This window comes from Epinephelus lanceolatus, chromosome 10 (genome assembly GCF_041903045.1).
Source record: "Epinephelus lanceolatus isolate andai-2023 chromosome 10, ASM4190304v1, whole genome shotgun sequence".
Lineage (NCBI taxonomy): Eukaryota > Metazoa > Chordata > Actinopteri > Perciformes > Serranidae > Epinephelus > Epinephelus lanceolatus.
Window position 1 is genome coordinate 3,558,885 of NC_135743.1, and position 284,222 is coordinate 3,843,106.

At 42.1% G+C, this 284,222-nt stretch overlaps 5 protein-coding genes across 15 annotated transcripts; all 5 read right to left on the reverse strand.

The window, feature by feature from the left end:
• Nucleotides 1–7,627: 7,627 nt before the first annotated feature.
• On the reverse strand, nt 7,628–71,894 carry LOC117265889 (CREB-regulated transcription coactivator 2). 5 transcript variants are annotated; one of them, XM_033640693.2, is made up of 16 exons: nt 71,684–71,894; nt 55,527–55,628; nt 53,196–53,312; nt 48,146–48,207; nt 37,542–37,610; nt 36,579–36,685; nt 34,114–34,140; nt 30,580–30,659; nt 29,267–29,316; nt 28,476–28,744; nt 22,881–23,350; nt 20,475–20,768; nt 20,159–20,359; nt 15,447–15,518; nt 9,666–9,870; nt 7,628–8,112 (listed from the first exon to the last, which is right to left on the reverse strand). In XM_033640693.2, the coding sequence occupies exons 1-16, from the start codon at nt 71,855–71,857 to the stop codon at nt 7,922–7,924; spliced, it is 2,490 nt and encodes an 829-aa protein (XP_033496584.1). In that variant the 5' UTR covers nt 71,858–71,894; the 3' UTR covers nt 7,628–7,921. The 5 variants fall into 5 exon arrangements, with proteins under 5 accessions (XP_033496584.1, XP_078027430.1, XP_033496586.1 ...); XM_078171304.1 differs by having other exon boundaries at nt 48,146–48,213; XM_078171305.1 differs by having other exon boundaries at nt 7,631–8,112; nt 20,159–20,353; nt 48,146–48,213.
• Nucleotides 71,895–78,198: 6,304 nt separating this feature from the next.
• On the reverse strand, nt 78,199–90,455 carry slc39a3 (solute carrier family 39 member 3). Its single transcript, XM_033640008.2, has 4 exons — nt 90,301–90,455; nt 87,326–87,626; nt 85,623–85,753; nt 78,199–81,881 (listed from the first exon to the last, which is right to left on the reverse strand). The coding sequence occupies exons 2-4, from the start codon at nt 87,528–87,530 to the stop codon at nt 81,192–81,194; spliced, it is 1,026 nt and encodes a 341-aa protein (XP_033495899.1). The 5' UTR covers nt 87,531–87,626; nt 90,301–90,455; the 3' UTR covers nt 78,199–81,191.
• A 6,707-nt stretch (nt 90,456–97,162) lies between these two features.
• LOC117265782 (atrial natriuretic peptide receptor 1-like) lies at nt 97,163–237,394 on the reverse strand. 5 transcript variants are annotated; one of them, XM_033640479.2, is made up of 22 exons: nt 237,336–237,394; nt 228,912–229,722; nt 167,864–168,051; nt 160,789–160,902; nt 149,735–149,870; nt 120,097–120,191; nt 119,341–119,476; nt 116,936–117,020; nt 115,068–115,185; nt 114,799–114,873; nt 113,188–113,265; nt 112,912–113,016; nt 112,758–112,829; nt 112,501–112,663; nt 111,089–111,244; nt 104,703–104,871; nt 104,342–104,488; nt 104,122–104,245; nt 103,757–103,825; nt 102,295–102,469; nt 102,051–102,149; nt 97,163–100,275 (listed from the first exon to the last, which is right to left on the reverse strand). In XM_033640479.2, the coding sequence occupies exons 2-22, from the start codon at nt 229,663–229,665 to the stop codon at nt 100,130–100,132; spliced, it is 3,204 nt and encodes a 1,067-aa protein (XP_033496370.1). In that variant the 5' UTR covers nt 229,666–229,722; nt 237,336–237,394; the 3' UTR covers nt 97,163–100,129. The 5 variants fall into 5 exon arrangements, with proteins under 5 accessions (XP_033496370.1, XP_078027435.1, XP_078027434.1 ...); XM_078171309.1 differs by having other exon boundaries at nt 237,323–237,385; XM_078171308.1 differs by lacking the exon at nt 237,336–237,394 and adding an exon at nt 234,606–234,878.
• A 10,455-nt stretch (nt 237,395–247,849) lies between these two features.
• On the reverse strand, nt 247,850–260,810 carry creb3l4 (cAMP responsive element binding protein 3-like 4). 2 transcript variants are annotated; one of them, XM_078171317.1, is made up of 10 exons: nt 260,602–260,810; nt 256,691–256,834; nt 256,350–256,602; nt 255,285–255,409; nt 255,101–255,190; nt 253,647–253,753; nt 253,359–253,427; nt 252,486–252,570; nt 252,044–252,137; nt 247,850–251,818 (listed from the first exon to the last, which is right to left on the reverse strand). In XM_078171317.1, exons 2-10 carry the CDS (start codon nt 256,829–256,831, stop codon nt 251,493–251,495), a joined length of 1,290 nt encoding a protein of 429 aa, XP_078027443.1. In that variant the 5' UTR covers nt 256,832–256,834; nt 260,602–260,810; the 3' UTR covers nt 247,850–251,492. The 2 variants fall into 2 exon arrangements, with proteins under 2 accessions (XP_078027443.1, XP_078027442.1); XM_078171316.1 differs by having other exon boundaries at nt 256,350–256,605; nt 260,602–260,807.
• A 383-nt stretch (nt 260,811–261,193) lies between these two features.
• Nucleotides 261,194–282,336, reverse strand: dek (DEK proto-oncogene). Of its 2 annotated transcripts, none has more exons than XM_033639713.2 (12): nt 282,208–282,336; nt 273,409–273,563; nt 271,905–272,003; nt 271,682–271,791; nt 271,280–271,374; nt 270,047–270,176; nt 267,549–267,896; nt 266,290–266,448; nt 265,552–265,642; nt 264,415–264,554; nt 264,190–264,258; nt 261,194–261,831 (listed from the first exon to the last, which is right to left on the reverse strand). In XM_033639713.2, exons 2-12 carry the CDS (start codon nt 273,530–273,532, stop codon nt 261,820–261,822), a joined length of 1,377 nt encoding a protein of 458 aa, XP_033495604.1. In that variant the 5' UTR covers nt 273,533–273,563; nt 282,208–282,336; the 3' UTR covers nt 261,194–261,819. The 2 variants fall into 2 exon arrangements, with proteins under 2 accessions (XP_033495604.1, XP_033495603.1); XM_033639712.2 differs by having other exon boundaries at nt 264,415–264,557; nt 282,208–282,335.
• Between the last annotated feature and the right edge of the window lie 1,886 nt (nt 282,337–284,222).

Genomic DNA, 284,222 nt, shown 5'->3' on the forward strand with positions numbered 1-284,222 from the left:
GATCGAGGCAGCAGCTCCTGTGTTCAGCAATGTTAAATCGCTGTTTTTCTCAATGGAGTCTGGCTTTGACCAGAGCAATGTAACGGCTTAATTTTCCCATTGGAAATCACTGTGTGACATTAAGATAAAGCAGTGAAAATATTCTAAATATAGCATAAACTTAAACTGACATTGATTTTATTAGGCAGGACTTTTTTAGGTGGCTAAAAAAGTTTTGTGGCTGACCCCTCCACAGCAGTACATCACTTAGCTTCCACGTCAGACTCTGTCTGCTTCTCCAAACTTGGGGCGTGCTGACTGACATCTACTGCATGTATAAACTATCTGTGCATAAGTAAACCACAAAACCCCACTTCAAAAAATGTGAAGCATCCCTTTAAGGGTTTTCTACTTACATTAAATACAAATACACATAATTAATTTCTAAAAAAGGGGGTAAAGTGAAGAAATGAAAAGAAGGAAAGAGAAAAGAAAGGACTGAATCCGTCTCTGTTGGTCTTAAAAATATCTTGATTACAGAAAGCTGACTTGTTGTGGAAGCTGCAAAACGTATTTCAGATCAATGAGATTTTACGGCTCATAAAGACGTAACGACCTGTTAAAAGGTTAAATATCTGCAGTACTTAATAAAGCTGGAACTTGTGACCGAATCAAACTTTCTGCTCACAACATGAACATAAGATCTGCTCACACACACATCAACACTCAGTGCTTCACTGTCAGACTGCATTTCAACAACAGGACAAAAAACAAACCGATCAAATCTATTTTCCATCCTGACTTTAACTTCAGTAACATTTTCATCCAACATGGCTGCACCCTCGTCTTTAATCACCTCACCACACAGACACACATTTATCTGCTCGCTCCCAAAGTTTGAATCTCTGACTGAAATCTCATCGGCTGCCGGCGCCGACAGGAACCATCTCAGACATCTCAGAATTAAGGTTTGAACTTTCTCCTCGACATGATGAATCCAACAGTGCAGCACAGAGACAAGAAACCACAGACACTGAAGCACCGACACGTCACTGACCTGCAGGGGGCAGCAGTGACACTTAACACCACTTTCTGTTGTGACTGTCGTTCCTACGTCGCCGTCACCACCAACACCATCAGCTGTGCTCCCACTCTGACCCTCAACAGTCCCAAGTTTCAGTCCAACTTCAGGCACATTATTAATTTCATTATCAATCACAATCTTTTTTACTGTCTCGTATCTGCAGAGGCGTTAAAGCTAAAATCCATCCCATAATCTCCTCCTGGGTTTCCTCCACAGACCTCAGTGTCTCTCTGAATTCACTTGGATGTTGCAGACTTTTTATTAACTGGTAACTCAAACTGATTTCCAAAACTCTCCAGACCTGCAATATGACCCCTAATAAGACAGGAAGTGCATTTTCAAAATAATGGCACCGCCGGCAGTCAGTGTAACATTTACTTTCCTGTTTACAAACAATAATTTTTCTTAATCAATAAAAATAGAAAACAGGACGACTGAATTCAGCTTCTATTTTTTTTTGTAGTTTTTTTGTTTGTCAGATTGATGAAAAATTAAAATAAATAACTTTTTTTTTTTGCTTTTTTCCTTCTCAATTTGCCTCAATTTCATCTCAAAAACAAAGACAGCTGTTTAACCCTGACCGCAAACTGGCTTGATTTCTTTCAAAAACATGGGAAGAAAGAAGTGAGCAACGAAAGAAGAAATGACCCAAAAAAATCTGCAAGAAATTAATAAAAAGAGAAAATTAAAAACAAGAAAATTAGTTTACAAAAAATGAAACAAACAAATAAATGACCTGGAAAAACTGCTTAAAAATTATAGTAATTCTGTAACATAATTTTAAACATGAAGAAGTAATAATTATAATTTTTCCTTTGCTTTTTTCTTTTTTCCCTATTTTTAAAAAATATTTTTCTTTATCTATTAATTTCTTTCCATGTTGCTCGTTGACTTTCTCCCCATGTTTCTGAAAGAAATTGCATCAGTTTGCTCGAAGGGTTAAATGGCTTAAATAAATATAATAGGAAATTTATTTTAACTGGTAGATATACCTCTGACTTTTGCTGTTGTTAACAAATCTATTTAATAAATTAATTTGTTAAGCATGTTACAAGACATCATGGGAGGTTTGACAGTAATTTACTTCCTCACTTCTGAAAGAGGCGTTTAGATGATCAAAAACCATCCTGCTGACATCCCTCATTAATTCTGTTGTTTATAATCTGACATAAAATTTTATTAAATCTTTGGTTAATTTTTCAGTTGATCTTTTGTTTGTCGAGGACGTGTCATTTGAAAGGACACTGTGTGTTATCAGGGATGTGCATTTTATGACATTCGATACTAGGACAGAGTGTTTGCCGTCAGGGCCCCGAGGCTCTGAGACGACCCGCCCAAAGGGAAATATAAAAGACGGAAAGGTCATGACGTCAGTGACGGCGCTCGAGGAGCCAGAGTTTGGTGTCAGCTCTCCATATCTTTGTTGTTTTAACTTTGACTGATCCAACAGATTTAAAAACACACATCACATGATGTCGACTGACGTTTATATCTAAATGTACCCATTTATTTTCCTTGCTTTTGATCTCCAAACAGATGTTTCTGTCCGTCAGCTGCGTATAACTCAACTCAAGCTTCTCGTTGGTCCAAGGTAGCTAAATGCTAGCTGCTGTTAGCAGGTACGTGTATTTGTTATCAATAACTAACTAAACATTAAACTGTTAATGATATTAAACAACATTCAGGAGGGCTGACATTAGATAATGTTTCCTATTGTTGTCAGGAGCTGGTGCTAATCATCAAATTCTCATAACACCGGTGCGTGTTACTTTGTTCATCAATGATCTGAGTTAGCATTTGCACTTTGTTTAGCTAACGTTAGCGAGCTACATCTCTGTGGAGTCGCCCTACGTTAATCTGAACTGTAAATGAAGGTGTAAGAGAAACGGACAGAGAGCTGCGGTGATGTTTCAGCCTCACAAGCTTCATCGCTGTCGTGACTCTTGCGTGTGCAACTAATTAATGTTTGATGACTAACGTTAGCAGGAATGTAAATCACTGAGGCAAACTGCGAGGCGTTACAGCCTCCGGTCAAGTCCTGGTTTAGCAGATATTTACCAAACTGACAGGTGACATCATGAAGTCCAGTTAGAATAATAATCACAGCCATTAAGAACTGATGTGGTTCTAACTGCAGTCTGGTCCTGGTAACAGGTCGGACCTGCTCTGTTTGTTCATGTATCACGATGTAATGTTATGATGTAATGTTCGCTACCCTGAACCAAACATGGACTGAGGACAGAGCGGTGATCTGTTTGGAGATCAATAACACGGGAGACAAACGCATATTTAAATAAAAAACATCAGCTGATGACATCACGTGGAAGGAGTTTTCAGTCAGGGTTGAAACAACAAAGACGTGACGGTTCACAGTGATTTGACGTGCTCGCCCCTGTGATCCCGAAAGAGCTGACACCAAACACTGTCATGACCTTTGCTTTTATAGTTTGCCCGAGGGAATAAGGTTCGGATGAGTCAGCGATCACTTTCAAATCCTTTCTTGTCTTCTTTATCAGAGAACTTTGTATTAAAGATCTACTTTCCTTTGAACTGACATTTATCACTGCGGTTTGAGGGTTTTCTTTTAAAAACTGTTTTTATGACTTGTTTTTTTTTTGTTGTTGTTGTTGCCTTGTAAAAACACTTCATAACTCTGCTTTAAACAGTGCTTTATAAAAACAGATTATCATTATTACTGGTTCACTTTAAAATAAGTGTCTTTCTCCTCTTTGTTTTATCCGAATAATATTATGATTTATGATCATGTTTACTGAAGAATAAACATCATGTTCTGATTTAATCTTTATAAAAATCCTGTTAATGATCTTGCGACCCTGACTGGGGGTCCCGCCACCAGGTTGGGATATTTGTCAGTAACCTCTCAGTCGACAGACGAAACAAAAACTACTCTGATTTTCTATTTGTCAATTTTGAATTTTAAATCAAACGGTCCAAAATGTAGAATTTGTTTTACAGATATTATTGTATATAAAAAATATAATTTTAGAAACTTGACTTCAGTTTTCCAGAATTCTATAATCAATGATTCAAATATAAAATTAAAGGGACATTTCAACAAAAGCCTCTCGTTGCACAGACACCAGGAAATTCTGAACTCTTCCACAACGTTACAGAAACAAACTAAAGACGGAGCTGCGGCTGACGACCGTATTTCCAACCGGTGGGTTTGGGGATGGGGGAAGGGGGGATGGGAGTGGGGGGAGGGGCACCAGACAACATTTCATAACGACATGTTTTTACTATAAATGCTCACACAAACACATGCAGCTAATTTTACAAGCTGTTGTTCAAAAACTCATTTCAGGCGTCAAACTTCTACAAGCTGATTTTTTTTTTCTTTCTCGTCTTAAATATACTGTGTTTATTTATTTAAAGATATTATCTGAGAAATTATGTACATACAGATTTAGACCACTTTGGATTAAAAAATAAAACTTCTTTATAGTCAGAATAATATTAATAATAATCATTTTTTACCTTTTGTTACATAAAAATATGTTGCTATGCTCCGGCCCTGGGCGGGGCTGAAAGCACAGGTGCAGCAAGTGCAGGTAGAGAGGGGGGCGGGGCTAAAGGCTGTCAATCACAGTGACTGGGGTTAAAGGGCAATCCCGCCAAAAAATTGCATTGGGGTCGCAGTTGGTATAAAGTTCACATCACATCATCGGAGGAAGATTTTAAATTAAAGTTCAACATCTTGTTTTCTGTTTTATACTTTCAAATGTCTGAGCAAGGCACAGGAAGTGACACCCCTTCAAAATATAACTGCTCACCTGGCTGCAGTGATGAACAGGTGTGCTCCAGGACACAGTGACATCACTGCTGGGTTTGATTACAGGTGCAATAAAAACTGCAGCTAGGGGTTGTTTTTATTATCAACCAATCTCCCGTCTAATTGATTAAACGTTTGGTTTATAAATTGTGAAGAATTTTCTACGACGTTTGGTCATCTCCGACAGTCCGAACCCAAAATCGTTACGTTACAATGATCAGAAAATTCTCATGATTAAGAAGCTCAAATAGAAAAACTCTAGCAAATATTTCTGCAAGAAAAAAATATGATAATCGACTAATTTCAGCCCTTTAAACAAAAACAAACAAAAAAAAAGCTTAATATTCTTCTATGTGAGCTTCTCAAATGTGAACTTTTTCTGTTTTTCTTTGTTTAATGATGCTATGAACTGGTTGTTTTTCTTTTTACTCATTTAAACTTTATTTGGACTTTTGGTCGGACAAAAAAACAAAACTACTACTATTTTTCTCCATCATCTGACAAGTTTTAGACTAAATTATTAATCAGTTAATTTGGAAAATAATTGGCAGATTGATTGATAATAGAAATAGTTACAGCCCTTGAGTAACGACCTTTTGGCACTTTGGGGTACTTTGTGGGAAAATGCCTGTTAACATATATAAAATATCAACATAAACATTGGTGGAATTGCCCTTTAAGAAGTTGACCTGAAAGGGCGATAAAGCTGAAGCCTGAGGGGCGACTGTAGCTGTCATACGAACATTTCAGCGGGAAGAAGATGCAGATTTGTGAGCTCAGGGTTCCTGCACATCAACACTAATCTGTGTATTAATATTTTGTCGTGTTCGTAAATTTGTCACTGAAAGAAATCTCTGTGTGATTTCGGTTTCTTTGCCTGAGGTGTACAGAATCCCTGCTTCCCATCTGCTATTCTTTCATTCACCCTCACATTCAGTTTCATCATTTAAATGCATAATCTTCTATTAAAAAAGCAGCCAAGTTTCACACACGACTACAGGCAAGTGCATCTGATGCATTGTCAGCGCGTTCTTCTTTAGCAAGACACTAATGTTTTCTCTGTTAGAGGGAATGTGGACGAGAGTGAAGTCTGAAACGTGATGCTGCCAAAGGTGTTTGTCTCTGAATCTTTGAGACATCTGTGAAGATTTAACTGGAATCCATCCAAACATGTGACTCCGAGAACAACAGGATGTACTCCCTCTTATTGCACACGCTGTGATGTGGTGTGTTCATACAGTGTGTCGCATTCTGTCAGACGCAGCAGCGTGTTTCAGACTTCAGACTGCGGCTCAGTAAAATAAAGTCTTAACAGTGACACTCGTGTAGCTGGCAGTGATGTAGCAACTAAAAGACAAACTGATTATCTGTGATCAGACAGGACGCTTTTGTTTCTCATTTCTCGTGTGCTGAAGGCTTCAAGTGTGAGTCGCTCTGAATTAAAGTGTCGGACACAAATGTAACGCAGTGAGTTTTGGTGGTTCCTGGTGGGAAATGATGATGATTCCCAACCTTTTTGTCTTGAGAAATGTCTCCCTGTGACAAAAATATGAAGAGAGATCTACAATTTAACAATAATAAATTGGTCAGAAAAATAAACGTGTAACAAAGATATATATTTTTTCTCCATCTTGTGACACTTCAGATTCTTTTTGAGACTCTGCTCAAAGTTATTAACAATTATTGATGCAGACACATTCTGATAAATAGATTTCAACTTGTAGCAGAAAGAAGACAAACTCTTCAACCAAATTGAGTTTGGTTTTATCTGTGTCTTCTCACACTAAAACTGATGTTAATGTCAAAAACAAAAACAAACAAGACATTCATGGACGTCTCTTCTTGCTGAAGAACAGAAGGGGAGTCACCAGATTTCTGTGACTTGCTGATAAAGCCGATAAGCTGATTATTTTACCATCTCTCTGTAGATGAACGGTCGTAAAGAAGAAAGTATACAAAAGTATAATTGTGAATATTAATGTGATTCCACATGTGACGAAAAGTTTTTTTTTGATTTACGTCCTGAACAGCAGATTAGTCAATTTCACAACTCACAAAGAAAAATTTCAGCGTTTTGAGGACAGCGTCCTGTGTGATCACGGGATAATTTCATGGGTATAAAGCTGCTCTAATTGGACACAAATCAGGGGCATCACGATGATTATATGACTTGAAAAGAAGCAGCATATCAGGGGCTTTAAGCACTGAACGCACTCCTGAGAGGGCTTCATCCAAAACCTTTAACCTGCTTTTAATTAACTGAATATAAATTCTTTTGACCAGTTTGGTTTAAGTAGAATCTCACAACCTCTTTCAGGCTGTTAAACTGACATCTGTGACTGTCGGAGCAAGAAACATATTATTTCAAAAATATATAGAGCTCTAGGTCATGGCTGAGTTCCTGTCAAAGTGGCTGATAAAGCAGAGAAAGCCAAACATCAACTGTATTGGCCTCTGGCTGGTTCCTAACCTAAAGAGTTCTGGGGTAAAATCATCCGAACCAATCACACATCTTGTTTCCTGTCGAGAACATGGCTGCCGGGTGGAGCAGAGACCAGTCAGAGAGCTCTGCCGTGGGGAAGATCCACGCGTATCTGGATGCAAAATTCTTTTCAAGATCTTCCAAGCGTTGCTGGTTTTTACAGACGGTTTCTTTACATAAAGCCGACGTCACGTGAGCGGTTTATTCCTGCGTGTTTGCATTTACGCGAGTGCATTTTTCATTAACATGCAGATAAGACTCGTACAAGCTAATGCCTAAAAAGAGAAGCATCTGTTTTTTTTTTTCTTGACTTCAAGCATTGCAAGAGCGTTTTCAGTTAAGTGCCTTCGACGGAAAACTCCCCCCTCCTTCAGTTCATCACGACCCGGACAGAAATCTCTTCTCACCGAGACTCCCGCAGGTTCCCGAGTTACTTCCACGCCTCGCTCTGCAGACTGTCTTGTGGGGGGAGCGGTGAGTGGGCGGCGGAGCGGCGCAGATCCCAGTCTCTCCACCTCCATCAGGGTGGCCCTCTCCTTCACCGACTCCCTCCGAGCTCCTGGAGCGCGGGGGGGTTGCGGGGTCACTTCAGCCGGTCAGATCGGAAGGAGTCCTCCACAGCCGGGTCGGCGAGCATCAAGTCGCCGTCCAACATGTCCAGAGCCAGGGGGTCCATCCTGAGGGGGTCGTCCAGGGAGAAGGGATCCATCTCAAAGCCAGGGACGTGGGACAGAGCGCTGGCAATCTCTTTAGACAAACCCGGCGGGGAGTCGCCTGCAGGGAGGGAGGGACAGCGGACATGTTAGACTTTCAGGAAATAAAACCTGAAAGAAAACTACAGAACACCTGACTTGTTAATCATCTTCTTCTCAACTCTTAACAACAACTCAACTTCCCCAAACATCAGTGTTCAGAAATATTTAAATGGACCCAATAATCAAATAAATTCTTTAAGATATACTCTGCGGGATTTTCCTAAAATACAATGTACAGACTCAGAATCAGAAGTGTGCTGTGGTGTATTTTTCTGCAGAAACTCCACCCTCTGACTTCTTACTTTCTGTGCTCGGGATGTTTATGGGCGTGTACCCCTGCAGCGCTCGGGTGAGGTCAGCCGTTTATAAAAAGGTAGTGACCAGAGAGCAGCAGCGAAGAGGACACAGCACTGAAAAATCACAGATAGAGAGCGACAAAAAGCTTCATCTGAAACAAGGGTGGATCTGGGGCTGGCTTTCGCTTTCACTGGTCAGCACAAAAGGAGAGGAAGAAGAGCCAAGTGGAGTTGGCCTGTTTCCTGTTGGACAGGTAGATGTCGGCACTTAGCCGCTAAAAACCTCCTGAACAATGAACACTGAAGGAATTCTAACCAGAAGAAGTTTCAACTGACTGCAATCTGCAATCCTCACCGCTAGATAACATTAAATCCCCCCCAAATCTTACACACTGAACCTTTAAACTTAAGCAAAAATAAATTGTGAGTATTGTAACAACCAAAATGTGAGGTCACATTCATAATTTTCTTATTCTCTGATCAGTTAATTCCTGGTTTAAATCAAGATTTTACACTGAACTTGATGATAAACTATAGTCATTTTTACTCAACATGGACAGAGTGTCATGCTGCAGAAGTGATCAGACAGCTGTCAGCCAATCTGCAGTGTTAGAGATGCGCATCATTATACGCGCCCATTTTTCACTACGAAGTTTGTGCTGAGGTGAGTGAAAGTGAGGAGCAAAGTGGGGGTGACAAACATCCTCACAAACAGACAGAATTGTGGATAAAAAAAGGTTACACAGCGTCAATAATTTGGAAGTGGTTTGGCCACTCGAAAGGTGACGACAGACGGACAAAGATGGTCTGCGAGATATGTCATCTGTTGGTGCCAACCAGGACGGGAAACACAACAAACATTTTCCATCACCTGAAAAGGTGGCGTCCCAGCGACTACACTGAGAGCATGAAAATCTGCCCAAAGCTGCAGTAAGTCCACCAACAAGTGTTGCTTAAAGGCCGAGCACTTCTGCTGCTGTGGGCAGCGCTAACGGGGCCGCACCAAAACAGCAATCAATAGTGTCCTCTTTTGCAGAAAAGGAAAAAGGAGCAGACACAGCCGAAGACATGATGCCCATGAGCACCGTGGAGAAAGACAGGTTCAGGAAATTAATTAAAGACTCAGAATCAGGATACTTCTCAGACTCACAGCATTATCAAATTATATATCGTGATAAATATCTTTATCGATCAATACAGGGAAATTTATCGTGATGGTATGTTTTGCCATATCGCCCATCCCATTCTGGTCTCATAAACACCAGTCGACACCCACCAGTGAGGATGATGTTGGGCACGTTGTGTCGTCCGTCCCCACTGCCGTAGTTCTGGTTCTGGTTGTTGAGGAGCTGCTGGTCTCCGGGATCCTGCAGGTCCAGGTGCCCCTGCATGTTGGAGGGGTACTGGTTCTTGTCGGTGCTGCTGCAGCTCAGACCGCTGTGGTTCAGAGACAGACCGTCACCCTGGTTCTCTGCTGTGAACTGAAGCAGAAGAAAAAAGTTTTAATGCCGAAAACACATGATGTGGGTTTTACTGAATATTTTATATCCAAATGTCATGTTTTGTCTGTATTTATGTTTTACTTGATGACCAACAAGATAGTAACAAAGTGATACAAGTGACTGAGAGGGAGCAGAAATCTTAGTCAGTATTGTCAGTAAATCTGCGGCAGCACTACCTACCTACCTACCTACCTACCTATCCATCATCTATCCATCTATCCACCTACCTGGCTACCTACCTACATATCTATCATCTATCCAACTACCTAGCTACCCAGTGGCAGTGGTACCTACCTACCTACCTACCCACCCATCTATCTATCCATCCACCTACGTATCTATCTATCTATCTATCTATGTACCCATCTATCTATCTATCTATCTATCTACCCATCTACCCATCTATTCACCTACCTACCTACCCCTTTGTCTATCTACCTTTCTATCTATTCACCTACCTACTTTCCTACCTATCTACCTACCCATCCATCCATCTATCTACCTATCTACCCATCTATCCATCCACCTACGTACCTACCTATCTACCATTCTATCTCTTCACCTACCTACCTACCTACCTACCTACCCATTCATCTACCTATCTACCCATCTATCTACCTTTCTATCTACTCACCTACCAGCTACCCATCCATCCATCTACCTATCTGCCTATGTATCTACCTACTTATCCATCCATCAATCCACCCATCCATCCATCTTTCTACCTATCCATCTACCTACCTGTCTGCCTGCCTACCTATCCACCCACCCATCTACCCACCCACCCATCCATCCATCCATCCATCCATCCATCCATCCATCACAGGACAGCCACGCTACAAACATATGATGATCTTATATGAATATGATCATGATTAACTGCTGTAGAATAAACTACCCAACAGTTTATAAAGAAGGGTTCTAACGGTATGAGATTCTCACAGTATGATAACTGTCTCAGAAAATATTGCGGTACCACAACATTATTATCATCATCAGTCAGAAAGACCCTTAAAAGAATGAAATCTGAAGGGTTATGTTTGGCTGCAGGGATGATTTATTACTTTAATTGTATCTTGAAACTATTTTTTTTTTTGAAGGTTTGTGTAAAAAGTCTTCCATTTGAAAATGACTAAAATATAGTTGAGAATTTCCTTCAAGTGGCATTTTTCCAATATTGTAGATAAAGAAATGAACATGGTATATTAATCGTCAATTTTCATGTCACTTTATACCTTAAAACTGGTATATTGCTGCAACCCTGATATAAAAGCAGGGAACACTTTACTGCAACACACATACTTTAACTACTTTAAGTACATGTTGCTGATAACATACTTTCACTTGCATAAAGTCTGAATGCAGGACTTTAACTTGAAGTGGAGTTTATTCACAGTGTGGTGTTAGTACTTTAACTGCAGAAGAGGATCCACTGGTCTGTGGAGTTAGATTTATATCATCATCAGTGACACACACTGTTCGGCGCATGGTAACAAAAATATTCCAGATACAAACCCACAAATGGTCTGGACTTGATTAGATGAACAAATTCACAAGACAGATCAAGGAAGTGAGACAAAGGCTCCAGTATAAAGCTTGGTAATTATCTTGTGTGGGACTATCCAAATAACTTGGGGCAGACTAAAGCCACGTAAAGTCTGAGAGTAAACCCTGACTGAGCCACTCTAAACTCTACAGGAAGCCAGCAGAGCTCCGGATAAGCCAAGCCTCGCTGATGCCAGAACATCTGTGAGACAAACTCAAACGTCTCTCCTTCTGCAGCTTTAAGGGCCCTCATGTCTGCACGTCAAATAGTCAAGAGGGTGCATCTCCTGTTGTTTTGGTGCATGAACACAGACAAAAGTGAGAGAAGGAAAAACTCCGCTCTCATCCAGGTGTTTCATTCCAGAGTTGGCATTCTGTGTGAAGGTGAGACCAGTTGTATCTAGTTAGTAACACTCTCCTCACACATTACAACACACATAACGGCAGCGTTTCCCCTACATCAGCTCTCCTGGCAGTGCGGCGCGTGGATGGATGTGTACACATTTCAAATTAAATAACAGCTAATTCGTCAAGAAGCTGCGGCACATCCTGTGCTTCTCTGGTGGTCCATGGGCAGTGGATGATGTTCCTGGGGGCTGTACACATGCTTTGTTTTTGTGCCCTTAAATGCAATGTTCTCAGCAGTAACGCTCAAACCCCAGAGTGATGCCATCGCAGCGTTCACATGTTCCTGAGCGCATCTTTTTATTCTTTTTTAAAGTGCTTCTTAAAACTTATCTGTTCAAAAAAGCCTTTTATTAATTTCAGCACACTGCCATTTTATATATGTCTCCTTTGATTATTTTTTATTGTTTTCATCTAGTGTTGTCGGCGGTTTTGTATTCCTTTATTTTGTATTACTCCCATTGTTTGACATTGCTGTACCTCAGTGCAACCTACAGGGCAATTAGTCACCGACTTCACTTATCTGCTCAGTGATGGTATTTTACCTTTATCTTATTTTTTGTTCTTTGTATTTTCTTAAAATTGTCTCATTTTATTTGCTTGAATTCTGCATTATTTTAAATCTGGGATCAACCATATAAAGAACTTTTCAGGGTGCAACGGCTGCGCCCACAGATAAACAGAGTTCAACTTTTTAGAATGCAGCAGTGCGCACCGCATGCCATGTGATGAGGAACAACCAATCATAGCTGACATATCTTTCGCTTTATCGATAAATATCAGTCCACGAAAAATATGTAGGGATGCACCGAATATTCGGCCACCGAATATATTCGGCCAAATATTGCAAAAAAACACACATTCGGTATTCGGTGGATTAAGTTAAAAGCAAGGCCGAATAATAGCGGCGTGTTTTGATAATGCAATCAAACGGCGTGCCGTGACGGGTGGAATAAAATGTCGGCAGTGTGGCGATCCGTCCGTCACCGCACTCGCATTTGCGACTAAAAATAGTTTTGAGCGAGCAAAATAGGCTTAAATCATTCAGCACGCTGTGCGAGCAGCCTACAGATTTCAACCAGGAGCAGAAACGAAAGGCGAATCCCACCGATTGTGGGTAGAACGGGGGTCACAGACAGTAATGTATTCCTGTCAAATACGGCGGCCATTGGCTTACCGGCGACGGAGAAGTCGGCTCCAATAGCCTAATATCCTCTTCTTGGTGTCATGACTGCCCAGTAGTACCTGAACAGCCGAGCCTGGCTGGTTGATTTTTATTTCATTTATTTATTTTATTTTGATCCCCCCTATGTTAATCACTTATTGATGCTGTTTCTGAAGTATGAATAAGTCAATAAGTAATTTATTACATTGAAATATCATTGATGTATTATAGAAAAGTGATTTATCTTTTCATAAATGACAAAAGGCACATCTGCCTAATTTTTGCTGTGGTATCGTGATACTACTCAGAACCATGGTATTTTCATTGGTATTGCACAGTGGGTCCCAATTTTGGTACCGTGACAACACTAATCTGGAGGGTTCATCTGCAAAAACTAATGAAAAACTAAACAACAATATTCGGTATTCGGTACTCGGTATTCGGCCAAGCGTTTAATATTATTTGGCTTCGGCCACAAATTTTCATTTCGGTGCATCCCTAAAAATATAGAGGAGAAAATTGATCATTTTAGTGCAGAGCTGCCAGAGCTTTACATCTAAGTCTCCACAGAAAACAGCGAACATATTGATTTACCGGAGACCATGTTTAACAACAGCAAAACTACACTGAACAAAAATATAAACGCAACACTTTTGTTTTTGCTCCCATTTTTCATGAGCTGAACTCAAAGATCTAAAACATTTTCTATACACACAAAAGACCATTTCCTCACAAATATTGTTCACAAATCTGTCTGTCTATCTGTGTTAGTGAGCACTTCTCCTTTGCCGAGATAATCCATCCCACCTCACAGGTGTGGCATATCAAGATGCTGATTAGACAGCATGAATATTGCACAGGTGTGCCTTAGGCTGGCCACAATAAAAAGGCCACTCTGAAATGTGCAGTTTTGCTTTATTGGGGGGGTCTGGGTCCACTCCTCTTCAATGGCTGTGCAAAGTTGCTGGATATTGGCAAGAACTGGAACACGCTGTCGTATACGCCGATCCAGAGCATCCAAAACATGCTCAATGGATGACATGTCCGGTGAGTATGCTGGCCATGCAAGAACTGGGATGTTCTCAGCTTCCAGGAATTGTGTACAGATCCTTGCAACATGGGGCCGTGCATTATCATGCTGCAACATGAGGTGATGGTCGTGGACGAATGGCACAGCAATGGGCCTCAGGATCTCGTCACGATATCTCTGTGCATTCAAAATGCCATCAATAAAATGCACCTGTGTTCGTTGTCCATAATATTCGCCTGCCCATACCATAACCCCACCACCACCATGGGCCACTCGATCCACAGCGTTGACATCAGCAAACCACTCACCCACACGACGCCACACATGCTGTCTGCCATCTGCCCTGAACAGTGAAAACCGGGATTCATCCGTGAAGAGAACACCTCTCCAACGTGCCAGACGCCATCGAATGTGAGCATTTGCCCACTCAAGTCGGTTAGGACGACGAACTGCAGTCAGGTCGAGACCCTGATGAGGACAACGAGCATGCAGATGAGCTTCCCTGAGACGGTTTCTGACAGTTCGTGCAGAAATTCTTTGGTTATGCAAACCAATTGTTGCAGCAGCTGTCCGGGTGGCTGGTCTCAGACGATCTTGGAGGTGAACATACTGGATGTGGAGGTCCTGGGCTGGTGTGGTTACACGTGGTCTGCGGTTGTGAGGCCAGTTGGATGTACTGCCAAATTGTCTGAAACGCCTTTGGAGACGGCTTGTGGTAGAGAAATGAACATTCAATTCACGGGCAACAGCTCTGGTGGACATTCCTGCAGTCAGCATGCCAATTGCACGCTCCCTCAAAACTTGCGACATCTGTGGCATTGTGCTGTGTGATAAAACTGAACATTTTAGAGTGGCCTTTTATTGTGGCCAGCCTAAGGCACACCTGTGCAATATTCACGCTGTCTAATCAGCATCTTGATATGCCACACCTGTGAGGTGGGATGGATTATCTCGGCAAAGGAGAAGTGCTCACTAACACAGATTTAGACAGATTTGTGAACAATATTTGTGAGAAATGGTCTTTTGTGTGTATAGAAAATGTTTTAGATCTTTGAGTTCAGCTCATGAAAAATGAGAGCAAAAACAAAAGTGTTGCGTTATATTTTTGTTCAGTGTATATCAAACATGAGGGAGCACATGAGGAGAAACATGCAGCTAATGAGTCAGACCGGTGACGTTGTGATTCATGGTCAGTGCCTCGACCCCAAAGCCACCAGACTTTTAAAACCAAGAAAAACCACCAATGAAGAGAAAATGACAAATTTTCAGACTGGCTCTGCCCTCAACTGTAAACACAACCAGCTGGGTTTACAATGATCAGCTCAGACACCAGCGAGTGACATCATGCTCCCCTCAGGCACTGTTATTCACAGTTTATAATGACATCATGAGAATGTGCACCTCAGTTACCTGCTGGTTGGATTTGCCCGAAAGCTGCAGACTCAGATATGGGTCGTCCAGAAGAGAGTTGAACAAGGCATCCTGGAAAACATTGAAATAAGATCTTGGTTACACTGAGGGATGGATCTAACTGTAGACAGTCACTCAACTGGCCCCATCCTTAAATATGCGGAACTTTAGGCCTTCATAAAATGTAAACGGGTGATATGTATATAAAAATGTACCCTGTACAGTTGTCATGAATGTTGAGACCAAAACCATTTTTGAATCAGGAAATAAACATGTTTATTTTTGCTGTTAAGTTGGGCATTTAAACATGGAGGTCTATGGGGATTGACTCTGTTTTGGAGCCAGCCTCAAGTAGCAACAAGAGGAACTGCAGTTTTTTGGCACTTCCACATTGGCTTCGTTTCACAGCCTCAGAGGCTGCCACTGAAAAATGGCAACTAAATTTCAAGAACAGAGTTAAAGGCTTGATATTTTCACTGTGGTTGATGGCAGTACATGAAATCTGCTGTGTGACCACGACTTGATTATTAGTTTAAGTTTTATCAGAATATTCCTTTATTTAGAGAGTAAACACAGCAAAAAAATGGACAAACTAAAGTCGTTGCAGTTTCTGTTCAGTTTCCTTCCTCTCTCTTTTGTGCCCCTACCTCTGGCTCATTTTCTCAGGATTAATGGACGGAGTTAGATTGCACCTGAAACAAAACATGCATCATGTAACAACCCACAAACAGACTGAGTCCTGTAATAGGAGATCTTGTTTGAACTGCATGAAGAGTGAGTGTGAAGAGAGGGGTTTAGTTTGCCAGTTGGGAAATAGATTCCCTCTGATGTAATAAACATGTTAACTCTTTTTAGATTAAAAAATGACAAAAGATTAAATCACAATATTGTATAAGGAAACTCTTCAACAGTCTCTAATCTGTGTGTTTAAATGGCTCGTGCAGCAACTTGCAGGTAAATCTCTGAGGCTGCAGCGTTAGAAGCCAGAATGCCTCCTGGTGTCTGTTTGCTGAATGGGTGATCAGATATCTCAGTACACAATGACTTCCACTCAGCGGACCTCTAAAAATAGCATCAGGTGCTTTTTCTCAGCATTACATCACACACAGTGAACACGACACCTCTGATCCTGACAGATGAGGTCATGCATCCTTCATATCTGCGCCTGTTAATTAATGTCTGTTTAAAATGGGATGAAAACACTTTATTTGTTTCTATTTTTGCAGCAGTTGTGAAATTCAGACTCTAGCACATGTGCTCATGTAACTAAGTGGCGCCCACAAACACAGAGTAGTGTGAATAATTTGTATGACATCTATGACGTCAGTACTTTCGGAGAAAAACTAGAATTACTGCCTCGCGGTTGTATGCCTCTGTGGACCAGTCAAGTTGCAGTTAAAATCCATGTTGCTGCTGCAAAGAAGCTATAAATTCTAAAACATGGACGCTTTGCACACAGAAGATCTATACAATCAGCACAGTTTCAAGATTAGAGTCACCAATTCACAATCTGACCAAATGTCTCCCCTTCTGTTCCTGAGATATGACACGGAATAATGGCCAGAAAAGGGTTTTTGAAGAACATTAAGATGTCACAGTGAAGTTGACCTTTGACCTTTTAATATAAAATATCATCACTTCATTATTTTATCTTGTTAGACATTTGTTTGAAATTTTGTCATGAAATTTTGTCACAAACCAGGTCACAGTGACTTTAACCTTTGACCAACAAAATCTAATCGTTTAACTTTGAGTCCAAGAGGCTGTTTGTGCCAAATTTGAGGAAATTCCCTCAAAGCCTTCTTGAGATATAGTGTTCACAAGAATGGGACAGAGGCAAGGTCACAGTGACACTGACCTTTGGCCATTTACCACAAAATTCTGATCCGTTCATTGTTAAATCCAAGTGGACGTTTGTGCCAAATTTTAAGATATTCCCTCAAGGTGTTCTTGAGATATCAAGTTTATGAAAATGGGGCAAACCAGGTCACAGTGACTTTAACCTTTGACCAACAAAATCTAATTGTTTATCTTTGAGTCCAAGAGGCTGTTTGTGCCAAATTTGAGGAACTTGAGATATCATGCTCACAAGAATGGGATGGACACAAGGTCCGATTGACCTCGACCTGTGACTCCCAAAACCTAATGAGTTCATCGTTAAGTCCAAGTGGATGTTTGTGCCAAGTTTGAAGAAATTCTTTCAAGGTGTTCTTGAGACGTCACATTCAGGAGAATGGGACAAACCAAGTCACAGGGACTTTAACCTTTGCACATCAAAATCTAATTGTTTATGTTTGAGTCCAAGAGGCCGTTTGTGCCAAATTATGAAAAATTCCCTCAAAGCCTTCTTGAGATATCATGTTCACAAGAATCAGACAAACCATGTCACAGTAACTTTAACCTTTGACCCCCAAAATCTATCAGTTCAGCCTTGAGTTCAAGTTGACGTGTCAAATTTGAGGAAATTCCCTTAAAGCCCTCCTGAGGGACAGTGTTCACAAGAATGGGACAGAGGCAAGTTCACCATGACACTGACCTTCGACCACAGAAAATGAAATCAGTTCCTTGTTAAGTCCAAGTGGACGTTAGTGCCAAGTTTGAAGAAGTTCCTTCAAGGTGTTCTTGAGATATCACGTGAGATATCACAGTGACTTTAACCTTTGACCAACAAATCCTATTGTTTATCTTTGAGTCCAAGAGGCCGTTTGTGCCAAATTTGAGGAAATTGGTGAGGTATTCTTGAGCCATCATGTTCACTTGATTGGGACATACAAACAAATGGATCGATGGAGAGCCTGGAAACAAAAGGCCCCCGTCATGACTAACGTAAAAGGTTAAAAATGATTCAATCAGCTACATGATTTCACACTTACTCAAAATAGTGTCAAGGCAGCTGCAAAAGACACCGTATCATTCTAAGAGACAAAACAGATGAAGCTGCTGATTAAACAAACTCCATGAGCAGTCACTGGTGCTTCTGAAGGTTTGCTCCATAATGTCCCCCTTTATTTTATTTCCTTTGATGAGGGGTTATTCTAGGAAACTCAGATTAGATTGGTTTGCAATTATCAGCGAGTGTTTTCTGAGCTCTCAGTGTTCCCCACCAGTCGTCCAAACACAGAATGCATGCTTGATGCTAATTGGTTCAAAGGGTGATATGGGGTCATGGAGCTGGATGTGCCATGTCCAAACAACAGAGACCTCTCATTGAACAACAGACTGAGGATGATATTCATGGCGACACCAAACTGGACTGAAGCTTCCTTATCTGAGATGTGAACAGAAACAGTGCTGACGACAAACAAACTGTGGCTTAAATCAGGACGACGCACGACTGAATGAAACATGCAACATTATCAGGTTGATCCTGACCATTCTTCGCCGCAGAGTTGCTGGATTGTAAAAGCTGCAGGCCAGGCTAACCTTGCGTTTCTGCGCCCTAGGTGCATGCGTTTTTGCCCGAGGACTCTGGACTCCTTGAGTTGAAAAAACCTCAACTCAGAGCAGAAAAGCGCCCCACTTCATCTCTTTTTTGTCATCTTTTTCCCCATTGTCCAGTCAGATGATTTGAGAGGCAGGCCTTCTGTGGTGGTCACGACAACACAGTTGGTAAACAATGGAGGAGAAACTGGTGGTAGTGGTTGCTGGATACCCAGAGCTATACGGCCTGATGATAGACAGCAGGTTGTCAAACTGCCCCTGAGTCATCCTAAAATATGCCTGTAAACGTCAATGATGGAGGAGAAGCTCCTGGACCAACTGGTGGTACTCCCCATGATCCAGCCTCTTTTTTAGGGTCTCATGTACCCACACAGATCTCTGTTTATCTGCTGACAGCCTCTCACCCTCAACCAGAGCTACATCAACATTTTAGGAACTAGATACCGATTACTGTGAAATAAATAAAATAAACAGTAGATTGATTATAAGGTTAGGAGGTGAGTCTGTGGTTGCCTGGCAACAATAAAAAGGTGCACAAAATTTTTTTCACTACTGGAAAGGCAGTGCGGTGTGCCTCATATTTTACAACCTGCAAAATACTTTCTGTGTGATCGGGGCCTAAAGCTTACTGACGTAGCCGAAAGAAACCAGGTCTGGGTAAAGCAAATAAATATGTGCTATGAGTTTGTCATGCTACAGAAAAATATGTCAATAACTACGCAGCCAAATTTAAATGATTAAAATAATTGCGAAATATATAAATTGAGGTTTCAGGCAGCTGTTAGTGGCCTCAGGTGGGCCTCCAGTTGGTGATCTGTCCGTTGGTTCCATCACGTATTCTACTGTGGACTTTCCTCCTTCCCAGGAGATGAATCCTAATGATTCTGGTGACCTCCTGACCAAAATTTCCCCATGACTTGGTTCATGACAAGGTATCTCAAGTTATAACTACCAGATGGTGCTGGAATTTGCTGTGGATATTTAGAATGAATCTTGATTTGTTTAAGTACATTCCTGCTTCTGAGAGGATAAACCTTTCAGACTTTAATAACCACCTTAATGAACTTTCCTCAAGTGTCAAATCTGAGAGGTGATAAACCAAAAGTGTGTTGTTTGTTTGTATGTTTGTCTGTCTTTCATATATCATGGCTGTAACAAACACTGCAGCCTGCAGGAGGCACTAGCAAGACTTGTGATTTTAGTTTAAGTTTCAGTGGAGCTGAGATGGTGAAACAGTTGTGAGTGTTTCTGACGGTGTTGCAGTCACTTACGTTGTAAAGGTCTGTAGCCAGGTTGTGGCTGATCTGTTGGAGCTGAGGGAGACCGCCGGCTCTCTGCTGCTCTGCCTGCTGCTCTGCTTCCTGTTTAACGTGACACTGAGAGGAGCTCTGGACACAGTGATCCATCGGCCTTTCATTCTTTATCAGCTGCGAGTTCGCTGTGTTCATCTGCTGCCCCATCGACCTCTGTTGCTGCAGAGAGACACACCGTAACCACCGTTTAAACCTCAGAAATCAATTAATCTCACCAAATGTATTATCTTTATCTAATTTATAAATCAATCTTATCTGCCTTCCAGTGACCCACCGATCCAAATTGCTGCTGCATGTGCTGGTTATGTGAGTTACGCAGGTTCTGCAGGTGGAGCTGCTGCATGGACTGCGACTGTTGCTGCTGCTGAGCATTGGGCCGCGGCTGCTGGAGGCGGTGCAGCTGTTGGTGGTGGTGCTGGCTCATCTGAGAGGGCTGCTGGCCAGGCTGGGAGCCCTGCAGACCGGGGAGAGGCTGGTGGGAGCCTGGCTGGTGCTGGTGGGACTGGCTGAGTGGGTACGGAGGGAGCCTCTGGTCCAGAGGCAGTTTGCTGGTGTCCAGAGGGACGCCCTGTGAGGGGGTAGGGTCAGACGTCAACAGCATTCTTTGATTCTACAATTGTTTTTCTGTGTTAGTTTGGAAGGCTTCACAAATTTAGGGAAATTAATTTTTAACTCTGGAGCTTTTATATCTAAATACCTGACAAATCAGGGTACACAAATACACAGACAGTTTATAATAAAAGTTAGAGCAACATTTTTATCAGGACACAATTCAACACAGCATATTTATCACTATAATCCTCTGATGTGATCAAACTTTCACCACACTTAAAAACAACAATTACAAGTTGTGTTAGCTGCAGTTATGAAATTAGTTCTGTGGAAGGAGTCCCAGAATACCAGATGGTGAAAATTAGCGTTCTTAGTTTGCTTGTCACGTGAAGTCAATCTGATTTATCCACATTGACAAGTTTGCCTCAAAGGACATTACACCCTCGCTCCTCAGACCAGTTCTGAGAAGCAACAACTCTTTAAAAAAGGAGAAAAAGTAGGGTTCCCTCTTTCAGGACAGAAACAGAAAATACAAAATCAAATTTACGATATTGAGAAACAAAATGACAATATCAAGTAGGCAGATTGCAAGCGTGTATGATGCATCCAGGAAGACATTGAGCAACTTCCAGATGTGACCACAAGAACTTGTTTGTTTTTTACTACTCAGAATCAGAGCAGGATCCACATGTCCTTTAAGATTTCAACTTCTGGGACTAATGAAAGAAATCCTGGTCCAATATTTTCTGTGTTTACTGATCTTAAAAACAACAGATAGTATTGTTATATAATCAAAACATGTACCTATCAGCTGTGCACTTGAGATCAGACTGGAGACATAGCCACTTAAAAGATGGATGAGTGCTTGCTATGTTCAAAAGTTTGTATTTTCTAAACAGAAAATACACATTTTATATTGTGTTTTTAGGTTTTTGTTTTAGTTAAATAAGAGGCTATTGCATCTGGCAGGACCTTGTCTCCAGCCTCAAAAGCCTTGTTTCCACCAAACACTTTCAGTCCAGTCCCTTTGGAACCAGCAGTAACCCTTCAGACATGGTACCTAGACCCTCGGTCTGTTCAGACAGTCCTCTTAAATGTGGGCGGGGTTGTTGTCACTCACTGCTCCGTCCAGCACTCGCTGCATTTCCTCATCAGCGGTGACACAGATGGAAGTCTGCACCTGGTTTATCGTCCACAGAACGAGGCTGCACGCCCACATTTTCACAACAAAATAGAAGAGGCTGCAGTGAGAGTCTCTCTCCATGGGATATTTAAAAATAGCAGCTTTGTGCATTTAGTCCTTCTCAGGCAAGCTCAGGGGTTTAGTGTTGCTGTAGCCCACAGGAACGACGCTCCATCATGCTTTTTTTTTCTCCAAGTGAGGATTAGAATATATGCAGGTCACATAATCTGGTCCAAATTAATATATATAAACTCTTGAAGATCCACTCATTACGAGAAGTGTCTCTTTAAGGTGTGCTGATGGATTCACGTCATCAACTCATGCATTGAGTAACATTTCAAGTTAACGTTCCACCTTAAAAGTTGCCGGCAGTCGGCCCAGTGAATGAAGTTATTTTTTCTCAGACTCCAGCTGCTGTGAGAGGCAGCAAAACATCCTTTCATTTTATAGTTACAGTTTACTAATAAAACTCTCCACAGTATGAACAGTGGTTACATGAGCCTCAAAACCAGACACAACTCAGCCCTGAGCAGAGTGACCGTCCTCTACTGACCAATCAGACTGCAGTGTTCACGGCTCCACCTTTTAATACCAGATCTGTGTGCTAGGTACCCCAACAGAGGGGGGACCAAACATGGGGACGCTAAGGAACGCTTCTGTTGGTACCATCCACAACTTTCACTGTGGAAATGGAAAAAAAGCGTACAGAACTGAACTGAACTGAATCGAACTGAACCGAACTTGACTGCTTGGTGGAAACGGGGCTGAACATATCTCTGGCATTTCTGTGCTTAAATTTTGTCTTGGCTGAAAAGTGGGTTCTCTCTTTCTGTCACTCATTGCTAACTCGGTAATGTGGCTTATTTGTGTGTTGCAAGGGTTAATACAGAGAGAAAAGAAGGTAGAAGAAGGTAACAGACCCTCTAACTGATGTGTAATCGTTACCTGTGTGATAGAGGACAGGGTGGGGGAGATGGTGGGGGAGAACTGTTTTGAGTGATGCCTCCGCGACTCCCCTCCCATGGGCAGGATGAGTGGGGAGAGCTGTGCCCGTCTCCGTGGCGACGTGCTGAGCGACGGTTGGCCTTGTCCACTGAGCAGTGGCGAGTAGGAGGAAGAGCAGGAGCTGGAGCCGCCCACGCCACTGTTGTAGCCGGGGTTACCGCTGGACGCTGACTGGAGGGAGGAGTTACTGAGGGAGGAGTGCAGCGACTGGCTGCTGAGGGAGGAGGGAAGAGACGGCGAGGAGCTGAGGGACGACTGCAGCGAGGGGTTGCTGAGCGACGAGTGCAGGGAGGCGGAGCTCAAAGAGTTGGAGAAGGAGTGGCTGCTGAGTGATGACTGGATGTTGGGGTTGCTTAGTGATGACTGCAGGGAGGGGTTACTGAGCGTGCTCTGTAGAGACGCCAGGAGACCTGAGGAGGCAAAACAAAAAACTATTAAACCAACTGTACTCTCAGTGTCCACTGAGACAAGGACGGTAATAGAAAAATGTCATAAAAACTAAAGACTAAATAGTCGGGAGATCCAGAACACAGGAAACAGTCACAGAGTGGAACCCAAAACCATTCTCTGATTTAGTTTTTAGTTCCTAAAACTAAAATGTAATGTAAAGCTGCAACTAATAAGGATTTTTATTTCAAGTTTAGTGTCTGAAAATAATGAAAAATGCTCATCATGAATCTTGTTTCGTCTAAAACCCAAAACACATTCAGCTTACACAAAAGCAGCAAAACTGTGATTAAAATCTGTTGTGGGGCTTTTTTAAAGTGGCTCTATGTTGTATTCAGAGCTTATGAGTTGTCTGCAGATGGTTCTCAACATGGAGGTGGCTGAGCTAGCGGCTAGCAGCTAATGGGGCTAACTCCATAGACAGCACTCAACAGTGGCAACAGTGCTGACAGAGCTAACAATGTTAACCAAGGGGAACCAGAAGGTGGGCACCACACTTACACGACAACGCCGTCTTGGTGTCAGTGGTAACCTGTTTCATAATGTAGAGTGAGGACAGCTACTTGACAGAGACAACAAACTAGCTCAACAACATGGCCAAATGCAAGTATGATGCTGAATGTATTAAACTGTTTGGGCATCGAACTAATGACTTGGAAGAAATCGTGCCTGGACCAGTTGGGAACTGCTGGTCAGTGTGTTTAAGGCCCTGTTTAGACGACAACAGTTTCTCTAAAAACAGAAAAGTCTGTCCTTTGCGTTTTAAAAAACTTCTGCGTTTATATGACTACGTTATTGAAACGATCTCTGTTCACATGGAGCCGCAAAATCTACTGGAAACGCTGTAGTATGTACGCCAGGGCAATGGGTGGCAGTGTAAATTTGCAAAGCAACACCACGGCATGACGCCATGCGCCTGCACCGAAGTGCCTTCCTCTACAACACGGTGATTACAAACCAAAACAAAAACGCTGCCGTTTACAAAAAGTTGCACTCTGGAACCCGTTTTCGAATCGTTGCGTTTTCAGGCACCCAAAACGCTGCTGTTGTGTAAACAATCGGCCAAAACGCAACTAAAGTTTACTGTTTTCAGTTGAAATTGTCGTATAAACGGGGCCTAAGTGCAACTTTTTGGCCGAGACACAGGCAACGTGAGCTGACCCAACAGTCGGCCTTATTCACCGCCACTTCTTTGATGCTGGTTTGGTGTGTCTGAGCATTTAGAGTTGCTTGTTTTGTCAGACAGACATCCCACGACACAAATATATTCCATTTAAAATTATATTAAACCGCGAAAAACAGCAAAAAAAGAGAGACTGAGATCAAAGAATATTTAGCATTTTTTCATGATAAAACTCCAAAAACACTGGATTATTTACTTCCCACAACACAACAGCAAATTTTTGTTAGACCCTCACACTGACTGATCAACAGCCAAGTCTCTTAAAAAAACTCTTTCAGTTTGTACGGCGGGCTGAGATAACCCGACTGCATCTTACACCTTTCGAAGAAAACATGATGAAGAGTCACACCATGAAATATGAAACTGTACATCACAACCAAAATCAGCAGGTAAAAGTCAATTCTCTGAAAAACACATTTAAACAATCAGGCGAACGACCCGATGAAGCTCTCCAACAACATGAATAATGAAATACGCCAACAGAAAGCAGCTGAGTCACGAAATAAATCCATGATTCATTCTAATGAATCATGGATCAGTTAGTCACCTTTAATTACTGCTACACTTCAATTAACAGTACAAACCTCAACTGTGACTATACTGACACAATTCCTCTGGAAAATGAGTCATAATTTATTGTTAAATAAAAAAACATATTCTTGTTATGGAACAAAACTCTTCACATGAATCTTCACTGACTGATGAGCTGCACAGGAGTACAGGCTTTTCTCTTTGTCTCTGTGGCTTCAGTTTAAAATAGACTGTTTGGGGATTCAGCTCGTCCCAAGGTGATCTCAGCAGGTGAAAACATCAGCTCTGTCCCCAAATACACCCTCCTGCCATCACTCACTGCACCTCCTCAAGCTGCCTTACCTTGCACTACCTCCCTGCTCTGCCTCTTTTTATACACCCTCAGTAGGTCAGGTTCATCCACAATCTGCGTCTCACGTCTTCTTTCTGACCTGGTTCAGACTGAAACCAGGAACAAGACACAGAGCCCAAATATAGCTGAAAGTATGCGCCAAAGTGGAATATCACTAAAACGATATTACTTCTAATAAACAAACAGATAATAAAGTGAAGTTACTGACTTATCATATGATATATGAACATGACCTCCATCATTTTGCTGACCTCGATATAGCCCGTCATGTTTACATGCGCATTTATAAACAAAGCAAGTCACACACGTGTTAGTCAACATAATGCCGGAATAAACAGCAGGGTTTTCTCAACCACTACAAGATTTGGGTGCAGGTACTCTCCCTTTTTTCTCTCCAACCCCCGCCTACTTTCACGAGACACCTTTAAGATGACATAGCATAACTTACTGTTGGCCTGCAGCTGCACTTTAGGAGTGGAGGACGCACAGTCCTGAGTCTGACAGTCGTTAACTTGCCAACCCCACGAGTCAAAGAAAGTCTGTCGTTTTTACTTTTATCCTCCAACAACTTCATCGTCCACTCTGTAAATCCACCAGCAAACCGACTGACTCCCAGGCTGTCCATCCCCAGGAGGCGACTAGTTCAATTTAACAAGAGTTTATTTAACATTAATAAGAAAAGTAGGGAAATCCTCTGGGGATTGTTAATATCTACAGCCAATACGAGGTCAAGCTGGCCATTAACTAAGTAAATCTGGAACAAGGTGTTGGACTGTTGGACGAACCTGGTCATGAGAGCTGTGTATTTATTATTTTGGAGAGGAAAAATGACTCTAAGCAGGTGTTTTTTTCTTTTTTACCACCAGTTAAATGTGGAAACTGTGACATGACCTTAGTGTTTTCATTGGGGAACTGAAAACTAAATAGTAAATTCTCACACTCTTTCATAGTGAAAAAAAAAAAAGTTCGACATCTGTCTTTCAAATCCAAACTTAAAGTTGACAACGTGAGGTTTGCAGCTTCCCCCTGGGGCTGCAGCTGACACTTTGCCCATCTGGTTTACAGTCTTATACAGACACCATGTTGATCCACACTCAGGTTTGGAGAGTCAGGCTGCAGCCTGAGGTTGAGATGACTGCAGCTTCCTGCCTGCGGTTTGTTCAGTCACCTCACAAACGATAAAACACGGCTACATTTTCCGACTCCACTTCCGCCCACGAAAAAAAAATCCCTCCCTCATTCTCTCTCTAAAGGCTAAATTTAGAACATCGTCCTGCCGTACATCCCCCTTCGTTTCATCTCATCCACTCTCACCCACATACTTCCTCTGCTAACCTTCACATTAGCTACTTAGCTGAGACTTTGGTCAGACAGATTTACGACAACTGAGCAGCCAGGCAGCTCGGTGTCTTGCCTGAGGACACACAGAATCTACAAACTGTTGCTGGAGGAACTGAAAAGTGACTCTTTAGTTACAGGACGGTTTTTCCATGTAAGTCTCTTTATCAAGTCCACGTGCATATCTGACCTGCCCTTAATATATGAGTGAAGACAAACAGAAAGCTAAATTTAACAAGGTCAGTCCAGTAAGAAAAAAAAATCTAATCTACTAATTCCACGAATTAGGCATGGTTATTAAAGTGCAACAATATACATGTTAGATTAGACGTAATTATCATCCAGGAGGAAATTAAATTTTTTCACTCTGTTGTTAAACACACACGGGCCTGAAATACACACACATATACAAACAGGACCTACACAGGCATTACATGGAGAGATATCAGAGCGAGGGGGCTGCCCATGGATGGGCACTCGAAGCGGGGGGTTTGGAGCTTTGCTCAAGGGCGCCTCAGTGGTGACCAAGAGGTGAACTGGCACCTGTCCAGCTACCAGTCCATACTATATTTGGTCCGGACGGGGACTTTAACTAGCGACCCTAAGTCTGAACTGAACTACTGCCGCCCAGTCACCTGCTGCTTCCTTTTAATCCACATCTGGTTTCTTTAACACACAGAGCTCGTTATGTTAAAGTGCTGAAAGTGAACTTGTGATATCCTTCAAAGCTGAGGAAACTGTAGACAAAAAAGCTACATCACACCTGTCATATGGAAGTCAAAAGCGACAAAGCGCAGATTAAAACAATCTGCAAAATATGCCGTCAATCGAAGCCAACCAAGACAGGAAACACAACAAACTGAGATTTACCGATGTAACTACGATTCTACAAATTCTGGATGTCGGCCAGTTTAATCACCTGAAAAGGTGCTGCTTTGTTACATCAGATAAAGCATGTTTGCAAAGTTAAATGTTCGCATTATTTATTATATAATTTTATCTCAAAATATATTCTAAACCAAGCCATGTTTGCACAGTGAATGTTTAAGATATTTATTTTAATACAAAATAAACTATTTTCTAAAGTTTACTTAATGAAACTTGTGGTTCCCTCAGGCTTTGGTTATTATCATGATATTTTTCAAACTGGCAACATTATCAAATTATACATCAGGAGAAATATAAATACTGATTAACATGGAAAAGACCTTTGTGATAATATTTTTTGCCATATTGTCCAGCACTGAATGAAAGTGTTTGAAGAAGAGTGTTACTTCCTATACGCTGGGTCAATGTGAGACAGCGGCTCGCTGCCTGACCTGTTCGAAGAGCAACAGGTTTGCGAGCGTGATATACAATGTAATTTCATCACGCCCATGCCCATTTTGTGACGAGCAAACTTTTATGTTGCATAAAACTGTAATGTTGAACTTGTCAGTAATTTAATACATTTGATATGATTTAAATATTGATTGTAGCTGCTTTAAACACCAGACATTGTATGAATTTATCTCCAGACCGTAAAACTAAACCAGACTGCAACGGACTCAGCAGCACCTTACTCTGATCAGTCGAGCCACACAACTCATAATAATCAGCTCAACAATCTTAACGTGTGCCTGGATCTTAGGGAATCAATAAGCCAACACATACACACACACACACTGCTGCAGCCTGCACGTACCTGGTGCGTGGTGGTGGAAGTTGCCGTTGCCTCCCTGTGCGTTGGCGGCGTTGATGCCCAGCTGAGTGAGGGTGGAGGCCAGGTTCCCTGTGCTGCTCCCCCCGCTCAGAGACGAGGATCCTGGGTAGCCCGGCTCGTCCTGGTCAAGTGGTGTTGGCAGCGGGGAGGGGAAGTGGAGGCTGGACAGGTCGGGCAGGGAGCCGCCGGTGTTGAGGGCCGATGGGACGCCGTGAGCCGGCGTGGACGGCTGCTCCGGGGACGTAAAGATGCTGAGAGCAAACAGAGGACGTTAAGATCTACCCAGGAATTAAAACAAGCTGGGAGGGGATCGTTTGAAAATTTAATCTGGTAGTTTCAGCATTAATATCACAGGAAGCAGTCTGATATAATTCATTGCTCCATAAATACTTAACTGCAGTTTGAATCTTAAATAAACCCTCCTCCCATTTTGTTATCTTCATAATTAAACGTCTTTCTTCCTAATTTTTAAGGCATGAGTGCCCCAAAGTTTTCACAGTACTCTGATGATCTTTGTTACAGGCTGAGGAGAACAGTGAATAAATGATGCTGTCTGGTTTTCTTAAGAGTTCAAGGTGAGGAAAACAGAAGCAGCAGAGGAACTAATTACTACCTGCAGGGGTTCAAAAGTAAAAGAACCCCGACACAATCTTTGTGTTGGCACAAAAGGATGAATCGAATTTCAGGCCACTACAAAGAAATGTGACATCATGCGGTGTGCGATGTGGTATGAATAAAGCATGCATGTGTGTGTTTAGTGGTGTTAGACTTACTTGATACCAGGAACTTCACAGGATTTGGGTCGGGACGTCAGAAGAGGCAACTGGAGAGAGAAAAATAAAAAAATCAGTTCTCTTTCTGTTTCTTTAAATACATAATCAGTGTGAAGAGTGTCAAGTGCTTTTATATTTCATCCAGTCTCCAGAAGGCAATTAGTGCAACTAATCCATTTTATTGGCTGCACCACACCGCTTGCTTTGATGCTGGTAATGTGCAAACAAAGTTAATCAGCACAAAGTATGGAACGCTGTGGAAACATATGCTGAAATGAGCACAACATGTGAAAAAGCACATGTAGTCACCACCAATGGAGCGGGTGGATCAGGAAGACCTGCTTAAGGTTTCCAAGTTAGCTAACATAAAGAGAGCTGTGTATACGTTGTAGAGGATGTGAATGGAAACGCATCCATCATGTTAATGCACATTCAGTGGCATCACCCAGGTGTGCCAATCATCTGGATACGTAAAAAAACAATAACAAAAAAAATATCCCTGCTGCTTTCAAGCAGCCTTTGGACACCAAGCATTGGCATTTACACCAGAACTAATCGAAACTCTCCTCCTAATGAGCAAGTTTGATTTTGCAGTATCACATGATAAGAGATGCTCTTCAGTTTTATGACCCGTTGCCTTTCGGGAAAGTGTTTCTTCAATGTTTGTTCAGTGCAATGAACACGATGATTTTGGTTTTATGACCCAAACAGTTTACCAAAGTCGCCAGTGGACAAAATGTTACGTCAGTCTCCAGCAGGAGGATCGTGTCTGTCTTTGGCAATTAAACTTCTGTTTGTAAGAAACGGATTTTTAGGCATTTCTTTTTCTCTCCGCTGTAACAAATTTGCACTGATCCGTGACTTGTGTGTCCCCTTATACCCCAGTATGTATGAGAACTGACAAAAAAAAAGAAGCTTAAAATGTATTACTGCTGCTCCATATTTGCGGTGAAAACTCATAGGTGCACCTAAATGAAAAAGTTAGGCGAACCAGTGCAACCAGTATAAAAAGTAATTATGGACCCCTGATTTAATAACAAAAAAAAATTTTTACACACTTGATTCTCACACACTGAATGATAGAATTAAGGTTAAACATTGCATTTTTTGGACAAAGACATTTTTTTGTGAAGAAAAAAAAAAGAGTATAAAAACTATAACTTTTAACACACCTGCCAAGAATCTAAATGTTTAACAGCTGCTGACTAAAGAACTGATGTGAAAAATAATCTGCAAAGACTGTATATTATGTATTAAAAACATTCCTAAGAGATAATAAAACAGAAAAATATTATATTTTTTAATGGTTTTACCTTCTTCGTGTCCCAGGGTTTGAGCAGTTTCCCCTCATCCAACATATTCTCCTCAATGGGGGGCACAGGGTACGGAAACACTGAGGGACAAAACAATGAAGTCTGTAAATATACAAACGTGCTGAACTTTCTCTGGATGTTGTCGAGTGATGAAGTGAACTGTCAGTTCAGTCAATATCATATGGGTCAAGAGGATTAAAGCTTGTGATATATTATATTCAGAAGTAATTACAAACCCTGAAGTTGTACATCACCATTTCTGAACGTGTTTAAAACACTTCGGTTAAATATCTCGGGGTTAGTCGGGGTGTAAAACACATTGATACAAGTCATTATCTTAAAGATACGCCTTTATTTTGAAACTCCCATGGCACGTCTGCGTCACCATCTGTCCAAGCACGCTTTCATCCTAAACATTCAGACAGTACTAGGGGGGCCTAGCGTCAGGCAGACAATGGCAAGCACCCCAAACAAAAACAAACAAAAAAAAAAACAAAGACAATGAGGATATTTACTGATATCGTCGCATATCGAACGCAGGCTGCTGAACTGAATCGAGCAAAAATCTAATTGTAGCAGACTTTGTGATTGAAGATCGTATTGCCATCCAAACAATCAACTAGAAAAGCACTCGGAGAGTGCAGACCTCCGCCAAGCAGCTCGGATTTCCCGCCATTTTATTATTTTATTCACTTCGCTTCAACCGATCACCACCAAACTTTTATCATCTGTTCCTTGTCCCATTATCGACCTTTCATCAAAATCCGATCAGAACTTTTTGAGTTATTTTGCAGACAAACCGACAAACAAAGAGGCCGGCGAAAACTTAACCTCCTTGGCAGAGGTAATAACATATCGTGATGAATCTGATGTTAAGATGTATACTGTGATATGATTCCAGGGAGGAGCCTGTTGGTGCATAGTGTCATGTTTTGTAAATGATAGCTGCACAAAACTTCTATTTTATTAATTTTTATTTAACCTTTATTTAATCAGAAAGTCCCTTGAGATGGAAATCTCTTTTCCGAGGGAGACCTGGCCAAGACAACACCAGTTACAGTTAAAATAGAAACAAAACAAAACAGACAGATAAAATCATCAAACACACCAAGAGGAGACTAAAACCAGCTCCAATAAAGCATGTGCACTGCTCAGTTATATGGACTTTTAACACAGCTTTAAAGTTTTCAAGGGGGACTAGATTATTAAAATGTATTATGCTCTGCAGATTTTTCCAACTCCAGGGAGCACACTAAGTAGGAGAAGGACGTTTTTGCACAGCTCAGTGCAAAACCCTTGAAACGTAGAAAAACTGACGAGTCCTGCAGTGCTCTCACAGGCTCACGCACGGGTTGCAAGTACGGTTTCTGTTTTGATCTGCACAACGTTTCAAAATGAATAAAAGGGGAAATGATCTCACAGTGCAAATCAAAAGGTTAACACATTGTTCATTTCGTGGAATGAGCCCCCGGGACCTTTGTTGCGTGCCAAATTAAATTTGTGCACAAACGTGTGAGAAAGTTGCAAGTATGACCTGCTTTCACAGCCAAGAGCACGACTGATATTCATTCAGTGTGTGTGCATGTATAACTTTTGTTTCACACACAATGTAGGCCTCTGAAGTTACAGTGTGGAGTTTTATAAACACTTTCCTGCTTTGAATCTCAATGAGATGTACTTATTTAATAGTTGATTATTTGTAAAAGTAATTGTTAAGAGTAAAGATGCTTTTCATGGTATGAGCTTCTCAAATGTGAGCTTTCCACTTCTTAAGGTACAGTGAACTTATGGAAAGCAAATTTACAGTAAATTCAATGAGAAAACGTCAGCAAATGTAACAATGAGAATAATAATTGGTTGTTGCCAAACAACAACATCCAGGGCTGAAAAATGAAGCCAACACCGAAGTGCCAAAAACTGCAGTTCTTTGAACGGCCACTTGAGGCTGTCTCCAGCAGCGAGTCAATCCTCATAGACCCCTTATGTTAAAATATCCAATTTCACAACAGAAATAAACATGTTTACAGCCTGGTACAAAAACAGTTTGGGTCTCTATAGCTAGTTTCATCATTCATGACGACTGTGCGGGGGGTTAATATTTATATAACTCACCTGTCTACATTTTATCAAGGCCCAAAGTTACGTATATTTCAGGGCGGGGCTGCTTTGACTGTGTGAAGCGTCGCTACAGTCTATGAGTCAGATCCATCCCTCTCTCCTCCTCCAAACTCAAGGCGTAAAACTAGAGTCCACAATCCAATGAGTGATGTTACTAGGAATAGGTATCGTTAAGATTTTAATGATACTACTACACTTACCGATACTGCTTATCGATCCAGTACTTATCGGTTTGGGAGGGGGTTCAAGAGAATTAATATTGCTTTACTTTCTCTGTATGTAAGTACAGTATATAAATTGACGTTCTGCTACAGCATTGTTTTGAATTCAGTTTCAATTTTCAATTTTATTTAAAAAGCCCAAAATCACAAATTCAAATGGCTTTACAGCAGACGACATCCCTCTGTCCTTGGACCCTCACAGCTGATCAGGAAAAACTCCCCAAAAACCCCTTTAACAAGGAGAAAAAGGAAGAAACCTCAGAAACCTGAACAATTAACTATTATGGTGTGTAACATATCTGAGGTGGACAGGATAATGGGAGACAAACTACGAGCTAGGCGGTTGAACACGGTGTATTTCCCCGTCTGTATGTCATGTACTCTTGCTAGATGTTTTTCGAAAGATTGCTCATGTTTCTGCCCTCACATGCACAGGAGTTGTCAAGTGTGTGACACAGTGGCAGCACTGGCCCCGCCCCTCGCACATGCAGCAGGCAGAGCAAAAATGCATCAGTGACGAATGTCTTCATCTTATTGCAAATTACAAATGGAGTTGTGGAGATAAAAACTGTACAAGATAATGTTTATGTAACCTAAATAAACAAGAAATATATCTTCTGAGCTTCTCTAATACTGATAGCAGAACCAATAACGTCAGAGCTTATCAATACTACGTCTTTAATAATTCGGTCCCAGGGCCTGTTTAATACCAGGTTTCTGTACCCATCCCTAGTTATGTTTGCTACGTCCATTAATTTTATAGTCTACAGTTGGAGCCTTATTCAGGCAATCATAAAAGCAGATGGTCTTTCTTTTTATACTTTGTGCACATATTTTATTTATTTATTTCTATACTGTCTCAATTTCTTCCAACGACTTTAAATTTGAATTTCTCAGACAGAGGTTGTTTTACAAATGTAAATGAGGGTGATGTACAACCACAGGCTTTAAATTTCTTTCTGACCTTAATTTAAGAAGTTCAACACATAAAATTTGAGCCTATACATGTTCCATCAAAACTCGGGAAAGTTTAAGATAATCAGCACAATGGCCGTCTATATAGATCTGCTGTGAATAAAATATTTAGGTGATTCTGCTCATGTCTCAGAAACTTGAGCTTTGGTTTACATCTCTGAAAGGGAAACAACCTGAAACCTGACAGCAGTGTGCGTGTGTGTGTGTCTATATAACTCACTTCTTCTGCCCTCTCCATCACTCTGACCTGCAGACAGACAGACAGACAGACAGACAGACAACAGGTTTTTTTTGAGTTGGAAATACTGGCTCCAGTTTATATTTGGAACATCCTGATTCTACTGGCAGCCCGAGGGAAACCTGTTTACACTGAGATCTTTATCCTGTGGGCCGTTCAGTCAGTCAGGCCTGAAAAGTCAGTTTAACAAAGAGCAGGTCACCACATCACTTCCAAAATAAAGACGGGGGGGGGGACCCTGAGATCACAGAGTTCCCTCGTCTGACAGACATCGAACCATTTCCACTTCTGTCATTGTGGTTTCAAGAGGCCACATATGAATCAGCTCAAGGCAGACGATAGTAGATGATTGACTTTCCTTTAGTCAAACTTCAACACAAACCCTTCCTACACAGGGCTAGATGAACGAAGCACCTGCAGGGTTGTTTTCAAGCTAGACATATGTAGCGGCTGTTGAGGTAATGTAAAATTTCCAAAAAACTGTGCAATGAAATGCGTCTTCCCCCCAAGCAGAAGAAGATCTATGCGATCAGTACAGTTTTAAGGTGGACATCCAAAATTAGTGTCACCAGTTGAGTATGACCAAATGTTTCTGTTGTGCCACATCAATTTGGCACAGTCTAAAAAGCAGCGCTCCAAACTAATGCCACACTGCAAAAACGGTTTAGAAATGTCCTGTGGAGCATGACAAAAAGCTCAAGGTGTCGACCTGGCTTCTGAATTTCCCAGGTCCCAATCTGCTCAAGGATTCTTGTGATGTGCCGGTACCCCAGATGTCCCCCTAATCCAAGGTGGGGCCTCCTTGGATCGGTCTTGAACCCTTGACACAGGATCTCTGGGAGTGTCCTGCGGTGTCTGGCACCAGTGCATTGGCGGCACATCCATTGAGTCCAGTGGGCTGTGAGGTGGGTTAATGGCACGTGCCACAGATGCTCACTCAGATTGGGATCTGGGGAATTTGGAGGCCAGGTTGACACTTTGAGGTCTTTGTCACATTCCTTGGGCCATTCCTGAGCCATGTTTGCAGTGTGGCATGGTGCATTGTCCTGCTGGGGGGGGGGGGCACTGTCACTGGGGAGTACTGTTGCCATGAGGGGGGGTACTTGGTCTGCAACTGTGTTTGAGTGGGTGGAACATGTCAGATGGTATCCACATGAGTGCCAGAACTAAAGGTTTCCCAGCAGAACATTACACTGGGACAAAATAATCAAGGTTATTCACTTCACCTGTCAGTGGTTTGAATGTTTTGGCTGATCAGTGTATTTATGTACTGGAGAAACAGTTTTTAATTTGAAAACCTAGGAGGATAATTTCATTGAGAACTGGACAAATAGATGGTGTTTGTCTCACATGTTAGACCTGAGTTTTTGATGGCCGATTCCGATTTCATTTTTTTCAAACCACTTTACAGCACACAAGATATTGCAACCAAGGTACAACCAGCTCTTCAATAATCATCTCAAACAAACAAACAAACAAAAACAGTGACACAGGTGAAAAAACATTTTCCTTTTTGCTCAAATATTACTAAATAAGTAAAAAAACATGCATAAACAAAAACATAGATAAATAAAATAATAATTCTTGGTGTAGACCATTTGTGGGTAATTTTTTGAATAGACAAAAAAGTAAAACTATCTCCTGTGGAAAATTCACACAGGTCTTCGGGATGTGCCCGCCAGTAAGCAGTGGACACACACATCTTCGGCACATGGACACACGCCTCATCAGTTTCAAGCGGCACCGTGCAGCGGTGAGAGCTCCGCAGTTAAGTTTAACACGGACAATTAACAACTTTCTCCTTCCCTCTTCTGATGTACGTGCATGAATGATTAAGGTGAGAAGCCGTCCATGTTTCACTTTCTCACATCACCCAAGCTGTGAGTTGCACATGTGCGTGTGTGTGCGCTGCTGATGTTACACCATGTCAATCATTTGACCGGCATTTTAAATCAGCATATTTTAGACTGACCAGCCGGTCACAGGTCATGGCCAATCACGTGAAAACCGGCCCGATTCCGAGCACTGCCGATTAATCGGTGCAAGTCTAGTATGTTTTGATCCAATATCCTAGTTTACAGAATGTCATGTCTTTACTTATCTTCTTATTTATATCCTTATTGTGTCTTATTATTTTCATGTGTTTAATTCTTTCAATTTTTATTCAACTAATTAATTATTTTTTTCTTTTCATGCTTGAGCGCTCTTAATGTTCATCTGATTGTGGATTTTGTTAATGTATGTTCATTTTGTCTTTATAAACCAATAATGAGAATTTAAAAAAACAAAACAAAAACCACAGCAGCAGTTAAATTCCCCGTCATGTTTCTCCTCACACGTCAGTCCAACCGTTGTGTTTCTGAGCAACATGTCGAAGCAGCTCGTGTGTTTCATTCTGACTCTTTGCAGTCACTTGTGAGTGTTTTTGTGTCGGCGTGCTGCCTCACCTGTGCGTCTGTTGCCCTGGGGGGTGAGGGTAGGTCCTCCTGTGGTGAAGGGGTCTCCTGTGGGAGGGTTCATCACACTGGTGTGGAGGGCTGAGTCAGAGTTTGTCCTGAGGGGGCAGAGAACACTCAGTGTTAAGGGATGTAAGGAAAGAGAGAACGGATCAGAGAAGGAAAAAAAAAAGCATCTGAAGAAGTTAAAGGTCAGACGATTCTCCAACACAAGAGTGTGAAACAAACCATCACAACTGGAAATACCAACTGGAGCTGCAGCTAGAAATAAAAGCCAACTGACATGTTTCGCTCCTTCTCACACGAGACCAGGACATTTAATCTCCCAAAATGTTCTCAGACAGTCGTAAGAGACTGAATATATCTGACCTCTTAGATTAGGCTGACGGAAAGCAACTTGTGTGCGCGTTTTGAAATACAACAATTACCTTAAGTGTTTCCGACATCTACCCTGACCCTGAAATAATATGAGAAGATCCAGAACCTACAAATGAGGCTGTTTCTGGTTGGATTCTGCTGCAGAAAATTAACTCTTTGGTCTCCTGAAGTGAGACGATTACTGACATTTCTAAGTTTACATTCAGTGTGTCCTGGTCTTCACATATGTATTAACCTAACAGGAGCTCAGGTAGAGCAGATAAAAGTGAGAGCTTGAGAATGATGAAAGTAATAGGGAGAGACATGGCAGGATAAAACAGACGGGGAAAGACTAATTTAGATTTCAGGAAAGGAATGTGGATTTGTGATGGTTTAAAAAGGCAGAAAAGCTTCAATCTCTAAATCCAGTCAGCCAAACGAAAGGAGAAATAAAACGTTCCCATTTCCCATTTTCACCCACATATTTCTAGTCTGGACAAGACTTCCAATCTCAAGGTGGGAGCCGGAGGACGTCCAGCAGAAGGAAGGAAATAAAGGAAGTAAAGGTAGAGGAAGAGGAGGATGAGGAGGATTCACCTGTTGAGTGCAGTGGTGGGGAGACGAAACAACTGGCTTTTATCCCCGGGGAAGTTTCCGGACCAATTCCTTTTCATGATCGACAAGAACAAAAAGTTATTTTCCTCCACCGAGCAAGAACATCGAAAAAGAGGAGAAAAAATAAACGGGGAAAAAGAAAAAGACGAATGTGGGCTCAGAAAGCAAGCGAAGGAGAAAGACGGAGGCAGTGAGCGAAGAAGAGAGGGAGGCTGGCATGTCACCTGACACCACAGACGTAGCTACTGCAGAGTTTGTGTGTGTGACTGTGTACCAGCATGTAATCAAACAGATAAAACCCCTAATTATCTGCTTATTCACTTAACTGTGGTCTTAATTTAATATCACACGGCATCATGTTACATCATCACAAGCGGTCCTGATGTCCAAAGACAAAAAAGACCTTTATCAAGGGTTGCAAATTAGCAATTTAACCGTCAATAAATTTTGTGTAGTTCATAAAAATCTTAAATTGTGATACAATGTCTTCTTTTGTTTGGAGCAGCAATCCAAACCCCGCAGATATTTATTTTACTGTGATATAAAACGCAGCAAATATCTTTGTATAACTCACAACTCAGAACGTAGTGAACTTAAAAGGATAGTGCACCCAAAAATGAAAATTCAGCCATTATCTACTCACCCATATGCCAAGGGAGGCTCAGGTGAAGTTTTAGAGGCCTCACATATGGGGCCATTATGGTAGCTAAATAGCTGCAAATGAGTATCTCAATCTGTGTGTGCGTAATCAGATTTGTACATGTGTAAAATAATTTGTAAAAGCGTAATAAAGTTTGTGAATGAGTACAAAAATCTGCAAATATGTATTTAGAATCTGTGTATGCGTAATCAGATATGTAAATGTGTAAAAAAATCTACAAATCTGTAATCAGATTTGCAAGTGTATTAAGATCTGTAAATGTGTACAACGATCTGTAAATGTGTACAACAATCTGTAAATGTGTACAACGATCTGTAAATCTGTACACAGATCTGCAAATGTGTACAGAGATCTGTAAATCTGTACAACGATCTGTAAATCTGTACACAGATCTGCAAATGCGTACAGAGATCTGTAAATATGTAGACAGATTTGTAAATACCTATGTCTTCAGCTTTGACTCAGTTGGGCCTCTCAATTGGCTCTCTTTGTACACGTGATTTTTGCTACTCTTCTGCCGTGTGAGATCCGCAAATGCGTGAGAAGATTTGTGTCTGTAACTGGAAGTGTGCCTCACCCTGAGCACAGGCTGACAGGCTCAAGCTGCAGCGACCTTCAGATTGTTTTGCCCTGAGCACAGGCTCACGGGCGCTACTTTGCTGCGCTGTTTTGTTGCTTTATGGACAGAAAGTGACTGGAATAATGCTATCACTGGAAGGAAGTACTATAGTGTTCAAAGGTATGTTGGTGATGCAAGACCAACAACTAGATCAACTCAAGAGGAAGACATTATCTCTAGGATGAGATTTGGGCATACTGGTTTAGGCAGTACTTTACTTATTTTAAAGAAACATGCTGATGGTAAATGTAGTGTATGTAATACTGCTGAGACTGTAGAGCATGTTATTGAGTACTGCTCCAAATTTGACCAGAAGAGACAGCAACTCATTCAGGAGCTGGAGTCAGAAAGTGTGACTTTAAACATAAAGACTATCCTCCAGAAAAATTCAGGCGAGGTTTGCTTCAAGTTTTTGTTTTATTTCTTGAGTAGAACTGGTCTGATCAGAAGATTTTTTTTGTTGTTGTTTTTTTTTTTTGTGAATATTAATTTATCCAGACCCACACTCCATTTTGGTAGGTGGCGGTAATGCTTCCATGCGTTGTTTGCCAACCGCCATAAAACTAGAAGAAGAAGAAGAAGAAGCAGCTGTACGGACAGGCTGCATCCTTGGAGGCCCCATAAATGTCTTCCTCTTGAGTTGATCTAGTTGTTGGTCTTGCATCACCAACATACTTTTGAACACTATAGTACTTCCTTCTAGTGATAGCATTATTCCAGTCACTTTCTGTCCATAAAGCAACAAAACAGCGCAGCAAAGTAGCGCCTGTCAGCCTGTGCTCAGGGTGAGGCACACTTCCAGTTACAGACACAAATCTTCTCACGCATTTGCGGATCTCACACGGCAGAAGAGTAGCAAAAATCACGTGTACAAAGAGAGCCAATTGAGAGGCCCGACTGAGTCAAAGCTACATAGTTACAGATCTCTGTATGCATTTACAGATCGTTGTACAGATTTACAGATCGTTGTACACATTTACAGATCGTTGTACACATTTACAGATTGCAATACACTTGCAAATCTGAATACAGATTTGTAGATTTTTTTTACATTTACATATCTGATTACGCACACACAGATTCTAAATACACATTTGCAGATTTTTGTACGCATTCACAAACTTTATCACGCTTTTACAAATTATTTTACACATGTACAAATCTGATTACGCACACAGATTGAGATACGCATTTTCAGCTACACTGCCTGGCCAAAAAAAAAAGTCACCACCAAAAAAAAGGTCATACACTCTAATATTTCGTTGGACCGCCGTCTTTAGCTTTGATTACGGCACACATTCGCTGTGGCATTGTTTCGATAAGCTTCTGCAATGTCACAAGATTTATTTCCATCCAGTGTTGCATTAATTTTTCACCAAGATCTTGCATTGATGATGGTAGAGTCTGACCGCTGCGCAAAGCCTTCTCCAGCACATCCCAAAGATTCTCAATGGGGTTAAGGTCTGGACTCTGTGGTGGCCAATCCATGTGTGAAAATGATGTCTCATTCTCCCTGAACCAGTCTTTCACAATTTGAGCCCGATGAATCCTGGCATTGTCATCTTGGAATATGCCCGTGCCATCAGGGAAGAAAAAATCCATTGATGGAATAACCTGGTCATTCAGTATATTCAGGTAGTCAGCTGACCTCATTCTTTGAGCACATACTGTTGCTGAACCTGGACCTGACCAACTGCAGCAACCCCAGATCATAACACTGCCCCCACAGGCTTGTACAATAGGCACTAAGCATGATGGGTGCATCACTTCATCTGCCTCTCTTCTTACCCTGATGCGCCCATCACTCTGGAACAGGGTAAATCTGGACTCATCAGACCACATGACCTTCTTCCATTGCTCCAGAGTCCAATCTTTATGCTCCCTAGCAAACTGAAGCCTTTTTTTCCGGTTAGCCTCACTGATTAGTGGTTTTCTTAAGGCTACACAGCTGTTCAGTCCCAATCCCTTGAGTTCCCTTCGCATTGTGCGTGTGGAAATGCTCTTACTTTCACTATTAAACATAGCCCTGAGTTCTACTGTTGTTTTTCTTCAATTTGATCTCACCAAACGTTTAAGTGATCGCCGATCACGATCATTGAGGATTTTTTTCCGGCCACATTTCTTCCTCGAAGACGATGGGTCCCCACTATCCTTCCAGTTTTTAACAAAGCGTTGGACAGTTCTTAACCCAATTTTAGTAGTTTCTGCAATCTCCTTGGATGTTTTCTCTGCTTGATGCATGCCAATGATTTGACCCTTCTCAAACAGACTAACATCTTTTCCACGACCACGGGATGTGTCTTTCGACATGGTTGTTTAGGAAATGAGAAGCAACTCATTGCACCAGTTGGGGTTAAATAACTTGTTACCAGCTGAAAGATAATCGCCCATGCAGTAATTATCCAATAGGAGGCTCGTACCTATTTGCTTAGTTAAATCCAGGTGGCGACTTTTTTTTTGGCCAGGCAGTGTATTTAAGCTACCATAATGGCCCCATACTCACATCACTTGCGGAGATCCAAGGGGAGAGGAGGTAGCAACACAACTCCACCTAATGGAAGCTGACGGCGCCCCAGATTCAAACGCCCAAAAACAAAGGTGGAGTTGTGTTGCTACCTCCTCTCCCCTTGGATCTCCGCAAGTGATGTGAGGACTCTAAAACTTCACCTGAGCCTCCCTCGGCATATGGGTGAGTAGATAATGGCTGAATTTTCATTTTTGGGTGCACTATCCCTTTAATTCAGTTAAAGGACAAAACCCTTACTGTGTTGTATGCAGTGAGCGTGCAGCTGAAATCTATTTTTTTCTCGGTTTATTTTACACCTTTAAGCAAAGCAGAGGATTTATTGCCCTGCTGTTTATATTCACCATTTATATGTCTCTTATCCAGGGCCTGGTTGCAGTTTGCTAGTTCACACATAATGTTGTAAAAAGTGCCTGAAAGGCCTTGAAAATTCTCAATTAATTCTACTATAAATTCTTATAAAGTGGGACTTCAGTTTACAGTGCAAAGAGTGACAGACCTTTTTATATCATTTTATAACTGTATCTTATTTTATTAAATTTTAGTAAGAAGCAACCCTGTTTTCTTATCTGCTCCTGTTTTAATTTGGGGTTAAAGGTGGGCCCATTATTATAAATCATGTATTTTGATGTCATTCTATAGCTTCTCAGTAGTGCTCCTTCTGTATTCAAATCCAAACATTTTTGTTAAAGTTTTTTAGCATCAAAATTATATTATCCCAAGCCCTTCCAAAAACGTTCATCTACTTGACCTGATGTAGGTTTCTGCATGATGACATCACTACATATACACCCCCTGGCACACCTATAGCCTTCTATGTGACTGAACCGTCCCTTCTTTCAGCCTCCCTAAAGCTGAAAACACATCAGTGCTGCCGCAGCGTGTTGCATCATGTGATGCGTGCGCCGCCCCCTAGCACACACTGGACGCATCGTGCTGCAGCTCGTCAACAGACAACCACGCAAAGTTATTACTACTTTTGCTGAAAAATTTGAACTTCCTCCACCTCTGTGTTAGCTTAAAATCACATGTGGCCAGCCCCTAATAAAAGTTGAAGAGCCGACCCTCAGAGCTGTGACTCACCAGGCAACATCTTATTGGCCATTGTCTTTATAACGACGGGACTGTGGGTCGTTTAGCTCAGGATATTTCTCAACCTCAACCACAAGTCTCTCCTCATCCATTCTTCGTCACACACGAGACACAGCAACAGCTACAGAGTTCTCTTTACACATCCATGGTGAGGAGAGGAGTCGAGCTGCTACAGGAGCTGGTCTGTACAAGCAGAGAGTGAGTGGGGGGGGAAATGCATTTAATTCCAGGGGCGGCGAGGCTGGAAATAGAACAGTGGAGTAACTTGGCGCCAGGCGGCGTGCCCAGGAGCGCTGACACACATCTAGCCACTGCTGGTGTGGAGTTGTACATTGAAAATAATAAGGGGCGTAATTTTTGATCTGCAGCATTCGCCACCGGTGCGTTTTGGCCTGAAGTCCTGCCCCTTTTCACTCTGTGCTCCAATTACAGTTGAACAAGTCTGGAACCCAGCAGAACCTCAGTAACTTTTCCTTTTCCTGTTAGATTATTATCTTATGCAAATATAGAATGTAGAAATATATCTCCTAAGATGTATTATGTGCTATTCAAAAATGCTGAAAGGGCGACAAAATTTTGAAGATGGCTAAAGGATGTGGCAGGGGCACTGTCACAATCTTTACAGACACATTATATTGGACAATCCTGATTCCAAAAAAGTTCCAAATCCCGCCCTTAAATCAACACCTCCTCTCCTTATTTACCGCTAGCCTCAGGCAATGGAATAACACATGGTTGAGTTTGTTTTTTCAATTACAAAAAATATGAATTATCTCTGGACTTTTATCCTTCAGCTGGTGAGATCACCATAGAAGAAGAGCGCAGTGAAACTCCATCCAACCACTGAGCCGTGGTTACAAGAACTGGACTCACATTTGTTTTGACCAAAACCTCCAACCTGGCAGGATGAGCTGTTACCATATCTCTGTTGAATAAACATAAGTTCTTCTTCTCTTGAAATTAGTCAGTTTGAGCCTCAACAATCCAGAAGCAAACATGACAAATAACTGCAGACAGAGTGCAGGTGGGATGAGTCTGCCAACAACTATGACTGTTTAACCAAAAAAGCCTGATGTTTAGAAAGTCTCCAACTGGTGGTTGGCGACTGGACAAAGTGACAGCTGGAGGAGCTGAACTTAAACAGTCTTCACTTGTCAGACTTTAGGAAATGGCTGGAGGACATTTGCCAGTCTAGTGTGTGTGTTATGATGTGCAGTGGACTCTCTGTGACTGTGGACCGAGGCCAGTCTCTCTCTGAAGGGTAATTGTTGTCTTGTTAGAAGAAAAACCAGAAAGAACACAGGCAGGCAGGCAAAAATTAAACGACTGCGAAAAAAACAGAAGAAAAAGCCAAAAAGAAAAAAGAGACAGATTCCCAGAAGAAGGAAGGGCAAAAAGAAGGACTAAGAGCTCTTCAAAACCAACTCAGGTTTGGAGAGATGCCGGCTAAAATCAACTTCCTGTTAGTTGTTAGAGGTTAGTGCTGCTGCTGCTGCAGAGACAAATGAACCGAAGCAGCAGCCTCAGTAGGATCCATGAAAACCTTTGTGAAGCCTCAGTGTTACCGCATGTGATTCTGTGAGGGGATTTTCTTTGTGCAAATCCAGTCAGACGTCAGAGGGAGAAAGCAACCCTTAGGTGGAGGTCCAATGGCATGGCTCAAGGACCCTTCAGCAGGAGGAGGAGGAGGGGTGGAGGGGTTTCATCTGAAGGACAGTCTTCAAGGTAACTGCACCTCACTAACAAATATCTTTTCTTTCTGCAGTCTCTATATTTTGATGCTGCTTTCAAACACAAGTTAGATATTTAAATAGTGCATGGTTGATGGGATGGTTTAGTTTTTTTGAAGTGGGGTTGTATGTGCTACTTATCCATAGACAGCACATTACATACAATAGATGTCAGTCTAAGCAATGTACTGCTGTGAAAAGGTTAGCAACAAATTGAATTTTAGCCACCTAAAAAAACAAATATCAGTTTGAATCTATTCTATATTGAGAATATTTTCACTGCTTTACCTTAATGTCATGACAGTGATTTCTGACAGAAAAGCCGTTACATCGCTCTCTTCAAAGCCAGACTCCATTGAGATAAACAGTAATTTAACGTTGCTGAATACAGGAGCTGATCTACCACTGCCTCGTTCAGTTAGTGAGTTTGTCTTATGAGACTTTGGTGTTTAAAAGGGTTAGTCCTGATTCACCAAAGTCTCACATTAACACCAACAACCTAAGTGATCGAAGCAGCAGAAGACCAGCAACTCTCGTGTTCAATGAGGTGAAATTACTGTTTTTTAGTCTGGTGGCTCTGGTGTAAGCAGAGATGGGGAACTGAAATCGTCAATGACTTTCCCATTTGAATGGGCTGTCTGACAGAAAGCTAAAGTGGTGAAAATACTCCCAATATAGCGTACACTTAAACTGATATTGATTTCTTTAGGTGGGACTTTTAGAAGGTGGTTAAAATATGTTTTGTTGCTGACCTCCATCCACATTACTTAGCTTCCATGTGGGCCTGCTTCTCCAAACTGGGGGCGTGCCAGCTAAAATCTACTGTTTGTAATACACTGTCCATGGAAAAGTAACTCCACTTAAAAAACGTAACTATCCTTTTAGATACGGAAGACATTATACAAAACACAGGGTTCCTACAAGTTCCATGAAGCCCAACTTTAAAGGCAATTTAAGACCTGAAACTATCGAAATTAATTTTCTCTTTGCATGGTTACCCCTAAATGAGTTTAAATCCTTTTTTTTTTTTTTTTTTAACAATTTGTCATTCATCTTCCAGAACAGATTACTTTGGGATATTCAGCATGTCAGGAGCATGATGTTTCTCATGTATAGAGAAAAATGGTTGGTTGATGCATGGTACCAAAATTACAAACTTACTGTCTCCTAAAAACTAGTTATAGAAAGAATTGTACGTAGGGTAGTTCAAACAAAAGACAAAGATCCTTGTGTACAGTTACACTCAGGAACATTACCATCAGCGGTATACCATACAAAATTAACACGCGTACACAGTCTATTTAAACATGGGAAAATGAGCTAAACTTAGGCTATGGACTCCTTTTCTATTGCCAATAGATAGAGCCATGTACACAGCTCTGCAGCAGATGAGTACCTCTTTCTGTATTTTGTTTCTTTACTTGTGTGTCACGTTCAACGTCACAGATAGGCCAGAAAACAGGTTACTAAACAGTATAAAGCAGCCTGGAGGTCTGTGAAAATGTTGTGGTCACTTCTTTTTTATATCTCTTACTTATTCAGCCTCTCTTTCAAACTTGTTGACAACTAATTAAGAATGATGCTTGAGCACTGCTTGGGCAGAGACGGGCTGTATTCTGTGGTGGTGCGTTACTGAATTTGCTTGTTCACACAGGTGTTGTATTTTGATCACTACAGTTGGGAGCCAATCTGAGCCAATATATATACCCGCGACTACTGCAGAGTCATTTGACCCAGGTGTTACTGCCGATTGTAACCTTTCCCATTACATATAAAACACGGATGTTAGTGGGTTTTAGTGGGTTTTTTGTGCACTGAGAAAGGGGCATTTGAGACCAGTAGGTTTAATGCCATTCCAGAGGAAGACAGACTTTGTTGTGTGAGAAAGGTAAACTTGAAAATAAGGTTCATTTTTTTATTTTACAGTCTTACCTATGAAGACATACTGAACGTATTTTTTAGTAAAATGGCTTCCATGAATTTTGATTTATTTTCCTTGGATGACCACGAAAAACTTGAGTTATGTTTTTTAGAAAAGGAACCTTTTTTGTGTCAGACCTTGTTTGCCGGGTCTGGGATAGAAGGCAAAGTATTTTGTTTGTGGACTGAGCATTAAGATAACATATATTTAGGACTGATCACTACAACACTGATGTAATGGTGTCTTTAAAACCCACGAGGGTTGGGCACACGTTTGTGTGCATGATCTAGGTCCACTTAGAAGCTTTTTTTCTGAGTTTTCAATCATATCTCACAATCCTTTATCAGCAAATGGAAGTAGCTCTGATGTCAACAAGTGATACAAATATGTGGGTGGGAGACTGTCACCCTGTTTCTGATCTGAAGACAATTTGGGGACTAAAAATAAAATAAAAATATATAAATACTAGAGATGGGCATGAGTACTCTATTGCTCATTTGAAGGTCAGTATTCGTTAAACGTGATTACTTGCCACCATCTCTTCCACATCGTAACACAACTTACATATTTCTTTTACTATTTAAAATGGGTAAAATCTTATGTGATTGTAGAAGTGCGTGCAGCTTCGCTCAGCGCCTCCTCGCCCTGCTGTCTCTCTCTCTATCTGTTTATCCTCAGATTCAGCTGCAGGCATGTGAGGTCCACACCAGGGAACAGTCGGTGAGAGTCCGCACGCCCACCCGCCCGCCCACACACATGCACACAGTGACGGTTTTAACAACAGAGTCGAGCTGTTCCAGTGTTGGTGTGACTTCTCTGGGATTGTTACATATCTCAGGGTTTGACATTAGCCAGTGCTGCTGTGCTCACTCGTGCTAACCAGGCATATGTTGAACTAACCTGGAGGAGAGCGGCTCCAGACTCCAGAGACAGTCTTTCAGTGCTGTGTCTAACCAATGTAACAGCAGCAACTGAAAGTTTGCTGATTTTTCTCATAAAACCTTTATGGTTGTTATAAACCCTGGTTGTTCAATTAATGACTGTCAAATTGCACTTCTTTCCGCTGGCCAATTTACATTCCTATTTGTACATCTGACTTTTTTTGCGAGTACTCGAGTACTCTTTAATAATTTAATGCAAGTGCTTGAATATGGAAGTTACTTAAAATGCCCATCCCTAATAAAGATAGTGAGGAAAATGAGCTAAAAATGTAACTTAGAAGGAAACTTTTCTGATTCTTAACCCTCGCTGTTTCGCAGGGTGGGCGGAATGTGCATCAATGACGCGTGTTACGTCACCTGGCAGACCATAGCCGGCAAATGAGCAGGGAACTCCAGGCAATGGTGGTATGGGGGGGAGCGCCAGGCACCGCTTGTCTGCACGCACTAGCCACACTGAGATGTCACAGAGCTGGTGAATATCAGCATATTTCCCTTTTAGGTGCCAATTTACTATTTAAGAGTCAAACAGCCTCTGGGAATCATTTGAAGCATTCAGATTTACAATTGGGTTCAGTAATTTGTTCAGGCAATGTTCTTGTGTGTGTGTGTGTGTGTGTGTGTGTGTGTGTGTGTGTGTGTGTGTGTGTGTGTGAGTGTGTGTGCTTGCTTAGACAAATCAAACTGTGTTTATGAAAGCAGAGAGAATGCAGACTGTACTGCTGATCTGTTCTAGATTCACAGAAGAAATAGTATATGGAGGGTAAAAAAGTTAAGCTATTTTAAGATGTATTTTTAAGCTTTGATTGAGTTTTGGAGGACCTGCAGATACCATTTAAATGTCTTTTTTCACACTCCTGTCTTTGTCTGATCAAATTGTGATGTTTTCATTAACCCCTGATGTTTTGTTTTTTGTCGCTTTCAATATGTAAACCATCCGGGGCTTCACAAAGGCTTTAGAAAGGTTTTTGGAGCAGTGGGAGCAGAGGAGACTCAAACAAGATGCTTTGGAAATAACAAACAGGCATCCCCGCAGACAGCCATGTCTCCATGGAGACAGACAGGAAGGGGGGTGGGAGGGGGGAGGAAATCAGACAGTACCTTCTCCAGCTGGGGTCAGGTGGTGGGGACAAGTAGGCGGAGTTATACGGCGAGCTGTCCACCTGAGGAGACAACTGGTTAAGGAAACGACAACAGATATGGTCCAGTTCATAAAGTTTCACTTTCAGTTTCTACTGAACATGAAGGACTGCGGCTGCTAGTTTCACTATGACTAAACTTCTCACTTTTTTAAATATTTTACATGTTTCCTCTTCCTTTAATGAGTTCTAGTGAAAAATAAGGGGCAGTTAAACAAAGCTCACTTTCATAACAAAAAAAAAAAAAACTGACAAAATACAAATGAACTCTCTTTCTCTGCTTGGAAAGATATAAACACCCTGGTCAACAGTTTTTTTGTGTGTGTCTGTCTTCATAAAAAAACAGTTTTCAGCACTGACTGCACAACTTCACACTTCAAACTGCCTCCAGATCCACTCTTTCACACTTTCTACTGAACAGACCGGGTGTTCAATGCACATGTCCGGTGCGATTTCAGCTCCTTAACTTCTATATTTCCCTTCCTTTACATAAGAATAAAGATAAACCTTATTTATATGGTGCCTTTAATACAAGACATGCAGCACAAAGTGCTTTAAAATAAGGGCATTATGAGCACTGAATGCTTCACATGAAAATAGACACAATGGACTTAAAACAGAAAAGGCAATTCAGTATAAAAGGACATTAAAAAACAGTTTAAACAAGGATTAAGTGATTCAATAACTTTCACTTAAAAGTGGTTGTGATTTTAGCGCCTATTAATTGAAATCTCATACAGTATTTCTTGCTGTGTCAACTTTTAACCCTTCCAACATCATTAACAATCAGAGCCTATAATTCCCAACAGGCATAGACTCACTAAGAGACACTGAGTACCGAAATAAGCATCTTTTAGATCAGCCCAGAACGTCTTCTCAAGAGTTAACCTTGGGTATTGTCTATGGGAGTACAGCCCACAGCTGCCCCAGAATCGACCACCCAGTTGTGGCACTGTGGATGAAACAGAACTCACCACAGTCTTTCTCCGTCAAGTCCACCAGACACAACTCACAGCAAAACCAGAAATCTTAAAAACACTGATTCATCATGAGAGGAAATAAATCATGACATGATGTAAAACCATAAATCATAAAAACTATAACATTTTAAAAGAGTTGCAGCAGCGTCAAGTGTTTTAGGAGCCAGTTAAACACTAAAATGAATAGACACATTTTTAGCTTTCTTTTAAAAATATTTAGAGCGCTGGCTTCACTGATATCTATAGATGTGTTCCACAGCTTCTATGTTGTCACTGTTTTTACATGCATGCATTGAGACTACTGATTAAAATCAGACTCACACAGACTCTTGCACATATTTTCCACTTGTGACGTTCCCCCTTGTCTTTCCACCGTACTTTAATAAGTTCAGATATCTGTCAGTAAATCCAAAAACACAACTTTTCTGCCACACTGATCTTGATTGGGTTTTCACATGTAGGCTGAAATCAGGTATGGACAGATTAACATGCTTAAAAACCCCGGGGCAAAACTGAGCTGCTGGGTCCCCAGTTATGTCATACAGTTTTTGTATACAAGAATACTACCTATCAATTATGAATGGCCATAAAACTAAAGATCTAACTCATAACAGGACCTCAAGCTCAGATAACTGAGCAGGTTCCATCTTACAAAGTCAGCTAACATGCTTTGGTTGTGTTCATCTGGGCATTTTAACATTGAGGTCAATGGGGATTCGCTCTGTTTTGGAGCCAGCCTCGAGTGGCCTTTAGAGGAACTGCAAGGAGGAAGTTTTTGGCACTTCCTTGTTGAAAGTTACTGCTTTCAGGTGACTGAGTGCATCAGTTTTTCTGTGCAACTTGCATCTTAAACTCTGCAGTTGCGTCGCTTGTCAATCATAGTATAGTACAGTAGAGTCAAGCCTACATGACGGCCACAAGGACAAAGTTTTTAAAGTTATGTTTACACTGTTAAAATTTGATAGTCACAGAAAAATGATTTTTAAAATAACAACTGACAAGGAAATCCCATTAACAGTAACTTTACATTGCAGTTACACGCACAGTACCCAATATGTGTCTTGCTTAAGGGCATAAACCCTTTCCGTCAGAGTGATAAACATCCTAGGCTGCTGCCTCCTCACATTCTTTTTGATACAGTAAAGTTGAGTCCTGATTTATTTTCAGAGGTTCTTTGGAACAAAAGCATATTGTGTTGTTGCTGCTGTGACCTAAAAACAGACAGGCACTGACGTAAAGCAAATTTCACACGAAATTAAAAAAAACTATCTGTGCATAAAGCGCCACAACAGTGCAATGTTTGGCGATTGAGACGGACCTGATGGGGGAATTCAGACTGTGGAAAAAGATATACAGAGGCTGTTTCACTGTTAAAACCCCAGCTGTTTGTGAATTCACTAAGTTATCTACTTCCTATTAAGTCTTCTTAAATGTTAAATAAAGAAACTTTTGTTGATTATTATTTTTCTTCTTCTCTACAAACTCCACGTGCATTTATCTACGAACAAATACTAACTAGACCATTAAATTCGGATCATTCCACCACTGAAAACAGTCCCCAACAAATGCTCTGTTTCCTCCAGTTTGTTTGATAAAAACTACAGTGAGCAGATGTTTTAGGAAATTACTGATGATGCCATATATTTGTGTTTTTAAAGATTTACGGTACGAACCAATGAGCTTTGACCCGAGAGCCACAGACAGGAAGTGAGACAGTACAGAGAGACGAACTAACACGTTGTTGGTTTGAGTCTCTTCTTGACTATAAGAAAAAACATACAATAACTTCAGCCTTATACTTTCACAGCCTGTAGGTTTAGACTCAACAGAAAAGGCAATTCAGTATAAAAGGACATTAAAAAACAGTTTAAACAAGGATTAAGTGATTCAATAACTTTCACTTAAAAGTGGTTGTGATTTTAGCGCCTATTAATTGAAATCTCATACAGTATTTCTTGCTGTGTCAACTTTTAACCCTTCCAACATCATTAACAATCAGAGCCTATAATTCCCAACAGGCATAGACTCACTAAGAGACACTGAGTACCGAAATAAGCATCTTTTAGATCAGCCCAGAACGTCTTCTCAAGAGTTAACCTTGGGTATTGTCTATGGGAGTACAGCCCACAGCTGCCCCAGAATCGACCACCCAGTTGTGGCACTGTGGATGAAACAGAACTCACCACAGTCTTTCTCCGTCAAGTCCACCAGACACAACTCACAGCAAAACCAGAAATCTTAAAATCACTGATTCATCATGAGAGGAAATAAATCATGACATGATGTAAAACCATAAATCATAAAAACTATAACATTTTAAAAGAGTTGCAGCAGCGTCAAGTGTTTTAGGAGCCAGTTAAACACTAAAATGAATAGACACATTTTTAGCTTTCTTTTAAAAATATTTAGAGCGCTGGCTTCACTGATATCTATAGATGTGTTCCACAGCTTCTATGTTGTCACTGTTTTTACATGCATGCATTGAGACTACTGATTAAAATCAGACTCACACAGACTCTTGCACATATTTTCCACTTGTGACGTTCCCCCTTGTCTTTCCACCGTACTTTAATAAGTTCAGATATCGGTCAGTAAATCCAAAAACACAACTTTTCTGCCACACTGATCTTGATTGGGTTTTCACATGTAGGCTGAAATCAGGTATGGACAAATTAACATGCTAAAAACCCCGGGGCAAAACTGAGCTGCTGGGTCCCCAGTTATGTCATACAGTTTTTGTATACAAGAATACTACCTATCAATTATGAATGGCCATAAAACTAAAGATCTAACTCATAACAGGACCTCAAGCTCAGATAACTGAGCAGGTTCCATCTTACAAAGTCAGCTAACATGCTTTGGTTGTGTTCCTCTGGGCATTTTAACATTGAGGTCAATGGGGATTCGCTCTGTTTTGGAGCCAGCCTCGAGTGGCCTTTAGAGGAACTGCAAGGAGGAAGTTTTTGGCACTTCCTTGTTGAAAGTTACTGCTTTCAGGTGACTGAGTGCATCAGTTTTTCTGTGCAACTTGCATCTTAAACTCTGCAGTTGCGTCGCTTGTCAATCATAGTATAGTACAGTAGAGTCAAGCCTACATGACGGCCACAAGGACAAAGTTTTTAAAGTTATGTTTACACTGTTAAAATTTGATAGTCACAGAAAAATGATTTTTAAAATAACAACTGACAAGGAAACCCCATTAACAGTAACTTTACATTGCAGTTACACGCACAGTACCCAATATGTGTCTTGCTTAAGGGCATAAACCCTTTCCGTCAGAGTGATAAACATCCTAGGCTGCTGCCTCCTCACATTCTTTTTGATACAGTAAAGTTGAGTCCTGATTTATTTTCAGAGGTTCTTTGGAACAAAAGCATATTGTGTTGTTGCTGCTGTGACCTAAAAACAGACAGGCACTGACGTAAAGCAAATTTCACACGAAATTAAAAAAAACTATCTGTGCATAAAGCGTCACAACAGTGCAATGTTTGGCGATTGAGATGGACCTGATGGGGGAATTCAGACTGTGGAAAAAGTTATACAGAGGCTGTTTCACTGTTAAAACCCCAGCTGTTTGTGAATTCACTAAGTTATCTACTTCCTATTAAGTCTTCTTAAATGTTAAATAAAGAAACTTTTGTTGATTATTATTTTTCTTCTCCTCTACAAACTCCACGTGCATTTATCTACGAACAAATACTAACTAGACCATTAAATTCGGATCATTCCACCACTGAAAACAGTCCCCAACAAATGCTCTGTTTCCTCCAGTTTGTTTGATAAAAACTACAGTGAGCAGATGTTTTAGGAAATTACTGATGATGCCATATATTTGTGTTTTTAAAGATTTACGGTACGAACCAATGAGCTTTGACCCGAGAGCCACAGACAGGAAGTGAGACAGTACAGAGAGACGAACTAACACGTTGTTGGTTTGAGTCTCTTCTTGACTATAAGAAAAAACATACAATAACTTCAGCCTTATACTTTCACAGCCTGTAGGTTTAGACTCAACAGTAAAGTGAAGGATACTTGTCGGTTGCGGTATGGTCGAACTGGTGAGATGAAACGGCGGTCTCTCTGAACGCGCTCCACCAGACCGTGATGCCGGGTGGACCGGTTGGACTCCAGAGTGGAGGGGAAGGAGCCCTGAGAGAGACAGAAAGAGAAACAGAGGTCAAATAAGGTTTTTTGTATATCATGTGCATTTATTTAACATTTCTAAAGTCAAGGAATGCAAAACAGGAAACGACAACACACAGAGAGATAAATATAACTAACAACTCTTATATCAGAGCTCCCACTCTTTTTAAAGACTCCATTTCCAGGTCATTTTCATAAACCTCCTGTTGTCTTCATTGCAAGTCCGTTATAAAACCATTCACTGTGGTTGAATTTGATTTATATTTTTAAAATAAAAAGCTAGTTTGTTTCAGATGTTTTTTTATTCTAGGGTGTTCAGAGGTTGTAAAACAACTGAACGCAGCTCTTATTCAGCTACCAGCTGCTGCAGGGACGGTGGACAAAGAATCTAGAGGACTTAAAACAGTTCATTCAGCAAACTGGAGCAGGTTACAGCCTAAATATTCTTCCAGAACAAATCACAGTTTTACAGGACATTTAGAGCAATTTTATCATCTTTCAGGACTTTTCATTGACTGGTGTCTGAGGAAAATATCTGAAAACATGACACATTTGGCTTAAATTTGGGGAAGAGACATTTCATTTTGCCCAAAACGTGGCAGAAACACGATATGAATTCCTCAAACTCCCAGTGGAGGTGAGAAGCCAAATCGTACCGCTACCTGCTGCCAAATAAATTTTATCTAGGTCTGACCTTGGACACGGAGGAGGAAGAGGAGGAGAGCCGACAAATGGAGATGGTGATACTGATGAAAAAGCTTCCATTACAGAATGAGTTTGGCTCCGCAGAGCTGATGGGAAACAATGATGACTCAGAAGTGAAGAGCTGAAGGCTGCAGATCGTGATGACACAGCAGTCTGTGTCCTCAGAACACCAAAGGTTCACCGCAGGTTAAAATCCAACTCACGAAAAAAATGCTTCTGTCCTCTGTCAGTTTTTATGTTTCTCTTTATTAGCATAGTTCCACTTCTAGTAATGGAGGTAGAATTTGTAGTAGTAGCTGTAGTAAATAGGGTTCGTTTTTGTACACATAGTCGTCGTGGGTAAAGCCAGACAACTTAGTAGCAGTACTAACAGACCAGTTAAAGTACACTGTTCCAAAAAATGAAAGGAACACTTCAATCACACATCAGATGTTGGTGAACGAATTATTCAAGTTGAAAATCTTTACTGATGGGGAATGAAAGGGGCAAGTCAATGGCATCAATGCCTTCGTCATCCAGGAACTAGCTACACACTCTGGACACATGACGCCAGGCAGGACAAACGCTCTGAGGATTTAACCCCAACCCTAACAGCAGTCAGGGTACTGTTGGCTATGACATGGAGGTCTGTGTGACCCTCCAAGGATCTGCCTCCCCAGACCATCACTGACCCACAACCAAACCGGTCATGCTGGATGATGTCACAGGCAGCATAACGTTCACCACAGTGTCTCCAGACTCTTTCACGCCTGTCACATGTGCTCAGTGTGAACCTGCTCTCATCTGTGAAGAGAACAGAGCACCAATGGTGGACCTGCCAGTCCTGGTGTTCTCTGGTGAATGATGGAGCTGCACGGTGCTGGGCTGTGAGCACAGGTCCCACTAGAGGACGTGGGGCCCTCATGCCACCCTCATGGAGTCTGTTTCTGACAGTGTGGTCAGAAACATGCACACCAGTAGCCTGCTGGAGGTCATGTTGTAGGGCTCTGGTAGTGCTCCTCCTGTTCCTCCTCACACAAAGGAGCAGATACCGGTCCTGTTGCTGGCTTGATGCCCTTCTACGGCCCTGTCCAGCTCTATGGGGGTTGTCTTGCTTTTGCCTCTCCATTGCACCTGTTGTCACTTTGATTTGCACCAAAGTAGCTGAAACTGATTCACAATCACTTGTGCTTCCTGAATGGACACATTGATATCCCTGAAGTTTAACTGACTTGGTCTTACACTGAGACCATTAAATGTTCCCTTCATTTTTTTGAGCAGTGTTGTAGCAGCAGAAATAATACAACACCACAGCAGTAGAAACAGTATTAGTATTAGTAGTATGCCCAACTGTCCCGGTGGTAGACATAGCAGCCGTAGTAACAGTAGTAGCATCAACACTGCAATAGTAGTTACAGAAACAGAAGGAGTCGTACCAAAAATAGTACGATCCGTAGTTGTAGCAGTATACCAATAACAGAAGAGTTGAAAACAAACAAAACAGGTCAGAAGTGAGAGGATGTGGCAGTCAGTTACCTGGAAGTCCTGAGGGTTCCTGCCGATCTGGTTGACGTTGGGTAGCGAGCCACCATAGTACGGACCCTGACTCCTGGCGAGACGGAGCTTCTGTGCCTGAAGCTGATGGGACAAAGACAACAAGAAGAAGAAGAAAAAAGACATTAACAGATAGAAGATCAAGAACAAAATAAATCAGTTCTGTACCGAGATAAAAAACAAAAAAATATCTTTTTTACTTTATGAAGCGTTGAGCAAATCATGAGCAGTGACTGGTCATCAGTGGCAGACAGCATTACATGTAAACGATTCTACAGCAGTCGTTTACTTCTTAGACCTTTAATGGCGTCTCTTTCATCAGCGTGACTGACAGTTTGGTCAGATGTGGCGTTGTCACAATGTTGAAGTGATGCGGCTGTCACTATGATGTTAGGCTGACGATTCGTCATGAGTCACAGGACACTGCATCCCACACTGGACACATTATAAACAATAGCTTATAAAATAAGATTACATAATAGAGGATATGCCTTTAGTGATCCCCAGTAAGGAGAGTAAGGAGAAACATAAATCAAACCTACATAGGAAGAGACGTTATAATACAAGCTATACAAGAGCACTTAAAGAAAAGGTTACAAGGTAATGCCGCAGTGGTGTGATTAATAAATAAAAAAATACTAAGGGTCAGAGGTCACAAGTCATGTATAGAAAGAAATGGTTCAGTAGGCTGGAAAAAAAACACAACATGATGTTTAAAGGAGGTTTATTTGTTACGCAGAGATCGCACTAAAGGGCCACTATAAAGTCCCTTCTTCTTTCCGCCTTTGCATTTTTACACAGAACCAACAAACGGCAGCATCATGCTGCTCAAATACATCAGCAGGACTTTATTTACAATAACAATGTCAAAACATGGCATCAACAATCATTTACTGTCTGTTATATGGCGGCTGATCTTGTCTTCCGCTCGAAGGGTAAAGAGCTCCTGGACCCCATTGTTTTCCCAAATTGTGGTCATTTTTGGCTGCTGTTCTTCTACTTTGAGTTAGCGGCTAACTGCTATCAGCTACTTTTTAAATCTCCTGCCATAGGTCCCATGCATAACAGCTCATCAAAACGTCACACCCGTCCTACTGGCTGTCTCGTTCATACAGACATCATTTCGGCACTTTTACTACCTCCGATGTCAGCTTAAAGGTGAGGCAACACTGCCCCCCCATCCAGCGACTGTTCCTTTTATACAGAATAGCGAGGCGGCATAACCGCCTAAAATTCCTGCTTTGAAGAGGCAGTGTAAAAGTGGCCATAGTAAACAATGTCTGGGGGCGACCTGAGCTTGGACACCATGTTTCTGCAACAATGCTGTCAAATGAGCTGCACCAATACTGCAGTGCAATAGTTGCCTCTAACCCAACCCAGGAGGTGCACAGTGCAGAGCAGCCAAGATGAACGTTGGCTGACCAGTGGAGAGTGCGCAGTGGGCACTATGTTTCAGCATGCTAACGCAGCTAGCTGCCTGTCTGTCAGCAAAAACAACAGAAAATAAAATAAAAGGCGAGACAGTCACAACACAATACATTAAAATGTCACCACCTCTAACTGCATAGCGCTTTGAAATGTGATGCTTAAGCTCACTGAGTCAATAGAGCGTCTGACTAAATATGAAGGCCTCTTGTATTTCACGTCATATTGTGCTTTTTTAATCTTGAAAATAAATCAGTCAGTCACCAGGTAAAGGGTGTTGGGCTACTGAAAGCAAAATGAACCACATCTGAAAGCCCTGGTTGTATACTTGTGTTTCTTTGCAGTACTGTTCTGGACAGCAGAACATTACAAAGCAAATTTAATTTAATTTAAGTTTGAACTGTCAGCTTCATATTGTGGCTGAGGAGTATTGGTGCATCCACTTCCATCTCTTCTCACCTTACTTCAATTCTAGTTCAATTTTGCTGGATTTGTTTAACCTGGCAAGCAACAGTTCAAACGCAGGAATGCAACCTATGCTAATGTTTTTTCCAATTGGACTACAGGTGGAAAAAGCCCTCAGCCACCAAAGAAGTTTAGAAACTAACCAAACAAGCATCACTGCTGACCTCTGACCTTTGACCTCCTTTCACAGAATATGGAGCAACTCTTTCTCTGTCTGGACTAATGAACCCAAACTGTCCGTGATGGCCATTTATTTTACACCTTCTGCGACCCAAATTCCCTTCAACAGCACAATAAATGGACTGTAGAAATAAAATGAGAGAGAAAATGTTGAGGTCTGCAACATTATAAATATAAAGTTTATATTTACAGGACGTGGACAAAGTGCGGAACACACACAAACAAATACACACACAGGCCTTGGCCCAGTTTTTAGACAGAGGGATGAACTCATTCAATCTGCAGTCTCTCCTGCCCTTGTTCTCTATCTGTTCACGTCCTTGGATCTCTGCAAAAACACTTTCGCTCAAAGTCTCTGTGTGAGAAGCGTTGGCAAGCATTACCGAATCTTTATAAACTTAATAAACTCAAATTAACAGCTTAGTTTTAAGGCTCTTTCACTGCCAGTGTTAATATAACAGCCTCAGGGTTTCTGAGTCCTGCTGTTGAAATGCTAGCGAATTAATTATTGTCCAGAGATGGGAATCATTTCCAAAGTAAACTGGTGGATGAGTGATGAGGGTCAGATGGACAGGTTTAGGTTTTAATCATTCTTCTCAAGGAAATACAAAAAGAGTTTTGGCAGTAGAGTATATAGGACTCAGAAAGTGCTGACTCAAACCATTAATGTGACAGCGGAGACAAATCACAGGAGCTGAGTCATTAATTGAAGAGCTCCATCATCGTCACTAAGGGCTGGTCGTTCCCAAATTGTAATGAACCCACACAGAGCGCCAAAATGAAGGATAAATCTGAGCGTAACGCAGCTATCTTTGTTTGAGTACTTTCACATTTTCAAGGTTTCATCTTTTGTTTCAGACAAACTCCAGGAAACTACCACAACTGGACTTGATTCTGAGACACTGAAATGTGACAGTTTGTTGTTTGAATGCTGAAACACAAACATTGAGAGGAAACCATGACTAAAACAACTGCAGAGGTAACGTGAAGAAACACTTTCTAAGAATACGTTACCTAAGAAACAAAAAAACAACACCTCTTATGACTCAGACAAACCCTGCAGCCAACAAAGTGCTCAGATCACTCCAAACACAGACAATAACTACTGTTTGCAGGCTGGACAAAACCTGTAATACAGCAACACAATACTTACAAAGTGACAAACACCAAAATGACTGATTATTCAGTTGCAATGACTACAGAGTGAACAGCAGCGGCTCTGAATCTCCAGAGCAGCGAAGAGAATATGGTCTGACAACAGCTACTGCCCTTTAGTTAGCAGGTTAACACACAATCTTCACTTTAAAACTAGATTGAGAGGCAATAATCTGATAACTGAAGTTATCAGGATTGTACAAAACGCAGCTTGATTGCTCATCAGTCTTTAAAATTAGGATTGTAGTCACCTATCATACACATTTTTTGGGCAACAGCTCCAAATCATCCACCATCTTAATACTAGAGAAACTGTTATCAGCACCAACACCGACCTCGTTAAACAGACCAGGGATCAGCAAGATCGGACAAATCTATCTCTAATCTAAATTTAATTAACAGTGCAAGCCTTTTAAAGCAATATAATCACAGCTGACTTCTAATTATTCTTAACACATATCGCCAATAACCCTGACTTTGAATACACTTGCACAGATAAGGGATTGAGATTGGACGGCTGCCGGCATTACAATAACATCCATCCATCATTTTAATCTGCTTATCCAGGGCTGGGTTGCAGAGGCATCAGACCAAGTAAACCACCCCAGACGTCTCTCTCCCCAGCAACGCTTTCCAACTCCTCCTGGAGGACCCTGAGGCATTCCCAGGCCAGACGAGATATGTAATCCCTCCAGTGTGCTCTGGGTCTGCCCCGGGGCCTCCTACCAGTGGGACGTGCCTGCATCACCTCTAATGGGAGACGCCCAGGAGGATCCTGATCAGATGCCCGAACCACCTCAACTCATCCCTTTCAACAAGGAGCTGCGGCTCACTCGGTATGTCTGTGCTCCTCACCCTATCTCTAAGGCTGAGCCTGGCCACCCCTCAGAGGACGCTCTTTCAGCCCCTTGTATCTGAGGTCTCATTCTTTCTGTCACTGCCCAGAGCTCATGACCATGGGTGAGGGCTGGGACGTAGATGGACCAGTAAATCAAAAGCCTCATGTCCCCAAGACACACCTGTGTAGCAGTGACACTGTTTTATCAGCATCTTGACATGCCACACCTGTCAGGGGGATGGAATATCTTAGGAAAGTGCTCACTAACCAAATTTGCAACCACAATTTGAGGGAAATTTATCTGTTGAATGCTTAAAAAAGTCTTAGATCTTTAACTTAAACCTGTTAAAAATAGGAGAAAAAAGAATTGTATGACACAGCTGGAAAGAGGACTTTGGTGTACATATGACTACAACGCCCAAAACATACTACAAAACAAAAACGACTAATAACGTCTCTCTTTCCAAACAAAGTGCGTCTGTTTCCATTGGATGTAAATCAGCAGAGTTCAACAAAAGTGAACTCCTGCACTGAAGCAGAAGTCCCATCCTTGAATTCATCCAACATCCAAGCTTAAATTGGAGTGAACAGGAGATGGAGTGGATATTAGCAGAGACTGGTGTGACTGTACTTTGAAAGGGATAATTTGAGTCTTGGGAACAAAGAACACTTATTCCCTTTCTTGCCAAGATTAGATAAGAAGATTGATATCCTCATATCTCTACGCCTGATATGAAACTCTCAGCAATGAATGTTTCCAATTATAATTAAGAAGTGATGAGTAATTAGAGCTTCCTGTCATGTTACTGCTTCCACTAAGATCCACACAGTGATGGATACACGCTTTAAACAGAAAGTGGTATCAGACTAGGAATCTGTATCTGCCAGGGTTTAGGTGCTGGAATCAAAACCAGGGGAGAAGACGTGGGACCAGTACTCCCATAGGCATTACCAGTAGTGAAAGCAACATCACCTGCATAAAGGTACTCCGTAAAATCATCAAAAGTTACATCTAGGGGTGTGTCATATCATCTTGTTCATGCTAATACAGTATATTTTTAATATCATATGAAAGATTCCTATCACGATATGCATGATATTTTGACTTGTTCACAAGTGATGTCATACTGTTACCCACGGCAACAACAAGCATGGCTGAAAATGAAATTAATATCGACTCAGAAGCAGCTTCAGTAGTGTGGAATAAACTGTGGCACCAGAATGCTTTATGAACAGCCCCGGACTTCTCAGACTCTTTAAGCAAGTTACCGCAACTTCCTGCTCAGAGGGAACTCATTCAGCAGCTCCTCCGGCAGCAGCACAGCATCTCAGTGTGATTAAACCTGCGAACCTTTGGTGATGTAAACCTATGTGATGCTCGTGGACCGACAAAAATATCCATATATGTGAATGCGTGATAGTTGAGGTATCATAACAGCCTGTCACAGGTTACAGCGTGATGATTAGAGAAGAAATGGCAGAGCAGAAAGGTCCAGGTGGAAAAAAAGAGAAGGAAATTGCCTGTTGATTTATATATATATGTAGATCCCATGGGACATATTTTGTATTTGGGAGCTGTTTAAATGTGTAATTAGTGGTAGATTTTATTTGTTAAACTATTAATATTGTAACAGAATCTGAATCTCACTCTGAGTTACTGTTGTTGTTCACAAACTAAAGAAATGAGAGATGATTTTTCTTTGGTTTTTACTGAATATTTGAAGGAAAACTGTAAAACTAGATCACTGATTTGATGGCAATACTGTTTTCTTAAATTCATAATAAAATATATATATGTTTTTCAAGATAAGCGTTTCCTGTTGGCTGCCGAACATCCTTCAAACATGACTCTGACTTTAACATGTAAACTCAAATAATCAGGTGTGTGCAGGACCAGCAGCATCACACTGGTTGGCACGCAGATCGACAGCATTTAAATCACTGATTTGGTTGCAATACTGTTATCTTAAATTAATAATAATATATAATGTTTTTCAAGATAAGTGTTTGCTGTTGGGTGCTGAACATCCCCCAAAATCAAATGTAAACTCAAATAATCAGGTGTGTGCAGGACCAGCAGCATCACACTGGTTGGCACGCAGAGCGACAGCATTTAAATGGTCAACTCTTCCTGCATTAGTGACGCTTTTACAGATCATGCAGACAACATGTTAAGTCCAAGTTCCTCCCTGAGGCTCCAGAACTCTGTCCTGTGAGAGGAAAAACTCCCCAGAAAAGTTTTTATCACAGTTTGTTTTCTGGTTCTAAAACGTTAGGAGAACAAATAAAACTGTGAAACTCATCTGAAAACTCAGAGTTAATTGGCTGTAAGTGGACAGCAATGATTCACAGAGCCATATTTTTACATTTCTGATATTAATATCAAAATTCTCAAAATTAAAAAACACTGGATATTAACATATGACCTATCATGGCTCATTCAGTTAAATCACAACCCCCACCATATATAAAATTAGTCAAAATGTTGCTGTCAGGCTGCCTACACTGTTTTCCATTTCAGCTTTAAAATGTTTCTGTTCCAGACCTCTGATTCCATTCAAAATATTTTAGTCTTGAACAGAATATCAGAACATGTAACCTGAAAGTACCTCTCTAACCGCAGCTTATAGTCATATTTTTTTATCAGGATAGTGATCAGCAAAATTTCTCAACTCCTACGAAGTATCATCTTTAGTCTTTTCTAAACTTTCCTCAATGCTGGGATGCAACATGTCACATCCGCAACAGAGCCCAGCTGATATTTGACTTCTGTGGCTTACAGTGATATTTAAAATAACCAAAATATGATGTCAATATATATTCTTTTTTCCCTGAGTAAACACATCTAACAGATGAACAACACTCAAAGATTAGAGTGACAGTAAAATGTAATGATACACTGTAAGAAAACATTGACATTTTATGTATTTCTGATATTTACGATAAAAGACACCAGATTAGAGAGACCAGATTTTATTTCTAGACTGTTTGAGACCACAGCTATCATTAAACTGCCGGCGCTAAATAATAGTGCTGAATAAAGATGGTTCAAGTGGATTTCATCTCCTGTTTATTTGTATTTGTTTGCTCATAGGACATGAAGGAAATTCCCTTGGAGATCACAGACATTTTTTTTGGGACCGACCAAAATTTAAGACATATTGAAAAGGGATTCATACACAGATACTGGCCGTTTTGAACATTGATTTACAATTGCACCCATTATCTTTTATTCTAGGAGCGATCCCTGATGGCGCAATGGATAAAAGAAAGGCTTACTTGCTGCATGTTCATTTATTGGTGGCAAATAAAATGATAACTATCTTGGTTGAAAGCACTGTCTCCCACCCTCCCCCAATGCCAAGGCTAGTTAATGAAAGTGCACTCAATGGAAAAATAACAGCAAAACTCCAAATAAAGACAGAGGTTTTTGAATCTCCTATAATCACGTATTTTAGGTGACCAAACTGAATTGCTGTACTGATTTAATTGTAAAGTAATTGACGAAACTGATCGACTTCTTTCAATGTATTTTTATATATTTTTTGAGACTCTTCATGTAGATGTACGTGTTCTATTTCATAGCGTAGCAGTAATGTATAATTCAAATCTGAATAAACATGTTGTTCAAGAATATAGATAATTAATTATTTTCAGCCAAAAAATAAAATATAATGTAAGAAATGTTAAAAACAAACAAACAAAGGAAATCCCCATATATAAAATTCACCTCTGAGAAATCTTCATTTGCTTTTTGTGGGTGTATGTGTGGAAATGTTGACCTGTCCGATCAATTTAAGGAGTGCCTACGGTTTCATGTTCCACATTTCATCGTAAGTGTGTTATGCAGTGTGAGACGTGCTCTAGTCTGGTTTTGAATCAGTCTCAATCCCTCAAAGTCTTGGTCTGTATCGGTGTCGATACGGTCTGGTCTTGGTCTTGACTTGGTCTCGACTACAATGCTGCATTTTAGAATCTGGAACCATCAAATATTTGGTATTTTCACTTGAAAAAAAAAACCCAAAACAAAATAGCTGCAGAATAATTAATAATTAATTAATAATTTTTTTTCCATTCAACAGATCAATTAATCGACTAGTTGTTGCAGCTCTTAACCCTGAAAGAACTGAATCAATTTGAAAGCACTGATTTTCACAAAAAGATCTGAGGAAAAACAAAAAAAAAACAAAAAAAAAAAAACTGTTAACTAAAAGTCAACAATTTTGGTCAGAGAAAATGCCATAACTTCTCAAATGCAAGTATTTCCTGGTTTTAGTCTTACATGAAAGTAAACTGGATATAATCGAGTTTTGGACAGACATGACGTTTGATGGCATCACTGTAAAACGTGTACTTTATACTACACTTCATTATCTTAATACCTTTAGTCATTAGTTACTTTGCAGCTTCAGATTAATAATATATTCACATTAAACTATTAGTAAAGATGAATTCACAAGCTGCCCAGCATTATATAAACTCACTATAATGAGCTAAAACTTTACCAGCTGCAACATCAAAGTGATGAACACATGAATGCATCAATTAATATGCTCCAATAACACATATTACTCTAGAGTACTACTTTTACTTTTGATACTACACTTTATACTTGCATGCAGGACTTTAACTCGTACCAGAGTATTTCTACACTGTGGTGTTACTGCCACCAGTGAGAGAACTTCTTCCACCACTGGTTTTAAACTGGTGTCTCTGATTCAAACTGCCTGCGATGTTTCTGTCTGAGAGAAACAGCATATCAATACTGAACAGCTTCGACAAGAAGCTACTGCTGCTACCAACACACACACCCTGATGCTATTAGCTGATTGGACCACCCACACGCTCCTGCCGCAGTGTGTGTGTGTGTGTGTGTGTGTGTGTATAAAGGACAGGAGTAAAAGGAATTCCCAGAAGAGACAAAACCCAAAAGGGTGGTATTGTCAGTAAATGACAGAGGAGGAGGAGGAGGAGGTGGTTTGTGTTTGTCAGAAGCCCCTTTCAGACAAATGCGGCTTTGACTATCAATTATTTTCATTGTTGACTAACCAATCCATTATTCTTGCAAATCATCAATCATTTTTTGGTCACTTAATCTACAAACAAACAGCGAAAGGCGATGTGTTAAAAGACTGATCTAACAGATTAGACCTTCATCTAATAACTATATTGATCATGAGACGAGATACATCACACTCGGCCTGATTCAGCTCAGCAGGCAACAGTAACTGATCGATCACATTGTACATTAGCTTTGCTGTAATTAATCAGAGCAGGAAGATGCAGCGTTGGGGAAAAAATAAACACCTTCTAATCTATAAAAAATTGAGTCTAATTAAATGTTCAGCAACCAGACTTCTGTCAGTCAGTGGTCAGACAGACAAATGTTGTCTCAAAGGCAGAATGGATTTTCTTTTTTGAAAACTGTTCTTTGCTTTTATGCCTTTATTTAACAACACAGGCAAAGAGTGAAGGGAAAGGTGGAAGAGACAGGGACGACATGCAGTGAAGGCTGCCAGGTTGGACTTGAGCTCAAGCTGATGGGGTCAGGACACAGACTTCATACATGTGGCACACGATCTACCAGGTGAGCTACTGAGGTGACAATGAGAAAGGATGTGTCATTTTGTAAACACAGCATTCAAAGACGGCCCCTCCTTGTGGCTCCTCCTGGCCGTGTGATTATGATCACGTACCTGAGGCCTGACCTCATGCATAAACATGTGCACACAAAAACCATGTGTCTGCCTTTTCCCACAGATAAACTGGTTTTTATAAAGAAAGAATGTGCAGTGAGAATGCACACAAGGTTTTGGCTGAGATAGCTGCAGGTGAGATGAAGAGGACGAGATTAAATATAATTGAGAGGCAGATAACTTTGTTTTTTAAGATTGTTTGCCACTTTCGCAGATTGTGTAATTTTTCACAATTATTTATGACTGATGAACTCATCTTTTGTTATTCACATTCATCTCCCTGTTAGTGATCATTTAATATTATCCTGTGAGGCACTTTGTAAAGTCAGTCTCAACATGAGCACCATTTGAATGAATCTCTGATCATCCTGACGTTTAACAATAATGACGATTGAGATTTTACTGCAGCGATGGTTTGCAGAACTGTGATGAATTAGTGGTACAAACGCTACAGACAGCCACAGCAGTGTGTAACAACAGCTGCTCTGGCACCACTGAAATACCTCACCGATGCGACACAGTCTGTAAAACGAATTTCTCATTGACAGGTCTGATGAGCGCAGGAGGGGCACAGGTATCGATATGCAAACAGATGTTTAAGAGCATTTCTACATCCATTTATGGCAAACTGTGCATGTGGAAATGAGGCTTGTGCACGTACACCCAGCGCCACAATTATAAATATTTATAAAACAAAATGAGGTGCACACAAGGCTTTGTAAATCTTAAGAAAAGAAGCTGTGTGCATATTTCTGCCTTTATGCGTAGATGCAGTTTTAGTCATGAATCTACCCAGTTTTGTGCGTCTGGCTCCTGGTCCAGGGGCATACATGTGGTTGCACTGGGGCCTGTGGGGTGGGAGTGTGCACCTTATAACCAGTAACTAGCACGCATTAGGCCCGTCACAATTGCGTGCAGTGGGGCCAGTGGAAACTACCTTACGCCACCGCCCTGGTCGCTATGTTTTCATCAAGTCCTGCCCTCATACCCTGCACACAGTTATTGGCTGGGGGCTACACAGCACTGTCAGAGGGTTGACACCCCAAAAATAATACAAAATGCAAAATAAGAAAATCCAGGCAGAGAGCAGCGTTTCTGTAGTTAGAGACAACGCCACACTTCTAGCAGGTCATAAGTGATGACTGAGGAAATATTCTTATATGAGTCTATACATCGCTTTTTAAGAATATCCTAATCATTACACCTTCACTCATCAGGCTTTGATTACATCTTCTCAGGAAACTGTTGATTCAACTTTGTGGTCATTTTGGAGGCTGTAGTTTGAGCTGCTTTGTGTTAGTAGTGCAGCCCTAAATAGTGTTTCTAGTAGAAAACTAGAAAACAGAAAAATGTGGGGGGAAAAAAACGTTATAAATTCCCACAGGCCAAATGTTTCAGATTTTATTCAACCAATAGTCGAAAACCCAAAGATATGAACTTCACTGTCATATCTTACAAAAAAAACAAAACGTATGTCCTCACATTAACTTCTATTTAGTCTTCATTTACTTTCATTTTTTATTTAGTCTTCCTGCGTGGACATAAATAATCACCTCTCAGCATAAAGCAACACACTACAAACACTGAACATCATGCGCTTCATGATGGTGGAATTTATTGCAGGGCTGTTGGGTTAGACTGCATTAATTTTAGCTAGGGGTACCTAATAAACTGGTGACTCAGCCTGCACTGATGAAATTTCCTTCTTCACATTGTGGTATTAATTAAAGACATATCACCTCACCCGCATGCAGATCCTGTCTGAAGGAGACTGAAGACATTAACTGCGACTCAGCTCAGCGATGACCTCAGATCTGTGTCATTAAAATGCTGATTCATTCAAGCTGCTTCACCTGCGACGCAGCTGACACAACTTCAACACAACTCATTCAAGAAAGCCACACGACTTCTAGAGAAACCCTCCTGCTGAATGAGTCTTTCTGCCACCTGAAACTGAGACACAATCGGTCCAAATGTGTCAGAGGCAGCGCTGCACGATTTATGACTAAAAACAATAACCCAGAGCACTTCCTTTAACACTCAGATCACAATCATGTCGGCAGGGCTGTGGGGTCAAACCTCAGCACCGAGCACTGACTTCTAAAAACTGGTTAAGTGCTGGTCATGCTCACTTATTCTCTTAATCAGATAAGTCTGGTCCTTCATGGCCTTCTGGTAAACTTCAAACTGCCAACACACCAACACAACCGTACTCAACCACAGTGAGAAAACATTTTTACATGTTGCAGCCTCCACACCCAGCAGCCAGCAGCCAACAACATCAACTCACAATAAACCAGGAAAGACCCAACTAGTAATACTAGTTATAGTACCAGCTCTTGTGTCGTTTCTTTTTCTCTGCTGAAATACTACATGGTTTCATATCTGCTGTATGGGAATGTTTAAACACAGTTATTGAGGAAATTGCATCACACAAGCACAAAACTGATAAAAGATTAAAGCCAGAAAATTAGATTTTGTAAAAAGGGTCTATTTCTGTTGTGGTATGCTGAGTATTGGGACAAAATACATGGTGATAAATTGTGATTTAGTCTGTTCTTCTGTTCATATTCATTGCAGCCAAATGTATCTTGTGTACTGAAAAAAGCAATGATCATGTTATTCTAGCTTCGATACTCTGCACTGTGTGACGATATAATATGCAAAAAGAGAAATGTCAATTTATTTAAAACATCCGTGCACAAAACGAAGGGTGCTCAAAGTGCAAAAAATAATTTAAAGTGATTAAAAACAGCAGCAAACATTTCAGTCCTTGATGATCATCAGTGCTGACAGGACTGAAACTTTTGCTGCTGTTTTTAAATCATTTTAATTATTATTTTTTGCACTTTGAGCGCCTTTTTTTGTGCACGGATGTTGATCTCCGCCTGTGAAACTTTTTTTGGCTCGGTTGTCCATTGAACGCACCCAAGATAAACTTTTTGTTGCCCTAGGTAGGCGCAGTTTCACAGCAGCCATAAGACGATACGATATTGCCATGCTGTATCGATTGCTTTCCCAACCCCTGCTCTCAATATTAGGTATTAAGGTATCGTGTTCATTGGTCTTGTGCTTCAGTGCTGAACATTACCAAACCATTATTCAATTTAAGATGCACAAACCAGTCGTACACACAGTAAACCTGGAGCTTTACCTGAGGAGCCAAGTGGGCAGAGCAGGGTTATTCAGCCTAGTGTTGTAAAAATATCAATTTGTCAATACATATCGATACTGAATATTTTAAACAGTTTCAATGCTCATTTTCCATAGTATCAATTAGGGATGATAACGATTAATCAATGAGCGTTAAGAATTTAATCAAACTAAATATAATCTCAATAAAAATCTGATTCTGAAATCTAAACAATAAATGGGGTCGGGAAAAAGAGCACAGCGGCGACACTGGATAATGAAGCTGACAAAGCGAAGCATTATTCAGTTATATTCATTGTGTTTCATATTTCTAGCCCTCTACATCTTAAAATTATTTACAGGCTATGTAATGCTGTCACTTTGATTTGGTATTGTTTGATTTATTGATTGTTGATATTACCAATGATTAATTTAGGTCCAGGTAAAGGTAATTTTTAAATGTATCCTCTCAAAGTCAGTTTTTCGTGTATCTAGAAGGGTATCAAATATCAGTTTTTTCATGTTTTTGTATCTAAGGGTGCATTCACACCAGGATAGTCTGGGGGACTCTGGTTCGGTTCACTTTCACACTGCACTTTTTAAAGCGGACCAAACCGCCTGGACAATGTTACGCAGTTACAACAGCTGCTCGTTTGGGAGCGGTACTGCCTGAAACGACCACTGACCAGGAAGAAAAAAAGCACAAGGAAGAAGAAAACCCGGCTCGTGTACGAACCTCTCTGTTGTTTACGATCCGAGCCCACACCATAAGTCACTGTGTCGGGCTACAATCAGGCTGATATCATGTAGTGTGAATCAGGCATAAGTCTACTATCATATCGCCCAATCCCGGTGCCCTCTAACCTACATGTTCATAACACTGAACTCAGTAGTACTAATAACATTAGGGCTTGTTATCTTCCCAATTAACTGATCAATCGTTTTGTCAATAAAATCTCAGAAAGCAGTGAAACACACCCTGCTGTGTGACGTCTTTAAACAGTGTGTTTATTCTGAGCAACAGTGCAAAAATCCAAAGCTTTTCATTTTATTATCATGTATGACAAAGAAACGCATCAAATTATCATATTTAAGAGTCATGAAACCATCATGTTTGGATTTGTTGCTTAAAAATGACTAAAATAATTAAACAATTATCGAAATAGTCTGCCGTTAACTTTCTGTCATTCGACCAAAACCACATGCCACAAAAACAGTTTCTTCCCGACTGCAGTGAGTCTCATCAACAAGGCTGAGACCCAAAAAAACCCTCCAAAAAAGTGTTAGTCATATCTTTATTGAATTTTTCTTTTCTAAATATATGCTCTTGAGTATATAAGAACTTTACCTTATTTTTATTTTTCACAGGTTTATTGTTTGTCTTTATATATGCACCAAAAAACCAAAGCAAATTCCTTGTAAGTGATTCTGATTCTCACTAATCGATTAATCAACTAATTGCTGCAGCTCTGACTAATATTAATAATACAAAGGAAAGAAATTTTTCTTTGTCTGTCATCTGCATAGTGACAACTCTCTCACCTGAAGCTACATCTGTGTACGGGAAGCAAACAGCAGTTAATCACAGCGAGCAGAAGCAAACACAGGCTGTGATTGGACAGACAGTTCACCTGTCAACACGCAGCCAGCGCCTGATTTACTGCACCAGAGCCACACTAAAATCACTCCTGATAAAGTCTGTTGAAAATTAATATACAATTAAAACACAGACCAATTTAAGACCAGCACACCAACAGACCACCATGCACCACTACTGCCTAAAAATAATAATAATAATAATAACAGCTTTACAGGAGAAATTTAAAACTCCCATTTAAAGCAGGAACAATGTTTCACCATTTAGCCAACACTAATCAATTTATATTAATATACAAAACAAGAACAAAGCAAAAGCTCTGCTAAGTTTGCTGTATGTCATGTTTAACTGCCTCCTGTTTGTGTTTGATTATTAATGTAGCTGCCATATAAAATAATTTCCTGTAAGGACCAATAAAGTATATATCTACCTATCTATATCACATATTATATATATATATATATAACTTAGATAAATATTAGTCCTGATACCATCCAGTCAGGGTTCAGCTGAAGGAGAAGTCACCTCAGGAGTTTTGCTCCTTGTCCTAACTTCACCTTTTACCAGTCAAGATTCAACATGCTCTGTAATGTGTAAGAGGCCTTAAATAAATTCAAATTAAGCAAATTAATTAAATATGTCAGAATAAACATGGTTATTCTGTCTTTTACTGACATCTCCTGCAGGAGCCAGAAGCCTCCGGTGCTACAGTATGAAACCGACACATCCTGGTTTAGCTAACGTTGCTAACAACCACTTAGCATTTGTGTCAGTGTAAATCCACTCTGGTAATCAGCTGTGTATTTAGCGTTTACACTGCTAACTGGGTGCACAATGTAAATTTACTTGACCTGGAATAACAGAAAATCAAGCTAGCTGAGCAGAAACCTCGATAAACACGTCCCAACTTCAATGTTAACACCGTCACGCCAAATTCCATTTTAAAAAACGACAATATAAAGTCGGCGCTCTTGTGACGGATGTCCGCAACATAAATCACGCTTTCAAGTCCGTAAAATGCGCAGTTTGGGTCTATTATTCACATCGGCATAGCTCAAATTCACCAAAACAAACACAATCCTTAAAAAACTAACTTTTTATGAGGTGTAAGCTTATCAGTACACGTTAACTTGGCTCACCCAGTAGAGGCGTGATACAGTCTAAAAGCTTTGATTGTGCTGTTATGTGTCTCATATGTATGCCGAATTTCTCAGAAGAACAACATAATTTGAAAAGTGTCTTAATTTGTGTTGAATTGTTTGATATATGCGTGGCAGAGAGTAACGCCACGTTAAAGTATGAGATTTTTGAACGGGATTCAGCGGGACGTTCCCTCCGCGGTAAGCAGGGTGACAGCGACGTTCACGTAACATAGTAAACAAGCCAACTTAGCCCTCGCAGCTAATGCTCGCTAACTACGCTAACGACGTATCGGAAATGGACAACATTTTCTGCTGACGCTACGTAGCAAACAAAAACTAGACACTTAGTCGTGTTACGTTTATATTAACTATGAATGCACCAATTCAAAGCAGAGCGCTGTGTAGAGGCAGCGGTTAATGTTATGGTTATGGAGCCTGACAAGCCCAGGCAAGGCCTCTCTTCCTCCGGGCAGCTCTCCTCCTCCTGCCTCCGTCTCAGACTTACTTACCCTGGTCGAGGTGATGTCCATCATAACCTCCTGGAACGCGGCCGTCTCCTCGGCTTGTCGCTGGGTATGCAGCGCTATCTTCTCGCTAAACTTTCGGGGGTTGGAAGCCCCGGACCCGGCGCCCGAGGTGGGTCCGGGTCCGGGTCCACAGCCGCCTGTACCCGTCGCAGACATCTTCACCGAGCGGACGGGACGACTTGACGTAGTGGAATGATTTTCACCACAGAGAGGCGGGAGCGTGAAGAGATCTCACTCCGCTGCTTCTTCCGGGGACCGAAAATGTCGCTCACTGGGAGCTGATGAGTAACGAAATGTTTTTTTTTATTTTTTCATAAATTTTATTGAACAAATTGCACATATCACCAGTTTTAACAGTAACAATAAGCACAGTGCAAACAATAAAAAAAATAATGGTTGAATAAATTAAAAGAGGAAAAAGAAACTGAAGACACATTAGAGACACGTCTGTGACTCACAGATGGACACAAAGGGATCCAGTACAAAATCCAAAGCTTATTCCCAGAGAAAAGTTCCTTCACAAAAGCTTATACCTCATTTCAGTTACATATTCTACAGTTAATGCATGTCAGTAGAGTTTTATGGCCTTTTAATTGGTGCAAAATTTAATAGTATTGATGTAATTTTTAGTCTTAATAAAACACTGCAAATAAGCACCAAAGCTGCAGTAATGATAGCCTAATAACTGTAGCTGAAATATAGCCAGCGATGCATGATGCCCAGTAATTGTAGTTTTCTCCCAACATATAATCAATATTTTGAAAGTTTAACAACAGTATCACTCCTCAGATGCAACTTGATGATACCAGATTTATTTTTACCTACCAGAGTCTCCTATTATAAAAGGATTGGCAGGATGTTCCTGAGCTGCACATCTCTTGTGTTCCGTCGGCCATCTTGGTTTTGAGAGATTAGTGCTGCACTGACAACACCTGGCCAGTGGGTGGCAGTGTGTGGCATGACGCATAGGGTCCGCTGTGGTGACTGAAATGCAGCTGTAGCATCAAAACTCATGCATGTACAAGAAAATGGCTTTTAAGAACAAAATTTAAATTAAAAATAATGTTTGGATATGATTTTGTGCAAGATGATGATGGTGCATAAACCAACACACAGCTGGGAGAAATAAATTGGCACAGAAGCCAGTTTTGTTGTTGTAGAACAAAAATGAATCTAACTTTCCTTCAGGATTTTAATTTCAGGATGTTTTCATTCAGCAAGCCAGATAAAATGTTGGCTAATTATAGACAGCTAGCTGTTAAAACTACAGCACTATGCTACTGATATATGTAGAAATGAACTATATGACGTCACACATGACTATATTCTAGATAACTGAACTAGATAATATTCTGAGGCAGGATGCCCCTGGAGGTTTTCACCCACTTTCTGGGGGGGGGGGGGGGGGGGGGGGGGCTTCTTGCCCCAAAGTGTCTAACTTCATTTCTTTTATTTATTTATTTATTTTCTTTACTTCACTTTACATAAAAAGCGTTTGATGTCCAACATAGATTGCTATTTTCCAGTGACAAAAATAAACCAGTTCACCCTAAAATTGTTCTGGTGGGATAAATTTCAAGAATGCAGCAGTTCAGATTAGAAATATTCATGCACACACACCCCACCCTCCCTGATGCTCAAGAAGTGAATAAAATAAGGGAAAGAGAAAAAAAGAGAATAAATAGAAATAATAATAATAATAAATTTAACATATAAAAAAATACAATACAAACATTAAAGGGTAAGTTTTAAAAATCTAAAAAAAACTAGCTTTTGTGAAGGTGAAATAATAATAATAATAATAATAATAATAATAATAAAACAACAACAACAAAGTCACACCCAGGCCAGCCCACTCCTCTGACAAGTAATGAACAGTCCCTAAAAAGTAGAGAAAAAAATTGTTTCCAACATTAAACTGTGTTAAAATCACGTGTTGTTTACACAGGATACATAAACTGATTTTTCCTTTTTATTTTTAATGATACAGATTTTAAATTTGACTAATTTTGAAAAATAAAAAAAATAAAAATGATAAACTGGCAAAAAACTATTAGATTATTTTGACATTTCAGTTTTTTTTTATTTTCCCTACATTTTATTAATTTGTTGTTCAATTGAATTTATTTTCATATTATTTTATCATCTTGTGATTTTTTTTTCTACAACTTTTATACTAAAAATTCTGGAACGTAAAAACTTTCTGTATTGAATGATTCAATGAAGTTTGTGGGGGAAAAACAAATAAAAATCAACCAATAAAATTAAGCTGTTGTCTGTGATAAAAAGTTACAAGTTAATGAGTTACACACGACTGGAAAAATAATAAAAACATGTCATAAATTATAAAATATAAAAAACAAAACAAATAAGAATAAAATAGAATATAAATAAAAAATAACCATTGTTCACTAAAGCTTCTACATCATCTCAAATACTTGATAAAAATAGGCTGAATAAATAAAAATAGCCCATAATTATAGGTTTTGTTATATTATATCATTTCCTACCAATATGCGAAATTAAAAAAATCGTGCTGCCTACAAACTGCCAAAATATTGTAGTCTCAATATTAATGTCTTAATTTAATTTATGTGCTTTATATAAATCAATACTAAAGCTCCTGCTCCAGAGCGACAGACCTCATATGTCAAACATGTATCAGACACAGAGGAAGGCAGGTTTGTGTCACACGTGCACACTTTGGTCTCCATGGTCACAGCTGCTCCTCTGCAGAGTGTGTATGAGGTCAAACAGGAACAGGAGGTGTGAACGCCCACTCTCACAAACAGAGTGCGGATCAACACACCGCGTGAGTCATCCTGTCCAACACACACCAGCTTTGATCTGTGGGGTGAAAGTGGCAGCGCGCCTCCTGCCGGCGGATCCGAGTCACTGCACACTGACGAGTTCAAAACACTCGAGTCAACTTCCTGTGTGTAATTACAGTGTCGTGATTAAAATGTGAGTCTGTGTTCATCCATGTTGTTGGAGTTTTACCTGCTCCAGCTTCATCAGAGAAGGGTCAGAGGGTCAGAGGTCAGGGGTCAGAGGTCTGGAGCTGGCGGGAGTTCTTCTTCTTCTTCTTCTTCTTCTTCAGCTCCAACCACAGGCATGTTAATTAGCAGTGAGGCATTTCAGCCCAAAGCAGAGGACAGTGAGTGAAAACTCAAAGCATCGGGTAAAACAAACAAACAAACAAACAAACAAACAAACAAACAAACACAAACAAACAAACAAAAATGTATGAACAAGTTAAAATAACTTTTTACTTTCTTTGAGGGAAAAACCCTATTTGTTATTGTCCAGCTTGACAAAGAGTGAATAAGAATTCTTAAATTTAAAGACTGACGAAAGGTTGAGGCCAAATTAATCAAAAACATAAATACTTTCCTGAAACCAAACCATATTGTTCAACATTTTTAATGCCCATAAAGTCATTAAAAACATTATAAATACATATTAGACCACTTCATAGACATTAAAGGAGAGTATTCCTCATAGTAGGCTTTTTTTTTTTTACTTAAAAAAAAAAGTATTTAAAAGTATAAAAAAAAAAAGTACCCGTGGCTGAAAATATAAAATAAATTGCATCTAGCCTTCTATGTACATGTGCCAACTTTTTTGTCACAATATTTCACAGATAAACAAAAAAAATAAATAAATAAAAAGAGAGAAAAAGACAGAATTAAATTTTTTTTAACAGAAACAAGTTTAACATGAGTAATAATAATAATAATAATAATAATAATAGTAATAATAATAATGATGGTATACATAAATAAATAAATAAAGTTAGCTTTTCTCATAGTTGTAAGATACTGACCTCATTAATTTGAAATTATTTCTTTTAATTCCAATAATATAATAACAATAACACTAATAATAATAATACTGGTAATGATTGATTTTGTTTAATTTCTCTGGTGCTGATAAAAACTATTCAGCTGTTGTCTTAAAGTATTTTTAAATTTAGTTGAGGCATTAAACTGTGTGAATGTTCTGTATTAACATTTCAGCAACACTGAAAATTTGGAGATAAATATTAACTTCCAATGTTCCAAACTTCTTTTTTCTTAAAATGTTTTTACTTATTTGTTTTATGGAAGAGTTAAACTTTTTTTTCTTCTTTTTTTTCTATTTTGTTAAAGAATAAATGACAATTATTAGTTTATTTATTATATTTTTTTTTAAAAAAACATCTCCATTTTCACGAAGTTCATTTTGGTTGAGGAACATAAAAACATCAGGGAAATACACTGAACAAAAATATAAACGCAACACTTTTGTTTTTGCTCCCATTTTTCATGAGCTGAACTCAAAGATCTAAAACATTTTCTATACACACACAAGACCATTTCCCTCAAATATTGTTCACAAATCTGTCTAAATCTGTGTTAGTGAGCACTTCTCCTTTGCCGAGATAATCCATCCCACCTCACAGGTGTGGCATATCAAGATGCTCATTAGACAGCATGAATATTGCACAGGTGTGCCTTAGGCTGGCCACAATAAAAGGCCACTCTGAAATGTTCAGTTTTATCACACAGCACAATGCCACAGATGTCGCAAGTTTTGAGGGAGCGTGCAATTGGCATGCTGACTGCAGGAATGTCCACCAGAGCTGTTGCCCATGAATTGAATGTTCATTTCTCTACCATAAGCCGTCTCCAAAGGCGTTTCAGACAATTTGGCAGTACATCCAACCGGCCTCACAACCGCAGACCACGTGTAACCGCACCAGCCCAGGACCTCCACATCCAGCATGTTCACCTCCAAGATCGTCTGAGACCAGCCACCCGGACAGCTGCTGCAACAATCGGTTTGCATAACCAAAGAATTTCTGCACAAACTGTCAGAAACCGTCTCAGGGAAGCTCATCTGCATGCTCGTCGTCCTCATCAGGGTCTCGACCTGACTGCAGTTGGTCGTCCTAACCGACTTGAGTGGGCAAATGCTCACATTCGATGGCGTCTGGCACGTTGGAGAGGTGTTCTCTTCATGGATGAATCCCGGTTTTCACTGTTCAGGGCAGATGGCAGACAGCGTGTGTGGTGTCGTGTGGGTGAGCGGTTTGCTGATTTCAACGCTGTGGATCGAGTGGCCCATGGTGGTGGTGGGGTTATGGTACAGGCAGGCGTATGTTATGGACAACGAACACAGGTGCATTTTATTGATGGTATTTTGAATGCACAGAGATACCGTGACGAGATCCTGAGGCCCATTGTTGTGCCATTCGTCCACGACCATCACCTCATGTTGCAGCATGATAATGCACGGCCCCATGTTGCAAGGATCTGTACACAATTCCTGGAAGCTGAGAACATCCCAGTTCTTGCATGGCCAGCATACTCACCGGACATGTCATCCATTGAGCATGTTTTGGATGATCTGGATCGGCGTATACGACAGCGTGTTCCAGTTCCTGCCAATATCCAGCAACTTTGCACAGCCATTGAAGAGGAGTGGACCCAGACCCCCCCAATAAAGCAAAACTGCACATTTCAGAGTGGCCTTTTTATTGTGGCCAGCCTAAGGCACACCTGTGCAATATTCATGCTGTCTAATCAGCATCTTGATATGCCACACCTGTGAGGTGGGATGGATTATCTCGGCAAAGGAGAAGTGCTCACTAACACAGATAGACAGACAGATTTGTGAACAATATTTGTGAGAAATGGTCTTTTGTGTGTATAGAAAATGTTTTAGATCTTTGAGTTCAGCTCATGAAAAATGGGAGCAAAAACAAAAGTGTTGCGTTTATATTTTTGTTCAGTGTATTTGTATATATAATTATTTTTTGTATTTATATTTACTACTTATAATTAAAAAATATAATAATTATTATAATAATAATTAAAAAATATAAACTGTGCCTTTTGCTAAAAATATAAAAGAAACTGGTTTTCCATGACCTGTGAGACAATAACAGTTTTAAGAAATACTACTACTACTACCAATAATAATAATAATAATAATAATAATAATAATAATAATAATAATAATAATAATAATAATAATTGTAAACAAGCAGTCAAGATTTGATTTCATTAACTATTAAACTGTTTTCTTGAGGTATTTTTACACTTGAAGAAATGACTACATAGTTATGTGAATATTCTGTAACAGCATTTCAGCCATTTTGAAAATTTGGAGATAATGTTGATATTGATATTTAAAAAAACAACAGAAACTAAACTAAAAAGCAAATTATACTTCTTACTTTTATAATCTTGATGCAACTTTTACAGTTATTGTTTTTTAAGGAAGAGTCAAACTTCTTTCACCCATTTTCTATTTTTTGTTAAATGTATGAATTCATGACAGAAGAATTACTAGATTATTTACTCACTTTTCTAAGAACATCTCCACTTTTTTCATACTAATGTTTTATAATTTCATTTAAGTTGTGGAAAATAACTAAAATTAAGACATTTTTGGTGAATAATTTGTCAGAAATGTTCATATTAAAGCAACAAATGAAGAATCTGAGTCACTTTGTGATCTGAAAAACTATTTTATGTTGAATTCTTTCACACATCATCATCATCATCATCACAATACAAAATATGACACATATTTCACACATTCAACACGAGGATTAAAATGCTGCAGTCGTTAAAATGACTTTGGATCAAAGACTTTGGTGTTTTAATTACAAAAATACATTTCTGTTGTCTAAAACTCTTCGCTGACATCACGTCAGCATCATCTTGATGATTTCTGCACAACATTTATGATCTTTCTCTGCTCATTAAACCGAATGAAGTTAAAGTAAATCAAAGCTGATCTTGAATAGGAGATACGAGGTTTCCAGGCAGCAGTGTGGTAAATTCCCTCTGACCGAACAACAACAAGCGTCTCATTGTCCAGCTCAGCGTTTCTCTGCAGCCACGGCAAAATAAAAGACTTGTTTTCTATTGAAGTGAAAGGAGGAAAATTTCCCGCTGAACACAAAGACAAAGAGTTGATTTGTTTCTGTCTCGTCACAGAAGAAGAAGAAGAGAAATGACAGATTCAAACTGTCGGCAGATCTGCCAGGAAACATTTCACAGATACAAACTCAACAGTTTCATCCAGTCACAGATATTTGGTTGTTTGTGGAGATAAAATATGACCTCTGTGATGATGTGACAAGTTGGAGACGGACACTAATGAGCTGCTCGTATCCCACAATGCCCCTGTGCATGAAGGACTCACATCTGATCTGATAGTTCAGGATTCAGGCTGGGGTCAGGGGTCAGTACAGGAGAAAAACTAAAGCTAAAATAAGTTACGTAAACTTATTTAAAACTATCTAAGGAGAGACACCTCAGGTGATCAGGGTACTTACTTTAAATTACAAGTTTCCATCGACAGTGCGTCTAACTTCGCTGATCTGCTCCAGTGATATTTTATCTTTATTTTATTTTTATTGTTCTTTGTGTATCTTGAAACACGTTTTCATATAGTTTTGCTGTTGTTAAATGTGGTCCCCAATCAATCAATATGTTTACCATGTAGACATGCAAGAACAATATCCTCACTGTGACCTCGTCACATGTCCACGTTAGGTCATGGACTTTCCACGTCCACATATGACGCCCAAGGTACCCTGGGTGTGTTGGTTGTTGACGTTCTGGGACGCCGTGTCAACTTCAGCCTGTTACATGCATTGTCTGTTTTCAAAATACACTTCTGTTTTCACAGGAAATGTACAGTTTGCATACAGTCTCTTTCAAAATAAAAGCACTCTGTCCGTTCAACAACGCAAACAACAAACACGTGGTTGGGTTTAGGAAAAAAGAACAGGGTTTGGCTTTAGAATCTTACAGGACACAAACACCACTCTCTCAGGTGAAAGTCCATGTTTGTTGGACCCGTCCAGCACCACTCCCACCCGCCCTAGTTGGACTTTTGCCTCCTTAACTTTCATTCTTGTCCCACTGTTTCCCCCTAACGCTGCAGAGTTCCATTAAACTATATGACTGGTTGTGTATCATGCCAATGTTAAAGGACGACTTTTTTCGCCAGTGTCTGATGCTGCAAGTCACAGCCCAAGCACCAGATTTCATCAACTTTGAAGTGAGACTGGGTTGGTGAGAAAAACTTAAAGCCACACAGCGTGACTGACTGAATTACAAATAGTCATATTGTGGGTGAAGAATTCCTTTAAAGCACCAAAAGTAAAAGTACTCATTATGCAGAATGACTCACTTTAGAATAATAAACATTAATCTAATTGTTTTATAGACTGCTGGGTACTTTAATCTGTAGTTATACATTATTATTTATTAGAGATAATACTTGAATTATTCATCTGAAGCTGCAAAGTAACTAAAGTACAAAGTAGCAGAACTTACATTAAGTGCAAGTACCTCAAAACTTGAGTAAATGCACTGAGTAACTTTCCACCACTGAGCATGACACTGTTTGATACTGAAATCACAGATTCTAGGTGGCAATTTACTTTAATTTATGTCGTCATGGAGCGCCAGATGAAGTCTACATTACTGAAGGCCTTTACACACACTGAGAGCGACACATGGATGACACAAAATGCAAAATACTCGCTCACATCAAAACTATTGATACCAGCAGCGATGCAAACTTGCAACAGGTCAGCCACTGTGGTGACATAACGTAGTGGCGTCACGTTTGTTACAAACAACGTGATTGGTTAATGTCTTTCTTGCAGAACAATATAGCTAAAAAAATATAGACCTGTCTCTGAAAAAATGACACCCCTTTTTCACTGGGTGATATTATCAATCTGTGAAAAGGTACACAATATAAATGATAGTTTGAGAAAATGTATTGACATGCAAATAGACCCTTTTACTATTGGTAAACAGTGTGATGTTTTTGGTGGGCGGGGCTTAGCTGGAGGCAAAACAGTTATCCACAGACGTTAGCTAGCAACTTCTGTTAGCTTGTTTTAGACGATGGAGGAAGATGATGTGAGTGGTGCGTTCAGAAACACTCATTGTGAGTGTGGGAGCGCACTCTGACACAAACTGGAGCGTTGATAAATTGGGAGCGCTGTCTGAATGTAGCGTTGGGTTATCCAGAGCAGCGCACTCTCAGAGTGGCAGAGCGCACTCTGGACACTCTGTCTGTGGAGACGGAGCAGCAGAGCGCCGAGCGGAGTGAATGTGTGATTAACTTAACCGTTGGTTCATTCATGTAGAAATATAACGCTGCGTTTCTTCCACCAACAGGGCTCTCATTTTAGTGTAGAGCGTCAGACTGAATTTACCAACGCACCATGTCAGGTCACGTCTATAAATGGCATGAAAAAACCATGCGCGAGCGCCTGCACGTGTTTGATTTCTACAACACGTTTTCATTATTTCACTCGATGTTAAAGACCTTGAAAAGATGGATGCCTGATTCTGACCTGTTTTCATGATGAACACTGTCACATGGCAGCAGATGAGGCGCTGGCCGTCAAACGTGTAAACTCCTTTTATGACTTTCTGACATTTTTGCTGGATGTCTGTTTCCATGGTTACATTTTAATGAAGAGCACGGCAGTGACGACAGCGAAGCCCACCAGCAGCATGGCCACCTTGGGGATGCGGTTCTTGCCGGAGCTGAGCTCGTGCGGCAGGATCTCCATGAAGGTGATGTAGATGAAGGTTCCGGCTGCCAGCCCCTCCAGCGTGCAGCGAGCCAGCTGGTGCTGTGGGGACGCCTTGGTCTCGGTGAGGGCGATGCCCGCACCGATGCCCAGCGGGGACATGACGGCGAACAGCAGCAGGCAGCCGGCCACCACCGACCGCCGCAGCCGTCCCTGACTCAGCTTAAAGGCCAGGCTGAAGGAAATGATGCTCTTGTGGATCATCAGCGCCAGGCAGATCTCCAGCACCTCCTTCCCCTCCTCCAGCAGCCCCACCGCCAAACCCTCAAACACTGAGTGCAGAGACAGCGAGAAGACCAGGATGAAGGCGCGCAGGGCAGACTGGGAGCCAAAGTCCACGTGGAAGTGACCGCCGTCGGACTCGTCTGAGCCATGGCGGCGGTGGGAGTGGTGACGACTGTTCCTGTCATTCGCCTGGACGGTGGAATCCACCAGCAGAGCCCGGCGCTCCTCTGAGTGAGACGACGATTGGTCTTTGAAGGCCAGGACGATCTGCTCCAGGACCAGGACCAGGAAGAAGCCCATGGCCATGATGAACTCAGGCAGAGGGAACTGGAGCTGCGAGGAGAGAAGAAGAACATGGTGTCGTGCAGCTGAACCACAAACTGTCGGTCTGCATCTGTCTCAGTCAAATACATTTCAAAACCTCAACCAAGACTCAGATCAGAATAAAGGCCACGTTTTATCTGTGGAAAACAACATCGACTGTTCCAAGACAGACGTTCTATAACCTTCAGCAGTACAGTTCGTGACTCCAAATGACTTAAAGAAAAAGCTTCTACAAAACTTCACTACCCAGAAGTCTTGAGCAGTGATGTCAGTAAAACAATCTGTGATGCTTTATCAGACGAGATGTGATGCTCAAGTCTGCTGAATAAAAAGCAGCTGGAACAACTTAAAACAGCTGTTTTTTGGACGTGGATTTGTATGACAGTAATTGCTTAAGTTGAACCACATGCCAGAACTTTATTTGGACTTTAAAGGGAAATTTCGGTTTATTTCAACCTGTCTCCTATCGTCCTAAATTTGTTTCAAGTGACTAGTGACATAAAAATAATAGTTAGCATGTTAGCCGTTAGCCTAGATACAGCCGGGGCGCATAGTAGCGTCAGACCTGTTAAAACGTAAGTGAACGGGCAACCTTCAAGTGCAAAGTTAGTCCACTAAACAAGCTTTTTTTCCACAAAGACCGCCTCATATCATTAGGATAAATGTCAGAGAACATATAGAAAACGACATGTACATGTGTTGTCTTACCTTACCGGTGTGCTGCCATGTTTGTTTACCATCTAGCTCTGCTTTCCAAAGCGCAGCCGAAATATATCTGGCGAGCTCTAGATAAAGCCCAGCTGGATGCTACTCCAGGTGGAGGTGTCTCGTCCTCGGTCACATCCAGACCTTGAAAATAAGGCTGCAACCGGTCCCATTCCTTGCAACAGAGGCATTCCTCTTCTGTGGGCACTGGGGCACAGCATTCACAGGTACACCACCAATCTCCAGAGCTACGCAGCCTTGCAGCAGCCATTCCTCCTCTCTCATCCTCTACCTGTTGCGCCTCTCTCTCTCTCCTCCTCCGTTCTTCTATTTCACGAAGCTCTTCGTCAGTGTGTTCTGGCTCAAATAAATAAGGGTGGCCATCAAACTCTGCAAAATCAAATTCCTCCTCCACAAAGTCGAAGTCTGGCAAAAAGTCAGCCATTATTCTATAAATCTTTCATAAAATAAATGAATGAACTTTTCAGGCTACTGTCCGGTTCTGCCTTCCAGCTGTTGCTGCTTGTTCTCGCGAGATTTCAGGCATGCTTTGGAAAGCAGAGCTAGATGGTAAACAAACATGGCAGCACACCGGTAAGGTAAGACAACACATTTACATGTCGTTTTCTATATGTTCTCTGACATTTATCCTAACGATATGAGGCGGTCTTTGTGGATAAAAAGCTTGTTTAGTGGACTAACTTTGCACTTGAAGGTTGCCCGTTCACTTACGTTTTAACAGGTCTGACGCTACTATGCGCCCCGGCTGTATCTAGGCTAACGGCTAACATGCTAACTATTATTTTTATGTCACTAGTCACTTGAAACAAATTTAGGACGATAGGAGACAGGTTGAATAAACCGAAATTTGCCTTTAAGGAAAAATTTGGTACGACTCACATGTCTGTACACTCAGCATGAAGCTAACTTAGCTTAGCATAAAGTTTGGTAACAGAGGGAAACCACACTACCTGCTGCACCGTCTTTATTCATGTATATTTGCGCCCCTGCTGCATCACACACTGTGGTTTTATGATTTTCCGACTTGTAGTGTGTGAAGTTGCAAATAAGGATCTGCTGTCAGTATCTCTGACATCACAGGATGACAAACTGCTGCAGAGTGAAAACCAGCGGATGTGGAGGAGTTTCAGATGAGAAGATAAAGACAAAAACAGAAACCTCAGTTAACTTGTGTTAACTTCACGGGCAGAGGACAGAAGGAACTCAGAGATCAAACTAAACAGGGTAAACACTTCAAAAAGTATCAGTTTATTATTATTTAGTCCTGGCTTCCTCCCACAGTCCAAAGACATGCAGGTTAATTGGTGACTCTAAATTGTCCGTAGGTGTGAATGTGAGTGTGAATGGTTGTCTGTCTCTATGTGTCAGTCCTGTGATAGTCTGGTGACCTGTCCAGGGTGAACCCTGCCTCTCACCCAGTGTCAGCTGGGATAGGCTCCACCCCCCCACGACCCCTAACAGGATAAGAAATGAATTAATGAATGAATGAATGAATGTTGCTGATTTATTTTAGGCCAGAACATGATCCTTGCCAAACCATAACCAAGTGTAACCACACATTAACCACAGCCTTGTTGAGACACAAAGTTTCTATGTGTCTACTACATCGTAAAGTTTAGCATTTATACGTGAATGTTTCTGACCTGATATATTTCAAATCCACATTAAAAAAAAACTCAGTAAATTCTGTTGTTGTTTCAAATCAAAAGCACTTTAACGCCTGACGAGCTGAATTTATAACCTCCAGGAAAATGACAAGCGCTGGAAGGCACCATGAAAACACATCAAACACTGTGTGGTGTGAGACAGGAAGTATGGGAAGAGAAAGGAGAATGAGGTCACACACACACACACACACACACACACACACACACACACACACACACACACACACACACAGTCGCAGTATTTAACTTTTGCCCGTCGAAGCAGCTGGAGGTTAATTCAGAGCTATTTGTGAGGGAGGAGAGCGATTCCCGTTAAACTCCCCCCTCCCTCTCACACACACGCACACACACACCGGGTTTCCCAGCAGTGTCTTTTTTAGCATCGACCTTCAGCCGCCCTCCTCCTAAATATCAGACATTTTGAAGCAGTTCAAATTCAGTTTTTCACTGACGGATCGCCGTGACCTTTGTTACAGGAAGTGACAACACTCAGAGGATGAATCGGAATGAATTTGAGGTGATCCTTTGACTTCTCTGAGACCATCATCAGGCCGACATTTCAAATTGTAAATCTGATTAAGGTTATTAACTGAACAAGGGAGCAGAACAATCATGTTACTGCTCCATTAAATATAGTCTCACGCTCACTCTTCTCTTAGCTCTGCTGTTTTGTGAATTCCTGGATAATTTAACTGAAAGCTACAGTTGGTAACTCCTGTGAAAATAACTGTGTCATATTTGCTGAAACTGTCACTGTAGTCTACTTAAATCTGGAGTTATTAAAATAAAACAAGGAAAAAAAACACCTTCTGGTTGAAGTGGTCAGAGCCAGTGGACACACAGAAATAGTCATTGCTTTATTTTTAGGATCCATGAGCTAAAAGAAGTGAGGAAACAGTGACTGAGACGTCTGAGTCAAGGTGCTCGACTTCCTTCTCTGAGCTTGGTTCTTTAAAACAAAGACCAAACTCCAAGTCGACATGTTGAAGTAAATGAAACAAAAGGACTTTTTCACAAAGACACATTATTTCCAGAAGGATTATTTGTCCTGTTGAACTTTAACGAGAGACTGTGTCACTTTTAAAAGAAGAAATAAGATAATAACTCTTGGAGCTGAATTCATAAGAAATAAAATATAAATTCAGCTTTAAGGTGCCTAATGTCATCAGCAACATGCAGAGAGTCTTTATGACTTCACCACACAGGAGTTTCTTCTGTTTCACTGAACGAATAAAGATTTGAGTCTTGATGAAGCAGAAGTTTCCTTTGCTGCAGACTCTGTGACTCCATCAGCTCAGCGTCAGGTCACTTTATGCCACGTGTTCATGATGTTATGTGTGGACTTGTGGGATCTTACTGTGACTCCAGCGTTGCTGAAGGCCTCATTGATGCCCTGCAGGTAGTCTGGCAGCAGGTCCAGCAGACAGGTGGCCAAGAACACTCCTCCAGCAAAACAGCTGATCAGGCTGAGCAGCCTGCGCCGCAAATCTGAAGACAACAAGACACAAGGTGTTTCTCAATACCAAGTATGCAAAGTTTGGACTTGCGCACTTGGGAGTTTGGACTTGGCAAGTTTGACTCGATACCTGGCTGTCAAAAGTCCACAGAAGTCACCTCCCGATGCATCCCCGATGGAACGGGCAGAGCAAGTTCACATCCGGGCATTTGGACCGTACTTGGCTGGATGCAGACTTTGAATTGGAACAGTACTTGGGCTGCGACTCATGACGTTTCACAAGTCCGCAAGAACACAAGTACAGGCAAGAACGCAGATTGAGAAACGCCTACAGACTGTAGCAGCGACGATGGAATGTAACTACATACATTTACTCAAGCACAACTGCAAGGTCCTCGAGTATTTCAATTTGATGCTACTTTATGCATTTCAGAGGTGAATATTGGACTCTGACTGATGAGTTTTTCGTCCAGTGGAAACCAAGTCATCGTCACAAAGCAGAAAACAGGCACGTGGTTCTCACAGGACAGCCACACTACAAACATCTGATGATCTTATAGACCATGATGCATTGCTGTAGATTAAACTACCAAACTGACTTAAAAGGAGCACAACTTTACATATCTACAGCAGGAAAATGACACATTAATGCAGGAATATGAATCCAGAAACATCAGATAGCAAAACACTGACAGCATAAAACAGTTTCCTGCAACATACAAACTTTTACTTTCACTACTTTTAGAAAATTTAGCTGAAAATACTTTGAATGCAGTTGCAGAGTATCGGAGATATCAGCCGTAGAGATGTGTGGCCTCTCTTCAGTATGATGAGACTAGATGACACTCAAAAACGCCAAAAAACTACATCCGAAAAACTCAGCAGCAATGTCTCTTTCCAGGGATCATGACCTGGTTACTCAAGATAATCCACAGAGCATGTTGTGAGCAGTTTCATGTAGAAACTATTTACTTTCTACTGAACAACACCCACCATCCATATCACCTCACAGAAGGAAGCATATTCAGTAACACGTTTCAGTTTATATTGTTGGACAAGACGAGTCTCTACTGAACATGTGAGAAGACTCAAGTCCTCTAGTCTTCCGTGCCGTCTCTGCTCAGTCGGATTGTTGTAGAGAAGTGAGGTTCTCCCATGACGGGTGAAGACAGGCAGTGTTGAAGGACGGGGTCGTCTTATCTACAGCCTCTTCATATTCCTCTTTTTCCTGCCTGTGCGGCTTCTGTGAGCTGTCACCTGTCACATATCTTCCTTCTTGTGGAGGACTGTGGCTCAGAGAAGCCACAAAAGGATATTAAATCTCTCCCTGGAACACTGGAGACTCTGGCACAATGGTTATTGGAACACCCAGAAAGTCTGTGGATCATCTTGAGTAACATGGTCATGGTTTCTGGAAAGAGACACTGCTGTTGAATTTTTATTTTATATATTTTTTTGGTGCTTTGAACACCACAAGCGAAGAGAAGGCAGACGTCTCTACAGCCACACCGTCCCTTCAAATTAAGAATCTGAACACGTCCTCCACCACTGAGTTGTAGATCTACAGCTGATGACATCATCCAGACGTGGTCCTGGTTTCTCACCTGAATCCACACTGCAGCGTCCCGCTCCTCGGACGATGCAGAGCGGGGCGAATCCAAACAGGACTGTGACGGACAGCAGGACCACCAGTGCTCCCAGTTTGATCTCCAGGGCGGGGACGTCGGCAGGGTTGACCTGCAGCGCTGCCTTCTCCCGTCCTGGAGACAGGAGGGCGGAGGAGGAGAAGACTCTCCCCTTGATCAGCATCTTTAATCTGGTTTATCTTCACCTCCTCTGTCAGTTTGGAGTCAGGCAGCGAGGAGGAGGAGCTCAAACACCCGCCATGGATTCACACAGGAGAGTCTGTCAGACACATGAAACAACATACAGTTAAATCTGTTGCAATTAGTTTCATCTGTTACCTGGATTCTTTGACCTTTGACCTCTTTGACGGAGGCCTTTCCTTTAGTACAAACATTCATGGTTCCCAGAGGTTATTACTTCGTTGAGTTTTATCTGGCGCCACCAAGTGGTCAAACGCATTAATTCATGTTTAATGTGTTGTGACTGTGTGTGTGTGTGTTAAAGGTCACTGTTCACTGGAAGCTAGACGAGATCAGGCGGCTGCAGCAGGAGGTGACAAAAAGCTGTCAGACAGTTTCCTGACAGTTTCCAGCAGCCTTCAGTCCGACAGGAAGTCACAGATACACTCACATCCTGTCTCATATGATGTCGATTTATTGTCAGACTCATATATCAGTTTGTTCTCAGTCTCCAGTTGTTTTAATTATGATAGATTAATTTATTAAAATGCTTTACAATCAATCAATCAATCAATTTTATTTATAAAGCCCAATATCATTTATGTTCGTTTATGTTCATGGTTTATCCTCCAGTTTACATGAACTCTCCTGTAAATCAGCATCACATCAGTTTGACCTGTCCCCTCAACTACACAGGCTGAAGACACTGTGTCTGACTATAAGGTTAATATTTTATACAAGACAACAGCTTTCATTAAGGCTCAGTCAGATACAGTCAGGACTTCACATCTGTACACATGTTATTATAAGAGTCCTCACATCCCACTGACAACCAGTCTCTGTGATGCTAAACACTTCAATAATTTAAACAGTCTAATGTTAATACACAGTAGATGCTGTATAGTTTATGATGAATGTCTTCACCAAACTTCACCATCAGTCACACAACATGTTCTCTGTTACAGAATAAAACTTCAGATCAGACAAATCAAATGTAAATCTCTGAAATTCAACAAAAATTAAAAGTTTATCTAAAACATCATCTTGTTGAGTCAACATCTAAACCAATCAGGTGTTAGATCAGGTGTTTCCCATCATGCCCTGGGTCTTGCAGTCGGTGAAGAACTAATACAGCGTCTGGCCCTAAAAACTGCTGCTGCCAGATTATCACTGTCCATTTTTGGAATACGTCAGAGTCGGACACAAAACTAACCGGCATGCTCTGAGGGCCGATCACCAGTGATCGAATCTGCGCAGGCCTGGCTCATCTCCAACGAGCCTATTAATAAAGTCCCAATGTCCTCAGATGAGTACTTCCTAATTAACAGCATTTTTCGTTCGTTGCTTTTGCTAACATTGGTCAAAGCTGTTGCCATATCAAACTACAAGTTATTTAGCACAAATTAAAGTGTGCAAAAATGAGGACAATGGGTCTAAATTAAGCAGACTGAAGTATAAGGTGCAAGAAATCCAAAATGTGATGACCTAATGTGAGGACGCAGGGTCTCAGGAAGATATGTGATATCCTACTATAATCCTATTCTATCCCATGACCTCATACTTGTCTGTTTTCTTTCATAACTAATTTATGGTGGAGGGAGGGTCATGCATTTTCCCCCCCAGTGACTCAGGGAGGCTCAGGGGAAATATTTGTAGCTTCAGGGAGGGTCACAAAACAACAACAACAACAACAGCAGCAAACAGTGACACCTGAGCCACATCCCTCCTCTGATAAATAAAGAACAGTCCCTAAAGCTGTCATAAATGTCGTGCTGTAATAAATAAACTCCTTAAAAGAATCCACTGGTTCAAGTTAAAAAAATTGAGGTACGTTTTCCCAACTCTGATCTTATCGAGTAACGTCCACGAGTCTTTTATAATCTCACAAACTCAATTACTTAAGTACAACCAACATGATTTGCTTTGACGAGAAAAAAAACTTAAGTTGAATGAACTTAATATTCATCCAAAAGTTGTGTTGATATTAAAACTATTTTATTTAAGATATTAAAATGTATTTATTTTAATTCCATCCTACTGAAAAAAGTCAAAAAAGTTTCTGACCAACTTCTTAAAAAAAGCTGTCAACTGAATAAAACACGTCAATGAAACAAACTTTCTTTAAATTAAGTAAAACTGAAAAACATCTTTATTTTAAGTGTGCTCCACTCACCCCATGAATCAATATTTCCCTCTGCAGGGGAGGAGGAGGAAGTAGCATTAATAGGACACAACCTACTCAAGTAAAGTACCTTGAAACTGATTTTAATAATACTCGAGTAAATGTAGATTACACCGCTGCACAGATGGCACCATTTCTATAGAGATACATCTGCCTTCAGAAAACCTTCCTGGAGACGAAAACACAAATCCAAAGCTGCAGTTTAAACCCTGATCTGTGTTTTTACACAGCCTGTAAAATAAAATATCTTCAGTTACATGATGATGATGATGATGATGATGATGATGATGATGACTCGGACAGAGCAGAGAAATGTTTGGGTTTTATTTTTAAACCTCTGACTGGATTGTCCCAGTTGTGTGTGAACTGAACCCTCAGCTGTCTCTCTGTCTGACAGCAGGTCAACACATGTATGATCACTAACATGTAAAACACACCTGAGACAGTGACCAGCGAGCTGCTGCTGCTGCTGCTGCTGCTGCTGCTGCTGAGGTCATGAACACTGAGAGAACACACGCCACATGTGATCCTATAAACCTGGAAACTTTGATCAAACTTCTCACATGTCGGTGTTTTTAGTTTCCTCTCGTACCTGAGTCCGGATCCAGCAGCTCACACTGGTCTTCCTCCTCTTCCTCCTCTTCCTCCTCAGTAGAAACAGATTCTATTGAAGTCAGAAGAATAAAAGAATCCTCTCTGGTGTTTCTTCGCAGCTCGGTGCGGTTACATTTTGTCCGGGAAGTGGTGAGTCAGTTCATCAGCTGATCCTGTTTTATGTTGGAGCTGCTGTCACGGTCACCACCACAACTCACCACATCCTGTTTTCAAAATAAAAGCTGCTTTTGGTCACGTTTGTAAATGAAACCAAGCCCGTTAATATCTATATTATCTATACACTGGGTCAAATATATCTTATACTGGTTTAACTGATCACTTAATAAAGATGAAAAATAATATAATGCACTCTCTGGTTTGATTTTTGACCCAGCAAAAATTTAAATATGACATTATTTTATAACCACCAGAGTTGTGAAAGTTATTTTTTTAATTTTTTTAGCTGGGTGGTAAATAGACCAGGGATAGTTGAATATTAGTTGTAAATATATTTGGGAATTTGTTGAAGAAGAAATGTAAGAAAGAGATAGGGACACATACGTTTTACCTCCACCAATCTTTTTCGGACACTGTTATCTTTATTTTTGATTTGAAATTAAGTCATTCATTCATTAAAAAAGAAATGTAATATGTTACAGGTTACTAGTTACCCTGTGAAGAATACAATACAACTTTTTTAAATACTTTGTTAAAATAAACAAAATCAAATGTAACTGAATACTTGTTGATTACTTTACTAACAAATGTTTTAAACTGAGCAATAAAGCCAAAAAGTCCGAGAAAAAAACAAGTGCATAAATGTTGCACTGAAATTTGTCCCAGCAGATTTGTTCAGCGGAACATGTGCAAAACTTGTTAACTTATTAATGAAAGAAAAATGCAGAGCACCAGAATAAATGCTATAGATTTTTATATATCAAATAATTTGACCTCTTATGTGTCTCTTAAATGCTTCAAATGCAACAATGAGTTGAAACTGGGGAGTTGGGACACACTACTTTTTAAGATTTAAATAAAAATGTTTCTGTGCTTTTACTTTGACAGTAGAATGTCACGCTTCCTGTTGTCTCCTGTGTAACTTCACACGGCTGCAGCTGGGAGGAGGATCCATCCAGCTGCTGATCCCGGAGCTGAACACAGATCCTGGAACAGCCCATGTGACTGACAGTCTTCATCACTGATTAATCACCAGCAGTCAGAGGTCAAAGTTATGTTTATTGTCGAGCCTGTAGAACTGACTGTACTTTCAATGTTTTGGATTCAAGGTTACGACAGTGAACAAAAACACCTGTCAGAATAAACCCAGACTGATTTTAAATATATTGTATATGCACGCTCTGCAGGACACAATATGTCTTTAGACACAGAACAATTGTATTTGTTAGAACATGAAGTTGAAACAATCATTCAAACACCAGTAAAAGTATCTGATGATGCAGATTATCTTTTATGGGGAAGTGAAGCTGTGAAAATCTGCTCAGGTGTCAGAGGCCAAAGATCAAACATAATGCATACAGTCTGTCTGCAGCAGTGTTATTGACCAATGCGCTAATTGTTTCTGATTCACCTCTGAGTGCAGATTTTTACAGAAAACCAACAATTAAATGATGTGATTCCTTATTTAAATGCTGGAAACTCTGTGAGACCTTCTGGGGTTCTTACCCCTTAAAGAATATCCATAGATCGTGGAAAGCCCTGGAAATTTACCAAAAACTGCTGAACATCCCTTAAAGGAATACGCCGCCAATTTGGGAGTTATGCCCTTTCTCTATCATTTTCATATTTAGACAACATGACACATCATGATCTTTTTTGTGTCTGTACGTCCAGTGGTTGGGTCTCAGCAGTTAACATTGCGGCTGAGCTTAGCGAATACAACTGAAGTCTATAGGGGGTCAGTAGCCTACTCGTAAAAGTGAACAAATAAACGTTACAGAAACCCTGAACAAACCATTTTGCTGCACAGAATGGGATTTGGTGCTACCATCGCTGGGGAGGCTAGAGATATATCATCATCATCAGGAGGAAACCCGCCGCAGAGAGTGCATCACAAGGAGTGAAAACTTTGCAGCAATCACTAATCCTGGCGTGATTGACGCCCCAGGCCTGCAGGAGCTGATGGACAGCTTTCAGTCGAGTGAGTAATATCCTCCATGTCATCTCTTTGTTTGCTTTTACCGAGTGACCTAGCGTACCTGTCCCAGAGCCAGCTGCAGCTGTTGCTCACCGGTGTATCCCTCCGTGCAGGACGTAAACACACTATAGTTCCGTGTATCAGACTTCGAATTAATGATTAAACATGTTTATTTTAAATGCACGTGCAAAAATGCCAGCTTCAGGGTTTCTGTAACGTTTATTTGTTCACTTTTACTGTAGGCTACTGACCCCCTATAGACTTCAATTGTATTCGCTAAGCTAAGCCACAATGCTAACCGCTGAGACCCAGCCACTGGACGTACAGACCCAAAAAAGATATTGATCATGTTGTCTCACTATTAAAATGATAGAGAAAGGGCATAACTCCCAAATCGTCGGAGTATTCCTTTAAACAGAATACTTCTAAGTGAATCAATGCTGCAGCTATGGCATGAACACATTCAACATCTGGTCAAGGACTTCCTTGCAAGGTAGGATTTATGTGGGCTCTCGAGGGTTCTTGGAGGTCTTTAGCAGGTCCTTTGGTGAACCTTGATGAGGCTGCAGGTGGTCTTGAGAGGTCTTTGAGGGAATTCTGGGGTTCTTGATGGTGTTTCAATGGTCCTAAGCAACTTTTAGGGATTCATGGTAGGCGTCTGGGGTTCCTGAGAAAGGTGTCAGGGTCCTTTGAATGACTGAGGCTTCTTGAGAGGTACTGAGGCAACACATTCTCACTCCGACCTCATCATATATTGACGTTTGGTCATGGACTTTCCACGTCCACATATGACGTCCAAGGTACCCTGGGTGTGTTGGTTGTTGACGTTCTGGGACGCTGTGTCAACTTCAGCCTGTTACATGCATTGTCTGCTTTCAAAATACACTTCTGTTTTCACAGGAAATGTACAGTTTGCATACAGTCTCTTTCAAAATAAAAGCACTACATCGGTATAACACCATTAATAGACATTTGTATTCCTTCAACAACACACACATGTGGGCATGTTTTGCAAACACATGCATGTGGTTGGGTTTAGGAAAACAGAACATGGTTTGGCTTTACAATCAAAAACAAACACTGGCCTCCCGGGCGAAAGTCAGTGGTTGCTGGATTTTAACCACACATCACGGTGACGTGTATTTCTGGAGGCTGAAACCATTTCCCTCGGTGAAAACAAGGTTTTTATTTACTTTTATTTCACAGATAAGAAATAATAAATGAGAAGACAATAAAGTCTCCACAAAGCAACATTTAGGTCCTGTGTGTGATTTATCCTGGCTTCATATGAGCAGAGGAAAAACCCCGCTAGCTGCTAGGCTAATTTATCCAATGTAAAATGTCATAGGCTTGTGCTAATAATGTTAGCATGTTGTATATGTGGAGAAAACAAGTCCAAGACAAGTGTTTGATCTGTGAGTCTTGGGAGTAACAAGTGAACCGATTTGTGTACTCTTGTTTGAGTTGTCACAGTTACGTCATGTTTAATGTGTGTTTGTTAGCAACACTCAACAGGTGCCACGACTGTACAGGGGCTTTGTAGTTGACGTCTTCTGTAACAGTGGATGAAACATGCTGATAGTGTGACATTTGAGGAAAATCCACATCATGTGAGATCGTAAACTGCAAACCTTATCTTCCAGACATGCAATGAAACCTACATAAGAGCAGAGTCCTCTCACAGGCAGATATGTCACATGCAGAGGATAAAATGTGTCAGTCCGGTAAAAAAAAATATACCCCTGATATTCATGATTGAGTTTTTCCTTCTTCTTCTCCTTTTTTCCCCCAAATATCAGCTTTACCACCATAAGCCAATGTCATTTATGTGAATTTGGCAGTACATCCAGCAGGCCTCACAATCACAGACCACACCAGCTCAGGACCTCCACATCCAGGATCATCTGACACCAGCCACCTGAACAGCTGATGCAACAAATGGTTTGCAGACCAACAGAATTTTTGTACAAACCGTCAGAAACTGTCTCGTAGAAACTCATCTGCATACTAATCGTCCTCACCAGGGTCTTGACGTGACAGCAGTTTCTCATCGTAACCAACTTGTGCGGGTGTGAGTGAAAAACCTGTGAAGCCACGCTGACGCTAGCTCGCAGAACATCTGATGTTGGGGTTACTCTTTTTTCCTCTGAGCAACAGTTTAAACTCAGGAATCTTAGAACATTAAACACAAAACAATCACAAAACAAATCTGTTAACGTTGAATCATACAAACAGGATCAACAAAGTAAAACATTGCAAAGGTAAAAAGTCCATATACACTCACATCAGTCCCATCAGTCCTCTCTTTGTCCCACTGGCATGTTTGGAGGTGTTTGTGTAATGTGGGGACAAATGAAGAGGAGTGCAGGACATAGAGGCAGACAGAACTTATACAAAACAAAGACGAAGGGAAATATTGAGGATATAGACGAAAACTGCCAAATTGACGGAAACGACGTGAATGAACGCGCAACAGCTCTGGTGGACGTTCCTGCAGTCAGCCCGCCGACACCTGTGTCGTTGAGTTATGTCATCAAATTGCACATTTTAGAGTGACCTGAGGGTGGTGCTGCCACCCTTAGTGTGTTTCTCTCTCTCCAGGTGCTGGCTGCTGATTGGTGGTTGGAGATTGGTGGAGCTGGTATAAAATGGCCGCTGCTTGAGCTGTTCTTCCTCTTCTCTTGGCCCTACTCCCAACTGCACCATGCTTCGTTGTACTGTGTTAAAAATGAGTTAATTGTGATATTAGTCCAGCAGTCCAGGTTGCTGTAGGGGTGGGTAGCCCTTTTTGTTAATCTTTTTTCTCCTGTTTATTTATAGGGAGTCAGGTGAGTGATCTGTATTTTTATTTTCTTTACTTTTGGGTAGGTAAGTTAGTTTTGGAGAGTAGATTGTTTTGTTTGTTGTTTTGGGCCACGCCCACCCTGAAGCTTATTGCTACCTTTCTTGGTGAGTGTTAAATAAATTATCTTTTGTTGGACTGCAGCTGTGTGGCATTGGTCGTCCTTGGGAGTGGGGAAAGAGGGGAGCATCCTTTCATGCTATGTACCGGTTCCTCTAGGCCGGTCGTAACAAATGGGTCAAAAACAAAAGTGTTGCATGAGAGGTCATAATTTCATTGCGCACTGTCAGCATGACTGTGACGCCATGTGTTCATTTTCTTCTCTTCCAAGCTCCCAGCAAAATAAAAGGCTGCAAAATACTGCAGTGTCCTCGCCCTGTTTCATGAATGGACAGTATGATTTAAAGAATGCCAAATAAACTACACATACACATGGAAGAGTAACACACACTCTTTTATTGTTTAAGAATACATCAAAAAGCAATAAATCAACTAAAATAATTAACAACGCATCGGTCGTGTCGAAGGAAAGAGGAAACATTGCAGCCCTTTCCTTCCTCTTATGAAGGACAGAGCAGGCAGCAATGACATCACAGGCCCTGTCTGACCCTCAGGTGGTGTACAAGTACTGTACAAATATCACACACAAAGTACAAATGTATGTGTCTGTGCTTTCTGCTGTCTTTGTGGTGTGGTAGAACAGAAAAAAGAAACTATGTTATCCAAACACCCCACCTACACACCGTAAACCCCGAAAATAATTTAAAAAAATAAAAAAAAGATAAAAAAAATAAAACTAAAAACAAGCAGGGAGAAAATCACCACAGGGAAGATACTTACTCTTTAATTCGATGCAGCGAGAATCAGATGGGGTCCAGAGACATTAGAGTATTTACATAGGAAATGACAGGCTGCCATCTTTTGCAGAAACTCAGATGAGCCTCTCCGGGAATATTTCACCTTTTCTAATGATAAAAATGAGAGGCTGACCAGTGCAAGGGGTACCCCAAAGTAGCTATCAAGGGGCCGTGTTAAAGAGTGATATCAATGACTTTACTTCATCTATTAAAGAAGACCAAAACTAATTTTGGACAAATAAAAACATATGAGTATGATTGGCCACTGATAAGCAACACCTATCACATATATTATTAAAACCTGGAAATAAGCTGTTTATCCTAAGTTGGACCTTTACTTGAATTAAAGTCAGATGTGCACAAGAAAATGTAGAACCACCATCTTTTTTGACAGTCTAAATGGTGACATCTGCTGGATTCATCGTGGTACTGCATTTAAAAGGAGGGATTACTGTAAACACAGAACACTGTCAAAATATGAGCGGACTTTTCTGGGAACGTTCAGGCCGACTGGGGTCCCATTTCTTTAGCAGCATTTGCACGCAACTTAAAATCATTGGTGAATATTTCATTTTAAGGCTTGAGCCCTTAATAAATAATGTTTTTAATTTGATCTTCGTTTTTTGGGGGAATTCCTTAGAAAATGATTCTATACTGCAGTATCTGATCAGTGTGTCAGGTAAGGAGGAGGTCAGCACCCAAGAGGCAAATTCTGCACTGAAATATTACAGAGGGGAGGAGTTTCACGGGCACATCGAATATTTCAGAGATTCCCATCAGAATGAATGGACTTCCTAGTGCCTCGTCTCCATTCACATACGTAAGAAAATGAGGTGTTAACATCATATCATGCGTGCAAACTCTTACCGTGACGGCCCACCAGCAGATGGAGACATGAAATATATGTGTGTATGTGCGTTCCCACTTCTGCCTCTTTGAAACATTTACCAACCACATCAGATTGTTATATTTCAGCCACATCAGAAAACTGCAGCCTGCAACAAACAGCTCTGCACAGAACTTTATTCAGGCGAGTACAAACAAACACACACTGCTGGTTTGAGTCAAAACAAAAGGCTCATTATTTCCTTTCTGAATCCTCACAAGATACAAACAAGTTCAGAGTGATCGACAGCACAATCTGAATCACTTGAAACGACAAAAGGTTCTTGATGAACAGACCTGTGGTGACTGGAGTCTCTCTGGAGATACACATGATGAGCTCATATATATATATATATTGTAATTCTGTATGCTCCACATGTAATGACACTTTATAAAAATATCAGAGGCTCTTCATACGTTAAGACACGCTGATGTTTTGAGGCTTTATCAGTTCATGAATCTTCAATCATGAGTTGGAGAAAGTGTTTTGTCCCACGACCATCTCGGTGACGTTCGCCTCATTGGTTGCTCAGGATGTTTCTGGAAGGCGTCTGACAGATGTGCAGACAACTGTCTTAAATTTGAGGCGCAACAGTCCGCCCTGTTGCACCACCTTAACTGTTAAATGCAAAGATAATTTAAATGTACCAAAATGGGCGTATATTTGTGATTGAATTTCAAAAACAAAACCTCATGTGTTTGTAACTTTTTTATTTAAAACCAGAGGGGAAACATTTGTTTATTTACAGAGAATGTTTATTCCCAAAGAGCTGCACTCATATTTAACATCTTTACCCATCTACTTTTGGATTCTGTAACTCTGCAAAGCTGGCCATCATTTAGCAACTTCAGGGAGGTGTTTATGAATGCTGCAAATTTACAGTGATCTGAAGTCATCTCTTTCGCGCAAGTCACGCTAAATAACACGTAGCCCCGCCTCATCCACTGCGACTACACGCTGCTCTTTAACAGAAGTTAACCAGCTTTACATTTGCAAAACCAACCAGTTGGTCTTCATCACTGAAGTCTTTTCTCTTGTAAAACTGAGAACATGCTAAAACATAAATCTCATGTCTCTATGTGTCAGTCCTGTGATAGTCTGGTGACCTGTCCAGGGTGTACCCCGCCTCTTGCCCAGTGTCAGCTGGGATAGGCTCCAGCCCCCCTGCGACCCTAAAGAGGATGAAGCGGCTACGTAAATGAATGTTTTATCTAAATCACGTTATTTTAAAAAATCTCATTATTTGGCAAGTGACACATTGGAAAGTGTAAATTATGAGGTGTAGATATTTATCTAATCCTGCCGAGCTCTGCTGGCGTAGATTTAACTGACAAGGCCCCGCCTTCTATTCCAGCAAATAGTGTGCAAAGAACTGTGGGTGCATTATACCCGCTGAGGATACACACATGCATCCTTGAAAATTCTCTGAATGAAGGACTCTGTCCTCGGTAGAATTTGAAGGATCCTTGACCTTCGGCGGAACTTGATGACATAGCCTCCTTAAAATTCAGCCACTTGAGGATCCTTGAGGACCCACTTCAGAGAACTAGCGGCGACAATGGCCCCCTGCTGCATTGCCTGAAGTTGTCTCAGCCACACTCTGCAAAGGCTACAGCTGACGGCCAAGCAGCACCTAATTCTGCGCATGCGTTATTCAAAAAGGGAAACCAGAATACTATCTTGATGCTAGTTAGACAGTTAGCACGTTAACAACATAATCCAGTGTTGAAAGAACAGAGCATAATTACTGTGTGTCAGTGAACAATAAAACAAACTATCAGGAAATGTTTAGACTAAAAAGCTCAATAACTAAAGAAAAATAAGTTTGTTTTGATCTCACTCCCTCTTGACTTAAGCTCTTTGTTTACGTTCCTCACTTCCATTTCTCTTCTCGTGAGCTGAGCTTAACTGCCAATCAGAGTGATTTCATTCACTGATGGGCTCTGCTGTTGCCGACGCTGATTCAACATATTGATTCAGTGAACAAAATGCCAACCGGGGGCGACAATCTGGGATGCACTACACTGATGAGGGTGACAGACGCTCACCAACGGCCCGACTGTGACCAACAGCCGTCTGTAGGCTTGGTGTGTCAGGGCCTTTAGACTCATTCGACATAAGCCAGAATCGATCTCTGCACAATGCATGATGGTTATATTTGTGTCCAACTCACTCTGACGTTATGCACATGTGGGCAACGATAACCACACAAGATCAACCTCCCTAAGCCCTCTCACACTTTGTGGAAATGTGCCTTAAAGTCTGTGAGTGTGGACATTTGGATTGAGTCTAACTGGTTGTTTCGGCAAACGTACAACTGGGTAACCTCTACACCTCTGGCAGCACAGAGTCGCTGCTCTGTGGGACCATCAGGGACTAAATACACACCTGATCCCGGCCGTCAGCAGTGGAGCAAAGAGGAGAGAATTCAGTGCTGAACTTTAGAAGTACAACCTTTGAGGCGATCGACTTAAACCAATCCAAAATATGATTTTCTCTGTAAAACATAAAACAGGCGAGATCTGGAAAACACAGTATAAAGTTGATATTCTTTTCTGCTCCTTAAGTTACTTCATGTTTCAGCCCTTCATGTGTTCAGTTTGTGGTTCTGCAGGTTACAGACCAGCTTTTTCTCCGTCACCGCTCCGCATCTGTATTTTTACACACTTGTCTCCCTCCTTTAGTGTTTACAGTTTTGTTTGCACATGTGCATTGTGAATGTGAATGTACCAGAATATTCCTCCGTGCTGTGACGTCTGAATCCTTCCAGGTCTCTTTTGTTGAGAAACAATGAAAAAAACAGGAGGTGATGAGTCCTCTGAAAAGACGAGGAGCTGAGATGTCTGCGGCGACACGTTCTCTACTTCCTTTCCTTCACCAGCTTCACTTCCCTCCTTTGTCCATTAAATTCGCTCCCTCGTTTACTTCATTTCTTCTCTCTTGTTTCCAAATAAACTGAATCTTCAGTCTTTTCTTACCTCCCTCCTTCCTTTCCTCCACTGTCCCCTTCTCTCTTTCCTCATTTCTTTCTTGCCTCTTCATCCCCTCCTCTCTGTCCTCCGTCGTCCTTCTCTCCGGGGTGTTTCCTTATTGGCTGACGCTCTCTCCCAGTAGCCAATAGGTGGTCATCTTCCCTTTGCCCTTCACCTCGATCTCTCCTCTCAGCTCCAGCTGGAAGCAGTTGAACTCCAGCAGGACGTCGCGAGTCGCCGCCGACACGTGGATCTTCAGCGCTGCACAAACACACACAGGAACAAAACAATTACACACACAAGTTCATTTCTGCATGTGTTTGTCCGGGACTATTTGAAGCAGGCAGGATTCAAAGTAATTTAAGCAGTAATTTAACTGCTAAACACTTCTGTTAGTTCATTTATAACCTGTTTTGGAACTGGTTTCTGGTAGGCACTGACCTCTCCACACAAAGTCACAAAGTGCTTCACAGAGTTGAAACAGAAACAAAACACGTTTCAGGACCGCAACGACATAAATCCTGACAATGACAACAACAGCTTAGAAATAAACACCCCAAAGTAAGATAACAGACAGAAAGCAATAACAGTAAAACAGATAAGACATGTTGGAAATAAAACGTGCTCACATTATTGAAAAGCTTTTTTAAAAAGATAATGTTTCGAGAAGTGATTTATAAGATGACTCTGCAAGTCTCAGATCCTCCCCCGGGGGAAAGGAAAATTCAAAATGTGATCTCTTCTTTGTTCAGACTATTTCTTCGTATTCATTTCTTTCTTTTTAACTCTTTATTTAAAATATTTTAAAATCTTAAGACAAAACATCAACACCATAGAGAACACTGTGTCAGGATACACCAGTTGAGTATTCATGATGCCACGTGTTAAAGGTCCTTTTATTGTCCACAGACATTCACAGTGAAGCTGCATCCACTTCTTATGAAATAAAGACTGTCTATTTCTCCAATTTTCTGAGGAATATTGCTCCTCTAGACCTCAGGGAAAAGATTTCCATTACAAAAAAAATTCTTGATTATGTCCATCTATTGTTTAAGGCCTGGAGGCTCAGTTTTCCACTTTGTAATCACTTACCTGTCTTTTTTCTATATATGACATCGTCCCTTATTGCACCAAATACAGGACCTTGACATCAATAGGCATTTCATATACCCAAATTTTTTTTATCTGGACATGTGTGGCAGTGATTGACATCCACGTGTCCACACTGTCTCCAACATTGCTGTTGTGACTAAGATAGTTTGCCTTTAGTGTAGGGTGTGATGAAGAAGTGGATTCCAGCCAAATTCTCTCCATCCCTGCAGTTATCTTTATTTGTCTGAGATAATCAGCTCTTGAGATAACCTGACTGGCTTTTAAATGATGCTGCACAATTTCAGAAATTTGTCTCAGTGATCAAACTCAAGTCTCAGCTCTGTGTATTTGATCTACTCCAGAAATGAAAAGCGTCTGAACACAGTAAAACAACTCCTGCTGATTCATTCTTTTGCTTCTGATCTCTCCTGAGGGGGTGTTTACGAAAAAACAGATCAGAATTTATTCATCTCAAAAAAGAAGCTTACTTATTGCTGATGAGACAAATAAAAGACTATCGTAAGCAGTGCAACTTTCCCCGGTGCAGGCAGCAGATTAAACCTGTTGCTGCAGATTCACTTCATGATGGCCGTCATGTGTTGGCTGTACACTGCAGCCTGCAACAGATGAATCTGAGAGGCCAAAAGAAAGTTACTGAGTTTTAAATCCCTGCCGACTTCGAGAATCGCAGGGAGGATGTAAAAGACTTATGGGTTTCTGCAGTGGTACGTATATTTTGTAAGAATCAGTCTGGTGTACGTTCAGAACATCACCAGTTTTTAAGTCAGCTGTGTGTGAGGTGCAGATCTGCGTCACTGAAGACAGAAAGAAAAATAAAACTCCAAGAAATGTATTTGCAAATATTGAAAGCTAAACCTTAGATGTGATGTTATTGTCATCGCTGACAGGAAGACAGAAAGTTTGTGTGTCTGTGCAGCTCTGACCTTCTCCGCTGGACTCCATACGTGACGAGGTGTTGACGGTGTCGCCGAACAGACAGTAACGTGGCATCTTCAGACCCACCACACCTGCACACACTGGACCTAATACACACAGGAAATAACACACAGCAAGAGCAGGTTCATGCATCCATCCTGAGATACACAAATCTGTACTTTAAACCTCTTTTTATCTGACCATGTTGGAGCTTTTACTACATGCACATGAACACGCTGTGTGTATCCTCACCGCTGTGTATTCCTATCCTCAGCTTCAGCTGCTGCTCTGAGCGGTGGCGGATCTTGAAGGTTCGGACGGCGTCCAGCAGGGCAAGGGCCATGCGGGCGATCTCTCTGCCGTGCAGGTTCCCGTTCCTCACTGGCAGCCCTGACACCACCATGTAGGCGTCGCCGATGGTCTCCACCTGAGGGCGCCACGGGACCACAAACAACAGGTTGTAGTGGCAGAGGAACACTGGTGGTGCTCACAAAATATGTCGCAGCAAGAGATGAGTTTTAAAATTGACCAAGTGAACACATGAACTATTTTCTTATTTAATACGTTTGTATTTATGGATTCATCCAGAGGTGGAAAGTAACAACGTACATTTATTGAAGTAAGTACAAGTTTTAGGTATTTGTCCTTGAGCATTTACATTTTGTATTTTTTGTATTTGTACTCGACTACATCTGAGACTGCACTTCAGTCATGACAGCTTTAGTTACTCGGCAGATTAAACTTAGAAAACATAACATATTGTTAAGATTATAGATTAAATTCTCAAATTGTTTGACTTGAGACCTTTTACAAAAAGCAACAAAGTGATGTTTCTCCTCTGAACTTCCCACATGGTTTCATTTCAATAAATGTTTGAAGCAAGAGCTTGAATTTCCTCCTCTTCTTTCTCCAGTTAAAGGGATACTTTCTTGATTTCAGCCAGGTTTTTATCATAACAATGTGGGTAGTGGCTAACGTGGGGGGTGTGGAGTTTACATGTTCTCCCTGTGTCAGCGTGGGTTTCCTCCAGGTGCTCCAGCTTCCTCCCACAGTCCAAAGACATGCAGGTTAATTGGTGACTCTAAATTGTCCGTAGGTGTGAATGTGAGTGTGAATGGTTGTCTGTCTCTATGTGTCAGCCCTGTGATAGTCTGGTGACCTGCCCAGCGTGAACCCTGCCTCTCACCCAGTGCCTGTTGGGATAGGCTCCAGCACACCCTCAACCCTTTACAGGATGAGCGGTAACGGAAAAATGGATTTTTTTTTTTATCTCAGCTCCGCTCTGCTGCTGTTATTTTGTGTAATTTCTCACATCTTTTTATTTTAAAGTTTCAGATTTTACTTGTGTAGACAAAAGTTTATGTTCCAATTGTGTGCGAGTTTTCTACTTTTGTTATTTTACCACACTTTGTCTGATATTTTGGGGATGTAATATTTACACCTGATAAAAAGCATTTCATCTTCACTGAACAGCAGCAAATACTTTGATCTCCTCAGATCAATAAAACTCAGTTTGGTCTCCTCTGATTTTAAAGATGATTGTGTCTCTGAAGCATAAAGGAGTCTGGAGTCTTAAAATCAATGCACGTTGCCGAACAAACGTGCGCACGGTGCTGATTCTTCTTTTCAAATCTTAAAACCTGAACAGAACTTTGAGTGGAGACCTGAGGGATTCTTTTATTGTGGTGGAAACAGTTTGTGTTGATTTTGTCACCTTGTAAACATCAAAGTTGTCGATGATGGCGTCGAAGCAGGTGTAGAGGTCGTTCAGCAGAGTCACCACCTGCAGAGTCACAATGACGGCAGCTCAGATACAACTTTCAGCTTTTTGGAAACACAAAAAAAAAAGCACTTTTCACTCTGTCGCTGAAGGTGAGAGGAGAAGTTACCACTCTCATGTCTGTGTGAAGTTCTCAGCTGCACCTGTTGCTGTTGTTCACCTTGGAAAAGTTCCAACTTGTCTCTATGTCTAAACCACACACTGTTTTCACACTTGTGTTCAAACAGGTTTGTTCATTACAGATTCAGAGCACCGTCAGCTGAAACTTAATTACAGTAAATAACAGAGACTGTGCTCACCTCCATCGGTGTGCTCTCTGCTGAGATGGCTGTGAAACCCACAATGTCACTGAAGTAGATGGTGACGGAGTCAAAGGCCTCGGCCTGAACTGTCTCACCTCGCTTCAGCTGCTCCGCCACTGAACTGAGAAACAGGGAGAGGTGTTGACCAAACACATCAGGCTGAGGAAACTTACATGCACCTCACTGTGGTAGTATCAGCAGTATATGTAGTACTCACTGTGGTAGTATCTGGTACAGCAGGGCCTCAGCCTTGCGTTTCTCCTCGTGATAAGCTTGTGTTCGTTCCTCCACCAGCTCCTCCAGGTTGTTGGCGTACTGCTCCATACGGGACAGCAGGTTGTCCAGGATGTTGGTCCTCGACTCCCTGAACACACACACCAAATGTGGATTAATCCGCCAATAAAAACTACAGTTAGCAGCTGTTTTAGGAAACTACCAAGACCAAAAAAAAGTAAAAGCTGTCATGCTCATGTAGCCTTTATCTTAGTATCTGGAGAAGATGACTGAATTTTATTTCAGTAAAACACAATAAACACTGTGTCAACTATTATTTCATCACTTGTTGTTGAAGCACTCACTTGTTCTGTTTGCGCAGCAGCAGCCGGATGTGGTTGAACTCCGGTCTCTCCGTCGGCTCCTCGGCCCAGCAGCGCTGCATCAGCTGACCCAGCTCGGGACTGTGACTCTGGGGGTCAATGGTCGGCCTGAGGCAGGGCCACTCGCCCAGGATCACCCGGTCCACGATCTCTGCAGAGGGAGGGGGAGATACAGTATATCAACAGTCCTCACGAGAAAGACAGTCGACATTTTAACAGATTCAATTCTGTCTGAGATTCAGGACGGATGGTTCTGGATGGTTTTTAAACTGTGAGGTGAAAATGAGAAGAAAAGCAGATGAAGTTGGACAAACTGAAATAACAAACCTGGACAGAAATAATATTTGTTAAGTGTCATCCTTTTTTTAATTTCCACAAAAACAGACTTAAATCAATTTCTTAGAGCCTTGAAGCCAATTTCAGCATAAAACTATATTTATTTAGACTTAGACGTAAAGGTCCAGTGTGTGAAATTTAGGGGCATTTAGTGGCTTCTAGAGGTGAGGACTGCAGATTGCAACCAGCCGAAACTACTGCCGCAAAGAATTCCTTCAGTGTTTTCTGTTCAGGAGATATTTTCCCGGGAGTTAATTATCCACAGAGGTCTCTTCTTCTCCAAAACAAACAGACCAGGTGATTAAAACCGGTAAAACACTGAATAAATGATTTTTACGTTACAAATCTGTGTTTTTCTGACGCTGTTTGGCAGGTCGCAGAAACCCACTTGCCCAGCACCTGTGTGCTCACCTTGTTGCCGGGAACTGAATTATCCACAGAGGTCTCTTCCTCTTCAAAACAAACAGACCAGGAGTCTCATTTATAAAACAATGTGCAGGATCCATACTAAAAATGTACATCTGCAGCCTGTTGTATTTTGTTGTGAAAATGTGGGCGTGCAGCCTCGTTCTGTGGACGATAAACCAGGTGCAGACTTCCATCTGTGTCACCGCTGATGAGGAAATACAGCGAGTGCTGGACGGAGCAGTGAGTGACAACAACCCCGCCCACATTTAAGAGGACTGTCTGAACAGACCGAGGGTCTAGGTACCATGTCTGAAGGGTTACTGCTGGTTCCAAAGGTGCTGGACTGAAAGGGTTTGGTGGAAACAGTGCGCTTGCTCTATGGGTCCAATGATGTGGAAGCAGAGCTGATCATCTGGGGAATTTCATACTACTGAAACAGAGCGATTTTGGCTTCATGCATCACTGAGCAACTTTATAGGAATGAACGGGGTCCTGCCGCCAACGCTGTATCCAGATCTTTCATCCATGACCTGCTACCTATGTGGATATACATGTCTCATTCTAAGGTAACAAAAACACAATGATTCTTATTTCCAGGTGATGATACATTAAAGAAAACGGTCATTATAATATAATAATCCTACACACTGGATTTTAAAGGGTGCTTCAAACTAAATTGATCTTAAACTTTCCAGATATTAATGCTGTTTTTCCTTGAAACACTTCATGTGTGACTCTGCCCTTTGCTTTCTTCCTCTGTGGTTTGGAAACAGGAACATTTCCATGTCAGCTTTAAGGTTTCAGCCGTACACGCCACGCTACAATTAAAGTTTGACTGTGAGCCTCTTCTAAATAAATGAGGCCTTGGCAGAGCGCAGGCTGACGGCTCTGAAACTGCTCGATGCTACAAATCCTGGAAAGTGTATTTGGAAATAAAGCTGAAAGAAGAAAGACTGCTGAGCAACTGAAGCGTCGTCCAGCTGGCATCAGGTCGGACAAAAAGGAGAAATAAATGTCCAATCTTTCTCTTTTCACCTTCTCAGTCGTACAGTTGCTCTCTCCTACTCCTCCTCCGTCAGGGTGTAATTGTAGGTCTCACTCGTGTCATGCTCCATCTCTAATTCCCCTTATTTAGACGCCGTCACGACTCACTCCCTCAGAATCCATCCATCCGCCGCCGCTGCTGCTGACCTCCGCTTTGTTTGCCGCTTCTCTCACCATTTCCTGCCTCCCTCATCAACAACTGAACACAGCAGCAGTTTCCAATTGGGTCAGTAATACATCCAGACCCAGCATTACTAGTTTTACTTATTTTACTGAAGAGTCAGAAACAACAAAATGTTCATATTAATGGTGACTGCAGGGGATTTTTAAAGTTTGTAATTTCTTGGTGTAATATTGTTTTGTTATAGAATATTAATGCCTACCATACACTGGAAGACTTTTATAAAGTGTGACACCCTCTCACATCTAAAGACGAGAGTTTTTATAATAACAATAACTTTATTTATACAGCACCTTTCATGCAAGAAATGCAGCACAAAGTGCTTTACAATGAGGGCAGTATAAGCTCTGAGTGCTTCAAATGAAAACAGCCAGAATTAACATAAAACTGAACTGATTCATAAAATCACAGAGTTGTAAAACTTTAAATCATAAAATCAAGTAAGATTTGAAGAGTTGCAGCAGCGTGAAGCGTAAACAGAAAGAGTTTCAGACCTGTATCAGGACGTCAGAGCCAGTTAAAGTCTGAAGTGAACAGATATGTTTTTAGCTTTCTTTTAAAAATATTTAGCGAGCATATCTACAGGTCGTGTGCTCATAGCTTTGGGGCGTCACTGACAAAGGCTGCATCCACGATCTTCTTCCGACTGTTTCTGGGAACCTCCAATAAACCACCAGCAGCAGCAGATGATCGCAGTGTTCTTGGAAGCAAATAGTTAACAAGGGAGTTAGCGATGTAGCTCGGTCCCAGCCCATGTAGGGCTTTGTATACAAGGAGGAAGAGCTCAAAATCAACTGTAAATGTAACAGGAAGTCAGTGCAGAGCAGCTCAGACTGGACTGATGTGCTCTCTCCTCATGGTTCTGGTTCATAGCCGAGCTGAAGAGGTTTCAATCAGCTGAAATCTCTCAGTGGTGTTTTTTGGGAGGCCAGTGAAAAGTGTGTTACAGTAGTCAAGTCAGCTTGAAATAAAGACATGAATCAATTTCTCGGCATCTTTTTCATGTAGAAATGGTCGTACCTTAGTGATGTTTCTGTTTCTGGGGTGGGAAAATGATGTTTTCGTCACCTTGTTAATGTGGAACTTTAAGCTTAGATCTGAATCAAGGATCACACCAAGACTTGTCACCTCAGATTTAATCCAGGGAGTTAAATTCCCCAGATTATCAAGCAGCATTTCTCTTTTTGTTTTCGGGCCGACAAGCAGGATTTGAGTTTTGTCTTCATTGTCCTTTGAGAAATTATTGCTCATCCATTTATTCATTGCCCAAGGACAAGTAGTGATGGAGTTCATGGCTGAAGTATCATTTGGCTCAGCAGAGATGTACAGTTGTGTGTCATCTGCGTAACTATAGAAACAAAACATTGTGTTCTCCAATGATGTCACCATGGCAGCATGTACAGTGAGAATAATAATGGACCAAGGCAGCTCCCTTGTGCAACCCCAAAACAGAGGTCATGTTTCTCAGACACATGATCTCCAAAACTTCCTCCCTTTAATGTTATGAACCAGATTAACTCACAGTCAGAGAGACCAAGCAACTAGTCACATGCTACAAGAGTTTATAAGGACTGGGGATCTTGCAGCACCACTATTTGCAACACTACAACTAGATTCCTTTTGGGGTGATTTCCCATCCTGCTCCTGGTGGAAAATATTACACCAAACTCCCTTTAAGAAATATGACATATTAACAATTTGTTACTTGTATGGAAAAACATACAACTCTAGAAACACAAGATAAAAGGCGGAGGGGACCATGGGATTAAGTGTTGCAGTGTGCTCCTCTGACCTGCCATACATGACATCTTCTCAGCTCACTCAGTAGTTTTCCACACCTACCTGCCAGCCTATCACCTGTCCACACATTTCCCGCTCCTGCCAGTCCACGACACCCACCTCATCAAGCTAACCCTGCTCGCCTGTCCCTCATTACCCCCTGCCACTATAAAGACTCTCCTTGTCAGATTGTTCTTCGCCATATCATGCAAGACTTTCCAGCGTTAATCCTTGGTCTGCGTCCTCGTTGCTGACCTCGCCTGCCTCTGACTCCTCGGCTTCGTCTGCGTCCCAGTAAACCGTTCAGCCTTCTGTCCTCGACCAAGAGCTCTGCTTCTGCCCTCCTGGTTTCTGTTCTCCTTTTCCCCATGGCTGTGTGAAGAGACCGTCATCCAACTCTCCTTAGTAAGTTTACCTCTTCTTCTGCCTGTGGTTTCCTGTGTTAGGGATTGCCTCACCACGTGGCCGCACATTCTGCCTGTGTGTGAACACTGTGGAATTATCTCTTCATTGCTGCTGGCCAGAGCCATCCTCTAGAGTTGACTCCACACAGGTGCATTTGTTTCCCTTGTGTGTACTCCTGATTCCGGATTCCTTGCTTGTCACCTTCTGCCTGCTCCCTTGCGGTACTGTTGCACACTATTGAACTGTTTGCTGTGTGTGTGTGGACGCTGGCTTATCACCTGTTTTTGGCTTCGGTGTTCAATGCCTAGAGCCCTGGATTGAACCTGCTTCTCAGAAGGCTTTGAACCTGGGTATTGACTCTCGCAGTTGCTTTACCTGTCGGCTCACACTGTGCATTAAAGTTTACGGAGCAGGAGGAGAGTGACTCACGCAGACAGTACTCAGGCTTTGCGTCAGACGGCAACAACAGCAGATCAGCGGCAATCAACTGGTGCTGTTGCTGCGTCCCCAGTCACAAATACATTCTATTTTTCACTTGTTCCTGCAATTTCCAGCAATCACAAAAACAGCTTGTGAAATCCAGGAGGGATGGTTTAGTGTCAGGCTGTGCTGTTTCACATTATGCCTCATAAATAAACCCGGGAATTCATAGTTTGTTTCACAGGATTTTATCTTCCTGCACACTTGAGCTGTTTGCTGTTCTGAGTGTCACTGTCCTTTCGAACTTACTGGTTGAAGACACTCGGACTGTATCTGCGTGGACAAACAAGCTGTCTGACATCCTGGGACAGACATCCACTCCAATCTGTCCAACAGTTCAGAGCCCTAACAAGTGTGAATAAACTCAAAGGCTGTTTGTAAAATAAGGAGGATTCACTGTGATGAAGCCTGGCGCTGCTGGAACACATTGTTGATTTGATTTCCTTCACTGAGGCCTGACTCTGGGGGAAAACTGTTTTTTCTTCTTCTTCCTTTCTTAGAAATTCATACTTCATGAATCTGTAGTAAAAACCAACCTCCAAACCAAACTTTCATTCCACAAGCCATCGACTTAATCCTGACTCTACCTCAGCTGAAGGACGTCCCCCCACACACAGACAAGCTGAAAGAGATAAATTAATAAACCAGACTCTCCAGAGTGAAGCGGTTTCTGATTCTGTGGTTTGGCCGACAAAACAAACAAATCCTTTAAGCTTTTTATATAATTTTTCAAACCTCCACTTAATTCCTGGAGAGAATGATTTCAGTGGAACAAACGTGTTGTCAGCATGTGGCGACTAATAGCACCACAATAAATGTTGTTCTATGTTCTGCCTGTTCAGCTCACTTCTTTTCTTAAAAACTATTTATTTTCTTTTTCTGCAGACTCATTGATCCTCAGCATCAAACAGGCCGGAACTTTACTGTGATCTTATTAAACTGAACTGTAGTCTACTCCACTTCACCAACCAAAAGAGTTGCAGAGTGAAAGCGAGGCTAAAGGGCATCATTGTGGAAGTTAAGACAGAAGGTATGAGGTGCCATCCCTCCAAACCAAACGGGTTTTCAGATCATCTGGGCCCAACAGTACTGTTTCCACCAAGCAGTCCAGTTCAGCACGGTACACTTTTTTCTGTTCGCACAGTGAAAAGTTGTGGATGGTACCAACAGAAGCGTTCCTTAACGTCCCCATTTTTGGTCCCCCCTCTGTTGGGGTACATAGCACACAGATCTGGTACTAAAAGGTGGAGCTGTGAACATCGTTCCTGTGGGCTCCAGCAACACTAAACCCCTGAGCTTGCCTGAGAAGGACTAAATGCACAAAGCTGCTATTTTTAAATATCCCATGGAGAGAGACTCTCACTGCAGCCTGTTCTATTCTGTTGTGAAAATGTGGGCGTGCAGCCTCGTTCTGTGGACGATAAACCAGGTGCAGACTTCCATCTGTGTCACCGCTGATGAGGAAATACAGTGAGTGCTGGACGGAGCAGTGAGTGACAACAACCCCGCCCACATTTACTATTGGTTCCAAAGGTACTGCACTGAAAGGGTTTGGTGGAAACAGGGCTTAACTGAGCTTCTGTGCGTGAGGATGCTGCACCTTATGACATGTAGAACGCTTTAATGATATGTGGTTAATGAGTCTCTAATCATGGAAAAGTGCCCTGTTCTTTATGTTTGACATTTTGGTTATTGGTGTTATTATAGTTTGTTATTATAGTTGTCTGTGTCGCACCTTTGGGGCTGAGTGGGTCTCCCTCCAGGTAAAAGGCTCCTCGGCGCAGCGCCACCTCCTGGAGGATGATGCCGAAGCTGTAGACGTCTCCTTTCTGGGTTCCCTGAGGAGGAGGACACTCCATCCTGAGCAGCTCTGGAGCCATCCACAACCTCTCTGCAGCAGGACATACAGGACAGGATGGTGTGTTAATAACAGGTTTGTTATTCTGTGGTTTTTGTTCACTTGTATTTCTTTTAATAACAGCTAACAACTGCTTCACTATCACTGTTGAGCATATGACAATAAAGAACTCAAGGTGGATAATGATGAGACAAAATATTGAATGTAATACTGTTTTGGTACAAACTAAAATTAATGCTTCTCCAGACTGGGGGCGTGTCCACAGACATATACTGTAGGTAACTGACTTTGGATAAATACCCAGTATAACCCCACTTCAGAAAATTCAGACTATTCCTTTAGGAGCAATAAACGTAAAAGCTTTCATGATCTGTAAATCACTGAGAGATCAACTGCTAACACGTTCCCATCCCAACTTGTCGGTGGACCTAAAAGCCAACAAATAGGTACCCTCCTGTGTCAGTTTTGGACGTTTAGGGAGGGCATCTCAATCTACACTGCAGGTTTTCTTCCAAAGAAAACTTACTACATAGGTGAAACATGTTTTTTTAGCTTTATTTCCTTAAGTTTAGGCAACAAAAGCACGTGGTTAAGTGTAGAAAACTAGTTTGCTGCCAGCAACATTACAAACTGAAGTGACCCGGTGTGTATCATATTGCCACAGAGGGTGCCTCTGTGAGTCGGTATCTGACGCCAACGTCCACTGGCAAAGCGGCAGTATCTGACGGGTTGGGCTGTTGCCTGCTGCGTCAAAAACTGCTGCGGTCCTGTGCCTATCATACTGCTGCAAAACATGCCTATGTGCATCTGTGTCTGATGCTGAGATCACTGAGAAAACCAGTGGTATTTGACACGTTGCCTTGCCAAAACCACTCACAACTTCTGCCTCACCACTGATAATTCCACTCTGCATTCCTCCCCACACATCCGCAACATCACATGCAACACATGCCACAAGTCAATCAAATCAGCAGTTCTGCCTTCTTCCACCTAAAAAACATAGCCCATCTCCGCTCCTCTAATGCCAACCTCCTGACTCCACCACTCAGGACCAAGCACCAGACCTGAAGTGACTGAGCCTTCTCTACGGCCGCCCCCGATGTCTCCCGCTTCAAATCATCAGAGCTCATCTTTCAAAATGGGCTTTTAATGTGTGACTGATGTTGTGTGTATTTTAGTGAATGCTGTTTTATGATTGTTTTTAAGTAAAGTGTCTTTGAGGCCTATGAAAAGCGCTCTATAAATAAAATGCATTATTATCAACAAACTATAGTAAAGCGTTGACTCACGGGCGTAGTAGGCGTGAGCGTCTTTTCCTGAGTCGCTCTCAGATCTAAAGCTGGACAAACCGTAGTCTGTGATCTTCAGGACGAAGCGGTTGTCCACGACACAATTGGACGACTTGAGTTTACCGTGAGAGAAGATGACACTGTTGTGGAGGAACACCATGCCCTGCAGAGACAGAGAGGGAAGAAGGAGACAACTATATGTTATCTCGTGAACAGAGTGGGAGCAGGTAGAGAAGATAAAACAGGAGGACATGAACCTTGACGATGTCATTGATGAGAGAGTACTTGAACATCCAGTCCAGAGTGATGCTGTCGTTCTCCAAGATGTCCTGAAGACACAAAATACAGCCTGTTAACAGACAGGCAGACAGACAGACAGGTAAACACAGGTAGACAGACAGACAGGCGTACCTGCAGACTTCCTCTGGGACAGTACTCTGTGATGATACAGGTGTTGGGAGGGTCGATGCACGCTCCAATGAACCTGGTTAGATGCTCGTTCTGAACGTCTCGCATCTGCACCAACACACACACACACACACACACACACACACACACAAATAGATATTAATTTATGCTGCACACACACATAAAATCAACACTTACTTTATAGCGTGGATTATCACCCTCATTTGTGACTGATCTTATTTTTCTGGTAAAAAAAGATTGGAGCCATCAGTCACTCACATGTTTGAGTTCAAACAGGACCTTCCTGTTCAGCTCGATGCGTTTCCTGTTGGTGTATTTGATGGCCGCAATGTTCCCCTGGAAGAACGCAGAGAGAGAGAGATCACTGTCATCGTCTGTGCCTTTCCTTCATTCCTCATGTGTCAGCTGTTTCCCCCTTTTCTTTGTTTCCTTCCTTGTTTGTCTCTCTGTGTCTGTGTGTCGGGGCGTGGCTCTCATCAGTCCTGCTGCCAATCTGTCTGCCCACCTGAAAGCCATCCACTAATCAACCCCAGCCTGCAGCCCAGTCTCTGCCAGATCCTTCAGTCTACCTTGTGGTACTAACTACGGCCTGTTTGTTTCCTCTTGGCTTCCTAAACCTTGTTTCTCTGTGCATGCACTGGTCACCCGTTTGCCTGCCAACCTGTTTCCAGCCCCGCTCGACCTGCCCTGTTTCCCCCGAGTGCCCTGGATCAACCCGAGACACCCCTTCTTGCTTTACTGAAATAAATCCACTTTAAACTGAACAGCTGTCTGAGTCACACTTTTGGCTCCAGTTCGCTCTTTTCTTAACAACAATCACACTAAATTTAAAAGCCTTAAGTTCAATGCAAACATATTCCTGATGATGGTTTCTGTTACCCTGTAGTAGCTGTTTTTTGACCAGGGAAATCTGCTAAAGTCTGATATATTTAAATCTCTCCAGTGAAAATAATTCACTCAGTGTCCTTACTGAATGTGACACGAACGAATGTCAGCGACAAAGGGTGAGGGCTGAACTTCAGAGCAGAACTTTTGTCACATATTTGTACTTTTTTCCCCCGTTGTTCACTCTGAAAGCTGTTCAGAAGAACAGCTGATTCGTGAAGTTGAATTGAGGGCTTATCTACTCAATACTTTCTTATTACACTACAAAAGCCAGCATAAGGTGGCAGCCATCTTGTATGTCATTTCCAGTAAATATCACAATATAAAAAATGTTTTCAATTAAAAGTACAAACACTTAGAAGACAGCATGTACTTGCCCGTCTTCTAAGTGTCTTCAGTCTGATCTTGAGTGCACTGATCGCTACGTGGTGTGTTTGCATCGTGTAACAGGACTATCAGTTGTTTTTAGACTCAAAAAACAGATGTTATTTCACCAGAGTGGTCGATCACTTCAGCTGATGCATCGAGCACAAATCAAACATTAGACTAAAATCAGACACGTCGTTCCTCATATAACAAAGAGCTGCAGCTCAGTCACCAAAGCAAAGTTAAAACTTGTGGCCCACACAGATAATTGACTGCTAAAAACTGTTCAGCATTTTTTCTCAACCAAGGAAACATTTAACGAGTCTTCCTGCACTTAACAGGCCATTTCCTTTCCTCAGGATAAATATATGTTTAAGTGGAAAAACAAGTGAGCTTTTGTGTGTCTGACTCTCATCACTTCCTGTGTCTCAGGAAAGAGCTTTCAGACAGCGATTGTTTGGAAGAACTAATGAATGATAAACAGCCTTCGAGGAGCTGCGTGCAGGCTGATGAGCGCTGTGTGAGAGGCGTCAGACAGCAAGGAGAGAACAGACGGGCTGAACGTGTAACTACAGCCTAACTCATCCTCAGCAGGAAACACAAAAACACCACACTGACCTTGTAGTATCCAGTCTTCGCAAAAACCTGCAGGTTTCCATCTCCAGTCATCAGCGAGCCGTAGTTAGAGCCTCTCTGGAGACAGATACAGGGTCAGAGTGTGTGTGTGTGTGTGTGTGTGTGTGTGTGTGTGAAAAATCAGTGCTCATATTGCAGGGAACAAAAGAGACACAATTACAGAATGAAATAAGGATAATGACTGTGAGAGCACATCACAAGCTCCAGTAGCCTCTATGTGTGTGTGTGTGTGTGTGTGTGTGTGTGCTGACCAGTGACAGTGTGATCCTGCTGCCGCTGCGCAGCACTTTGTCCAAATTACTCATCTGGATGTCGTCCCATGAAATCCTCCAGAGCTGAGCCACCAGCTCCTTCTCCAACTTCATCCTCCTGCAGACACACAGACACACACACACAGACACCCAGACACACAGACACATACAGACACACACACACAGACACACACAGACACACAGACACACACAGACAGACAGGTCACAGATTGACTGTTTACTGCTAAACACTCTGACGAATCTGGAGGAGGCTGTGGGTTAAATAATTAAACACCAGAGACCAAGCTACTGAAGCATTTGAATAGGGTGAATTTGAGGCACAAGACAGGGCCTGTTGACTCATCATATTAAACCGCCACCTTTTACAAACCATAAGAAGGTGCTTCGAGTTGCCTTAACAGAACAATAAAGGTGAGTTACTGACACACTTCCCTAAAGCTGGAAGAGAGAAAAAGAAGAAGAACAGTCAAATAAACGCAGCTGAGGCTGATGGATCGGCGGTTTGACGTGGCATCTGCAGTGATGTGGGCACTGTTGTGGTGAAGAGGGAGCTGAGCCAGAAGGCGAAGCTTTCGATTTACTGGTCCATCTACGTCCCAACCCTCACCTATGGTCATGAGCTCTGGGTAGTGACTGAAAGAACGAGATCTCGAATACAAGCGGCTGAAATGAGTTTGTCTGTATTTGTCTGTCTGGGCTCAGCCTTAGAGATAGGGGGAGGAGCTCAGATATCCAGAGGGAGCTCGGAGTAGAGCCGCTGCTCCTTCATGTTGAGGTGGTTCAACATCTGATCAGGATGCTCCTGGGCGCCTCCTGTTAGAGGTGTTCTGGGCACGTCCCACTGGTAGGAGGCCCCGGGGCAGACCCAGAACACACTGGAGGGATAATATATCTCATCTGGCCTGGGAACGCCTCAGGGTCCCTCAGGAGGAGCTGGAAAGTGTTGCTGGGGAGAGGGACGTCTGGGGTGCTTTGCGTCACCCTGTTGCCCCCGTGACCCGGCTTTGGATAAGCGGTTGAAAAATGGATGAATGGATAAGAATAAGACTCAAAATATGAATAAGAAGCCCAAGAAGGCCTATGAGATTGTATTTTTCGTCTGAAATTGTCGCGCGTCTAAAAAGAAATATGACCTAACGTTGTTTGCACACTGAGTCCGAAACCTTAGTCCATCATTGAAGCTTTCAGAACAGGTTCAATTTCCTGTGTCCATCCTTCTGTCGAGACGTTTGACCAAGAATCACTGAAGAAAATGTCTCAAATCCTCCAGACCCCCGACAGAGTCTGGTCTATGCACCAATCCCTAGAAACACGCCTGCACACACCTGACCTGTGCGGAGCCGCTGCGTCTGGCCCCTGGCCTCCTGTCAATTTGCAAAAGTGGCCCCTGGGCAAAGCAAGTTGAGCTTCCCTGATGTTGACTGTTTTAAACTTTAAACATAAACAGTCTAAATTTGTCCTTTTGTACTTCCTGTTAAAAGGTTTTACAGTGTGTGTGTGAATGACATCAACTGACAGGAAGTAGGTATGGACCCAAGTCGTTGCCTAGCAATGTAATTACAGTGACACGGTCGTTAAAGACACAAAGTGCTGCTACAGAGCTGTTACAGACGTTCCCCAGCTGCAGCGATGGTGCAGAGATGCTGAGAAACAGAAGACCTGGAAACACTGATCAATCAGAGCAGCGTTTCAGACAGAGGGTGAACACAGGTACATTCAGGCTGACAGTATGAGAACAATAAAGTGTGTTTAGAACATTAAAGCGTGTAAACATGTTCCAATAGACTTAAATGCAAGTATGAGTATGGGACCTTTAAAGATGTGCTAGAAAGTACTGAGAGACTGACCTGTAGATGAAGACGGTGATGGTGAGGGTCATCAGGAAGATGAAGAAGACCACGATGGAAACCATCTGGTGGATGGTGATCGTCTCTGCCAGAGAGAAAGAAACTATTCAGAGACACTCAGATTTATTACACTGAAAATACGACATACAGACAGCCATGAATGAATATGTAGGACGAGTTGGGATTTTCGGAGTGGGGCTGTATGAGGTACTTATCCATAGTCAGTGTATCACCTACCTACAGTAGTGAATAGTGGTAGAGCAGTTCAGTGAGCTAAAATGACGGGAGCATAGAAACTGAGGCTGTTAACAGCTTCCACATGGGAACGGACTGTTTGACGTGAAAGTAAAGTGGTGAGAATGTTCTCAGTATAGTGAACACTAAAGCCTAGTTCACATTACATGATTTTCACTGCGATTTTGACGTCGCAGATGATCTTGAGAGCCACCTTGGGTCGGAGGCGATTCGGCAGATAGTCTGCCACGACAAGTCCTCAGGTGTGAACAAGCCTACGAGCAAGTCGCCCCCTCGTCTGTGACTGGGATTGGATATCTGGCATGCTAGAAAACTGGAGAAGTGTGACACGACTGACAAAGAGCATCAGCCAATGAGAGGCGGGATACGTTCAACGTCAGCACGCAGGAGGACAGAAGAAATGTGAGGAGGATGAGCTGCAGGGTTGCCAGGTCTGCTTATTAGCTGTGACTTTGGGCTTGTCTCTGAAGTGGAGTTGCATATTTGGGCTTGCTCTCTAAACGTCGCCTTCCTCTATATATATCCGTCTAATAAGTTATTTAAACACATAGTAGTCGCTTCTTTTGGGCTTGTTTCCATAGCCCTGGTTGCTTGTTTCTCTCCCAAGATGTGGCAACACTGACAAGCCGGCAAGCAACAACAACAATGGTGGCGTCCACAGGATCACAGGGAGCACGTACTGTTTGGACCCAGGCCCTGGAGGCAGATCTGATTCAACACTGGGAAGAATATCCAGTAACACTTCATAAGACAGTCCACGTTTAGACTGTACCTCTCGCCCACTTTCCCGGGAGTTAGTGAATAACTCATACTTCCCCGGGGGTTAGGGTATAACTCCCAGGGAAGTATGTGGTAAGTGACCGGGAGGAGTTATACCCTAACTCCCGGGGAAGTACGTATATGCCAAGTGACCGCGTCGTTATATGGTAAGTGACTGGGAGGAATTATGCTCTAACTCCCGGGAAAGTACATATAAGTTCCCGGGAGTTATACGCTAACTCCCGGGAAAGTGGGCGAGAGGTACACTCTAAAACACGGGCTGTCTTATGAAGTGTCACCGAATATCCGTGCCTTTACAATGTGTCGTCTCCAAGTTTGGTGACGTCACCGTGTTATCTGGGGCTCTGTCGGCGAGGGCTCAGTGGAGAAATCTTGTGGTGTGCACACACAGATCATAAAGCAGTTGGCGAGACTCCCGATGACAGAAACACACATTGCCAGTTATGAACACTCAAAAGATTATGATAGTCTCCGTGACGCAAAATCAGGGTGAAAATTGTGTAATGTGAACTAGGCTTTAGGTGGTTAAAGTATGTTTTATACCTGCCCCTGTCCACAGCAGTACATTGCTTTGCTTCTGTGGCGGTACTCCAGCCTGCTTCTCCAAACTGGGAGCAGTGTTTATCTCGTTGACGAAAACTACAACTAAAATCTTCATCAACAACCTTTTTTCTATGATGAAAATGAGACAATGACGTACTAAAAATAGATCTTGGTAATAAAAACTAAGATGAAATCTATGTTTCGTTTTCGTTGACGAGATGTGATGAAAATGTTAGTGGTGGACTATTGGATGTTGAAAGCTGAGAACAGCCGTGCTTATAATTATTTTCAAATGCAGCATGAGTGACAGGCTGGTAAACTCCAGTAAATAGTCTGCACCAGGATGTTTTAGTAGCCAGCAGAAACAGTCAGAGCGGAGCAGCGTCAGCCGTTGGTGCGAGTTGTGAGCTGTAGCTCAGCAGTAAATAATCAGCCGTGTGTGTCTGACTGTGGATGGTGGAGCTGCTGAATGGATTTGTGGAGTTTGTTAGTTGCAGCAGTGGCTGTTAGCAGCTAGCTCCGCTCGCAGCCAGCGGCCACTGGACTTCACAGCTTCACCCCGCAGGACTCCACTCAGTCTGGACTGCAGAAGACTAAATCTAAAATAGCTGTCAAAATGAAAACAGACTGGGAGCGTGCTGACTGACATGTACTGGAGATAATACACTGACAGTGGATAAGTCCCTCATACAACCACACATCAAAATATCTGAACTACTCCTTTACTGCACAGTGTTGGGGGAGATGCAGGAGAGCTCAGGGCTCACAGAAAACAACTGAACTGAAACTAAATAACACGACGTGTGACTACAGTAAACTCCACTGACTTGCGAGGCAGATTGGGTTGTCGTTCTTGAAGCCACAAACAGGGATATCAGGAGGATGAACTCCACCCAGCCAGTGCAGCGTTGTTCCTGGTATGGCCGTCAGCTGCTCCTCTGAACTGTTGTACACCAAAACGATCTGGAATAAAACAAGATGATACACAGGGAAAGAGTTCCTGTCAGTCAAACACATAGACTGTATAATGAAGAGAGATGACAAGACAGAAGTGAAGCCAAAACATCTGGATGGCCCCCTGGTGGCTGGCTGCAGTATAGGTCATAAACCACGCCTCCTCCGTATTGGCGGACGTGAACCAAACTAAACAATCAAATTACACGTCAGATAAATATTTCCTTCAGATGGTTTCTGTCATTTCCATGCTGATGTTTGTTCATGTGCTCATGTTTTTCTGATAAATTTGGTTTTAATTTGATGCTATAAAAACAGGGTTCTACACCATGATTGACAGCTGTGTGTGTCAATCGGTGTGCTGATTGTGATTGGCCACACAGGTGTGTCAGTGGAAACTTGACACTATGGAGATCTTTACTGCACAGACTCTGGCTCCAAATGATGTCACCAGTGTGCGATGGCAGCAGCTGCATCTGGGATATTTTGGCATTATTTGGTGGGAGGAAGTGGAGACGCATCGTCCATCTTTATAAACAATCTACAGTCAAACTACATGCAAACAATACATCCCTAATAATTATATTATATATGTGTACATATATATTTAAATGAAATTGAATGTTCACCTGGAAGGTGCTGGTGTTGGTGTCCATCATGTCCCACAGAGCGAAGTCTGTCTCTCTGTCTCCGTTCTCATCCAGGTGGACGAGTCCTGTCACACCTGACGAACATGAATGAACACACAGAGTTTTAACATGGTGGTGTTCACTTTGGTTTTATCAGACAAGAAAATCTGTGTATGAGGCTCACAGCTTTAGCAATCTGTCATTTCAAACATTTTCACATCTCACAGAAAACCATCAAATGTGCAGCACCAGACTGAGTCTGCGTGGCATTGCTGTGTGCATGAAGATGAAGCATAATAAAATCAGGAGCAAGACAGAACTCGTAATAAAGATCCAGACGACTCCACCAACAGCTTCCATTAAAAATAACCGATATGAACAGAGAGAGACGGAAAGATGAGATTCATTGTCAGAAATGATTATTTTCTCTGTCAGTGTTTTTCTCTGCAGCGACGACAGTAATAAAATAACTGAAGTGATCTGAGATCATTCAGCTGTGAAGTAACTAATAACATTAGTGGTCTGAACTGAAGGTTCAAAGATCTGAATGATATCAGCTCTGTTGTCAGAAGAAAATGTTGGTTTGTACATTTCTGTAGACCATGAATACTGTACACTGCATTTGTATGTTTCATATGTATCACATCAGCGTCTCTTACGTGATGTAGTATATGAGCTGACTTGTCATCAGGAGGTGGAGGGGATGGTGGATGGTGTGTCACTGAGGTGAGATGCCTGCCAAGCTGCAGAGTGCCGTTCAAGTCCAACAAACAAAAGTGGTTGTGATTTAACGAGTCATTGCTATTTTTCCTGTGGCTTTTAGGCACCTGACGTGGCTGTGTTTTGGCGACCCATCTGTGTGTTTCCTGTCAGCATAGTGCCATGTTTTTTTATTGACACATTGCTGCTTTTCCGGCAGGGATTGTGCCCACAAAACTGCATGGTCTGTTCCTGACCATAACCAGGAGGTTTTAGTGCCTAAACTTTACTGGGAACTGCCCATTGGTTCGACAGCCCATTGTTCCGACTATATTAAACTCATTGTTCCGAAGTCCGTTCCGAAATCATCATGATGCCCTGTGGTTAAGGTCTGGTTAGGTTTAGGCACAAAAACCACTTGGTTAGGGTCAGGAAAAGATCATGGTGTGGGTTAAAATGAAAAAGAAAGTGACAAACACATAAGCCGTGAGCCTGCTCTGCCTCAAGCCGGTCGTGGCGCACCATACGCCCGCCGCGAGCCGTTCAGCACCGCGGACAGTCGGACTAATGGGATGTCGAATCAATGACATGGACCCAACTTTACCACACGTTAACCACAGCACTGTGAAAACCTTCTGCTACATAATGATGTACAAATGTAACGTATCCTTGGTTTGCAGAAATGTACAATGCCAACATTTTTTCTGCCGACTGCTGATGGTTGAGGGTTTTGTTTTAATGCTGCTTTCTTCTTCTCTTCCAGTTCATCACAGAGAGAACGGTGTCACTTTTTCATCCACCACATAAACCACATAAACCTGGCAGCTTTAGTTATCTTACCTGTTAAGGTTTTTGCTTTGAAACATATTAAGATTTTATAAAGTTTGTTTTATTATAAGTTGAATTCCCCAAACGTAACCAGGGCAGCTGCTGGTCATTTGGGTGCTGCGTCGTGTTCACTGCAACTATCTTCAGTGTAACTCAAACTGTGTTGTGTCTGAGAGGGCCTTAACTGGGAGAGTTAATGCAATATATGTAGTTATGATTGATGATGGTGATGATGATGATACTGGTCTGTTTTGGTGTTTTGGTTATTTCAACCTGTCTCCTATCGTCCTAAATTTGTTTCAAGTGACTAGTGACATAAAAATAATAGTTAGCATGTTAGCTGTTAGCCTAGATACAGCCGGGGCGCATAGTAGCGTCAGACCTGTTAAAACGTAAGTGAACGGGCAACCTTCAAGTGCAAAGTTAGTCCACTAAACAAGCTTTTTTTCCACAAAGACCGCCTCATATCGTTAGGATAAATGTCAGAGAACATATAGAAAACGACATGTAAACGTGTTGTCTTACCTTACCGGTGTGCTGCAATGTTTGTTTACCATCTAGCTCTGCTTTCCAAAGCATGCCTGAAATCTCGCGAGAACAAGCAGCAACAGCTGGAAGGCAGAACCGGACAGTAGCCTGAAAAGTTCATTCATTTATTTTATGAAAGATTTATAGAATAATGGCTGACTTTTTGCCAGACTTCGACTTTGTGGAGGAGGAATTTGATTTTGCAGAGTTTGATGGCCGCCCTTATTTATTTGAGCCAGAACACACTGACGAAGAGCTTCGTGAAATTGAAGAACGGAGGAGGAGAGAGAGAGAGGCGCAACAGGTAGAGGACGAGAGAGGAGGAATGTCTGCTGCAAGGCTGCGTAGCTCTGGAGATTGGTGGTGTACCTGTGAATGCTGTGCCCCAGTGCCCACAGAAGAGGAATGCCTCTGTTGCAAGGAATGGGACCGGCTGCAGCCTTATTTTCAAGGTCTGGATGTGACCGAGGACGAGACACCTCCACCTGGAGTAGTATCCAGCTGGGCTTTATCTAGAGCTTGCAAGATTTCAGGCACGGTATGAGATCACTGCTTGTTCTCACAAGATTTCGGCCGCGCTTTGGAAAGCAGAGCTAAATGGTAAACAAACATGGCAGCACACCGGTAAGGTAAGACAACACGTTTACATGTCGTTTTCTATATGTTCTCTGACATTTATCCTAACGATATGAGGCGGTCTTTGTGGAAAAAAAGCTTGTTTAGTGGACTAACTTTGCACTTGAAGGTTGCCCGTTCACTTACGTTTTAACAGGTCTGACGCTACTATGCGCCCCGGCTGTATCTAGGCTAACGGCTAACATGCTAACTATTATTTTTATGTCACTAGTCACTTGAAACAAATTTAGGACGATAGGAGACAGGTTGAAATAAACCGAAATCTCCCTTTAAGGTTTCCTCAAAATAATATCGATTGCACAAAACACTCTTAAGTCCTCCTTAAGGTTTCCTTAAAATGTTCAATTAAGTATTTATGGTGTTCTTCTTGTCTTGATTTTATACTTAAGGAATCCCTTAATTGTTGGACAAAAGACCTTAGCGACCAAAGCAAGGTTAAAAAAAAAATTAAGGTATCCCTGACTCCATCTTAACTGCAACATGACTGAGTTTATGATGAATGAAAAACATAACACACCCTGAGCAGAGTGTTCTGTGACCAGGAGAACCTGATGGATACACTTTTGATTTTAATTTTCGTTGATTCTTCCTGTAGTCCTTTCCTGTTTTTGGGATCAAATTTACTTTGTAGTTTGTGCTTTCTATGATTGTATTCCTCCAGAAGTTCAATCTTCTCCTCCTCTGACCAGCATGGTTTTCTTGTCTTCTTTTCATCTGCCATTTTTTCACTATCTAACTATGAGCCAACTTTGTGAGACGATAACAGGAGTCACAAGCGTGAGTCCAAACAAACAATCTCCATGGAAACTTTTACAGCTGTAACATCTCTTTCAACACAGTAAATGAGTTAAAGTTTTTCCTGAACTAAGGAAACATTTTAAAGGATTCTGTGCAACTGTGTAAGTCCTTCTGCTAAGGAGAAATTAAGCCTTAAGTGTCATACATAAGGAGAAAACTTAAGGTGTTTTGTGCAACCGGTCCCTGAATACTTTCCTCCATCACTGTATGATACTGAAAGTATTTTACAGTTAGAGGCAACGAATCAGTTAAATCTGTAATTGTTTCTTTCTTTTCTCTGCATGCAGATGAGTTTTCACAGTCTGATGAAAATTCTGCACATTACAGTTTTGGCTGAGATAATTTAAAAACCTTTTAAAACTCTATATACAATGAGAGAGAAGAGAGAAGAGAGAGGAGGAGAGGGGGGGTCGACTGCACCTCTCTGATTTGCGGTTGACAAAAAACAAAAAATAGCCCTAAGAGGTTAATTACAGTCAATTAGCAGTTATGCGGTGACAATGTGTGTGCGGGTGTGTGTGTGGGGGGTGGCTATCAAGACCTGTGCGACTCATCTCCATAGAAACAAGGCAGTTAGAGATCAGGAGCGAGCAGGCTGTGATTGGTCACACATGAGGACGAATGAAGCAAACAAGTGATAAAACAGAAAAACGTCAGATGAAGTCCTGCAGCAGCACCAAACACAGCTGACTTATTACTCACCATAAAACAGAATAACGGCTAATCATTGTATTGTGTAAATCATATGAAATAAACTGATCCAGTGTGACCGTAAATTACGTTAAAATAAAATGAAAGGACGTTCTTCTTGTTGTGTCTGTGCTCACTGGCAGACAGCTTTACGGTGCTGACAGCAGCTCAATAAAATGCAGGTTTTATATTAAATGTTTATCTTTTTCTTGTGCACAAAGTTTTTATTGTTTGGCTTTGATCATATTATGGTTTTACCAGGTGTTTTATTTCTGCAGTGAGGCCAGGTTATGTTGGGACATAATATGTGTCACGCACACATCCTCGTCTGCTTGCAATAAATTATTAGAGTTTAACTTTGCTTTCATTTTTTCAGGAAATAAATAAACCACCACCAACACACAGAAACAACTGAAACTGTGTGTAGGTGAAGAGAGCTTTTCAACAGCAGGAATATGTAGCTTCATTTCAAGTGTATAATGAATATTAAATAAATGATCTGTTAAGAACATTAAGCAGAATCATCAAAATTGTATCATTAGTGAGTTATTCACACATTGATTTTGCAACTCAGACTGCAGCAGTTCTCATTTTCATGGCCTGCGTCCACGTTACGTATGTAGCAAATGTACTTGCATCCATCTTTGCACCCAAAAAAATCCATAGAATAATCACTGAATTAGTTTAGTTGTAATCAAAAAATTAATCGTTAGAATAATTGAGAAACAATAATCAATAGATGAGCCGAAAAGTTTTGGGGGAAACAAGTTTTTCACAGCACAGTGCTGATGATCAAAAATGTTAATAAATGTAAAATTCACAGTATTAGCTGGTTTTGTTTTGATGATATGGTGAAGGCTGATGTCAGGAGGGGGCGGGGTCAGAATGTCAGGAGGGGGCGGGGTCAGAGTGTCATATAATGAGGTGCTGAGCGGCCGTCAGCTGTCTTTATGTCCCTGGATGACATTTTACAGACGTGCGTTTTCGACGGGGAGCTGCGTTCCTGCTGCTGAAATGTCACCAGCTTATTATAGTCATAAATATACCCTGACCACACACACACACACACACACACACACACACACTGAAGCATCAAGTCATTTTTATTGACCTGTGTGAGTTTTATGTGTTCCTGGTAAGTGATGCAATGCTTTCCAGGAATGAGGGTGTGTGTGTGTGTGTGTGTCGGTGTGTTTGGACAAAAGACGAGACATGGTTTGTGTTTTTATTACAACAGAAAAAATAAATTATTCATGTGATTCTTTGACTTTCACCAGCAAACAGAAAAAACATCAACATGTAAAAACTCTGACATTCAATTATCTGCACCTGCAGCACAGTTTTGTTGCTTATTTCATTTTTTTTTAAACACTGTTTTTGACACGTGTTGACAAGACGTTGCAGGCTGTGACTCACTGAAATGGTTCTCTACTGGTCGGATGCAGTTCATTCTTAGTGGACTGCTTGTAAACCAACTTCCAGAATAAAGTACGTGAATATACTTAACTATTAAAAAGACTGTAATCAGCTGTCACACCAAATGTCTTTGGCCCCAAAATAAGAATTAAATAATTCAAACTTCCATTTAGTCAATGTCTCAACAGCACTGAATATAAAAACACTCCACGGCAAGTAAAAAAAATGAAGTTTAAATATGAAAAGTTAAAAATACAATGCTGGAAAATTCCCCCATGACGGTTATTTTATATTATAATACTCAAGCAGCAACCTCTGACGCAGTGGCATTAGGAAGTTACGACAGGCCCAGTACACTCTATCATGCATGTATTGTCTTGACACAAATAGACACCTGACATTGGACAACATCAGCAAACACATTACCCAGCATTCACCACTGCCTGTCTGACAAAAATATCAAACAAAGTGAGAAATTAATTATTTAATTGAACCATTTTCAAGGTGGCAGTCTAAATCACCTGCAAAGGCCCGCTCTCTCTATGGGCCCCTCCATTCCAGGGGCCCCAGTGTAATTGCACTGCCTGCACTGTCAATATTTACGCCCCTGCTCTGAAGCTACAAAAAGTGAAGCCAACGCAGAAGTGCCAAAAACTGCAGTGCCTCAAATGACCACCTGAGGTTGGCTCCAACACAGAGTCCATCCCTCATGTTAAAAAGTCCAACTTTACAGCAGAAATAAACATGGTACAAAAAACAGTTTTGGTCTCTGTAGCTGATTCTTCGTTCGTGAAAGGAAGTGAATTTTTATATAACTGACCTGTGTAAAGGTTGAGTGTGTAGGATTCAGTGGCGTCTAGCAGTGAGGCTGCAGAGCTGATGCTTCTAATGTGTGCCAAGCGTGTAGAAGAACAGTGGCGACAGTGGCTGATGTGAAAACACAACACGCAAAAATGCTGATGACCCTACTCAGAAGGAGGGTTCTGTTTGTCTGTTCTGGGCTTCTGTAGAAACAACATGGTGGACTCAGTGACAAGAGGACCTGCTCTATGCATATATAAGCGGCTCATTCTAAGGTCACGAAATCACAATTTTTATTTTCAGGTGATTATACGCAAATAAAAATGTAGTTATGACTATTATATTGCATTAACTCCTTCACACTGGACCTTTGAATTTTATTACAGCTTAAAGTTGGGGATGCTTGATTTTGAAATTCTGGGCCAATACCTATGTTTTTATATTGTTGTTTATTTTGTCTTTGTTGTTATTTATTCCCCCCTTTGTTCCACCGAAACAAAGAAATCAACACTATAAAAAATAACTAAATTCAAATGTCCAAATCTATGTAACAACCTTTAATTTAACATCTAAAAAACCTGCTCAAAAGCCTTTTTACTTTATATAATATATCATAATACCCTTGCTAATGTCTATTTTATTCATTCATTCATTTTCCGGGGCTCTGGGGGGGTGGAGCCTATCCCAGCTGACACTGGGTGAGAGGCAGGGTACACCCTGGACAGGTCACCAGACTATCACAGGGCTGACACATAGAGACAGACAACCATTCACACTCAGAGGGGCTCCCCCACCCCGGGATTTGAACCAGGAACCCTCTTGCTGTGAGGCGACCATGCTAACCACTGCAGCACCGTGCTGTGAAAACATCTCCCTCAAACAGCTGTATTTATTCAAGTTTCTTGCCAAAGACTACATTTTACAAGATTATATCTGAACACATCATGAGGTTATAATTTACCTTTGCCTAATACTCATTTTTACTAAAAACAGGTGAACACATCATAATGTAACTCAATACAACCTCTGTCAGCTGTCAGTTTTGGCTCCTAGCTGCTAACAGCTAACAGCTAACATTTATTAGCTCTCCTGCTTCTCTACCAAGAGAACTTACTGCACCGGGTATGAATGAAAACTTGAACCTGTTGTACTTGTACTTCATTTCATCAACCTGTATCTTTAACCCTGCAGGAGAGGATGGTTTGTATACGATGGATAAAAGTCCGACTGAGGAGGCTGCTGCTGCTCACCAATGATTTTATAGCTGTCATGAAAATGTTCCTTGGATACAATGCGCTCTGATGCCCTGCAGATTCACACACTGAACTAATCTAAAAACATTGATTAACCTCTAAAAACTTGTTCTGCATTTACAAATGTGTCCCTGTGTGCTCCCTGCTCACACTACAGATTGATTAGCACTCAGATTTGTGCCCTCCCGAGTACTCGTGTGTGTTTCCTGACTTCCAAAGTTAATTGAGCAGAAGTGAATCAGTGAAAGGAGCCAAAGTAAAGCTGGTTCCTGCAGACGGATCTCAGTGAGGGAGAGGAGAGCAATCAGAGCAGCTGCAAGAATACAAGACGCCGTGATGAAGATTGGCTTCAGGCTTCGCAGGAGGAACAAACCACAGAGGTGTGATCATGGGCTCTCTAACTGTGGTTTATCACGACTGGACTATTCATCAGGAAATGCTGGTGGAGCTGTGATGGTGGCTTCAGGTGGACGGCTCGCTCAGGTGCTGACATGATTTGATGGTGAAGAAAAAAGAAATATTTGTGAATAAGTAACCGTCGGTTCACAGAATTCTCGGCCCAGTCACCAGGAGCCTCATTTATAACCATAAACATAACATTTTGGAGACGGGGGAAACTGGCGACACAGGTGTTGAGGTGGTGAATTGATTCAATGCGATACCATACGATACGGTCCCCGCAGGGAAACTCATCTTGGACTCAGGATCTGCACAAGAGACCAGATTGTGCACATAAGATATGAAAGGAATCATGATAATGATCTCTCACACATCTAAATTAAGTTTCTTTACATTACTGTCTTTTATTTATGATGGATTCATTGACTAAAAATTATATTTTATAATTCTGTTTCTGAATTAGTGACAGAGCCAGAGAGCCGACTGAAAGAGGAAGAGACAGAGAAATGCATTAAGTAGGAAGAGGAGAGACAAAGACAGGGAGCAACAGGCCGACTGATGATGTCAGTTATCGAAGGACATGTTCAAATGTCACAAAATCTTTAAAAGACAAGAAGGTTTTAGTTTAAAAAAATAAAAGTACCTTTTAAAGTACTGAGTTACTTTTGCCATTTTCTTATAACATAGCTGCTACATTTCTCTGTGGATAGCTTCAATGTAGTGAAACTTTATTCTGGTGTAGAGTAACTGGTATCTTAGCTCACTACATTTTCCAAGTAGCTGCCCAACACTGGTTAAAGGTGCAACAAAGTACACCACACATACTGAACCACACATAGTAGCTGATGTGGTAGAAGCTAAAGCAGGCTTAAAACTTTAATCCAGAGAGGGCAGCAAAACACTGCAGCAGACTCCTGTTCAGAGATCAGGCAAAACTTCAAAACGTCATCCCACTTGTTTGTGAAACTACAGTAACTTCATGAACAGTCTGCATTTCCTGTCTTGTTATACTACTTAATGTCTACAGTGCCAGCCATCCATCCAGCAGGGTCCCGGGGGCAGCAGGCCGAGCAAAGTATTCCAGACGTCCCTCTCCCCAGCAACGGCTTCCAGCTCCTCCTGGAGGACCCTGAGGCGTTCCCAGGCCAGATGAGATATATAATCCCTCCAGTGTGTTCTGGGTCTGCCCCGGGGCCTCCTACCAGTGGGACGTGCCCTGAACACCTCCAACGAGAGGCATGAGGATCCTGATCAGATGTCAGAAGCACCTCAACTGACCTCTTTCGGCACAAAGGAGCAGCGGCTCTACTCCGAGCTCCCTCTGGATGTCTGAGCTCCTCCCCCTATCTCTAAGGCTGAGCCCAGACACCCTGCAGAGGAAACTCATTTTGGCTGCTTGTATCCTTGACCTTGTTCTTTCAGTCACTACCCAGAGCTCATGACCATAGGTGAGGGTTGGGACTTAGATGGACCAGGAAATCAAAAGCTTTGCCTTCTGGCTCAGCTCCCTCTTCACCACGACGGTGCAGCACAGCGCCTTCATAATCACTGCAGAAGCCGTGCCAAACTGCCGATTCATCTCACGCTCCATTCTACCCTCACTCATGAACAAGACCCTGAGATACTTGAACTCCTTCTCTTGAGGCAGTAACTCTCTCCAAACCCGGAGGGGGCAATCCAGCGGTTTCCAGCCAATAACATGACCTCAGATATGGAGGTGCTGACTCTCATCCTGACCGCTTCACACTCGGCTGCAAACCGCCCCAGTGCATGCTGGAGGTCACGGTGTGACGGAGCCAACAGAACCACATCATCTGCACAAAGCAGAGATGCAAATTTGAGGTCCCCAAATTGGACCCCTTTCCTCCCCCCGGCTGCACATCAAGATCCTGGCCATGAATATCACAAACAGAATCAGAGACAAAGGGCGACCCTGGCGGAGGCCATCACCCACCGAGAACGTGTCGACGGTTATCTTTTATAACACGATCACTGTAAAGCCCTGTGAACTCACACAAGAAGTCTCCTCTTCATTTTCTTTCCACCTCACTTTTAATCACAGACGTGTTCACTGAAAATGTGATCTTTGGTACTTCTTCTATGTGTAACAGTACAGTGGAAGTTTACTGTGAAAATTTCATCTTACATAAAGTAGCAGCTTCCTGCCCTTCACTATGGCAGAGGCTATGGCTATCAGAGCCGATCCGCGCATCACTATGGCTTAATAATCAACTCAGTCAATAAAAACAACCCGTCCTGTGTTAGGAGTGTATGTCGCTGACAGAAAGAAAGAAAGAACACCTCACATATTTATTTCTCACAGTTGCGCACACGTTTGGCTGGCATACGGAAGTCTGTGTGTCGAGGGTGCGAGCCGCAGCTTCAGCTGCTCAGGTAGAGAGGCTGTGTAGCCCGGTGTGTTTTTTCACTGATTCGGTTCTGCAGGTTCTCTGCTGGTACACTGGAGACGGGGATCAAGCAGTTTGTCTCACTTGGGATAGATTGTGCTTTTTTGGTTCATAGGTTTTGATTGACGTGTGATTTATTCGGCTTTCCTTCCTTTGCCTCGCTCATGAGCACGTCATCAAAATGCGCTGTTGTCGAATTATTCATGACGTATGACGTGGATTGCCAGGAAATATCCGATCTGTCTGTTTAGATTACAGACCTATTGGCAGATATCTCATTCATATCTGATATATTTCCACATATGAAGGAGGCCTGATTCTGATCTGACAATATCCGTTATCATGCGTTTTTTCCTGTTTACACGTTCATGTTACAGATCTGATCTGTGCCACTTGAGAGGAAAAAATCGGAATTGGGTCACTTGAACCATGTAGTGTAAAGTAGGCCTTAGTGTCTTTATATCTACCTTTCTCAGTTTGATCCATTTACTCTACACAATACTCTGCACTTTTTGCCAACCTGCAATTTGTTGTCTTGGTACAATAAAGACAGATCTAATTTATTAGAGGCTGTGATGTCATCCAAAGGACCTCACTAGCGTCACACCACTTCCTCCTTTGCTTCTGAAAGACAACAATCATAATTCACACAGGTCCAGTCGACGCTCCTGTCAGTTTAATCTAAACAAAGGTTGTTTTAAGGACACGAACTGACGCCGTCATTTGTCTCTGTGGGTCGGTGCGTTAAAATCAGTGCAGCATTGAACCTGATGAATACGACCATAGATCTGCTGTAATATCCCCGATCCATCAAACACGGTGAGAAGTGGCTGTCCATTAGTTAATGGAGCGGAAACAGCAGAGAGAGCGGGCTGTAATCTGATCTCTCTCTCGTTCCTATTCATGGTCTGAACAGTCCGCCTGCCTCCTTCCTCTTGTGTCCTATTTGTCATGGACATTATCTCTGATGAAATCTTATTAGCCTGCCTCCCTATATCTTTCTCTCTCATTCACGCCTTTGCCTTCTTCTTTTATTCCCCCTAATTATACATAATTTTCCTTTCCTCTGCTCACTGTGGCCTGTCACCCTCTATTAAGTATTAATATGCATGAATGAGAATTAGCTCCTGTGTGCAGGAAATGTTCATGACAAAAATATGAGAAGCTAATAAAAAGCTTTAAAAATATAAGAAAACGTCCTAGTCGATTTTGATTTAAAATACGAGAGAAAAAAAAATCAAAGTGTTTAAAGTGAAAATTAAGATTTTATTTGTGCAACACAGTGGTTTTGAATAACTTAAATTTAGATTTTAAAGGGAGCTAATCGACTCAGAACAGCTTGTGAATGGCTATGATCTCAAGACTGAACATTTTAATTTATTTTAATCCACATTAAAGCAGTGTGCAGGATTCATGTGGATATGTTGCCAGAAATTAAATTAATATAATAAATATGTTTTCTTTTGCTGTTTAATCACCTGAAAATAAGAGTCATTGTGATTTATTCACCTTAGAATGAGACATTTCTAACTACATAGGGAGTAGGTCGTCGTCTGTGGAGATCGCCATGTTGCCAAACATCGGCTCTAGAGAGGGACTTTTGTGTTTTTACATTGGCCACCATTGTTAGCAGCCCCTCTGTGAGAAACAACGTTGGATAAACACAGATCTTTTGACGTGAAACTGGTTTATTCAGTGTTTTTACCGGTTTGATTCACTGGTTCTGTTTGTTTTGGAGAGGAGGAGACCTCTGCAGATAATTCAGCTTCCAGTAAAAATACCTGAATATCTGGATCAGGTGAGCCCACACTAGCAGGCGCTGGACAAGCATCCCGTCTGCAATGTGCCAAACAGTATAAAAGAAACTCTATTTGTAATTTGAGAGTGCTTTTACTGGTTTGAATCATCTGGTCAACTCGGTCTCACTCAGAAGTTGTCGTCGCTTGGTCAGTGACTTTCAGCGTCAGACACTGACGAAAAAAACAGCCCTTCATGTTGGCATGATACGCACCTGCCATTATTTTTTAACAATGCCTGATGGCGTCAAGGGGACACACGGTGGGACAACAACGAAAGTTAGGGCATGGGAGTCTGAGTTGGGTGGGTCGACAGGGTGTTGGATGGGTCCAACGACCACTGACTTTCACCTGGGAGGCTAATGTTCACTTCCTGTATGATTATAAGGCCAATCCCAGTTCTTTTTTCCTAAACCCAACAACATGCGTGTGTTTGCAAAACAAAACCACGTCTGTTTGTTGTTGCGGTGTTGTACTGACGTAGTGCTTTTATTTTGAAAGAGACTGTATGCAAACTGTACATTTCCTGTGAAAACAGAAGTGTATTTTGAAAACAGACAATGCATGTAACAGGCTGAAGTTGACACGGCGTCCCAGAACGTCAACAACCAACACACCCAGGGTACCTTGGACGCCATATGTGGACGTGGTAAGTCCATGACCAAACGTGGAAATCTTGATGAGGTTTGAGTGAGATTATGGCTATACAACACGTCACTCTATTTACATGATGGGTATCAAATGTATCACTCTATTGGTGTCTTTGTCACTTTAAGGGTACCTCTGGATAAATAAAGTTTTATCTTGAATTAGCTGTGGATATTTCTGGTTCCCAGAGGATGAACCCGCAGCACTATCACATCTTAAACATCTCCCAGCAGTCTGTTCTTCAGCAGAAACATTTTTTGTTGTTTTCTGGTATTTTCTGAAACCAGCTCATCTCTTGTGTTAACGCCTGTGAGCATCCTGTATTTCCTGAGCAGTGTTTGGCAGCAGATAAAAACTTAAGCTCTCCTTCTTTTTCCTTTGGATGTTAAATGAGATGTGACTGAAACAAACAACGCTGCTCTATGGAAAGAGTCAGCATTTTATGTCCCGAACACGAGATACAAACATTACGACAACTCATCATCATCAGGTTTCTCTGCAGCACCACGTTTGGTCAAAAACAGCCTGACAGTCATTTGTTTCTTTCACAACACGTGCAGGACCTGCTGACCTGCGTCTGTCTAATAGAATTCACTTTTAAGAAACAGAAGCGATGCAGGTCTGTTTTTAAGAGCCTGTTTTGGTCCTGAAAGCCGAAACCTGTTGCCTAGTAACCGGGATCACCTCACCCCAGATTTATCCTGCTTATAAATCAAAGATTAGAGAAGGCTGACAAATCTCATTACAACGTCTGTTCTGTCTGATCTCACACAGAGCAGGTAAACAGGTTCAACACACAGCTGCATGAATACGCATCATGATCTACGGCAGCCAGCCTAGGACATAAAGTACAGTAGATAAGTGTGTGACAGCCCCTCTGCTCTCTTACTAAGTTATTAATAAAAAGTACCTCATTATTTTAGGAAAAATTTTCATTATTTTGGTATATTAACTTATTTTGAAGTACTAAGTCAATATTTTGACATATTTAGCCATTAATTTTGGATACTAAGTTATTATTTTGAGATAAGTAACACATGATTTTGAGATATTGACTCATGTTGTATTACTCAGTCATCATTATGAGAAGGTTTCTAATTTTGGTAGACTAACCCATTATTTTGAGATACTGACTCAATATTTTGAGATACATAGTCATTATTTTAAGATACCAACTCATTATTTTGGTATATTTACTAATTATTTTGGAGCACTAAGTCTACTAAGTTGTTTTGAGATAAGTATGGCATTATTTTGAGAAGGTTTCTCAATACTTACAGGAGGTTTTCTCCGCATCACACTGGTGGAAAGCGGCTTCCACATTTGAAAGATGGGTTGAAAAAGAATTCTAAAATAGTTTATGTTTTCATTTTAGCTTTAGCAACCTTTTCAAAAACTGTCTGAAACAGCCTCATCTGTCAGATGGAAACATGTCTAACTGCCTGCAGCAGAGCTCTTATCACGCTGCCTGCCTCTCAGGTGTGAGAGAGTCATAGCGGAGCTACAGCGATGCTAACGGAGGCGGTGTAAAAGGCTACGCAGTGATGGATGTCCACAGTGGAGAAAAGAGGGACGGGCAGACAGGCTGAGATAGCAGAGCGGAGGGCAGCAGGGTGGAAGAGAAACAAGGGCGAGAGGAGACGGGAGGCTCTGGTTTCACACGATTACATTTCAGGGCTATTTTTGGGGGTCTCCTCTGATGCCTTGCAGAGGCTCCTGACAAAGAGACGAGGAGGGAAGAGAGATCAGGTGTCTCTCAGTAACGAGGGGAGATGGATGAGAGGAGACAGAATGACAGAAACGAGACAGAGAGAGAAGAGAAGATGTGAAATCATGACAAGAAATAACAGAAAAGATGAAAAAAAGAACAGGATTTGAAACGCTGGATTCAGACTTTATATCCAGGTGTTCACACAGAAGGTTGATAACAATGGTAGGGTCAGTAATTATTTAACCTCAACCCAGTTCAACCAGTTTCTCCATATATGTCATCTCCGTCATATAAACTTGCTATTTTAGATAGTGTAGGATTATATTTACATGCGTTTCTGTGGATGGGGGCAGCAGCAAACATATTTTAGCCACCTAAAAAAGTCCCACCAAAAAATGATTATAACAGTAAAAAAACAAACGAACAAACAAAAATAGAATTACCGCTTTTCGGTTGCATGATAAAAATTTCTTCACTTCATCATTTTATCCTGTTGGACATTTATGTGAAATTTTGTCATGGTGAGCGTATGAATTCCTGAGTTAGGGCCAAAAACCTGTTTTGTGAGGTCACAGTGACCTTTGGCCATCAAATTCAATCAGTTCATTGTTAAGTTTAAGTGAAGGTTTGTGCCAAATTTGAATAAATTGCATCAAGGTAGTCTTGAGATATTGTGTTCACTACAAAGAGACAGACAAGGTAACAGTGACCTTGACCTTTGACCACCAAAAACTAATCAGTTCTTTGTTGAGTACAAGTGGACATTTGCGCCAAATTTGAAGAAATTCCCTCAAGGTAGTCTTGAGATATCCTGTTCGTGAAAATGAGACAGATGCAAGGTCACATTGACCTTGACCTTTCACCACCAAAATCCAATCAGTTCATTGTTGAGTCCAAGTGAACATTTGTGCCAAATTTGAAGAAATTCCCTCCATGTAGTCTTGAGATATCATGTTCACAACAATGAGACAGATAAGGTCATATAGTCCTTGACCTTTGACCTATGACCACCAAAATCTAATCAGTTTATCATTGAGAGGAAGTTAATGTCAGTGCCATATTTCAAGAGATTCCCTTGAGCTGTTCTCGAGATATTGCATTCACAAGAATGAGATGGATGCAAGGTCACATAGACCTTCACATTTGACTAAAATCTAATTAATTCATCCTTGAGTCCAAGTAAACGTTTGTGCCAAATTTGAAGAAATTCCCTCGAGGCGTTCCTGACATATTTATGAGAATGAGAATGAGACAGACATGGTCACAGTGGCCTTTGACCACCAAAACCTCATCAGTTCATTGTTGAGTCCAAGTGGACATTTATGCCAAACTTGAACTCCCTGCTCAATTTTTCTTGAAATGGGACGTTTGTATGTGCGTATGTATACGGACAACCCCAAAACATAATGCCTCCGGCCACGGCTATCACTGGAGGCATGAAAAAATGGTCATAATCCATGATGTCCCCCATTTTGTTTCTACTGTAGCCCAGAACAGACAAACCAAACACTGGCTCTGGATGGGGCGGTTTCATGCGCGCACAGGCAAACATCTTTCTCCTGCACATCTGGCACACGGGAGATACTTTCATTGTGAATTAGAAACTGGTCTCCCGGCACCCTGTCACAAGTTGAGTATCGCTGCACAAGACCTTTGATACATGGAGCAAACAGAGATGTCATATTTTGATCATGTTTTCTTCCACAATGTTTTCCATCATTTGAACTTTGATTGGAGCTCTTTTAATCTGAGATTTGTACAACCAGCCTCTGAGATCTGGAACGAGGCTGATACGTCTCACTCAGGGACGAAGACTGAATCAACACTGAAGTGATGAAACATTAAAAAGTAAATCACCAAAAACATATCAACCATTAACCTGATACTGACCTACGGCTCACATTAAATGTCCGCACTGTCAGTCACCACTTTCCCCCTCTGCCCTGATGACTTCTGATGACCTCTGACCCCGTGACCCTTCAAAATAAAACACCACCTCAGCTCTCAGGCTTAGCCAAGCAAACATCACGGCGTGCACAGAGAGATCCAGAGACAGAAACCCTGAGACAGATAGATCAGAGCTGACGTTCCCCTCATCATACAGGTCAGGTGACGACATCTTGCTTTCGGCTGAGATGGTGAGCGTGTCGTCGGTGTGGGCAGGTAAACAAGTCTGACCGGACTGCGGATGGAGAATCTGTGAGTTTGTGTATGTTTTCATATGTGCGGTTTGTGTGTTTTGGACTCGTTACAACAGAGGAAGTCAGTGGAGTTTCGTGTCATTCATCAACTAGATCTGCAGGCTGAACTCTGACGCACAGAAACCTCCCTTCATACCCACAATAACAACTTTGGGTTTAAAGTGGACACGCTGATATAAAACACCATCCTGCAGTGCATTCTTTGATATAAATAACTTGCTAGAAAGCTAAATCATCACAATTTAAAGTGTGCCAACAAATCAAGCTGATCTCAGTGAACTCTGGATGTTTCACTGTTTATTTTATCCTCTGCACTGTAAAACCTCATAAGTTATTTTACTGTGAACTCAGAGTAATAAAATAAGTTTGTCAGTTTCAAGTTTAATTATTTCATTTTCACTACAGTACACCAGTTCTGATTGGCTGATTTTAGATCAGCTGAAGGAGTTTCCTGTTCTCATACAGAGCCACGTGCCTCACTCCTGCATCTTATTAATAGACTCTTGAACGTTACACAGCTTCAGGATAAAGTGGAAACAATCCCTGTGACATCTCCTCCTGCAGCGGACGGAAAGCCAGGCTGAGAGCTGAACTGATCTCTGCTTTCTGTTGTCAGGGGGAACGAGACGGGAGGCCGAGCAGTGGCCCTTTTTCTCTCTCTCTCTGTTTCCTCTCCCGGATCCTGAAGACAAGCGAAGGGGAAACATCTGCTCGTCCACAAGAGGCCAAAAGTACTAACCGACCTGATGCGTCTTTTCCAGGCTGAGCAATGTGACGCAGCCTGCTCAACATTTTACATCAGCTAAGTGCTGTTTTTTTCATTTTTTTCTACTCTGCCAGACAGCAACACAATGATAATAATAATAATAAATATAGCCACAAGCTGTGATTCTGGAGTTCAAGCCAGCTTGGACCTTTAAAACTTGAAAGCTGGGTAGGATCAAGGCGATTGGACAGTTGCTCATTCATTTACATCATGCTCCTCGTTGGCAGCACTGTCGCTTCCTACTGGTCAGCTGCAGAAACATTTGGTGGAAATGCTTCAACAACTTAAAACAAAATATCCACCAAGTTTGGTGATGTTTGGAGAAACTGTCATTTACTTACGGCAACATTTTTTAAAAGGCCAATGCGCTTGTTTGGAAGTGGTGGCGCCCCCTATTGAGCAATTTCAAAATAATTTTACAAACGTGGTTCAACATTGTTATTTAACATATCCTGCAACTTTTAATGAACTTTGTCCGATCATAATCCACAGACATTTCTGTATAAAACAAACAAAAATGTCTTTTTCAAAAACGATCCCGTTGGTCAGTGTTTACTTATTCAAGTAACTGCTGCTCCGTCTCCACAGACAGAGTGTCCAGAGTGCGCTCTGCCACTCTGAGAGTGCGCTGCTCTGGATAACCCAACGCTACATTCAGACAGCGCTCCCAATTTATCAACGCTCCAGTTTGTGTCAGTGTGCGCTCCCACACTCACATCATCTTCCTCCATCATCTAAAACAAGACAACACAACTTGTTAGCCATTTGCTAGCTAACGTCTGTGGAGGATTGTTTTGCCCCGCCCACCAAAAGACATCATACTGTTTACTACAGTAAAAAGGTCTAGAAAGGAGAAAGTCAGCATAGGGTGGGAGGGAGGGGAGGTTAATGGGTCAAATAAAACCAAACTTTAATTCAGGAGACCACAGTTCGTGTCACGTGAAACCAAATGTCAGTGTTGTTTGAATGTAATGTCGCAAAATTTGTGAACAGTCGTCATGCACATTTATGTCACGCTATATAACAAACATACTTTAACCCTTTGAAACCTGACAGCAAATAGGCCTTGTTTCTTTCAGAAACGTGGTAAGAAGGCAATAAGCTGCACAAGAAATTACCCAAAAACTTAGCTCAAAGAGAAAATTAAGAGCAAGAAAATAAGTTAAAATACGAACAAACAAGGAAATGACCTGGACGATGAGCTTAAAAAGTGCAATAAATCTGTAACATAACTTTAGATATATAATGATAATTATTAATATGGTTCTTGCCTAGCTTTTTAAAAAAAATCTAAATATTTTCATTTTTTTAAGAGACTGCACCAATTAGCTCAGAGTTCAAAGGTTTGAATACTTGCGAAAGAAGTCTGAAAGCAGCACAAGAAAAGTGATGTCGCTCCAGGTTTCAAAGGGTTAAAGGAGCAGTGTGTGAGATTTAGGGAGTTTGGTGGAATCTAGCAGTGAGGATTGTAAATTATTACAATTCCCTTAGTGTTCATTGTTCAGGAGGTTTTTACTGGGAGCTGAATCATCCACAGAGGTCTCTTCATCTTCCTACAAACGGATCAGGTGATTTAAACAGGCAAAAACACTGAATAAAACAGTTTCACATCACAAATCAGTGTTTATATGATGCTGCTTATTATGGAGGGGCTGCCGAACAAAGATGGTCGCAAAAATGCAAATATCCTTATCTAGAGTCGTTGTTTGATTTGTCCATTCTGGGCTATTGTAGAAACATGGCAGTGCAACATGGTGATCTCTGTGGACGAGGACCTGCTCCCAGTATAAACAGCTCATTAAAGGTAACGAAAACAGAACAATTCTTGATTTCAGGTGATTAAACACTACAGACCTACTTATTATGTTATATGTCATTTATGACAATATATTCCTCTGAATCCTACACACTGGAGCTTTAAAGCAAAAACATGATCTCTTTCTAAACCTGACCAAGTTGTATTGTTGCCTTAATCCAACCGTGACCATCTGACAACATAAACCAAGTGTTACAATGAGTTTCAGCTGTCACATAGTGACACTACAGGTTGCCCTGTGCATCGCTCTGAGATGCTGAGGAGCGTAACTAAGTGCTGGTATCTGAAGACCTGGCAGTGAGAACTGGTGAATAAAGACAGTGGACTGGAGAAAAGAGCTGATATTGTGCCTGCTGTTCACACCAATAAAGTTGACTCTGACCCGACGGATGGTCACTTTTTTAAAACATATACGATAATACATAATAAACCATTTTATCTGTGTTTTATCAGATCTGTAAAACACTGTATAAGCTTGTTTTTAAAGAGGAAGTGCTACATGAGTTAAACTTTTTCTGCCGGTCACAGTCATTTTCAGGAATCTTGAATGGTGCATTATTTGCATTACGCACTATTCCCTGACGTTTCAGCTCAATCTGATCTATGAGAGCTCACAGATGGACGGACAGAAGGACTGAGACTGACTCTGGTCCCTCAGTCGACTTGTTTCCAGCAAAACTGTCCAAAGAACGTTTAAATTTAAGATGTAAGCATAATGAGAGCCAGATGAGGCCACAGTCGGTTGTTGCCATGTAAAATAGATATTTTAATTTCTGCAGGGAATCGTAACATCGCACTCGTTCCGTATGAATGTTTGTGTTTCACATTTCTGCATTTTAAACAGTTGAGAAAACTTTCCAGAGAAGTTTTAACATTTTATACTGCGACAGTGCTGGGGAGGTAAGGGGTCAAAGGTCACAGCAGCCTGACAGCAGGATGAAATAGTGAGATGATGGAGGAGGAGGAGGGAAGACGATCCAAACAGAACACGATACTGATACTGTATCACTCCTCCTCCTCTACCTTTCTCACCATATTCATCACTTTTATTGTAAAAGGGCAAAACAGGACTAAGATGTTGCAATAAAGGTCGAAGAAAGTGAAGTAAATCATTCCTCAGACTGCAATATGGAGCAGATCAGAGCGGAGCGGTGATGTAATGTGGCGGCTTTTCAAAGTGTGACAGACAGAGTTTTTTTTGATGATGATGTCATCTGGTTTGTGTTTTATGAATCAAACGGTGATGGATCACGCAGCTCTTCTTTCTGTGCTACAACGTCAGTATTTCCTCTGACAGCGGAGGGGTTTGGGTGGAAGGTCAGAGGGCCCGACTGCAAAGATAAACGGACACTTTTGGAGGTAGAAGTGATGCATGCATCTCTGCAGAAGTCTTTGCTGTAACAAGAGACAGACCTCTGCATGGAAACAGACGCACGCCAACAGACCTACCAAATAATTCTGCAGTGATGAAAGATTTTTAATACCCAGCTGCTGCAAAACAAAAGTAAAAGGTGCCAATTTAAAGTGCGTTCCTTGGCATAAATAACTTGTTAGGCCTTAGATACTTGAATAGCAGCATTTAAACAAATTAAATAGTGCCAACTGATCCAACTCTAACAAAATGAGTCCTGATTACAGAGCCCAAAGTTCTGTTATAACTTGTTTTCTTTATTTTGGGAATGCAGGAAAACCAATTATCACTCTTGGTTTACTTTATCCTTTGCATCATAGAATACATTTACAAGATAATTAATGTTAAATAAACTCTTATTTTACTACTAACTCAGTGTAATTGGCAACAAATCCTTCAACCCATGCAATCACATAGGTTATTTAAAGGGATAGTGCACCCAAAAATGAAAATTCAGCCATCATCTACTCACCCATATGCCGAGGGAGGCTCAGGTGAAGTTTTAGAGTCCTCACATCACTTGCAGAGATCCAAGGGGAGAGGAGGTAGCAGCACAACACCACCTAATGGAGGCTGATGGCGCCCCAGATTCAAACGTCCAAAAACACATAATTGAAACCACAAAATATCTCCATACTGCTCGTCTGTAGTGATCCAAGTGTCCTGAAGCCCCGACGTAGAAAGTTGTTTGGAAAAACGTCATTTGAACTCTGTTTTTAGCCTCATTGTAGCCTGTAGCTCTGACTGCCTCTCTGCGCACTGCGCTCACGTGTGTGTGCTTGCGTGAGACCGTGAGACATGGGCACCGTGTTCATGTGTGTTCACGTGTGTTCACGTGTGTTCATGTGCTTTCGCTGGTCTCACACGCAAGCACACACACGTGAGCGTGGTGCACAGAGAGGCAGTCAGAGCTACAGGCTATAATGAGGCTAAAAACAGAGTTCAAGTGACGTTTTTCCAAACAACTTTTTATGTCGGGGCTTCAGGACACTTGGATCACTACGGACGAGCAGTATGGAGATATTTTGTGGTTTCAATTATGTGTTTTTGGACGTTTGAATCTGGGGCGCCGTCAGCCTCCATTAGGTGGAGTTGTGTTGCTACCTCCTCTCCCCTTGGATCTCTGCAAGTGATGTGAGGACTCTAAAACTTCACCTGAGCCTCCCTCGGCATATGGCTGAGTAGATAATGGCTGAATTTTCATTTTTGGATGCACTATCCTTTTAATACAACCCACAGAAGCGTATCCTAAATAACCTCCTGGTAGTGGCAGGAGATCACTGCAAAAACGACATATGACCATGAACTGTTGCAGTTTTAAACACGTAGTTAATGTTGTGAAACTGGAACAGATCATTGTTTGGGTTTAAATAAGTATGTTTTATGTGACGTTATATACAGAATGTTACGTACACTTACGTTATGTCAGTTTAGAGTTTGGTCAGTTTATAGTTTTGCTGCTCTAGTCCTGAGTTTGATTTTATGCAAACTGGCTGGACCGACATTTATCATAAGCAACATGAAGGAGATCATATTCCAGTAGAGGTGGGAGGGGGCAGAGCGTTGCACGTTGTGTTTGTTTACCAGATGTGTTTTTTGGGGTGACGAGAGGAGACGTGGCAGAGTTAGTCTCTCAAGAAAACTTAAACTGTACAAATATGGCAACATTTTGGATTTGGGTCCTCACTGGCTGCAGGCAACGTCGTGTGTCGGTTAGAACAAAACTTTTGTTGGACGGCCTGTTTCTTTTTATAAGCTACCATTCGTTTGCTTCAAATGTGCGGCAGTGGACGAGGAACAGCTGATTAATGAAGTTGATCAGAGGCGCTGCCCAACATGTATGTTAGACTGTAAAACTTCAATTAAAAGCCTGGGCCATTATTGAAATCATCCTTGAACCTTGAATTCCTGTCACACAAAACTGTTGCTCAGCAAAGTTTGGGAAATGTAATCAAACTATTTATCTAAACCAGAATGAATATTACTCGTATAAAAATTAGGCTTCAGGTAGTATATCAAGTATGAATCATTGAATTGATCTAACTCCGACAGACAGCACATCAGGGACAGAGTGAGTTATGGCACTCGAGGATTACAGCACCCGGCATATCAACACCACTTTATCCTGGTAAGACACGGCATGTTACGGTTTGTCACACTAGAGACCGATGCTGTTGTTACACACTACGCTCGTCACACCACTTTTGTTTTTGAATCATTGGTGTGCCTTAAATCACACACAGCAGCATGATGTGTTCGTTGGTTCTGTATAAAAAAGCAAAGTAACGTAGGGTCTGCACTGCTGCCCTGTCGTGGGATCTCTGTGTACAAAAGAGGGGTTTAAAGCAGCTGTGGGCAACAGACACCGTCAGAATCAATCACAATTAGACAGATTTACTGACGTTCCTACTTTGACCACAACAGACATTATTTTTTGATGCAGACTAAAACCATCTACTGGTGTTGAAGTAGATGACATGATGTTTTTTCATTAGCCCAACATCTCTTCTTTGTTCCAAGTATTTGTTTTGGTTCTTGTGGACAGAATCATCGAGGTGGCAGCAGCCTGACGTCAAACTGTCGCAGCGCTGCCTGTGCTGATTGTTGCGTCCTCACCAAAGCGCTGCCCTAAATGTAGACCTTCGACCTTCTCTGTGTCGAACAGCTGGAGAAGAATGAGTTTTTATTTCCTGCCCAGCTCATATCAGAGCTGAACATACTGTACATTCTTAAGAGGTTGCACAGAAAACTGGCATTAGCCAGGGCGCAGCCTTACAGATATGAGCTTTAAGATAAGCACTCTAAAGAGGGAAATCCAACACAATGAGACCAACAGAAGCCAAGCCACAAGAGAGGCGGGTCTGAGGCTCAAGGTCCAGATTTATCACACATCTCAGAGTCTTGAGTTAAAGGTAGTCACGAATCCTGAACTGAGAATTAATTATGGAGCTTTTCAGAAGTTTGTTAAATACAGACCCAGGTCGAGATGTAAAAAAGTTGTTACTTATAATGTGGTTTTGATTTCGTACAAATTTAAATGCAACACATGAGCCACCTTCTCATCAACCCAAGTCTGTTTTGACCGTTCTTTCTACTACTGTTGATGGCCTGCTGAGCTGTTGGCGGCAAGAGAAATTCATGGATTAACAAAAATATTTCTGAGTCTCGACACTTTCCCTAAAGTGGATGATATTTTATGAGCATCATCACAATGTTTCAAAGACATTACCTCGCAGCACAGTGAAGCTTTGGTCAGGCTATAATAATGTTAAGATCAACACAAACAGCACACACATCTCCACTCAGTTTCAACAAAATCAGAATGTTTCTGCTCATTGGGGCGCCCAGTAGTTCACCTGGTAGAGCAGGTGCCCCATGTACAAAGGCTGCATCCGTGCCGCAGGGGCCACGGACTTGATTACAACCCACGGCCTTTGCCGCATGTCATCCCCCTCTCTCTTCCCCTTTCATGCCATATCTGTCCGACCAAATAAAGGCAAAAAGCACCAAAAAAACCCCAACTTTCTGCTCATTGTAAACATCATGTCCATTGTGTTTTTCCTTGTTAGCCGTCCACCTTCTAAAACGTGACCCCAGAGCAGTCTGTAGAGGAGCGACAGGTGGAGGAGCGTCTGCCAGGTGCTCACAGAGAACACACTGACAGGAGCAGAGCAGAGACTGGTTTATATTATATTAAGGACGCCACAGTGAGGACAGTTTCCCACCAGTTAACAAACTTGTGACACAAAAAAAGATATTTGTCAATGAAGCTCAGTATCTGTAGAGCGCTGTATGATGTTACTGCTGACGCATATCGAACATTTTCTTCTGCTGCTGCTTCACATTAAAAACATTTAACTGGGAAAACGGTGTGAGTATATCGTTAGCTCAGGCAGGACACGATGTCAAACTTAGCTCACATCCCAGCTACATCAGCTGATCTCAAACAGCCACTCAACTGATGGATCAGTTGATTGATCACATGATTCCTTTCTATGCAACCAATTAGCAAATCTCATTCAGGGCGCCATATCTAAACTGCTCTGACCTGCCTACTGTTGCTGCTTCCTCTACGTACATACAGAGTTTGGCAAGCAAGCATGTATGTATGCAACTCCTTACATTTGAAATCTTCTGCAGGAGGACTTAAAGTTGCACCTGTTGGTTGCTCTCGGCCATTGCAAAGCACTGTTGCAAGATTTTTGTACGCAATCTTTTATATGCCAGTGTCAGGGTGTATTTTAGCTGGTCTTTGTTATCATGTGTAGTTGCTGTTTTTTGTATTTTTATGGTTCACTTCTAACATATATTAACATACTTTTTGGCTTTACTTTGTAGTAATCTTATTTTCATATACATTGCTTGTTTTAGAGCTTTACATTTTTGTTCTATGTCTGTCTGTAACTTACGTTGCTGCCTGTCTTGGCCTGGACATGCTCGAAAAGGAGATCTCAAAGGTTAAATAGAATAAATAAAAAGGCTGCTTTGCAACCCGCCTTCACCTAGCTCCTCCTTTTCATGTTGTGTCTGACTTATCAATGCTATTTCTGTTTGTCATTAGTGGGGTTTCCATCCAAAATGTATCGAAATTTTTGAGCGAATTTTGTGAAAATGCGCAAAAGAAAATGCAAATTTATGCCCGTCTCCATTCATTATTGTTTTGCGATTATTGGGAGTCAACAGGAAGAGCAGTAGGTGGCGTTTCTCGTGAAAAATAAGAGAGCGTCTTATGCCCACTGTAAACAACAACACACTCAACTGACACTCAACAACTGACCATGGACAGATTCCTGATAAACCTGTCGGCTCTTGGGAGAACTCTGGTTAGCATTTTATCAGCGTTCACAGCGTACCTGACCATCTTGAAGAAGAGATGACAAAGAAGAAGTTTAATGTTAAGAGTACTGTCGGAAATAGCTGGAAGGAGACCACCGCGTCGTTCTCCATGTGTATGGGAACGTAGGCGTGTGAAGGACTTTTGGGAAGTAGCTGTCCAGCAGCATTTCACTCACGAACTCTGGCTGAAACATTTCTGTATGTCAAGGGCCATATTTGAGGATCTGTGTGCCGGTATGTCGTCGTTTATTCGCAAAACATGTTTCCATAACAAAAAGTCGCATTTTCCTTTTATCCATACGCTGACAAATCCACCCCCTCCAAGCGTAAAAACTTTTTTTGTGAATTTTCTGCCTTTTTTCGAATTTCTGGCATTTCCATCCAAGTTTTTTTTTTCGCAATTTTTGAAAATGCGAATAAAAATAGGTGGATGGAAACTCCACTATTGATGCTGCTCTGTTCTGTTCCCGGAGGGTCTTTGTTGCTACTCTCCCTGCCTCAGGCTTTCTTTGTAGGCGCATGGAAGGGCAGGGACGCCCAAGAACAGAGCCACACCGCCAAATGGAAATGCAAGAAAATAAAGTTTTCTTAGGCAAAATTGGTCCTGACTGAAGTTGACTTTTATTATGAAGGACTCACAGGAAATGCAAATGCACTACCACTATTATTATATAAAAACATGTCTACAAAACAACAGCTTTTTCAAAGGGCACAGAACCTTTAAACTATTAGATTATTTTCTCAGTCTTACAGTCGTCTCTCCCTCAGGAGCCGAGCAGGACACACAGACAGCATAACTTTGAGTCTTCACGTACAATAACCTCTACAGCATCTCATAATGAGTTTGACCTCAGTGTCAGCAGCCAATTTATTCGAGTGGGTGTCACCGTTCTCAGGTGGCGAGGATTCGTTTTGGAGTGCCACTCTTCAGAGCAGCTTCTTCACGCTTTTTCAGATTTCATGTGAAAACCTGCAGCGTTAATTTAACTCTGAGTGTAAATGAATCTAAACTTCAACTTCCAGTGAATCGATGGCAGATAAGGACACTCTATGTGGAGTGGCTTGAAACACGGCTGTAGAGAATGAAACATCCAGCTGTTCCAAGACACCCTGCTGCTGCTCTCAAACCTCAGCTTCAAAATCAGCACAGTCACAGCAGGTATTTCACAGCCGACAGCTGATGGGAAACACCAGCTGTTGCATCACTAACATGTGCAACATTTATACACATTTAAATGATTAACGAGCAGCTTTTTTGCCTCATGTGAGTCAGTTTGAATTTACCTCCAACAGCACAGAGCTACAGCCTAATACAGAAACTGACAGCAGACGAGAAACATGCAAGATATTCGCTTTGTGTTTTTGCCACGATGGAACCACAACACACAGACGCAGGTTCAGAAATTCTTAAACAAACCACCTGCCGGCTCAGTTCAGATCAATCTATATTAATGGTGTCGATGGATTTGCTAATTTTACAGAGCTTTTGTGTGCAGTCCAGCTTTGTGTTTATGCCCTTTGAAACAACGTCTCGAATGTCGAACTGTCACACCATCTAATTATATTTAACCCAGAGGACGTGACTTTGGTTTCAGAAGGAACAGTGAAGGTACAGAAAACGTTCATCAATACAGCAAATATAGCGGCTCTTGTTACGGTCTCCGGACCTTAGTACATTTATTTTCTGTGTTTAAAGTGCTGTGCATGTCATTATGGGAATTATTCCGCCAGCACTTGTCAATTATTTATGTGTGTGTCTAACTGTCTGCTCTTCTGGAGGGAATCCCCGGCGGACCACGCCTCCAGCCCGCTCTCCTCTGCTGCTATTCAGTGTTCCCCCGCTTGCTGGTCGGCCGGCCCCCTCGCTGTCGTCATCGGTTCCGGCCAATCACCGCTTCACCGGCCCCTCGTCTGAACCTTTAAAAGCTGCGCAGAGACAAGAGCAATGGTGGCTGTGATTTAACCTGAGCAGTCCGCCTCGCTCCGTTTGTGTTTTCAGCTGCTATAATCTGTTCGTTGTTGTTGTATTTGGGAATCTGTGGGCTTTAGGATTTAGCTTTGTAGCCTAGCCACATATCCTTTACACTCACACGTAGATTGTTTGATGTATGGTACATTAGCTTTATGGGTGTCGGTTTGAGTGTTGTTTTGTTTGACAGGTAAGTGGTAGAGCAGATAGCCTATGTTTTAGTTTTGTTATTCTGGGTGGCCTTCCACCACAGTTAGTTAGTTGGGGTGTTTATTTTGTTGGTGACAGGTCAGAGTTTTGTTTTAATTGTTTTATGGTTTGCTGTCACCCGCCACCCTTCCCTGAGTTTGTTATACTTAAATGTAATTCACCGCCGAGGCTCCTTCCGTGAAGCCCGATTTTCGGGTTGTGTTGCAGAGCCTGCGAGCGCGTTTTCTTTTTGTGTGCCACTTTTTACAAAAGCGTAGCTTGTATTGTTTATTTTGTGTATGAATAAACGGCAGCTTGCCTTATTCACTTCATTGTTTGGTTTTATGTTGCTTCCCTTACCCCTAGACACATACTGCGTTGTAACAGTTTTAAAAGAAAGAATTTGAACCAAAATAAATTATAGCTGGTATTACCGCCTCATGGGTGCAAACCAGACAAGCTGCACATACAGTCTCCATCCATGTCAGTGAAAACATGGATGCTTCACACACAGAAGATCTATACAATCAGCACAGTTTCAAGATTAGAGTCACCAATTCAGTATCTGACCAAATGTCTCCCCTTCTGTTCCTGAGATATGATGCTGAATTAAGGCCAGAAAACATTTTGATGTTACAGTGAAGCTGACCTTTGACCTTTTGGATATCAAATGTCACCACTTCATCTAATTCAATCAGACATTTCTGTGGACTTTTGTTTGTTTGTTTGCATGAATTCTTGACTTGACTTGGCCAAAAACATGTTTTGTGAGGTCACCATGACCAAAATCTAATCAGTTCATCACTGAGCCCAAGTGGACATTTGTGCCAAATTTGAAGAAATGATCTCAAAGTGGTCTTGAGATATCGTGTTCATGAGAATGGGACGTATGTATGTGCAACCCAGTCTCACCCTGAAGCCGATGAAATTCGGCACTTGGTCAGTGACTTCTGGCGTCAGACATCAACAAAAAAAGCTGTCCTTTCATGTCGGCATGATACGTGGTCAGTTACCATCATAGTTTAATGGAGCCAGGCGGCGTCAGGAGGAAACGCGGGGGGACAACAATCGAAAGTTAAGGCAGCAGAAGTCCGAGTAGAGCTGGTGGGAGGGGTGGTGGATGGATCCAACAACCACAGACTTTCACCCGACTTCCCCTTACACTGTAAAGTCAAACCCTTTTCTGTTTTCCTAAACCCAACCAGGTGTGTGTGTTGTTGAAGAAAAAAAAAAGTTGTGTTGTACCGATGTAGTGCTTTTATTTTGACAGAATGTATGCAAATTGTACATTTCCTGTGAAAACAGAAGTGTATTTTGAAAACAGACAATGCATGTAACAGGCTGAAGTTGACACGGCGTCCCAGAACGTCAACAACCAACACAAACAGGGTACCTTGGACGTCACATGTGGACGTGGAAAGTCCATGACCAAACATGGACATGTGACGAGGTCACAGTGAGGATGTGTTGGGGGATGGGGGACTGGAGGGTGGTTACCATGTTTCAGAAGCAACACCATCCCGCCACTTGGACAGCGTTACCAGCAGTATTAGCTAGCTCCTATGCAACCCAGCTGGTGTTCAGTGCAGAGCGCCAGAGGCTAACGTTCGTGTTGATATGTGACGAGGTTGGCGTGTACAGACAGACAACCCAAAAACATACTGCCTTCAGCCATGGCTGTTACCGGTATAGACTCATAATGAACAAAAAAGAATTTCATTTTAAATTCAACCTTAAGAGATGAACACTACAAAGGAGTAGAAGCAGACTTTCCCCTTCTGTGATAAAATGTCCACAAAAACCAATACAAATGGCACAAAAACACTGAAATGTACTGACCGTGAAAGGTTCGATTCCACATCCTCTTGGTGACGACTTTCCCTGGAGGCCGACTGGCGGACATGGACATGGTCTCGTTCAGAGCGTGAGTGTAGAGCATCAGACCGTCGTAAAATCCTCCGGCTATGATGTTCATCTGAACGAGGAAAGATCAGAGACACTGAGAAACAAACTAAAATCCTTTTTATTGTTGTTTTTTTTCTAATATTTCTCCCTTTCACTCTTCATCTCTACATTTTAATTGCAATTGAAACTGGGACCATTAACAGCTGGTAATGATGTCACTCCAGTTCAACTGGAGGATCGAGCAGTCCACTCAAAACAAAGAGTCTCCATCTTTCAGAGTGAAATCAATGGCTGATTACCCATAATGCTCTCTGATACTGGCCTCCCATTAAAAGGGAGATCTGGGTGTTTGACTTGAGCAAAAACAAACACTTTATATGATTCATGTTGATGCGTCGCATGATAATTATAATACCGTTTTCTAAACTCCAGACGACCTTTGACCTCTATGGACACTTCTCACCATCATCAGTCTTTTGATCTGCCTGACAGAAGTTTTTTCTCGCAATCATTTATTTTTGCTTTTTGGAAAGAGTTGCAAACACTCTTCAATTTTCTGGTCGTCCTTGTGTGTCAGTGTTTTGCGATGTCTCTCCGTCTCCAGCCTGCACTCTGGAGCATTCTCATTAAATGTAATCAGACAGGGGGAAGACAAAACCAGCATGACTTCTGTAATTTCCAGTTTTTAACCATTAACCACGGCTTCACGCTTTTTTCCTCACAGCTCCAGGGCAAACAGAGGTTGATTTTAAACACTCTTTAGCCAGCTGGTTAGAGGAATTGAAGGCCCATCACTTGGTGCAGGTCACAGGGTCGGATCTGATCTTCAGGGAGTTCAGAGGAAAGATGATGGTTTGTGGGAATATCAGAAAACTCTGTGAGTGTCTTTCTATGCATGTTACATCACACTTAAAAGGTAACTTCAGTATTTCTTAACCTGGACTCTATTTTCCCATGTTGTGTCTAACTGACTAATGGGAACCAGATTTTTTTCAACTGGTCCAGTATTGAGAGAGAGCGCTGCAGCCAGCAGCTGTGAAACAGGTTGCTACGTGATCACTTAGGGCATGTTCGCACCGTCAGTGTACGTCCAGTGAAAGTGTTTGTTTTTGCCACTGACAGGATCATCATATCATTCTGTCTGACAACACTATGGATACAGAGATAGACCTCTTTGTTAAAGAGTAAGATCTATTTTGTTTCACCAGGAACAGCCCAGATATCGCCATCGTCAAACCCACCAGACTCCATTTAAATAAACAATAATTTTATCATCATAAAATGAACTTCATTTTAAGTCGACAGAAGCACAATACAATTCATAAACGCTGTCTTGGTTAGTCTTTCCACTGTTCCCACAATCACCAACTCTGGTTTGGTTGAATTAAACCCTTAATTCACCCAGTAACACATGAAAATATGCTGCCTCTACTCATGCTAAAATTACTGTTTATTTGAATGGAGTCTGGTGGACTTGGAGATGGCGATATCTGGGCTGTTCCTGGGGAAATGAAAAGAATCTTATCATTAACAAAGAGGTCTATCTCTGTATCCATAATGTTGTCAGACACTTAGAATAATATGAAGTTTTTCTGTCAGTGGCAAATACAAACACTTGTACTGGACATACACTGATGGTGCAAACATGCCCTGAGTGGTTTTGTTGCAGCCTGTTTCACAGCTTGCTCTCTCTCAATACGGGACCAGTTTAAAAAATTCCTGTTCCCATTAGTCAGTTAGACACAAAAACATGGGACAATAAAGTCCAGGTTGATAAATACTGAAGTTGCCTTTTAAGTGTGATATAACATAAAAGCCATAAAAACATTGACATGTTTTTCTGTAAACATTTAATGGATGTAAAGGGTTAAACTGCAGTGAGCGACTGAACCAATTATTCTGCCAAACCATCATCTTTCCTCTGAACTCCCTGAAGATCAGATCCGACCCTGTGACCTGCGCCAAGTGATGGGCCTTCAATTCCTCTAACCAGCTGGCTAAAGAGTGTTTAAAATCAACCTCTGTTTGCCCTGGAGCTGTGAGGAAAAAAGCGTGAAGCCGTGGTTAATGGTTAAAAACTGGAAATTACAGAAGTCATGCTGGTTTTGTCTTCCCCCTGTCTGATTACATTTAATGAGGATGCTCCAGAGTGCAGGCTGGAGACGGAGAGACAGTGCAAAACACTGACACACAAGGACGACCAGAAAATTGAAGAGTGTTTGCAATTCTTTCCAAAAAGCAAAAATAAATGATTGCGAGAAAAAAAACTTCTGTCAGGCAGATCAAAAGACTGATGATGGTGAGAAGTGTCTGTAGAGGTCAAAGGTCGTCTGGAGTTTAGAAAACGGTATTATAATTATCATGTGACTGTTCATTGTGTTTGCTGCCATCTGGTTGTTTCCTTTGATGGATCCTGTTTCTCCACAGAGATCACTGAAGTGTCATCATATTATATCTGTGTGTGTGTGTGTGTGTGTGTGAGTGGGTGTGTATGTAGTATCGAGCTCTGTGTACGTTAACTACATTACTGTCCCTCAGCTGTCTGTCTGCTGCTGATTAGCTGCCAGACAACCTGCCTACTTAACACACACACACACACACACACACACACACACACACACACACACACACACACACACACACACACGTATGGTGGCTGATAAGGGACAAATTGGAGTCCTATAATACATTTGAGCTGATTACAGCATTGAGGAAAGTTCCAGGTAGGGATGTTAGTTTCAATTAATTTTGCTTTCGACAGCCTGACGCCCAATTTTTAAGGAAAAAAAGTCAAAATGACTTTCATTTTTATTTCATTTTTAGTCCGGCGCTGCACTGATTCAGTTAAACCTCTGAACCCCGAGCACATTGGTGCAATCTCTTTCAAAAACATAGGGAAAAAAGCAATGAGCAACGTGGTAAGAAATATCCCACAAAATACAAAAATAGATGCAGAAAAGTTTTTTTGTTTTTCAAATAGGGGAAAAAGAAAAATGTTAGTGAAAAACTAATTTAGTTTTATTATTATTACATTTTAAAATTATGTTACAGAATAATTAGAATTTTTCAGCACTCTTTCCGGGTCATTTAATTTTAATGTTTCTTTGTTTTTAAAGAAAGAAAGAAAATGTTTCTTTCCTTTTTTAAACTAATGTTCTCATTTTTAATTTTCTAAATTTCTTGCTAATTTTTTGGGTCATTTCTTTTTTCACTGCTCATTGCCTTCTTCCCATGTTTTTAAAAGAAATCAAGTCTGCCACTCACATTAGGTACATTATGACTTCCTGTCTGTGTCTCTCAGCTCCAAGCACATTAGCTTCTATTAAGTATTTAAAAACACAGGTATAAAGTCTCATCAGTAATTCCCTAAAACAGCTGCTCACTGTTGTCTTTATGCATTGTTGGGGACTATTTTCAGCAATGATTAATCCATTCTCCAGGGAGTGTTTGCGGCAGCAGGACGGTGTGTGTGTGATATTTGAGCCAGAATAAACTACAGTTTGTGTGTGTTCATGTTAATGAAGGAACATGTCACTCTGTGACGCAGTGTGACTCACTGATGTGTTTTTATCTGTTTTTGGACAACAGATCTTTTGACCTCTGTGCTTTTGTTTCTAAAATAAAAAGAGTTTATCTGAAACAACAACAACACAAACTGAGTAAATCAAACTGTTGGCGTGTTAATGTGACACATAAGCAGAGAGGATGTTGTCTCTGTAATCTGTGGTGAACAAAAACAACAAGTAAGCCAGTGCAGAGAATCTAATTTGGCCAATTTAACAGTTTGTGTGTCAACAACACTGTGTCCTCAGTAATCTGCAAGTTCACTCCACCGTGTGATTACAAGCAGAGAGCAGAGTTTGTTGCTGGTAAACAGAAACACAGAGGAGTGAGGAATTTAATGAGGTTGATGTCAAGATATATAAAGGCTGGCGTACACTGACAGATATTTAAAAAAAAGTTCATGCCTGGAAGCATCAACATCTGAGGTGTGTGTGTTTGTGTGAAATGTCTCACACATTACTGACAGTTTGTGTGTTTAAAGCTTGAAACAACACACTGAGGCCAGATGTGTAAACGATGCACACGCACAGAAAACATTCATGATGTGTAGACAAGCAGCTGCTGAGAACGTGTGCAGCTCACAGACGCAGGCTGCAGACCACCTTGGTTTAAACTTCCACTTTCACTGATTCTGTGACTTGTATTTATAGATACACAGACAAGAGAGTGAGATGGGGAGTTTGATATCACTCTGTTATTTGTCTGCTGATTATGAAGCTACAGCAGGCAGCCAGTTAGCTTAGCTTAGCACAAAGACTGAAAACAAGGGGAAGCAGCTAGCCTGGCTCAAAATCAACCTGGCAGCATCTCTAAAGCTCATTCATTAGCACGTTATATCTATTTTTTAAAGTGTCAGGGGCCCCCCTGAACTTCACCTGCAAAATGTCACCTGAATTAACAGCTACCAATCAGGAAGAGACTCACACCGACCACAAAAAGACACAGAAATACCTTAAAGAGACGCAAAACAACTACAGAGCAACACATCCTCACTGTGACCTCGTCACATGTCCACGTTTGGTCGTGGACTTTCCACGTCCACATGTGACGTCCAAGGTACCCTGGGTGTGTTGGTTGTTGACGTTCTGGGACGCCGTGTCAACTTCAGCCTGTTACATGCACTGTCTGTTTTCAAAATACACTTCTTTTTTTCACAGGAAATGTACAGTTTGCATACAGTCTCTTTCAAAATAAAAGCACCAGGTCTGTAGAACACTGGGAATCAACGTTTTTTACCTTCAGCAACACACATGTGGTTGGGTTTAGGAGAAAAGAACAGGGTTTGGCTTTACAGTCTCACAGGAAGTGAACACTGGCCTCCCAGTTGAAAGTCAGTGGTTGTTGGACCCATCCACCCCTCCCACCAGCCCTACTCAGACTTCCACCACCTTAACTTTAATTGTTGTCCTGCAGTGTTTCCCCCTGACACTGCCAGGCACGGTTAAACAATTACAGCCACTGGCCACATATCATGCCAACCAGACGTTGCGCTAGACTTTTTCGTCGCCGGTCATTTTGACCGACAGGGTCATAAAAATCCGGTCATAATCTATTTTTACCGGTCATTTTAATTTTCGTTTTTAAATGATAATACAGATATTCAAAGACATTTAGTTTTCATTCGTTCGTTTTTAATAAATCCAACAAGCAAGTTATAAAGTGTGCATTATAGGGCTGTAACGGTACGTGTATTTCTGTAGAACCGTTCGGTACGCGACTTTCGGTTCGGCACGACCCTGTACCGAATTACCGTAAATCTCCGCCTTCACTTTGTGCAGCGCATTCTAGCATTTTGACAACATGGCAAGTGAGCCTGACACACCTGAAGACCCACTCGCAAACCTTAAGTCCTCCGTTCGGGAACACTTTGGTTTCAGGGTAAAATACGAAGATGGAAATAAACAAGTGGACAAGACACGTCTAACATGCTAACGCATCTAAAGCGACACCACCCGAGTTTGAACGTTAACCGGCACGACTAGAAAAAGCAATCTGGTGCAAACTACGATATCGTCGTCATTTAAAAAGAAAGAGTGTTTCCCTGACCATCGCGCTGAAGAAATAACCAACGCCATTGGAGTTGAGTAAAATTGTTTAAGCTGCACTTTAGATATAAGCATGTTTTGTTTACTGCACTTTAACAAAGTGGGAAAGCTAAGTAAGTTCCTAGTAAAACTGAATCTGAGCAGGCTTTAAAGCTGACCAGCTGCACTATACTTTTTATTTTAATTGAGTAAAACTGTTTAAGCAGAACTTTATATTTATATTTTTCATTCCAAAAATGTGTTAAAAAACCAGCAGGATTTTATTTTTCACTTTTATATTTCTATTTTCATTCAAACAATGTGAAAAAGCAGGATTTTATATATATTTGTTTCATTCAAAAATTGTGTAAAAAGAGTTAACTGCTGTGGTGGTATGTTTTAATAAGGTTACCAATAAGTAAAAGATATTTAATAGTTGTCTGTTTTTTTCATTACTGTACCGAAAAAAAACGAACCGTGACTTGTGTACCGAGGTACGTACCGAACCGTGATTTTTGTGTACCGTTACACCCCTAGTACATTAATAAGGACATGAACAAAAAGATGAACAGACATCCACACACCGGTGCCATTAGGCTTTGCCCTGGACACACCGGACAGCACTAATGCATCACTAACGCGTCCGGTGTGTCCAGGGCATTATGTAGCCTAGTTATGCCTGAAGGCTCGGTGACACAAAATTAAAATTGTAATGAAGTGATTAGGGTATTGAAAAATGTGTTCAATTATGCACTGTTGTGTTATTTTAAATTATAAACACGGTATTTTCTCCTCACGTTCCTCAGTGCGTGCTGTTGTTATTTTATTTTGAAAATAAATCATTATGTCAACAACGCCAAAGACAGTGGATCTTTGACAACGCTACATGAAGCAGATGAATGACTTTTTCTCTGCAGTGTGAAAACGGCAGCCACTTAAACCACTGACTGTGCACTCCGCCGCCAAGTGGACAGGGGTGGTAATTGTAACCGGTCAAAATGACCGACGGCCTTCAGATTTTCCGGTCATTGTTGTAAAGAAACGGTCAATGACCGAGAATATCCGGTTAACGCTACCCCTGATGCCAACATGAAAGGACAGCTTTTTCATCTGTGTCTGATGCCAGAAGTCACCGACCAAGCATCTGTGTTCGAGTGAGACTGGGTTGTAGAAAGAGAAGCAAAACAACAACAAAAGATGCAAAACCATCACAAAGTCTGTGCGCTACAGTGTAGGAGAGGTGGTGGGGCCTTTTGCATATGTGCCCAGGGGCTGATTTTATTGTAATCCGTCCATGTGTGTCGAACTTTCTTGGCTTTGAGCAGTTGAGCAAGGTAACCTGAAACTAGGCCTGACATTGCAGCATGTTACTGCTCCTAGCCAAGAAATCAAACCATCCTTCCCTGAAAAAACGGCAGTAAAGGCTGTTCGTGCAAGCAGCATATTACAGCCCAGACTTGCGTTTATCATTCGGCAGCAACCTCTAGTGGCCTTAGAAATTTAAGCCACTTACTCACCTGGGCTACCTAGGGGGTCAACCCAGTCTCACTTCAAAGCCGTTGACGTCCAAGGCTTGGTCAGTGACTTCCAGCGTCAGACAGTGACGGAAAAAGTCGTCCTTTCACGTTGGCTTGATACGCTGCCAGTTGCTGTTATTGTTTAACAGCACCTGGCGGTCTCAGGGGGAAACGTGGCAGGACAACAACAAAGTTTAGTTGGCGGAAGTCCAAGTAGGGCAGGTGGGAGGGGTGGTGGATGGGTCTGGAAACCACCGACTTTCACCGGGGAGGTCTGTGTTCACTTCCTGTGAGACTGTGTTGGCTAAACGTTACCAGTGTAACAGGCAGAACTTGACACGGCGTCCCAGAACATCAACAAGTAACCATCCAAGGTACCTTGCATGTCATATGTGGACAGTACTGGATAGTACTTTGAAATGCGGAGGTATAGTTAAATACCTGCTAAAGGCTTCTGACAGCAGCGCAAGAAAAGTGCACAGCTTTTCAGAACAGATAATTATCCACCATGTCTTGGAAAATACCAAGATACATGTTTATTTGACCTTTTTTGTAACACGATAAAATGTATCAAACCTCAAAGGGAACACGAGGGAAACAAGAAGTGTCACCTCCTCTTCAGGGTTTTATAATTATTATTTTACACCATGTCATCTTCACTGCAGCAGCAGGTAGTGTTGTTGTGCTGAGCTGATCTGTGCCATCATTAGTTTTGTCCTCTGTCTTTTGTTGCTCTCACCATCTTTGTCTCTTTCTGTGTGTGTGTGTGTGTGTGTGTGTGATGTTGACCTTTGTGCAGGATGAAGCGACAGGATAACGTCAGCAGACTTAATTAGCTTCTCTAAGCTGAACTGTCTCAGACAACACTAATTAAATTTGCATAATAATGTCTCTTCTCATAAATACATTGTTGATATCTTCTGTTAGACACATTATGTTTAATAAGCTAATTTCCTTTATTTATATTGAATCATATTTGTCCTCCACCAGCAGCAGAGCAGCCCGAGGATCAGGACGTTTGTCTGTCTGACACGTTCATCAAGTAATATTCATGGTTTCCAGAGGATGAACCCTGATTTGTCAGGGTCGGCATGATATGCAGCCAGTTGCTGTTATTGTTTAACGGCGCTTGCTGGCGTCAGGGAGAAACGCGGCAGGGCAACAACGAAAGCTAAGTCAGTAGAGGTTTGCGTTGGGCGGCTGGGCAGGAGGGGTGGTGGATGCGTCCAGTAACCACCAACTTTCACCCAGGAGGCCCGTGTTCTCTTCTCGTAAGATTATAAAGTCAAACCCTGTTCTTTTTTCCTAAACCCAACCATGTTTGTTTGTTGTTTTGAAAGAGACTGCATGCAAACTGTAACAGGCGTCCCAGAACGTCAACAACCAATGCACCTGGGATACCTTGGACTTTGTATCTCCATGTGGGAAGTCCATGACCAAACGTCGATATGTGACGAGGTCGGAGTGAGAACGTGTTGGTTTGTTAAACTCCTGACTTTTCCACTGATCATATAATCACCTGTGTTACTAACTAGCAACCCTTCTTTACTTGACTTTCCTCTGTTGAGTTTCATTTCCAGTCTGCTAAAGCAAATGTGCAAGATGTGCACGACTGTTGAAAGCCTGATGTGCTCCAGTCAGCTGTGTGAGAGGACGACTCAATGTGTGAATGGTCTTTGAGGCTTTTAGGGTGCAGACAGTCCTCTCTGCAAGTAGATGTTATTTAGTATGAAGGGTTGTTTTGTACATGGAGAACAAAACACTGTACAATGGTCCCACCAGACTGACAGAGACAAAGATCCCTCTGAGCAGCAGCTGAATAAGAACAGAAGAAACCAGCAGTATTTGGCAAAAGAAACTGGAAGCTCAGCATCAAAACATGCGCAGAGTTAAATATGAACAGGTTCCTGTTTCACTGTCGAGTGCTCACCAATGCCTCGAACAAGCTGAATTAAAGCTCAGGTAGGCAGTTTTATTCTGGCTTGTATTATAAACTTTGAAGTATAAGTGGTCAGAGAGAAAACTAGACTTCTGCTCCTCCTCTCGGCTCTGTTTTCAGGCTTTAAGAATCTAGACCGTGACAGGACACTTTCAGAGAAAGGGTGTTCCTATTGGCTGTTCCACCAGTGCAGGGGTTCATCTCAGTACCTGATCTTGCATCCACGTTTCCCTCACTTGCGTCTCTTCGTCGCGTCTTAGCTCCACCCTCGAAAGACATGAGGGACACATGCGAAGATGAGACACAAGGAGATAAGAAACAGGGAAATATGCCTTTAAATGAGACGTCTTCTCCTCTGGAGTGTAACGTGAAGCGACATCGGTTTTTGATGACGCGGGCAGCTGATCACAGACGGATCAGGCTTTATTAACAGCTAGATTTATTAGAAACCTTTAATGGAGTTTGTGTCTGCACACACTAGGGCTGCAACGAATAGTCGAATAATTGATGACTAATCAACTACTAAAATAATCGGTAATTATTTTAGTAGTCGACTAATCGGTCATTTTTCATAGGAAAGTACTACCCCAAATACTCTTATTGCAGCTTCTTACGTTCAAATATTGGCAGCTTTACACACTCTCCCATGACGGTGAACTAAAACCCTTTGGTGTGAGTACGAAACAAAACATTAGATGACATAGTTTTGGGGTTTGGAAGAGACACACCGACATTTTTCAACATTTTAACACAATTTTCGATAAAATGATTAGTCAACTAATCGAAGAAATAATCAACAGATTAGTTGACAATGAAAATAATCGTTAGTTTCAGCCCTAGCACACACAGAATGTTACATATACATGTAAGCAGGGGTCTACCACAGCAGACAGGACCCCAGGTACAGGCTGTGCAAAGATGCTCCTGAGACAGTTCAGCACATAACAGCAGGGTGTAAGATACAGGCAGGATCAGCGCACACTGGACGCCATAACCAAGTGACTGGCATAGTGTACAGGAACATCTGGGCTGGAAGTCCAAAGGTCAGAATGGAAGACACCTCCTTAGGTGGTGGAGAATGACCGAGCTAAGATCCTGTGGGACTTCCAGATCCAGACTGACAAACTGGTGATGACTGACCAACCAGACATCATGTTGATGGACAAACAACAGAAGAAGTCAGTGGTGATCGATGACAGCAACATCAGGAAGGAGCTGGAAAAATACCAAGGCCTTAGAGAAGAGCTAGAAAAGATGTGGGGATACAGCTAAGATACTGCGTAGAACCCTCAAACTCCCAGGCCTCTGGTAGAGGACCTGAGCTTGAGGAAGTGGTGGTGGGTTTATATATCGATTACAAATCCGAAAAAGTAAACTTTTGGAGGAGAATAGAGAATTTAATAGTGTGTGGACAGCTTCATTTCAGCTCTGTAGCTCCAAATAATCTTTATTATAAAGCTAAAATATGTTTTGTGGCTCCAGACAGATTTTGTTTTTATCGTTTTTTGGCTCTTTTGATTGTAAAGGTTGCTGGTCCCTGTTTTACGAGAACAAGAGGGCTTCTCTTTCATTCAATGGGACCTTAATGGTGTTTCTCCCAGCTTTATCTCCAACCTCTCAGTACCATTCACACCAGGACGTACTCTGAGGTCCTCGGGCAGCAGAGGCTGAAGGCTAAAGGGGACAGAACGTTTGCTGTCAGGGCCCCGAGGTTCTGAAACAATCTGCCTGAGGAAATCAGGTCGGCAGAGTCAGTGATCTCTTTTCAGTCCCTTCTTAAAACGGACTTTTATCAGAGAGCCTTTCCTGATTTTACGAGAGTTTTAAGTTTAAACTGTATTTTATTTCCTCAGTTTTTATACACTAAAGTGTTTTTATCACTTATTTTAAAAGTTGTTTTCATGCTCACTGTGTCCAAGTCACCAACACACACACGCTTCTCACCAGTGAGTCCTCGATGGTGTAGTTGAACATTTTCCTGGCGTCTGTCTTCAGGTTGCGGACAAACTCTTTGTACTCGGGGTTCTGAGGCTCTCGGTACGTCAGGATCTTCACACTCTGAAAACAGGAAGAGAAGAATTTTTAAGGTAACTTTTACTTTCCTGACGAACACGGACTGATCACCATGTACAGTAAATGTTGTTCTATCAGCTATAAGAAATATAGAGAAAAGACATGTTAACAGAATTAACGGAAATCTAAATTTGTAGAAAACATGTTTTCTCATGTTCTTTGATTGCACTTGGAAGGGAAACAGGAAGAGGAGCTGTTGCTCTGTGCTGCATAAACAAGTTCAGGCAGGTGCCGTGTTTGCAGCTGATATCACCAAACTGTATGACATTATTGACTGGTGAACAGTGCCAATGCACTCTGGGGTAGGCAGAGTCATCGGACCTGCTGGCAGCGGTCAAGGTCAAAGCTGCTGTTCAGATGTGGTTCTAAATTTGACATCCTGTCAAAGAAGCTGCATCGGTTGTCCTGAGCTTGACACACTACATGTGATTAAATGAGCATCTTTAGTGTTGAGTCGTTAATTTGACATCATTTTTGTCCCCGTGTCCGTCCCATATGTTCCTCTACAGCCAGTAAATTAAGCCGTCTCCCTGTATGCTCAGAATATCTCTATCTAAATTCCTTTCCTGTGAGAAAGCGGCTGAATGTTGCTCTACTCTTCAACCTGTTGTCTCTATAAACACACTGATGTTATTTGAGTGCAGCTCCTCTGTTGTCTTTTGTCCCGGTGACCAGTCACCCTCATCACAGCCTGGCTCATCCTTCATCTTACTCAGTCTTTATTTACCAAAGACAGGCGAAGCTCCACCCTGCCGCTGCTGCTGCATGCTCATTCTGCTCCACCTGCAGAATGACTGCCAGCTACCTCCGTTAGCAGCAAGGCAAACCATACTGTGCTGAATATTTGTGTGACATTAGCAGCACCTGGAACTATATGTTCTTTAATCAGTCTTATCTATACTGAACAGTAAAACTCGTCATCATCGTAATCTCATCTTAGAAATCAGCATTTCCAATGAGTCTGTTGTTTCAGCCCCTCCAGGAACATTCATTCATTTTCCATAACCACTTATCCTGTTAGGGGTCACTGGGGGTGGAGCCTATCCCAGCTGACACTGGGTGAGAGGCAGGGTTCACCCTGGACAGGTCACCAGACTATCACAGGGCTGACACATAGAGACAGACAACCATTCACACTCACATTCACACCTACGGACAATTTAGAGTCACCAATTAACCTGCATGTCTTTGGACTGTGGGAGGAAACTGGAGCACCTGGAGGAAACCCACGCTGACACAGGGAGAACATGCAGACTCTGCACAGAAGGGCTCCCCCACCCCAGGGTTCGAAACCCCACCCTGGGTTCTGCAAATTCAAACAATCCTTGTAAATTCTGCACGACCCTCTAACTTTATCCAATCACTGCATCTTTCTGCCTGTCTGACCAATCATCCTAGTTTCCCCTGTGTCACCAAACTCACTTCCTTGTTTCTAACTGTGAAGATGCAGACATAGGCGACACAAACGTCTCACATTTACCAGGAAAAAATTACTGCTGTGCAAGAACATGTTCTGCACAGAAGGGGGGGTAAACTTGTTTTCACCTCATGCAACGGTTATGTGGGACAAAAACTGAAGTAATTGATTGACATAAACGCCCGCAGAATGGCTGCAACATGTTGACAACAGGCAAAACAAATCACCATGACAGAGACTGCTGCATCCAGATCTGTTGCACGTGCTGAAGGAATCAACGAGGGTCAGATTAAATATGAATGGCAACGTTACTGTAGTGTAACAGTGTTGTCATAATGCTGGAATTTCTGTCTTCTGTAGAATATATTGAAAAGTATCAACATTCAGTACAATTTTAATTAAAGATTCACATCAAAAAATAAATATAACAAATTCTTTAACATGACAGTGATGACTTTTCTGAGAGCAGCAGAGTGACTGTAGTGAACATTAACAACAGGAGAGTGAAGAGTTCAGCTGGTACAGGTGTATCACTATGACAGAAAATGAGTAATGAAACCATTTCAAATATTCAGAATTGATATGTATCAATAAATCAATATTTTTGACAACACTATAGTGTAAATCACAAAGTATTAGAGGCGTGCTTGTGTGATGGACTGTGTGAGCAATATAACAAGACTTTAGGAAGAAGAAGTCTCAAATAAAATGTTAAAACACGTGAAGCTTCAGGAGCGGCACCACTGCATGACAATTTCTCGTCTCTCTGGAGATTCAGTTGTGTTGCCTGAGAAAAATTAGTTCTTTGATAGTTCTGATTGTGCATGTGAAGTGTTTCTCCTGCAGTCTGTCGCTCTACACGGAGCTGCAGGGAGAAAATTTAAATACTTTATAGTCTAAAGAGAAAGAAAGAAAGAGATGGAGAGAGGGAGGTGAAGGAGAAAAACATCCAATGCATCATCTGCCCGACATCGCTCTTTAACACCTCAGACAAACAGAATAGAAGCGCATAATAACTGCTCTGATGACTGAATGATGAATATGTGTGTGTGTGTGTGTGTGTGTGTGTGTGTGTGTGTGTGGAGGACGGTCAGTAGAGAATAAAACCAATTTCAAAAACTAAAGAGACGACGATGGAGATGTGAGAGGAAGCACTTCAGAGCAACCTGGGAAATCAGGTTCTGTGAGCGACTGACGTCAAACACTCAGAGGGGCTCCGGGTCGGTGTTTAACCCCTCGCCCTCCACACTGAGCAACACACAGCTTCGGTGCTGCGTCTGACACTAAAGTTGACCTTTGACCTTCCTGTGGCAGCAGGAAAAAGGAATTTTAATACTTTAACAGTCCCGGAGAAAAATAGGCTGAGTAACCACAGATAGACACGACTGCTGAAAGGTTTGTTATCTGCTGTTATATCGATGGTTTAATTCTTTAATTTACTAGATTCTGCCCCAAAATTTTGACCAGTGAAACTTTTCAGCAGTCGTGTATTTTGAGTAAAGATTATGTGCATGTGCACCACATTTCAAGTCAGTTTAACGTGAGTGAGATGACAGAAAAGTGCCGTCAGCGTGAGCTTCAGTAAGATGGAGAACAATGGCGGAGTGAGTCATTTCTCAAGGGTTTGATCGATGCTGTCAGAGACATTGTGTTATATAATGGATGGATGATTCATCTTGTTCCTGATTTCAATAATAATAAGAAAAAAACAACAACAATTATTTATGCTGTTAGACCAAAATCAAAACCTCCAAAATCACTGATGACCTTCAATGAAAGGAAGTAATCAGAATTTATAAGTAACTAAAAGGAGACGTGAACATTTAATGACACTCCTGTCAAGTTCTGGAAGAGTTAGTGTCAAGGAGACCAAGGGAGTGCGCAGCATCGCACACAGACGCTGGTGCTGCGGAGAGTTTGCTCTCAGTTTAAATCTTAGGCCTCTAGTTTCCCGGCGCAGCGCAGGGTGGTGAACCCCGCGCAGAGCTAGTTTCGAGCAGCGCAACCCGAGGCGCGCTCAGTTTGGTAGTTTGACAGACAGAGGTGCGCTGAGATGGGTGTGGTAGCGCAGCAGGGGGAGGTGTCGACAGATCCAGCTTGGTACAGTGACAGTTTCGTGCCAAAAGGCTTCGCCGAAGGTGCACTAAAAGCTCGCCAGCTGAAACCAGGTCTACTGTCAGCGTAGGGGGAGCGCAACCAGTGTAAGTGGAAGTTTGGCTGACCGGCGGACAGTGCGCACACGTCACCAAAACCTCACAGGCAGGTTTCCAGAATATCAGGCACATTAACGATGCAATAAATAGCCACAAAACCACTATTCAATGCAACTATCTGCAGTCAGCACATAAATGTATCTCTGTATCGACTGTCCCGTCACATCTGATGTCAGATCAAAGGGGATTGGCACCGTTTGGCACGTTTGGCACGCGTAATGGAAACCCAACCTGATTTGATTAAACAGCTGCAAACTAATGAGTTCACATCCCTCTCAGCCAACCACAAACAGCCACAGCATCAGATAGGGAGCATATATTCAGCATCTGTCATCGTAGAAAAGTCAAAAGAAAAGAAACAGAGTGAGACTGCGAGAGAGAAAGAGAGAGCGCGCGCACGAGAGAAATGCATCATTGATTTACAACTGTGGTGACCTCCTCCCAGGCTACCTTTGCATCATCAGCCCGTGGAGGTCTGCTCACAGTTCTGTATATTCAGACACTGCAAGCTTGGACCTCCCGGAGCAAAACATCAGTTTCCTCCTGGGAGAAGTTTGGCCGTCTGACGCTGCTGCTCTCTTCTGCCATGGCGAATTGAGTAAACTCTCATTACGCCTTTGCGCGGCGCATTTAAGGGGGAGGAGAGGGGCTCATTTGATTGGTGTGCTGTGTGTAAAACCCACTCCACGCCTTCTCTCCTCCCTCCTTCTGACTTGCGCCGGTAGGAGGGACGGAGGTGGGAAAGAAGAGTAGCTGCGCCAGCGCGCACGGTGTGCCAAACTTGCAAAATCCGCCTGGCCACACCCAGTTGGCGAAGCGCAGGTGCGCTGCGCCTCCACCTCGCCCGGTCTGTGAAACTAGAGGCCTTAATCTGAAAAATCACAACTAGGTCAGGACACCTTTAGTCAAAGAAAACTTTATTTCCATTTGCAGTATTTTGGTGGTATGGCTCTGTTCTGGGGCCTCTCTGCCTGAGGTGGTGACAGCACACCTCCCTGCCGTTCCATGTGTAAACTGTCTCCAACAACAGTGAGCTTAATGATCTGTTGGCAGTTCCCGTCTGCAGTGTACAGACAACTTTCACTGGATCACTGTGATACTGAAGAAAACTTAAAGACCTGATGACTCTTAGCGACTTCTGCAGCCTCTTTTTTTCTATGGACATTTATTCTGAATGTGCATCAGAGATAATATCATCCGCTGAAAGTGTTAGTGACACTGAATGATATCAGAATGTGCTTCATGTCTGTGTGTTCACATTTCACTGAGTGCCATTTTTGACTCAAATTTTCCCTTCTGCAGTATTTTACCTCCCCTTCAACTCTCTGCTTCTGATAGCTGAATCAATTATGGATCCGGTTTGGCAGAATATCCTCAGTCACAGAAGTCAATTCATCTCTTACCTGTCCTCATTCTTTTTCATGAGAAAAAAAGCCATGTAGAAAACCTTTAGGCCCAGGTGCTGCTCGTTGCTGTCACCAGCACCAGCAGTCCCTAATGAACACTAATGAACTTCCATTCTGTAACGACTAAACTGAAAAGTTTTCCTGTTTATTTAAAGTTATCTCTGTTGACTGATAAGACGTCAGTGGGCTCCAGCAATTATTTCAATGTGTCAGATGCACTCAGTCAACACTTTGATATCCGCTGCTCGCCTCATTCTCAAGTTGGAGCTGCAGGTTGTCAACATTCATTAGACTGACACTCAAAGCTGATTCTGCCTTCTCACAAAACAAACAGCCATTATTGACTTTAAGTTATTAAAGCTAAATGTTAGAGTTAACCTGGTCTGATGAGGGCTTCAAAGACATTCTGATTGGTACTAAGGGGCCCAAAGTGTGCCAAGAAAATCTCCCCCACACTTTACATTACACCACCAGCAGCAGCCTGAAGCGTTGATACAAGGCAGGATGGATCCATGCTTCCATCTGAATGTGGTTTTTCCAATCTTCTATTGTCCAGTTTTGGTGAGAAAACCCGTGTGAATTGTAGCCTCAGTTTCCTGTTGTTAGCTGACAGGAGTGGCACCTGGTGTGGTCTTCTGCTGCTGTAGCCCATCTGCTTCAAGGTTGGACAAGGTGTTGTTGCTTCAGAGATGCTCTTCTGCACACCTTGGTTGGAACCAGTGCTTATTTGACTTCCTGTTGCCTTTCTATCATCTTGAACCAGTCTGGCCATTCTCCTCTGACCTCTGGCATCAACAAGGCATTTTGGCTCACTGGATATTTGCTCTTTTTGGGACCATCCTCTGTAAACCCTAGAGATGGTTGTGTGTGAAAATCCCAGTAAATACTCAGACCAGCCCGTCTGGCACCAACAACCATGCCACGTTCAAAGTCACTTCAATCACCTTTCTTCATCATTCTGATGCTCCGTTTGAACTTCAGCAGCTCGTCTTCACCATGTCTACATGACTAAATACACTGAGTTGCTGCCACGTGATTGTCTGATTAGCTGCACTTTCACCTATACCTAGTGTGCCCTGAGTGTGCCTGTGATCTGCTTGAGCAGAGTTCGAATGCACATGTGTGGCCAGACACGCTACTAAACTGTGTGTAGTGACGTGTTTTAAATTGTAACGTTTTAGTGCAGATGCATGTGTTTGTGAAGTACTGAGGATACGAGTGGATAAATGAGACTTGGATTGTTCTTTTTGGATTCGGACTTGGACATGTGAAGCTGGTGACAGTTTTATGTGCTCTGGTGAAGTATTTCCACACAGCTCATTGTAGTTGAGCACTGGGATGAACAGCCAGGTTTCTTTCTGCTTCATGTTGCTTTAGCCCTCCACACTGCACGGTGTTAAAGTCACGCATGACAGCTATGACTCGTCACAACTCAGTCTGACATGGAAGTAGTCGAAACCGGCGCTTGGTCAATGAATTTCAGAGTCAAACACCGCCGAAAAAAGCTGTCCTTTAACTTTGGCATGGTAGGTGGCTGGTCACTGTTATTCTTTAAAATGCATTTCCTGTGAAAACAGAAGTGTATTTTGAAAACAGACAATGCATGTAACAGGCTGAAGTTGACACGGCGTCCCAGAACGTCAACAACCAACACACCCAGGGTACCTTGGACGTCATATGTGGACGTGGAAAGTCCATGACTAAACATCGATATGTGACGAGGTCGAAGTGAGAATGAGTTGCTTGTCAACAACAGCTAGCCACAACACGCCAGCTGCATGTCTGTCGATGTATCGCCCCTGCTTCATTACTGCACTGTGCTAAAACCACAGATGAACAATTAGTCTATGATGACGCACAGTGGTGACTTGTGCTTTTGATGGCCCGCTTTTTTGTGAAACTCTTAGTACCTGAAAGGCCTCCTTGGCCACGGCGTCGTCCTCGTCTCCACGGGCCCACGGCTGCCCATGTGTGGAGTTCAGACTGTCCCCGAACACGTCGATGTAGAAGAAGACGAACTGCTCATGAGGGAGATCTGCCCGCCGAAACTCAACCATCAACCTTCTGAAGACGTCGGGTGAGCAGCAGAGAAACATCACTGTGAGAAAAAGGAGAGACGGGTTTCAGTCAGTCACAGTGACTCTAATTATATTGACTTTGGTGGGACAGAGAGACAGTGTTAGGTGAATGGTTACTTTTCCAACACGTGGATTGGCTAAAAACATCACATGACTGCACCATGTAACAAATAAATTGAAAGGTCAGAGGTTGAAGTCGAGTCAATCAGCTACACATCCCAGAGATCACTGCTTTAAGAAGCTTCTCATCAGAGAGCTGTGGGGACGGCTGAAGTTAGAGCTTGACTCGGTGGATAAACTCAGCAGCTGGAGTTCAGAGTTTCGTTCTTGTTGTCTGTGAGAACGTGTTCTGAATATGCAAAAAAACACAACTGTGGTGTTAAGGTCTGACTCACTGCTTTAATTCGAGGGTTTATACATCGACATCAGACGAACTGTGAGATATTTTAGACATTTTTATATTTAGTCCCCAAGTTTAGAGAAGCAACTGATTAAACCGGTCAAGCAGATATCCGTAGGGATGGTAACATGAGACCTTTCTAAAAAGAGGTCAGAAAAGTTGGAGGGAAATATTCAGGCTATGCAAATTTATTAGAAAAGTAAAACTACGACCCAAACATCCACCACAGTCTACAGAGCCACTTCCTGCTTCAACTTTAACCATTCTACTGTTTGGCTTTATGTTTGCTGTTATTGTTCTGATGCACGATGAAGAATTATCCTAGTGAGGATAAATATAATAAAACAGGATGAAGGTAAAGCTGGATTAAAAACATCACTAAGAAAGAGAATCAAAACAAACTGAGCTACGTTCACTGGCAGCTGTGACAAACTAGCTCCACTGTGTCTGAAAGGTTCAGGTGTACGGCTTAGATCACAATCTGCTCCATGTGTTTGTCTTGTGTCCTCATGACGCATGTTTATTATTCAGTGCAAAAACTTCTGAATATAAAAAAAAACTTAAAAGATGACAAGCAGCAACTACGAAAAAATCACAGATCATCAGTTTTAACGTGGACACCCAAGATTAGTGTCACCATTTGTCCAAATGTCTCCCCTTGTTTTCCTGAGATATGACGTGTAATAAGGGACAGAAATACACATTCCCAGTGCTGGAGCGCACTCTGACACAAACTGGACCGCTCATAAATTGGGTTATCCAGAGCAGCGCACTCTCAGAGTGGCAGAGCGCACTCTGGACACTCTGTCTGTGGAGACGGAGCAGCAGAGCGCCGAGCGGAGTGAATGTGTGATTAACTTAACCGTTGGTTCATTCATGTAGAAATATAACGCTGCGTTTCTTCCACCAACAGGGCTCTCATTTTAGTGTAGAGCGTCAGACTGAATTTACCAACGCACCATGTCAGGTCACTCACTCTCCGGGACCGCCAGTGTTACTTGAATAAGTAAACACTGACCAACGGGACCAGACTGGCCGACCCGTATGCTCTCACTCAGTGGATGGATGATGTCACAGGAAGCCAATGTTACAAAGGAGGACCACACTTGTTTGTTTTGCTATGGAAGCTAACGTTAGCTAATGTGCTAAAAAGTTAGCGTTCCAGAGAAATCCAATATTCCTCTTAATCCCTCCCCAGTTTCTGATGAGGTGGACATGATAACCCTTAATACACATAACCTTATTCATCCCTACAACAGGAAATACTTTTTCCCTAACCTGATATGAAGTGTGCGCTGCACATGTGAGCATTTTTGATGATGGCCTCCGTCCAGTCCTTTGGTCTTATCACATTTAACCACAGTTGTCTTTGTTTTTGTTGACGGGCAGTGGCGGCTGGTTTTGAGCCATGACTCCTTCTATTCTGGCTCCCAATAACACAACAAGACATACACATTTTTACACTCCTGTGGAGCCTACAGCCCTGTGGGGGAGAGGCAGCTGCACCTCCAGGTGATAAACTGACACTGTGACATCGGCCCTTAAAGGGTCTGTTGGGCCCCAAACTGTCTGGGATCAAACAGCCGTGACAGAACAGAGCAGTGAGCTGCTTCAAACATTATCACAAGATTCATGCAGATCTGCAGCCAAAGTTTCAGACAACTGCTCCAGAATAGAGAACCGTGTTTTCACACTAAAACAAATCATGGCTCAGTGGGATCTGCTGTCCAGGAGGGTTCACACCTGTTGTTTTGGTTTGGATCAAATTGAAAAGTCTGAGAGTCCAGACCAAACAAGGCAGGAATGAAAAGGCCCTGAGGGTCATTGATTCATCTCAAATCAAATCGTGGAATACAGAGCACAGGCAACCGAGGAGCAGGTTTTGTTTTAACATTCGGGGACGACACATTTTAATCAGGGGTTTGGGTTCCTCCCTCAGCATATTTTAATCATCAAACACTAATTTTTATGCACCAATTTGTGCCTTTTCTGCATCAGTTTATAGACTTCAAAATAAAAGTCCTTTGCTATTTTCATGTGGGGAACAAATGCTTCTGTGAGCAGCCAAACCAGCTGCATGTTTGAGTTAAAATTTAAATTCAACTTCTTCGAAGTTTTCCAGCGAGATGTTTACTTTTTAAAGAAGACAGACAGACAGACAGACAGACTCTTACAGCAGGGCTGAGACTCATTACAGTGACAAAGTCATCAGCGAGCTGCCATGCTGCTGACTCAGACCCCGACCCAGAGCAGCAGGACGGCTCTCATCAAAATGTCCTCTCTACAATCAGACCTCAAAATAAAGACTTATTTCCTCTGCTGTGAAAGGAGTCCTCGTGTGTTTTGTGAATGGACGCTGTCGATCTGAAGCACGACGAGAGGAGAAAACAATAACCGATAACAACATGGAGGCCACCCAGAGGGACTCAGACAGCTGGAGGCGAGATTAGCTGCCACATCCACCGCAACTGATCACACTGACTCATCTGTCAGAGAGGACATCAATGGGATTTATCACAGTGTGTGTGTGTGTGTGTGTGTGTGTGTGTGTGTGTGTTGCTCTGAAAGGCCTCTCTGAGAACATCAGCTGTTCTCCTTATGCTGAGGAAAATCCATTGAGTCTTCAGTGGCTGATATTTTGTATCAAGACAATCAATGATATTGATGGAGTTTATCGGTGAAAAGACATCGCAGGGCTCTGAGGTTACTCTGGAGATTTTGTCACTTTTTGTCATTTTGTTGTTTCCTTGTTTAAAATAGAAAATAATCAAAATGGGAAACGGAGGCGGTAGGGTTCTCTCTCAGGAGGATGACACAGGGTTTATGAAATACAGTGAAAAACTACAGGTTCCTTTATTTGGAGGGACTTTGTTGGAAGAGTTTGGTTCGGCTTTTCATTACACCCCAACAGAAACGACACAGAACCAGCGACTCAGATCGCTCATTCAGATACTGCCATTCCTCCCACTTGTTCTGTAAAGAACAGTTCACTCAAACACTACTTGTTTTATTCTGGAGATCCTGAAGGTTTCTATTTAATCACAACAATGCAACTAAAACCGTAAACACAATTTCCAAAGCAGGATTCGTGAACAAATTGCTACACAAAGTGCGATAACATGCAAGAGCAGAATCTTAACATTTACAATAAAATAAGGATGCATTCAATTAAACAGGAAAAATTCAATCACACACACATCTCATGCATACATATTGGTCCTGTTCACAACTGCAGTGATTGTGGGGCCTCATTTATAACCTGGCACGTGCACAGATGGACCTCAGGTGGTGATCAAGCACCTGCCCTTCAGCCCTCTGTCTGGATAGGTGCCCTTTCTGCAAGACATGTTTTCTATTTCTTTTAATAATTTTATATTTTCGTCTTTAAATTTGGCCCTTGGCATCAATTCTCAATTAAAAGAGTGTTTTTTGTCCATTAACTGCATTTCAGTCGAGCCCCTGCCCCTCACTCTACAACTTCTCTTGTGGCAGTCGCATGTAAATGGAGCACCCTGCAGAGCAGCATCACGTCTCCATGACCTGCCTCCATGCACACCCAGGTAACGACAGTGTTTGCCCTGAGCCTCGGCACTGTGTGATGATAATGTGAAATTAAACCACTACTACAACATCTCAGTACAGCCGGTCTAAACAACAAGTAAACTTCACTGACCTCCTCCAACTCTCTGGCAGATTCAGGTTCACCAGTTGCCCGGTGTGAGCACAGACAGACACTAAATTGCTTTCCCACTTCCACATGTCTTTTTAAACCAAAACTCAATTTGAAGTTTGAAGTAAACAGTGCAGAGGAGGAGGAGGAGGAGCGCAGGATGCACGTGTCTGTTCTCTGGGATTCTTGGACAATATTCAAAGCTTATTATAATCAGTACATGACTATTTAAAAGAAGAAAGGATGAGAAGAGGATGAGGGGAGTAGGAGAACAAATTGAGAAGAGGAGAGAGAAGAGGAAAGACTTTCTTGGCTTCCTCCCACATCTGAGTCTCTGTGTCGGAGCTTCAGGAAGTCTCCAGAGGCGTGATGATGACATTCCTCCGGCCTGCCGTTCCTGTCCCACCACCTCTATTGTTTCAGGCTTTAATAACCTCTATACAGGAAGTGGACGGTGAAACCACAGAAACCATATGGGGCTAAAAGCTCTCTTCCGATTGAAACTGAGCTCAGAACTCCGTCCCTGCAGCCGCCGAGGAGTTTACAGTCAGTCTGCTGACACTCAATCGCTGCTCTCTGTCCCTCCCTTTTACCTAGACTAAAAATACGGATCTAAAAATACTCTGTGACTTCTGCTTCTTGTTTCTTTACCAAACACTCTCAAAACTTCATTCATCTAGGGACGGTTTGCTACTGTATCAGCACTGTACGTACACACACGCACACACACTATGAAGCTCAGTGTAAGTTCAGCCAGGAGGACTTTCTTTATGCGACATTCATTCACAGCTCTCTCTATCCCACCACTCCCACCAATCAGCTGATTATAGGTGTGCCCTCTCATGGTTAGCCAATAAAACTTTGCCACGATCTCCTTCAGCCATTCATGTTGCTGCTGCCAAACTTTAAATCTGTTCTCCTCTCTGCTCCTGTCATCGCGCCCTCCTCAAACCCCATTCACCTCCAGTCATCTTATCCAGAGCCCAGGATGAGCTCATCAAATCCCACTCCTCTTCACATCCAGATCCTTAGCTCCCTCTTCATCTCATCTCACCACCACCACCAGCATCTAGACTCTAGACTTTTCTTTTCTCTCAAAACGAGTCTCTCCTGATTAAAATGTATACATCAAAATAATTCACAAGTTTATGAACATGGTGTTCGCTCTCTGTAAGATTGCAAAGCCAAACTGTTCTTCTTTGCTAAACCCAACCAGGTGTGTGTGTTGGCAAAACGTAACCATGTGTGTTTGTTGTTGAGGGAAAAAACAGCAATTCGTGGTGTTGTACTGACGTAGTGCTTTTATTTTGAAAGAGACCGTATGCAAACTGTACATTTCCTGTGAAAACAGAAGTGTATTTTGAAAACAGACAATGCATGTAACAGGCTGAAGTTGACACGGCGTCCCAGAACGTCAACAACCAACACACCCAGGGTACCTTGGACGCTGATATGTGACGAGGTCAGAGTGAGAGATAGAGACATTGACCTCACACATCTCTGACCTTTACACTATGCTAACATGGCTATATCTGCAAGAAGATAATACTGGTGGATATATTAACAGTAGTTATCGGCCTAGCTTCAATCAATAAGCAGACGTCTTTAATAATGGGTACTGGGAGTTTTAAAAGGACACAGGCCGAAAGGGATGGTTCAGAGGTTCTTATCTACAGTCAGTATATTACACTGATCTGACTAAGTGAACGCTATGAGAATATTTTCACCAGAAAAGTGACCGTGCGAGTGATTTTAGGGGTTCGTTAGGACAAACTGACAGACTGAATGTTTTCTGATGGTGTGACAGGATGAGTCGGCAGACTGCTGCTGTGTCAGGTGGACTCAGGGTCAAAGGTCAAAGAGCAGACGTGACCCTGAAACCAGGAAGAGCTGCGAGTCGTGCAGGAGGAGCCTGCAACACAGCAGCCCACCCCTGACCTCTGACCCCTGCACGCTTCCTGACTCCTGCAGATGTGAGATGAAAGGAGACCCACTTCCACTTTCCACTTACAGTGTGACTCATCAGAGGTGAAAGGACTTTGTTTTGCTCGATCGACAGAAACACCAAAGACCGAAAACCACCTGAACATCACACTGACGATGATGATGATGATGATGATGATGATGATGATGATGGGAGTTATTAAGGGAAGGTTTGGAGTTTAGAACAACTTTAATATCATCCACAGAGAGCAGAAAAGACTTAAAAACTCAAGGAATAATACAGCCAGAATATCTGCTGTCATTAATCAGTGAGTCTCTGAGTGTCTCATTAATCCTGAGCTCTGACCAAGTCTTCATATCCAGCTTGCCATTTAAAAATCAAAGAATCAAAGAAGTAATCCGCCATGCAGCTGCACCTCCTTCATATGAGAAGGGAAAGCAAAGGTCACACAGGAAATAAGATGTTCTTCTCTTCTTAATCTCCTTTTATTACCTCGCTCCTCATCACTCCTTCATCTCATCTTCTTAAAGGGACAGTTCACCCCAAAATCAGAAAGACATATTTTTCCTCACTCCTGTGATGCTATCCATCGTTCTAGATTGTTTCAGTGTGAGTTGCCGAGCACAGGAGATATCAGTTGTAGTGATGTCTGTAATGCGGGGCCTACGGCAGAGAAAGATGGCAGTGAAACCTCGGAGCCAGCGCGAGTCACACGGCAACCTTCTGGAGAAGAGCCACCAGAGGTTGAAGCGCAGCAGCTGGTAACCATTGGGCATGAATACTCCAGCCTGGGTCGATAGCAGCAGTTAGCACCCAGGAAAACCACAAGTATTTATCTATACTGGGAGGGCTGGCCCCAGGGCTGGGTACAGTGTGGCGAATTTTAGTGTTTTGGCTGCATAATGGTGGCTGTTGTCTGTCTCCCCAGGAAGGATGAGCGGAAGGGGCATGGCGACAACCAACACAGTCTCACTCTGAAGTCGTCAAAATCCTGTGCTTGGGCAGTGACTTGTGGTGTCAAACACTGATGAAAAAAGCCGTCCTTTAACATCTGCATGTTACGCGGGTGGTTGCTGTTATAGTTTCGGCAGGGGCGTCAAGGGGAAATCCTGTGGGACAAGAACGAAAGTTAAGCCGGCAAAATTCTGACTAGGACGTGCAGGAGGGGTGGATGGGTCCAACAAACACTGACTTTCATCCGGGAGAGAAGCATTCCCATCCTGTAAGATTATAAAGCCAAACCCTTCTTTTTTCCTAAACCCAACCACATGCGTTAGATGTTGGAGGATAAAAAACAATCGATTTGCAGTGTTGTATTGCACAGTACAGGACCCAAGTGCATCTCTGGTCTCTTCATCTGACCCTCTCTGGTCGATGTTTTCTCACTCAGGATCAAACTTTATTGGGGAGGATAATTACAAGACATCATGTCTGACAACATCACAATTTATGACATCCATGTGAACCTGCAAACAGACTAATGGGAGACCCAGTGTTATAACTCCCTGTGTACACACTAATTACGTTCGGCAATTACACTGAGGCAACAAACACTCAGGACTGCTGCTGATTGCTGTTAATCTAACGTCGATGAAATTCAGCAAAGCAAGTTCCAGACGTAAAGGCTTGGTCCTCCACAGCTCGCCCATTGTTGGGAATTTACAGTATTAACCCTAAAATAATACATTAAAGCTCCAGTGTGTGGGATATAGGGAGATATATTGGCAGAAATGTAATTTCTAAGTAAGTTGTCTTTAGTGTATAATCACCTGAAAATAAGAATCGTTAGGTTTTTGTTACCTTAGAATGAATGCCTTCTGTTCCTGAGATATGACATTAAATAATGGTCAAAAAAGTGTTTTTGCAGAACATTATGATGTCACAGTGAAGTTGACCTTTGACCTTTTGGACATAAAATGTCACCACTTCATTATTTTAAACTGTTGGACGTTTGTGTGAAGTTTTGTCAGAATTAGGGTATGCATTCCTGAGTTATGGTCAAAAACATGTTTTGTGAGATCATAGCGACCTTTGACCACCAAATTTTCATCAGTTCACCGTTGAGTCTAAGTGGACGCTTGTGCGAAATCTGGAAAAATTCTCTCAAGGCGTTCTTGAGACATCACATTCACAGAATGAGATGGAGACAAGGTTACAGTGAACTTGATGTTTAACCACCAAAATCAAATCAATTCATTCATGACTCAAAGTGGATGTTTGTGACAAATTTAAAGAAATTCCCTCTATGTCTTCTTGAGATATCGTGTTCACAGATGGGACAACCTAAAACATAATGTCTCTGGCCACGACTACTGCCAGCGAGGAGGCATAAAAAACTATCAACTATTAAAAAAGTTGACAATTAATTTTCTGTCTGTGAACTAACTGTTTCATTTCTATATAACACTTTAAAAGTATCATTTAAAATATGCTTCCTTCACACAGTGGCCTTAAAGAGTGAAGCCTCCAGACTACACTGCTGCCACAGAGAGAGGAAACACTTTCCACTTCATCTTGCCAAAATAAAGGTCATGAGAAATATCACTGCTTCTAACCTTTTACACTCCTCTACTTGTGTGTTGATATGAATGATATTGTATTTTCTAAAGCTCCAATGAGATGCTGTGATCTTTTGCTGCATGCTTTACTGTTGGGAACATTCAGTTCTCTGCAGTTTCCATTGATCTGAATGCAAAACGAAAAAAAAGAAACTCTGGATCATTAAAGCTGCTCAGTTAAATGTCAGATGACTCCGGAGAAGTATTGATATAAAATACGTTAGCTGCTTCACACACACACACACACACACACACACACACACACACACACACAAAAACACACTGCAGCTCCCACTCAGTGAATGAGGAACGCTTCACTCTGTACTGGTAAACAGCAGGAGACTGGGAGCTACTGGGAGAAAATACATACTTGTGTATGTGTTTTACATTTTCAAACACTGAAAATACTGCACCTCATACCTAAAACTGGATGCAGTCACAAAAATTTATTTCCACAAATCTTCTCAAATTTCCTATATGCAGTTTGCATCTTGACCACAATGGTGATATTGGAAATAATGCCAGGAATGGAAGCCTGTTTTGGGACTGCTGCTGCTTGAACTGTCCATCTTGACTCAACACTGCTCTTCCTTCTCCTGTCAGGTACACCACACTACAAGCGCTTGTCTCAGAAATCCTGTGTGTCAGATTAATTTTCATGAATAAATAGAGCATCCTTAATCGTGGAAAAAAAAGTCCCATATTTTTTAAATTGCCATGTTTTAAAAAGGTCTTTTTGGTTGCTTTGTCACATTCTACCTATGCCAATCCTCAATGCCTATGTGCAGTTTCACATAGATTGACCACGTCAGTGAGTAGAAAAACGTGGAACAGACACACACACAGAGTTTTCGTCATTATATAGTAAGATGTTATTTGAAAAGCGCCTTACAAAACACTCAAGGTCACTGTACAATAGTAAAGTAATAAATAACAACAAGGAGAGACAACACAGAAGAAACAATACATAACAAAACAAGAAAGAAATGTACAGTGCAGTCACAGAGAGTATGCTAATTTGAACAGCTGAGTTTTGAGTCTGGATTTAAACAGTGGAAGAAAGTCGGATGTGTTGCGGATGTCAGGCGGGAGTGAGTTCCTGAGTTGAGGAGCAGAGCAGCAGAAAGCTCTGAGACGGACGGAGGGGACAGAGAGGTGGATGGAGGAGGAGGATCGGAGGGAGTGGGAGGAGGTGGCAACGTGGAGGAGATCGGACAAATATGGAAGGGCGAGGTTATGGATGGCCTTGAATGTATAAAAGAGAAATTTGAATTGAATCCTGGATTTAACCGGAAGCCAGTGAAGTTGCTGGAGGGCAGGGGTGATGTGGTGGAATGAGGGGGTTTGGGTGACGACACGAGCAGCGGAGTTTTGGACCATTTGAAGCTTATGGAGGGACCTGTGAGGGAGACCAAAGAGGAGAGAACTGCAGTAGTTGATGCGGGAAGTGACAAGGCTATGGACAAGAATAGAAGTGGTGTGGGGGCTGAGGGAAGGGCGGAGACGATTAATGTTGCGGAGATGAAAATATGCAGACCGGGTAATATTACTGATATGAGAGTGGAAGGATAGAGTGCTGTCGAGGATTGACACCAAGACTCTTAACCTGAGGGGAAGGGGAAACGGAGGAGCTGTCAATTTGGAGGGAGAAACTTTAGATAGTATAGATTTCGTGCCCATGAGGAGGATTTCTGTTTTATCTCTGTTGAGTTTAAGGAAGTTAGAAGTGAGCCAGGATTTCATTTTGGAAAGACAGGTGGTTTATGCATGGATGGATCACTGAACAGGCTTACTGGGCTCAAAGTGCCCCCCCTCACCAGCCTTCACTTGCAAAATGTCACTTAAATTAACACGTAGGTGCAATGAAGTTGCAGACTGACACAAAATAACAACAAAAACGATCAAAACATCAACAAAAAGACACAAAACAACCACAAGGAGGCAAAAAAACACAAAATCAACACAAAAGCCCATTTTCTACCACAGGAACTTTTATCACTAGGAATTCTTTTACCCAGGTAAATAAATTCCTGGTGATAAAAATTCCTGGAAACATTGGTAGAAAAGGGGCTAAAGTCTGTGTGTCACCTGAAAATAAAAATCAATGTGTTCTCATTACCTCAGAGTGAGCCGTTTATATCTACACAGGGAGTGGGTCTTTGTCCACGGAGCTTGCCATGTTCACCGCCATGTTCCTACAACACAGTCTTACTCTGAAGTCGTCAAATATCCGGCGCTTGGTCAGTGACTTCCAGCGTGAAACACAGCCTTTCGCCATTATTGTTCAACGGCCCCCAGCAGTGACAGGGGAAAATGAGGTGGGACAACAACAACAATTACGGAGGAAGACGTCTGAGTAGGGTGGGTGGGAGCAGTGGTGGATGGTCAAACAACCACTGACTTTCACCCAGGAGGCCGGTGTTCACTTCCCATAAGATTATAAAGCCAAACCCTGTTCTTTCTTCCTAAACCCAACCATGTGTGTGTGTTGTTGAAGGAAAAAAAACATCAATTTGCAGTGCTGTACTGACGTAGTGCTTTTATTTTGAAAGAGACTGTATGCAAACTGTACATTTCCTGTGAAAACAGAAGTGTATTTTGAAAACAGACAATGCATGAAACAGGCTGAAGTTGACACGGCGTCCCAGAACATCAACAACCAACACACCCAGGGTACCTTGGACGTCATACGTGGACGTGGAAAGTCCATGACCAAACGTTCTTATGAGACGAGGTCGGAGTGAGAATGTGTTGGTTTCTACAGTAGCCCAGAATGGACAAACCAAACACTGACTACAGATGGGGAAATTCCCCATCACATTTTCACATCGGGCCCATCTGAGATGAGCAGTGTCAGAAAAACACAGATGTCAGAAAAACACAGATTTTTAAACATGAAACTGATTTATTTGGTGTTTTTACTGGTTTAATCAGCTGGTCTGTTTGCAATGAACAATGAACACTGGAGGAAATCTAACTGGGAGATGTTTCAGCTGATTGAAATCTGCAATCCTCACTACTAGATGCCACTAAATCTCACACATTGGACCTTTAAAAAGAGAAGATGAGAAATAACCCTCCTGGATAAAGACGACTGAAGCTACCCACATATACGCAGTCACGACTCTTTCTACATTTCCATTTTGACACTCAAACTGACTCACTGCCTCATTCAAGCATAATCATTTTCTGTCATAACATAAAGCTTGACTTCAGCTCTACAGGAGACACACATCTGAAAGGGTTGGAGCTGAATCAAGTCATTGTGTTCTCAGGGATTTCTGTTGAAAGGACACAGTCGATTAGAGGCTGTTTACAAAACAGGAAGTGTTCACGATGCTCTCCCGCTGACACAGCTGGATCAAAGCCACATTACACGGTTCAGAGACAGATAATAAATAAATCTAACCTGACAACATCAGAGAGCTCTGTTCTTCTGCCTGAGCCTCATCTCTTATTTTGTCTGTTGGACACTGTGGCAGATTAATATGGGATGCAGAGTGTAAATATAAATAATTGAACATCATTGAATCATCTGTTGATTTTATGAGGTGAATTTAATAGTGTTCTTTTTCCATTATTGTCATTTATTTCCTATCACATTTGGGAAACAGAAATCTACACTAAAAAAATGAAAAGAAAAGTAATTCAGCCCTTCATTACACTACATATATATATAGTGTGTATCTAATATCTATTTTATAGTGCTGTGAAAACGTCAACAAATTTGTCCTTCAAAACAGCTGATTTATTCAAGTTTATCCCCAAAAAGCTACATTTTACAAGATTACATTGAACACAACATGAGAACTATAATTTACCTTTGCCCAGTACTCATTTTTACTGAATAGAGCTCGAACGCTTCACAATGTAAATCAGTGCAACCTCCGTGAGCTGTTTGTTGCAGCCACCTGCTGCTAAGAGGTAATGATTTAAATCTGCTAGCTGCTAACAGCTAACAGCTAACTTAATGGGCTCTCCTCCTGCTGATTTCATGCTCTTCCTTTCCAGATACACTCCTCTCAGCAGTGGTAGTTGAAAAGGCTTCAAAGAGCTTTTGTCATTTTTACATTATACGAAACAGTGTGTTTCAGGGTTTTCGTGACGTCAGATAACTCGATACACTTTGATATGTAGTTATGTTGTTGTGGCCTTTTGTGATATTTCTAAATAATAGTAGTGATAGTATTAAAAAATAGTTAAAAAAAAGTGAAAGATAAACATTTGGATTTTTTCCCCCATTTGTGGCGCCCCCTGTGGATGACAGTGTCCTTAGCATTCGCCTAAACTACCTATACCATGGGCTGGCACTGATACCCGCTGTAAAGTTGGGCATTTTAACATGGGGGCCTATTGGGATCGACTTGCTTTTAAAACCAGCCTCAAATGGCCATTAGAGGAACTGCAGTTTCTGGCACTTCCACACTGACTTCATTTTTCAGCCCTGGAGGTTGCAGCTTGATCTGAGCTCTGTAAGTATTGTTTTTGTTGCTGATCACAATCTGAATATGACAGACACACTCTGACTGACCGAGACAGCCTCCAGTGTGTCTTGAAACCATTCAGTTCTCACAGCAGAGTGTCTAAACACCAAGAGAGCAGGAACTGCCTCGACAAAGGCTTCCTTCCATCAGCAGCAGTAACACTGATTACTGAAGACCGAAGACATTTAATTTAAGTTCTGCTTTAAGCTTGATTCAACCTCTTTAAGTTTACTCTCTTTTCTCAGCAACAGTTTGTAGTGTCTTCTCCTGAACGTCCTCAGATCAGAGGAGCAATATCTTAATGAGGAGCATTTGTTTTATGTCTCTTTATTACCTCCATGCATGCCTGACACAGCTAATTGGGTGTGCTTGCTGCCGTCAGTGAAATCTGCGACCCCGATGTTCCTGTGCATAATGCCACGCTGGATGCTGCTTCATGAGCACATCAGGTTCACTCTCAGCCTCTTTAATTAGACACTCGTGTGAGAGACTAAGAAAGCTGTCAGTCCAGAGCCTTTCAATTACACTTTCTTTATTTGTTTGTTTTTGGCTCCTCTTCTTCCTCTTCCTTCACTCGGCTTAATCAGAGCGGGAAGGTGACAGCGAAGAGACGACCCGCTGAGCTGGAACACGCCGCCTTCTCCTCCGTCAACACCGCCTCACCATCATTATCACACTCTGACTCATCATTAAGGCACACAGTGTGGAAACACACTGTTACAAGTAAAAGATCTGTATTCAAATGTTGCCTTCAGTGAAAGTAGCTCTGTATCTTCTGAACCAGCAGGCGGCTGTCCAACCTGTCCAAGCAATCACAAGCAGTGCCATTGATCACAAACACACTAACTGTCACACACAGCTGTCAATCGTGATGTCACAGCCCCTTTTTATAGCATCAAATAACTAATTAAACCCAAAGTTGCTATAAAAACAAACACTTGTACAAACACCAGCGTGATACAAACTACCTAAAATGACAGAAACTATTTTGGGAAAAATTTATTTGACATGTACTTTGACCTTTTAGTCTGGCACATGCCCCATCCACTAACAAAAGGGGGCGGGGTTTATGACCTGTATTGCAGCCAGCCACCAGGTGGCGATCCAGATGCTTTGGCTTCATTTCTGGGGAGCTGTTATGTCGTCCATCTTTATCATACAGTCTAACCGGCAACCACAACATACATCACAACAGAGAAGCTTTGATTACAGTTATTCATGGACGAGAGGCTTGCGCTCGTGACAGCGTGAGATGTAAACATTAATGGCGTCCTCCTCGGCTGAGCTGTAACGTTAGCTAGCGCAGTGCTCAGTGAGCTGGCAGTAAATGCATGCTTCTCTCTACGCGGTGATACATTTGATGGGTGTAATTTAGTAGAAAGAAATTAGTTCCACATGCCTGTGTTGGCTAAATGTAACCATGTGCGTTTGTTGTTGAAGGAAAGAAAACGTCAATGTGCGGTGTTGTCCCGACGTAGTGCTTTTATTTTGAAAGAGACTGTACACAAACTGTACATTTCCTGTGAAAACAGAAGTGTATTTTGAAAACAGATGATGCATGTAACAGGCTGAAGTTGACACAGCGTCACAGAACGTCAACAACCAACACACCCAGGGTACCTTGGACGTCATACGTGGACGTGGAAAGTTCATGACCAAATGTTGTTATGTGACGAGAGTGAGACTATGTTGCCTCGGCCAGTCTGGGTCAGATTGACTAATACATGCAGTTGCATTATCTGGGTGTTAGTCCGACTTTGAGAAATTTGATTAGTATGATTTGAGCCGGTACAACATGTATTTTAAAAGTCTGGTTTTAGTCAAACGAACACATTAAATCAATTTTCTCTAATGCCATGTGAACGTACTGACTGTCTACTTGATAAATTCTGGACAAATCTAGTGGACGACCCCTGCTCTAAATCACAAGTCTAAACTAAGCTAATTAGTCCAACTAAATCATAATCGGTTCGTTCAAATCAAACACAGCAGGCTGATTAACAGTTTTTTCTTCAGTGTGGAGACTTTTACTAATCATTTAAGGTCGTCTCCACTGATTACCTTTTCACAGCACAAACACCCGAGCTAGCAGAGCGTCTGATGAGGATCCTGCCGCTGCATACATCTGTCTCCATCGTCCCTCCACAGTCTGCCCTCTGGCACAACACAATGACGCCATTCTTAATTACATTTGCTCTGATGTGCTCGGTTTGTTTTTCCAACAGGGAAAACAGCCATCAATGAGCACAACATCTCTTCTTTTGATTTGCTGCGGGGGACAGTTTAAAGGTCTGGAACGGGATAAATCGTGTAAATTAGAGTCATTTTTTAGGAGTAAAAGTAATGAGAGAAGGACAGCACCCTAATAAATCTAACAATCAATGCACAGACATTTCAGGCAGACATCTGTCCACAGTGTCCACAGGGTACATATTCTTGCTTTTCAAGATTTATTGTCTCCTTCGACTGACGTATTTTTGAGGACATGTCTCTGATAACTTAATGGTTAAAACAGAGTCTGTAGCTACAGCCCAGTTTATCATTGAGCTGCTTCCATCTACACAACATTAACCACCTTCCCCTCACCCTCACACCGCACTGCACCACCATTCTTGTTCACATCCAGTTACATCCTGTATTGATCATTATAACTGGCCTCTCTTTGGTCTCCCTCTCAAGTCCATTCACAAACTTCAACTGGTCCAGACCTCTGCCGCCTGCATCATCACCAGAACTCCCTCCATCAGTAACATCACTCTTGTCCTTCAGCAGCGTCACTGGCTCCCAGTTCAATACCACCTTGACTTTAAGATCTTACTCCTCACCTTAAAGGCACATCCACACCTCCACTCGCACTCTCAGGTCTTCCTCTTCCATCCACCTCACTGTTCTGCCAGCCCACCATGGGGTCTGGAGCCTCCAGCTGCTCTGCCTGCTGCCTCTGGAACTCCCTCCACCGTGCATTGGTAACATCAACTCTTTCTCCACTTTCAAATCCTGCTTCAAATCTCACCTCTTTCAAGTAGCCTATTCAGTCTGACTCTTGTCTGTCTAGCCACACATATCCGCTATTTCAACCCGGTCTAACTCCTAAGTCGTTAAAATCTGGCGCCTGGGCATTGACTTGCCACCTCAGACACTGACGAAAAAGCCGGCAAGATACGCGGCCGGTCGCCATTATAGTTTGACCAACACCGCCTTTCACCCAGGAGAGCTGTGTTCGTGTCCCTTAAGATTCTAAAGCCAAATCCTGTTCTTTCTTCCTAAACCCAACCATGAGCGTTTGTTGTTGGAGGGGAAAAAAACGTTGTTGTACTAACGTGGCACATTTATTTTGAAAGAGACTGCATGCAAACTGTACATTTCCTGTGAAAACAGAAGTGTATTTTGAAAGAAGACAATGCATGTAACAGGCTGACACACCCAGGGTACCTTTCACTACTAAATGTCGATATGTGAGGAGGTTGGAGTGAGAATGTGTTGGCTATCTACACAGACTTTTATTCACTATAATTCATTATTTATTTGTTATGTAATTATTATTTTCATTATGTATTTGTACGGTATTTTATTCCTGATCTCACTGACTTTACTAACCAGCTGTTATTCTTTCTATCTTTGCCTGTAAGGTGACCTTGAGTGTCTTGAAAGGTGCCGATAAATAAAATGTAAAATGTATTATTATTGAGAAACTGCAAAAACTGTGGACACAACGTTGAAAAAACGCAGATATAAAGAGGTGAAACAAAGATGGGGTTGGCTCTCGCTCTCCCTTTCACTGGTGACACAATCAGTAGCCGATAATTCCTGTGAAGTATACCTTTATGTATTTTGACCAGTGCTATTCACAAAAAAATCAATCTAAATAACAAATATCCGAAGCTCCCACACAGGACATGATGGCGGTGCTGGATGCAAAAGAAGATAGAAAAAAGTTCAAAACAAGATTTTAATATCATGCCTCTGTTCAGACCTGTAGGAGTTGTTGAATGCTGACATCATGACTCTTATTTTTTCTGTTACAGTGACATTTGTTGCCCTGAACAACAGTCGACATTCAGCAACATGTTGCATTTCATATAAAGGACTGAAAGAAACCTGAGGACTAAAAGCCTGGAGCGGGATCTCATTTCTCCGTCTCTTTTATAAACAGCTTTATATTCTGTCAGTCTCACATTAGGAGGTTCACACCTGCAGGCTCTCACCTTCAGGAGGCCTCACCTCCCGCTGATGGAGCTGCTGTTGCTACAATTAGAGCAGAAAGTACGAAGACACTGAGAGAGAGGAGAGAAAGAGAGATAAGTTCAGAGGAGGATAATTACTCATCACTCAGGTTCATCACAGCTGATTCTCAGATGACCTTTACAGTGTTACAGTGCGATTCCCGCCTCAACAAAATCTTATTACTATAACAAACTAAAATAAAAATTGGTGAATGCTCTTATAAACTTTAATGACACTTTTGCCTCTGGTCTCAGGGGTAGTCTTTGCTCTCAGTCCTTAAAGTTGTTGTTGGTTCAAGCTTTATTCAACCTCTAAATTTAGTTGACTTGCTTTTCTTTGCAACAGTGTGTAACAAGTTTCCTCACCTCACCCCTCTGAGATCCGCCGGCGCTCCTGGCGAGGGAAAACTGGCACAGCTATTTTCACAGTGTCCCTTTGACCTCTCAGCTCACCTCTGAATGATGTGGGTTCTGTGGGTACCAGCGAGGCTCCCCTTTACAGACGTGCCCACTTTATGCTAGTCTAATGCAGTTTTTTGCATGTAGTATAAATTTGTTATTTTTGTCTACTGTATTTGAATCAGGGTTGCTAACAAGCACCCGCCACGATGGAACGGCCAACATTAAACAGACAATGCAGTCTTGGGATTCCCTCCCCAGATGACTTAACACCCATTCACACCTGGTCCCATCTAACCCTAACAACACACATACTGGTTGGGTGGGTCAACGACTCACATGTGACCTCAACGACTCTGAAAGGGTCCACACCCACAAAGAGTTTAAAGCCTCTGACTTCGCACCAGTCCGTTAGAACTGAAGAAGCCTCTTGGATGAGAGGTGAAACGTCTTCAAGAAACGCAAGCAAGTCCAGTTGCCTACGACATAGCACACAGTAATACCATGACCTGGATGACTGAGAATCTTCACTGACATTTATGAACCTACCCACCACAATGTCGGGTGAAAATATATAACAAACGATCGAATTGTTCCACGAAAAAGTCGAATCAATCATGAGCTGCTCTGCCTAAGTAGTGGCGTGTCCTCACTGCATCTTCTCAACCAACCTGATTGAGGTTATTCTTCTTCTGTCTTCTTTTTTGTGTTTACTGGTGGACTGCAAACAAACCAACCAACCAACCAACCAACCAACCAACCAACTGCCATAAAAGAAAATGAAAAAGAAGATTCACAAAGTTGTGTAGCGTTAGCAGTTGACATTAACATGGGTTTGTTTGTGTCTAATTTGATCACGTAATTTAAGGACAATGTGGTGACATGTTACTGGTACAAAGAGAGTGGCCAATGTCACAGAGCCCACAAGCTTCCTTCCATCAGCAGCAGTATCACTGATTACTGAAGACCGACAGGATGGAGAGACGGACTCAGAGTCCACAGACATTTAATCACTTGACTGACTGACTGACGGGAACTGTGGAGCATTTGGAAATCACAACTTTTAAGGTTTTTAGAGGGAATTTAAGTTCTGCTTCAAGCTTGATTCAGCCTCTTTAAGTTTACTCTCTTTTCTCAGCAACAGTTTGTAGTGTCTTCTCCTGAACGTCCTCAGATCAGAGGAGCGATATCTTAATGAGCAACGTTTGTTTTATGTCTCTTTATTACCTCCATGCATACCTGACACAGCTAATTGGGTGTGCTTGCTGCCGTCAGTGAAATCTGCGACCCCGATGTTCCTGTGCATAATGCCACGCTGGATGCTGCTTCATGAGCACATCAGGTTCACTCTCAGCCTCTTTAATTAGACACTCGTGTGAGAGACGTAAGAAAGCTGTCAGTCCAGAGCCTTTCAATTACACTTTCTTTATTCGTTTGTTTTTGGCTCCTCTTCTTCCTCTTCCTTCACTCGGCTTAATCAGAGTGGGAAGGCGACGGCGAAGAGACGACCCGCTGAGCTGGAACACGCCGCCTTCTCCTCCGTCAACACCGCCTCACCATCATTATCACACTCTGACTGCTACTGTGTACCTGTTTTCATTTTCATTTTACTCGAATCAATCAGCAGTGATTGATGTATCTGTGATGAAGCATTCTGTTCTTCACACAGTATAGTGGTGCATAAAGTACTCAGGCACAAGTAAAGATCCTACATTCAAATATTTACTCAAGAAAAAGTACAAAAGCGTTCACATCAAAATATACTTAAAGTACCAAAAGTAGATTAAAGAAAAATATTAATGAATAACGTTTTGGAGATCATGTGTCTGAGAAACATGACCCATGTTTTGGTGTTGCACAAGGAAGCTGCCTTGGTCCATTATTATTCTCATGGTACACGCTGCCACTTGGTGACATCATCAAAGAACACAACGTTTGTTTACATAGTTACACGGATGACACACAACTGTACATCTCTGCTGAGCCAAACGATGCTGCAGCCTTGAATCACTACCTGTCTTTTGGCGATAAATAAATGGATGAGCAACAGTTTCTTTACAAATGGTGTTATTTGAAGAGCGAACAAACTTTTGCCAGAGTTCAAGGACTGAAAGCAAAGACCAGAGGCAGAAACTTCTTTCAATTTCTGACACCGTTCACCCCTTCTTTTTAGTTTGAACCGTTTTTTTTACACAAGCAGTTTTACTTGAAACTGTGTTTGACCTTCTGTACTGTCAGTCACAGTCTGCAGCTTCACCTCACACACATCAGGTGTTAAACCACAGGAACAGACCTAATATAGACATATTTCCTGAGCAGAGCTGTTGAGTTCCACTTCATGAAAAGCGGTCACTGGAGATTCAACATGGCAGACGGCGCAGGTGTCAGTTTCCTCACATTCCTCTTCTTTATTAGGTCATGTTATGAAACATTAATGCAGCAGCATGAGCTCTGCAATCACGCTGAATCATGTCTGCGACTGAAAAGGTTTTCTCCAGGTCTATTATAATCTTGTTCCAGGTTACAGTAAAGTAATCGTATGGTCATTACGGAAACTTGCTGTCAGAGCCGTGTTCAGGATGCAGCAGGCCCACAGGGACGAGATGCAGATAAAGAAAAACAGATGAGGTTTGGGGGACGTGTAATGCAGGTTGGTCAGAAGTGGCAGCAGCTCAATTCGTCCGGCACATGTTGTACATTTGCTGAGCGTACAGTCCATTTGGCCGCTTGCCCGGGGGCCGAGGTTTCTCGCCGGGGGAGGTAATTGGCCAAGGCCGGAGCTGCGGGAGGACAGAAAATGAAGTCGCACTGCGAGCTCTGACACAACAGTGTGTTATCATCTGCTTCATGCTCCTTACAGAGCCCCAGAGGGCCCTCCTGCAGAGCAAGACCATGACCCACCAGAACAACAGCTCCGTCTCTGGCCTCATTTTTACTTCAGCTCACACACTTATCAGTCCAGCCCAGAAAGCACAAGAACATCTTTACTGTAATGGACAATGTCATGCAGGATGTACACACTGAATAAATTACTGGGTTGCCAGTACAGTCAGCTCATGATTCTGTTTTCATGGCAAGTTTGACTGAAAAAATACTGTTAACAAATCTAAATATATTCCCTGAAATATATCATCCTTCTTACCCTTCTTCCTTACATCTTACTCGCAAAATAAAAACGGCAGACTGTTGAATACTAATGTTGAATAATAGCAAATGCTAATGCTGGAGTAAGATAAGAGTAAATCCAGACAGCAGGTATGAAGCAGCCTGACAGTTTATCAGAGTGTCTCGAGGTCCATTCATACATATCTGCAGCCTCCAGGCATCTGCAGCAGCTGGGAGCACTGATAGGAGGCTGACTCATGCAAAATTCAAATTTTTTACTCGACACAGAAATATCTGATCAGGTTTCACCTTCCTTTTACAAAACAGACACCTTTCCACATATAATATATCGCCGTATTAGAGTGTCTTTGCTGCACGCTCATGTTGTGTTACAAGATCCCTGCTGGAGCTATTTCTTGTTGAACAACAGTGCTCAGTTTCCTAAAGTTTGTCGTCACAGTGAGGTTGGCAGCGTGGCTGTACGGAAACCAAAACCTGAACCTGAGCTACAGCCGGAGACAATGGGCAGATGGATAAAGAAATAGCACCAACACGCAGCTCCCCTTACAATACCCAACAGTTGTGTTTGTGTACAAACCAAACAAACAAGACACAACATGTTCATCAGTGAGCATTGGGTCCTGTACACAGGCAGCGTTTCTTTTTTTTTGGGCCCTCAAATCCTTTGTTTCAATGTAGATGTGCAGAGGGCATGCTCAAAAGCAAGAGTGAAACCATCAAAGTGTGCAAGCATTCCCAAGCAACATGGCACAATAGCTGCACCCTGAGACAAAGTTCAGCTTTTGGATCGCAGTACTGTTTCCACCAAACCCTTTCAGTTCAGTACCTTTGGAACCAGCAGTAAGCCTTCAGACATGGTACCTAGACCCTCGGTGTGTTCAGACAGTCCTCTTAAATGTGGGCGGGGTTGTTGTCACTCACTGCTCCGTCCAGCACTCGCTGTATTTCCTCATCAGCGGTGACACAGATGGAAGTCTGCACCTGGTTTATCGTCCACAGAACGAGGCTGCACGCCCACATTTTCACAACAAAATAGAACAGGCTGCAGTGAGAGTCTCTCTCCATGGGATATTTAAAAATAGCAGCTTTGTGCATTTAGTCCTTCTCAGGCAAGCTCAGGGGTTTAGTGTTGCTGTAGCCCACAGGAAGTGAGGATTAGAATATATGACCTTCACATAATCCGCTCCAAATTAATCTATATTTTTAAAGTCATTACTAAAAGTGTGTGTCATATAAAAACTAAAGTGATGGTCAAAGTTGTCACAGTGAAATTTAAGGTGTGCTGATGGATTCACGTCATCAACTCATGCATTGAGTAACATTACAAGTTAACGTTCCACCTTAAAAGTTGCCGGCAGTCTCCAGCTGCTGTGAGAGGCAGCAAAACATGCTTTCATTTTATAGTATGTATGTCACAGTATGAACAGTGGTTATAAAACCAGCCACAACTCAGCCCTGAGCAGAGTGAGCGTCCTCTACTGACCAATCAGACTGCAGTGTTCACAGCTCCACCTTTTAGTACCAGATCTGTGCGCTAGGTACCCCAACAGAGGGGGGACCAAACATGGGGACAGTAAGGAACGCTTCTGTTGGTACCATCCACAACTTTTCACTGTGGAAACTACGACGTGTCGACGTCAGTGGCACAAGTCGACACCCCCTGGGAGGAGTCGACAAGTCGTGTGTTTTTCCCTCTCTCTCTCTCTGTGTGCTTGTGTACAGAATGCAATCGCTGCCTCTGACTGGCTTACGCTGATACTTTATCCTTGACTAAGTGAACATACTATAAGCGTAGCAGACTCCACGAGGAATGTCCGCAGTCATTCGGGCTTTCATAGTCAAGCGCACTTCCGCGTTGTAGTTTCCTGTAAAAATGTCCATGAAAAATCCCCGCGATGTGAAAAATACATGCCTAGCAGTCACTGGTGCGCGGAGCGGAGTCTGCGCAGTCGAAAAATCTGAGCCGTTAATGCCCTAGTGGAAACAGAAAAAATGCTTACTGAACTGAACTGAACTGAACTGAACCGTACTGTACTTCTTGGTGGAACACACCTCTATGGCGCAGGTAATAAAAATGATGTGATTTAAATATCAGTGACTTTAAAATATACACCAGTTTCAAATATCAGGGGGACCATGTGATGACCACAAACAGGACATGTACAATCCATAAGGGGTTGACGATGGCTGCTAATTGTTGCGCAGCCTCATCACTGAGCCAGTGTTTCCAGTGGCAGTGTACCCAGAGTTACTGTCACTGACACAATCTAAACCCACTGAACTTTAGTGCCAACGTCTTCAGTTCTCAGTCCAGGTTGATATCACTGCTCTCGCTGCAGCTGTCCGTCTCTCTCTGTGGATAAAACCACCATCTCCTCTCGGCTTCTCGGCGCTCAGATTCCAGCGTATTAATCTTTAACTACTGCCAGATGGACGAGAACAGCGGAGAGGAAGAGGAAAAGAGGGCTGAGGCACGGCCTTGTGGGTGGATTTGTTCAGGATGATCGACTGCCCGCTTCGCCACCACGCCAGGAGATGTGGTGATGACATCACCCGCTGCTGTGCGGGAAGGCGAGGTCACGGAGAGTGTGATGTTCATGCCTAAGAGTTTATAAAGATGGCTTCAGTGCCATGAACCGGATTTGGGAATACACAACCCAAAGACTGCCTCATGCACCTACCCCAAAATATTTAAATGATCTGAGCTTTTCATATTTTATTCATTCAGCCAACTGTTCGATTACATTTCCTGTAAATCTGATTTCCTGACATGTAAATGCTGTTCACGCAGCATGATTAAAATTCTCTGAAAACTTAAAACTGAGTCAGAGGACTGATCAAAATGTGTCGATCACTGAAAGTTGGTTTCCCACACGTTCATTTTTTGTAGCGACCCGCCAGGATTACAACATCCAGCCTGATAAGACCATCCTGATGACATGTATCGGTCTGGATTCGCTGCCATCCCAAACACTTTCCAGAAATTTAAATCCAATCTGGGCCAATCCGGGGTCCACATCGTAGCTGACAACCAATGAGTTTCTCCTGATTGAAGTGAAGTTATTGTGTCAGTAACGACAATTAAACAACAAGAGGACGATGCACTCGCAGGACTTTCACCATTCTCCTGACTGGATTTTGCAAAAACTTAATTTATCAACTGGCTCCACTGGTGATGAAGATGTTTCCTGGTGTGTTGTTACGCTGATCGACTGAAGGAGTTTGTCTGTCAAGGCGAGTACTCCCGCCCACTGAAAGTGTTTGGGGCAGCAGGGAGTCCAGACTGATACAGAGAGCGAAACACAATGTTGAGCTCATGTCATGAGGATGGTCTTACCAGGCTAAACAACATCTGTCGCCGCGTACTGATGTTTTATTTTTGGAGGTGGACGATTCATTTGGTGCGCTGTTGTCATATATCAAATGAATCAAATCACTCTGATTGGCAATTCAGCTCGCCACACGAGAAGATAAATGTAAGTGAGGAAAGTAAACAAAGAGCTAAATTTGAAAGGAATTAGACCAAAATAAATATGTTCCAGAAGGTCAGATTATTTTTCTTTCTTCATTGAGCTCTTTAGCAGGAACGTTTCCTGACGGTTTGTGTTATTGTTCTCTGGTGCACAGTAAATATGTTCTGTTCATTCGACATTGGATTGTGTTGTTAATGTGCTAACTGGCTAATTAGCATCGAGACAGTCTTCTGGTTTGCCTTTTTGAGTGACGATCACAGACTAACACCATCTGCTGGTGTGGAGAGTTATTTCCTCTCACGCAAGTGCAGAAGTACGTGCTGGTTGACTGTCAGCGTTATTCTTTGCAGTGTGTTCATGTGCAACTTTTTTGGCCAAGACACGGCAACATGATGCAACACAGCAGGAGGCCTTCTTCACTGCTAGTTTTCTGATCTCGTTTTAATGTGTCAGGGCTCTGAGGCTGAGCCCAGACACCCTACAGGGGAAACTCATTTCAGCCACTGGTATCTACAATACATTCTCTCAGTCACTACCCAGAGCTCATGACCTCAGGTGAGGGTCAGAACGTATTATTAATATATATAGTTATAACATAAAAATGATGTGGTGAGATAGATTGTGTGAATCACAAAGCATACTGGAGTCTCTCATTACAAGTCATCGCATCTTCTCAGATATGTATATTTAAATTTATAAAATAATAAATCTCTGAGAATAGTACTTGGATCTTTCAGTAAAAAAAAAAAAAGTAATATTCCACTTCTCATCAGAAAAAGGTTAAAATCATTTCCTTTCTGTGGGGTATCACACTGCCAGGCTGCCATGTCTCACTCAGCTCTGGTTTCAGTTCCCTTGGCTTGATGTCCTTTAATGGTTTCATTTTCTCCTCCCTCCACGTGTCATCTAATATCTCACGCAGTATAATGTTTTAATATGAAAGCCGTCACTTTATCTCGATAATCACTTTGTCAGCTCTTTGACAGCATGTGAGGTAATCAAGGCCTGTTCTTTTTTTTCAGGACTGAAAGGACACAAAACACATGGCGTGATTGTTTGATAAATTTGCAATTACAGATGTCTGATGATTAGTCCAGAGGCCTCTCGCAATGCTCCTTCTTTTTGTTCCTGCTGTGATTTAACACCTCCATCAGCGCTCTCACACAAAGTGTCTTTATCAGTAATTATTGAGAAGCCTCATTCTTCATTTGCTGCCATCATCACCACATATTACAGCGTCTGAGGAGAGTAAACACATAATAATGACAACTGTGGGAGTTTCAGTGAAGACTGAGCAGAACTCAGCAGGAGGACAGATTCACAGAGAACACCAAACTACAACATCTGTGCAGCGTATGCTGCCTTTCAGGCCGACTTCAAATAACTAGTTGCAACAAAGCCCCCTGCTTCATAAGTTAAACTTGTTGTTGAATGTTGCTTAAGAACTTGGCTGCCTAACAAAAGACAAATTTTTTGTTATCAATAAATGATTGCATTTTTGTTGCTGTGTGTTCATTTTATGAAACAGTGCCAGGTATATGTAGTAAACAGGGGTGGGGAAAAAAATCGATGCAGCATAGTATAGCAATATTGTCTGTGGCCAGACTGTATCCTTTTCAGCGTCACCTGCAGGTCAGGTGGTAGTCCCCATTTTCAAAAAAGGGGACCGGAGGGTGTGCTCCAATAATCACTGGCTAGCCTCCTGGGAAAAGTTTTCTCCGGGGTGCTGAAAAGGAGGCTCTGACCACGTTCCTCGAGGAGTCTTGTGGGGGGTATTGCGGGATTATGGGGTACTGGGGTCGCTGCTATGAGCCATCTGATCCCTGTATGACCAAAGTGAAAGCTGCGTCCGCACACTCGGTGTAAAGTCAAACACGTTCTCGGTGGATGTTGTCACACCCTTTGTCACAGATCCTGTTTGTGATATTCATGGACAGGATCTCAAGGCACAGCCGGAGGGGAGGAAGGATGAGGATTGGGGACCTCAGAATTGCATCTCTGCTTTTTGCAGATGATGTGGTTCTGTTGGCTTCATCACACCATGACCTCCAGTATGCACTGGGGCAGTTTGCAGCCAAGTGTGAAGCTGTCGGGATGAGAGTCAGCAGCTCCAAGTCTGAAGCCATGGTTCCCTGCCGGAAAATGGTGGATTGCCCCCTCCGGGTTGGGAGAGAGCAAGGGAGTTCAAGTTCGGGCATCTGATCAGGATCCTCTTGGGTGCCTCCCGTTAGAGGTATTATAGGCAGATCTTACTGGTAGGAGGCCCCGGGGTAGACCCAGAACACACTGCTGGGATTACATTCCTCATCTGGCCTGGGAACGCCTCGGGGTCTTCCAGGAGTAGCTGAAAAGCACTGCTGGGGAGAGGGATGTCTGGGGTGCTTTGCTTGGCCTGCTGCCCCCGCGACCTGACTTCGTATAAGCCACTGAAAATGGATGGATGGATATTGTATCGATACACAGACATCAAGTATCGATCTTTTATTATATACATTATTAACTTCATTAATAACAAAGTTTTTGTCAGCAATCTCTGTTGTGCTGCATTTTGCAGGAGGTCTGCAGCATTTGCTCCTGTGTGACTTTGGTGTACGGCTCTAGTTCGGAGAATGTGAGACAGCAGTCTCCTGTCCTCTGTCAGATAATGTTCTGCTCTAGTTTGGAGAACGTGAGACAACGATTGGTTCAAATGTTTTTTAGCGTGTAAAAAATGCCTTGGTTTTCAGTAGTGCTGTATGGATGCAGATCTTTGAATGGGAAGTAGATGATGGGCTGTGTTATTGTCTTTGCTCTCTCACAGTTGCATGGTAGTTGTGTCGAGCTAAATGTGTCCAGTGTTGTTTTTTTTCGGTGGAGCGGGTTTAGCGTTAGCTTGGCCATCAGTGGCTAACACTATGTCTGGACGGTGGAGTGTGAGGTGAGCCCTCATGTTTGTGGTATTCCCAGAGTATTTTATTCTCATATGATACTGCTTGTAAATGTCACGTGTCATATCCAAGTCCTCCTTTCCTTCTGTGGCAAAAAAATCCAAAATAAGTTCAGATGTTGGGTTTAAACGCAGACGGAACGTTTCTGATTTCTCTGGTGCCTCCATCTTTGTTTTGATTAACTTCCTGCCAAATGCTGCTGATTGAGACCTCTGCTGACCCCACCAGGAAAAACAGCACCATCTAGTGGACCGAAAAAGCAACTAATTTTATTATTCTAGCACCAAAAGTTGTCTTAAAATGTGTATTTGCAAAAATGAATGTGTATAATAAAAGATGGATACTTGGCGTCCTTGTATTGATACAATATGTGCATGCAAAACTGTGCGATACAATGCTGTATTAATCTATTTAACCACCACTACTCACAAGTGACAGCAAGTTCCTATAAAATCTGAGCTGAGTCAATATCAAATCACAGATTCACCTGATTATATTGTTATAAACAGCATACAGATGCTGTCTTATGTATCTGTATAGTTTATATAAGATTCAGTATCAAGATACACACAGTTTGTCTGAGAGAGAGATAAACACACTCCTGCTAAACAGAATACGTGACTGGTTTCAGTGGTTTGGTTACACACAGAGACACCTACTGTCAGTTACTCTCTATTATTGGTCTGAAGCTTGTTACAGTCTTCATCAACATGTTTGATTTAAACCTTTCCATGGAGGGAAAGGAAGCTACATTATCAACAGCCTTCTGCTGGATAACAAAGTTGTTTGAAAACTGCTGCAGAGCTGGAAATCTGCATTACGTAACGTCACTCAGAGGGACGCACGGTGGCTGAAATGAGTCACAGCTGGCATCAAAGCGCCTCCTGAATACAAGCACCGAGTGTGAAGAAGAAAGACCTCTGATTGTGATGTTCTACTGTGGTTTGTTCACATATGAAACACGATGTGAAGACTTCATGACAAAATCAAAAGCAGGTTGAACTAGAAAAGTGCTCTGAGCAGACTGCAGGTTTCAGCCAGGTGTGTGTGTGGGCATGTGGGTGGAAAACAGGGAGCTGAGGGCAGGTGGTGTGTCCTCTGGCACCCTTACAGCCAAGACAGTGTCAAAGATGACACAAACAGGGATTTATTCATCTCGTATCGTGCCTAACTTTAGTGAATCGTAACATATCAGGTATGGAGTTTATCTGCAGATGCTCCAGTTCAAACTGTAACAAGACTTCACTATGATGTCAGATGTCAGTCATGACAGAAGCCAAAATGTGACCTGCAACAGACAAGGTAAGGCTTGTTTTTAGCCAAACTGGAGATGCCTTTTGAGATGTGATTTTGTTGATGAACTTTGACCCCTGCCGGTCAGTTAAGGCCCCGATTACACAGACAGCATTTTAACAGCTGGAGGCGACTTTTTGTAAACGTTTCTAATGAGAACGAAGCTTTTTGCTTGCAGTTTCTGCGCTCTAATTGCCTGGCGTTTTTGCCAGAGCGCTCTGAACTCCTCGAGTTGGAAAAACGCCCCACGTCGTCTCCGCTGTTTTCTCATTTTCCAATCAGATGATTTGAGAGGCGGGCCTTCTGTGGTGGTCATGACAACAAGTTTACAGTTGGTAAACAATGGAGGAGAAACTGGTGGTAGTGGTTGCTGGATACCCAGAGCTATACGACTTTACAAACCACAGTTAGCACCATCTCAATAGAAAACAGCGGATAAGTGCAGTACTGTAAACATCCATGATGGAGGAGAAGCTCCTGGACCAACTGGTGGTACTCCCCATGATCCAGCCTCTTTTTTAGGGTCTCATGTACCCACACAGATCTCTGTTTATCTGCTGACAGCCTCTCACCCTCAACCAGAGCTACAGACAGCACCCTCTGCCTCAACATGGCAGCAGCTACACACTGATTACTGCAGGATAAATAAAGTAAGTAAATAAACAGCAGACTGATTACATGGAGGGTTAGGGTAAAAATGGAGTGGTTGCCTGGCAACAATAAAAAGGTGCAGCAAGCATTTTTTTTTTACAAGTGGCATTCAATTTGAAAAACAAAACAAAAAAGGCAGTGCCATGTGCCTTGTGTTTTGCAACCTACAAAACACTTCCTGTGTGACCAAGGCCTGAGAGGTGATGGTACAAAACAGTCAATAAAACAGGTTCTTAAAAAACTGTGAATCACTGCAACCACGAGAGGTCTTTGAGCAGACAGTCATAAATGTGCACACAAAATATGAGGCTGATGGGTCCAGTAGTGTATGAGATCAGCTGCAGACAGACAGACAGATACACACGTGCACACACACGGGATGAAAGCATGATCCCTTTCATGCCTGGTGGAGATAAACCCTGAACAACACTGATATGAGCTTCAACTCAGTGTTAGTACATCTGGCCATGAGCTGTATCAAAGCTCAGTCTGTTTGTCCTGTGATGTTTGTAATCTGACAGACAAACACACAAACAGGTCAAACTGACGCCGACATGCTGCTGGTGGAGCTGGTTAGATAAGACTACGACCTGCTGGTTTTAATGGATTATAAAAATGTGAGTACATGTTTCTTTATGTGTAAAAGGAATCACATTGTGTCCCAGAAGTTTATGATTTATAATGCATTAATAAAATTATGAAGACTAACAGTGCTTATAAATTATTTATGCACCATGCCAGGTTCACACTGGATGTGGAAGAGCCACAAAGCACGTCGTTTTTCCCTGGAGCGCTGCCCGCCTTCTTCGGTGCACATGTTAACTACATGGGTTGTTCACACAGGATGTACAAGTTTACAGTTGGTAAACAATGGTGGTAGTGGTTGCTGGATACCCAGACCTATGCGGCCCGACAAAACAACCATCATGGAGGAGAAGCTCCTGGACCAACTGGTGGTACTCCCCATGATCCAGCCTCTTTTTTAGGGTCTCATGTACCCACACAGATCTCTGTTTATCTGCTGACAGCCTCTCACCCTCAACCAGAGCTACAGACAGACAGTACCCTCTGCCTCAACATGGCAGCAACTACACACCAATTACTGGGAAAATAAGGAGGTAGTCTTAGCTATCTTGCGATCGGGGCCTAATCAGGGCGTCAGTTGTCCAGGTCCAACGCTGTCTCCTACAATATATATGTTTATATGTGACTAATATGCTTTGCAAAACATTTTCAAGAAAAAGTAAATGTTGCCTAGATTACCTTAATCATACCCATCAAGAATTTCAATTCTATCATAGGCCGACTGTTGCATCGCCTGACGTCACCTGTGTTTTAGCCAAAAAGTTGCACATGAAAGTCTCACTCCCTCTCAACTTTAACTGTTTGTTTATGTTCCTCACTTCTGTTTTTCTTCTTGTGTGCTGAGCTGAACTGCCAATAAGAGTGATTGCATTCACTGACAGGCTCCTCCTTCTCCGACGCTTAAAGGATAGCTTCGGTATTTTTCAACCTGGGCCCTATTTCCCCATGGGTATGTGTGCGTATGATTCATAGGTACAACTTGTTCTAAAATTGGTTCAGTATTGAGGGAGGCGGATGCAGCCGGGAACCGCGAAACGAGCTAAAATGGTAAAGGGGGCAAATGTGTCCCGTATAAGTTTGCGCATTAAAAGTGCTTTTTTTCGGCGCTGACCGGTCCAGATCGCCAGTGCTATCTCTGTAAATAGCATAGTAAACGTTTCCCTTACCTCTGGGCTGTGTGTGACGTCATCTCGCGAGAGCTTTGCTCCACTGTTTTCTTGAGGAAGAGGTGTTTCGGGATTGGATGTCTTCTGTTCTTTGGCTGGCAGTAGTCATCTTGGGAGAAGTGAGCACTGCAGACCCGATGGTCTGCATGGCGCAGTGTCTGGACAGGAGTGTTAGCATCCATTTGTAGCACAACTAGCCACAACTTCAGCATCTCGCCGTCCCACAAAGGCAGCCTATGAAAGCTGCACGGGGTGTTGCGCGACATCCTGTTCTTGCAATTCGGATAAGCACAAACACGAACCATTGTTTTCAATCGATGCAGTAAAACTCTCAACTGTACTCCGGGACAACCAGCGCCACTCTGAGCAGCGTTCAGCACGGCTCCTCTGTTTTCTTCCGGCAACAAGCAAAGCTCTCGCGAGATGACGTCACAGCCCAGAGCAAGTGAAGGGTAAGGGAAACGGTTAGTATGCTATTTACAGAGATAGCACTGGCGATCTGAACGGGTCAGTGGCGAACAAAGCACTTTTAATGCGCAAACTAATACGGGACGCATACTGAACCAATTTTAGAACGAGTTGTACCTATGAATCATACGCACACATACACATGGGGAAATAGAACCCAGGATGAAAAATACCGAAGTTATCCTTTAATGCAACTTGCTGAACGGGCTGAAAGAAAGCCTACAAAAGCTGATGAGGGCTGATGGTGTTTGACACACGACAAAGACTAGGGCAGATAGTGCTCACTCACAACATAACATTAACTAACAGCTGACCGTCTGCATAATGTGTCAGGGTGCTTTCACACCTGCCCTGTTTGGTTCGGTTCAGTGGACCTCAAGTTCATTTGCCCCCTCAGTGGGGTTCATTTGGGCAGGTGTGAACACAGCAATTGTTCACTGGATGTGAAGCAACTGCAGTCACATGACACATTGTTTGGGTTAAACATGAGCATGTTACAGTCCTGGAGGATTATTAATGTGCACCTCCTCCTGTACTGCCTTAATATGCACATTCAGCACATCCAATGCATCAAAACATTGTTTTCTAGTTGGAGCCGTGCCTCGTTTTCAAACTGTATGGTTTGACTAAAATGAACAATGACAGCAATATAGTCCACGATGAGCAGCGCTAAAATCAACCTGCGTAGTTGTCCCTCCATTGTGACATTAGAAAGTGTCACATTTATCTTGCAAGTGTACTCTTCTTCAACGTTTGCTTTACTTCCTGGATTTTTCCCACATGGAAATTCTGACCAATCAAGAGCAGCTTTCTCACACAAGGCATTTGATCTGGTCCTCTTGTAAATGCTGCCGTGAGAACATGAACCAACTCTAGGCAATTATACAACTTTGGAACAACATGAGTCCCTGATTCAGACCAAAGGAGACGACTCTAGGGCTGACAGCTGCCTGAGATCAAAAGGTCACTTAAAATCCATTCCCTTTCATGTTGAAGGAGGTGGTGATCAAGAGTAGAAACACACCCCGAACCTTTTCTGTTAACACACTGATGCCAGGAAATGCACTGAAATACATCCGTGTGCGTTATTGGAGCTGCATCAGATGTTCCTGACTGGCTGAAACTGTCTGGACCTGAACCAGAATTGTATTTAACAACAGAGAGCAGACTGCCAGTGATGGATAGATTTCTGCTGCACTAAGGCCAACACATTATACAGCGTTTCAGCAGCAAGGATAAACCTGGAGAGGCTGCCAGCCTGCTGGCTTTGGGTCTTTTTATGTTGGTTTGTTGGTGACAGGAAAGCAGACAGGTGGCAGAGGGCGGACTGACATGATATGTGTGTTAGAGAGACAGGAAGTCAAGGTATACACTGACTCATTAACAGGCTCGAACTCTTTACAACAAATAATTTCCAGGGATATTTTCAACACTGAGTCACATATGTTTGTTTTCAAGGAAACCTGAATATATAAAGATATATTTTTGCATACTCTTGATGGGAGAAGGTGTTAGGTGTGTAGACATTAAGGCCAAGTGATGGTTCCTTTAACAGGAAGTGTGCTATAGCTTTGTCTTTACTTTTATTATTGATGTTATATTGTATGGGCATCATCGTGGGGGGAAAGCGGAACTGACGAACTTGTGTAAGCCCATGATGCCCTTTAAGAGACTGTTCTTATCTGCAGTTCTAAAGGTTATCTTATCAGTGTCATGATAAATTGTTACTGTTAGATTTAGTCTGTTTTGTGTGTGTAAAGCTAAATAGCCTCTCTGAATGATGCACATGGTTCATCTGACTCCTGTGGTAAGTTTGCACCGACATGTGCACTTCCTGTCAGTCATGTCCTTTAAGAATAAAAATAAGGTCAGGCTACAGAAAGGGAAAGAAAGATAGGATCAACTCACCACTTTATTAGGTACACCTAGCTAGTACCAGGTTGGACCCCCTTTTTAATTCTTGGTGTCAGATTCAACAAGGTGCTGGAAACATTCCTCAGAGATGTTGGTCCATATTGACATGATGACATCACACAGTTGCTGCAGATTTGTCGGCTGCACATCCCAAAGGTGCTCTATTGGACTGAGATCTGGTGACTGTGGAGGCCATTGGAGTACAGTGAACTCATTGTCATGTTTGAGATGATGTGAGCTTTGTGACATGGTGCGTTATCCTGCTGGAAGTAGCCATCAGAAGATGGGTACACTGTGGTCATAAAGGGATGGACACGGTCAGCAACAATACTCAGGTAGGCTGTGGTGTTTAAACCATGCTCAGTTGGTACTAAGAAAATCTCCCCCACACCATTACACCAGCAGCAGCAGCCTGAAGCGTTGATACAAGGCAGGATGGATCCATGCTTCCATCTGAATGTGGTTTTTCCAATCTTCTATTGTCCAGTTTTGGTGAATTGTAGCCTCAGTTTCCTGTTGTTAGCTGACAGGAGTGGCACCTGGTGTGGTCTTCTGCTGCTGTAGCCCATCTGCTTCAAGGTTGGACAAGGTGTTGTTGCTTCAGAGATGCTCTTCTGCACACCTTGGTTGGAACCGGTGCTTATTTGACTTCCTGTTGCCTTTCTATCATCTTGAACCAGTCTGGCCATTCTCCTCTGACCTCTGGCATCAACAAGGCATTTTGGCTCACTGGATATTTTCTCTTTTTGGGACCATCCTCTGTAAACCCTAGAGATGGTTGTGTGTGAAAATCCCAGTAAATACTCAGACCAGCCCGTCTGGCACCAACAACCATGCCACGTTCAAAGTCACTTCAATCACCTTTCTTCATCATTCTGATGCTCCGTTTGAACTTCAGCAGCTCGTCTTCACCATGTCTACATGACTAAATGCATTGAGTTGCTGCCACGTGATTGGCTGATGAGCGATTTGTGTTAACAAGCAGTTGAACAGGTAACACACCTAATACTGTGGCTAGTGAGGGTATAACAAAACCTGTCTCAGGACACGTTTCATATAAAGCAGGTCTAGCACCGTACCGTTTAATGTAAATTATAGAAACACGACAATTTCCCATAAGAACTTGGTGACAGTGGCGAGGGAAAAAAATCATATCAGAGGCAGAAACCTCAAACAGAACCAACATCCATTTGTTTTGGAGAGAAACAGACCCCTGTGAAAAATTTGACTCCCGGTAAAAACCTCCTGAACAATCAACACTGAAGGAACTCAACCAGGATAAGTTATAGTTCAGTCAGGACCACTTTTGTCAAAGAAAACTTTATTTCTATTTGCAGTATTATATTTGGGGGCATGACTCTGTTCTAGGGCCTCTCTGCCTTTCCTCAGGCCTACACAGAGAGCCTAAGGCAGAGAGAGCAGCAGCAAAGACCCCCCGGGAACAGAACAGAGCAGCATCAATGACAAACAGAAATGACATTGATAAGTCAGACGTTATGTCTTGCCTGAACCAACACTCGGCTCAATTTGGCTGCAATTTGCAAGATTGCCTCTAAATCCCCCTAAATCTCACACACCTACTTTAAATACAGTACTTTGGTAAATATATTTAGTTTCATTCCACCACTTCCAGTTACAGTAGAGAACGGGACACTGTTTAATCATGAGTCCTGAGGCTGTGAGACCAGCTGAGCTCATTAAGTGGCTCCTAAAAGTAATTTAAAGTGTTCATTTGCAGCAGTTTTGACTGTAAGGACATTCACAACACAGACATATGTTGGTGTACACAGTTAAGTATTAAAATCCTTATAATATCCTATCTTTAAATTCTCATTTCAATCAGAGACCAGGGAAGAAAGATGGCTTCTTGTAAAACTTTTGCCTTCATAATTAAGACATGAACAACCACAGTGGAGATACAGCTCCATCATATCAAAAGTACAACACAGTAAGTCGAGTATGAAGAGGAAATGTGTTGAGATCAGATTCTGTAGCCTAAAGCACGTAAAATATTTGGTTAAATACATTATAAAATCATAACCACCATAATTATGTGTTTAATTTGATTTGGTTATATGCATGAGAGTGGATCCATTAAGAGGTTCCACTGAGGCTGCAAATACACAGAGCCCAGATGTTCCTGCTGTTACACCGTCTGTTGCAGTCCTGTCTATTTATTTAGAGAAGCACTGAAACCATTTCCTGATAATTATTCGACTGATGAAGTCTGGGGCCTGAACTTCCTTGTACAGTACACAGTATAGCATGAGTTCTTCAATCCAAACATCTACTCTACAAAGAAACAAAATATTTCAAGAAAATGTGACTTAAATTATGAACAGACACCGAGGTGATTGTGATATGATGTTGATGGTGCAGAGAGAGTATTTCAGGGTTCAATATTTGAACAGATAGAAGTATATATACTATAGAAGATATATATCTGATTATCTGCAGATTAATTCCATACCCTTTATGTTATGATGAACTAAAGTTAGGCACCATACGAGATAAGTTAGTCTGTTTTTGTTAGCTTCTCTTGACTGTAAGGGAGCTGGGAGGAACAATTTCACTCGGTGCAGCTGCGACCTGGTTTTGTTCCATCTTCCACACAGTGTCATCATTATTTCGCCTGCCTCTTTGATTTGTCAACTTTTCCTTGATATCTTGATACTGATGTCAAAAGCCACTTTTGGCAGTGTTATGATGCATCTGCCGGATGGCACCTGTCATGGCAGTATGACACGCAGACGGGCATTAGTACGATACATCACAGGACGGTGTCAGTTTGAAATGCTGCTGGTCACGACACAATATAGGGGACGCAAAGTGCCCATGGGGCGAGCAGGAGGGGAGGTGGCTGGGTCTAACAAACCCCTGCCTTTCACCTGGAAGCCCGGTGTTCATTTTTGGTATGAATGTAGATCCAAATCATTTTTTTTAACCTCTCTAACTCCACCAGGACGCCGACGTCCTCGCTCCCCCCCTCCTCTGTTAAATGGTATCTCCCAGGTGCACTACGTCATCAAACCATGTGATGTTTGGTATTGCCGGATTCAGGAAGCTCTCGACTTTTCAAAAATAACATTGTTTTTCTTTTATTTATATAATATATAATATAATATATATTTTGCACCAGAGCAGCCTAAACACACAAAGTCCAAAATCGCAATGAGTGGTGACAAGTCATGTCATGCTGTTTTTCTAAAAGTTAAAGGATTACTCGCGATACACCGCCTAGAAAGTGGGATCACAACTTTCACGTTTCATATGGCTTTATTTGGTGATATTTTATGGTGTTTCTGTGTCATAAACAACATCAGCTATCATAATCACACCTGATTTCAATAAGGTACAATGTCTGAAGCTGGCTGAGTGTTGTTTGATCACTGACAGTACTGTTTTGAAGCCGAGTGACCGACTTGTCATTTGGAGCTCCGCCTGGATCTTTTCATGGAAAAAACACTGTAGAATGGTCATACTTTGAGCAGTCTTCTTCAAATTTGAAACAAGTGTTCATTGATAGTGTGCCTACAGCCCCACAGTGTCATTTACCTGCTCAGATGAAGCCACAGACAGTTATTCATCCTGAAAAACATTTTTTTTATTTTATTTTAGGCAAAATCTTCAATTTTTTACTGACTTCAGAGGCCCATTACTCTGTCTCTGTATCACCTAGAGTGTTTCTGACACTCTCACTCTCCATTGAGAGAGCGGAGTAGGAGGAAGGTTCCTGTAAAGTTACTGGGCTCTGGATGTGACGTAAAATTTTACGGCCCCGTAAAATTACCCCGAAGTTCCTGCGGTGGAAACGGGCCTAGTGTCTGGACTCCATGGGGGGGTTTATCCTGCTGCCGCTCAGATGTCCCTCAATCACAAAAAATCTCCCTCCAAAGACTTCTGTTAAATCTAAATCAGCATAAATCAACTGTTAATCTGTACGCTCATATTCTGTATTAAATATTATCTTTACTTCATTCTTCTGTGTCTCCTGATTGAAATAACAATATTATACAATGCGAACACAAATACATGGTCTTAAACCAGGGTAAGACATTAGTAGGCCTACATAAAAGAAAATACATCTAACAATAAAGATAACCCAGGGTACAAGCATATAGAAAAACAAGGTATATTCAGTGATATGATTCAGGGAATAGAGTTGCATAATGTTTTGAAAACATATGGATATATCGGTATCGGTTATCGGCCAGATGAGCTGTTATATATCGGCATATCAGATATTGGCAAAAAAAATCCAATATCGTGCATTCCTAGTGGCTGAGACCAGCTTGAGTGGCCACCTGGAATTTTTACAATAAAAATAGTTACCAAAGTTACCTGTGGACTAAATGTTACCTTGAGTCCTCAGCAGAAGAATTTTGTCCTTCTTTAGCATTTAAAGTTACAATGTGTAATTTACGTGGTTGTTTATTAGCAAATATCAACTATTGCTTTCATAAATATATATTTACTAAAGTGTGATGCAATTCACATACAAATGGAAGCTTTCTCATAGGCTTAGAATGATTTCTCTATATATACACAGGCAGGGCACGGTCTGCTGGAGGCTGCCTTCTTGCATCGCCATATTTGAATACAGTGGCTGAAAGGGATATACGTGCTTTGCCTTTCGCGTTTACCTAGAAGTTGCCGTCACTGGAGACAGAGAAGGTGAAGCTCAATCTGGGGTGCTTCTGTGTGAACCTGCTTTGTACTTTTATGATTCTGTCGCACTTTAAATGGAGGAGCACACACATGTTTTGCCCTGTAAGAGGGAAACCATGCAACCAAATAAAAGAAAAAGGTCAGATAAGCGAGGGCGGGACAAAACGTGAGTGAATATCGGCATTGCTTATTCCAGGTGGAAAGAAATCCTGAAGGAGAAGGATTTCACAAGGGATGCGAAGTGTAGAGATGTGGGAGATCTCCGGGGAGACGTTTTACAGGTAAAAATGAACACCAGACGAAATACTTCTCACCTCAGCTGTAGTTTTATTAAGGGCAGAGGTTGTGATGGTACAGGTCATGGCTTCAGCAACAAAAAAAAGAGACTTCTAACACAAAATAGCTGGCACATGTGCAGACTAGCGTCTTCTCCCATCAAAAGTAAAACAGCGACTCCCCCAAAGCGGACGTGACATCACTATTTAACCCCCAGGTAGGCAGCGATCATTACAGGAGGTTGCCTGCTTTCTGCTAGACAGGTAATTCAATCTGATATTTTAAAATCATTTTGGCTTCATGTTTGCAACTACTTTCCCTCTCGTCTAAGTTCGAGTGACGGCTAACGTTACATTTACGTGCTAACGTTATCCTAGCCTAGGGTGACCATATTTTGATTTCCAAAAAAGAGGACACTCGACCCGGCCATGAGATAGCCTACTTAAATAATACTCGCAGTTTACTCGAAGATGCCTTATTTAAAGTTTATATGTATGGATAGAAAATTCAGTTATATTACAAAATAATATCTCTCAGAGACAGAAATTTAGATGGTTACTCAACTTGCTTTTATTATGCCTAAAATAATAATCTTTTTACAAGTTTCAATTGTACAAAAATAAATATAAATGTAAAATAAATGTAAAATCTCTGGAATGAAATAATGATAGAAATAATGTCTCTTCTGTATTAGAAAAATCAACTTGTAAAATAATAGCTATCTTTTCAAGTCTTACTGGACATATAAATAAATAAATAATATGAAATAATGTTCTAAATAATACCTCTTCTGTATTAGAAAATCCAACTTTGACCTCCCTGGCATCTTTATTAGACACAGAATCATATGTGCCAGCTTTGCACACGGTGCACTCAGCCTCCCATATATCCCTACTGGGTCGGGACGGTAAGTTGGGAATTTTTTCTGCAGTTCATCTGCACACACAAAAGGAAAACTGGACATTATCATCAATTTATAAACACCCCCCGGACGCGAAAAGTGGACATGTCCGAGCAAAAGAGGACGTTTGGTCAGCCTATCCTAGCCTTGGCTACCGTTATCCCAGAGCTACAGCTAAATGGTTAGCCTAGCCTACAGCCTAATCCATTGATTCCTCTCGTGCTGCTGCGAAGGCTGCCACCCTCTCCTCCTCCTCTTCCCTCTGGGGAGCCGAGACACACCTCTTCGCCTGGCTGTTCCTGCACCGCCTCTACCACCTCGCCCCTTCCTCTCCCTGGTCTTCCTCCTCTCCCCCTCCCTCTCCCTCATCTCCCTGTGTCCTGTGGAAGAACACTCTGGAAACACATATATTATAATCCTACCAACCCATATTTGCCGCACTGTGCCGTGACTATCACATAAACGTGTCATTTTAGCATTACTGTGCTAATGTTTGCTCGTGTTGCCAAAACAATTAGAAATAAAACACTCCTAACATAACGTTATATCTCACAGATAACCTATATCTCACTGGTAAGCTATAACATATCGTAACACGAGTTAGATTCCTAAATAAATATTCACCTCGTCGCTAGATACTCCTGAAAAACTCGAAAAACTCTGCTGTCTGTGCAAGGCTTTTTGTCCTACGATGCCACCGTCACTTACCCGATGGGAGGGGTGAGTGAGTGAGCGCTGCAATCTAGAATTTGACCGCTGATGTCACTGTTACTCACCATTTTTACACACTGAGGCTTTAAACAACTGTCTGTTCAAAGTAAATGAAAATAAACAGATTCTTATGCCTTTGTTTTTTCTGCTGTACCAAACTCGCAGCCACCCATGACTCCTAAACCACGGAACTAACAGAACTGTTACACCTGTACAAATAATTGTTTGTGTCTGAGTACGTGGATTTGGTGGCTCTGGCTTTTCAAATGTGAGGATTTGCTGATTTTCTTTGTATCATATCATCATCAGAACATTTACAGACATCACTTTGAGCTCTGGTAACTTGACAGGTATCTCTTGGTTGTTTTTAATATATTAGATTATTTATCTTTGGCCTTTAGTCTTTGAGAGATTATTAAGATCCATTCCAGTTATTGCATGCTGGTAATAGACATAAACACACTCATTAGCATTTATTGTGACAGGCGGTCGTGCTAAATTAAAATCAACTGTTGCTGGAAACACTTCACTGCTCTCATGGTCTCCAGTGACCCTTTATATAGTCATTCAGCTATCCGCTCTTAATTAGCATCCGCTAGCTGTGAGAAGCTAACTAAACTGCAACCTGGCTTCAGTTAATGAGGGCAGAGCTGATTAGTTTAATAAGAAGAGCGGAGGAGAAGCCTTCCTGTTAAAGATTAACTACTGTCAGTCTCTGGAGAAACACCAGCACACTGGAAACTCTAATTATTTTCTCTTGTTGAGGCTCAAACTGAATATTTTCATTCTACACGTGGTCGTCTGTCTCTCCATGAGAGCAATCAAGCGTGGAGAAGTCACGATGCCTCTCTCGCCCTCTTGTCCTAATTGGTTGGGCTGTTATTGACCTTAAAAAGTGGCAGGAGGTGACGGGCCAGAGTCCTCAATCAGCTGGAGAGCCGTTCACTCACAGAGAACCACAGATTCCTCCACTCGAAGCAGCACTCAGAAGGTCTGAATTACGTCTCTGTTTTCAGCATCAGGCATTTACACCCAATTCAGGCTGTTTTAGGATTAAAGCACATTAGGTCATCATGTCGAATCACATGGTGGGTAAATAAAACTTAAACAATTGAATAAGAAACTATTCAATCTTGTGTAAAACTACTGGAAAAACCCACTGAATCTTAAAAGTCAGCACCAGTTTGTGCCTCTTGTGAACTATCATTGCACTGAAGAGTGAAGATAAAAACCCTGAAAACTGTTGAGTAACACTTAAAGTTATTTCCAAATGAATCCACACACAGTCAGGAACGTAAGAACTGCTGTTACATGCTGAAACTATTTCTGGATGAATAATAATGTATCCATCCCCCCAAATATCATGTGCAGCGTCTTTGCCTACAGGTCGCTAGATACGATCTTTGAGCACAGGTTTAGTTTTGTACAGCCAAATCTGGCACCCACACTGTTACAGGAAGCTGCACACAGTCACTGTGGTTTTTGTATTTCTGTTTGTGTCCAGATGAAACGAGATTCAATTCCAAAATATTCCTTTAAAGGACATTTCTGTTGATGCAACAGACGGAGCGGGGGTCTATAAAAACATAACGGAATCCCAACCTGCTGACTCACCGTGGAGGCCATCAGAGAAGATGATACTAATGTCCTACATGGTGTTTATTTAACCTTGTTTTATTCAGCAGATGTGAGCCAGCTGCTTTACATTTACCAAACCCAAAACTAGATTCAGATTCCTTTTACTCCTTTATTGTTATTTTTTATGATGAAACATATAAAGGAAACACTGTTCCACGTCTAAAATCGGCAAAAATAATAGTTCACAGTGCAATTAATTTATTCGATTAATGAATAGATAAATAAATCTAAAATAGAAGCTACTAAAACGGCCAATAAAAAGAGTACAGTCAAAAGACCCAGTAGGAAGTTAAAGTGGAGGAGTTAAGGGTCAGCTGCCTTGCTCAAAGGCACTCCTGCTGGGGAATCAATACTCTGTCCACACATACAGACTGTATTAAAGAAATGGACAGCCAAGGGACTAGGACATACTGTAGGGGTCTAGAAAGTGAAGCCAGTATGGAAGTGCCTAAAACCTGCGTTCATGCTAATGGCCAGCAGGGGGCAACCTGCCTGATATCAGACAGAACTGTCATCTCGTTACACTTTCTCGTTTCTCTCGTTACTGTTCCCATCTTCAATCTGATGTTGTGTCCAATCTAATCATTTTCTGTAGGGGAGGTCGATTTGATTTCCCTTAACCAACCACCAGAGACCAATGAATGTAACGTCATTTTAAGTTCACAGTGATGCGTAGCGTAGCCATGCCAACATACCTGTTTTGCCCCAGTTTTAAGAGTGGCGCTGTCATAGACTGGCTCAGTATTTGAGATAACAAATGTGTACTGGATCATGTGCAATGGTGAAATCAAATAACCACCACAGAGCTCAAACTCCCAGCCCTACCTCACTGGTCACAGATACTAGCTAATTAACCTCAACCCTAGCCTTCAGATAATGGTGGTGTGTACTTATGCACTGGTTCCACTGGGACTGGAAAAGGCAACCAGAAACTGGCGACCCTCAGGAAACCAGAAAATTGCTCCCAAGACATTGTCTTCAGCCACACTCTCTGCTACGCTAAGTTAAAACAACAAACTGGTCGGCCTCCTGTTGAGATCAACCACTGCAGCCTACAGAGGGGGTGCGTGGCTCCTTAAGCCTAATGCAGCCATCTTCACCAGTTACATGCACCAGTATTTTTTTGAAATTCTAAACACATGGGTTTGCAATCCAAACAAAGTGGGGACAAATGCTGCTCCCTTCTAACATCCACAGAAGTTAACTACACAAAAGTAACCAAACAAAACAAAAATCCTTGTGTGACACTCCCAAAAAAATCAAAGTTACAGTGTTAACACATAAAGCACCTTCACCTGTACTCCAGAAAAATGCTTAACCTCAATTTAGCATTCACAAACCACAAGAGTCACAAACCAAACTGATCATTATAGTCAAGTCTACTTTGTCACACTAGGGCTAGATTTAACCTTACCAAATAGATCTAACCCTGGACGAGCCCGTTTGTTACGCCCCACCCTTGGGCGGCTCTATGGGACGAACAAAACACCACCAGTGACCCAAAATACTGACATAAGACAGCTAACAAAAATCCCACGCTGAGAGGCAGCAGGACCAGTTGACCCCACACCAAGGGCCATATTCTCAAACATTCTGAGAGTACTCTGGCAGAGCTCCCAACTCAGACTTAAAACTTTCGGTAAGCAAGGAAGGGACAGTAACTTTTATCTTAGTGAGGGGGCGTGGTTGATCCTGTTGCTAGGTGTGATGCTGTCTTTTAACAGACGTGATTGGTTGTCACAGACAAGCCCTTTTGTGGGCCTGCAAGGTGAGGACACCCAGTGGAAATGAAATGAACTACTGACTGTGAAAGTGTTGACGTTGTTAGGGCTCATTTATGCTCCCTTTACGTACGAAAATGTATACGTCCGTTTCAAACTATGTTACCGTCACTGCCCACATACTTCCATGCGCCCTTTACGTTGGCATGGATGTTAACCAATATATCCACCAGGAGGCAGCCCAGTGTCAACAGTTTATGACAAAAACAAACTCAAAAACAAACATGGCGACTGTGGAGGAGATATTGATAATGTACCTCTTGCATAGAAGACAAAAACAGAGGCAGCGCTGTAGGAGGCGGTGGTCAGTGAGGCCGTTAAATACATCGCGACTGGAGGACGGAGAATTATTTTCTCTAGTACTGCCGATGAGAGAAATTGAATTGTTATTTCTTCTTCGTGTCTCACTAGAGCTACGTATCGGGTAATGACAGTAACACTGCCCCCACGGTTCCCGGTGGTACTGCTCCGTTTGACCCGTATCCGTAAGCTTTATGGAAACGTGCAGAAATACGGACGAAATGAACGTAGAACAGGGACAGAAGGCTCCATCCTTATCCGGATCCGTATTTAACGTTGAGCATAAATGAGCCTTTAGTGTGATCACTGCTGATGGAAGGTTGAGACAGACTCAACTCATCACTGCTGCTCACAGTTTTTCAAATATCTTATTACTGTGATGATTTTATTTCTGGAGTTATAGCGTCATTTTGTTAGGTGGGAAATGTGTGCATATCCCAAATGAGATCGACTACAAACATTATTCCTGCACAGTCTCATCTGTAGCATTTCATTTACTCACTCATTTTGTGTTTAGAGACCGTTTCTCTGACCTCTTTGTGTTTCTGCCATTTTCTCCTCTGATTCAGAAACTCTTAAGCCTCTTAAAAGTCCTCCTCCCTGCCCCTAACAGATGCTTTGTGGATCTTTTTTATCTTTACAAGGACCTAGTCTTAACTTTAAGGGGAAATTCTAAGAAAACATCACAATTCTTCAAATTTCATCTCTAGGAGCAACTCTTGGTGCTAGGAATCTTTTTAAATACGGCCCCAGAAGCCTCTCTTCTCTGCTGCTGGCACAGGAGCTCTGAACGGGGCGTTCAGATGTAGCGTCTAAAATCGTGTGGAAAACGCCAGCTGTGCTGTTTCCATCCTTTTATCCAAGGTGCTTTGGAGGTTGCGCTACTGTCGCGCCTGTCGTTACTAAGCAACCAAAATCGCCTGTCACTCACAGGGGGGGTAAAAAAGTTACAAAGTTTACAAAAAAGTTAAATGGATTTCCAGCACCGTAGCCATAAAAATAGCGTATCATCATGCTCACCAGTTATCCCAAGCTCCGAGCTGATAATTCTCCAGGCATTGTTCCTTCTGTTGGAATCAAAGAAGTACGATGAAGACAGGTCATATAACTCTGGGTATCTCTGGACAAGAATGATCAGTCGCTCCTCCATTGCTTGCTGCCTTTCACACCACCGGATGTTGTGAAGTCCGTTGGACGGAAAGGAAGAAGCAGGTCCATGGAGCTGATTGGTTAATTCTTATCACATGACATGCAGTGCGCTTGCTGCATTCGAAAAAGTTGAGATGTTTCCATCTCTGTGCGCCACGGACACACATGAAAAAACAGGCGCGTCGCACAGAATGCACGCCGCTACGGCGTCGCTTTGGATTATGAGCGCGCTTGACGCCCGTCTACATTGAAACTAATGGATTTGTGCGTGCAAAAGACGCTACATCTGAACGGCCCCTTAAGGAACTCCTCCACGCCAGGTGCAATGCACTTAGTTAAGTAATGTGGCACACCTGAGCAGATCTACAATGGAGGGAAAAGGGACAGGAGCACAGAACACATATAGCCGTAACAGGAGCACAACAAAGTTAAAACAAACGATATTAAGAAGACGTCGATTAAGAAAGGCCTTGATAGCAGTCAGTGCGTTTATGTGCACAGCTAAGTGGAGCTACAGTTACAACTCGACGAGGACATTTAATTGGAGTACTGTCCTTGTCCCAGTATACAAGCACAGGAGGGGAATCCATTTATTGAGCCAAGTATGTGCGACTCCTCTACGATAGGTGGAGACATGCCCCCTTTCGGCTTGTTAGTATTGGACCTTTTTCCTGTTGACCTATTACGTCACAGACCAATTAATCGAGCGTCATCCAGCTGTTCTGGCATTTTTTTTGAACAGGTCGCCATTCAGTGTTTTCCCTCCCATTCATGCATTTAAAAATATTTAACTCTTTCAGCTGACACAGCATGAACTGTGTCTCCTCGTCCGTCCAAAAATGCAAAACTCTGGATGTAGATTTCTCCATGTTGTTACTGGCTTGGGTCTGACTGCTCCTCCATTGCATGCAGGAGGAATTCAACTCCCAACCACACTATCTGGGTGTTAGTTCCACTGTGAGAAATTAAATTTAGTCCATTTTCTCCGATGTCATTTAAACGTACTGCCTATGTTGTCTATAGCCGTCGCCATTGTTGTTATTACTCCTCATTGGTTGTGGTGCACCCCTTGACAACTGCTCCACCCTCTTGTCCAAATATGGCCACTTCTGGCTTCAAAAACAAGATGGTGATGGCCACAATGCCAAATCTCAAGGCTTCAAAACTGGAGTGGCAAACCAATGGATGACGTCACGATGAACTCTTACAGTCTATGTTTCACACTCATTACAGGATAACACTGGCAAACAGTAACTGCTGTTGTATGTGTGGACCTCTGTAATAAAACACTTGTTTTTGCAAGATAATGAACATCTGCTGTTTTTACATCCTCTCCAGTAATTCATGATAACATCACATACAGTGAATTTAAAATGGATCACTGTCTGGGGTCAGCTCTCGCACCTCTGCATGTAATACTGAGAAGGCATCACTGAGTCACCGAGGGTTTGGGGGTGGGGGGAGTTTAAACTGTGTGGGGCTGCAGCAAAGCTGGACATGTCTTCCCCTGCTGTCAGTTCTCAGTGTGTCTGAAACATATGGCCTCACATTAATGAGACACAAACCAGTCTGAATATGGATCAGCTGTTCTGACTCAGAACATTTTCCGTAGCTGTTAACTGGTTGTGTCCACTGTATCAGGTCAGCATGCACTGTTTCACCTGGAGAGACTCATTGGTTCATTTGATCAGGTTTTCATTTTCAATTTTTAAGTTTATAGCAAACAATTTTGGTTTAAAGTCAAAAGTTAGTAAAACAAAACAATCATTACACTTCCCTTTAAAGGAGAGGACATCTTGGTTTGGATATCTGCTGGCTAGCTACACTGGATCACCCCAAAATATTAGCCCTCACCCCCAGAGGTTTAATCGACGTCAAACCGTAGCTGATTATGGGGTGCCGTTTGTAAAGTGTCTCACGCTGAAAATAACATCAACATTTTGCCACATTTAGCTTCAAACAATGTTTAAAAAAGTATTGTGAATTTTTTAACGTCACCTTTTACCACATTTACAGCAATATTTGTTAACTTAGAAATATATTAAATAGGTAAATCTAAATATTAAATGTGGCACCTAAATGCTAAATCTAAATATTAAATCTAAATCTAAATGTTAACTCTAAATGCTAAATATAAATATAAATGTTAAATCTAAATGCTAAATATAAATATAAATATAAATGTTAAATCTAAATATTAAATATAAATATAAATATAAATGTTAAATCTAAATGTTCTGGGTGAAACTAAATATTTAGCTAATATGCAAATTCACACTGCCGGTCACCGGAAGTACCAAAATAAAAGCTCAAGATGGTCAGACTGTGTTTATAGAATCAAATAACGAATTAAAACCAACTTATCGGGGGAAATGGACACTTGAAAATACATTAGCGTGATAATAACTACCTAAAATAACAAGAAACGTGTTTGGAGAAATTTTATTTGATGTGTACTTTGAGTTGTTAGTGTCCCTTCGGAGGGAATCACCTAGTTGTTTACAAATACTTCCGGGTAGAAAACCAGCGGAGTTTAGCTACATATATATATACATATCTCACATTTTTCACGTCACTATATCACCGTTTAGACTAATCTGGTGTTTGTAAAGTCTATAAACACGATGATTGAACAAACATTACTATCATGTTCTGAAATTAATAACATGGTTATCGTAGATTAGCGGGGCTAACCGTTAGCTGTTAGCCCCGTTAGTGGTGTCTGTAATGATTCACTAACTCTAAACGGTCCGTGAAAAAAAAAAAAAAAAAATTTCCAGCGGATGTCTTAGTTACAACATGATTGAGCTAACTGGAGTAGTTTTATGTCGTATCCGACAACGGGAGGCTTTTAACACATGACGTCCTGATAGCTTTGCTGCTGCTGCAGCCACTGATGCTTTCTAGACATTGTGATTTCCCAAAACTGAATAAATACCACACATCGAAACACAAAACTGCTTTGCTAGCTCAATCATGTTGTAACTGAGATATCCTCTGGAAAAAATACTTTTTTCACGGACCGTTTAAGAGTTAATGAGTCATTACAGACACTGCTAACGGGGCTAAGAGCTGACGGTTGTTAGCTTAGCTTAGGTTGTTAATCCCTACGAAGGGACACTAACAACTCAAAGTACACGTCAAATAAAATTTCTCCAAACATGTTTCTTGTTATTTTAGGTAGTTATTATCACGCTAATGTATGTTCAAGTGTCCATTTCCCCCGATAAGTTGGTTTTAATTTGTTATTTGATTCTATAAACACAGTCTGACCATCTCGAGCTTTTATTTTGGTACTTCCGGTGACCGGCAGTGTGAATTTGCATATTAGCTAAATATTTAGTTTCACCCAGAACATTTAGATTTAACACTTATATTTATATTTATATTTAGCATTTAGATTTAACATTTAGATTTAGATTTAATATTTAGATTTAACATTTAACATTTAGGTGCCACATTTAATATTTAGATTTAACTATTTAATATATTTCTAAGTTAACAAATATTGCTGTAAATGTGGTAAAAGGTGATGCTAAAAAATTCCCAATACTTTAAACATTGTTTGAAGCTAAATGTGGCAAAATGTTGATGTTATTTTCAGCGTGAGACACTTTACAAACAGCACCCCATAGCTGATGGGTTCCGAAACTGAGCAGGAAACAACAAACACAATTAAAATAGACCAAAAAATAAACCATTTAACGACATAACCTGCTTACCTACTCACTGTAGAAGCACAAATATCAAGAAAAGAAATGGCCAAATCAACAAGATCTGCAATTCTACATAATCAGGCAGGTGAAACGCTCGGCTGCTGAAATGCATTTGGTGGAAGTGTCCCTCTCCGCTCCCTTGCATTGCGGCAAAGATAACATGCCCAACTTTGGTGGAACCCGTCAAGTTATCCAGAGCAGCACACTCTGGACACTCTGTCTGTGGAGACGGAGCAGCAGAGCGCCGAGCAGAGTGAATGTGTGATTGACTTAACAGTTGGTTCATTCATGTAGAAATATAACGCTCCGTTTCTTCCACCAACAGGGCTCTCATTTTAGTGTAGAGCGTCAGACTGAATTTACCAACGCACCATGTCAGGTCACTCACTCTCCGGGACCGCCAGTGTTACTTGAATAAGTAAACACTGACCAACGGGACCAGACTGGCCGACCCATATGCTCTCACTCAGTGGATGGATGATGTCACAGGAAGCCAATCTTACAAAGGAGGACCACACTTGTTTGTTTTGCTATGGAAGCTAACGTTAGCTAATGTGCTAAAAAGTTAGCGTTGCAGAGAAATCCAATATTCCTCTTAATCCCTCCCCAGTTTCTGATGAGGTGGACATGATAACCCTTAATACACATAACCTTATTCATCCCTACAACAGGAAATACTTTTTCCCTAACCTGATATGAAGTGTGCGCTGCACATGTGAGCATTTTTGATGATGGCCTCCGTCCAGTCCTTTGGTCTTATCACATTTAACCATAGTTGTCTTTGTTTTTGTTGACGGGCAGTGGCGGCTGGTTTTGAGCCATGACTCCTTCTATTCTGGCTCCCAATAACACAACAAGACAAGCACATTTTAACACTCCTGTGGAGCCTACAGCCCTGTGGTGTCAGCTCTAAAAGTGTCTATAGATCATTTTAAAGCCGATATCGGCCGATACCTATGACAGTAGAACTGTGGAGAGTCTATGATACAGGGACTACTACAGGAATGAAAGAGGCAGTGATGGCCTGAGTTTCTTTCATCAGCTTCTACATCTGATAGCATGGACCTCCTATAGATTTGCTGTATGATCTTTCCCCAACAGAAACAGAGTCTTATTTTACTGCCGCACTCTCTAAAAGAAGCTTTCAGAGGTACTGCATGTTTGAGTAATGAGACAAAAGGCAGGGCCACAAGGTAAAATTAGCCTGAGTGTGTTTAGCAGGAAATACCTACAGATCTGATAGGCCGACTGTAGTTCCCATATAAGGCGGCAAGTTCCTGACCTCTGTTAATAAATGCCCTGTTGGGAGGTTTAGAGCCTCTGTGGGAACCGGAGAGGGAAGCTCGTTGGGAGCTGATTGGGAGCTGGTGTGTTTGTTTGTGCTGGTTCACAGATTGATACACCTCCGCAGATAGAGGAAGCATTAGACTGTGGGCTGGATTTATGATTCGATTACTAAACTTCATCAGTAACAGGACTCAGTTTATTACTACAGCTTAGCAGAAAGCAGTGAGGTGCAGTAATGTTCTCACAACCTTTAACCACATTTAAGATCCTTTGTTGTAATTTTCTCTGGTTAAATATTAACTCATCACTCACTGTAAAGCACAAACTGATTTTTGAGTCCAACTAATTGTCATGTTTTCTTCACAGCTTGTCTGGGGTACGACAGCTTGATTTTATTTGCATGTCAAACACAAAACCTGCGCTGAATATATCTGAATATATAAAAGATTTTTCCATCTCATTTAAAATGTCTGTGTTTTCAGTTCTTCCTCGATGTTTGATTTTAATTCTGACAGTTTTTATTGGTGTTTAAAGAACGTTTTGGGGCTGCAGAAAATGGGCATTTTCATCATGAATCTACCTGCAGATTATTTTACTGATTAATTGTTTGATCTATAAAACGCGAGGAAATGAACAGTCACGGTGCGGTGTTGATCAGACGGTTAATGAAAACAGTTAAATCAGTCCGGACACTGTAGTCGATGCCTGGACACAAGAAAGCAGCTAAAAAGGATGCTGAAACTTTAACTGAGGGAGAATCGCCATCTCTCCCACAACACCTAACATGGTGGACGATGGGAGACACTGGATAAGTCCTCAGGTGAAATTCTGAGTGCAATTCACGATTTAAAGAAGTGAAGAAAGACTTTGCATCAAAATTTGATACCATGATACAGTCCATACAATCTATCCAAGACAATGCTAACTGGGGCTGAGGAGTGGCTCAGGGCGGTGAAAGATGATGCATCAGTGCTAAATAAAACAACAAACAGCTGAAAAAGCAAGTTGAGTGTTTGATGGTAAAAATAGAGGACTTAAGCCCAGATCAGACCAAAGATTTGTGACGAGACGAAACCGCTTTAGAACGTTGCAAAGAAAAGTTGCAGCGGTTTGAACTGGTCGGTCTGAGCTTGACTCAAGACGGCTGACGGCGTCACCTGCAACTCAGCAGGTCATATCGCTGGCGGTTGCATCTAGCGGGGAGAACTGCAGATTGAAACCAGCTGAAACTTCTTCCAGTGTTTTTACCAGCAGCTGAATTATCTGGGGAGGTCTGCTCCTCTCCAAAACAAACCAAGCAGGTGATTCAAACAGTTAAAACACTGAATAAAGCAGTTTAAAGTTACAAATCAGTGTTTCTGCAACACTGTGTGGCGTGTCAGAGATGTGCACATGCTGGTGTGTGCTCACCACAAATCAACTCCAACTGGTCGTTTCATAAAACAGATCAACATCAGGCATGAGAGTCCTGTGAGACGGAGTCTGGGCTTTTCCGAGATGTGCTTACATGTTGTTTTATTTGTTGTAGATCTTTAAAACAGTACACTGAAACATCAAAGCAGGCTGCCTTGTTGCACGATCCAAATCTTTTGTCAAATTTTCGCTTAGCAACAGGGATTTGGGAACAGTAAGCGGAAGCAGGGAGAATGCTGGTCAAAGGGGAGCGTATCTATGTTCCCCGGGTTCTGTGTTCCCCATTTAACCCTGCAAAAAAGGTTCTATTTTTAATTTAATTTTATATACTTTATTAATCCCCAAGGGGAAATTCAAATTTTCACTCTGTTTGTCAATTACACACACGCACAAACTGGACCTATACATGCACAAAGTGGAGAGATGTCAGAGTGGGCTGCCCATGACAGGTGCTCCGAGCAGTTGGGGGGTTCGGTGCTTTGCTCAGGAGCACCTCAGCAGTGCCCAGGAGGTGAACTGGCACCTCTCCAGCTACCAGTCCATGCTCCATATTTTTTTGGTCCAGACGGGGACTTGAACAGGCGACCCTCCGGTTCCCAACCCAAGTCCCTATGGACTGAGTTACTGCCGCCCCACATGCCCCTATGTTCCCCGCTTATTCAAAAAAGGCAGGAAACATAGCAGTTGCATTAATATGTTGTTTTAACATCTCTAAACACACACAACGGAACATAATGGGGAGAAATTACAATCAGAAACTTACCCTTTGGGCGATCTATGGTGGCCAATCTGGGCAATTATATCCTTTACAGAAGGTTTTTTAATCCAGCCCTTAAATGCAGTGTTTCAGCCAGTGCAGATTTCTTCAAGCAGCCAAAGACCAACTGGTAAGAAAAGAATAATTATCATGGGCGAAATAAAGATAAATAAGCTGTGAAGTGCAGCGTTTTTTCGGGAACTCTGTTCAGTAAATCCACCATGATTATTTATTAGTTTTGTGATAAAAATAAATGCGTCTGTGTTGTTGATCACGGCTGTTGATATCAACTGTTCAGTTCGGTCCTTCGACCAGTCAGATACTCAGATTTCTTCCTCTCTTGTTTTTATGACGGTAGCATCATCCAGAACCAATACTTTTCCTCCCCGGTCTGCAGTCATTACCTTTGCCATCGTCTTTCAACTGATTAAAAAAGACTGACCTCTACCCTCTTTGAATGGTGTAATGTGTCATACAGCCCATCAAGCCACACGAGGGTGTAGTTTGAGAAGTTTGACTTGCTTCATGGCCGCGATGTTGAACTTCCGGTTGTGCAAGTAGCGTCACTTCCTGTTTTTGTCCCGTCTCATATTAATGGCCATGCCTGCAAGTTCTGCTTTAAATAAACTAAGTAAACTATGTAAACTATGTGTTTCATACATGTTTCCCTGTACCTATAAGCAAACAGGGAAACGCATTAACTGTACATAATTACTGATCTTTATTTCGGCCATGATCAATATTCTTTTGTTTAAAAAACACTGGTAGATAACTATCTTGCCACCAGGTGGTCTTTGGCTGCTCCTGACGCTACCGTCATAAAAACAAGAGAGGAAGAAATCTGAGTATCTGATTGGTTGAAGGACCGAACTGAACAGTTGATATCAACAGCCGTGATCAACAACATAGATGATTTATTTTTATCACAAAACTAATAAATAATCATGGTGGATTTACTGAACAGAGTTCCAGAATAAACGCTGCACTTAACAGCTTATTTCTCTTTATTTCGCCCATGATAATTATTCTTTTCTTACCAGTTGGTCTTTGGCTGCTCGAAGAAATCTGCACTGACTGAAACACTGCATTTAAGGGCTGGATTAAAAAACCTTTGCCCAGATTGGCCACCATAGATCGCCCAAAAGGTAAGTGTAATTGATTGTAATTTCTCCCCATTATGTTCCGCTGTGTGTGTTTAGAGATGTTAAAACAACATATTAATGCAACTGCTATGTTTCCTGCCTTTTTTGGATAAGCGGGGAACATAGAGCCTTTTTTGCAGGGTTAAATGGGGAACATAGAACCCGGGAAACATAGGGATGACCCCGGTCAAAGTAGCCAGCCAATGGCAGGCTCGTAGCCACAGTCTACATCTGGTTGGTCAGATGTCATCTAGTAATTATTCTGTGAGGTACTTTACCATCTAATAATGTGACTGATTTCTAAATGTGTCTATGTGGATTAGAATTTCCTATTGAAGTCTTAAGGTACATGGTTAGGCCTGACGACGTGTTGAAAGGTATTTGTTGTTTTTTGACTTGTGTCTTTGTGTCTAAATCAAAAAAGAACACCAGCTGTGCACGTTGCTCCTGAGCACCTTTCTCCCTTCTGGAAATGTGCTACATCATTCACTGATGCAGACTTTTCCACTGGGTCCTCAGGGCAGAGCCATTTGCAGCGCCGAGCTGTTGTCTGGCCTGTGGACGCATCGATTCAGCTCATATTTCTGGCTGCTGCTCCAGTGATGGTGCCCCGAGGCAAGGAGCAGGAGTTAATGTCTGACTTAACAACCCGAGCAGCCTGGCTGGCTTGCAGGGCGGAAAGTGACAGAGGAGAGAGATGACGGGGCGATAGGCAGAAACCATGACCAGCAGACGGTTTGTATAACTCTGTATAACTTCACATGAGCTCAGAATATCTGCGGCTGCGGTCTGTGCAGCTGAATCAACAAGAAAACATTCAAAACACTCTGCTGTGTTTTCTGCTTACAGCCACGACTTGCTTGTTTTGTTTGTGTGTGTGTGTGTGTGTGTGTGTGTGTAATAATGTGCATAGGCAAGATAAAAAGCTTTATTACAGTACATGCTACACTGGATGCTATAAGATAAGATAGGGATTGACGTAGGATTCAGGTTGTATTTACTCTGTGAGAATCTCATATTTCCAAAATGTCAGCTTCTGAAGAACTGAGCCACCTCTGATTATTTATAGCTTGTTAACCACAAGTTCGTCCACAGACTGTCCACTGTACAGTGTGTCTCCAATATGTTTAATTCTAGATTCAATCAAGACTCAAAGGTTTCTAAAACTACCATGTCACACTCTCCACAACACATCCAGCAGTCTTCTTTTGATAAAATGCTAATGATTAATAAAACCTTGCTCAAATCTTCAGTTTTAAATACTTTTTAATTATCATATAATTTCTGCTGTGAACACTATTAGGCCCCGATCCCACAGAAAGCATTTTGTAGGTTGCAAAACAAGAGGCACACCATACTGCCTGTTTTTTATAATTCAGTGCCGCCAGTAAAGTCCAGCTCAGACCAAAGACCGGCTGATGATGTCACCTGACACTCAGGTAGCCAGTATCTCACTATCACTATCCTCATTCAGATTTTAAGAAGCTACAAATTATATTCAGCCACAAAATAAGTCTGAAAAGCTGCAAATCAGAACGGAAGCACAGAGAGTTGTTGACTAGAGATGATACACCGTCTCATGGTGGTCACTTCCTGTCAACGTTACAGATCAGAAGTACAGAGAGTTGTTGACTAGAGATGATACACCGTCTCATGGTGGTCACTTGGTGTGAACCAGCAGGTTTTTAGAACGGCACACTGCAAGTAGTCACCTGTTTCTAGTGATGTGATGTTCGCAAACGAACCAAGTCTTTGAAGTGAACAGGTGAACCGGCTCTTTAGAGTGAACGAGCCAGTTCCTAATTTCTTACTCTGCATCCATTAATTTCAGATTATTTGATCCAGAACAAGTTGAGAGAGACTAGTTTGTGAGGGAGAAAGACAGTGGAGCCGCTCACTCGTTTACTTCAAAGAGCCAGTTCAAAGATTCGGCTTGTTCACAAACGTCACATTACTACTTGTTGTTTATAAAAGGCGTTGTTATGGCTACACCAAACTTTATATCTGCCGAGTCTATTCGGGGTCCACGGTACAATATCCAGATCATGTGATGCGATAAATCAGCAATGCAATTAGTCGTTGAACCCACTAACACCCCCCCACACACACACACACACAGCAAAAAAAAACCCCAAATGAACGAACCGCATCTTTGAACCGGCTCTTCAAAGTGAACGAGAGCCAAAGAACCGGCTCTCATAAGTGAACGATAAATCAAATCACTACCTGTTTCAACTCGTCTAGTCGCGAATCTTTGGTCTGAAGTGGGCTTAAGAGTAGGCCTGCATAATATGATGTTAATTCCACTACAGAAGAGACTTGATGAAATTAGGTGGGGAAAAAGTGGATATATTGACATCAGTTATCAGCCAAATAAGCTGTCAAAGGTGGAACTCACTGGACCCGTTAAAACCACTGATGATTGGCAGGCTGAAATCAGACGTCCAATGGCAGGCTTATAGCCACATGTCTACATGAATTAAGATAATTTAAAGGTTGTCAGGTTGGGAAATTTAAGGTGAAAATCAAGAAGTTAAGACGACAGGGAAACATAAATATATATAATCTGAATAATTTCTCTCCTTAATTAGATAATCAATTTCAAAATCTGCCATAATGTCTGTATGCATTCAGTGTGTTGAATTCAGAAGGCATCTTAAGACAAAGAAAGCACTGGCTGCGGACATCCACTGTTCCCAGAGGCAGCTTAAAACATCAGGTATCATGAAAAAGAAAGATGAAAATCAAAAGTGTAAGTGGTAGGTGTTTTGAAACTGGAAAGTTAATCCAGTACATTAGACATACTGCTTTGTTAAAATGCTCCACATTCATTTATTGAACTCGCTGCCCTTCATACCAACGTGTTTGTCTGTGATAAGATTGTACCCTGTGATTATTTTCAGGTAATATAGGGGAAATGAGTGTTGATTAGACGTGTGGTTCAGCTGCACTTTGACCGCTCATCTCCTGCTGTGTTCTCATTCTGTCGCTCTGCAGTTTGCTCTGTGTTGTTATTTGTCATTTTTATCTGAGCTGTGTCTAATTCCTGCAGCCGGGGCGCAGCGGGGAAGAACTCAAGTGAACGTCGGACTGAATTTTGACGATATACCTACTGCATGAAAACACACAGAGGTGCCAACTATAAGAATAAACAAAGAAAGGGCAGTCTGAAGATGCTGTCCTGCTTTCTCACAGCTGACAGTTTGTGTCTGAGGGAATTTTTTTCCTTTAGGATTAAATTACTGGAAACAAGAGACGCTGAGAAGCTGAGACAAAATTGATTCCATTTACAGACAGTAAATCCACACACGTCAATAACAGGCTTAAAAGAGCATCGTTCAATAAACACAGCTGATTGATCACTTCAGCACATCACAGAACTACAGACATCCTGAAACCAGTCACAGTGAAGTGTTCTCACCTGGATCATATTGATTAAAATGAAGAAAACACATGAAACAGTTTGTTTTCATTTGCTGTTATAGAAGACAGGATTAATGTCGTGCTCACATCTGCTGATCTGTATCACTCAGAATAAACCAGCATTTTAAATCTCCCCTTCCACCTCTACATTTCTACTCCCAAACAAATTTAGGATTCAAACACCCAGAGCTGCGACATAAGTTGATTGGTGGTTTAGACGGAAGAAAATGAATCTGAAAATGATTTTTTTTTTTTATTATTTCAGGCTCAAATGAAGTCCTGTGGACTGTTGGTTGCTCAAAACAAACATAATGAAGATGACACTTAGGGGTTTTAGCCATTAATAAATAAAGACAATAACGGTTAATTGCAGCCCCACAAACATCAGAGTCACACAATGCATCAGAGGCCTTCTCAAAGTTAACAATTTAGACCATAGAAACCAAAGCCTCTTGGCACTAAACAAACACTTTAATGTTTTTCAGTCAGGTTTTTGACGAAACCACAGCATTAAGACTGCTCTTGTTAAGGTTGTCAATGTCATCTACTTAAACACAGACAGTGGCAAAATTTCTGTGTTAGTATTACTGGATCTCAATGTTGCATTTGACACGGGTGGCCACAACATATTAGAGGACTGACTGGACAACTGGGTGGGACTTTCTGGCACAGTACTAAACTGGTTAAATTCCTACTTGAAGGATAGTGACTACTTTGTGACTATAGGTAATTACATATCTGAGTGTACAAAAATGACATGCGGAGTTCCCCAAGGCGCTATACTGGTGCTTCTTCTGTTTAACACTTACAAGCTTCCAAATTTCCATCACCATGTCATTAGAGGACTGTGGTCCAATAAAAGCTCTGACTGAGTGCATCGAACAAATCAATGATTGGATGTGCCACAATTTTTTTTTTTAATTAAACAAAGACAAAACTGAGGTAATAGTTTTAGGGCCAAGGAAAAACGATCAAGTCAGCGCTCGGCTTCAGTTGGAAATGTTAAAATCCACAGACCAAGCCAGAAATCTTGGTGTAGTCCTGGACTCAGACCTGAACTTCAGCAGCCGCATTAAGACAATTACAAAGTCAGCCTACTGTCACCTTAAGAACATATCAAGGATAAAATTACTGACGTCTCAGTAGGATCTGGAAAAACGTCTCTGTGTATTTGTCTTCAGTATACTTGAAAGGTTTTCCTAAAGAATCGACCAGACAGCTGCAGCTGATTGAGAACGCTGCTGCTCAAGTCCTCATTAAGACCAAGAAAGTAGATCACAGCACTCCAGTTCTGAGTTCTTTACACTGGCTTCCTGTCTTTCAGAGAACAGATTTTCAATTTATTTATTTGAAATCACAACTGTTAGTTTATAAAGCACTGAATAGTTTAAAGCCCCATTACATTTCTGACCTTCTGCTACACTATGAGCCATCCAGACCACTCAGGTCCTCTGGGACAGGTCTGCTTTGTGTCCCCAGAGTCGAGACTAAACATGGAGAAGCAGCGTTTAGTTTTTTATGCTCCACATATCTGGAACGAACTCCCAGAAAACTGCCAGTCTGCTGTAACTCTCAGTTCTCTTAAATCAAGGCTGAAGACTTTTCTGTTTGTCGCTGCCTTTTATTAAATCAAATATTTCTTACACTTCTTCCATTTCATACCTAGTCATATTTTTAATTTTATTCTATATTTTCTGGCTTTCTTTTGCACTGTTTTTGATGTTTTATGCAAAGCACTAATTAATAATTCTCAGAAGAAAGTATGGTGCATATTGACCTGAGGATAATTAGACTATAGCCAAACGGAGAGAGAACAGCAACCCTGGAAGCAGACTAAAGCTTCACCAATTAAAAAGCAGCAACATAAGGCAGCGTGATGGCTGAGTGGTTCAGACACATAACCTGCAGAAACATAAACTGTAACCACAACATCTCCTTCTTCCTTACGTCTGGAGATCTTGGCTGCATGTCACCTCCCCCCCCTTGTTTCCCTTCAACTCTACTGTCACTACTAATCACAGCTAACAAAGCCAAAACACAGAAATTGCAGCACTGCTAGTTATTTTTCTTGTAGTTCACTCTGTAATCAGAGCTGATAGAGTCTGCGTGCATATACTTGGGTACAGACGTTTTCTCACAGCAGACATTTTGACAGTAAAAGCACAGGTGTGTTTAGTAACATTCATGATGTCTTTAGGTCCTGGTATTGGTATTGTGTGTGTTAGCTCACTGAAATAGCTCACCCAGACTTGAAAAGAACTGAGCCATTGTTAATGTTATCAATTCCAGCTGTGCTTTCGTGCTGTAACAAGTCAAAATGGCTGTGATCTATTAAGCCCAGTTCAGACCAAAGATTCACAATGAGATGAGCTGAAAGAGGCAACTGCTTGCAATGCACCGTTCTGCAACGTTCTAAAAACCTGCCAGTTCAGATCTGTAATGTTGACAGGAAGTGACCACCACGAGACGGTGTATCATCTCTAGTCAACAACTCTCTGTGCTTCTGATCTGTAACGTTGACAGGAAGTGACCACCACGAGACGGTGTATCATCTCTAGTCAACAACTCTCTGTGCTTCTGATCTGTAACGTTGACAGGAAGTGACCACCACGAGACGGCGTATCATCTCTAGTCAACAACTCTCTGTGCTTCTGATCTGTGACGTTGACAGGAAGCGACCACCACGAGACGGTGTATCATCTCTAGCCAACAACTCTCTGTGCTTCTGATCTGTGACGTTGACAGGAAGCGACCACCATGAGACGGCGTATCATCTCTAGCCAACAACTCTCTGTGCTTCTGATCTGTGACGTTGACAGGAAGTGACCACCATGAGACGGCGTATCATCTCTAGCCAACAACTCTCTGTGCTTCTGATCTGTGACGTCGACAGGAAGTGACCACCACGAGACGGCGTACCATCTCTAGCCAACAACTCTCTGTGCTTCTGATCTGTGACGTTGACAGGAAGTGACCACCATGAGACGGCGTATCATCTCTAGCCAACAACTCTCTGTGCTTCTGATCTGTGACGTTGACAGGAAGTGACCACCATGAGACGGCGTATCATCTCTAGTCAACAACTCTCTGTGCTTCTGATTTGTAACGTCGACAGGAAGTGACCACCACGAGACGGCGTATCATCTCTAATCAACAACTCTCTGTGCTTCTGATCTGTGACGTCGACAGGAAGTGACCACCACGAGACGGCGTATCATCTCTAGTCAACAACTCTCTGTGCTTCTGATCTGTGACGTTGACAGGAAGTGACCACCATGAGACGGTGTATCATCTCTAGTCAACAACTCTCTGTACTTCCGTTCTGATTTGCAGCTTTTCAGACTTATTTTGTGGCTGAATATAATTTGTAGCTTCTTAAAATCTGAATGAGGATAGTGATAGTGAGATACTGGCTACAGTGATGACACAAAACCAGCATCAGATGGACTGTATTCATAATCAGTACACCACAATAATATAAATAACTAGCGACAATTCATCAATCAATGAGAATGTGTGTGTGTGGGCGGGGCATAAGCACATACAGCCAGCAGCAGCAGCGACCCACCGTCTGACACCGGCACACTGTGAGGACGGAAACAGAGGGCTCGGCGGGGATGGAGCACCTGCTGCAGCAAGCCAACACGCAGTCTGTGGTCATTTTGACTTGACCAGCGGACTTCACTACAAGCTGATTGGCTGTTGAAACAGTTAACCCCTCCAAATCCCCTCCAATGATATCCACGATCTGGGCCTCTTCATATCAACTCTAGAGTCCACAGTTAAACAAAGAACAGTTCGTATGATGTCTTACAAATTAGTGCCCCCTGAATGATGTTAAGTGCTTAACGTACAGTTACATAATTAAGTTAAAGTTATTGTAGTCAGGTTAAGGAAAAAGAAACATGGTGAGGATGAACCATAAAATGACTCATAGTTAAGTTGAACTTCACAAAGTCCTGTGTTTTGTGGCCCAACCACCACCCCAACCTGCCTTCTTATGGACCACTCTGGACCACTTCTTTGTTTACACTCCTGTCAGCAGGCGGGTCACATGATCGCAGCCTTCAAAAATACATGGGTGCTGCATGAATTACTTGCTCATGATTATATGGGATATGTACAAATTTGGGTGCATTATTTTTTCATAGGAAAACAAACGTACAGTTTATGTGAGAAGCCTGCTCAGAAGACGCAGCTCACATAGATGGTGACGACAGGATGTAGGTGTGTCATGTAGAGTTCTTTAGTGCGCTGACATCATTGCATGAGAAACAACAACTAACCAGATCAAATGCAGACAATATAACATGACCCCTGGTTTGGACTTTCAGGGGTAAAAAGACCCTTAATATATATTCCGACTCGGGTCTCAGATCAGGTCTCACTTACTAGGAACCAAGTGGAGTGAACCAACATTTAGTCTGGAGACTCACCTCGTCCGTCGTTCTGAACATCGGAGATGATTTGGGAGTAGTTGACCGGCTTGTTCTCTTCGAACACTCTGTCAGCGATGGTGATGTTGATGCCCTTCAGCTCTGTGTACAAACCCTCCACAGCAAAGTAACAAGGCCGATCATCCTCCTTGTTGTCACTGAACATAAGCATCACATGCTCCCGCCACCCAAAGTGCTCACAGATCCGCAGGGCAAACTTCCCCAGCTTCTTGTGGGTGGGGCCTGTGTTGGTGATGGACGGGTAGACTCCGCCGTAAAAGGCGACGGCTGGAGCACCTGCTGTAACCATGGGAACATTCCAGTGGGTGGTGAAAAGTCCAACAGGGGAGGAGGTGTAGGAGCAGCCAGGCCCGATGAAAGCCCACGGGTCATACGCAAATTTAAGGTCCACAGCCACGAGCGGGGCAATGGACTCGGAGCAGATTCCATCCTTTTCGCTGTTCTTGAAAGCATAGACGAGGTGGTGGTCAGGGAGCAGGGTGGGGTCGGCGTTGACTTCTTTGATGGCTCGCTCCAGGGCAGGACCAATGCGAGGCCAAGCCCACGGGTAATCTGTGTTGGTCTGTGGTAAAATAACAGCCAGCGTGATGTTGTGCTGCGGCCGGTATTCATGGTGGCCTCGAGTTTGACGTCTCAAGCTGCGATGTCGAGATGATCTCCCCATGACTGGCTGTGGGTCGAGCAGAACCAGCAGAACCAGCAAGAGAATGGTGCCCTCCTTCCAACAAGCCATCCTTCAGCCCAGCAGGTTGTCCACTTCCACCACAGCTGAATAATTTATCCCCGTTAACTGTAGATACACACACGGGAGACATTAACAAAACATGCAACATAAATGAAGTCCTGTTATCTGAGCTCCAAGAATGAGCCTCACCTCCTCCTGCAGCTAAAATCTAATAACATATTCAGACACTGAGACCTGCTTTGGTTGGTCATGGCTGAATTCACCGTAATCATTTTGTCCATGTCAGTCCTGAGTGGCCTTTGCGAGTTTGGGACCATGCTGAGTCGTGGGAGAAAAACTCCCCGAAGCTGGAGAATGGGAGGACAATTTTCCTGGCAGCCCTGCCCACCTCATCTACAGCACAGAGTTGGTGTAATACACTGAAAGTGTTTTCTCAAAGGCAGCCTGCCCTCACTAACATCTCAGACACTGTCATCCCGTGATAAAAAATGTCATAAATAATATGAAGGATGTGCTCAAATTTCTTATCCACTTTAGAAAGGACAGACTTAATGCCAGACTCAGCTGTGTTAACTGACTGAGCAGGTCAGTGTTCAATGACAGTGAGAATTAGACAATATTAGATGAGATGTGTAAGCTCATGGGTCCTGACCGCATCACTGTCGTGCCACAAATGACGTTAAAGCACACCCTCTGGCGTTATATTGCAATTGTACAACTATTACCAACAAAATAAAACATAGTCAAAATGTAGTCATGTTGAGGGGAAATTAGTTCCCCAAATAAAAAGCTTTTTGTAACTGATGTCTCTCTTTCCATAGAAATACACGGGGTCTGACCAGTGGCGTACGGTCGTTATGATGCCCCAGTGCACGCTATGATGACAGCCCCGAGTGCGAAACAGCTATGCTGTGTCTCAAATCACATACTTCCGTTAGTACACTTCCATGTACTATGTGCACTATGTACTCACTGGCGTAGTGCGCAAATTTCCACAGGGTAGTGTTGTCTCAAACCAAACACGGCTGTTGTGCCGACCGCAAATTAGCTAGTTAGCAAACTAGCATTGGCATTCGTGTTATCGGTCACGGTACTCAATCATTACAGACTGCTAAATTAACCCAACAAACATACTGCTGGCTTACATCCGACAACAGTATAGTGGTGCTTAGTGCAAAATACACATGTATTTGTACAACGCAGCAACGTTCACGGTCACACAGTCCTCCGCTGCTATTTCCTGTTTTAAAAGTGGTCCCTCCCCTTCCACTATGTAGCCAAGATGGCGACCATTGAGGGCGAGAAGTGTCCATAGTTCCACACTCAACTTCTTGACCGTTTTGAGTGCACCATCCGGGTACTCATAGTGTAGGCTGACCAAACGTCCTCTTTTGCCTGGACATGTCCACTTTTCACGTCCCGTCCGGGGCGTCCGGGGGGTTTTTATAAACTGATGATAATGTCCGGTTTTCCGTGTGTTTGTGTGTGTGTGTTAGAGTGTGGCACGGGCCGTATATTTCTGTCCGAACCCGAACCGAGACCGACATTATTTAATGACCAAAGCCCTGAGTTTGTGTCACACAGTTGTTACGGTTACAGGCTATTTAACAGGCCGGGCGTGCTCATCGGAGAGGGAGACCTCCGTATTTGAGACGGGAGCAGGAGGCGGGAGGTCCGACGCTTCCAGCGAGAGAAGAGGGAGACATAAAACAAAATAAGATAAAATAGGAAAAACCTGTCTCCTTCGTTTATTTTATCTTCAGCGTTTAATCAAGGCGAAGGCGGGCGGCTGGAGGTCCAAGATTTCCAGCGAGGGGAGAGGTAGAAACAAACAGCCAATGTGTGTCTGTGTGTGTTATGTTCAGGTGTTGTCACGTAAATAACAGAGCCCAAGCAATAAACAGGACAAACAATAGGACTTTATTTATTTTTACACTACATTTTCACTCAAAGCTGACCGAATCCGACCCGAGCCCGAATACAATTTATAGCTACATTTTTGACCAAACCCGGCCCGACCGACACTCTAGTGTGTGTATGTGTCCCCTATCTATAGGGGCCTATCTGAATTTCTGTCTTTGAGAGATATTATTTTGTAATATAACTGAATTTTCTATCCATACATATAAATTTTAAATATATTAAAATGATAAGACATCTTTGAGTAAACTGCGAGTATCATTTAAATAGGCTATGTCGTGACCGGCCGATTGTCCTCTTTTTTGGAAATCAAAATATGGTCACCCTATCATAGTGCACTGCGTTTTTCCAGTGTGAACACACTTATGCACTCAAAATATTAAGTGTAAGTACAGAAGTGCGCGATTTGAGACACAGTCCTAGTGTATATTTTATAGTATCGTCACCTGATCAAATACAGGCTTCACATTGGACGTCAGGGTGTCTGCAGATATAACCAAGTAAAATTTAAGAGTTTTTAAGACCTTTTTAATACCACCTTATATATGTGTGTGACTCACATGCATAGGTTCTCTTTCCAAGTAACCACACTGATGTCAGGTAAAAATGAACAGTTACTAAAAATGACAACAATTGGGTGAGTTTAATTTTAATGTGTTTAATGTGAAAAGAAAACAAAATGTCATCTCTGTCATAAATGCTATTTACTATTGCAATTCTTCGGTCTGTCCAATGATTGTAAACAGTCACTGTGTCTGTCAGGCTGGAGAAGTTTACGCTGTAATGTGACCAAAATTATTTACGACCCATCAAATCTGAATTTAAGACAATTTAAGACTTTTTGGGGCCTTATATTAAGAAATTTTTTTTGTACGTGTCACAGTTGATTATTTTTTTAGTTTTTATCTTGTGTTGTCATCCGTTATTGTATTCTTTTATTTTGTGTCACACTAACTGTTTGATTTGCTGTACCTCAGTGCAACCTACAGGGCAATTCGTTCTGCTCATCTGCTCAGTGATGGTATTTTATCTTTATTTTTTGTTCATTGTATCATCTTAAAATTTCCTCATTTTATTTGCGTGAATCCTGCATTGTTTTAAATCCGGGAACCTAGTTTACTGCTCCAGCATGTCCATGGAACCTTAGTAACGACCTGCAACAGACACGTTTTAAAGTTCTCATGTTGAGTCCGCCGGCCAACATGAGCTTGATACTATCCAGAGATGGTTGGGTTTCACAAACTAAATATATACCCCAGATATAAACACAAGACTGCTATACAGAGTAAACTCCTACAGCTGCAAACTTCACATGTAGTTTTGAGCGCCGTGTTACCAACACAGCTGATGGAGGACCAATAACTTTGGAGCACTGTTAAGTCCAAAAGTCAAAATTCATTTAAAAAAAAGGCAGATGTAATCATTAGGACTGTCAAGCGATTAAAAAAATTAATCTAATTAATTACATGCTCTGTGTTTGATTAATTTAAATTAATCACGTACATGAACTTTTGCTGTGAAAGTATTTAAGAAACTTCAATTCAAATGAATTTTGTAAGCTGTGTTGTAAAGCTGCTGGATTTTGGACACAGTTGTCCCCCTGTTCTCTACCACCCAAACTGGTCTTCAATCCATTTTGTAAGGGAGTTAGTTCGTCGGTCGCAGGTAGACTTACTCGGTTAACGTCTGAACGTCTGGTCAAGTGTGGCTTGATGAAACTGACTGCTAGCGTTAATGTCAGAGTGTGCCTGCTCGGACTTCCGGGTTTGCTGCTAAATGTTTTGCACTGAGGTGATATTTCAGGCCTGAAGTTCCCAGATGGTACGAAAATTCCTCACTGCAGAAACTGCAGAGAACAGAGCTCCCACCAACAGTTCTATCTGGGAACTGGGCAGTGACTTGCAGCGTCAGAAACCAATAAAAAAGGCGTCCTTTAACGTCGGCATGATGCGCATCCTGTTGCTGTTTAGCGGTGTCAGGGGGAAACATGGCGGAACAAGGACAAAAGTTAAGGCAGCAAAAGTCCGACTGGGGTGGGTGGGACCAATTGGGGTTGATGTTTTGCTTTTATTTTGAAAGAGACTGTATGTAAATGTACATTTCCTGTGAAAACAGAAGTGTATTTTGAAAACAGACAATGCATGTAACAGGCTGAAGTTGACACGGCGACCCAGAACATCAACAGCCAGCACACCCAGGGTACCTTGGATGTCGTATGTGGACGACGTGGAATGGTGACGATATGTGAGAATGTGCTGATTGCCCTTATTGTAAAGCAGTTTGTGCTGCATTTCTTGTACAATGGTGCTACTTTATTATTAGCATCATTCTAATTATTATAACACAAGATTTTTAAAAACGTTAATGTGCTCCTATAATTCCGCACTTAATCATCACTCATTGTATTAGGCTACAAACACTTCAAATACATTTCCAAATATTCAACTTGCTGGTTTACAGACCCAATCAGATACGGTCTCTACTGGCACTAACAACCCTCCATACTCTATTGCCATGGATTTGTAATGGATAGACGCGCTGCCTGAAAGCATCAGCTCCCTGTGGACGGAAGCCTGCAGCGGTCAGACCTCTCAGATGTTAATCAATACAGTGATATCACTTATAAAGGGACTGTTCTCTGTACCTCAGCGGCTGTCTGCTCTCCTCTTCATCTTCTCTGTTAGTTGTGGTGATGATAAACAGCACAGGAGGTGATGGGAAACTAGCTCAGCACCCATGCCCGCGAAGTCATGCCCGGCGCGTGCCTTTCCTGGCAGCGAGTGAGCTGCGCGCGGTGTTCCGTTACTATGACAGCAAACGTTAAATCCGTTTTTCTGTTCCTCTGATGGGAGAAAATATTTAAGGAAAATGTCAGACTTTAACGTACGTTAAGAAAAAAAAAACGCTCGTCGCCAATTGTTAAAATATAAGTTGCTGTGGAGGCTGGTTTCCACGGCAGTCCTTTGGGAAGGTGCTCCAGGAAAAACCCTGTTTGAAAGTTTAAAAATGCTTATTGTTGCAAACAGGGAAATAATACCTCAAGGTGTCCATCATTATCCAAACTTCACCTGTCAGACGTGAGCGCGTGCGTCCTGTCAGCAGTCCACATTATCCACCACGCGCCAAACTGCGCTGTAATTCCACTTCAGTTCAGACGGAGTCCAGCAGGTAAAGTCCTTTAAATGTGATTCAGAGGAGTTAAAAGCAGCTCTCTGGTCCGACAGGTGAATGCTCCGCTCCGTTTCTAAATCCACCCGCAGGTGAATTACAATGTGTGACAACTGTGGTGCTGCTGTGTTGTTGGTGTGCTGCTGTTGGACTGACTGCGGTCTGTCTGGGCGGAGAGCTGGGAGGTGGAGGTGGGGGGGAGGAAGGAAGGAAAGTGAGAGACGAGAGGGCAAGGAGACAGGAAAAGAGAGAGGAGAGGGGGGAGGAAGAGCCAGAGAAAAAGAGGAACAATTGAGGGAGATGTAAAGAAAAGAAAGGAAGGAGACAGGAAAGGTAGAAACGAAGGAAAGGAGATAAGGTAGGGTTATTTTAGTTCATCGCTCAATTCGGTGGACAGATGAAAGACAGAAAGATGGATCGTCAGATATTAAAAGGTCAGTCTATGTATGAATATAGGTTATTGTATTCCACTCTCGGCTATCTAACAGCCTCTGTGCAGCTGTGGTCGCAGTGTGTTTCCGAGTCCGGCTCAGTCCCTTTGCCCCCATTATGTTTTCCTGCCATTACATTTTATAGCTGTGTTATCTTCCATCACAGTGGAGGCTGAGGATTATCTTGTTCTCATCATGGCTGTTCTCTTTACAAGCATTCCTCAGATCAATAAAACAAATGCAGACACAATTTCAAGAAGAATAATAGTGGTATCAATCTTCTTATCAAACCCTCATCAAAAAGCAGAGTTAACAAAAAAAATCAAAATGTCAAAGCATTACTTTAATAACTCATTGAAACTTGTCAATGATCACTAGAATTTCCTAAAGAACCCCAAGAAGCTTTTCTGTGGCCACTAGAACTTCTCAGTTACCACAAGAGTCACCTAACATACCAAAGAATGTTCTTAAAGACCCCCAGAACCTCTCTAATGACCACGACAATCACCTTATGGTAACCAACACATCCTTAAAGACATCAAAAATAGAAAAATGCCCATGTACGGCTGAAGTCAAGGTGCTGGTACTGTGGCAAAAGTACAAACGTGTAAAGAAAAAACCACATATATTGTGGCTACGTACCACACACAAGACAGGACTAAGAAAGAGGATCGAGAATTTAATAGAGCAACGCTGTAAACGAAACCATCCTTAAAGACCCCAAGGAACTTCCCAACTAACCGTTAGAATTACCTGAAGTACCAGAGAACATCCTGAAAGACCCCCCAAACCTTCCCAGTGACCACTGGGATTACCTAAATGTCCTAAAAGACCCCCAGGACTTCCCTAATGACTACTTAATTCACCTAATGTACCAAAGAATGTTATTGAAGACCCCCAGAACCTCCCAGATAGCCATTAACATTACTGACAGCATCTAAGAACATCATAAAAGAACCCCAGAACCTCCCAAATGACCACTAGAATTACTTTAAGTAATCAGTACATCCTGAAAGACCCCCACAACATCTCAAATGACCACTAGACTTACCTTCAGTACCAAAGAATGCCCTAAAAGAACCCTAGAACCTCCCCAATGACTACTTAAATCACCTAACATACCAAAGAATAAAGACCCCCAGAACCTCACAAATGGCCACTAGAATTACCGAAAGTACCAAAGAACAATCTAAAAGACCTCAAAAACCTCCCCAATGACCACTAGGATTACCCAAATGTCCTAAAATAACCCCTGAACTTCCTCAATGACCACTAAATTAAGAACATCCTAAAAGAGCCTCAGAATCTCCCAAATGGCCAAGAATTACTTTAAGTGACCCACACATTCGGAAAGACCCCCACAACATCCCTTATGACCGCGAGACATACCTACAGTACTAAAGAGCATCCTATAAAGAACTTCCGCAAAGACCACTTGAATGACCTAACCTACCAAAGAATGTCCAAAAAGACCCCCAGAACCTCCCATATGGCCATTAAAATTACCTACAGTACCTAAGAACATCCTAAATGACCCGAAGAACCCCCTCTAATGACCACTTGTATTACCTTAAGCACCAAAGAACATATTGAAAGACCTCCAGAACCTCCCCAATAACCACTAGAATTACCTGCAGTAACAACAACTGTACTTAAAGACCCCAATAACCTTACCAATGGCCGCTAGAATAACCTAAAGTACCAAAGAACATCCCAGAAGACCCCCAAAATCTCACCAGTAACCACTAGAATCACCTTAAGTGCCAAGAAATTCTCTTAAGGACCACTAGAACCTTTCCAGTGACCACTAGAACCCTGTAAAGGACCACTAGAATCAACTAAAGGACCTGTAGAATCTTCCCAGTGATTACTGAAACCTACTAAAAGTACCTCCATCACCTTAATGACCCCCAGTACGTCCTCAGTGTCCACTAGAACGTCTTAAAAAGACCCCCTTGGTAAATTTAATTAAAATCCAATATTAAGTGTCAAACTCCAGGGAAAGTCAGGTGTGAAAATGACGCAATGCAGACACCTTCAGGGTGGCTGAACTACAGGGACTTTGTCTAAAAACAGGCCCCAATTCACCAAAAAAACAAAACAAAAACATCAAGGATAAGAGAAGAACCTGGTCACACACACTTGTAGCAGATCAGCGACACATGTAACAGGCAGATAAGACATACAGAAGTAGGTTACCAGCAGGACAGGATTGCTGAAACACTCCGACATGCTGCAACACCGACAACCTGGAGCGTAACGGTGGAATTAGATACAGGTGTGCAGTGAAGAGCAGAACAGGTGACTGTCAAAGGGCAGAGGACTCTGAGGACATCTGGTGGACAAACGGGGAACCACAGAGCCGGGAGAGTTCCCATAAGGACAAGGCTGTTGATATTCTACAGTTTTGTTGTTGTCAGCAAATCTCATGTGTGGACTCAAACCAACAATATGTTAGTCAGTACTTTGTGACTTCCTGTCTGTGGCTTTCAGTCTTTCAGATGGGTGTCCAAGTACAGTGGCCACTGTTAAAATGCAATTCTCATAGTCATTATATATTTTCCATTTCTGCCAATATATCCCCCTACATCCCACACACTGGACCTTTAAGTCTGTTCACTGACAAGGAGAAAAAATCTATCACCTGATTCGTCCTTTGATATTTGTAGGTGCTGGGGAGAAACAGGGACAGAGTACGTCTCATAAGATTTCACACTTGTACCATCTTAAATGAAGAAAACTCGCAGGTGCCACATAAAACACGTCTAAGTTAAGTGTCAGCTTTGGACTGTCTCATTCAGCTGTCAGAGGGGTTTTATAGGATTTAATCCAAACCTAACAGGCACCTGGTAGATTTAACAGCCACAGCAGCACTCTGCATCATCCTCTCATCTTCACTCGCCTGTCTGCATTTAGCCGACAGTGTCAGCGTTTCATCAGGGGAAACGATATGATAGGAGATGAGATGCTGATGAAAGCCTTCACCTGACACAGAGTGGCGTCAGATTTCTGGTCCATGAGAAGCAAACTTCCTGTTGCCCATCAGGATCGTACATGTTTATTTACACTGGGTGAAAAATTGAGACTTCTATGAAGTAAGAGGCTCTTGAACAGGTTTACAAATACAGAACAAAAAACATTTGTTTGTTGTTGCAGATAGACACGTTTGTTCTATCTGCTTCAGGCTGTCCTTGTTTGCATGTGGAAGGGCAGAGAGGTTTGCTCTCTCTGCCTCAGGCGTTCTGTGTAGGCCCGAGGAAAGGCAGAGAGGCCCCAGAACAGAGCCATACTGTCAAATATAAGATTGCAAATGGAAATAAAATTTCCTTTGAATAAAGTGTTCCTGACTGAACTATTGTGTAGTATAAAAATAGAGATAGACCGTACAGGGCGGGCAGGATGGGTCAAACAAACTTCAGACTTTCACCTGGGAGCCTGTTGTTTGTTTCCCGTGTGAAACCAAAAGTCAATGGAGTGATGTCAATAACAAAGTAGTGCGCTAGTATGTGAAGCATGATACGGTAGTGACAACCGTTGCCATGTCGTTTTTTTCCCCTAAACCCAACCAGGTGCTTTTGTTGCCTAAACTTAAGGAAGTCAGACTTAAAATTATTTATTTTTTAAGTTTGTTTTGAAAAAGACTTTATGGAGGTAACAAGCGGAAGCTGTGCATTTCCTGTGAAAATGAAAGTGTATTTTTGAAAAGACCGTCCCAGAATGTCCAAATAATGCACGTGGAAGGGCAGAAAATTCCCCAGTTTGACTATTTATGTATAAAAATGATGCAGAGGGCTACCCAGGGCTTCATATTTTGACGTTTTGTCCACTAACAAAGTGGCGGTATATGAGGTCTTAGTATGAGAACACGACTACAAATCAAACAAGAATAAGCTGCCAGCCACCCCATGGTCCCTCCACCTCACTCCCTACTGCTGTAGACTGCCTCCTGAGTATGAGAGTGGGCAACAGCTCGGGAGACCGAGACTTTAGCAGCTCAGATTCAGCCAGTGCAAATCCCCCAGCTCTGGGTATCACTGGGGGGTAGTGGACAGCAGCAGATGGGGATGTCCGCATGTCCGCAGCCATGAGTCTTTAGCCCCAGTTAGCAGAAGGCTAAAACTGAATTATTTGTTTGAAGCGTTCCAAACTACACGCTGAGATGACAAAGCCTGTAAACATCTAACAGAAAAGACACGTGTTGACCAACATCAGTCCTGTTTTAATGTCATTTTAATGTCCCAGTGTTCACCTGGCTTTAGAGTATTAGGTCCATGTGCTAACCAACAATGTCTTCAGAACAATAAATGTGTGTCAGTGTCGCGCAGCTTGTGTTTATGGCACCGTCCTGCTCGGAACTGATCACAGTCTGCTTTTATGATATTTCCTTTACTTTTATTGGTGGAGCCACAGATTTAAAGGATAACAGATGAAGGAAAGACATTTCACATGATTCATGTTTTCACATTTAAAAAAAAAAAAAAAAAAAAAAATCACATTCAGGCACATGTGGTTTATGAAACTTTCATGTTAAGATTTAAGACATCAAATATGAAACTCTGACATGCAACATCACATATAAAACACATTTTGCATGCAGGTGATTTATCACACTTTAAAGACACATAGAGACACACGTTTGTTTGTTTGTTGTTGACAATATGGATTTCTCATTTGCTTTTTAAAACTCTATCTCCTGTCTTAAAACAAATGTAGCATTTTAAATGTATCTGTATTGGAAGCCAAACATTAAAATTTAAAGAGCGGAAACTGTTGGGATGACTGCCTGCTGTTGGGACATTACGTGTCACTCGAGAGAAATCTTAGCAGTTGTGAAGCGCTGATGTGCGGCTGTTAGAAAACTGCAGAGTGGAAGCAAAACATCAATAATGGATTTCCTTCAACCTGCTGGAAACATAACGGTAACAACCGTACGGACGTCCACAGCTGTTTGTTCAACTGGTTTCCCTCTTTAAACTGGAAACCACTTTCATTATGACATATTTATATCTCTGTACAGGTTAATATCACAGTGAGTCCACACTCCACTACAGCAACACTACAGATCAATTAAAGTGATTGATGAATCCCTTCTTTTGTTATTTTTTAATCATCATTATCAATTGTAGCAGTGGAGGCAGTGATGCAATTTTAAAGTTAAGGGATTAATTAATACAGAATATTAAGGATTTTTAATGGATCATCAGCATTGTGTAAGAGCTTTTATAGCCTTTTTTAAATTAGTAAAAATAATTCAGTAAATTAACATGGAAGCATCGTCATCACCTCAAACCTTCACAGAAATTAATCTGTCAGTTAAGGGTTTTGGTAAATTTTAAAGAAGCTTTTTTTTTTTATTATTTTATTTTCAAACGACACCACCTCGATTTAGATGAGGGTGCTCTATGAGTTTTCACGCCAGGGACGACTGAACAGTCCCACCAGGCACAGGCCTAGGGGCCCAAAGCGTCAGGGTGCCCCCTGGCTTTCACTTGCAAAATTTCACTCATTAACATATACCAACCAGGAAGAGATTTAATGATGAACATGATGACAAAGAGACACAAATCAACCACTAAAAAACGTTAATCAAACATAAAGGGACACAAACAATTAAAATAGACACAGAAATGACTACAAAGAGACTGAAATCAACCACAAAGAGAAGCAAAATCAATCACAAACGGACACAAAATGACCACAAAAGAGACACAACACCACCAAAAAAGACACCATCAAAAAAGAGGCAAAATAACCACAAAGAAACACAAATCAGCCTTCAAAAAAGGGACACAAAATGACTCCAAAAAGACACAACACCACCAAAAAAGACACAAAAAATCAACCGCAAAAGGATACAAAATCAACCACAAAGGGACACAAAATGATCACAAACGTTCACAAAATGATCACAAACGGACACAAAATCAACTACAAAGGGACAAAAAATGATCACAAAAGGGACACAACACCACCAAAAAAGACAAAAAAAAAATCAACTGCAAAAGGACACAAAATGACCACAAAGGCAAACAAAAGCAACCACAAAAGGGACACAAAATGATCACAAAGGGACACAAAATGACCACAAAGACACACAAAATGATCACAAAGGGACAAAACAAACAAACAAACAAACAAAAAAATCAACCACAAAGGGACACAAAATGATCACAAACGTTCACAAAATGATCACAAACGTTCACAAAATCAACTACAAAGGGACAAAAAATGACCACAAGGAGGCACAACACCACTGAAAAGGACAAAAAAAAGTCAACCGCAAAAGGATACAAAATGAACACAAAGGCAAACAAAAGCAACCACAAAAGGGGCACAAAATGATCACAAGGGGACACAAAATGACCACAAAGAGACACAACACAACCACCAAAAAAAACCACACAAAAATCAACCGCAAAAGGATACAAAATGACCAGAAAGGGACACAAAATGATCACAAAGACACACAAAATCAACCACAAAAAGGGACACAAAATGACAGAGACACACAAAATGACCCCAAAGACACACAAAATTATCACAAAGGGACAAAAAAAAAAATCAACCACAAAAGGGACACAAAATGACCAGAAAGGGACACAAAATGATCACAAGGGGACACAAAATGACCACAAAAGAGACACAACGCCACCAAAAAAGACACAAAAAAATCAATCGCAAAAGGACACAAAATGACCAGAAAGGCAAACAAAATCAACCACAAAGAGGCACAAAATGATCACAAGGGGACACAAAATGACCACAAATTGACACAACACCACCAAAAAAGACACAAAAATCAACCACAAAAGGATACAAAATGACCAGAAAGGGACACAAAATGATCACAAAGGGACACAAAATGACCAGAAAGGGACACAAAATGATCACAAAGGGACACAAAATGATCAGAAAGGGACACAAAATGATCACAAAGACACACAAAATCAACCACAAAAAAGGGACACAAAATGACCAGAAAGGGACACAAAATGATCACAAAGGGACACAAAATGATCACAAAGGGATACACAAAATCAACCACAAAAAAGGGACACAAAATGAGCAGAAAGGGACACAAAATGATCACAAAGGGACACAAAATGATCACAAGGGGACACAAAATGACCACAAAAGAGACACAACGCCACTAAAAAAGACACAAAAAAATCATTCGCAAAAGGACACAAAATGATCACAAAGGGACACAAAATGATCACAAAAGGGACACAAAATGATCACAAGGGGACACAAAATGACCACAAAAGAGACACAACGCCACCAAAAAAGACACAAAAAATCATTCGCAAAAGGACACAAAATGATCACAAAAGGGACACAAAATGATCACAAGGGGACACAAAATGACCACAAAAGAGACACAGCGCCACCAAAAAAGACACCAAAAAATCAATCGCAAAAGGACACAAAATGACCAGAAAGGCAAACAAAATCAACCACAAAGGGGCACAAAATGAGAAATACCTGGTTTTGTTATTTGTTGTCCTCAAACAGTGGTCTGCAGCTTGAGAGGCGTCTCGCCGAGGTGTCCCACCATCCATCATCCCCTCAACCTCCAGACAACAGTCAGCTCATATACTCCATCATGAAGAACATTGATATAACATGTGTAAGGCGTGCTAATGGAACGTAGCTATGATTTGCAGTAATGTACAATGCCTACATTTTCTTCTGCCGACTGAGCTGAGCCTGCGCATACGTCCATGATTAGTTATCAGCTAAACTGCGATGTCAAGTTAGTCGGCGGAAATAAAATCAATCTGCAACCGTGACTCCAAACAGCTGAAAAAATGTCTCCAAATACTCCCAGCTGGGCGTCTCCTGAGGAGCGCCCGGCGTTTGGAGCTGGGGAACAAACGCGTTGGTGGACACAGGGCCTTATGCTCAGTCAACTACGGGGTTTTTAAGGTCATTGACGCAAAAACTAAACTGCCAACCTCAGCTTTAACTCTTCCTTCACTGAACTAAAGGAGACAAAGATTTTAACTTCCTCAACACGTTCAGTCAAACAAAGAGCTTTTGTTGTCAGACTCAGATCGATTGTACCTGCAGGCATTCTGAAAGACACTGACTGTCGACGAGGACATTTCAGCAACCTGCAGGGCTGATTCAGAGGAAAGCGTGGGGAAGGGTTACAGGTGTGTTGCCATGACAGTGACAGCTGTGTACAGATTACCTGCAGACATCTGTTAGTCACAGACACTACATCATCTCTCTGGCATTTAGGCGTGGAGGCCTTTGGACGAGAGCAGATCAGCAGTGACGTTGAGTACTGTCAGGATGGTGTCAAAGGGACGCTTCAACATCTCAGTGATCACAGGTTATATATGTTTATTCAGCTACGGCAGCACGGAAGGAAGTATTCATCTTATCAACACGTAAAGGAACACTTCATCCTCCAGTTTGTCACAAACACTCAAGAGCAACACATCTGGAGATACATGGTTTTCATCTGTCAGACAAATGTAGAGCAGTAAAAAGTACAGGTTTGCAGACAATGCAAACATTTTTTTCTGGCGGTTGGTTTGCACACGCTGTGTTAATGAACGTGACTGTAGCAGGCTGACATCGAAACAAAAATATTAAAGGAAAGGAAAATGTATTTTAAATTATATTTCAGGGTTCTCATAGTGAAAGCATTTTCATTTGACTCGTTGCTGTATTTGATAGCATTATATATTTAAATTAAGTTATTGTTTTTGATATTGTTAAATAATTCAGAGATTCCTCTGTGCACCACTAGAGGGAGCTTGCGTAACTCTGGCGGTGCACGTACCATAGTTCGAGAAACAATTACTCTAAGGTTTGGTGTTTATCATAACATTCGATATGTCATACACATATCAGACCAAAGTGTGACTGTGAAACCAGTCTGTTTATATCACTGCTGCATTTTTAAATGGCATGATATTAAATCAAAATAATGAATCTTCAAGTCTCTGTATGTTTGTGTTAGTTTGCTTCATTTATCCATCTGATATCCACGTTTCATCCATCCATCTGTAATCAGCAGTATTTCTGTGCCTCCTCTGTGTTGATGCCATTTCAGCAGGAAGAGGACGTGCCCCCCCTCAGGTTCTTCTTTTCAATTATTCAACACAAAACGATCTGAATATTCAAAACGCTCCCCGTGTGCAGAGGAACACGCCTGCTGCTCTGATTAACGAAGGCTCAGCAGGACTGATTTCAATCTGTCTGTGTGGAGAGAAGATTTTAGTGCCAGAAAGTCCAACATGATGAGGCCTGTGAGTTCATGTCTGTGCGCTGGTTCAACAACATCAAGTTTTCTAATAGTTTCTATATTTCTTCCTGATATCCAGAGACAAAACGTTCACTTTCAGACAGAGAGCAGTTTAATTATTTAAATATGAGTCATCAGCAGATGAAACTCCTCGGTTCAGATCAGTCTCACGTCAGAAGATAATTCAGACAGAAAGGGATCATTTAAGATGTCAGTTCCTGGTTGAATAACCACAAAATAATCCAGGCTCTATCTGTAATGCACGGCCCCTCTAATGGATCTATGTGGCACAATGTGACAAAGATGCTGTACAGGAGCTTTAAAGGGACATTGTGTAACATTTTCAGTTGTTTATTGGCAAAAATTGATGTCTGCATTCATAAATATGTCATCACTGGTGTATTATTACCTCCACCAATAATCTGACTTACTCTCGTAAAAGGAGAATTTCGGATTTGTTTGTACATTGTGCGGGTAAGTCGTCTGTGGGGTTCCATTACGTTTCGCCATCTTGAGAATACACCCGCCAGCAAGGGACATACAGCACCGCCTTCGGCGTTTTCGTTGAGAGCCAGGCCAGCACTGCGTGACTGCGCATCACTGCGCCGCTGTTAGCTGTTAGCCGCTGGCCTGTGATTGTATTACCTTTCTCCTTCAGCAGCTCTCTCCACCTGGGAAAGGCAACCCCAATGCTGACCCTTGTTTTTTTAATCCGCCGGTCACGCTGCCTTTTTGATTCCCTTTTGCACTTTCTTGGTGACGAGGATTCCATCTCCCGTGATGCTACATAATACATGATCCTGCATTATGCTCAAAGAGTGGGACTTTGTTATGCGGCAGTAGTGCCGCTGGCCACTAACAGCTGTTAGCGGCGCAGTAATGCGAGGAGAGGGATGAGGTGTGTGAGGTTGAGCCACTTGTCAGTTGTCAAAGGACAAGACGTGATTGGTTTGTTTCAATTTACATCCGCCCCAACAGTCGTACGTTGTAAACACAGCCAGCATGGCGAGGAGGGGGTTTGTCAACTCGCGTCGCGTGTGTCTGTGTAGGAGCCTGAATGAATATTCCATGAAGTATCGGATGACATGGTTTCATCAGTGTTATCATAGCTTTTTGGTACACAGCGGCTACAGTTGTTGCAATACGTGTTTGAAACAGTGAGGCGCTAGAGTGCACCATCTGTTTGAATGCAATAAATGATTTCAGCGTTAGATGGGAGAAATTCCTACACACTGTGGCTTTAAAGATGGTCGCCATGTAGCACCAAAATAGGTTCTCCTATGATCATGAGCCAAACAGCTGCTAATCGTGCTCCAAGAACACAAAACAATACTGAAATTCAAATTCAGTAGTTAAGGTCAGAATTATATTAAATAAAAAGGGGGAGGTCTATTTCATCTTACCTGCTGTCATCAGGCAGGTGAGTGTGAGACGACAGGAGGAGGAGGAGGAGGACAGAGCGGACGGTCCTGGTTCAGGTTTCAGGGTGAAGGCTTCAGCTTCAGGTGGCTGGGAAACAAAGACATGAGCAACATGGATGGTCTGTCCTGAGCATGTGCAAATGGGTCTGTTTAAATACTGATGACTGATTGAGAGACGAGACACAGGTGCGCAGAAGGAGGAAAGTCTGAGGACACCTGGTGGACAGGTGGAGAATGGCACTAAAACTATGGAAGAAGAGAGGCAGGAAAATATTTGGCCAAACCAAACCCAAACGTCAATGGCATCTTAGTATACAATGAGGAAAACTCTGCTTGTGTGTGTGTGTTCCACGTTTTTCTCCTCACTGACTTGGTCAATCCATGTGAAATTTGGCACAGTGGTAGAGGGTCATGGGAGGATGCCAATGAAGCAATATTACATCAATTGGCCAAAGGGGGGCGCTATAGCAACCCATTGAAATGTCAAACTTTGAATGGGCATATCTCATGCCCCGTATGTCGTAGAGACATGAAACTTTGCACAGAGATGCCTCTCCTCATGAGGAACACATTTGCCTCAAGAACCCATAACAACAGCTTATATAGATTTTCCGCCATTTTGAATTTTTTGAAAAACACTTCAAATGGATCTCTTCCTAGGAAGTTTGAGCCATCTGCATGAAACTGGGTGAACATAATCTAGGGACCAATATCTAAAGTTCCCTCTTGGCAAAAGTTGGAAAACTTACTAAAACTGAGCTTCTATAAGGCAATGAATATTGCGGAGGGCGTGGCTCATCACATAAAGGTGTATAACATCTCAAGGGTTTCACCCATCACCACGCAACTTTGTAGGCATATGACCACACATAATCTGAGGGGACCCCTCCATTATTGACCCCATCAAACAAAATGGGGGCGCTAGAGAGCTCATTTCTTATCTAGGCCTAACCACCATATGGATTTTTACTAAACTTGGTAGATATGTAGAACAGGACGCCTCAAGGTGACTGGAGAAATTTAACTCTAATTGGCAACTGGGTGGCGCTATAACAACAGAAAAATGCTTCAAAATGGCTAAAATGCGACCGATCGCTGTGGCTCCCCCTGTGGACCAATGTTGGTGTTTTCTAATGTTTGGTATGACTAAGTCATGGTATGGTATGCTGTACATAATCACAGAAACTGTCAGTGTGTCATTCTGTCAGTCAGTCATTCTGTCTGTCCCACGTTTTTCTACTCACTGACGTGGTCAATCTATGTGAAACTGCACATAGGCATTGAGGACTGGCATAGGTAGAAGGTGACAAAGCTACAAATGGGTATGGACTAGTATATAGTAAATATGAACAGAATGACAATATTTGAGTATGATTACATAGAAAAATAAAGATAAACAAGGGTAAAAACATACAGAGAAAAAGAAAGTATAATCAGTCGGAGGATTCAGGAACAAAGTGTGCATCATTTTCCAGATGCTTAAAAGTGGTTCGCACTGTCGCCTCACAGCAAGAGGATTCTTGGTTTGAATCCACCGGCCGTGACATAGCACTTGTCATGGCAGTTATATACGCTGCTGGACAGCCTCAGTTTGAAACACTGCCGGTAACGACGTAATATAAGGAGCTGGTAAGTCCCTGTAGAGTGTGTGTGGAGGTGGAAGGGTCCAACAAACTCTGAACTTTCACCCATGAGCCCGGTGTTCACTTCCAGTATGAATGTAGAACCAAACCATGACGTTTTTTTGGAAACCTCACCACGTGCTTGTTGCACAGCGTCAACTGACACGCCATCCAGTAACGTCAACAAGAAACACAGGAAGATACCTAGCATGTAATATGTAGACGTGAACGGCACTGAAAAAGCAGCAGTATGTGACGAGTTGGGACGAGAACCGGTTGCAGCATCCTGAAGCTAAAGATCATAATGGTTGAGCAAACATCAAGTGAACTGGTAAACAGTGTTGCAGAGCTGCATGTCTCATGAGTGGATGATAATTTAAAAAAAAAAAAAAAAAAATCAGACTCCACTGATTGTTTCCCTTTTATTAATAAAGAAATAACAACAAATAAAGTGTGTTAGCAGATGAATGACAAACATAAGAAAGCTGTGAGACAGAGAGGTGTCACTCCACTGCAGTGGTATTAATAAGATAATAAAGTTATGGTTTTATCTGATCTTATCTTGGGTCCAGGCTGTTTCTAAAGCAGCCCCTAAATAAATTAATCCCACCCACTTGTTTCCCAAAAGAAGCAACCAATAATTCATCTGTTAAAAAAACAGTTATAATTAGACTCAAACATCCCTCATACAAAGAAAACTGTTGTTCAATATATCCAACATTATTTACAAAATGCCAAAACTGCTCTGAGTGTTTTAGGAGCTACACTCACACCCCTCTTCCACCAGCTCTGCTTCTTTAACCGCTGCTGTTCGGGATTCTTGGGACCTTGTTGCTACCTTGACGACCAGCCTATGCCTCAGGGTGAGCCGAGGAATCAAGGACGCATCATTAATGGAGGGCGCTGCACAACAGAACAACAGAAGGAAACAGTTGTAGCAAGATGGCGTATCACATCGATTACCTGCGAGCTGTTATCAGCTGCAGGTGTTTGTTCATATCCAAAAGTAAGCACGGACCAACTGTTAGAAGACGTAGAGGACTGTTACGTGCACGATTCTATCTCTTTCCAACCTGTAAATATGACACGCCCGCTGGTGTCATCACGGTCAACCCGGTCTCACACTGAAGTCATCGAATACAGACACTTGGTCAGTGACTTCTGGCATCAGACAAAAATAAGCTGTCCTTTTACATTGGCATGACACGCAGCTGGTCGCTGTTATCAGGGGGAAATGCAGCAGGACAGCAACTTAAGTTAGGCAGGTGAAAGTCCGCGTAGGGTGGATGGATCCAATAACCACCGACTTTCCCCTGGGATGCCAGCGTTCACTTCCCAAAGGACTGTAAGTTGCGCTTATATAAATAAATGTATGATATGCATTATAAACCACTACAAATGTAACAGGCTGAGGTTGACACAGCGTCCCAGAACATCAACAACTAACACACCCAGAGTACCTTGGACGTCCTATCTCAAGGCAGAAAGTGGGTGAGCAATTGTCGATATGTGACGAGGTCGGAGTGAGAATGTGTCACGGTTCACACGTCAGGTCAAGGAAAATCTGCTATTTTTTGGTTCTACCTGAGAACGAACATTTTGGCTCTAAATATTTTATTTCTGGCTGAAATGCTCTGAACAGTTCAAAATTAGACGTGGAAACTGGAACAGAAACCATCTGTGTTGGTGGATAAGGGGCATCAGCACCCTGGAACAAGGCACGTAACCCCTAACTGAATAAACTGCTGTATATTAATGTGAAAACAAGCTCAGCCAACCTTCTCTGGGTAAAATAAAGCTACGTTACAGTCAGTACGTTTACATGCACAGCTTAATCGAGCTATGCTCAAAGTTCGATTTTGGCGTCTAATCGGACTTCTGTCCTTGTCCCAGTTTACATGCAACTGAGAAAATCGAATTACTGACGGGAACGTGTCCTCCTCCTCAACACTAGGTGGCGATATGCGTCATTTCAGCGGGTTAAAAGGCCACAAAGGCTGAAGAACAGAAGGAAGTTTGGGGTTATGGCACAACCCTGGATTCAATGTTACACCAGAGTCAACAGGCCCTTAAAAACATCCAGAATCTGTCTGAAAAAAAAAACCCCTTTAAAAGCAAAAACTAAGTTATTATCATGGATATAATTCAAACCTGCCACCGGCCCTGTTATATCAACATTCATCTGTACGAACGACTTGTGAGCGAACCAACAGGAACAGCTCAAATCAAACACAGACAGTGTTTAGGATTTCATGAGCGATCAAGGCTGAAACTAATAATGAATTTCATTACTAATGATCTTTCTATTTCATCAATTAAAGGTCCAGTGTGGAGGATTTAGTGGCATCTAGTGGTGAGGTTGCAGAGCTGAAACTTCTTCGGTGTGCCAAGCGTGTCGGAGAACTACGGTTGCTGACGTGAAAACCTGAATGGCCCCAACTAGAGCCAGTGTTTGATGCGTCTGTTCTGGGCTACTGTAGAAACATGGCAGACTGTGGACGAGGACCTGCTCTGTAAACGTCTCATTCTAAGGTAATAAAAACACAACAATTCTTATTTTTGATTATACACTGAAGAAAATATTGGACACACTACATCTTTACATTTCAAAGTACCACTGGCATTTCATTACTTGGATGACTTAACACTGGATCCATCTCAGGTGAGCTGTGAGCTGAACAGGATCCTGGAGTTCCATCACAACCGTCCAAAAACAAACTGTTCTCACGTGTGAATCCACAGATCCCGCGTGTGTCGTACCCCGATGATAAGATGCCATCTCCTCTTTTTAACCTCCTTGCCGGTGACTCAAAGACGCCTCCTGCTCTGAACAGCGCATCTGGAGTCCATGCAGAGGTAGACTCCAGTCTGGATTCCACTTAAAGGCAGAAACTCTGTGACTGTCGTCCGTAATGTAACGTGACTGTTAAGACAAAAGCTGTGAGATGGTTTGGTTAGCTGGCAAAAAAAGTTTGTGCTGCTTCTCCACTTTTCACTTTTGTTACTTGAGTCTGTCTCTCTCGAATCTCTAGGATGAAGGTGCTGAGTGCAAAGTTAGCAGGACACATAGTCAGAGCGGCCGCAAGAATAAAAGCCAGGCTGATGTTCAGCTTGAAAATGTTTAAAGGTTCAGTTTAACATTTTAGGAAATACGCCTCTTTCCTCTCCTTCCAAGAGTTACATGAGAGGATGTTTGCTACTCACGTGACTGTATGGTAAGCGAAGTAAATATGAAGCTACAGCCAGCAGACAGTTAGCGTAGCTTACCACAAAGAATGGAAACAGGGGGAGACTGTTAGCCGGCGCAAAACCCGCTGTAAAACCACAACTTGGCAATGTCATACTTTAGGTTTTTAACATATGAACCACTGAGCTTTACAACGAGCTCATACTACACGGTATTAGCCAAATTCGCAGCGTTGTACGGTGTTGGCTCGGATCGTGAATGCTAATGAATGTTATACGCGATAATTTGTGGTGTGTCATAGCAGCAGCAATGGACGCCGTCTCTGGGATGCATCACAACGTCCCAGCAGAAAGTCTGTCAGATTTGATTTTCTTTGCATGCAGCACTTCAAATGTAGCTCCTCCCACCTGGTGGCTCTTTCACTACAGTAACATTTTGTCTGGGACATGAACAGCCATAGTGAGTGAAATAATACTAAAAATAGGACAAGAATAATCCAATGTCATCATGCACATCCTCAAAGATGACCAGGGATAATTGGTCGTGCACCAATGTGTAGTGTGTCATGTCTGTCAGCAAAGTCACGGCAAGATTTTATGACTCCACAATCGCCTAATGTGACGTAGTGACTGTCGTGTAGTCTGAACCGCTGTTAGCAGTGTTTGTAGGTGGGTTTTGTTATCTTTGGACAGAGCCAGGCTAGCTGTTTCCCCGTTTACAGTCTTTGTGCTAAGCTAAGCTAAGCTAAGCTAACCACTAGCTTCATATTTATCGCACAGAGGGTTTTGAATTTCTTATCTAACTCTCAACGAAAAAGCAAGTAAGCATATTTCCCAAAATATCAAACCAATCCTTTAAGTCTGTCTACATCTCATCAGCGTGTGCAGGTTTGGCGGGATCATGGCGTCCTTTCCCCGCCGTCGACCTCAGACCGAGCGCCAGCGGCTCAGTCTGCCCGGCAACAAGAGCTGAGCTGTTCCCCGATTGGCTCGCCTGCTGAGCCGTCCCATCGATGCCTGGATTTTCAGGGTTTTCTATTGGTTCTTGGAGGATGGGGGCGCCATCGGGAGGTCCTGATTGGCTGAGTTCAGAGGGCAGTGACGCGGAGTCGGACTCGGCAGCTGGAGCGTCTGCATCCTCTGCTGTCGGCTGGGAGGAGGCGGGGTCTGTGAGGATGTTCCTGGAAATAACTGGAGAGATCAAAGAATAGATCATTTCGACTAATCTGCTGCCACAAAGTTTGACATCTCGTGTGAGAGGACTTTGATACGTTCAGGTTGTAGAAAGTCTTTGTTACAAATAAACGTTTAGTATGATTTTTATTTTCAAACACACTTCTGCCAATACATCCCTGTAAATGCTACATACTGGAGCTTTGATATAATCAACAGGAAGTGACGTGGAGAGCGACTGACCTCCTGTGGGTCTGTAGTCGTCGTCAGCAGACGAGCTGCGGCTGAACGGACTGAAACTTGGCATGATGATGAGACCCAGAGAGACCAGGATGATCTGAGGACACAAACACACAGTTAATGAACACTGACGCACACGGCGGTCGTGTATTCAGAGTCAGGTGGCTCCAATTTTATAAGAAATAAAAATATATAATAAACAGTTTAATTCTTAAAACCTCTAGCAGCAATCAGCAGCATCTATAACAGTATTGTATACTTATTCTATGACTATAAATCAACTATTAAAATTGTTCAATTTTTTCTTTGGTAGTTTTTGTTACATACAGACAGGCAACGGTGATGCTGCGTAATAATTCCTGATTTTAATACTCTATCCAAAAAATGAGAGCTGGAACCAGTGGTGATGTCACACGAGAGAACACACACACACACACACACCTACCAGTAAGCAGGTGCTGGTCTGGGCTCCTTTACTGACCGTCTGTTTGATCAGAGACTGAAGTTGTTGCAGCTGCGCCAGCAGAGACCTGAACGCCACAAACACAAGCAACATGTGTTAACTTTTATTACCTCATTTCTGTTAACAGTAATCTGAGCTCAGACTTGTCAAAGCCAACATGAAACTGACTTCAGGTTTTTCAGGTTTATTTTTTACATCTCAAATAATCACATAAATACCCCGAAACTCAAATGTGACATGAAGAGAAATGTAAAGGACTGAGTGAGGAGGTTCATCAGGCTCCACTGAATGTGTAATTGTGTAAAGTTTAAAAAGCCAAAACAACGAGAACAACCAGACTGTCGACAGCTGCAGAGATGTCAGGCTGTTAGACGGATTCTACTTCATTATCATCACTGTAGACTGAGAGCGCGAGGTTTAACATGATGTCTGAAGACAACAGAAGGAAGAAGAAGAAGAAGACAACAGTGTCCTCTGCCGCTGGAGCACTTGATTGATCAGACTGTCTGAGACACAGACTCAAGAGTTGGATCCATTTCCTGTTTCCCCGGACCGGTCTGATGTTTGAACTTTCACCTGTTCGAATTTATTTCAAAAGGCCGAACCAGTATTTGTCATCATGTTCCACTGTCAACAGGCTGCTGAGTCAAGTGCAACACCTGGTGGTGAAATTCGGTACACCACCCCAGTGTTTGACTTCATATCAAACCTGTTGGACAGTTTTCACAGAGGCACAATTTTTGGTCTGACTTTTGTCTTCACAGAGATTTCAGAGGGGCTTCTTAAACTGATCCTTCAATGAATTCTCTCATCGATCAGTAAACAATCAATAATCAATAATAAAGGTGGTCGTACATGTTTCGTTTCTCCAGCTGCTCCACCGTCCTCTGCAGCTCCTTGTTCTGTGCTGAGCAAGCTGCTGCCCTGTTAAAACACACACACACACACACACACACACACACACACACACAGATTATCTTAACTTGTATTGAACCGACTTGTTTTGTCTCACCAGCAGCAGAACATCTGCAGATATTTAATCTACTTTCAGTAAAGATTAAAACAATCTGAGAAGCTGATTAACAAATACATTTCTGATTAATCCGCCGACCGTCTCAGCTCTGACGTGACATTTCATCCTACCTGCTCTCCAGCCCATCGATGTACTCCTTCCTCCTCCGCCGGCTGTCCTGAGCCGACTGCTTGTTGCGGATTTTTCTCCGAACTCTCTTCAGGATTCTCTCCTCGGCCTGCAAATAAAGGTTCGTTCAAAATAAACACAAGGCTCCTTGGTTATCCCATCATCACTGCAAGTTCCTGATTGAATAAAAAATATTTGTTTTCAAAAAAACAGGCAGAACTGACCCTCCAACCCCTGGCTACATTCACTGTGGGGATAATGACGATACCTATATTTGGTCAAAGAAGATTTTATTTCCATTTGCAGTATCATATTTGGTGGTATGGACCTGTTCTGGGCCCACTCTGCCTTTCTTCGCACCTACCCAGACAGCCTCTTCCAAGTGCCTACATGGAAAGCCTAAAGGCCTTTGCACACTGAGTCCATTTCTTGCAGCATTTTTTTAATCCATAATCTGAAAAAAATCGTTACACAGAGAAACCTCACGCACTGATTCTGAGGCATTTTATTGTTCTATTCATTGTGGTTCCTCCTTTGTCTCTCTCCACTGAAGTCACCTCTCTGACTGACATCACTCCCTCCCTGTCTTTCATTTGGCACCACAGCTGCATGAAGGGGCGGAGCTTTCCTCCTCCTCTTCATCATCATCCTCCACCTGAATATTACTATCTGACCTGTTGAGCCGCTGTCGCCACAGCTGTGTCCCATCACTACATTTTCTTCACTGATTCTTGGTCAACGTCTCCAAAGGCTCTGACGGATGCGAAAAACACCGAAAATTTAACCTATTCTTAAAACTGAAATGACAGACGAAAATTTCAGACTCAGTGTGCAAACGTGACTGACACAATGTGAGGTCGTATTTATTTATAGACGTGCAACAATTTCAGATGAAAAAAACAGACTCAGTGTGTGCAGGGAGCCTATGGCAGAGAGAGCACACCTCCCTGCCCTTCCATGCGCCTACAGAAAAAGCCTAAGGCAGAGAGAGCAGCAGCAAAGACCCCTGGGAACAGAACAGAGCAGCATCAATGACAAACAGAAATGACACTGATAAGTCAGACACAGCATGAAAAGGAGGAGCTGGGGTGGAGGCAGGTTGCAAAATGGCTTGCAGAGGAAGCAGCAACAGTAGGCAGGCCAGAGCAGTTTGAATAGGGCGCCATGAATGACATTCAACAATTGGTTGCATATAAAGGAATCATGTGATCTATCAGCTGACTCCCTTCCATCAATCAGCTGATCCATCAGCTGCACAGTAGCTCTAACTAGAGTCACAGTCAGCGTCTCTTACAGTCTTATCAAAATTAAATCTGGCACAAAAATATTTTATGTGTGCTGAACAGATCAGCTGTTGCTGTCGTGTGACTCATTCCGCAGTGAAAACCTCCTAAACGTTGACTTTTCGAGATTTAAACAGCTTCTGAGTTTCTCTCTGAGTGTTTCAGTGTCTGACCTTGGTGAGGGGAAGGTTGTTGGGCAGAGAAACTCCTTCCTGTGACAGCAGCTTCTGTTCCTCCTCGGTCAGCTGGAGCTCTGGGTACAGCTGCAACAGTAGAAGAAGAGTCAGTCCTCCAGGTCAAACCTTGAGTCCTGACTGTCAGCAGGAAGTGCTAAAAAAAAAAAAAAACAGGCCTCACCAGTTCACCGTCGGGGCTGGGAGGGCTGGCGGCAGTCAAACTGCCATCAAGGCGTGCTGCAGAGACCACGGGCAGCTCGTTCACGATGCATGAGTCCGAAAACAACACCTGAGAGCTCCACTCTTCTGCACGGGACAGGAAGTGACATCACGGTTACTGCTAACACCATCAAGGTCAGGATCAAGATATCCATGTTTGGAATGAACTAATAAGAGCAACAGTTAATCAGGTGAGTGACGTAAGTGTCTGAACATGTGAGTTAATTTTGTATTTCCTCACATTTGAAATGTTCCTAAAAAGATCTGACACCGAGATACCGACAGTCGAGCAATACGTAATATCTTTCTGAGAGTTAATAAAAATTTCTTCATTACAATTTTATTTTTTCTTCCTTGAATATCAAATGGTTTCCAAAACTTACAATCATTTTCATCTGCCTAGCAAAGGCAAAGGCCAAGCAAAGCACCCCAGACGTCCCTCTCCCCAGCAACGCTTCCCAGCTCCTCCTGGGGGACCCCGAGGCATTCCCAGGCCAGATGAGATATATAATCCCTCCAGTGTGTTCTGGGTCTGCCCCGGGGCCTCCTACCAGCTGGACCAGGAGGATCCTGATCAGATGTTGAACCACCTCAACATGAAGGAGCAGCGGCTCTACTCCAAGCTCCCTCTAGATGTCTGACTCCTCCCCCTATCTCTAAGGCTGAGCCCAGACACCCTACAGAGGAAACTCATTTCAGCTGCTTGTATCTGTGACCTCATTCTTTCAGTCACTACCCAGAGCTCATGTAAATACATTTGATAAACTCAAACCTTTTACTAAATCAGATTTAGATCTGATGTGGATCACAGATTAGATCTTTCAAAAACGTTTTTTACTGCAATGTGAAAATACGACATGGCTCTATCTAGAGGCAGGGTTTGGGTTTGTCCTTTTCTGGGCTACTGTAGAAACAACATGGTGGACTCCCTGAAAGAAGACTCGTATGGAGGTATGAACAGCCCATTCTAGGGTAACCAAAACACAATGATTCTTATTTTCAGGTGATTATAGACACCATCACACACCGAGCTCTATGGAGATGATGTTTTCTGGTCCAGGTTCAGTCTTGACTCCACCCAAGCTGCTGATGTCATAAACCACCTGGTAGATGGTCGCCGGGGCTGGCTGGATGGTTGCCGTAGTGACGGGACTCTCGACCACGGGGTCCTCAGAGATGCCGCTGTCGCTCTCAGACGAGGACTCTGCAGGAGGCCCGCTGGGAAACACCTCGTTCGGGTCGACGCCGTGAAGGACGTCCTCTGATTCGCTGTCATTCAGCTTCTGAGGGAGAACAAACAGGACACGCTGCATCAGGTGACCTCACCTGCACCACCCATGACACACTCATGCTAGAGCGCAGACTCACACAGTCGGGGTCCACCGCCCAGTCCTGCAGGGGTTTCTCTGAGCCGCTGTAGATGAGGTCGGAGCATGAGAAAGGAGCATCGAGCTGCCAGCTGTCTGCTGCCACACCGCCCACAAACAGCTCACCGCTCTCTGCGTCCATGACCTGATGACACATCAAACAACCCAGTCTGACTCTGTCCTCCACAACAAACACTACGTAACACATTTACTCAAGTATATGACAGGTTCCTACAGATGAAGGCAAATTAGATTTAAGACTTTTAAGACTTTCAATTCCACTCAGGATGAAATTTAAGACCAATTATTTGTCCCCATGTTCAGACACTAGGAGCAGAGGAAAAATGTATACAGCACAGTATCGCGATATTTTGTGTGGAAATATTTTATCGATACACAGACAACAAACATCCATCTTTTATTATACACATTATGAATTTTTACAAATACAGATTTTAAGACAACTTTTGGTACTAGAATGATAAAGTCAGTTGCCTTTTCTGTCCACTAGATGGGGCTGGTGTTTTTCTTGATGAGGTCAGTAGAGGTCTCAGTCAGTCGCATTTGGCAGGAAGTTCATCAAAACAAAGATGGAGGCACCAGAGAAAGAAATCAGAAATGCGCTGTCGATTAAATCAAACGTCTGGATCCAAGAGGCTTCTTCAGGTCAGGTCAGAACGCCAATTCAGAACTGAAGAGGCCTCTTGGAGGAGAGGTGAAACGTCCTCGAGAAACTCAAGTACATCTAGCTGCCTTCGATACAGCACTCAGAACGAATTCAGTGCCTTCTCAGGCCCTGATCACACAGAAAGCGTTCTGCAGGGTGAAAAACACGAGGCGCACCACACTGCCCTCTTGTTTTAATTGAATACCACTGATAAAAAAAAAAATGCTTGCTACATTGTTGAGGCAGAGGGTGCTGTCTGTAGCTCTGGTTGAGGGTGAGAGGCTGTCAGCAGATAAACAGAGATCTGTGTGGGTACATGAGACCCTAAAAAAGAGGCTGGATCATGGGGAGTACCACCAGTTGGTCCAGGAGCTTCTCCTCCATCATGGACGTTTACAGGCAGATTTTAGGACGACTCAGGGGCAGTTTGACAACCTGCTGTCTATCATCAGGCCGTATAGCTCTGGGTATCCAGCAACCACTACCACCAGTTTCTCCTCCATTGTTTACCAACTGTAAACTTGTTGTTGTGACCACCACAGAAGGCCCGCCTCTCAAATCATCTGATTGGACAATGGGCAAAAAAGCGGAGATGACGTGGGGCGCTTTTCCGCTCTGAGTTGAAGTTTTTTTCAACTTGAGGAGTTCAGAGCGCTCCAGCAAAAACACCAGGTGCCAAGAGCGCAGAACCACGAGGTGCGTAGCAGTGCAAAAACTGCGAGTAAAAAGCTTCATTCATTAAAAAAAAAGGTTCGCTTTCTGTGTGATCAGAGCCTTAGACTTTTTAAGGCTTTGTGGTAAAGGGACCCTGGTTTGAGGTACTTCTACTTTACTCGAGTCTTTTCATGCAACTTTATCCTTATACTCTGCTCTGCAACGGTATGAGATTTTCACAGTTTGGTAACCTTCACAGAACATATCACTGTTTCTCCATATTCAGATTATCATCAGTCAGAATGGGCCTTAAAGGAATTTAAACAGAAGGGTTATATTTGGTGGAACAAACATTTTAATACTTTAACTGAAACCTGAATGTATTTTGTTAATAGAAGTTTGTGTAAAAAGTCTTTCCTTTAAAAATAACTAAAATAAACAGGAGAGTCATCATCCGGTTGAATTTTTTTCAATATCCTAGATAAGCAGATGTACACGGTCTGGTAACTGTCAACTTTTATATCCCTGTATACCTGAAGACTGGTTTATCCCTGCAGCCCTAACTCTCAGACAGAAATAAACTCTTTACTTCGCAAATTAAGATTTCTGCACACAAAACATATGAATCTGATGTTTTAACTGGTCAACAAAAGTTTTAAAGTCTCTGTAATGACTTCCAGTTAGTTTTAATATCAGTTTAAAGATCTTATAACTGATCGTTTTGCCTCAGACTATAAGGTTAATATGAAGATCTGTAGATCTGGTAGATCTGTCAGGTCTCTGCTGCTCACTGTACCAAAAAATCATTTATTTACTTCCTCTGAATTTTGATTTTACACTTATTGTTTTACCTGCTCAGGGTTTGTCAGTGTGTGTTTTCATTGTTTTATTTCTCTCTGTTATTTAAAGGCATTTTAAAGCTGTAACTGTTTCCTTATCTAAGTTTAACACACACACACACACACACCTACAGTAACAGCCAACACGTGAACAAATCAAACAGCAGAATAAAGAGTCTGTCTGGAGGAGGATATCCTGGTGGGTACACACCCACAGACACACACACACACACACACACACACACACACCTAGCCTCTGGTCGTACCAGTCTGACTGAATAGAAACCTGATAAGCTGCTAAACGTGTTTCCAGTTTTCCCTCTCCACTTCCAAAACTTCCTCCCGGACTCTCACAACAACAAAAACAAGAATCACAAGTTCTTGTTTTTCGTCACTTCAGTGAAACGAGACCCCCGAAAACTCAGAGGCCAAACTTTGGGGTTAAAACATGACACTGACGGTCAGAATCTAACATCCTGCGGACTCTAGTTGCATTTCATCTCTCTAGCTGCTGAATGAAGCCAAAGAACCCTGTGGCACAAGTTTTCTCCTTAAAGGAAAACTTGACTTAACACAGTGATGTTTGTATTTCAGTCAGTCGTGATGTGTGACCTTGTATTTGTGAAGAAGACTGTGTTTCTCTTGCACGCCTCCACAGAAAAGGACAAGCATAGTGATTTATCGGTTGACTGGGGACCAGGTGTAACAACAGGAAACTACAGACCCTTTCACTGTTAGTATGATATTTTTTGGTGGGCGGGGCTTAGCTGGAAGCAAAACAATTCTCCACAGACATTAGCTAGCACGTTCTGTTGTCTTGTTTTAGACAGTGGAGGAAGATGATGTGAGTGGGAGCGCACTCTGACACAGACACAGTTAATAAATTGGGAGCGCTGTGATTGCATTAGAGTCAATGAAGCACAGCAGTGTTGTTGCAAGACCCTGGTCTGATCCAGCCCGATGCTTCGTTATGATTGGCTATTCAGTGTCCAGGGCCGAGACTTGGCGAAGAGTCAATTGGCTATCGCGGTGCGTATCGGTCGCTGAAATTCAGATTTTTAAACTGTTGTGAATAAGCGTATGAAGTGAATGGATGGTTCCAACAAACACTGACTTTCACCTGGTTGTACCGACGCAGTGCTTTTATTTTGAAAGAGACTGTATTCAAACTGTACATTTCCTGTGAAAACAGAAGTGTATTTTGAAAACAGACAATTCATGTAACAGGCTGAAGTTGACACAGCGTCCTAGAGCGTCAACAGCCAACACACCCAGGGTACCTTGGACGTCATATGTGGACGTGGTCCATAACCAACATCGATATGTGATGAGGTCACAGTGAGGATGTGTTGACTGATAATGTTAGACCAAAAATGATCAAGCAGCACCGAAAATTATTCCAGATATCACAGACTCAGACCAAACAGGGTTTTGTCCAGACACATATTTACTCAACAACGTTCAAATATGAAAAGGTAAGTTTTAAAAATATAATTAATTTAAGGTGGAGGGAGGGTCATGTGTTTTCTGGGAGTCACTCAGGGAGGCTCAAGGAACAATATCTGTATCTTTGGGAGGGTCAAAATAAAAATAAAGCCCCCCCCCCCCACCCTCCTGTGATAAATACAGAACAGTCCCTAACTGATGTGAGTCCTGTGGTTATTAACGAGCTGTGTATCATCAGCTCTCAGGCCTGATCCTGGATCAGCCGGATCAACAGGAGCAAACTGCACATGAACTGTGAACACTCACTGTGAGCTGACACACTCTTCTTCTTCTTCCTCTTCCTCAGTGGTGGTTCATCAGAGCGGCCTCTCCGCAGCTGCAGGAGGACCGACAGCACAGACACCTCAACACGCGTCTTTCTCCTCTTCACGGTGGATCTGGGGACCAGCTGGCAGCTCCGCGTCCAGGTCCGGACTCAGTAACTAGTCCGCTTCCTCCTCCGCCTCCTCCTTCTTCTTCGGTGGATTTACTGTCGGACATTACAGGGAGATGTCGCCACCTGCTGTCAGAGGAGGAAGGAGTCACTGTGTAGAGACTTCTGTTACAGGTAAAACTTCTTTTAGGGTGTTTTTACATACAGTCCTTTTTAAATGAACTGAAGGCTGAAAAGCACCAAGTGTAAAAACACCCTTAGATGCCCAAGAACTGGTGATCTGGCTGGCTCGGCGTATTTCCAGAGAAAATTTAGAGATTTCCTCCCGTTTCACGAAAGCCATTTGTGAGTGTTTCTTACAGGCAGAATGCAATGTAGACAGCTGCAGGTCACAGGCTCAGTGTTCAGCAAAATGACCTTGTGTTGCACGTCGTCATCACAAACTTCAAACCACACTGAGACAACTTTGTTCAAAAAGGTACAATTTTAATCGTCAGTAAGTAAATTATTCAACACAATCCATGTCTGACGGAGCGACACAACCAAAGGAGACAAACAAAACAAAAATCCTGAAAATTCAGAGTTGACAAAATAATGAGTTAAAGTGTGTTAATCAAAAATAGCTTCACCTGATTAGAAACATATTTACAAATCTTAATCCAGAAATAAAAACGTGACGTCCTGGAAGTCAAGGTAAAGATTTGGCATTATTTAAAACAATTCTTAAAAGACTTTTTCTTTTGCTGCCTAAACATGACGACAAAACGTCCACTTACAAACTTCACACACAGCAAAACAAGATTCAGCTTTTCGTGACTCAAAGTGTAAAAAATAAACGGATGTTGTTTGAAAATTCATTTTCTCGTAGACCCTTACTTTGCCAGGAAACATTAAACCTGCTGCTGCTGATGACGCTGTTGAGTTAATCTGAAAGTCTATACACAGTCACACATTAATAAAAAAATTAATCATGTATAAAACTGTCGTGTATGAAAACAAACAGATATGAAACTAATGAAAAAAAAACAGGAAGCTTTTCAGTCTGAAGTTTCCCCCACGTGACGTTTTGCAGCGATTACAACTTCAGATCTTCATGTGATGAGCTGTGAGGAAACAGTAAAGAAAACAATAAATAAAGTTTTCTACGAGTGCACACGAATATGAACCTCATTTTTACAAGTCGACCTCAGGAGGATACACACAAGGAAAATCTTCTCTACAAAAACAAAACTTTTACATATTGATACGTTTCATTCAATTGAGGATATTTTTTATATTTAAAGTTCAATAACTTATGATCTTTTTTTATTATATGTAGATTTACTGTTCAATGAACAGCTCGGTCTATGATAATGCACATCACAAGTTCCCAAAGCCTGAAGGCACATCGTCAAATGTTTTCGACTGTCAGTTGGAAAACAAACAAATATATTCAGTTCACTATCAAAGAAGACAACGAAACAAAACTATTCACATTTGATGAAGTCAAACCAGTGAATTTACGATATTTTTGCTTAAATTTGACAAAAAAAATATCAGAATTGTTTCAGATTAACTTTCTGTCCATTGACTAACCCGTCCAACTCTTGGTGTCATGTTTTCACGTTGACTCATCATGCAGGACACAGGGCTGGGCAATATAATGACTACGATATATCGACATGCTTTCAAGCAAGATATAGATTTAGACAACACTGTTTATATCGATATAGGGTCAAGTTATGTTACATAACACATACCAGTGTTCATCTCTCCTCTGTCATACTCTCCTCGCAGCTCGTTTACATGACAGTGGCGTTTTGGGTGCCTGAAAACGCAACGTTTTGAAAACGGGTTCCAGAGTGCAATTTTTGGAAACGGCAGCATCTCCGTTGTCACGTAAACTTGTGATATGCAGTCCCTCTGAAAATGGAGACTTTTCGCACATGCACATTACGCTTCCAGTCACTACGCATGCGCAAGAAAGTCGACCATCACAACAACAATGGCGAACTCTGTTTGTGCTGCTCACCCTGTTGAATTTATCAACGCTTCTCCAGCAAAGTGTAGATCTACTGTGGCAACTCCACCTCATTGCGGTCCTCTCCGCTCCTCTCACCCACACTTGAGCACCTATTCTGGGATACACAGTGTCAGCCCGCCCGGCCTGGTTTCCACGGCCCTCCCTGGACGGGTGCTCAAGTGTGGGTGAGAGTAGCGGAGAGGACCGGCAATGGTAATGTATAGTTACCTGGGCTTCATCAATCAAATTACACGTTACTGCCCAACACTGATTATAACTATTTAATAAGAAAGTAGTATTTGGATATAGCAAAAAAAATAAAAAATAAACTTCAGGTTGCAGCCTCTGCTCGGAAAATTAAACGGTCCTATAACTGGTCCTGAAACTGCAGCCTCCGGTACTGCAGCTTTACCTTACTCAATTTTGCAGTTCCGTGTGAACAGAGATCGTTTCCATAATGTTGTCATATAAACGCAGAAGTTTTCTAAAATGCAAAAGGGCAGACGTTTCCGTTTTTAGAGAAAACATTGTCGTCTAAACAGGGCCTAAAAGTACCCCAAAATATTCTTAATGCAGCTTCTTACATTCAAATATTGGCAGCTTTACACACTCTCCCATGAACTACAACCCTTTGGCGTGAGTACGAAACAAGACATTAGATGACATCATTTTGGGTTTTGGGAGAGACAGACGTCAACATTTTAACACATTATTCGATAAAATGATTAGTTGACTAATGGAAGAAATAATCAACAGATTCGTCAACAATGAAAATAATCGTTAGTTGCAGCCCTAATGCTGAACGCCGCCTGCACGCACCGCCATTCTTCTTGGTAGCTATAGTCTAATGTGTGACACTGAGACAGCGCATGGGTGCAGGCGACAGATGGGTTTGAAAAAACAAAATGCAGCGACAACCCAGACGTTTGATACACAAGACGTATATGACGAGGACAAAGTATCGGCCTCTCTGTTGATGCTCTGCGCATATGTAAAATTAATGGCCTAGATAAATAAAAATATGTAAATCACTTTCCAGCACTAGATTCATTTGAAAGGCCAACAGATGGAAAATGACTTTTTAACTCCGCCCACAAAGATTTTTAATTGTTTCAAACCTACTTGATCCTTTTATGGTCATGTTATAGTTCAGTGTCCTGAGCTACAAACCTTTGAACCTCTGTAGCTCCAGTGCTGTGTGCAAAAAGTTAACGTACAGCCCTGCTGTTTATTATTTTATGTAATGTTTAATTTACATGTTGTGCAGCTGTTTATTTTCAAACAGGGAAAACATCCCCGTCTTTGCATTTTATTTTGATCTCAGTCTGTTTTCATAAAAGTGCCTGTGACATCTCAAACGTGGCTTTGACTTGATAGAGAGATATATCGTGTATCGCCGTTCAGCCTGTAAATACTGAGATATGATTTTTCTGTTGAGTGTGTGTGTTGAGATACTCACAGATTTGACTGTCTGTTTGATGTAGTCCTTCTTGCTGGTCAGGTCATGATCTGGGTAGGTGTCAAACACCTGAAACACACAGAGACAAAATAAGTGATTCATTTATTCTCAATAAAAACATATATATATGATACACAATTAAAAATTCCAGGCATGAATGTCTACAGTCAGTGTGAGTATCTGCTGTTTCAGTCCTGCATGTGTGAACGGGAGGAGGCTCTTTACCCTCTGGCAGATCTGTTTCATGGTCATCTCCTCCAGGTTGGCCTCCTTCAGCAGACTCTGCACCGTCTCCTTCAGCTGCTCGTCAGTTGGCCCTTTCTTGATCATCTTGATGAGCGGCTCGTCGTCGTCCGAACTGTCCTCTGCTGCAGGTAAAGACAGGGAGGGACGAAGTAAGATGAGGGGATGCTGCTGTAAAAACGGCTCCTCAGACTTTGGAAATTGTCCATGTCAAAAAGAAAAAACATCACATCTACCAGTCAAAGGTTCAACACACACAAAAGCCAATGTTGTGGTCAACTACCTCTCAGACATTAGAGACAACTCAGGCCTCTATATGGAAGGATTAAAGGCTTTACTCAGTGCTGGAGGGACATTAAAAGAGGAACAACTTCAACACAATACAACCTACATGCTCCATTTATTAAGGACTAATTCAATAAAATAAAGTTATCAGTTGGAACATGATTTGAGTTTTATCATAAATCACTGACGCAGCCTCATGCTCACTCATCTCTCACCTCTAGTGCTGTAATATCTCAGCTCTCAGAGAAGCTCAGTGGGCAAAGCTGCACCTCTGGACTGGACAAAGTGTGAGCAAATAATACTAATGAACCTTCATTAATATAGGCCTATATTTTATCTCCAAGTGCACGTCACACACTGAGCGAGCCGCCTGTTAATGACGCTGTGGGCTAATGGGCATGTAGCTACTTCCATGTTTCAGATGATACGTCATGTTTGTAGTCGACCAATGAAGATGAGTTTACATATCACCTTGGGTTCGTCCTTCACCTTCTCAAAATGATCCCACACTTTGGATTTCCTGCCCGACATGTTATTAACTAGCCTGTGGAATAACCGCAGGTACCAGCCCTGGAAATTAACCTGACTCCTGTCTGACTGCTGAGCGTGGACACTTCCTGTGCCTGTCCTTTCAAATTAAAGTCACACATGGTCCAGTCATATAGGTTTGGATTTATTTTGACAAGGTGCAGCTCCTCAGAGTTTCATTTTGACCATTAGGTGGCAGCCCTGAACTATAGTATCATAAACATAACAGTTATCAATTTGCTGACAATAAAAATCTCAAAATAATATCTAGAATCACCTGAGCAGCCCTGATTAAATTGACCTCACCTGTGTTTGTGTTGTTTTTGCTGTTGCTGCTACTGTCAGCCTTCTTGGTTTTGGCGGCTGGTTTGGCCGGAGCAGACTTCTTCTTTTTGGGCTGTGAAACAGACAAACATCAGCTCAAGATCACAAGACATCTGAGAGCTGAACCTCACCAAGGTTTAAAGAAAAGGTAAGAAGAAGAAGAAAACCCAGTTGTAATAACAAGATAAAGGCAGGTAATATTACTTCTGATCCCTTTCACACTTTATTTGAAAAATATCAGCTTTTGTCATCACACAGAAGAGAAGAGAGCGCTCGATTATATAGGTTGAGGAACTCATTCGTTCCTCAGTCAACTCATTAAATTAGAATACTGTTTGTGAGCAGCCTCAGTGTACCTGAGTCAAACACTGACTGTAAGAGGATTCATTTGTTGTAATGCATCAGCTTTTTCCTTTTCATGTCTGATGTATTACACGGCATTCGTAGTATAATTTTGTCGTTTAGTTAATGCTGTTTTGAAAATGAAAGAAATGTCAGATATTTTTGAGACAGTTAAGTAAAATCAAATTCACAGAGGGGAGCACAGGTTGAAGATAAGGATAAAGCTGCACTGGACATTAAACAAAGAAGAACCAAGAATATCTGTAAATAAATACATGAATAAAATCTAAATAATCTTCCATTAAATTTATGCCATTATCAGATTTTGAAAAAAAATATTATACTTTTTTTTCAAACTGCATTAAACTTGAGTTTTACCTTCTCATCAGCTTCACTGTCGGCGTCTGATTCGGACTCAGCTGAAAGTTCCTTCTTCGCTCTCTTTTTAGGAGGACCGGTCTTCTTCGCTGGCGTCCTCTGTCTTTTCAATGGTGCCGATTTCTTGGACTTCCCTCTGCCTGACTTTGATTTGGGAGACTGACAGAAAATGTTTGTGGATTAAAAACTGTAACGACGACAATGAGTGAGACAGTCAGCTCACAGATTAGTGTCCTTCTTAAGAATCTTACTAAATAATGACGAAAATTGTGTGTGTGTGTGTCTGTTCCACGTTTTTCTCCTCACTGACTTGGTCAATCCATGTGAAATTTAGCACAGTGGTAGAGGGTCATGGGAGGATGCCAGTGAAGCAATATTACATCAATTGGCCAAAGGGGGGCGCTATAGCAACCCATTGAAATGTCAAACTTTGAATGGGCATATCTCATGCCCCGTATGTCGTAGAGACATGAAACTTTGCACAGAGATGCCTCTCCTCATGAGGAACACATTTGCCTCAACAACCCATAACTTCCGCTTATACAGATTTTCCGCCATTTTGAATTTTTTGAAAAACACTTCAAATGGATCTCTTCCTAGGAAGTTTGAGCGATCTGCATGAAACTGGGTGAACATAATCTAGGGACCAATATCTAAAGTTCCCTCTTGGCAAAAGTTGGAAAACTTACTAAAACTGAGCTTCTATAAAGGCAATGACTTTAACTATCTGCCTTTCAACGTGCTACCTCAACTACTAATGTACAGTTTTAGCCCACTAACTATCCCACTATTGGCAATGGTACTACTGTACTTTCAATAAAGTCCAGGAGTATACATACAGTATTTGGGCACTTGTGTTCCCAGTATGTAAATCTGTGCACTATCTGGCTGTTGGGGAAACCATGACAGAAAAAAGCTGGCTTGTGGTTTCACTTGACTTGTAAAAATATTAGTGAGAATTCACCATTCTTTAGTGCTGGGGGCGGGTACTGAAACCAGATATTTAAAAGGCCCCCAGGGCCATTTAAATTTCCCGGGGTAGGTCCAAAAGACCTATAAGACCTATTTACAGAGATAACTAATCATTAAAGACAGTAGTATTGATAAGATAGATAAAACTATCTCGCCTGAGGTCAGAGGGAAAACATGTTTTTTTTAGATTTTGTCCTTTTATATATTTGATCAATAATTCATTTATCTCCAGTTGGTTTATTTGGAGATTTATCTGAAAAACTAGTTTCCAGTTTTGACAACCTCACCTCATCATCTTCTTCATCATCATCATCTTTGTCGCCCTCCTCCTCTTCTTCTTCGTCTGCAGACTCCTCTAACTTGTCAGACTGATCCTCCTCTTTCTCTGATGGCTTGTCCTCTGTATCTGATCCCTCAGCCTCAGCTGAAGCCCCTGCCTTCTCATCTTCCTCATCATCATCCTCGTCGCTGCTGGAGTCCATGACGATGGCTTTAGACTTGCTTCCTGTTTTGGACTTCTTTGGACTAGACGACGAGCTCCTGGGTTTGGGTTTGCTCTTCTTCTTGGTGCTGACCTTCGAGTCGTCGCCCGACAGTTTCTTCTTTGATTTTCTCTTTTTCTTGACAGGCAGACGCTGCCAGAGGACAAACAGTGGAATTAATGAGCAGCTACTTCCTAAAGAGAGGAAACTTTACAGTCTCACATTTTTCTCTAAATCTCCCCAGTAATTGTGATTGATTTGATCCTGATATTTTTATGCTATATTGTGATACATGATATATATTTCAATATTTTCAAATCTCCTCCAAAGTACTGTAGACACTAAAATACAAAATTATTAAATGAACTACAGTTACAACAAAGTTAACCTCTTGTACTCCACCCCCATTTTGTAGCGAAAACACCTAAAATGACATACCCAAATTAAAATGACTGTAGCCTCTGAACCGCTCTGACTACATGCATGCATGAGGTCTTGCCAGAAAGCAAACTCTTTGAAGTTTCTTGTGAGAGTGTCAGAAACACTCTAGGTGATACAGAGACAGAGTAATGGGCCTCTGAAGTCAGTAAAAAGTTGAAGATTTTGCCTAAAATAAAATAAAAAATGTGTTTGAGGATGAATAACTGTCTGTGGCTTCATCTGAGCAGGTAAATGACACTGTGGGGCTGTAGGCACACTATCAATGAACACTTGTTTCAAATTTGAAGAAGACTGCTCAAAGTATGACCATTCTACAGTGTTTTTTCCATGAAAAGATCCATGCGGAGCTCCAAATGACAAGTCGGTCACTCGGCTTCAAAACAGTACTATCAGTGATCAAACAACACTCAGCCAGCTTCAAACATTGTACCTTATTGAAATCAGGTGTGATTATGATAGCTGATATTGTTTATGACACAGAAACACCATAAAATATCACCAAATAAAGCCATATGAAACGTGAAAATTGTGATCCCACTTTCTAGGCGGTGTATCTCAGCCAAAAATAGTGGTAGGAGTGAGACTCTCATCTTTTATAAACCAGCTACGTATCCATTGACGGCTCTGCATAAGATCGCGAGTAATCCTTGAACTTTTCCTGTCGAAAAACGGCATGACATGACTTGTCACCACTCATTGCGATTTTGGACTTTGTGTATTTAGGCTGCTCTGGTGCGAAATTTGATATACTGGCCACTAGGGGTGGACGATATGGCCCTAAAATAATATTACAATATTTCAGGGGATTTTTGAAATACTGATATTCTTGACGATATGACAAATTAGTAAAAAAAAAAATATATATATATTTTATTGATTTAAGAAAATAGTATCGCAACAAAACAAGTGCTATAATCTAACAGCCTGTTATGATACCACAACTATCACACGTTCACAGATATGGAGTGTTTTGTCGAGCTGTGAGCATCATGTAGGTTTACATTGTGCTGCTGCCAGAGGAGCCGCTGAATGAGTTCCCTCTGAGCGGTAAGTCACTCAAAGAGTCTGAGAAGTCCAGGGCTGCTCATAAAACATTCAGGACGCCACAGTTTATTCCACACTACTGGAGCTGCTCCTCTTCGCTAATAATTTTACTTTCAGCATGCTTGTTGTTGCCGTGGGTAACAGTTTGACGTCAACATGTCAACAAGCTGAAATATCGCGAGTATCACAATATAAATTTTTCATATAATATTAAAAAAAATGTACCTGCATTATCGTGAACGAGATGATAGAGGAAATGTGTAATAAGGGTAATTAAGTACCACTGCATGTAGACAGGATGCATGGAGAAGAGCAAACAAACTCAAAGCCAACATTTTAAGCTCCCGAATGAATGCAGATGAAATGCAGGTTAAAACTAACCTACTTGGAATTATACAAATGGCCTCATTATAATCATTTATGATATTCTGTACAGTCTCCGTAGAACATGTCTCAGAGGTTCTGTTCTCACCTGTGTCTCTACTGCAGTCATCTATCATCTACTCTAAACCGACATCAGAGACCTCTGCAGCTCTCTTAAATTCAAGAGCATTTTAAAGTCATAAAAGAATGATGAATAGCTTTTATGACAAGTCGTAGGAAACTGATGGAGTTTTATCTTTCACTCAAGTCCAACATTTCACTTCTAACAGTTTGATAAATACAGGCCCAGATATTAGGACCAAGTCATCCCCTCTGCTCTCGAGCCTTCATAGGGGCAGACAGACAGAATCATAAAGTAAAAACTGCCCGTATTTAAACTGTGATTCATTAAATCTAGAGGGACGGAAATTAAAGCCACTGAGTTCACTGCTCACCTTCCCGCTGTTCTTCGGTGAGATGAGGAAAGTCAGGATTCTGTCGACCAGATCTGTGTGGGTCCCTTTCTTCTCCAGATCCAAAACTCCACAGACGACTTTCAGCTTGCTGTTGGTAAAATTTGAACTCCTGCATTTGCAAACAAAGAAAAGACAGCGTGACAGCACTTCACCATGGAGGTCTTTCTTCCTCTGAAAACAGTCGTTCCTTCACAGTCAGATACAACTTAATATCTGTAGGAATGTTTCCATCAAGTTTTCTTTTTGTTCTGTCAATCAATGTTTTTTGTCCCAATCCGAGTCATTTAATATTGAGTGTTGGCCGATACAGAGTCCTAATCAGATACTTCTTTTTTCCTAGCTACTGCAGCAGCACAGTGCATCTTTTGATGCTTCACACACATTTCCCCCCAGCAGCACAGGAGATCTATACAGTCAGCACAGTGTCAAGATGGGCACCCAAGATTAGAGTCACCAATTCAGTATCTGACCAAATGTCTCCCCTTCTCTTCCTGAGATATGACGTTAAGTAATGGCCAGAGACGTGTTTTAAGCAGGACATTATGTCACAGAGACCTTGACCTTTGACCACCAAAATTAGTTTATCAGTGAGTCCAAGTGGACGTTTTTCCAAAATTGAAGGAATTCCCTCAAGGTGTTCTTGAGATATTGCGCCCATGAGAACTTGAAAACATAATATCTCTGACCACAGCACGGAGGCAAAAAATATTCCCTGAAACCAAGTTGTTCCCTGATGATTTTTAAAATTTATTAGCAAAATGTCAGCAACATGGAACTTTTATACACTGAAAGGCGAAGCAGTACAACAGCCACTTGTAAAATGTGCAAGTCTAGCGTTTCGCGAGGGGGAAAAGACAGAGCTCATTTTCAACACAACCAATTTGCAACACCATCTGGAAAGGAAACATCCATCACAGCATGCCGAGTTCGAGGCAGCAAGTAAAAAGCCACAGAACCAACCAACATTGGCGGAGGCTTTGAATAGGAAACAGAAATTTCCCCAGACCACAATAAAGCCAAAAAGATCACAGCCAAGATAAACAGACCTTATGGGATAACTTGGATGCATTCTTTTTTTTTGTTTTCTTTCTTAACGATTTGCAAAGTATCAGATCGGACTCGGTATCGGATTGGATGCAAAAACAAATTGTCAAAATGTGATCAGGACATCCCTTGTGATAACTAAAGAGGAAAAGTGTCTCAGAAACTTACTTGAGGAGTTTGTCTCGTTTTTTGGTGTACTGTTCGCTGTCCGCGTCAAAAGGAAAGCCGTTAAACAGACGCAAGTTCTTCTTTATTGTGGCCATCTGATAAAAGAACACACAAAGTGATGTCATAACAGTTATTGTGCTCTGCTTCACTGAAAATGTAACTTTCTGTGTGGTTTTGTTTACAGCAGGTTTTAATTCAAAGTTGGTGACTTATAAAAAGGAAATAAAGAAAGACAGAAAAGAAATATATCAAGCTTTAAAAAACCTGTCCCTCTCCTCCTCCCTGATGCAGCCTACATCAATCTCTAAGTATTCACAAAACACAATTATTAAACTTCACCTCGACTGAACCCATGTCTCTGTCTCTATGTTGGCTCATTACAAATCATCCAGATGTTTCTACCTTTCCTGGTCTGTCGAACAGGATGGCGTGCAGAGGTTTCAGGTCAGCTGGTTTCATCTTGCTGATTTGGTAGCCGGTGCGAGGAATGTCACCTAATTTATCTCCGCTACCTGAAATTAAACAAGTCGACAGTTTTCATACACATGTGCTTGGAAAGCTTGTTAAAAGACAAATGCTCAAAAATAAAAACCAAAGTTGTGTCTGTCATAGATAAAATATTTACCATCTCCAATCTTGAGCTTCTCCATTTGCTTCGGTGCCTGAAAATCGAGCCTCTCAACTGTCTTCTTTGCTCGCTTGCCCTCAATGATTTCACCTACAGCTGCAAGGTCAGAGTGAGAATGACAGTGAAAAATAAATCAGCGTTACTTCTTCATTTAAGAGTAAAAATCCTGTTCCTGAATATATCAATAGAGTAAATGTTGCAGCGACCACCTTTAAAAGGAATACTTCACCCACGAAACCACCAGTAAATCCATCAATCGTGCCGTGTCACCTTGAATTCGTGAAGAAAACTTTGTTTTTCTTGCATGCCTCCACGGAAAATGGGAAACATATTGATGTATTAATTGATTGGGGACCACATTTAACAACTGAAAACTATATCAAAACATCCCTTTACATACTGTCACACCACTCATGCAGTAAAATCCAAGACTCAGTCAGTCCCTCCAGGATTTTGCTGGCTATTTTAGGGATTGTTGCAGCCTGAGATCCCTGATTTCACTGAATTTTTAAAAAAAAACCCATTGCAATGCTTGTTGTGATGCTGTCTCAAATGCTGAGCGTATTACCATTAGCATTCAGTTTTTTCAACAAAATTAGAATTTATTTGTGATGTTTGAGGGGCAGCAACAGCTCATTACTGTCGATCAGCTGGTAATGCCGTTTGATGTAGCGCTGAGAGACCGTCCCTGTGAGCCACTGTCCTCCTGCTCTGTCTGCCCACTTAGCACAAGCTAACACAACTTGATATCATCATTACTTATCACATTTTGCCTCTTGGGCAGAAGCCCCGCAGCAGCAGTTAACATCCAACACCGAGCTGTTAATCTCACACTGACAACTAAACAACTCGACTCTAGCTTTGCAATGCTAACAGTTAGCCTTGTCACTGTGTGTATGTGTGACTGTGTCCCAGAGCACAAGAGTAGCGCCCAGCACCCGACCTCCCGTTTTCCAGGCGGTTAAAGACACGGCATGTGTATGGCCCCTAATTTCCAGGGCTGGTACCTGCGGTTATTCCACAGGCTAGTTAATAACATGTCGGGCAGGAAATCCAAAGTGTGGGATCATTTTGAGAAGGTGAAGGACGAACCCAAGGTGATATATAAACTCATCTTCATTGGTCGACTACAAACATGACGTATCATCTGAAACATGGAAGTAGCTACATGCCCATTAGCCCACAGCGTCATTAACAGGCGGCTCGCTCAGTGTGTGACGTGCACTTGGAGATAAAATATAGGTCTTATATTATTCTTTCACAGACATTGAACTCAAACCATTGTGTTGGCCCACCCAACATATATATTTTAATAATCAAATAAATATTGTAAACATGCAGGCGACTAGTCGACTAATGGCCCTAAATGATGACTATTGGCCGACTGGGAAAATTCCTAGTCTGGGGCAGACCTACTTGTCTCATGACCACAGACGGATTTGGTCAGTTAAGAATTTAGTTGGTGACTGGAAGACTGAAGAGAAGGAGTAAACGCCTTTACCAGATATTTTGGAGCTGCTTTTGTTCGAACTCGACTGGTCTTCCTGTGACGTCTCCTGCTGGTCCTCCACTTCTTCCTCTGACACTGCAGAGCTGTCCATCGCTTCCTCGGCTGGGTCGCTCATATCTGCACTGCCTCAGTCTCTCCGATCAATCCTTACAGGAGAAAGGTGAACATGTTTATATCACTCTGATACCTCCATGCTGATCTGGTGATAGGCGAGTTTTACATGGACGCTCACATGTGTTTATGGAGCCTCATATCCAGACATGAAATTATTAACAACCATGAATGCACAGAAATAAATGTGTGAGTAAAAGTTTATACTCTTTAATTAAAAGATCTGTATTTATATGCTGAATAACTGAAAAATATCCCCCCACACCCGACTATCTTAATCTGTGGGAATGGTTGAATATGCAGCTTGGGTGAGGGCGTCATGTATACATTCAGGAATCAGCAATTTAATTAAAACTAGGCAACCTGTGCAAACCTTCATTTGACTAAGTCGGTTTAAAGGGGAACACCACCCAAATTAAGAATTCCAATATGTTATTTCCATGGCCTAGGAAAATTGAATTAATATTAGTGAACATGAGCTATTCTCTCTCAAAACCAGAAACCAGAGACGTCCCTTACAACATTCCCCTGGGTGCCTTGTCTGTGGAGGTGCTCTTGACTTTATACTCTTCGACATCAAACAGTTGAGTTTAAGCACTCTAGTTTGTGGATTTGGGAGAGAGCCGTAATGTTTCCTAATATTTTGGACTGTCTTAACAGCATGTATAAATATTGAAAATGGGCGCAGTCCTCCTTTAACTCAAAGTCAACATACTTGCATTTTCAAGGTCTTTCAACAGCATAAAACTGGTCTTTAATTCGTGAAGTTTGGTGTATCAAATGTATGCCGAACTGTAATTAAGGCTTCAAATAATTCTATACACTGTGAATAAGTGCTTAATCTGGTAGAAGTGTTTGTCCATAAAAACAACTGAATTCTCAAGTGTCTGGCAGCCTGGACAGATGCAATTAGCTAGCACTACTGGATGAGGTTGACCCGTGAATCCACTTGTAGTAAGCAGGAATTTATCTTTAACTCAACCCCAACTTGTGTCTGGAGTCTGATTTTGTGGACCCACATTGTCTTTCTTTTCTATACCCAAATGAACTTTATGTTTCTATTAATTTTATTGTAGTGTTCTCACTACTAGTGCTGCCACTGAGGAGGAGGGGGTAGTAAGAGAGGATGCAGGTGACACTGAGGCCAGTATGCTAGCCAGAGAAAGAACCATGGAGCAAAAGGTTAGAGTTAGATGGCCTAGAGCAAATGACAGTAAAGAATGGGAGATAGTTAATAGAGACTTGTCAGTAATCTTGAGTAGGCTTAGAGGAAATGCAATACAAAGGTTAGAAAAGATGGGAGATATAATGTATTCATATGGTGTAGAGAGGTTTGGGGTGCATGAGAGAAAGAGGAGTGAGAGGGTACAGTCAGGTAAGTCTAGGCGGCAGAGAGAAATAGAGAAGTTAGTCAAGGAAAGGAGACAGTTAAGAAAGCAGTGGAAAAAGGCTACAGAAGAAGAAAGGGAGGGAATTAAGGTGTTGCAAGAGGAGTTGAGAAGCAGGCTAGCAGTTCTTGGAAGGGCGGAGCATCTCAGGAAAAAGAGGAGGAAGAAGGAATATGCTAGGACAGGTTTTTTCAGGGACCCTTTTAAGTTTGTTAAAGGATTGTTCAGCCAGGAAAAGGGAGGGCAGCTTAAAGCAGAAAGGTTAGAGGTTGAAGAATATTTGAGAAACACGTATTCAGATTTGGAGAAGAATAGGATAGTAGGTTTCCCACCTGATATCCCTCCATTAGGAGGGATAGAGCATGAGATGGATGTCAGGCCACCTAGGTGGAAGGAAGTTCAGGAGGTGGTCAGGCGTGCAAAGGCTTCTTCGGCCCCAGGGCCTAATGGAGTCCCCTACCAGGTTTATAAAAGTGCGCCTGATACCCTTAAATTTTTGTGGAAACAGCTAAGAATAGTTTGGGAAAAACAAATTATACCAAGAGCATGGCGTATGGCAGGGGGTGTCCTCATTCCTAAGGAGAAGGAGTCTGTGGACCTTAGCCAGTTCCGGATTATTTCTCTCTTGAATGTGGAGGGGAAGATTTTCTTTAGTGTAGTAGCGCAGAGACTAGCTAGCTACTTAGAAAGGAATAGCTTAATAGATACCATGGTGCAGAAGGCAGGAATACCAGGTTTTTCAGGGTGTTTAGAGCATACTAGCATGATCTGGCACCAGATTCAGGCAGCGAAGATTAACAAAAGGGACCTACATGTAATATTTTTAGATCTTGCAAATGCGTTTGGTTCAGTACCGCACAGCCTCATTTGGAGTGCGTTTGACTACTTCAGAGTGCCACAGGTAGTTGTTAACTTAGTGAAAGCATATTTTCAGGATATTAGGTTGTGTCTAAGTACAGCAGGTTTCACAACAGGTTGGCAGAGGCTAGAAACAGGCATCATGGCAGGGTGTACAATTTCTCCATTAGCATTTACTATGGCAATGGAAGTAATCATCAGGGCTTCTAAGTGGGTGGTAGGTGGGGAGAGACGGCAGAATGGGTTGCATCTTCCACCAGTTAGGGCTTACATGGATGACATGACACTGGTGACCACAACAATGCCATGTACAAAGAGGCTACTAGAGAAGGTAAATAAGAACCTCAAGTGGGCCAGCATGAAAATCAAGCCTAGTAAATCTAGAAGCATCTCGATATGTAGAGGGAAGTTAAGTGATAGGAAGTTTGTCATAGATGATGAGGACATCCCAACAATTAGGGAAAAGTCAGTGAAGAGCTTAGGTAGGTGGTACAATGTAGAGTTGAATGATAAGGAACAGGTGGTGAAATTTAGAAAAGATGTGGCTGAAGGATTGGATAGAATAGATAAATCAGAACTTCCAGGAAAGTTGAAGTTGTGGTGTTTGCAATTTGGGCTATATTCTAGGTTAATGTGGCCATTGTCAGTTTATGAAATTCCAATATCTGTTGTGGAGAGAATGGAAAGGTCGGTTAGCTCCTACATTAGGAAGTGGTTGGGCGCTCCTAGGTGCCTAAGTAGTGTTGCATTGTATGGAAAAGGGATACTTCAGCTGCCAGTATCTAGTTTAACAGAGGAATTTAAATGTACCAAGGTCAGGACAGAGCTCTTGTTATCTGGGAGTAAGGACGTGGTAGTTAGGAGCGTGGTTCCAAATCCAACCAAGGGGAGGAAGTGGAACCCAAGATCGGCAGTTCAGGAGGCAGAGGCAGCTCTTAGACATGCAGAGATTGTAGGTAATGTTCAGTTTGGCCGGGGAGGCCTGGGGCTTGGCTCAGGTAAACCGGTATGGAATACAGCAGGCCTCAAAGATAAAAGAAAGCTGGTTGTAGAACAGATACGCAGACAGGAAGAGATAGTAAGGGGTGCAAAGGTAGTGGCCCAGGCTAAACAGGGACAGTGGTTGAATTGGGAAAGTGTAGAGAAGAGGAAGCTTAGTTGGTGGGACCTGTGGAGTATGGAGGAGAATCGTATTAGATTCCTGGTAGGGGCTACATACGATGTGTTACCAACCCCCCAGAACCTAAAACTGTGGGTAAATGAGGACCCATCATGCCCATTGTGTTCACGTACCGCAACCTTAAAGCATATTTTGTCAGGCTGTAAAGTTAGCTTGTCACAAGGCCGATATACATGGCGACATAATCAGGTGTTGAAATGTTTAGCTGCAGGCATCGAAGGGAAACGAAGACAGGTGAATTCAGAAGGTGTTAAGGATAGGGGCTTAGTAATTCAGTTTGTCCGTGAGGGAGAGAAATACAGAAGGGATAAGTTAGTGAGGAGGCAAGGGTGTGGCCGCCTAGAAGGTGCTTGTGATTGGGAAATGCAAGTAGATTTAGGGGGAAAGCTTGTTGTTCCTCAGGAAATAGTCTGTACCAGGCAGAGGCCTGACTTAGTGTTGTGGTCAGTGAGTCAACAGATAGTTTATTTCATTGAGCTGACAGTTCCATGAGGAAGACTCAGTGGAAGAAGCCTATGAAAGAAAAAAGCTTAGATATGCAGACTTAGGAGCAGAAGCTGAGCAGCGAGGATGGAAGACTAGGATTTGTCCAGTGGAAGTGGGGTGTAGGGGATTCATAGCAAGATCAACTGTCTCGCTCCTGGGGGAACTCGGAGTGCGGGGACAGAATTTGAGGAAGACAGTGAGGGAAATGTCAGATGAAGCAATTAAATGCAGCCAGTTTATCTATTACAGAAGAAATAATGTCAGCTGGGGGCCAGCAGGGGGAACTACTAAGCGGGGCACATAACTCCTTGAGATCAGGTGGAGAGATCTGCTTCCTGTCAGGAGAAATCCAGGAAGAGGAAGTATTTAAGTGTGGGAGTGGCCTATTGGAATTCATTTTGTTTGAGGCCATGCGGCAAGGTGAGTGTGTTTGCTGATCCTGTAAGTCCAGTTAGCTCCTTTAACTTTAGCTTATATTGTAGTTATGCTATGTAGTGTGTGAAATAGAGTATGGTGAATGTGACAGGAAAGCTAGTATCAGCATTGCCTCTGCCTGGAGCTCGCATGTATGGAGCCTGGGTTTGGTTGAAGATTTGTTCAATTTTAATTGGAGTAGAATAGAGCAGATCCCTGATGTTGAAGCAGCATGGACATTTTTTTTTAATGATGGTTTTACACAAATTTTAAATAGACATGCACCTTTTAAAAGATACAGAGTTAAGGGGCGTGATAACCCCTGGTTTCCCCCTGAACTAACTGAATTTATTCATGCACGTAATGTGGCTTGGGCAAAGGCAAGGGCAACAGGTTCTGCTACTGAATGGACTATTTTCAGACAACTGAGAAACAAATGTTCCTCTCTTATTAAGAAAGCAAAATCAGAATACTATTTGTCTGTCACCACAAAAAATTTAAATGATCCAAGGAAATTTTGGAAAGCCATAAAGTCCTTTTCTGTCAGCAATCATTCCCTAACAGTGCCCAACCTTGTTATGAAGGATTTTGTTGCTATTCATGACAAAATGGAAATTTTGAACTGTTTTAATGAGCATTTTGTGGCTACTGGCTCCCTGTTTGACTCTGCTTGCAGTGCGTCTGTGAAACCCAGTACTGATGTGTCTGTCTGTGTCGGTCAGTCTTTTAACTTTGTGCCTTTCTCTGCACAGGAAGTTTGTAGGGCTCTAAAAGAACTAGACCCGAGAAAACCTTCAGGACCTGATTTGATTGATCCTTATTTCTTGAAATTGGCAGCCGATTTTGTGGCCGAGCCTCTTACATATCTTTTTAACCTAACTTTGCTGACTAAGGAAATTCCAAGAATATGGAAATCTGCCTTTGTCCTCCCCTTATTGAAAGGGGGAGACCCAAGTATTTTAAATAACTATAGGCCAATATCTAATTTGTCAGTACTGGTTAAAATTCTTGAATCTCTTGTGAGTGCTCAGCTAAAGGAGTTTTTATACACCAATGATATTTTATCAACATATCAATCAGGTTTTAGAAAAAAGCATAGTACTATCACGGCTGCACTGAAGGTGGTAAATGACATTTCTGTAGGTCTTGATAAGAAGCAACATTGTGCAGCACTTTTTCTTGATTTGTCCAAAGCTTTCGACACAGTCGACCACGATGTTTTAAAACTTAGACTTCTGAACTCAGGTCTCTCAAAAGAAGCAGTTTCTTGGTTTTCAAACTATCTTAGTAATCGGTCTCAGTGCATTAGGTACGATGGTCTATGCTCAGATTTTGTGTCGATCCACAAAGGTGTGCCACAAGGCTCTGTATTAGGTCCACTTTTGTTCACTATTTATGTGAATAATCTGGGTCAAAATGTGTCAAATGCTACTTTCCATTTTTATGCTGATGACACTGTTTTATACTGCTGTGCAGCATCTCTTGCACTGGCAGTTGAGCACTTGCAAAATGCTTTTGTGGTTGTTCAGGATAAACTGCATGAGCTGAAACTCGTTTTAAATGCAGATAAGACGAAGCTTATGTTGTTTACCACCTCAAAGGCTAGGTTACAAAATGTACCTGTGGTGGTCACTGTTGGTGGAAAGGAGATAGAAGTTGTTAACTCGTACAAGTACCTGGGTATCTTGATCGATGACTCCCTTAATTTTAAACATCATGTGCTGAACCTGGTGAAAAAACTGAGGCTAAAACTGGGTTTTTATTTTCGGAATAAGTTGTGTTTTTCTTTTAATGTAAAAAAGCATCTAGTTGCTGCAACTTTTTTACCTGTATTAGACTATGGTGATCTCTTGTACATGCATGCCTCTGCTCAATGTCTCCATATGGTTGACTCAGCCTACCATGCGTCCCTAAGGTTCATTACAAATTGTAAAGCACTGACTCATCACTGTGAGTTGTACTCTCGGGTAGGATGGCCCCCCCTGGCGACCCGTAGGCTCCTACATTGGTACACCTTTATATATAAGGCAATTCTTGGTCTGCTTCCATATTACCTGTGTGTTTTCATCACGCAAAAAAACACCGGGCAGTATTCACTGCGTTCTCAGGACCTCTTTATGCTCTCTGTCCCAAATGCTCGGACTGAAATTGGGAAAAGGGCTTTTGGGTATTCTGCACCCTCAGCCTGGAATTTGTTGCAGAATGATTTAAAACTGAAGGAGCTCGTGTCGTTACATGTTTTTAAATCTAAACTGAAAGACTTGGAAGCAGTTTCTATGGGATGTCGATGTTTTTAGCTTGACTGTTTGTTCAAATTACTCCCAGAAACACTCGTTTTGATTTATTGGTAGTTTTTCTTTATGCAAATTTTAGTGCTTGTGAATTGTACTTGTTCTCCCTGTATGTCTCTGTCTGCAACTTTGTGTTTTTGCTGTTGACCGTCTTGGCCAGGTCTCCCTTGAAAAAGAGATTCTTAATCTCAACGGGACTAACCTGGCTAAATAAAGGTTAAATAAATAAAAATAAAATAAATAAAAAGATGGCAGTGCTGTTTGGGCTGAGAAAGCCATGTGTAAGTAAGAAGGAGATCCAGGAAGAGGAAGGTTATTTAAGTGTGGGAGTGGCCTATTTGAATCCATTTTGTTTGAGACCATGCTGCAAAGTGAGTGTGTTTGCTGATCCTGTGAGTTCATTTATCTCCTTTAACTTTAGCTTACATTGTAGTTATGCTATGTAGCGTGTGAAATAGAGTATGGTGAATGTGCTAGTAAAGGTAGTATCAGCATTGCTTCTGCCTGGAGCTCGCATAAACGGAGCCTGGGCTTGGTTGAAGGTGGCAGTGCTGTTTGGGCTGAGATCACTGTCCAGCCTCCTGGAGGTGTCATTGTTGTGAGGGCTCGTCCTGGGGAGGTAGACTGTACAGCCTAACCCGGCGGGGGAGTGTGATAGCCTAACAAGGATTCCTTCCCTGGGTCTACCTCCTCTGTGGTAGTATAGGTAAGGTAAAGGAGGTTGTTCGGTTAGTGTGGGGAGCAGTGAGACCTGGCATTAGGGGAGTGTCTCTGGGACGCCAGAGATCACTGTCTAGCCTCCTGGAGGTGTCGTGGGACTAACTAGACGAAACACCGGTGAAAGGAGGTTCCCACCCGATGACCCCAAAGACATGTTAGTTATCACTGCTCACGGGTCTGTATAGTTAAGCCTTGCCATAATAGCTTATCATAGGGCTTAGGAGGATTATTCACTGAGTGCTGATCCCTTTTTTTTTTTTTTTTTATTAGAGCACAAACTTCTTGTGTTTATTTGAATTGAATTCAGTAGTGAAACTGAAACTGCACCTATATACTCAGAGCATTCCCCTAACATCTTTCCAAAAGCATTATCTGTAAAGGTGGTCCCGACTTTATACTCTTCGACATCAAACATTTGAGTTTAGGCACTCTAGTTTGTGGATTTGGGAGAGAGTTGTTCATGTTTACTAATGTTTTGGACTGTCTTAATAACATGTATGAATATTGAAAATGGGCGCAGTTCTGTCTTTCAACAGCATAAAACTGGTCTTAAATTCGTTATGCTTGGTGTGTTAAATGTATGCCGAACCGTAATTAAGGCTTCAAATAATTCCTCCACTCAGAAACTTAGCACTGTGAACAAGTCCTTAACCAGTGAGGAGTGTTTGTCCATAAAAACAACTGAATTCTCAACAGTGTCTGGCAGCTTGGACAGAAACGATTAGCTAGCACTACTAGATGAGGTTGACCCGTGAATCCACTTAAAATAAGCGGGACTTCATCTTGAATCCCAACTTGTATCTGGAAGTAAATACTAGTCGCAGACCTTTGTGTGTTTCTTAGGAAACACTCGGCTAAGTGTTTCTACTTCACTGGTCTTTCATGCTGTCCACACTGGTGCTGTCTTGATACCCACAATGAACGTCCGTGCGGATTGGCGCGCTTTAACTTTACATTACGCCCTACAAACTTGTTAGCTAACTACTGCGTGTTAAGTCAGCTCGTTACTACGCTCAGAGGTTAAACAATCACAACTTTCACATTCACTTCAGCGTCACTCCGGCGTTTGTTGCTTTGTTAGCCGTTGTTAACTATTTTCCAGCCACAACAATCAAACCAGGCGGTTAACGTTTGCTAGTCCATGCAGCTAACGTTAGCCACTGCTTGCTAACACTGACGTTAGCTGCCGTAATGTCAGTGACGTTCACTCAGTTTAGACAGAAATACCGATATAACCCGTTTACACACTGACGAAGCGAAGCAGCAACCTCAACATGAATGCCGCCAAATATCCCGAACCTCCAGTTAGCTCATGTTATCAAAGAAGCTATGGAAAGTTTACCTTGTTATGCAGCAGGGGGCTGATTGCGTCTCATCTGTCAGTTTCTTGTTTTTAATTTCATGATGGCGGTTTCTGCAGGGGGCGGGGATTACAGCAGCGGCCACTCCACTGATTGGACCAATGACTGATGACGTTTCTTCTTCTTGTTGTTAATGGTGGCTGCAACACGGGAAGTCCGCATTACCGCCCTCTCTGTTGATACTAGGGATAACTTTATTTGTACAGCACAGTTCATGCAGCAAGTGCAACTCAAAGTGCTTTACATGATAAAAGACAGATAAAAGATAAAGAAAATAAGATTCAAATACACAATTGCACACTCTCACACATAAAAAATACGATTTCGATTTGATACTAACAAAAAATAAATAAAAATAATACAGAAATGCAAGCAAAAAAGATAGGTTTGGAGCAGTCTACTGAATCAGAGAGTCTGATCTCCTCTAGATGGCTGGATCTTAAGGATGTACAGGGAGTGTATCTGACCAACATATCAGATAAATAGTCAGGAGCCAGTCCATTCAAAGATTTAAAAACTAAAAGCAAAATTTGAATGTGAATTCTAAAATGAGTAATGTGTTCTCGATGTTTAGTTTAGTTTCGTTTATTTCGGTCATTTTCCAACTTATAAAACACAAATATACTGGTAAATAGACAATACACTAGACACTTACCCTTTTAACATTCGTTGTTTTTGTCAGCTCCCTTTAAATTATACGGAGCAACAAAAAACTGACAGAACATTATACATTAACATTATATAAACATTATATAGGCCTATTGTCTGCCCAAATATCCCAAACACATTTCACCTATACTCTGGTGTTCATACTTCAGTTTTACATTTGTTAATCATCTTCTGTTTAAATATATTTTTAAATCTATTGTGTATATTACCCACTTTCATTTCTGTTTCTATGGGCAGGAGGCCAGACCTGTGGAGGTGACAGAGCTGTGGAGGAGACAGAGCTGTGGACAGGAGGACAGAGCTGTGGAGGTGACAGAGCTGTGGGCAGGAGGACAGAGCTGTAGAGGTGACAGAGCTGTGGACAGGGTGACAGAGCTGTGGGCAGGAGGACAGAGCTGTAGAGGTGACAGAGCTGTGGACAGGGTGACAGAGCTGTGGGCAGGAGGACAGAGCTGTAGAGGAGACAGAGCTGTGGACAGGAGGACAAAGCTGTGGAGGAGACAGAGCTGTGGGCAGGAGGACAGAGCTGTGGAGGTGACAAAGCTGTGGGCAGAAGGACAGAGCTGTGGGCAGGGGGACAGAGCTGTGGAGGTGACAAAGCTGTGGGCAGGAGGTCAGAGCTGTGGAGGACACAGAGCTGTGGGCAGGGGGACAGAGCTGTAGAGGTGACAGAGCTGTGGACAGGAGGACAGAGCTGTGGAGGAGACAGAGCTGTGGACAGGAGGACAGAGCTGTGGAGGAGACAGAGCTGTGGGCAGGAGGACAGAGCTGTGGAGGTGACAAAGCTGTGGGCAGGAGGTCAGAGCTGTGGAGGACACAGAGCTGTGGGCAGGGGGACAGAGCTGTAGAGGTGACAGAGCTGTGGACAGGAGGACAGAGCTGTGGAGGAGACAGAGCTGTGGACAGGAGGACAGAGCTGTGGGCAGGAGGTCAGAGCTGTGGAGGACACAGAGCTGTGGGCAGGAGGACAGAGCTGTGGAGGTGACAGAGCTGTGGGCAGGGGGACAGAGCTGTGGAGGTGACAAAGCTGTGGGCAGGAGGTCAGAGCTGTGGAGGAGACAGAGCTGTGGGCAGGGGGACAGAGCTGTAGAGGTGACAGAGCTGTGGACAGGAGGACAGAGCTGTGGAGGACACAGAGCTGTGGACAGGAGGACAGAGCTGTGGAGGAGACAGAGCTGTGGACAGGAGGACAGAGCTGTGGAGGAGACAGAGCTGTGGGCAGGAGGTCAGCTGTGGAGGTGACAGAGCTGTGGACAGGAGGACAGAGCTGTGGAGGTGACAGAGCTGTGGGCAGGAGGACAGAGCTGTAGAGGTGACAGAGCTGTGG

Bases quoted from the DNA above. Each gene is read 5' to 3' on its own strand.
- slc39a3 (XM_033640008.2), bottom strand. From the start codon at position 87,530: ATGCTGATCAAGGGGAGAGTCTTCTCCTCCTCCGCCCTCCTGTCTCCA. The intron at 85,754-87,325 runs GTGAGAAACCAG...TGTTGTCTTCAG, and splicing joins ACGCTGCAGTGTGGATTCAG to ATTTGCGGCGCAGGCTGCTC. The intron at 81,882-85,622 runs GTAAGATCCCAC...CTCTCCTCGCAG, and splicing joins TCAGCAACGCTGGAGTCACA to CTCCAGTTCCCTCTGCCTGA.
- dek (XM_033639712.2), bottom strand. From the start codon at position 273,532: ATGAGCGACCCAGCCGAGGAAGCGATGGACAGCTCTGCAGTGTCAGAG. The intron at 270,177-271,279 runs GTAAGTTTCTGA...TTGCAAATGCAG, and splicing joins AAACGAGACAAACTCCTCAA to GAGTTCAAATTTTACCAACA. The intron at 264,259-264,414 runs GTAAAGAGCCTC...TGTGTGTTTCAG, and splicing joins TGAAACAGATCTGCCAGAGG to GTGTTTGACACCTACCCAGA.
- LOC117265889 (XM_078171304.1), bottom strand. From the start codon at position 71,857: ATGTCTGCGACGGGTACAGGCGGCTGTGGACCCGGACCCGGACCCACC. The intron at 28,745-29,266 runs GTAAGTCTAACA...GTTTGCTCTCAG, and splicing joins TGTGAAGTTCCTGGTATCAA to CATCTTTACGTCCCCGGAGC. The intron at 20,360-20,474 runs GTGGGTCACTGG...GTCTCTCTGCAG, and splicing joins TGCAGCAGCAATTTGGATCG to CAACAGAGGTCGATGGGGCA.
- LOC117265782 (XM_033640479.2), bottom strand. From the start codon at position 229,665: ATGGCTTGTTGGAAGGAGGGCACCATTCTCTTGCTGGTTCTGCTGGTT. The intron at 117,021-119,340 runs GTCAGTGGAGTT...TCTCTCTGGCAG, and splicing joins CAACCCAATCTGCCTCGCAA to AGACGATCACCATCCACCAG. The intron at 112,664-112,757 runs GTTCATGTCCTC...CTGTCTCTGCAG, and splicing joins TCATCAATGACATCGTCAAG to GGCATGGTGTTCCTCCACAA.
- creb3l4 (XM_078171316.1), bottom strand. From the start codon at position 256,831: ATGGACGCAGAGAGCGGTGAGCTGTTTGTGGGCGGTGTGGCAGCAGAC. The intron at 253,428-253,646 runs GTAGGATGAAAT...GTGTTTTAACAG, and splicing joins ATCGATGGGCTGGAGAGCAG to GGCAGCAGCTTGCTCAGCAC. The intron at 252,138-252,485 runs GTAGGTGTGTGT...TTGTGTCCTCAG, and splicing joins AGACCAGCACCTGCTTACTG to ATCATCCTGGTCTCTCTGGG.